Here is a 288358-nt window from a genome sequence, read left to right on the forward strand (position 1 = left end):
TTGGGGTGATCTGAGGGGTGAAGGTGCAGGAATTGGGGTGATCTGAGGGGTGAAGGTGCAGGAATTGGGGTGATCTGAGGGGGAGGGTGCAGGAATTGGGGTGATCTGAGGGGGGAAGGTGCAGGAATTGGGGTGATCTGAGGGGTGAAGGTGCAGGAATTGGGGTGATCTGAGGGGTGAAGGTGCAGGAATTGGAGTGATCTGAGGGGGGAGGTGCAGGAATTGGGGTGATCTGAGAGGGGGAAGGTGCAGGAATTGGGGTGATCTGAGGGGTGAAGGTGCAGGAATTGGGGTGATCTGAGGGGGGAAGGTGCAGGAATTGGGGTGATCTGAGGGGGGAAGGTGCAGGAATTGGGGTGATCTGAGGGGTGAAGGTGCAGGAATTGGGGTGATCTGAGGGGGAGGGTGCAGGAATTGGGGTGATCTGAGGGGTGAAGGTGCAGGAATTGGGGTGATCTGAGGGGGGGAGGTGCAGGAATTGGGGTGATCTGAGGGGGGAAGATGCAGGAATTGGGGTGATCTGAGGGGGGAAGGTGCAGGAATTGGGGTGATCTGAGGGGTGAAGGTGCAGGAATTGGGGTGATCTGAGGGAGGGAAGGTGCAGGAATTGGGGTGATCTGAGGGGTGAAGGTGCAGGAATTGGGGTGATCTGAGGGGGGAAGGTGCAGGAATTGGGGTGATCTGAGGGGGGAAGGTGCAGGAATTGGGGTGATCTGAGGTGTGAAGGTGCAGGAATTGGGGTGATCTGAGGGGTGAAGGTGCAGGAATTGGGGTGATCTTAGGGGTGAAGGTGCAGGAATTGGGGTGATCTGAGGGGGAGGGTGCAGGAATTGGGGTGATCTGAGGGGGGAAGGTGCAGGAATTGGGGTGATCTGAGGGGGGAAGGTGCATGAATTGGGGTGATCTGAAGTGTGAAGGTGCAGGAATTGGGGTGATCTGAGGGGGAGGGTGCAGGAATTGGGGTGATCTGAGGGGGAGGGTGCAGGAATTGGGGTGATCTGAGGGGGAGGGTGCAGGAATTGGGGTGATCTGAGGGGGGAAGGTGCAGGAATTGGGGTGATCTGAGGGGGGGAAGGTGCAGGAAATGGGGTGATCTGAGGGGGGGAAGGTGCAGGAATTGGGGTGATCTGAGGGGGGAAGGTGCAGGAATTGGGGTGATCTGAGGGGGGAAGGTGCAGGAATTGGGGTGATCTGAGGGGGGAAGGTGCTTGGGGTGATCTGAGATCCTCCTAAAATGCTTGGAAAATGTTTCTGACCCCTTTGTTAGACCCCGCTCTGTGTCTGCATGAAATGCTGGCTCAAAAATGACCCAATCATGTCAGTTCTGGTTTTCCGTGTTCACAAATGTGTGACACACATCAGCCCCTGCTGCAGCCTCTCACTCTGTGAATTGTTATAAAGTTACAATGTTGCAGTCTGATCACTTGGGGAGGGAAGGGGAGACTAAAGCAATGCTTCTTCCTGCCTGCAGCAGACTGATGACATCATCCCACCCTCAGTACATCTACTGGACTGGAGCTCAAGGATAGCTTTATAATGATAAATGGCGGAGCTTTTGAATAATGATTCTGTTGTTGTTATATATTATATGCTCCATGTGTGGAATGTATTTCTGTAGAACTTCTGGAAGTTCCAATCTAAGCATAGTCCTCGGGAAGTTCTGTCTTCTTGGCTCCCGTTCTCATAGAAGAGGTCCTGTCTACATGTTCTAGGTGGACGGTGGATGGACTTTGTCCCGGCAATCCTCTCTGGTTGGCTTTAGATGCTCCTAAATATCATTTCCTTCTCTGTTTCCATCTACGTTGTGCAACGTCCGTTCAGGTCAGCGCTCCTTCCTGTGATATCACCAACCGGCCCACTGACTGCTCCACCGTCCTCTATGAGACATAAACATGCGGTCCCGGGGCTTGTCTGCTCAGGACCTCCACATCAGACCACACATGGCAGATAACACAAACCAGGAACCAGCCGGATCTAGCCTATCAGATCTGGGGGTGCAGTAAAAAAAAAAAAGTCAGGGGGCCACAATGTCAGCACTATGTGTGAGTCTCTGACAGTCTGTCATCACCTGGGAAACACTAATATGTATTAGGATGTCATTTGATTAGGGTGATTAAACAGAACCTGTACCCCCTTATATCAGATGTCCCCATCAGAGCCCCCCTTACATTAGGTGTCCCCATCAGAGTGCCCCCTTACATTAGGTGTTTTTATTATCATTATTATCATTATTATTAATATTATACAGGATTTATATAGCGCCAACAGTTTGCACAGCGCTTTACACCATGAGGGCAGACAGTACACTTACAATACAAATCAATACAGGAGGGATCAGAGGGCCCTGCTCATTAGAGCTTACAATCTAGAAGGGAGGGTCAAGTGGAAACAAAAGGTAATAACTGTGGGGGATGAGCTGATGGAGAAAATGAAAATACAGTTGTTAGGTGTGGGTAGGATAGGCTTCTCTGAAGAAGCCTATTCCATCAGCGTGCCCCTTTAGATCAGAGTCTCCATCAGAGTGCCCCCTTACATCTGGTATCCCCATTAGAGTGTCCACTTACATCAGAGGTCCCCATCAGAGTGCCCCCTTACACCAGGTGTCCCCATCAGAGTGCCCCCTTACACCAGGTGTCCCCATCAGAGTGCCCCTTTACATCAGAGGTCCCCATCAGAGTGCCCCCTTACACCAGGTGTCCCCATCAGAGTGCCCCCTTACATCAGGTGTCCTCATCAGAGTGCCCCTTTACATCAGAGGTCCCCATCAGAGTGCCCCCTTACACCAGGTGTCCCCATCAGAGTGCCCCCTTACATCAGAGGTGCCCATCCCAATGCTCTCTTACATCAGGTGTCCCCATCAGAGTGCCCCCTTACATCAGGTGTCCCCATCAGAGTGCCCCCTTACATCAGGTGTCCCCATCAGAGTGCCCCCTTACAACATTTGTCTGCATCAGAGTGCCCCCTTACATCAGGTGTCCTCATCAGAGTGCCCCCTTTCATCAGGTGTCCCCATCAGAGCGCCCCCTTACATCAGGTGTCCCCATCAGAGTGCCCCCTTTCATCAGGTGTCCTCATCAGAGTGCCCCCTTTCATCAGGTGTCCTCATCAGAGTGCCCCCTTTCATCAGGTGTCCTCATCAGAGTGCCCCCTTTCATCAGGTGTCCTCATCAGAGTGCCCCCTTACATCAGGTGTCCCCATCAGAGTGCCCCCTTTCATCAGGTGTCCTCATCAGAGTGCCCCCTTTCATCAGGTGTCCCCATCAGAGTGCCCCCTTTCATCAGGTGTCCTCATCAGAGTGCCCCCTTTCATCAGGTGTCCCCATCAGAGTGCCCCCTTTCATCAGGTGTCCTCATCAGAGTGCCCCCTTTCATCAGGTGTCCCCATCAGAGTGCCCCCTTTCATCAGGTGTCCTCATCAGAGTGCCCCCTTTCATCAGGTGTCCCCATCAGAGTGCCCCCTTTCATCAGGTGTCCTCATCAGAGTGCCCCCTTTCATCAAGTGTCCTCATCAGAGTGCCCCCTTACATCAGGTGTCCCCATCAGAGTGCCCCTTACATCAGGTGTTCCCATCAGCGGGCCCCTTTAGATCAGAGTCTCCATCAGAGTGCCCCTTACATCAGGTTTCCCCATCAGAGTGCCCCCTTTACATCAGGTGTCCCTATCATAGGGCCTCCTTTACATGAGGGTCTCGATCAGAGTGTCCCCTACATCAAGGTCTCCATCAGAGTACCCCCTTACATCAGGGTCCCTGTCAGAGTGCGCCTCGAGCCCACCCACTTGTGTGACATTAGCGAATTAATATTTGCTAATGTCTTCCTGTTTCCTCCCGGCCAGTCAGGAAGCAGGTCCTAAGACCCGATTGGCTGGGAGGAGAGGCAGCGACCGTCGGGACACGGAGTGGGGAAGTTGCAGCCGCCAATGCTCGACGGGGTAAGTGCTGATCGACCGGGGGGGGGAGGGTGTTGGTGTGGGGTGGCAGGCTGGAGGGAGTGACATGGGGGGGTAGATGTCTCAGGTTTGTTTGCCGCCCCCCCGACTGATGGAGCACCAGACGCCACTGGATAATGCTAATGTGCACGGAAAATGCACTGCTTTGCATTCTGCGACACCCCAAACAGAAACCATAAATGCAGTGTGTTTGCAGACACCAAATCGATAATGCCGGTGGCAGCCCGTAATGCAGGCGCTGTAAAGCACCACCCCCTAACCCATGCGCCCGGCCCCTAATCTACATGCTGGGTGCCGGACGCATTGATTTCAAAGGGGTTTTTTTTTTTTTTTTTTAAGCACACGATTAGAACATGAGGCTCTAATTGGCTTAAAAAAGGGTGGGCTCGGGCGCAGAGAACTGCGCGCTGAGCCCACCGACTTGTGTGACATTAGCAAATTAATATTCGCTAATGTCATATCTTCTCCCCCCCCCACTTAAAATCCCCCCTCCCAGCACAAATCTTCTTCCCCCCAGGGCAGTTGCCCCTCCTGCCCACCCCTTATCCGGCCCTGCATCCAAAATCCCAGACATAGATGACATGATAAGATGTTCTGATGTGTAGAGATGGGGGCGGGGAACATTTGGTCAATTTTTCAAGAACCGGAGACGAAGGATGGTCGGATTGTACTGACGATCGAAAGTAAAACTGCACACTTTCTGGAGAGAAAAATTGCAGAAATGAAACTCTTCTTAAAGGTACAGGTCATTATTGCATAATAGTGAGTTCCTTATATTTTGTGGCCCTCACCACCCGGCACTCCAGAAATCTGCAGCGTAATTTTTTTTACTTTATCAAGTAGAAGAAAAAGAGAAAAATTGTTTTTGCATCTCTCCGAAATGTAGTCAAAATTAGGGGGATTTTGGCAAAATTTCCAATTTTGGCTAACTGCATCGTAACCAATGAGGAAGGTGAAACAAAGGTGTTTTTTGGTGCTTTTCAAGGGTCTAATGAGCTGTAAATAACTCCTGACGTGACGGTTACAGGAACTCCTTTCATCTAATCCGGACCTGTACTTGTGCCATACAATGATCTCATTTTATCCTTTATGCTTTATTTTTTTTTTTTTCACAGAAAGAAAAAAACTGTGAACCCCCCCCCCCAAAAAAAAAAAAAATTAAAGTGACGGTACACAAAAAATGATCAAATAAATTACCCTAAACACCCCCCTCCCCAAAAAACACCCTCTAACCACTTGCCAACCAGTCTTTTTTCCTACACTTTTTGTTTACAAGTTTAGATCAGTTTTTTTGTCATAGAAACATTATACAATTTTTTTCTTATCAGTGACCCTAGGGAACAAAATGACGATTGTTGCAATTTTTTTATGTCATGCAGTATTTGCGCAGCGGTTGTTCAAACAATATTTTAACAAAATTTAAAAAACTTTAATGAATAAAAAAAAAAAAAAATAAAAGACCCAAAACACAATATATTCACCAATTTTTTTGTAAAATGTCAAAGATGGTGTTACACCGAGTGAATAGACACCTAACATGTCACGCTTTAAAATAGCGTAGGCTCGCAGAATGGCGACAAGCTACGGTACTTAATAATCTCCATAGGCGACATTTAAAAACGCCTTTATAAATTACCTGTTTAGAGTTACAGAGGAGGTCTAGTGCTAGAATTATTGCTCTCGCTCTGACGTTCGTGGTGATACCTCACATGTGCAGTGCGAACGCCGTTTACATATGCGCATGCAACTTACGTATGCGTTAGCTTTTGCGCGCAAGCACAGAGGGATGGGGGCGCTTTCATTTTTTTTTCTCTTATTTGTTTGACTTTTTATTTTTACACTGTGCCTTTATTTATTTATTTTTGATCACTTTTATTCCTATTATAAGAAATGTAAACATCCCTTGTAATAGAAATAAGGATGACAGATCCTCTTTAGGGAGAGATCTGGAGTTTATAAGACCCCATTTACTTCTTTACCTTTAAAAGAAAAATATTTAAAAAAAAAAAAATGTGATCTTTTAATTAACTACTTCAGCCCCGGAAGGTTCCTGACCAGGCCATTTTTTGCGATACGGAACTGTGTCGCTTTAACTGAAAATTGCGCGGTCGTGCGACGCTGTACACATACAAATTTGACGTCCTTTTTTCCCACCAATAGAGCTTTCTATTGGTGGTATTTGATCACCTCTGCGATTTTTATTTTTTGCGCTATAAACAAAAATATGCCGACACTTTCGAAGAAACTAAAAAACAATATTTTTTACTTTCTGCTATAAAACACATCCAATAAAAAAATGTAAAAAATCAAATTTCTTCATCAATTTAGGCCAATATGTATTCTGCTACATGTTGTTGGTAAAAAAAAAAAATCCCAATAAGTGTATATTGATTGGTTTGCGCAAAAGTTATAGCGTCTACAAACTATGGGATAGACTTGTGGACTTTTTATTTTTTATTAGTAATGGCGGCGATTAGCGATTTTTTTGTGGGATTGCGACATTGCAGCGGACAAATCTGACCCTAAGTGACACTTTTTGGGGACCAGTGACACTAATACAGTGATCAGCATTAAAAAAAAAAAGCACTGTCACTGTACTAATGACCAGTGGCGGCTGGTGGCAAACAATTCAGGAGGTGGGGCCGCCTGTGTGGAGGCGGACGGAGTGAGGCAGCTCCCCGGGCACCGTACAGATGACGAGATCTGATCACCTGTCCCCTCTCCTATGAGCAGCGTCTCCTCCCTCCTCCTCCTGGTGGCCAATCTGATCGCCTGTCCTTTCAGGTGACGGGTCTCAGGGAGGAGGATCAGTGTGACAATAGTGAATAATTATTTGCTATTATCACACAACTGGGTGGGCTTAGAGCGTAGTGCTCTGTGCCCCAAGCCCACCCTTTTTTGAAGCCTATTAGAGCCTCAGGGGGGATGGGTGGTTGTTTTCTGCCCCCCGCCCAAAAAAAAAAACACCAGCCGCCACTGGTGGTAAGACAGAGATACATGTCCCTGCTTTGCAGAAACACAGGATCCCAGCCTTCGCTTGTCACAGAACAGCGATCTGTCATGTTTAGATCGGCGTTCTGCCTGTCTCTCGAATGATTGGTGGGTTCTGGCGGACATCGTGTCTTCTGTACCCGCTGTGAGCGAGTCACTGGTGGGCCTTGGACCCTGAAGTGCAGAATCACGTACAGGTATATGATTCTGCCCTGCTGCAGTAAATGTACGTTGGGCGCAGTGGTGGCTGGTGCTCCAAATTTTTTTGGGGGCGCAAACAAACTGAAAAATTCTAAACCCCCCCCCCCATCAATCACAGCCACTGTGCCATCAAACGCAGCCACTGTGCCATCAAACGCAGCCACTGTGCCATCAAACGCAGCCACTGTGCTTATCAATTGCCACAACTGTGCCATCAAACGCAGCCACTGTGCCCATCAATTGCCACCACTGTACCATCAAACGCAGCCACTGTGCCATCAAACGCAGCCACTGTGCCCATCAATTGCCACCACTGTACCATCAAACGCAGCCACTGTGCCATCAAACGCAGCCACTGTGCCCATCAATTGCCACCACTGTACCATCAAACACAGCCACTGTGTCATCAAACGCAGCCACTGTGCCCATCAATTGCCGCCACTGTGCCCATCAAACGCAGCCACTGTGCCCATCAAACGCAGCCACTGTGCCCATCAATTGCCGCCACTGTGCCCATCAAACGCAGCCACTGTGCCCATCAAACGCAGCCACTGTGCCATATCAAATGCTCCCACTGTGCCATCAAATGCTGCCACTGTGCCCATATTATGCAGCCACTGTACCCATCATATGCAGCCACTGTGCCCATCAAATGAAGCCTCACTGTGCCCCATCAAATGTTCCCACTGTGCCCCATCCAACGTAACCAGTGTGCCATATCAAATGCTGCTAGTGTGTCCCCCGCCCGCCGTCTTTACTTACCCTGTCTCGATGGCGGTGGGACAGCTCCTCTGTCCTCTGCTATGATTGGACACCTGATAGGCGTCCAGTCACAGCACCTGTCGTTTCAGCCAATCAGGTGATGGGTAACAGATCTGAGCACTTGATTGGCTGAGAGGCGGTTCAGTGTTAGGAAAGCGAATATTCTGACACAGCTGAGTGACCTGCGAGGGCCCAGCATGGCGCTCGCAGGTCACCTTTTTTGACGCCTATTAGAGCCTATGGCTCTAATCAGGTGCTTCAAAAACACCCCCCCCCCCCTGCGCCCGGCGGCATCTGGTTAAAAAAAAAATTAGGGGTTTACAACCCCATGTTTTGAAGCAAGTGTTAGGGCCGGTTCACACTGCTGCAGTGTGAATTTAGCGCGATTTTGATCCGATTGTGTTGCGAATTTGCATTGCGAATTCTTTATGCGATTCTACTGCAAATTTTGCAGTCTATGGAGCTGAATTCGCGTCGCACACGGATCAAACTCGGACAGGACCCTTTTTTACGCAGCTTAGATTGGCAACGCTTTGATGTGAACGGCACTCATGGAAAACGATGTTATTAAAATGACTTGCGAATTTGAGCGATCGCAACGGTTAAAATTCGCAATAGAATTCGCAGCAGTGTGAACCAGCCCTAAGAGTGATAATGATACAATGTAACACTTGTCCTGTCCTGTCCTGACATTCTGATACAAATGTTTCTATTTCTTTGATTGTTATTGTTTTTGTATCTCTTTGCTGGTGTGCAGGGAGTCCTCAGCCAATCTCCAGCTCCATCCCCCTCCATGTTAATCCTGCCATGGCAGGGGGGGGAGGGGGGACATTATATTACCACCCAGCCTTCTCTGATCCTTCCCTGAGCAGATGTCCCTCCTGTGTCCCTGGGACTCCTCTCCTCTGCCTGTCCCTTTAAGGAGTTGCTGTCTGCTCTGAGCACTGTCTCTTTAAAAGGCTGTCCCTGCCCCCAGGAGGGGCAGTATATCCATTGTTTCTGCCAGGAGGGTTTTTTTTTTCTTGCTGCTTCTGATCTGATTATTTGACGTCCAGTTAAAGGGAAGGCAAGATGGCTGAGCTGGGGAAGGGAGTCTCTGCGGGGAAGATCGCCAGTAATATGCAGAAGAAGCTGACCAGGGCTCAGGAGAAGGTAAGGCTGCTGCTGGGGAGGAGGAGAGGGACATGACAGCTCCACAGAACCTCTGAGATCTGCCAGTGCAGCGTCATGTCAGGCAACATCCACTGGCAGCTTCTAGGCAGAGCTCTGCAGACACCCGGATCAGGGGAAGCTGCAGCCTGGGTATGGGCTGGGTATGGGGGGGGTGACAGATCCAGGGGATGGGGGTCCACCAGTCATTGCTCTATACACTGGGGATCTGCCAGTCCCTGCTGGAGGAGGCATGCAGATCATAGAAAGCTGCAGAGCTGGAAGCCTGTGTATGAGGGATGACAGATCCAGGGGATAGGGATTTACCAGTCCCTGCTGGAGGAGGCTTTTATAAACCAGGGATTTACCAGTCCGGCTGGAGGAGGCACCCAGCTGGGAGCTGTAGATTAGGCAGAATGTGTATGGGGATGACAGATCCAGGGGATGAGGATCCACCAGCTTCTATACAGGAGAAGGCATCTAGAAGCTCTAGTGTCTGCTGGAAGAGGCATCTATATGCTGGGGAACTCTCCATCCCTGATCGGGGGGCATCTAGAAGCTAGGGATCCCTAGTTTCTGCTGGAGGAGGCATCTACAAGCTGGGGAACTCTCCATCCCTGATCGGGGGGCATCTAGAAGCTAGGGATCCCTAGTTTCTGCTGGAGGAGGCATCTACAAGCTGGGGAACTCTCCATCCATGATCGGGGGGCACCTAGAAGCTAGGGATCCCTAGTTTCTGCTGGAGGAGGCATCTACAAGCTGGGGAACTCTCCATCCCTGATCGGGGGGCACCTAGAAGCTAGGGATCCCTAGTTTCTGCTGGAAGAGGCATCTACAAGCTGGGGAACTCTCCATCCCTGATCGGGGGGCATCTAGAAGGCAGGGATCCCCTAGTTTCTGCTGGAAGTGGCATCTAGAAACCAAGGAATTCCCCATCTCTGTTCAGAGGGGCATCTAGAATCCAAGGATCCACTAGTCCCTGCTGGAGGAGGCACCTAGGAGCTAGGAGGGGGGCATCAGCCAGGACTCCCCTAGTTTTTGCTGGAGGAGGTGTCTACAAGCTGGGGAGTTCTCTGTCCCTAAATTGGGGGGGGGGGGCACCTAGAAGCTAGGGATCCCCTAGTGTCTGCTGGAAGAGGCACCTACAAGCTGGGGAACTCAACATCCCTGATCGGGGGGCATCTAGAAGCCAAGGATCCCTTCGTTTCTGCTGGAGGATGCATCTATAAACTGAGGATTTCCCCATCCCTGTTCAGAGGGGCATCTAGAAGCCAAGGCTCCATTAGTCCCTGTTGGAGGAGGCATCTAGGAACCCACCAGTCCCTGCTGAAGGGGGAATAAATAAGCTAGGAATCCACTAGTTCCTACTTAAGTAGGCACCTAGAAGCTGGGAGCTCCCGTCCCTGTTTAGGGGGCATCTAGAGGCCTAGGATCCACTAGTCCCTGTTGGAGGGGGGATAGCTAGGGATGCACCAGTCCCTGCTGGAAGAGGAATATAGAAGCTAGGGCTCCCCTAGTTCCTGCTTGTGGAGGTACCTAGAAGCTGGGGAGCTAGGAATCTGCCAGTCCCTGATTAAGGAATCATCTAGGACCTAGGGACTTGCCAGTACCAACTAGAGCGGGAATATAGACGCTGTGGAGCCACTAGTCCCAACTGAAGGGAGTATCTAGAATCTAGGGGTCTACCAGTCCCTATTGGACACCTAGAAGCTAGGGATCTATTAGACCTGCTAGAGGAGGACCATAGGAGATGGAGATCCACCAGTCCCTACTGGAGACTGAATCTAGAAGCTAGGGATCTACCAGTCCCTACTAGAGGAAGCATCTAGAAGCTAGGGATTTACCAATCCCTATTGGAGAAAGCATCTAGAAGCTAGGCATCTACCAGTCCCTACTGGAGGAGGCATCCAGAAACTAAAGATCTACCAGTCCCTACTGGAGGAAGCATATAGAAGCTAGGGATGTACCAGTCCCTGCTGGAGGAAGCATATAGAAGCTAGGGATGTACCAGTACCTGCTGGAGGAAGCCTATAGAAGCTAGGGATCTACCAGTTCCTGCTGGAGGAAGCCTATAGAAGCTAGGGATCTACCAGTCCCTTGCTGGAGGAAGCATATAGAAGCTAGGGATCTACCAGTCCCTGCTGGAGGAAGCATATAGAAGCTAGGGATCTACAAGTCCTTGGTGAAGGAGGCATCCAGCTAATAGGGGAAAAACTGCAAAAATCCGCAGGAACAGGCAGGCTCCTACATCCTGTTTATGGGCAAGATCAAAGGTCTGCAGAATCAGCAAAGCTAATGGGGGACGACAGAGTCTGCCTTGCCCTGCAGAGTGGAGGTTTTACTGTCCTCTATCGCCTCCTGCGCACTAACATGCAATCCAAGAGTCGGCTGTCAGGGAACTGTAAATCCCAGGCTGCCCTGGGGATAAGATTGCAGTCACACTGACAGCTTTCTCTGCGGTTGTTGGGAAGGCTACCATGAAGTTGCCGAGGAGCTACAAGCCCCAGCGTGGCCATGCTCTCATGAGGGTAGCAGGTTTAGTGACTTCCTCAGCAGTCTATCTCCGCAATGTCCCTGCTATGCTAAATTTGAAGGTTTAGGCTAGCACTGCCTGTTCAGCTGCTGGAGCACTACAAGTCCCAGTGACTCCTGCTGGTGTTTGTAGTGCCCCAGGAGATCCCCCTGCTTATCTAATCCTTGCAGACATCTTCCACCTCCTCTATGCTTAGCTGCGTAGACAGAAATTAGAATGTGGTGTTGTTACTATTAATATATGGTGTGATCACAGAAGCATTTTTAAACTTTCAGATCCCCTTTTTATATAATTATTTTCTTATCTGTCTTCTCTATCTTCCATCTATTGCCTATAATTTTAATAGTATCTATCTATCTATTAAAGAACATGTATAAATTATGCTCTATTGCTAATGAAGGGTAATGCTAAACAACGCCAACCGTTCTTGTGTGGTTCCATATTGATTTTTGGCCTGTTCTGTTTGACCATTGCATTGTCCATTGCCTCTGAATATGTCGTCGATATACCTTGGCCACTATGATTGATGTATGACAGGAGGTCTGAGTCAGGCGTGTGTTAGAAGCAGATCAGAGGTCACAGATGGGTTTTGGAGGAATGGATATCTGAGGCTCATCATTCTATTTATAATCTCTGTGCTCTTGTAAGACTACATTGCATGCGCTGGAATCCTGAGCAACAAATGTTTCCTGTAGCGCTCTTTAAATTTGGAGCTTGCCTAGCACATGTTCACAGTGCTGGGGGGTTGTACAGTTTTATTTTGCCTTTATTTCACGTACAATGGTGATTTGTTAGGTTAGATAGAGATTTTTTTGAATAAGTGATGAACTGGTCCAATCTCAAGGTGAGCGTTGGGCAATTCTTGGAATTCTGGAAGGTTTGGAGATGTCACATTTGCAGTTTCGTTTTGTAGGAACTATAAATCTTTTCAAGTTTTTCGGAAGCTGGCCACAAGGATACTTATGAAGTTATGATGCATATCTAGGCAGCTATAAATTGCTATTGATATTACATGGTAGATCTTTAATCCAATTTTTCATCTTTTGTAGCTAGCTGCAACTGCTTCGAAACAAAACGCTTCTGGAGTTTTGTAGCTAGAAATTACCCAACTGATAGATCTCCTTCTTCGACTCACTGTATCAAATGTAGACTACAGTAATGATTCTTATTGTAACCCCCCCACCCCACTGTAGAAAAATGGAATGAATGTTTGTGCAAGCACTAAAGGTTTGCATGATCAACAGAATATTATGGACCATAAAATATTCTAAAATAAATTTCAGAATACTTTTAATGATCCCAAAGGGAGATTAAAGCAGAACTCCTGGATTTTAAAAAAATCCCCCATTAGTACCCCCCCCCCCCCCCCCGCACAAAACACTAAACAGTTGTTACATTTGTGAAATTTCTTACCGTTTTTAAGGCCCCTTTCACACGATTGGACCGTTCAGGTCCGCCTGTCAGTTTTGACGGCGGACCTGAACGGGCGCTCCATGTTAGTCTATGGAGCGACGGATGTCAGCGGAGACCTGTCCGCTGACATCCGACCCGGTCCGATCCGCTGAAAGCAGACGGATGGCCCTACGTCCAGATCCGTCGCTGGCGGATCGGGGGAGATCTGATGAAAACGGACATGCTGTCCGTTTTCATCCGATCCCTCCATAGGCGGCAGCGGCGCCTGACAAGCCCCTCCCCGCTTAGTGAGCAGAGAGGGACCTGTCATCCGCCGGCTCAGCGGAGATCAATGGAGAGATCTCCTGCTGAGCCGGCGGACCGAGGCGGGCTCCGTGGAAACGGAGTCCGCCTTGTGTGAATGAGGCCTAAGAGATGTCTGATTTTAATTTTCAGGAAGTCAGCTCTGTGATTCAAAAAATGCATCATCTTTTCTGGGAGGGAGGATCTCTTAGAACAGTGATTGCATCATATCCTCTTCTCTCTCTCTAACTGTAATCAGGCTACATTTCCCATGAATCCTTGGGATGGGAGTGAATGTGGGCGTTACACTAGGCCTGTACATGTAAATGTGAACTTACCCACTTCAACATAAATCACACCCCTCATTCTGCAGCCAGCAAGCCATACATAACACACAGTATGATAGGTTACAGCCTTATAAATACAAAGCATTTTAATATGAAAGCAAACCAGTGCCGAATGTCAGGGGCCGCCACCAGTGCCGAATGTCAGGGGCCGCCACCAGTGCGAGTCACCAGTGCCTTAGTGCAGACTGGGGATAGTTACAGATCATCGGGATAACGGCGATATCTCGGGCTGATGGGTCTGTATGTGAGAACATTGCTCGCGGTACAGCCCTGCCTCCCTGCACCAGAATTGTATTGGACAGTGCAGAGCGCACTGTTCCAATGTGCAGGGAGGCGGGGCTGTACCACAGGCGGTGTTCTCATACAGACCCATCGGCCCGAGATGCGCTCTGTCATCCCGATCTGTAACTCTCCCTGCACTGGAGACAGATGGCAGGGGCGGTGCTGGCAGGGAGGAGGAGGGAGCAGAGGAGGAGGACACCACCTCCTATTGGTGGCACAGACCAGGGACTGTGAGACCCCCTCTGCCCACTACAGCGAGCCAGGCAGAAGTACAAGTCCCTGCTCACATTCAAAGGACTGCAAGGGGGCGTATCGGACCGCTGGCTGAGGTTACTGGAGGGATAGCAGCCAGCGGTCTTACAAACAGGAAATCACCAGGCAATAATGGTTTTTCAGCAAGTTCAGCAGGCTATTGCAGAGGAACTACAGAGCTCAGAACATAGTTGGTAAAGGTTGATCAGCAAGGAGAACATGGGAAAAAAGTTTTTGCCCGGAGTTCTGCTTTAAGGAAGCAGCCGGCCGTTGGGTCAGCGGCGGGCCGTTGGGTTGGCGGCGGGTCTGGGCCGGCCGTTGGGTGCTTTAGTGACTGTGATAGACTACTATTGCTTGAATTGTAGGCCTCACTGCTGCGATCTGTTAGCTAAGTTATGAAAGCCATGCTGTTTTCTAGGCCAGTGTTTCTCAATCTTTTTTTCATTCTTCTTAAAACAACATCCACACACGTAGGACACCCATCATTAGAGATAATTTACTTCTACAAAGCAAATACATCTTTGCCCACTGGTACTGACTAGTAATCCAGTGTTTCTCTTCTCCCTCAGCTCTTCTCCCTCACTCAGCCAATGTGACCCCAGTGCTGATAGAGAGGGCCAGGGGATGGGCAAACAAGGCTCCCGAGGTCTCCCTTATCAACCACTGATGTAATTGATTGAAAGGAGGCCAGCGGCTTGAAGTTTGTAATGGTGTACAATGTGGCTTTGTTTAACTAAATGGCAGTCCTTATCCACCTACCGGCTTAATACATTGTTTGGGCAATTTTTAGGTGTTTTTGCCAAGGCACCCCTGAAGAAACCTGAAGGCTTCCTGGTCGAAAAAGGCTGTTCTAGGCATTGGTGCTTTTAGCCTCATACGTGCCTCCTGATCTTTGCACACACCCTGTAATGCTGAGCCATGGTCAAATGAATCGCAGAAAATGTATACCAAAAAAAAAAAAAAAAATCAATTCATACTAAAGTGGTACATTGTAGTTATTGGTCATTGAGCGTTCACTGGTCCTTGGCCAAGGTCTAACTGCCTGGTGGTTAAATATGAATGCTGGAAAATAGGAATCGTTGCCAATGTTATTAGGAAAGAAGATGTTAACACAAAAAAGGACAGTTATTTATTTCCAAAAATGATCATAACAACCCTATTACCTTCTAGACCTTAAAGTCTAAAACCATAAAACCTCTAATTACTTCCAACTGGTTCCTCAACAATCAGTAAGTTACTCCTTAGGGTCGGTTCACACTAGGACGACTTGGGATCCGACTTGTAAGCCCTCAAGTCGCCCCAAGTCGCCCCAAGAAGAGATTAACATTACAGGGAATCAGAGCATCTTAATTGACACTACTGAAGTCGCTCCGACTTCAGAGCGTACTCCCTGTACTACTTGGATCCGACTTCTAGGCGACTTGTACCATTCAATTCAATGGAAGTCGCCTCCAAGTCGGATCTCCATCTATACTGAAGCGACATTACAGTTAAAAAAATTAGTTTGCCCAGGCAAACCCCTCCTTCCCAGAGAGCTGATTATTTTGTGATTGGCCACAGCCAAAGTCGCCTGTCCTGGAGGCGACTTGAAGTCGCGTTGTAAATTGATCGAAGCCGCGTTGAAGTCGCCGTGCAAAGTCGCGCTGAAGTTGTGTTGCCCCTGTGTGAATCGAGCCTAAAGCCAAAACATTTTGTTTTTTACTTGAGGCTTGCATTAAAAAAAAAAAAAAAAAAAAAATCCACTTCCTCATCAAGTAGACACAACAGGATGTGATAGAGGATCTCCAAATTGAGGCAAATCCCCTCTTAGACCATTATCCAGAGGGCAAGTGTTCCTATTAGAAGATTTCACCTCTATTACATTTTCGCATATGAACTAAAAAATTTTGGATTGTCCCTCACTTTCAGGACAGAGAGGGTAAATCTTCCAAAATAGTACACAGCCAGCAATAAATATTTTTTTTTACATGACTCATGGACTAAGGGAGCCAAAGTGTTTTGGGGGGATTCCATGGGCGCCCCTTTTTCAGGGCCTGAAAAATTGAGATCTGAGCTGGGCTGGAGGATCAAAGGAATGAATAAGTGATTTTGTAATATTGGCAGAATATCTGGTCCAGGACAAGTTCGGCCACCCCGTCCAGATCTCACTTCTCAGAAATGTTCAAGCCCTGGAGAGGGGAGACCTGAAACCTGCTGAATGTATTATCCTCTTAATCCATTAATAGCCATTCTGGACTCTGACTCTTTGGTGTGACACCCTTACTGCTTTTTACATATTTGGGCTCCACTCGGGACCCCCCTTTCCTGGAGGTGCTCTGGTCCATGTGAGTCAACTTGACCAATGAGCTGATCCTTCACAACACTGAGTGATATAATAGACCTTGTGCCTCTTCTACTTGTACCCAGCAATAAAATCCTAAACCGTCAACACTCTATTCAAAATGAAAGTTTTGGCTTTAGATACACTTTAAAATGTTTCTAAATGCAAATGTGTTTTTTTTTTTTTTTTACCTTTGGTGAATTCTCTGCATTGGGGTAAAAAAAAAAAAACCTTTCAACAGCAGCCCCACCTTAAACACTAATCTGAGTCTTCTCTTGTTCCAGCGCTGTCCCATCTGCAGCAACTCTCCTCCCCTCCTTCCTGGATTCACAAGACACAGAGGCCATTGGCTTTTGCTGATGCCAATCAATGTCAATCAAATCCTGGGGGTGGGGCTGAGCTGCGCTGTGTGAGTCTGTGGAAGCACACAGCCTGGCTCAGGAGTGTCCGCACTGCAAGTGGCTTGCTATGGTGGCGCTTTACAACCGTTTAACCACTTCAGACCTGCGCTATAGCTGAAAGACTGCTACAGCATGGCTCTGTTCCTGGAAGGTGTCCATGGACGTCCTCCCAGAACTGAGGTGCGCTCTGTGATTGGTGTGTCCTTCAGACACAGCTGATCTCAGATCACGGTAAAGGGACAATCTCCGCAGCCCTTTACCATGTGATAACCTGTGTCCAATCACAACTGATCACGTGTAAACAAACTTGCCTGTTATTGGCATTCCTTTCCTCAAGCGCTGTCACAGTGTGGGGAGAGGAGAGCCAGTAACTGGCAAGTGTGACGGGGGACATGTACACAGATAAATCAGGGCACTGATCATCAGTGCTGCCTCATGAGTGCCCATCAGTGCTGCCCTATCAGTGAAGGAGAAAAATTACTTATTTGCAAAATTTTATAATGGACACGGAAAAAAAACACATTTTCAGTCTTTCTTTTTCGTTTAACGCAAAAATAAAAAACCCATTGGTAATTAAATGCCAGAAAAGAAAGCTCTATCTGTCTCAAAAAAATGCTACAAATTTCATAAGGGTACAGCATTGCATGACCGCACAAATGTCATTCAAAGTGTGAGAGCGCTGAAAGCTGAAAACTGGTGCCTGGGCAGGAAGGGGGTGAAAGCGCCTAGTATTGAAGTGGTTAGGCAATTTGTGGTATCCTTTTAACAGTTTTTTTTTTTTTTTTTTGTTTTTTTGTTTTTTTTTTTATTATTTGGTAAGTTAATTTGGCAACATACAAAGTACAGTAACCCCATAGCAACCAATGAAGACCCATATAGTTTGAGCAAATTAGGATGTTGTAGTTGCACACTTATAGCTCTTTGCCCTGTTATATAAACCCGCAGAAAATAAAGTTATCTTATTTGCCACCCATTTAGCTTTTTTTCTTTTTTTTTTTTTTTTTTTTTTTTTTTTTTTTGTATTTTTTATATACACAAAGTTTACAGTGCAAAGAGCAATGCTGATAACCTATAGTAGCCACGGCTTTAACTGCCAGCTGTCTTGGAGATCTTTCTCCTGCTGTCGCCCTCCATGCTGAATGAGGTTGGAACAAAAAAAAAAAAAGATTGCTTATCACCTTTTCTCTTTGCTTATAGTGGAGCTCCAGATAGATGTAAAGGTACAATATCCTGCATATCTGTATTTATTGATACACCATTGCCTGTCAGTGGCGTCACTAGGGGTGGTGTCCCCTGGTGTGTTAAAACATGGTGTCACCCCCCCCCCCCCCCCCAATAATTGCAATAACTGCACCGCATTCTTGTACAGATCACACGATGCAGTGCGGTTTTAGCCCTGACATTTTGAATTTTAAATTGCACTGCATCAAACCAAAGTCATGCATGCACCGATTTTGAAACCACACTGCAATTATACCTCATGGTCGTTTTGTACCATGTGATCTGGTGCTGGAAAATGCGCTGCGCTTGACTTGCTTTGGGGTGTTATTAGCATTGCACTGAGACTCGCTGCAGAGTGCAAAGGCAGTGCGTAATGAATGCGGTGCAAGAAACGCACACGGATCGCAGGTTTCCCGAACTGCATTATAGCGGGAACCTAGGCTTAATGAACACAGTGTGTGATCTGTATCCCGCACCCCCTCTGTATCCCCCCCCCCACACAGCAACCCCTCTGTATCCCCCCCCCACACAGCACCCCCTCTGTATCCACCACCTCTGTATCCCCCCCACACACAGCACCCCCTCTGTATCCCCCCCCCCACAGCACCCCTCTATATCCACCCCCAGCTAGGGTTGCCACTTTTTCTTCAAGCAAAACCCAAACACTTTAGTGGCCTAGGACACCTTTTGGGTGCCACAAGGAGAGTAGTAATGCGGTGCGCATAGCCTGCTGCAGCGAACAGTGGGTGCAGCCAAAATTGCTCTTGCTGACATCATTGCCCTGCCCCCCCCCCAGTGATGCCGAACCATCCCCCAGACAGCCACCTGCAGCCCCCCGGACAGCAACAGATGTGTGCAGCTATCTTGGTTACAGCCCAGTCTGAATAATGTGTCTGGGTTTCAGTCTGCCTGAAACCCAGACACATGATTCAAAACCTGAACTGTCCGGGTCAATCCTGGACAGGTGGCAACCCTATCCCCAGCACACCTCTGTACCCCACACGGCACCCCTCTATATCCCCCCTCCCCCAACACACCTCTGTACCCCACACAGCACCCCTCTATATCCCCCCTCCCCCAACACACCTCTGTACCCCACACAGCAACCCTCTATATCCCCCTCCCCCAGCACACCTCTGTACCCAATACAGGACACCTCTGTACCCCCCCACCCCCCAACACGTCTCTGTTCCCGGAGCACACTTCTGCACCCCTCTGCACATTTTTGTACACCGAAGGTTCCGGGCAACACAGCTAGAAGTGGGCTGTCAACATCCCCCACATCTGACTGTCCTATGAGGATGCAGGACCCCTGACCCTCTGGACAGCGCTGATTGACCCTGTGCTGATCACATGCACCCTCCCAAGAAGTAAAAAAACAAAAACAAAAAAAAAAACAAAAAAAAACTCTCTAGCAATACACACCAAACTGAGCATGTGCAGTAGGACTCTGAACAGGAGATGGGTTGGGGACAGTAGAAGAGGGGGAGGATCAGAGAAGACGGGAACAAAACAGCCTTTTTACACAATGCAGAGGATTAACCCCGTAGGTTCCACAGTGAGTATAACAAGCATGCTTTACTGCATATACAGACCGATTTTACTGCTGTGGGTTTAGTAACACTTTAAGTGGTTAATAGAACATGATGGGAGCCTCTTGCAGCGATGTGCTAATTTCATTACCAAGTCTAGGCTTCCTCCAAAGTTTTGGGACGGATGGATTTTTTTTGGCTTGGATGCCGCGCTCTAATGTTTTTTAATCTCTGCATAGCTGCACCCTCATAAAAGTTTTGCTAACTTTCCCAGGATTCCCCCGAGGACGCCGAACGCTTGCACGTTGTGTTCTCCAATAAAAATTTCACATCTCCGCAAACTGCCCTTCAGCTGACTTGTGTGCACATCAGAGACGTCCTTCTTCTTCTGCCGAGACATGAAGAATTATAAAAATAAGACTGCGCTCTGATGTGGGTGACCCGCTCCGCTTCTCCTTCTGATGGAACAAAAAAATGATTTGTTTGGGAATGGAAAGAATTGCATGGGAGCGGCCAACAGAGACGCATGGAGGTCGTTATCGCTGGATGGTGTGGGAAATATTCGACCGTCGGCGACAACATGCTTTGAGGGTGAAGAGGACGGAAAGCTTTTTTTTTTTTTTTTTTGTTTTTTTTTGTTTTGTTGTTGTTTTGTTTTCAATGTTTTTATTAACATTTCCAAGTTAACAATCCGTTCAAAGAAAATAGCTTTTTTTTTTTTTTTTTTTTTCTTATCTCAGTTAATTACTTTGTGACATTTTTCCAGTTCCTCAATTCCTTGAATCCCTTAATCTCCTTCCAGAAGGTTGGCATTGCTGACAACTGGTGCACTGCTGGGTGCCAGGAACTGCTACCTGGGCAGATTGCCACCCCTTGGGGAAGACTTTTTCTGGTTTTCTATGTAGTAGCCCAATCCTTTCCTCCCATTAAACCTTTCCCTTCACTTTGCACAAGAAATGTATGTAAGATTCAGCAATTTATTGGTCGCCTTTCTTTGGTTGTTGGAATGTGCGGATGTAATGCGTCAACTCACAGTAGTCATTAGACCTGGGCACCACCGAAAAATTTGTTTTAGTTTTTCATTTTTTTTTTTCTTTCATTTATCAGATCATTCGTTATGATCGGCATTCGTTATTTCAGATAATTCGTAACTTCGGATAAATTCGTATTCGTTTTCTTTACTAACAGTTGGCCAAATTGGAAAGAAAATTCCAGTACCTATAATTTTAATAGTTTATAACTATTATAGTTATTATTTATTTATTAATAAAAAAAAGTGGCTAATTTAATTATAATAAAAAGTACAAATAAAAAAAACCGTTATCCAAATGTTTTCGTTCTTTCGAAATTTTTATTTAAAAAAAAAAAAAAAATCGAAAAAATGTGTCATACTTTTCATTTGGATGCTTCGGAATGAACGAATATGCCGAATTCTGACCTAAAACTAATTTGGAACAAATTGAATTGCACACGTCTAGTCTACATTTTATACTTATTACAGATATTTATATAATGCTGGCAATTCACATATTGTGCATTCATGTCAGCCCCGCCCTTAAAGGGTAAGTTCACCTTTACAGAAAACTCTGTATGGTGAACGTACACAGGTCCCGCTGACCTGGACCGCGGCAATCTCCGGTTCTAAGCCCCGGTATATCTGCGCCAGAAGTCCGGGGCTTAAAAATCCCCCTCGTCAGGAGGCCCATTTTGGAGCATTCTAATTGGGTCAGTGTCGTCACATGGGCGGTGCCGACCAATCAGCAGCCGCATGGCCCGTCCTATCAGCTATGGAGAAGACGCGTGGCTGCAGAGAGGATTTCTAAGCCCCGGGCTTTTGACGCGGATATACCGGGGCTTAGAACCGGAGATTGCCGCGGTCCAGGTCAGCGGGACGGGGGGGGGGGGGGGGCCCAGGAGGGAGACCTGTGTAAATTCGCCTCACAGATTTTTCTGTAAAGGTGAACTTACACTTTAAAATGTTACTAAACCTAGGAGCCTGCACTCACTATATCTGGGAAATTCAATTATTTTTGTAAATCTAAACTGCTAAATGCCTTTTCTCATCAGCAGTATATAGCAGTCTTGTATCAGTGTCTGGTTAAAGTAGGAGGAGTTTTCATTCTACTCTGACTGTCCTATGAGGCTGCAGGACCCCTGACCCTCTGTCTGGACAGTGCTGATTGGCCCTGTGCTGATCACATGCACCCTCCCAAGGAGAAAAAAAAAAAAAACCTCTAGCAATAGACACCAAACTGAGCATATGCAGTCCCCTAGCTTTGTACAATCAGGAAATATATTGGGGACCGTGGAAGAAGGGGAGGATCAGAGAAGACAGGATCAAACGAAGCATGCTTTACTGCATATACAGACTGATATTACTGTTGTGGGTTTAGTAACACTTTAAAGTGGCTGTAAACCATGAAATATGCCTCTGTAATCCCTCTATAGCAGGTGTGTCCAACTCTATTTCATCGCGGGCCGGATCAGCATTATTGTCACCCTCAAGGGCCGGCTGTATCTATAAGACTAGATGTCTAGAGCCCCCTGCCCCCCCCCCCCCCTTTTTTGCATCACAGTGCACCCCCTCCCCTCCCTTACAATGGAAGAAGCTGGGGGCGGAGCTGGGGAAACAAAGTGCAGGGTCTGGAGGAGGACCAGAAGAGGGCTGGAGTCTTCTGAATGCTGAGACCAGGGGAAGGGGAGACTAGAAGGTGCAGCAGGATCTGTAGGAGGAATTCTGTCCTCTGCTGCCGACTGCTGAGACAAAGGAGGGGGGCGGAGCACAGCTGCAGGAGTGGTGTGAGGGTCACATGAAATGACCTGGAGGTCTGGATTCAGCCCGCGGGCCTTGTGTTTGACGCATGGGCTCTATAGTATGTTCTTGTTTCAATTCAGAGCACTAAGTGTTATTTCTGTCTGCTGCCTCCTTCCTCCGCTATCAGCATGAATCACTTCTGACAAGTTTTTCTTGACTCCAAGAGAAAAATGGTGACAGGGGAGGGAGCTTCAGCTGATTGACCGCCTCGGCTCTGTTGCTGTGTGGAGGTAGGGGCACCCCTTCCCTTCCCTTCCCCCTCCCCTCCAATCAGCTTTTAGAGCTCTCCTCACTAAGCTCTGCAGAGTGTAATTGCAGCTCTCCGTCCCCCTTTTTTTTTTTTTTTTTTTTTTTTTTTTTCTGGACTCTCAGATAAGCCTTATAACTCATCAATTTGAACAGATGTACACACCTCCCAACATTTTGAGATGGGAATGAGGGACACCTACTAGCAACTGTATGTGGGCATAGGACACGCCCTCTGCCACACCCCTTAAAGGAGAATTAACTAAAAAAAAGTTAATTAAATCCACAAGGACTTTTTTTTTTTTTTTTTTTTTTTTTTTTTTACCACTACTATTCCTTTATATTGGCTTTTAAAATGTACAAATGCAGAAAATTAGAAATTTAGATGGAAGGTTTAGCTCTGGGAAACACTTTTTGAAAGTTTTTTTTTTTTTAACTACATAGATCAGACCAAAATGAGGGACAAATGAGGAGGACAGAGGGACAGAGGGACATTGTTCCAAATCAGGGACAGTCCCTCGAAATCCGGGACAGCTGGGAGCTATGGATGTAGAACAGAGAAGACTGCAGATAAACAGGTACAACTTGTGTAGGAGGATTTCTATTGTGTGTGTCATCTGAGGCCAGTCACTTCACTATGTGTATGTAAGGGTTTACAGCCACGTTAAGCCTCCTATCTCCTATACATATTAGGGCCAATTTTAGACAGGAGCCTGTTCACTTCCCAGCATGTGTTTGGAGTGTGGGCGGAGACCCGTCCAAGCACAGGAAGAACATACAAACTCCATGCAGACGGTGTCCTGAGTGGCCATCAAACGGAGGACCCCAGTGCTGCAAGGCAGAATTGCTAAACACTAAGCCGCTGCTGTATCTGCATGAATTGACCAAATACTTTCACAGGTTCTAACCTGGAGAGGGGGTAGGATGTCTTTGGAGGAAGAAAAAAAAAAAAAAAAAAAAGAACCCAGACCAGGCTTTATAGAGTTCAAACATGACATTCTGCAACATGTTTCATGCACCCTGAGACCGGCACATCCAGATCATTCCATTGATGACACATCCAAGAATGTGGAATGTAAATGAAAGGTTCCTGTCTGGGCCTCCTATAATAGTTGCTTAAGAATATTCTCGTATGACAAAGGCTTTATTTGTTTGTTCTTTCTGATCATGCGCAGTCTTGCTATACTGATTTTTTTTTTTTTTTCCCTTTTTTCACTTGTATGAAAACTGTACTGTACACATTAAATGAAAATTGTCCGTTCTGTTGCCGTACAAGAAATTTTGGAGTTTGTCCCTTCAGGAATTTTTGTGCGAAAATTTGGAATCGGCTGTGGAAAGTTGTGTACACTCTATACGAAAACCGTACGAAAATTCTTTGGACGAAAAAATGTTTGCCCGATTTTCTTATAGTGTGTGTGTGTGTGTGTGTGTGTGTGTGTGTGTGTGTGTATGGGCCTTAACCACTTCAGCCCCGGAAGGATTTACCCCCTTCCTGACCAGAGCACTTTTTTGCGATTCGGCTCTGCATCGCTTTAACTGACAATTGCGCGGTCGTGCGACGCTGTACCAAATAAAATTGACGTGTTCTCCCATCCCCACCCCCCCCCCCCCCACACACACACACACACACACACACACACACACACACACACACACACACACACACACACACACAAAAACACAAATAGAGCTTTCTTTTGGTGGTATTTGATCACTTTTGTTTTTTTTATTTTTTTTTTGAGCTATAAACAAAAAAGCAACAATTTTGAAAAAGCAATATTTTTTACTTTTTGTTATAATAAATATCACCCCCCCCCCCAAAAAAAGTGTATGTGTGTGTATATATTAATATAATATAATATAATATAATTCTTCCTCAGTTTAGGCTGATTTGTATTCTTCTACATTATTGTAAAAAAAAAAAAAAAAATCGCAATAAGCATATATTGATTTGGTTTGTGCAAAATTTATCGTGTCTACAAAATAGGGGATAGTTTTATTGCATTTTTCATTATTCATAATTTTTTTTTTTTTTTTTTTTGTAATGGCAGCGATCTAATAGATGGAGATATTATAATTTTTTTTTTTTTTTTTTTTTTATCATGACTGCGACATTATGGCGGACACATCGGACACTTTTGACACTATTTTGGGACCATTGTCATTTATACAGCGATCAGTGCTATAAAAATACACTGATTTACTGTGTAAATGACACTGGCAGGGAAGGGGTTAAACACTAGGGGGCGATGAAGGGGTTAAGTGTGTCCTAGGGAGTGATTCTAACTGTGGGGGGGGGAGGGGCTTCAACTCACATGACAGCGATCACTGCTCCCGATGACGGGGAGCAGTGATCTCTGTCATGTCACTAGACAGAACAGGGAAATGCTTTGTTTACATAGGCATCTCCCCGTTCTACCTCTCTGTGACACGATCGTGGACATAAAGTCCGCGGGACGCGCAGTCACTATCACGGAGAACACAGTGCGCCAGCAGTGCTACATCTTAAAGAGGACGTACCTGTGCGCCCTTTTGCTCACCCGTGCCGTTCTGCCGATGTATATCGTTGGGAAGCGGTTAATGCTCCGTACACACGATCGGAAAATCAGAGGAGTGTGTGTGTGTGTGTTTTGGCATGCTAGTCGTATATCAAACCTGAAGAGTTTACTAAAGTTACAAAAATTCTCATACGACAGAATAAAAAAAAAAAATCGGAAGTGATGTCACATGTTGTGGTGTATTTCTATTGTATTTTCAGACAACGAATCTGGTAGGGAGGGGATCATGCTCTGGTTCAGTATATCACAGTACATGTTGGCATTCATGGTTCCCTCAATGATCTGTAGCTCCCCAGTGCCGGTGTCTTATCGAATTCAGTCCCCTATCATATAGTGTCCTCCCTGTACTGCGCAGGCGCAGTACGGAGGACAAAAGAGACGCCGAAAGTCTCCGAAGTTCAACAGCTGATCGTCAGCTGTACACGGCGCCTGCGCATTTATTCTTACCCTATGTCCAGGATCATTCCCTACTATCCAAGTGGACATAGAGTCAGAATAAATATTTGCCGAGCGCAGCGAGGCCGTGCCCGAAGCGTGGCGAGCGAAGCGAGCCCGCGAGGGGCCCTCTTACACTGCCATCGCTAACAGGTGCCCGAGCGCCGTGTACAGCTGATGGTCAGCTGATCAACTTCGGGCATTTTCGGCATCTCCTGCTCCTCCATACTGCGCAGGCGCTGCGCCTGCGCAGTACGAGGCGGACACTATCTGATACGAGGACAGTATATGGCAGAACACCGGCAGCACTCATGCAGCCCCAGACCATGACACTCCCACCACCATGCTTGACTGTAGACAAGACACACTTGTCTTTGTCCTCCTCACCTGGTTGCCACCACACACGCTTGTCACCATCTGAACCAAATACGTCTATTTCCCAAAGACAACCTCTGGATATGACGCTGAGCACGTGACCTCAACTTCTTTGGTTGACCATGGCGAGGCCTGTTCTGAGTGGAACCTGTCCTGAACTGAACTTCCAGTGACCAGCATGAGAGAGTGAGAGAGATGATACCAAATTTCACACACCTGCTCCCCATTCACACCTGAGACCTTGTAACACTATCGAGTCACATGACACCGGGGGAGGGAAAATGGCTAATTCGGCCCAATTTGAACATTTTCACTTAGGAGTGTACTCACTTTTGTTGTAGCAAAGTGTAATTTCTTCAGTGTTGTCACATGATAAAATTAAAACATTTACAATAATGTGAGGGGTGTACTCACTTTTGTGAGATACTGTGTGTGTGTGTGTGTGTGTATATGTGTGTAAATTATGGTTCCCCCCCCCCCTCTTTTTATTTATTTATTTATTTTTTTTTTTTTGAAGCAACATATGGGGAGCTGCAATACTAAAATACTAAATAAATTAAGTGGAATATGAGAATTTGATTGGAAATTTTTTATTTTAAAGCGGTATTAAAGGAAACATTTATTATATTGCAGCTTAGTAATTCTTAGATGTGGTGAAGCACTGCGGGGTTTGTGTGTTGCTGTGGTTTTAGAAGTGGGGCAGGTATTTATTTTTATCCCCCCCCCCCCCCCCCCCCCCCGAGTCTCCCTTTTTAGATGAGTGGACTGCACAGTGGAGGTAAGTATGATATGCATGTTATTTATTTTTTTAAATATTTGAAGCTTTACAATCTCTTTAATCTCACGAGTCACCGATTCTGACGGAACTCCGGCAAGAGGGTGTGCTTAGCTGAGAAAGCTCCTCCTGAAGACTCCTGGGATGTATGACGTCATTTGCCTAGGCCAGAAACCAGGAAGTGATTGAAAAAATGTAAAAAAATTAAAACCAGTAAATATAATATACCTTCCTAATATATTTACTAATATATTATTATATTTATTAATATATAATTATTATATTAAGCAGCATAAGGATTAAAAATATCTGATTTTACTGTGTTATAGTGCCACTGAAAGCATTGTGTATTTCTTTGACAATTCAATGGGGGGGAAAACCCGTCTTAAGATCCGTGTAACACAAGCCCATTGAAGCTGCCAGGGAGACGTCTGTCGCTGTACAGCGCTGTCATTTACCCCGGGCTGCAGACAGTATTTATATAATAATGTGATCACTTTGTCGTTTTTAGAAGCCGGTATCTTATAATTAAAGGAGAAAAAAAAAAAATATTGCGTTTTTGATTGGCGCTGGCAGCTGCGTTCATAGAGGATGAATCTAGGCCAGTTTTATTTAAGTGATGAAGACAACTGCTGGTGCAGATCAAACGGAGAGCTAAATCTGTGACACGGCCCCACGGGGCCCCTCTCACCTCTCCCTCTCTCGTGACTCTTCCAGGCCCTTCTCTCTGTGCTGAGACACTGAAATTGTCCCCATTCACACCTGTTCACAGGTGCCAAAGGAGAGCCAACAGCTGAGCGACCTCCGAGACACGGCGCAGCCCTCTGTATAGATTGTAGAGTGTGTGTGTGTGTGTGTGTGTGTGTGTGTGTGTGTGTGTGTGTGTGTGTGTGTGTGTGTGTGTGTGTGTGTGTGTGTGTGTGTGTGTGTGTGTGTGTGTGTGTGTGTGTGTGAATATAAATATACATACATACATACATACAGAGTGGGGACGGAAAGCACCACATGAACACAGACCAACACACAGGGATTTCTTCATAATAAAAAAAAAATAGAAAGGTAGAATCTGCAACAAAGTTTGTTACAATCCCTGCAATGTACAAAGATCACCCAGAGGGGAGGGGCTTTCTTTTTTTTCTCAACAAAAGTGGAGTTACTCTTTAACCACTTGCTGACCAGCCATCGCCATTATTCTACCGCAGCAGGTCGGCTCGTTCCCAGGAATCGCCATACCGGTACGTCAGCTCCTCTAAGAGCCACAGCAGGCGCGTGCGCGCTGCCGCACAGCGGGGGGACCCGATGGGCGCGATATCCGCCGGCCACCCGAGATTGCAGGAAAGAGCCAGAACGGGGGGATCTATCGATGTAAACAGACAGATCCCCGTTCTGACAGGGGAGGAGAGGGATCTGCTGTTCCTAGTGATCAGGAACAGCGATCTCTCTCCGCCCCCAATAGTTAGAAACACCTCCCTAGGGAACACTTTTAACCCCTAGTGTTAACCCCTTCCCTGCCAGTGACATTTACACAGTAATCGGTGCATTTTTTCTAGCACTGATCGCTGTATAAATGTCTGGTCCCAAAAAAGTGTCAGAAGTGGCAGATTTGTCCACCGCAATGTCGCAGCCCCACTAAAAATCGGAGATTGTAGTATGAGTAAAAAAACAAAATAAAAGCCATAAATCTATCCTCTATTTTGTAGACGCTATAACTTTTGCACAAACCAATCAATCTACACTTCTTGCATATTGGCCTAAACTGATGAAAAAATTAAATTTTTTTTTTTTGGATATTGTAGCAAAAAGTGAAATTTTTTTTTTTTTTTTTTTGCTTTCTAGCGCAAAAAAATAAAAACCAGAGGTGATTAAATGCCACCAAAAGAAAGCTCTATTTGTGGGGAAAAAAGGATGCCAATGTTTGGGTACGTTGCATGACACAGTGCCGTATCGCAAAAAAATGGCCTGGTCATTAAGGGGGTAAATATTTCAGTCAGTCTGTAAAGTGGTTAAACATTTTGATGTTTTCTGATTTTTGTTGTGAATGAAATCTGGGTTTGAGATTTGCAAATGATTACATTTTTCTTCTTATGAAGATTTTATACAGCGCCCGGACTTTTTTTGGAATTGGGGTTACCGTATATAATTTGTGTCATGCTGTATATGGGCTGCACTACCACTGTATACTTGTATGCTGCATATTATAATTGCTACTTTTTCTACAGTTGTTCCCATTTAAGGTAATATTCAGATATTTCAATAAATGTATTTGATCCACTAATTTTTGTGGATTGACTTTCAGGATTGTGTTTCTCCGGGGTGGGGGTGGAGGCCATACATCGGGGCTGCTCTTTAACTGGGACGTCTGGTTATCTTCCCATCCTCGCACAATCCTCTGACCTTATTTAGTAATACTTTCATTCCTTTCTATTAGGTTTGTATTTTTTTTTTTTTTTCATCTACTTTATGGCTTCTGAGCTTTTAAGAAAGCCGAAATCCTAAATGAAATGGATTCTAAAATAGAAACTGTTAACCTTCATAAATGTATATTTCTGGGTTCATGCAGCAGAAAAAAATGCAACTACTGGAAGAAAAAAAGCAGCATAAAAAATGCTCCTATGGAGCGTATAATACGCGCTTTTACGAGCGTAATGCATTTATAAGCTCTTTTTTTTTTTTCCCCCCAAAACTCTAGAGAAAATTCACAGCAAATGCAGTGTTTAGGAGTGTCAAGTGTTTCTTCTGCTCAAAACCTCCTCTCAGACTTGACCCCCCCCCAACCTCCTTTACAAATATTGCCTGTAAATGCCCAAAATGTGCAAAGACAAATAGGGGGAGATTTTCCAAAACGTAAGCATGCAAAATTTGGTGCAGCTCTGCATACAGTGGGGGAAATAATTATTTGATCCCCTGCAGATTTTAAGTTTGCCCACTTACAAAGAAATGAAGGGTCATAGGCGTATTTTAAATGATAGAGACAGAATATCAACCCAACATCCAGAAAAAAAAAACCACATGATACAAATTTTATAAATTGAGTTTCAGGTCAGTGAGTAAAATAAATATTTGATCCCCCAAGCAAAACATGACTTAGTACTTGGTGGAAAAATCCTTGTGGGCAAGCACAGAGGTCAGACGTTTCTCGTAGTTGGTGATCGGGTTTGCACACATCTCAGGAGGGATTTTGGTCCACTCTTTACAGATCTTCTTCTCTAAATTCTTAAGGTTTCTTGGCTGTCTCTTGGCAACTAGAAGTTTCAGCTCCCTCCATACATTTTCTATAGGATTAAGGTCTGGAGACTGGTTAGGTCTTAATGTGCTTCTTCTTGAGCCACTACTTTGTTGCCTTGGTGCTATGCTTCGGCTCATTGTCATGCTGGGGGACCCATCCATGACCCATCTTCAGTGTTCTGGCTGAGGGAAGAAGGTCCTCATCCAAGATTTTACAATACACGCGCACAGTGGCGCAGTGGGTAGCACTCTCGCCTAGCAGTAAGAAGGGTCGCTGGTTCGAATCCCGACCACGACACTACCTGCCTGGAGTTTGCATGTTCTCCCTGTGTCTGCGTGGGTTTCCTCCCGGGTACTCCGGTTTCCTCCCACACTCCAAAGACATGCTGGTAGGTTAATTGGATCCTGTCTAAATCGGCCCTAGTATAGGTATGAATGTGAGTTAGGGACCTTAGATTGTAAGCTCCTTGAGGGTATAGGGACTGATGTGAATGTAGAATATATATATGTAAAGCGCTGCGTAAATTGACGGCGCTATATAAGTACCTGAAATAAATAAAATAAATAAATAAAATACACGGTCTCATCCATTGGCCCCTCAATGCGGCAAAGTCGACCTGTACCTTTAGCAGAGAAACAGCCCCAAATCATAATGTTTCCACCTCCATGCTTGACTGTAGGGATGGTGTCCTTAGGGTCATAGTCAGTATTTTCCTTCCTCCAAACACAAAGTTTTTAGTGAGTTGAGTTAATGCCAAAAAGCTAAATTTTGGTCTCCTCTGACCACAGCACCTTCTCCCAATCCTTCTCTGATTCATTTAGATGTTTGTTGGCAAATTTCAGACAGGCCTATACATGTGCCTTCTTGAGGAGGGGGACCTTGCGGATGCTGCAAGATTTCAATCCATGGCAGTGTATTGTGTTACCAATGGTTTGTTTGGTGACTGTGGTCCCAACTCCCTTGATCATTCACAAGCTCCTCCCGTGTAGTTCTGGGCTGATCCCTCACTTTTCTCATGATCATCCTCACCCCATGAGGTGAAATCTTGCATGGAGCTCCAGACTGAGGGACGATTGATGGTTATTTTGTATATCTTCCATTTGCAAATAATCGCTCCAACAGTTGTCTCCTTCTCACCAAGCTTCTCGCTGATTGTCTTGTAGCCCAATGTTTCTCAACTCCAGTCCTCCAGTACCCCCAACGGGTCATGTCTTTAGGCTTTCCATTATTTTGTACAGGTCCTTTTATCAGTTTCACTGTCTTGGTAATTACCACAGCCGTTTCATCTGAGGGAAATCCTGAAAGCATGACCTGTTGGGGGGGTACTTGAGGACTGGAGTTTAGAAACATTGTTGTAGCCCATTCCAGCCTTGTGCAGGTCTACGTTGTCCCCAGCATCCTTTGACAAGCTCTTTGGTCTTACCTATGATGGTGAGGTTTGAATGGAAGAAAAAGATCCTGTGGACAGGTGTCTTTTATTGTCGGGGGCACATTCTTGCATTGACAGGACTAATCTGTGTACCACATGAGTACTGTAGCCAGTCTGTGGGAGCCGGTGTCTTGCCGAGAAAGTTCCCCCGGCAGATAAGGTCCCCCTTGTACTGCGCAGGTGCAGCTCTTGCGCAGTACGAACGACTAAAAGCCGCCGAAAATAGCCGAAGATGGAAAAACTTCAATCGGCTGTACGCGGCGCCTGCACCCTGGGTCCAGGCTGAAGCCCCACCATCCAAGTAGACCTAGAGGGGGAATAAAAGTGCCGAGCGAAGCGAGGCCGTGCCCGAAGCGTGGCGAGTGAAGCGAGCCCGCAAGGGGCCCTCTTACAGGCGCTGTGTACAGCTGATTTCTCTTCTATTCAGCTATTTCCGCTGCCTCCTACTGCGCAAGCGCTGTGCCTGCGCAGTAGAGGGGGGTCCTTATCCGAGGAACTTTCTCGGCAGAACACCGGAATTATTGTTGGTTGGCTGGGGATCAAATATTTGTATTACTCACGTGTGTGTGTGTGTGTGTGTGTGTGTGTGTGTGTGTGTGTGTTTTTTTTTTTTTCCTGGATTTTTGGTTGTTATTCTGTCTCATAAAAATTATAGACCCTTCATTTCTTTGTAAGTGGGCAAAATCTGCAGGGGATGAAATCATTATTTTCACCACTGTAATAATGAATCAGCTTCCCCCCCCCCCCCTTTTTTTTTTTTTTTTTTTTTTTCTAGCCTTATTGAACAAGCTGAAGTTAGAAGCTGATTGGCTACCATGCACAGCTGCACCAGATTTTTCACTCTCCAGTTTTGGTAAATGTCCCACATAAGCTAACATAGAGCTGCTTCTATAGGCTGAAGGGGGGGGGGGGGGAATGTAAACTGCCTGTAAGCCTAGGTTCACACTGTGCTGCGAGAATGAAGCCGTGCGAGTTCAGCTGATTTCACTCCCGCATGTCAGTCCCAATTTTCGGCCGCGATTTCAGTGACATCTGTGTGGGTTTCTGCACAGATGTCAATGTAAATCGCAGCCTGAGATTGCAAAAAGTGCAGAAACTACTTTTTGAAATCGGTGCCATTTCCGGCAGTTGCCACCGACTTGACGTGTCAAATCGTACCAATGTAAACCAGGGCTAAAAGCAGCTTCTCCTCCTTTTTTTTTTTTTTTTTTTTTTTTTTTAATGCCCAGTGTGCATGAGGCTGAGGCCTTAACCACTTCAACACCGGCACTTATACACCTTCCTGCCCATACCAATTTTCAGCTTTCAGCGCTGTCGCACTTTGAATGACAATTGCGCGGTCATACATCACTGTACCCAAACTAAATTTTTATCATTTTGTTCCCACAAATAGATTATCTGTTGGGGCTGCACTGATGGGCACTGATAAGGTGGCACTTATAGGGGGCACGGATGGGCACTGATGTACACTAATGGTACTGATAGATGCTAATCAGTGATGCCCATTGTGGGCACTAATTGGCATCCATTGTGGGCACTGATTGGCATACCTGGTGGTGTCTAGTGGTGGGCATCCTCGGGGGGGCTGCACTGATGATCAACCCCCCCCCCCCGTCAGAGGAGCAACCGATTGGCCCCCCTCTACTCTACTGTCTGGCAGAGGCGAGGTGAAGGAAAGCCGATCAACGGCTCTTTCTGTTTACATCGTGATCAGCTGTGATTGGACACGGCTGATCACGTGGTAAAGAGCCTCCGCCACAACAACGATTGCTGCGATGCGTGCATCCGCTTGATATTCTGGCGACGTCATATGGTGTCCGGTCAGGATATCGCAACCACTTTGCCGACGTCAATGCTATATGGCGGGCGGCGAGTGGTTAAAGCAGGACTCCGGGCAACTTCTTTGTTGCAGAACTCCCCTCATTTTGAAGGTCCATGAACCTTTTTCAAAACCACAGCCACAGAGAAACTTCATGGTTACATACATTCCCATTCTAGGATACGTGAGAACCTTTCCTCCCAAGTGTGTGTTGTGTTTTTTTTTTTTTTTTTTTTTTTTTTTTTAGTTTAACACATTGAGCACAATAAAACATTCCCCAGTAAACTGTTACAATTCTTACCCCAGTACTTGCAGTTTACAACTTTCAGTGCTGCTAGCTCCTGCTCTCTGTGCTGCTTCCCTGAACTTCCAGTCTTCACAGGAAAGTGTTTGAACAGTGGACTGTGCGGTCTCCTCCATCCGGCCTGTTGGCCTGGAGGAGGGAGGAGCAGGCGCCTTGCCCTCCTAGGCTAGGGGGCTGTGTGTTTCTATTGCTGGAAACAGTGTAGGGAAACCCCACTCTAGTCCTGTATGCAGGGGTTGCTCAGTAGGATGCTGTAAGAGAAAGGAGCCACCCCGAGACGGGAGACCTGTCACGGCACCAGCTTAAACTGGAACATAGGAGCAAGGATTAAAAGATAAAGAAGCTGCATACTCAATAGACCAGGGATATGCAATTAGCGGACCTCCAGCTGTTGCAAAACAAGTCCCATCATGCCTCTGCCTCTGGGTGTCCTGCTTGTGGCTGTCAGAGTTGTGCTATGCCTCATGGGACTTGCAGTTCTGCAACAGCTGGAGGTCCGCTAATTGCATATCCCTGCAATAAGTGATTAAATCAGCTGCTGAAAGCGCTTAAACTGAGGGTTTAATATCACTATGACGTTATAAATCCATGCGCAGGATCTTGAAGTTTAATTTGCACCCAATGGGGGGGAAGGCTTTGCTCGCTGCCTTGGTTTAAAGCATAGATGCAGACCTGTATGAAACGGCCCTCAGCCCATGCGTCCGTTTTACCCTGCATAAGCACTCTGTACCGGTACACACTAACGTGTACGGAATACGGATCAATAAGCCGTCTATCATTTATCATTTGGCTGGCCAGCAAAGTTGGCAGGAAGACAAATATGGATTTTATTCATTGTGGGAAGCTGAAAAATTCTTGGTAAAGAGGAACTGCATTCTGCTCACATACTCGCACAGACTCGCTTTGCCAAATATGCTGCAGAAATCTCCCTCCACTGAGTCTGGCTGCAACCAATTTAACTGTGGGCAGCTGAAGCTGCTGCCTGTTCACTTCCTGGATTTACACAGAGGCACACCTCCAGCTCTGCAGCTCTCATTGGCCTGCTTATGACTCACCCCCCTCCCCCTCCATTCCTGGCAAACTCTCACAAGTGTGAGAGAGCTGTACGTGATGTCATAAGCCTAGGCTAATGACCAGACAAAAAAACAGGAAGTGGGCTGTAAAAGGTATATTCTGGCAAAAAATGTGTTTTATTATCCAAAGTTAAAACAACAAGGGCAGAAGATTTAATAGATGGAAAGTTGAAAAAAATGACTGAAGGTCCGCTTTAAAGAGAAACTCCAGTTGTCGTAGAGGAACCGTTAGGTCATCTATAGACGTTGCACAAATTGTACCGAAATGGACTGCAGGACCTAGTAAAAGCTACCTTCATCACTTGGCCCCCCGCGGGCTGGGTGAAACGCGTCAGTACAGAGAGAGACTGAGGCTGCTATCGCCTCTTTGATGCACGAGATTGTTAAGGTGTGTGGTTAGCCGTTCACAACCTTCTGTTCTATGAGACTTACTGCAGACCCTTACCTGCTTCTGCTCAGTAGATATTGGAGTGAGTTATGTCGGTATACTTGCCGCCTACTGCAGATAATATCAGAAAAGGATTACACAAATGATCCGTTCTTTTGTTTCCATCCTGTAATCTCACAATCTGATCAAAATACAGTAGTGTTTGTAAACAAATTATCTCAGTGGTGTTGATCGATGCAAAGCAATTGTTCGTTTTCTGCCATGACCGATTGGCCCAGTTTAAATCTGAGTTGAAATCGATCAGAAGGGAAGGTGTGTGGTGTGTGTGTGTGTGTGTGTGTGTTTTTTTTTTTTTTTTTTGCACATTGTTTTAATCCCTTCACGATCACGCTATATTCGAATGACCAGCTACACTACAGCTGCACTTTGTTGGGAGGCCGTCACATGACATCTTCCCATGCTCCTGCTGCTTGCATGCCCCCTGCGGCGCACATGGGCCGTGATCTATAATTGCTGCATCCTTTGGATGCAGCTGATCAGACCAGGGTAAAGAGCCAATCGCTGCATCTAATCACAGCTGAACCCAATTTAAACCAGATTTCCTGGTTATCGGCAATCCTTCCCGCCTGATCAGTGCAGCCCCAATCTGCGCCCAGCAATGCTGCCAATCTGTGCCCACCAGTGCTGCCTTATTAGTGCAGCCTCATCAGCGCACATCAGTGAAGAAGAAAAATGTCTTATTTACAAAATTCTAGAATCGAAACTAAGAAATTTTAGAAAAAAAAAAAAAATCGGTCCTTTTTTCACTTGTCTGGCAAAAAAAAAAAAAACAGCACTGATTAAATACCATCAAAAGAGAGCCTCGATCTCTCTCTAAAAAAAAAAAAAAAAAAAAAGTCATATGGGTACAGTGTTGCATGACTGTGCAATTGTCATTCAAAGTGCGTCAGCACTGAAAATTGGCCTGGGCTGGAAGGAGGTGAAAGTGCCTAGTAGGCAAGTTGTCAAATCGCAGCTTGATTGGATAAAAATATTGAAGTGCGTAGGGCAGCCTTTCTCAACCTTTTCAACACAGAGGAACACTTAACATGGTTCTCCAGTCTCGGGGTAACCCATTCTTAAAATGAGAAATCTACAACTCTTGATACACTAGTGTGATGGTCAGTGGGAAGAATAGTCCTTACACTTTTGGGAAGAATTACCTCCTTACAGATAGCTAAAAAGATCAGTGGTGTCGGTGGGAACTTATCCGAGAGGCAGAAATGGACCAATGCTTGAGGAACCCCTAGCAACCTCTGGAGGAACCCTGGTTGAGAATCACTGGTGTAGGGCCTTCATTTAGTCTTCAAGTCCATTTTCTGTCTTTCTGAGCTGTGAGCAGAGAGTATTCTTCTCAATCTGTACTGCAAACTTTAAAATGAATCTCATTTGTGCAATGAATGACCTCAATAGCATACATTCACCAGCCGCTGAGGTGCTACAACCTCCGTCACGCTCCGTTAGGAATGTCCCACACATGACCTGGGGGGGGGGGGGGGTAATACTCGATCAATATTTCTCTTGGATGCTGGAAATGACTTTGCTCTTGCAGTCTAGTGTCTAGTGTCTCCAACCCCCCCCCCCCCCCCCCCGTTGTGTCCTTCTGACATCATATTCTGCATTAGAGCGGATAAAGACAGGATGGGAGGTGAGCGGAGGTCAGGATTAGGAGTCATCGTATAATGCATGGAAGTGGCAGGTGTTACTTAATGAGATAAATTAGCGCTCTGCAGATGCAAAAGTTCAAGGCAAGTGCTAAATTACAGCATGTTCTCAACCAGGGATGGATCACCTCCCCCCGGGCATGAGTGCCAGGGCGGGCACGCAATGTCATTTTCAGTGTTGCCCAGATCATCAGATGACATGAGGTGCAGGCTCTGACTGGTTCGCCAGAGGACTGGAGGGTCCTCTAGTGGGTACCTGCTACTTGCAAATACAGGAGCACTGCCATAGGCTGCCCTTCTGTTCCTGCAGCCCACCCAAATGTATGCAGTTTTAGAGGCCCACCTGACATCACTGATAGTCAAGTGACAGCCCTCCTCGCAGTACCAGCAAAGGGCAGTCTACAGCTGTGAACATTTGTTCTGTGAAGGAGCCCCCCTACCTTCTTATGGGACTGGGAATCAGGCCTGATCTAGGATGGGAAGGTGCAGGAGTCTGGGTTGCTGTGAGATCTAAGGGTGCAGAAATTTGGGGTATGAAGGTACAGGAATTGGGATGTTATGAGGGGTGAAGGTGCAGGAACTGGGGATGACCTGAGGGGTGAAGGTGCAGGAACTGGGGATGACCTGAGGGGGGAAGGTGCAGGAATTGGGGATGACCTGAGGGGGGAAGGTGCAGGAATTGGGGATGATCTGAGGGGTGAAGGTGCAGGAACTGGGGATGATCTGAGGGGGGAAGGTGCAGGAATTGGGGTGAAGGTGCAGGAATTGGGATGACCTGAGGGGGGAAGGTGCAGGAACTGCGGATGATCTGAGGGGTGAAGGTGCAGGAATTGGGGATGATCTGAGGGGGGAAGGTGCAGGAATTGGGGATGACCTGAGGGGGGAAGGTGCAGGAATTGGGGATGATCTGAGGGGGGAAGGTGCAGGAATTGGGGTGAAGGTGCAGGAATTGGGATGACCTGAGGGGGGAAGGTGCAGGAACTGCGGATGATCTGAGGGGTGAAGGTGCAGGAATTGGGGATGATCTGAGGGGTGAAGGTGCAGGAACTGGGGATGATCTGAGGGGGGAAGGTGCAGGAATTGGGGTGAAGGTGCAGGAATTGGGATGACCTGAGGGGGGAAGGTGCAGGAACTGCGGATGATCTGAGGGGTGAAGGTGCAGGAATTGGGGATGATCTGAGGGGTGAAGGTGCAGGAATTGGGGATGATCTGAGGGGTGAAGGTGCAGGAACTGGGGATGATCTGAGGGGGGAAGGTGCAGGAACTGGGGATGATCTGAGGGGGGAAGGTGCAGGAACTGGGGATGATCTGAGGGGTGAAGGTGCAGGAATTGGGGTGATCTGAGGGGGAGGGTGCAGGAATTGGGATGACCTGAGGGGTGAAGGTGCAGGAATTGGGGTGACCTGAGGGGTGAAGGTGCAGGAACTGGGGATGATATGAGGGGGGAAGGTGCAGGAATTGGGGTGAAGGTGCAGGAATTGGGGATGATCTGAGGGGGGAAGGTGCAGGAACTGGGGATGATCTGAGGGGGGAAGGTGCAGGAACTGGGGATGATATGAGGGGGGAAGGTGCAGGAATTGGGGTGAAGGTGCAGGAATTGGGATGACCTGAGGGGGGAAGGTGCAGGAACTGGGGATGACCTGAAGGGGGAAGGTGCAGGAACTGGGGATGACCTGAGGGGGGAAGGTGCAGGAACTGGGGATGACCTGAGGGGGGAAGGTGCAGGAACTGGGGATGACCTGAGGGGGGAAGGTGCAGGAACTGGGGATGACCTGAGGGGGGAAGGTGCAGGAACTGGGCATGATCTGAGGGGGGAAGGTGCAGGAAGTGGGGGTGGATCTGAGACATGCGACTCGCTATTCACTGTCACACTGGTGCTTGTAAAATGACACTAAAGCCGGCCATAGACTGTTTGAATCTTGGCTAGTACAGCAGGAACTGACTGAGATTCCTACCATGTATGGGCAGGCTAAATGTACCCAAGTTGATCGATTGATTAACTTCGGCACAACCAGCCTGCTGGTTTTTATGTGATTATTGCTAGCAGAAATAACAGCCACTAGCAATAATCATCGTGTTCTCCTGGTGGGTACTCTTGGTTGCAGGAATTAAATTTTACTCTGGCTAGGGGCGGCCTTAAAAGTTGCTGACCGTTATTCTGTACCCTGCTGCACTCATTTGCACCTTTTAGCCAGGCAGAAGTATAGTCTCACCCCCCCCCAGAGATCAGATACTGTAGATGTGACGTCACATACCTGATGAAGGGGGGTCCTGCGTGCCTCCGAAATGTTGCAATCTGCTGTAACGAGGTGGTTGCTGATTAAGCCCGGGTTCACACCTATGCGAATTAGATGTGCGTTTCCCCGCATCTAATTCGCATAGTAGGAGAAGGTGACTGGCTCCCTATGGAGCCGGTTCACATATCTTCGGGGCGGCTGCGGAGCGCACTGCACAAAAATGCTGTGCGTCTTTGGCTCCGTTTTCAGGGCTGAATTCATTCATAGAATCGGGCCTGATTCGTCCCTGAAATGGGGAACAGGGACGCACAGCGCTCCTGTGCGATCCGCAGCGCATTAGTGTGAACCCGGGCTAAATCTTTGGACCCATTCTATAGATCTGTGGGTGTGCTGGTGACCTTCTCTTGCTCTGACTTGACACGGTTCCAGCCGATGGTCTCTTCAGCACCCACTTGTCTTATATGAGCTGCCATTTCTACAGGAATGTGCGCATTGGGAATAGTGCGTTAGAATAAAGGAAACGGCGGTTTGAAAAATGTTCGCTGCATCAGAATATTTGCATATGAAATCTGTACAACACGCATTTTAACATGCTGGCAATATTTTGGCAGCTCATCATCACACGCGGGCTGGTCACATCTGCATTGTGCTGCATTGCACTAAGTTTGTGATTACTGCATTTACTGCATGTCTGCTTCGGGGTGCCATTAAGAATGACCGGCAATCCATCTGCACATTGTTGTGTAGTGAACACTGGAATTAAAGGGACCCTGTTTGTTTCTAGAAAACAAATCTTCCAAAAATATATATGCCTTGTGTTTTTTTGTTTTTTTTTTTTTTTTTTTTTTTTGTTTTATGCATCCAAAAGGGTGATGACAGAAGCCCCAGCAGGCACTCAGGTGACACCCTTTGGTTTTCCCCATTATTCCTCCCTCGGCAGCTACATAAAAGGTCATGTAGACTCATGGGCGTCTGCAGAACTTTTTCCAGGGGGGGGGGGGTGCTTTATTTTAAGGTGACCCATGCTCTGCCCCTTTTTGCCAATTACATGAAGGGGAGGGGCTTAGTCATTATCTCATAAAGCGCGATAATCCTCCCCCTTCCACTGCCACATTTGGCACGTTTTTTTTTTTTTTTTTTTTTGGGGGGGGGGGGGGATTTACCTGGTTTTGCCGTGGCGAACTGAGCCACATACAAAACCATGCAAAATATGCTGCGACCACAGCAAGTGAATTTTTAAATAAACATACAAGGCAATCGATCAATTAAAAAAAAAAAAAAAAAAAAAAAACTACACCTGCATGGTGCAGCATTGGCTTAAGCCAGTGGAGATCTTAAATTCTATATGGGCACAATAACATCTTTATGCTATGTTGCTGTGCTTAACCACTTGTCTACCGGGCACTTTCACCCCCCCCCCCCCTTCCTGCCCAGGCCAATTTTCAGCTTTCAGCGCTGTCGCACTTTGAATGACAATTGTGCAGTCATGCAACACTGTACCCAAATTCTTTTGGTGGTATTTAATCACCACTGGGGTGATTAAACAAAAAAGACTGACCATAAAAAAAAAAAATTTGCAAAATTTAATAATCGAAGCTTAGCAAAAAAGTTGGTTTTTCTCCGTCCTCTGATGGGCACTGATTGGTAGCACTGATAGAACTGGTTAAACAGCATGTTGCTTTTAGTGGGCGGTGCTGTGAAAAAGAATATTGTAGTTTCAATGTGGCCACCGTATGGCAATTATTGGTTTTAAATCAGGTGGTAAGGAGGCAACATATTGCCTCCTCGCCACCTCTGAAAAGCGATCCAAGCATGGATCTTTTCAGAGGAGCCACAGTCACTTCCACACGTGTGAAGGAGCCCTAAGAGCAGCCAAGCAAAAGCATGCAAGGAAGTAAAGTGTTAAATCTCTTCACATAACAGAAGGTTCAGCCTGATGTCCAACCAGGCTGACAGTGGAAGGAGATGCACAGTCTATGCTGACAGGTCCACAGTCCTGCCATTGGAGACATTCCACAAGCAGTTCGCTGATAACAGAAGATAAGCCTAGGAGATGGGGAAGGGGATTGTTCTCTTATCATGTTTGACTTTTCTTCCCTGCACTTTCCTCCCTGGTGTGCACACACCTTGCTGATTCCAGGGGAGGGGGGGGGGGGCACTTGACCCCCCCCTTGCCCCCTTCTGCAGACGCCCATGTGTAGAATGCTGGTGGGATTGGCAGGGGAGCTGGGCCAGCATAGACACTAATTAGACACACCCAGAAGCAAGGGGGTTGGGGGCGGGATATGGCATGCTAGGAAATTGACTTTCTTGCAGTAGATGATGGTGATTTTTTTTTTTTTTTTTTTTTTTTTTTTAATAATGGTTATTTTTAATAATAATAATAATAATAATAATAACTTCTACATATATGTAGCGGTACTCCCATAGGGGCTGCTAAGAAATGAGGCCCACCTGTCATCTTGCCCGGCATCCACCTCCCAGACACTCCAAGACAATGAACAGTCTGTTGCTTTCTTTTTGTTATTTTATTGGGGGAATTCAACTTGGATGGGGAAATATGGGATGCCCATTGGAATTCTAGCAAAATTGCTAGGGACAACTATACACAATCTTTGTACTCTCTCCCATCCTCTGGAACTCGCTACCTCCACCGGTCCGGCTATCCCCTACTCTTTCCACGTTCAGGTGATCCCTGAAGATTCATCTCTTCAGGAAATCCCATCACATCTCCAACTGATCTTTTACCACTTCCATCAGCTCATTCCCCACAGTTACAACCTTTTCTACCACCTGCCCCACCCTATTAGATTGTTAGCTCTTCTGAGCAGGGTCCTCCTAATCCTCTTGTAGTTTATTGTATTATAACTGTATTGTCTCCCTTTTTATATTGTAAGGTGCTGCATAACATGCGCCTCCTGTTCAGATCCTTCATGCTTTCTTGAAGGGATCCGTCCTGTACCCGAGACCCCAGGCCCAAGGTCACCCCCCCCCAGACTGGGGAGCTCCCAAAAAAGCCCCGACAGCCTAGTACTCCATCCTCAGTTCTTCCACCTGACAACTCCTCCCCAGCTTGGCTGACCCTGGGTATATCCAGGAGGTCTGCCCCCTGTCAATCCTAGTTGGGGATTGGTCAGGGCTCCCTGAGACACCCCAGACAGCTCCACCTTTCTTCCCCCTCCTCCTCTTCTAGAATCCTCCAGAAGAAAGAGGGAGGTGACAATGGAGTGATATCTGTGAGTCACAGCTACTGCTCTGAGCCACTCCCAGCCCACACAGATCAAAACAGACTTCGCTTCTATCTGGGACTGCCGAAATGTACCTGTACAGTGGAACCTTGGATTACGAGCAAAATCCGTTCCATGAGAATGCTTGTGATCCAAAGCACTTGTATATCAAAGCGAGTTTCCCCATAGAAGTCAGTGGAAAGGAAGAGACTTCGTTCCACATTGACTTCTATGGCATGCAATACCGCATGTGGCTGCACTCGGAAACCCTCAGGAACGGAATATTTCCCAACGGCTCTGAACGTCACGGCGCCCCCGAACCTCTGGCCAAATGCGGTACTGCACGAGAGAGCGAGATTAATTAAGTTTTTTACTACATACCTTATTTTATGCAGTGCAGGTGTTCCGTCAGAGTTTGTAACTGAAGTGACGTTCCGTCGTGGCCATCTTGGTACACCCCGCACTCTGCCTCACCAAGCCTACAGTCTGAAGTCGCCAAGCGGACTTTTTTTTTTTTTTTTTTTTTTTTTTTTTTACACCCACCCAAGTCTTGTATTTCTCACTTCTTCTTCTTTTTACCAGTAAACTGAGCTTATATAGTGAAATCCAGTATTTAGAAGTCTGTGACACTGTATTGATGATGAATTTTAAAAGCAGCGGCAAGCCTGCTGACCTCGCGGTTTAGCTAATCTGACAGAAGACCGCTGCTGTTGAATTTTTTTTATTCAACTTCAAAACCGTGTCACAGACTTCTAAATACTGGATTTCACTATATAGGCTCAGTTTACTGGTAAAAAGAAGTGAGAAATGCAAGACTTGTGGGTGTAAAAAGATGTCCGCTTGGCGACTTCAGACTGTAGGCCTACTGCAGCTGAGTGCGGGGTGTACCAAGATGGCCGCGACGGTACGTCACTTCCGTTACAAGATTTGACGGGTCGCCTAATCTGACGGAACACCGGCAGTTCAAGGCTGATAGACGCTGGCAGGGTGCTGGACATGGCTCAGTCTGGTTCTCGGGAGCCCTCACTCCTGATACAAGCTGTGGGCGGGCTCTTGGGAGGAGTTCCGCAAATATCAAAATGCATTGATGGGTGGGTGTTCGTCTTCAGGAGTGGGCGTTTCTAGGCAGACTGACCCAGGTAGTGCCCACCTATAATGCTGAGCCTCCATGATTGAAAGAACTGAGATCCAATTAAAGAAAGGGGGCGGGCCAGGGACAGCGAGGCTACAGAGGAAAGAGCTAGAGCTGTTGCGGGACTACAAGTCCCATGAGGCATTGCAAGGCTTGACAGTTGCCAAGCATGATTCCCAAAGGCAGACGCATGATGAGACTTGTAGTTCTGCAACAGCTGGAGGGCCAGAGGTTGACCACCCATGAGCTAGAGCAGGGGGTCTCAAACTGGTGGCCCTCTGGCTTTTGCAAAACTACAAATCCCATGAGGCATTGCAGCAAGGCTGACAGTTACAAGCATGACTACCACAAGCTGAGGCATGATGGGACTTGTAGTTTCGCAGCAGCTGGTGGGCCGCCAGTTTGAGACCTCTGAGCTAGAGGATGCTGGATGTTCTCCATCCCAGGAAATGAGGCGGGGCGCTGCCTGACTTGCTTCAGCTTCTAATGCACATTGTGGGACGCTCACAGTGTGCGGTGAAATCAGAGTGAGCCGTTTTCAGTCCAGGAGAGGAGGCGGTACAACAAGACCGAAGGGGAGGCCGGAGCTCTGCTTTGATTTGGTGACGCGTTCTCTTTGCCGCGTGTTGTCATCACAAATCTGTAAATCCTGCTTTAAATTTCTTTCTTCTGTTTAGTTTTTATTGAATGAAATGTCAGCTGTACTATCTGCCCGGTGTTTTGTGTGAATGACTTCTGTTATCGGTGAACTTTTCTCTTATTTTCCATAAATACGATCCGCGTCCTTTATTGCGCCTGACTGGCGGGAAAACCTTGGTATGAGTGATTGCCGTCTCATTTCGGGATTAATTGCAGACACGCCCGGTGACACGGGATTAGCGCACATCTCGGCCTGATCTTCTTTGTTCTCATTTTGTTTCCTGATATTTACACTAAATAGGAAATTGTTACATTCATCCTCGTACCTCCCAACATTTTGAGATGGGAAGGAGGGGCACCTATTGGCAAAACGTATGTAGGCATAGGACACGCCCCCTTAAAGGAGAATTGACCAAAAACAAAAGGTTTATCAAATCCACAGGTGCTTTTTTTATTTTTTAATTTTTATTTTTTTACCACTAATATTCCTTTTTATATTGGCTTTTAAAATGTACAAATGCAGCAATTTAGATGAAAGGTTTAGCGCTGGAAAACACTTTTTGAAAGATATAAATAGTGCATTTTATATACAGCTATATAGATCAGACCAAAATGAGGGGGAAAGAGGGACATTGCTGCAAATTGGGGACAGTCCCTCAAAATCCGGGACAGTTGGGAAGTATGCATCCTTTTTATAACGTGATTGTATCAAACACATTACATGATCAGATCATCAGAGAATGTACCGTCGAAGATTGGACCGAGACAAGGGGTGGGCAGGAGGGGGGGGGGGGGTTGTCCTGGGCACTGTGGTATCATGTGAGGTGGGAGGGCGCCATGAGGAGATTGGAGGGGATTTGTGTTGGAAGGAGGATTTTTTTTTTGGGGGGGGGGAGGGGTTGTGGCAGTTGGTAAGAATTGTTCTAGGAGGGGAGATTTAGGGGGGGTGCTAGAAGTGGTGGTTTCAGGGAATCTGTATTGGGAGGAGGGAAAGGATTTGTGCTAGGAGGGGAAGCTTGGGCGTTGGGCAGAAATTGTTCTGGGAGGAGAGGATGTGTACTCGGAGGGGAGATTATAGTGGTAGAGGATTTATGCTGGAGGGGGGGGGGGGGTGTTTAATGCAGTTCAGTGCTCAGTGTTTTTTTTTTTTTTTTTTTTTTTGAGGGGATTTCAGCTGACACATATGCCCTAGGCACTAGATAACCTTGTCCCAGCACTGGACTGGGCCCTCTACCGTGGCCCCCCCCCTCCCTTAGACTGGGCCCTCCTACCGTGACCCCCCCTCCCTTAGACTGGGCCCTCCTACCGTGACCCCCCCTCCCTTAGACTGGGCCCTCCTACCGTGACCCCCCCTCCCTTAGACTGGGCCCTCCTACCGTGACCCCCCCTCCCTTAGACTGGGCCCTCCTACCGTGACCCCCCCTCTTGGACTGGGCCCTCTACTGTCGCCCCCCCCCCTTTTGGACTGGGCCCTCTACTGTCGCCCCCCCCCCTTTTGGACTGGGCCCTCTACTGTCGCCCCCCCCCCCCCTCTGGACTGGGCCCTCTACTGTCGCCCCCCCCCCCCCTCTGGACTGGGCCCTCTACTGTCGCCCCCCCCCCCCTCTGGACTGGGCCCTCTACTGTCGCCCCCCCCCCTCTGGACTGGGCCCTCTACTGTCGCCCCCCCCCCTCTGGACTGGGCCCTCTACTGTCGCGCCCCCCCCCCCCCCTCTGGACTGGGCCCTCTACTGTCGCCCCCCCCCCCTCTGGACTGGGCCCTCTACTGTCGCCCCCCCCCCCTCTGGACTGGGCCCTCCACTGTCGCCCCCCCCCCCCCCCCCTCTGGACTGGGCCCTCTACTGTCGCCCCCCCCCCCCCCCTCTGGACTGGGCCCTCTACTGTCAGCCCCCCCCCCCCCTCTGGACTGGGCCCTCTACTGTCAACCCCCCCCCCCCCCCCTCTGGACTGGGCCCTCTACTGTCAACCCCCCCCTCTGGACTGGGCCCTCTACTGTCAACCCCCCCCCCCCCCTCTGGACTGGGCCCTCTACTGTCACCCCCCCCCTCTGGACTGGGCCCTCTACTGTCACCCCCCCCTCTGGACTGGGCCCTCTACTGTCACCCCCCCCTCTGGACTGGGCCCTCTACTGTCACCCCCCCCCCCCCCCTCTCAGACTGGGCGCTCTACCGCCCCCCCTTAGGTTTGGTAATGGCTAATTCGACAAATGCATTGTAATTGGGGAAACCTATTTGATTTCCTTGCTTCACCCAGAGGAATTCTTATTGGAGATTTGTATGGAATAAAGATTGGATTGCCATTGGGCATCACAAAGGCAACATTTAAAGCCCAAGTCTGCAAAACCTTAACGCTATCCCTTGCACTGGGGCTGCAACCACTTCTATTCCAGTCCTGTATTCTTCACTCAGAAAAGTCCCTTCTATTGCTCTCAGCCTCCTCCAAATTCAGGAGCCAATGGGGGATGGGTAAAGGAGACAGAAGAACACAACAAATTTTGTCAAATAGATTGGTGTCATTCAGTGGTGGATGTGTTTAGATTACAGTATTTGTGGAGAACAGGGGTATTGTTTGGCATCACTTTAGATGCTGGTTTATGTCTAGGTGACCCAGGAAGGAAGACTTGGTCACCCACTCCTCTGCGTTGCTAGACCCACCCCTGCGTTGCTAGCCCCGCCCCTGCAGTGTCTTCTCCCCTACATTGTGGTGGTCTAAGGTCCAGACATCATAAAGAGCAGAGAATGCAAGATCTATAGCAAGTGCCACGACAAGGCCATCTAGAGCCCGAGGCAAAGATGCCAAACTGCGCCCCCCTCTCCAAGATGAGCATCACGTGTCAGCAAAAATCCTGCCCACCTTGTCCTGGCCCTGTCTATAGCCACACTACTGTGCATTGGTGCACCATCCCGTGCTGTACAAGAGGCAGAGCTGTGATTTATATCCAGCATGAAAGAAGTGGCTGTTTCTACAGTAACAGCAGTGCTCTTCAACTAGCATACTCCTTATTAGAGATTTATGATTTCACTTGTGGACTTTCTTTTTTTTTTTTTTCCCTGTAGTCCCTCTATAATAGAGACCATTGAAAGTATTAATATAGTTTGGTGAACGATAAACTGATTGTCTAGGCTGAGCTCCTCCAGGCCAGTAATCAAAGTTCCGTATTGTAACCACACAGATTTATTTTGAATGCATTCTTCTTAATTCTCACGTTGTCATTTCCTTCTTACTGGCAGCAAGTTCAGCCGTACATTGGGGGGGGGGGAAATGGGTGGGGGAGGGGGGTGGATTGCGCTCCTCTATAATGTAAACTTACAGGATGTGTGCATTATCTACGGCAATCACTCGGTCTCTCTGCTTAAAGCGGATTGTCACCCCTTTTTTTTTTTTTTTTTATAGTCGTATTAAACCCAAAACCAGAAATGTAATATATTGCAGCTTACCAATCATTGTATGTGGTGGCTGCATTTTTTTTTTTTTTTTTTTTGCTTCTTCCCAGTGATCTGCTTGTAACACGCCTCCTGTATTAAAATGCCCTCTGGAAGAGGGAGCACAGGGGGTGTCGCGTCACATTTGGCAACCCATCACATTTTGCTACCCGCTGGAGTGCGCATGTGCGCCGCCATATGCGTTCCAACACTGTTGTAAGACACCACTTTGCCACATGGCCCCCTCGCGGGCTCACTTCGCTCGCCACGCTTCGGGCACGGCCCCGCTTCGCTCGGGATAATTATAATCTAACTCTATGTCCACTTGGATGGTGGTGGCTTGAACCTGGACTCAGGGGCGTGGCCACAAAATTCTGCGCAAGCGCAGATCACCACAGTGTTGGAACGCATATGGCGGCGTCGCGCATGCGCAGTGCAGCGGGTAGCCAACTGTGATGGGTCGCCATATGTGACGCTACAGCGGCACCTTTTGGACAGCAGCATTATCAGTCTGGGGGGGGGAAGGGGAAGTGTTCGATGCACTAGCAGATTTAAATACGCTAACAAACTGAAGCCAGACTCCAGTTCACACTTTATAATCTTTTTTTATTTATTTTTTTTTCCTTTTTAGGATAAAGGTTTTACACGCAGGTTCTTGGCCATGTTCATAAATTTCTTGATGCAGATCAGCCCTCTGCTAGATCCTCTTGTGATTGCTGCAAAGTTACAATGTTGCAGTCTCCTCACTGTGGGGGGGGGGTGCTTCAGATTGGCTATGCTTCATGTTACACCCTAAATTGGAGCATGGTCAGAACGATGGAGTTGGCCTTTAAAAAAGTCTCTCTTTCAATTGTATTAATGTGTTCTGTTACCCCGGGGGGCAAAGTACATGTGTGCTGTCTAAGGCTAACTGTGAGGTCGGACAGAGCACCCATCTTCCCTCCACTGTCACCCGACAACACAGCTAGCAAGGAGATGGCTGCTTTGACAGATTGCACTTTTCTCCATCTCCTTGCTAGCTGTGTTGTTGGACAGCTATGGAGGGAGGAGGAGTGCCCTGGCTGACCTCACAACTAGCCTTAGACAGCACATGAGGTCGGCCACGGTGCCCCTTCTCCCTCCATGGCCGTCTGACAACACGGCTAGCAAGGAGACGGCTGCTTTGACAGATTGCACTTTTTCTCCATCGCCAAGCACTTGCCACGTACCTGAAATATTTTAGCTGACAAGCCCTCCATTCCTCAAGTGGCAAGTGCTTGTCAATGGAGAAAAGCGCAGACTGTCAAAGCAGCCGTCTCCTTGTTAGCTGTGTTATCAGACGGGGAGCCTCTCCTAGCTCCATGGTAATCCAACAACACTTCAGATATAGTATGTGGCACATGACTTGGGAAATGGCTGCTTCCGTCAGACCCTAACCACACAGGTGCTTGCTTTGATGACACATCATGATGAGCTGGTCCCTTCAATGGGCGATGTTCACTGTACAGAACAATGTGCAGAGCGATGGCTGAGGACGCCCAGATCCCATTCACGTCTTTGGATAGTTCTGCTGCGTTCTTTTCCTGTCTCTTGTCACCATCACATGGGAATGTGCAGCAGCTGCTGGTAATTCGGAGGGGACGTCACCCTCCAGCGCAGCTGTCATGTCTCAGGTCTCTCTACTGAGTCACATCTAAAGAGATGCAGCTAATACTTTGCTGAATTCCTCCTGCACCGTGATTGCACGCTTTTCAGTAAAGAGGGCCAAAGAGCAGCCATAAAACCACAGCTTGAACAGGACCAGGTGACTGCTGTGGGTTACAATGTAACCAATTAAAGCTGAACTTTGGCTGAAAATCGCATGATTTAAAATAAGCTATTAAAAGATAAAATAACAAAACGAGCTTTTGCTGCAATATTCCCCTCCAGTTCAGAGATTTCCTCACAGTACTTATATGTGACACTAGATGTCCCCAGTGTGGTGGCCGGTGTTCTGCCGAGAAAGTTCCTCTCGGCGGATAAGGACCCCCCTCTACTGCACAGGCGCAGCGCCTGCGCAGTAGGAGCCGGCTGAAATAGCCGAAGCGAAATAGAGAAGAAATCAGCTGTACACGGCGCCCGTAAGAGGGCCCCTCGTGGGCTCGCTTCGCTCGCCACGCTTCATGCAACAGCCTCGCTTCGCTCGGCTCTTTTTTTTTTTTATTCCCCCTCTAGGTCCACTTGGATGGTGGGGCTTCAGCCTGGACCCAGGGCGCAGGCGCCATGTACAGCTGATTGAAGTTTTTCATCTTCGGCTATTTTCGGCGGCTCCTAGTCATTCGTACTGCGCAAGCGCAGCGCTTGCGCAGTATAGGGGTCCTTGTCCGCCGAGGGAACTTTCTCGGCAAGACATCGGCATCATTAAACCTACTGTATGCCCTCGACTCCTCCTCCTGAGTCTAGGTCAACCTGGACACACCCCCAGCCTGCGACTGGCCAGTGAAAAGGAGAAACCGCACAGTGAGCAGGGTCGCTGATAAGGCAGCACAGCCAGTCCTCCTGTACTGGGCCCATCAGTTCAAAAGGGAGGCCCTTTTTTGAACTGATGGGCCTGGGCCCAGTACAGCTGCCACTGCTTTTAAAACATAGGTAAGATTCAATAAAACCTTTTTATTTCATAACCCATTAAATTGTTCTAAAAACCATCACAAATGATGCTTTTAAAACAGCAGTGCAGCAGCTTCCACTCTACATGTTTCACCCTAGAGGCATCCTCAGGAGTCTTATGAGTGCTGCAAATTGCTGGTCTTTAAGACTCCTGAGGATGCCTTTAGGGTGAAACATAGAGAGCGGAAGCTGCTGCACTGCTGTTCTAAAAGCATTGTTTTGTCATTTCTATAACTACTATTATGAAATGGGTAAGATTCAATAAAAAAACTTTTTTTATTTCGTAACAGAACAAAAAATAGTAATAAAGACCAGCAATTTGCAGTACTCCTCCTAAGACTCTTGAGGATGCTTCTAGGGTGAAACATGTAGAGCGGAAGCTGCTGCACTGCTGTTCTAAAAGCATTGTTTTGTGATTTTCTGTAACTACTATTTTTTTTTTTTTTATAACTACTATTTCTTTTATTCTGTTATGGGAAAGAAGGATTTTTTTTATTGAATCTTACATATGATCTAAAAGTTGTTTATGGCACCTTTTTTAAGTCCTGTTCTGTTTCAACATTTTGTTTCTTACAGATTTTGGAATGTGTTGCCTTTTTGGTACTTCACTGCCCGACCTATTGATTAATTAGAGCAACAAACCTGTCAAATGTGTAATGGTGATAAGCCGGGAGATGTCATGCAGCTCCTTGGACATGCTTCATAGTGTGCCTTCACTTTTTACAAAGTGTCTGAATTCCTGGAATTCAGCTTTAAGGATCTATTGATGACTGGAGCAGCAATAATTTGTGTATTTTCTATCTGCCTATAGTTCATCTTTTAAGATGGTAAAATTGGGCATGTTCACTATGGGTGGGGGTTGGGGAGAGATGCCTTTAGAGGTGACTCTGGCACAAAAAATGTATTTAGAAATATGTACTTCAGTTGCCACAAAGGGTATAAAGCCACTTTATGATGCCAGTGCAACCCAAATATTACTTTGTAAAAGTAGCCGTGACCTCATCACTGTGCTGGACATAGCCTGTGCAGGAAGCAGAGGTGTGGGAGGGGCCCAGCAGACTCCACCCACTACAGGCTGCCTGCAGAAAACTACAGGAGGGGGGCGGAGACAAGACCAGTCCCCCTGCACAAGGAGAGAGAGCAGCAGTGACTGGTCTTTATTACAGGAAGTCTCACACTGAATTACTGCACAGATCTGGAAGAAATACCTAAAGCTCACCGAGATTCAAGAAGCATGCACATGATGCATGGATTTGGACAATAATTGCTTATGCCGGAGTTCAGCTTTAAAATACAGGTGGTCAGTACAGAAGAATGCGACTTTTGGCAAAGGATGGCACAGAACGTTCTTCCCAGTCACAGCTAGCTAGCGGGATGTCTTGTGTCCTGCAGCCTCGCCTGTGGAGCTGACGATCGGGAGCTGCGAGGGCTGAGAATAGCCTGCTGCACATTTGGTGTGGGGAGGACAGCTGGAAATGCGGGCTGTTTCAGTAATACATCTCGGGCCCTGACATTTGCCTGGCAGGGTCCACCGCCGCCGCCCACTCCCTGTCTCCATTTTGGGGATTCGGACCTGGTGACATTTTGCGAATGACTGATCTCCAGCTAAATATAGAAAGCCTGACTTCTCAATGGAAGAGGAGACTGATGGAGATATATATGTGTGTGTGTGTGTGTGTGTGTGTGTGTGTGTGTATATATATATATATGTATATGTATATGTATATGTATATGTATATGTATATGTATATATATATAAATTATAATATTCTCTCAAATGCAATTTTTTGCTGGTACTATATGCTTTTCAGGATAATTCCTTGGAAGGGCATAACTACATATCATGGGGCCCCATAACATTTTAAGGGTGCCCCTTGCAACCTCCTTACTGTCGTTGATCTTGAGATAAAGTATAAATCTATTTAGGACATGTAGCAGGTGAACTGTCGCCATAGAGCAGGCATTCTCATCCAGGATTCCATGGAACCCCAAGGCCCTCCAGAGGTTGTGAAGGGGGTTCCTTGAGCTGAGGATGACTGACCTCCCATCTGAAGGTGCCTGCATATTTATGGGGCCAAGGCCCCTTGTCAGAGCCAGGTGCAGGGCATCAATCCTATTGGACTATAAATAAGGGCGGCATTTTAACCACTACTGTAAGGGGGGCATGCTTTCCACCAACCACCACTGTAAATGGGCTTTCTTTGCGCTGGCCTCCCGCCGTCTGGGGGGCGTTCTTTGCGCTGGCCTCCCGCCGTCTGGGGGGCGCTCTTTGCGCTGGCCTCCCGCCGTCTGGGGGCGCTCTTTGCGCTGGCCTCCCGCCGTCTGGGGGCGCTCTTTGCGCTGGCCTCCCGCCGTCTGGGGGCGCTCTTTGCGCTGGCCTCCCGCCGTCTGGGGGCGCTCTTTGCGCTGGCCTCCCGCCGTCTGGGGGCGCTCTTTGCGCTGGCCTCCCGCCGTCTGGGGGCGTTCTTTGCGCTGGCCTCCCGCCGTCTGGGGGCGTTCTTTGCGCTGGCCTCCCGCCGTCTGGGGGCGTTCTTTGCGCTGGCCTCCCGCCGTCTGGGGGCGTTCTTTGCGCTGGCCTCCCGCCGTCTGGGGGCGTTCTTTGCGCTGGCCTCCCGCCGTCTGGGGGCGTTCTTTGCGCTGGCCTCCCGCCGTCTGGGGGCGTTCTTTGCGCTGGCCTCCTGCCTCCGGGGGCGTTCTTTGCGCTGGCCTCCTGACGTAAGGAGAGTGATGACATCTTGGCCTAGGCAAAGTCACTGGACTGGAGCTTTAAGAATGTATTTCTAATAATAAAAGATGGAACCGTTTTAATATATTATATTGTTTATCGTTTGCATATCTGGATTTTATTGTTCTGACAACGCAAATGGCGATATCTGTTCACCATGGAAGCAAATGTCATCCTATGGATTTTAGCACCCATGGGACCCCCCCTGAGCGTTGGCTGGTTTCAGATTAGTTTGCCGCACATAATGTATCTTTCCAGGTTTTCATCCAGGAATTTGTTAAATTAATGGAAAATTCTTCAGGGAATTAGAGGGCTTTACAGCTAGTTAACGTTTCATCGGAAAAAAGTCTCACCCAATCAGGGCTGTTTGTGATTTGCTGGCCCCGGCGAGGGGAGGCCGGATGATGAAGTGCTGATATAATTAACATGACCTCGCTGACTGAGCGGTTTTCTGGTGGTTATTGTTGAGGGTTAAAGGGCTAATCTATATCAATTACAACATTGTGTGTGTGTGTGTGTGTGTGTGTGTGTGTGTGTGTGTGTGTGTGTGTGTGTGTGTGTGTGTGTGTGTGTGTGTGTGTGTGTGTGTGTGTGTGTGTGTGTGTGTGTGTTTTTTTTTTTTTTTTTTTTTTTTTTTTTATGATATATTATGCAATAGTTCAGAAGTTAAAGCGAAACTAAATGCTCTCCGTTAACATGAACTATTTTTAATACTTGTGTGGCTAGCATTAGTAAATACCAGTAGATAGGAAGGTATATTATATTTCCCACCGGGCCTATAGCAGAATGACAGGTGGGCGGTGGTTCAGTTATCCTGACTGGGCGTCGTATGACGTCCCGCAGGATATTTGCCGGCGCGCGCCCTTGGGGGGGGGGGGGTGCGCAGCGCGGCGATCGGTGGTGCGGTGTGTCAGTCTGATACACTGCTACCCAGATCTCAGTAAAGAGCCTGTGATGGATGGGGAGTTTGCATTTGAAAATTATTAATTCATTAAATAGTATTTTTTGGTTTGTGGTGCTCAGATAGTTCTGTGGTGGTTTTTTTTTTTTTTTTTTTTTTCCAGAAAAGGAAAGATTTACAGCAAAGGGGTGAGGATGGATATTTTCCCACATGACTGTGGCTACTGTAGAAGAAAATGATCAATATTGCTTCATTGCATCCATTTTTTTTCTTTCAGTGGCGGCTCGCATAGAACAGGCAGCACGGCAAAATCAAATTATTATTTGAAGATGAACTTCATGCAAATGCCTACATACACATATATGAGCGATTTTGTATTATTAATTTTTTTTTTTTTTTCTGCTATAAGGATTTGTATTTCTATCCGTTCCTGAGATTTACACTGCTCTGCACCACAGTTCAGTCCTCCCCTGACAGGGGAGGAGACCTGATCTTTCTTTGCTCCAGTTTCACTTGCACTTGCGGGGCCCCTCCCCAGGCCAACCCTGTGGAAGCAAAAAAACAGGGAATAAAATCCATCACTTCCCCCTAGTAAAAGCAGCACATACAGTACACATAAACACTGGCTAGGCACACATTTAACCCTTTGATCGCCCCAAATGTTAACCCCCTTCCCAGCCAGTGTCAGTACAGTGACCGCCTGTATATCTTTAGCACTGATCACTGTGTTGGTGTCACTGGTTCCCAAATAGTGTCAAAAGTGTCAGCTAGGTGTCCGATTTTTGTCTGCAGCAATATTACAGTCCTGCTATAAGTAGCTGATCACCTTTACTAGTAATAAAAAATAAATAAAAATTCCAGTATATATCCCATAGTTTGTAGACGCTATAACTTTTGCGCAAACCAATCAATATACACTTATTGGGATTTTTTTTTTTACCAAAAATATGTAGCAGAATACATATTGGCCTAAATATATGAAGGAAAAAAAAATTATGTGTGTGTGTGTGTGTGTGTGTGTGTGTGTGTAAAAATATAAATTTATTTTATATTCTCTAATCTCTTCTTATATTTAGGCCAATATGTATTCTGCTACATAATTTTTGTTTAAAAAAAAAATATATAGATAGAGAGATCTATCTCTATCTCTATCTCTTCCTCTTCCTCTATCTCTTCCTCTTCCTCTATCTCTTCCTCTATCTCTTCCTCTATCTCTTCCTCTATCTCTTCCTCTATCTCTTCCTCTATCTCTTCCTCTATCTCTTCCTCTATCTCTTCCTCTATCTCTTCCTCTATCTCTTCCTCTATCTCTATCATCATATTTCATAGGTGTGTGTGTATATATTTATATATTTTGTTACCGTATATGCCCTATGAAACAAATTTTATATTTTCTTTTTTGTTTATAGCACAAAAAATAAAAACTGCAGAGTTGATCAAATACCACCAAAAGAAATCTCAATTTGTAGGGGAGAAAAAAAGACAAATCTTATTTGGGTACAGTGTCGCACACCTGTGCAATTGTCAGTTAAAGTAACAGTGCCGTATCGCAAAAATTGGCCTGGTCATGAAGGGGGGTAAATCTTCTGGACATAAAGTGGTTAAAGAGCTTGTAAAGGCATAATGAGCTAGTATGCGTCACATACTAGCTCATTATGAAATACCTTCGAACGATGCTCTGCAGTGCCGCCCGCACTCCGCTCCCACGGCAGACATATTTCACCGGAGTCACTTCCGGGTTCGCGGGCTTCGGCGCTGCGATTGGCCAGAGCTGTGATGACGCGGGAAAACACGGACAACGTTCTTCCCAAAATTTGATCGTGTGTACGAGGCTTTAGACCTACCTTTCACGTCACTCCATGGAAGAGAAATCGCTGGCTGAAATTTCTTCTGGAAGTGTCCATCTCCTAGCCTGACACCTCATTCAGAGATTCCTCTGCTTGACCTTTTATATTACTACAGGGCACAGTAGTGACTCAAGGGTCAGAGGCAGGAATCCTATGAGCGTAGTGGGGGAGCAGGAAATCCACACTCCTAGAGTTTTTGGTTTCTGAAGACCTGTTAGAGGACGATCGCTCCCCAGTGGAGCGGTATTTAGTGGCAGGAGAGGTCATTTGTTCAGTGGGAGCCTTTTTTACCACTTTTGGCTACAAAGTCTTTTTAAAATATCTTAATACCCGCATAGGTTAGTACCTCTATTCAGCAGATTCGCTGCTTATTCGTTTTCCCCTGTTCAGCAGGTCCACAGCTTGGCGGTACCCTTGTTCAGCAGGTCCACAGCTTGGCGGTACCCTTGTTCAGCAGGTCCACAGCTTGGCGGTACCCTTGTTCAGCAGGTCCACAGCTTGGCGGTACCCTTGTTCAGCAGGTCCACAGCTTGGCGGTACCCTTGTTCAGCAGGTCCACAGCTTGGCGGTACCCTTGTTCAGCAGGTCCACAGCTTGGCGGTACCTCAGCTCTGCTGATCTTCTGGTTTGCTGATCCTCCTTTCCCTCTGGTCCCCGCTCACATCCCACTATATTGTTCCTATGCTGCGCACCACGTGTGACGTCTGCTAGGTTCTCCTGCTCCACTCCTCCAGCTCTGTGTGTAAACAAGACTGTAAGGTAACCTTTTTAATTAGTGACAGGAGCTTTGATTGGCATTCAGAGCAATATAAAAAAGCATGTCCAATGCCACATTTTTTTGAAGCAAGTGTAAAAGAGGCCTAAAAAGCACCTAGTTTTTTATTTTAGTTGGTAAACTTGACGTCCCCCCTCCTTTAATACAACCAGAGGACAGTGATGGAAATGGGGCCTCTTGAATGTAAAGGTTGCACTAGGACCGGAGGACGGGGTGAGGAGATATCTTGTTTATGGCCACAGCAGGTGGGCAGACATGATAACTCCGAAGTATAACTATGCAGATACTTCAATATAATCGAACTGTACTAAAGAGTTTTCGGCACGTACTTGTGCCTTACTTGACACTTTCCAAAGTCATTGTGCAAATAGCGACAGCTTGTAGGAATTTGCCTATGCAATGGGCCCTGCAATCGCCGTATGGGATGGTAGGAGAGGGAGATATCTATTCTTTACAACCCGGAAGTGAAGTTATGGTGGGGAGGACTCCAGGTGATGGTGGAATGACAAATCCTTAGGCAGAAGGCATGAGCTTGGCAAAATTGTCTTTAGTTAGGTGTCCATGCAGCTTGGAGGCTTCCACTGTTTAGAGCTGATGGGTTTTCTTAATCTGCTCACAAACCCTTTGGTTTGGACTACAAACCCTTTGGCTGAACTACTCACCTGACATAACCCACATTGAACACCCAGAGGGTATTGGAAGACATGCTGCAGCGCCCAGAAAAAGCAGTCAGCACTGGTAGCCTTCAACTCTGATCAGTGGAAGTTCCAAGCAGGACATGCCCACCAGCCAACAATGGATTGGGATCAAGTTTTCTTTCAGAATGTCTTTAAAGTGGGCCTGAACCCAAAAAAGTGAAGATTTTCAGTCTTCTTCTTCTAGAGTTATCAATTTGAATACACTTTGTATATGTGTATGTATGTATGTATATATCTCCTGACCTCAACCCGATAGAACATTTTTCTATCAGCTTCAACTCTTCGGGGTAGGCTGTCCACAAGGTTTAGGAGTGTGTCTATGGGAATATTTGCTCATTCGAGAAGGCCTGACTCAGTCTTCACTCTAATTCATCCCAAAAGTGTTCTATCGGGTTGAGGTCAGGACTCTGTGCAGGCCAGGCAAGTTCCTCCACACCAAACTCACTCATCCATGTCTTTATGGACCTTGCTTTGTGCACTGGTCCAAATCATTTTTTGGAGGGGGGGGATTATGGTGTGGGGGTTGTTTTTACAGGGGTTGGGCTTGGCCCCTTTGTTCCAGTCAAGGGAACTCTTAAGGCTTCAGCATACCAAGAAATCTTGGACAATTTCATGCTCCCAACTTTGTGGGAACAGTTTGGGGACGGTCCCTTCCTGTTCCAACATGACTGCTCACCTTGATGGAGAGGAAGCTGTACCTACAGGGACTCTAATGCAAGGATCTCCCTCCTTCTTTTTTTTTTTTTTTTTTTTCTTTTTTCTTTTCTTTCTTTCTTTTCTTTCTTTCTTTTTTTCCTTCTACCTCCCATAAGGTCACTACCAGTGTTCAGTGTGGCAGTTCTAACTTGAGGAAGCAAAGCTCCACTGCCAATAACAATGGAAAGCATGCTGGACCTAAGTCTTGGGGGGGGGGTTGAGGTCAACACTCAGCATTTAGGTCAGCTCTCTAAAACTTGAGTACCCAAGAGAACCTATAGCATTCTATGTCACTCCATGACCTCATAGCTCCCTGAGCATCCCATGTAACCCCTGACCTCAGAGCTCCCTGAGCATCCTAGGTCATCCCATGAGCTCAGAGTCAACATTCATCATTCAGGTCAGCTCTCTTAAACTTGGATACCCACAATTTTTTTTTTTTTTTAATGTCACCCCATGACCTTAGAGCTCCCTCAGCATCCTATGTCACCCCATGACCTTAGAGCTCCCTCGGCATCCTATGTCACCCCATGACCTTAGAGCTCCCTCAGCATCCTATGTCACTCCATGACCTTAGAGCTCCCTCGGCATCCTATGTCACCCCATGACCTTGGAGCTCCCTCGGCATCCTATGTCACCCCATGACCTTGGAGCTCCCTCGGCATCCTATGTCACCCCATGACCTTGGAGCTCCCTCGGCATCCTATGTCACCCCATGACCTTGGAGCTCCCTCGGCATCCTATGTCACCCCATGACCTTGGAGCTCCCTCAGCATCCTATGTCACCCCATGACCTTGGAGCTCCCTCAGCATCCTATGTCACCCCATGACCTTGGAGCTCCCTCAGCATCCTATGTCACCCCATGACCTTGGAGCTCCCTCAGCATCCTATGTCACCCCATGACCTTGGAGCTCCCTCAGCATCCTATGTCACCCCATGACCTTGGAGCTCCCTCAGCATCCTATGTCACCCCATGACCTTGGAGCTCCCTCAGCATCCTATGTCACCCCATGACCTTGGAGCTCCCTCAGCATCCTATGTCACCCCATGACCTTGGAGCTCCCTGAGCATCCTATATCACCCCATGACCTCAGAGAATCCTGTATTACTCCACACTCCACAGCACCCTGCGCATCCTGTGTCACCCCCGTGATCCCTGAGCACCCTGAGTATACTATGTCACCCAATGTGTAGCAAAGCTTTGGGGAGATGAGGTGGGGGGTGCTGATTGAACTGTACTCTCATGTTTGTTTCACACACATTCTATAGTTATTCCTTTTTATTTGTGAACAAAAATGTACTTGGCCATAGGATAGGCTTGGCAAAGAAGTCCTAAAACCATTTTTGACATCTGGACTCAACTTATATGGCAGCTGTATATGCAAAGAGCATGTGAGGATGCTTGGCTTGCTGATTGGTCCAACTGATGAGGTCACTTGGGGTGATAACTTTTAAGAATTCGCTAACTCTTACTGTATACTCGGGTTTGGCAGAGGATCCCCCACTATGGAGGACTCAGCTCACCCTGCTTGGCTGCATTTCCATCACATCACGTGAAATGTTGCACAACTTTCTACACCAGCAACATTTTTTTTTTTTCTAAGTCCTGTTGAAATTTACTGAAAAATTCTCAAAACAATAATAAATACACACGTAAAATAAATACCACGTTGCCATAATGTTTTCCTTCCTAATTGTTTTAAGGGGAACTTCAGAAGTGTTGAGAAATCCATGTGACTCAATCATTATTTGTGGATGTTGAATATAAATATATATTATACACCCCCCCCCCCCATCAGCCATAAAATTATGATTTCTTAATAGTCACATCCCACAGACATGCTTGATTTGAATTGCAATTGAGAATTGAGGCCAAGTCAACACTTCGAACTTGTGTTCCTCAAACCGTTTGTGTAGGAGAGTGCATTATCCTGCAAATATCATTGGGGATAAAAATGTTATGCCATGGAAAAGATTTTTTTTTGTAAACTGGTATTGACATGTTGATGGGGTGGGAAAGGATGAATCGGGAAGAGCAAAATCTATACACATTAATCTTCAGCTTTAAACTCATGGCGTTGTCTCCAAGCCAAACTGAGCCAACAGGTTCCTCCTGGCTTGGTGACGGCTCATAAAACTGACAAATGTTGCCACCAGAAATGATCTCTGCAAGGTGATCCCTACGCAATGTATGGTTGGGCATGTCACCAGCATGCCTTCTATCCCTTCCTCCTCCTTCCTGGACATCTGAGCTTTGGGTGGTTAAATGGCTGGAGACCTGCCAATATTCGTGCTGCATCTGTCAGTCAAACCAAGGGTTAGCCTGCACCACCCTTCCTTTAAACCATTTGTCCACCAGGCCCCCCCCACCCGTCGCCAAGACCAATTTTCAGCTTTCAGCGCCGTCATACTTTGAATGACAATTGCGCGGTCATGCAACACTTTACACATGACATTTTTGGCTTTTATTTATTTATTTTTTCACACAAAGCGCTTTCTTTTGGTGGTATTTAATCATCAATTTTATTTTTTGCTAAATAAACTAACGAATACCGAAAATTGAGGGGGGAAAAAAAAAGTTTTCATCTTTTTTTTATGTTTTGCCATGATTACAGCGTGACTTATCACAGCAAAATCGCACCGCAATTTGGGGTGCCTTTTTTTTTTTTTTTTTTTTTTTTTTTTTAAGGAGTAATGGCATTACAAACTCGTCCTGCTGCCATTTGGAATTGCGGGCAGAATTGTGCCAATTCAGTTTGCGATTCAGATCACCTAGGTGTGAATAGACTTTGTATTAAAGTATGTGTGTGAATGCAGGGCATTGGGTGAATAGGCCCCTGGTGACTTTTGTACAGGGACACTGTTGGGGGGGGGGGGGTGTCTCCTCCAGTCTGTGTCATGGGCCCTTCCCCCAGTCTGGGTGTGAATTCCCCCTTTTTTTTTTTTGTTGCTTGCGGCCTCTCCGCTGTAGCGAGCGCCCGGATCCGTGTTCTTGTAACCAAATCCAGATGTTAAAAATAAAACTGCTGAGACACAACCTGATCTTGTCATCGGAGAAGTGGAATCTTCTATAAGGGCCAAGACTGAGCTGTCACTCAGCCAGCGCAGGGAAAGTGGAATTTAATGCAGCGCTCGTATGAAAGGACAGCAATCCCCCCATTCTGCAGAGAAGGCACGGGGGGGGGATCTCTTCTTGGGAAGACATGCTGACGCGCTGGACCTTGTAGTTCCTCAAGTGTGCTTGTGACCCCTGCAGTTCTCCGAAAACATATCTATGTTGTAAATGTTTATGCTCTTGAGAGCTTACAATCTAGGTAATACACTACTCCAGTACATCCCCATTCCCCCCCCCCCCCCCCCCGCCCGGTCAGTCTGTCCTATTGTATGATCCCTTTGTGGTCAGCCTGTCCTCCCCAGTATAACGCGCCCCCCCCCCCCGTGGTCAGTCTGTGCCCCAGTATAACGCCTGCCCACATTTTAGAATGGGGTGCCTCGAGGCTGTTCATTTTTTTTTTTAAAGGTTGAAGTGTATATGTATATATGTGTATATATATATATATATATATATATATATATATATATATATATATATATATATATATATATATATATATATATATATATATATATATATATATATATATATATATATATATATATATATATATATGTATGTATATGTGTGTGTGTGTGTGTGTGTGTGTGTGTGTGTGTGTGTATATATATATATATATATATATATATATATATATATATATATAAATATAAATTCTTTTTATTGTTTTTGAGCGTTGAATTTCTTCAATTTTTTAAAAATATCTTTTTGTAAACTAACATGTTTTAAGTGGAACTCTGATAAAAATTAAAACTGAATGAACTTTCTGACCTTGGTAGAATTGCAGTTTTTGTTGAAATGATTGGCGTTGTGGTGAATAGGATGGGGTAGGGGTGGGTTTAAGTAGTTCAACAAAATACATCTGGGCAGGGCTGACACCACCCAATCCACAAGGATCCACAAGGATGTGTCTTCAGCCCACTAACACGGCTTTGGAGTGGAGTGTACCCACTTTCGTGTCCTAGTTCCCTCGGGGTGAGTTTAGTTATCTGCTTCTGGGTGCAGTATTTGGGCAGTTGGTCATTTTGGGGTGTAGCGATCCCTGTAGTGAATCGTATTCCCCTAGTGGAGTTTCCCCTTTTAAGTTCTGACTTTATGTTGATGATGAAGGTTGCGTGTGGAATAACAGACGGTGCAGGGCGTGTCCGATGAATAAGAAGTGACACTTTCCTTTGGTCACATGACTCCAGCGAACGCTCGCAGCACCACATCCTCTCCGTTTTCAGTGACCTTATTCCGCGATCTCAGTGATCGGGTGCTGATTATACGCTGGGTTACTTTACTGCAAGGTATGTTCTATGTAGATTTATAGACCTTGCAAAGGGGTTGTAAATAAAACCAAAGGAGCCATCTTATGGTGGCCATACATTATGCAATTTTTGTTTCTTCCTCCATGGGTGGAAAGCAATAAGATCGCTTAATTCCGTGTTGATGGGGGAATGCCTCCCTCTGCGCTATTGTGTTCTGACATCAGAAGCACAGCAGGTGATTGACAGCCTGAGCTCTGAATGTTTCCCTATGAGGCTGTGTAGAGGGGGTGTGTCCATTCCCTCCACTCAGGTCTCAGATTACACTTGGCTCTCTGCTATGCAGTGTGCGACCTCAGATCCTCCACCCCCTGCCTGCTGGAGCTCAGAAATGCTGTGTACATTCTGCACTTTGAACAGATCTAGAGAATGCTGCAGGTAGACCAGTACAACTTTATGTAGGAGGAATTGTTTCATCTCTGTATCTTCTGAGGCCAGTCACTTCACTTGGTATAAGGGTTTACAAATCCTTTGAACCATTAAGAAAAATTATTGGAATATAATATAAATTCTAGACCCTGAATAAATTAGTTGGGCCCTTTGACGTGTCCCCTAAAAATTTCAGATTGCACGTCATGCAGTACAGAAGCAGTTTTGGGGGTTCTTGGTGGCCCTACTATCAGGGCTTGAGAAGCTTGAACTGGGGAGAATAAAGAATATTCTGACTCAAATTGCAGGACACCCTTTTCTACCCATCTACTGTATTTTAGGATGGTTTTCAGTTGTATAACTGAGAAATATTGCCCTCATAGAATAGGATGATGATGATACTCTATGCTTCCCTTATGTTGGTGGTAGACAGCGGGAAGAATGCCCCCTTATGTTTGTGGTGATAGTGATCAGCGGGAAGAATGTTCCTTACATTGGTGATCAGTGGGAAGAATGTCCCTTACATTGGTGATCAGTGGGATGAATGTTCCTTACATTGGTGGTCAGTGGGAAGAATGTTCCTTACATTGGTGATCAGTGGGAAGAATGTCCCTTACATTGGTGGTCAGTGGGAAGAATGTTCCTTACATTGGTGATCAGTGGGAAGAATGTTCCTTACATTGGTGATCAGTGGGAAGAATGTTCCTTACATTGGTGGTCAGTGGGAAGAATGTCCCTTACATTGGTGATCAGTGGGAAGAATGTCCCTTACATTGGTGATCAGTGGGAAGAATGTCCCTTACATTGGTGATCAGTGGGAAGAATGTTCCTTACATTGGTGATCAGTGGGAAGAATGTTCCTTACATTGGTGATCAGTGGGAAGAATGTTCCTTACATTGGTGATCAGTGAGAAGAATGTTCCTTACATTGGTGATCAGTGAGAAGAATGTTCCTTACATTGGTGGTCAGTGGGAAGAATGTCCCTTACATTGGTGGTCAGTGGGAAGAATGCCCTCTAAATTGGTGGTCAGTGAGAAGAATGTTCCTTACATTGGTGATCAGTGAGAAGAATGTTCCTTACATTGGTGATCAGTGGGAAGAATGTTCCTTACATTGGTGATCAGTGGGAAGAATGCTCCTTACATTGGTGATCAGTGGGAAGAATGCTCCTTACATTGGTGATCAGTGAGAAGAATGTTCCTTACATTGGTGATCAGTGAGAAGAATGTTCCTTACATTGGTGATCAGTGGGAAGAATGTTCCTTACATTGGTGATCAGTGGGAAGAATGTTCCTTACATTGGTGATCAGTGAGAAGAATGTTCCTTACATTGGTGATCAGTGGGAAGAATGTTCCTTACATTGGTGATCAGTGGGAAGAATGCTCCTTACATTGGTGATCAGTGAGAAGAATGTTCCTTACATTGGTGATCAGTGGGAAGAATGTTCCTTACATTGGTGATCAGTGGGAAGAATGCTCCTTACATTGGTGATCAGTGGGAAGAATGCTCCTTACATTGGTGATCAGTGAGAAGAATGTTCCTTACATTGGTGATCAGTGAGAAGAATGTTCCTTACATTGGTGATCAGTGAGAAGAATGTTCCATACATTGGTGATCAGTGGGAGGAATGCTCCTTACATTGGTGATCAGTGGGAAGAATGTCCCTTACATTGGTGGTCAGTGAGAAGAATGCTCCTTACATTGGTGATCAGTGAGAAGAATGTTCCTTACATTGGTGATCAGTGGGAAGAATGTTCCTTACATTGGTGATCAGTGAGAAGAATGTTCCTTACATTGGTGATCAGTGGGAAGAATGCTCCTTACATTGGTGATCAGTGGGAAGAATGCTCCTTACATTGGTGATCAGTGAGAAGAATGTTCCTTACATTGGTGATCAGTGAGAAGAATGTTCCTTACATTGGTGATCAGTGAGAAGAATGTTCCTTACATTGGTGATCAGTGGGAAGAATGTTCCTTACATTGGTGATCAGTGGGAAGAATGCTCCTTACATTGGTGATCAGTGGGAAGAATGTTCCTTACATTGGTGATCAGTGGGAAGAATGTTCCTTACTTTGGTGGTCAGTGGGAAGAATGTCCCCATAAATTGGTGGTCAGTGGGAAGAATGCTCCTTACATTGGTGATCGGTGGGAACAATGCCCTGTACTGCTCAAGGAACCCTTAGCAGCCTCCTGAAGGAACTGTAAGGTACCATGAAGCCCTTGTTGAGAAAGGCAGGTCGATGATGATGATGATGATGATGATGATGATGATGATGATGATGATGATGATGATGATGATGATGATGATGATGATGATGATGATGATGATGATGATGATGATGATGATGATGATGATGATGATGATGATGATGATGATGATGATGATGATGATGATGATGATGATGATGATGATGATGATGATGATGATGATGATGATGATGATGATGATGATGATGATGATGATGATGATGATGATGATGATGATGATGATGATGATGATGATGATGATGATGATGATGATGATGATGATGATGATGATGATGATGATGATGATGATGATGATGATGATGATGATGATGATGATGATGATGATGATGATGATGATGATGATGATGATGATGATGATGATGATGATGATGATGATGATGATGATGATGATGATGATGATGATGATGATGATGATGATGATGATGATGATGATGATGATGATGATGATGATGATGATGATGATGATGATGATGATGATGATGATGATGATGATGATGATGATGATGATGATGATGATGATGATGATGATGATGATGATGATGATGATGATGATGATGATGATGATGATGATGATGATGATGATGATGATGATGATGATGATGATGATGATGATGATGATGATGATGATGATGATGATGATGATGATGATGATGATGATGATGATGATGATGATGATGATGATGATGATGATGATGATGATGATGATGATGATGATGATGATGATGATGATGATGATGATGATGATGATGATGATGATGATGATGATGATGATGATGATGATGATGATGATGATGATGATGATGATGATGATGATGATGATGATGATGATGATGATGATGATGATGATGATGATGATGATGATGATGATGATGATGATGATGATGATGATGATGATGATGATGATGATGATGATGATGATGATGATGATGATGATGATGATGATGATGATGATGATGATGATGATGATGATGATGATGATGATGATGATGATGATGATGATGATGATGATGATGATGATGATGATGATGATGATGATGATGATGATGATGATGATGATGATGATGATGATGATGATGATGATGATGATGATGATGATGATGATGATGATGATGATGATGATGATGATGATGATGATGATGATGATGATGATGATGATGATGATGATGATGATGATGATGATGATGATGATGATGATGATGATGATGATGATGATGATGATGATGATGATGATGATGATGATGATGATGATGATGATGATGATGATGATGATGATGATGATGATGATGATGATGATGATGATGATGATGATGATGATGATGATGATGATGATGATGATGATGATGATGATGATGATGATGATGATGATGATGATGATGATGATGATGATGATGATGATGATGATGATGATGATGATGATGATGATGATGATGATGATGATGATGATGATGATGATGATGATGATGATGATGATGATGATGATGATGATGATGATGATGATGATGATGATGATGATGATGATGATGATGATGATGATGATGATGATGATGATGATGATGATGATGATGATGATGATGATGATGATGATGATGATGATGATGATGATGATGATGATGATGATGATGATGATGATGATGATGATGATGATGATGATGATGATGATGATGATGATGATGATGATGATGATGATGATGATGATGATGATGATGATGATGATGATGATGATGATGATGATGATGATGATGATGATGATGATGATGATGATGATGATGATGATGATGATGATGATGATGATGATGATGATGATGATGATGATGATGATGATGATGATGATGATGATGATGATGATGATGATGATGATGATGATGATGATGATGATGATGATGATGATGATGATGATGATGATGATGATGATGATGATGATGATGATGATGATGATGATGATGATGATGATGATGATGATGATGATGATGATGATGATGATGATGATGATGATGATGATGATGATGATGATGATGATGATGATGATGATGATGATGATGATGATGATGATGATGATGATGATGATGATGATGATGATGATGATGATGATGATGATGATGATGATGATGATGATGATGATGATGATGATGATGATGATGATGATGATGATGATGATGATGATGATGATGATGATGATGATGATGATGATGATGATGATGATGATGATGATGATGATGATGATGATGATGATGATGATGATGATGATGATGATGATGATGATGATGATGATGATGATGATGATGATGATGATGATGATGATGATGATGATGATGATGATGATGATGATGATGATGATGATGATGATGATGATGATGATGATGATGATGATGATGATGATGATGATGATGATGATGATGATGATGATGAATCCCGATTTTTCTTTTTTTTTTTTTTCTATACAGGAAGGCTCAATTGGCTTTCACTGTAATGTTTATAAAGGGCAATCACTGAAATGAAAATGAAAAAAAAATTACACTTTATTTATTCAGTGGATGTACAGCGTTGTCTAGAAGTTTGGGACAATGTTGGTGCCGGATGTCCTCTCTTGCACCAATGAGCAGCAAAGCATCATGGAAGTTTTATTTAAATGAAAATGATGCATGTATAGTCTGAAGAGGCTTGCTATAGAATGCGGCCGATGCTTAGAAGGATCATCCCTTTTATCCATTCGCCATGGAAACAATCTATTTATAGCGTGTGATTGGTTGCTAACAGAAAACAGGCAGGATTGACTGTTAACTCGGAAAGACATTGGTGTTCTGCAGCCTGACAAGTAATACACAACAGCTGCACTTTCCTCAGCAATCCACAGGCTGTGTAATGTTACCAAACAGACAGATTAATATACTGACTTTGTCTGCGATCCGAGGACGTGTATAAACAGAGGGGGCTATTATCTCACTCACGTGGTCACATTAAACCAGAATAAGTTGTATCGACTGCACATTATTGTACCATCTGGATATTTACAGGACTCATGTAGAGCAAAGCTGGTCACAAACATTGCAAGATGACCGTTCCATCTGTATACAATCTCCTCCAGATTTACCAACAACTGTTATTTGGAGGGTTTGGATGTGCTCATCTCAAACTTACATAGTCAGAACACTTATGATGTTACAGTACTCGCGGGGTCCACCAGGGTTCCTCGCGGGATCCCTGGCGGGGTCCACCAGGGTTCCTCGCGGGATCCCTGGCGGGGTCCACCAGGGTTCCTCGCGGGATCCCTGGCGGGGTCCACCAGGGTTCCTCGCGGGATCCCTGGCGGGGTCCACCAGGGTTCCTCGCGGGATCCCTGGCGGGGTCCACCAGGGTTCCTCGCGGAATCCCTGGCGGGGTACCATCTCCCCGGCAACCAATTTCGTTACGGGCACCATCCATAAACTGAGCAAGCCACCCTATGCTTCCCATGAAAAAGCAGGCATTGACATAAAAAAGAATCACAGCAGGGTAGCGGTTAGAGTTTTTCCAATCTGAGAGAAATGTGGCCAGTGTGAAAAATGTACAAAATATGGTGACTGAACTGAATATGGCAATGTAGACATGCATTTCTCGGTGCTCTTTCTTGGTAAATAGCGGATTTTCAAACTGGCGGGGTCCACCAGGGTTCCTCGTAGGGTCTCTGCATTACCTTCCAGGTTTTCCAGGATTCCTCACCATATGCCTACTGGGATTTCTGGGGTTCCTAGGGCCTGGACAATCTCCTGGAGTTCCTAGTAACAATGTTGGGCAACTAGAACTTCCAACTAGAAGAGTATTTATTCTTCTGTCTTTCAAGTGGTTGGTGCTGTGTCTTATTCCCAGCTACCTGAGCACTAATACTTGCCAGTTACTTTTTTTGCTGCCGACTCTGATGGATCTGACTACTCTCTTGCCTGCTGCCTGCCTCAACTGTGGTCTGAAACTGATCAAGTCTCGTTTGCTGCATGCCTGGACCTGACTACTTATGACAACAACATAAGGAACAGTCTTTGACCCTTAGCCCTTCTGGCCTGTAAACCACCTGGTAGGGCGATCCTGAGGGCTGCGACCAGGTGCCAGTATGCAGCAAAGACTGGGATTCCCCCAAGGTTTCTGGTCCACCTTCCACCATCTGCAGCTGTGGTGAAGACTAACTGGTACTTGGACTCTGAGCCTTGGAGAACCCCTGTCACCTCCCAGGGGCTACCGTACCATCTAGGAATAAATATTGATCTTGGTGAAAAAAAAATAATAATTTGGCCAAATCAGAAACTCTGTTTTGCTCCTTGAGCTACCTAGGTGAAATTTGCTTGAAGGTTTTTTGGCATAACAGGTCTAGGTTAGTGGAAATGAGCCTTCTATAACCATTTGAAATCTGTTGTGTTCTTATGTAGCCAGGTGCTGGCCTACAGAAATCTGGAGGAGGAGACCTTGACTTTTACCGTACCTTTTACCGCATCTATTTTGCACCTGTGGTAAGGCTATACTGTACCTATAATGTGTGCAGGTTAACTGGAACTGTGCAAAGACGCTCTTAAAGGTCCCAACGATAGCCAGCTGAATTTCTCAAGGACTGCCCCTCCTGTAATTATTCTGCAAGTCCCCTTTGTTCCCCTGCCCCCTTCACTCTGTCCAAAACTAAAAAAAAAAGTTCTGCCTTTAGTTATACATTAATAACCACCTTAAAGTGGCTCTAAAGCGTTTTTTTTTTTTTTTTTTTTTTTGTACTAAAATTACAAACCTGTCATACTTGCCTGCTCTATGTAATGCTTTTGCACAGAGCAGCTCTGATCTAACTCTTCTGGTGTCCCCCGCGGGTACGCCAGGCCCCTCTTCATCGTGTGCCCCCACAGAAAGCCGCTTTCCTTGGGGGCACCCTTGCATGCTCGTTCCTGAGCCCTGATGCTGCGTCCTTTGTAACAGTCAGCGGGACTCGGCCCTGCTCCCGTGTCACAGGATTTGATTGACAGCAGCGAGAGCCAATGTCTCCTGCTGCTATCAATCTGTCCAATGAGGAGTGAAGACAGTGGCTGGAGCGGCTGCACTTGTGCACATCACTGGATCGGACCGGGCTCCGGTAATAAAAAAAAAGGGGTCGGGGGGTTAGCTGCAGCACAGGTTTTTCACCTTCACGCATAGAATGCAAACCTTAAAGAGGAACTGCAGTCTGCTCACACACATAATTTGTAATAAAAACATCTTTGCCATTCTGAAGCTTCCCTCCAACAACATTGCATATATATATGTGTGTATGTGTGTATGTGTGTATGTATGTGTGTATGTATGTATGTATATGTATATATATATATATATATATATATATATATATATATATATATATATATATATATATATATATATATATATATATATATGTATATATGTATATATGTATATATGTATGTTTGTGTGTTATAGTGATTCTGCACTCGCCAAGAATACTGCAGAAATCTCCCTCCACTGAGTCTGGCTGCATCCATTTTAACTGTGGGCAGCTGAAGCTGCTGCCTGTTCACTTCCTGGCCTTACACAGAGGCACACCTCCAGCTCTGCAGCTCTTATTGGCTCTCTTATGACTCCTCCCCCCTCCCTTCCTGGCAGACTCTCTCATGAGAGAGAGAGAGAGGGCTGTACATGATGTCATAATCCTAGGCCAATTTCCAGACAAGAAACAGGAAGTGGGCTGTATAGGGTACAGTGGAACCTCGGACGCGGTTAACGAGTGTTTCGCAATACGAGCATTGTATTTTTAAAAATCGTAACTCTGTTTGCGATTGTTGTCTCGCAAAACGAGCACGATTCAGGCCAATGCATGTGCAGTACCGTGTTTGGCCTGAGGTGGGGGCCGGAGCCAAGCGGCGCCGATCGGCACCATTCGGAAAGTCCCGAGGACAGCTTGGCTGACCTCAGCAAACCTCGGAAACTGAGTCCTGCCGAGGTCAGGCGAGGTGTCCTTGGGCCTTACCGGCCGTTTCCGAGCCTCTCTGGGGCCCTCCCACCTCTGGCCGCATGCGGTATTGCATCCCATTTGAAGTCAATGCGGAACTAATTATTTTCGTTTCCATTGACTTCAATGGGGAAACTCGCTTTGATATGCGAGTACATTGGATTACGAGCATTCTCCTGGAACGGATTATGCTCGTAATCCGAGGTTCCACTGTATTTACTGGCAGAAAAAAAAATGTTTTTATTATCCAAAGTTAAAACAACAATGACTGAAGTTCCGCTTTACGGCTTTGCAACCACTTTAAACTTTTTTACTTTACCCTTTGACTTCAATGCATTTTGTCAATCGTCCAATGCTGGAGAAAATTGGGGGGTGGGGGCGGTTATTAAAACACATTACCATCGGGCACAAAAAAAATAAAAATCTTTGGATTGCAGAACCTTTTGGCAAGAAATGTTCCATGTTGCCTTTTTAATCTGCAAAACATAAAATACTTCCTCTTTAAAGAGGCAGCGTTTTATTTGTATGCATCTTCATCCTGATAAAAAAAAAAAAAAAAAATTGCATCCTAGGCAACCGGCCTCTTGCATCAGTGTGAATACTGTTGGCACATGTCGAACGAAAGGAGTGTCTTTTATTTTCTAAATAAGATCTGTCTGGGATGCGCTTTCCCTTTAAACCTTGCTTGCTGAGCTCCAGAATGTCTCTGGAGAGGAACCTCCTTGTGAATTGATGTACACATTGTGTTTTTTTGGAAAAGTTGAGTCATCCTGTAGCTACACAGGAGAGCTGTGATGTCATAGTGCTGCCTCCACACTCTACATCTGAGGTTTAAACATCTGGTTTTGCAATAAGGTGGAATGAATGAGGGATTGCGGAGAAGGACGGGATGCTTGTGCTTTAGAGGAAGTCATCACTTTTGTGTTTGTTTGTTTGTTTTTTTTTTTTTTTTTTTTCCTAGTGGGTCTCTGGTTTTAACGCCACAAAACCTTATATTTAGATGTACAAAAAATAACCTAATTTGGGAAACTGCAGAAATGAAGTGAATGTAATATATTGATGCTACCTGAAGTATATGATGTTCATAATATAGGATGAAATGGAGGACTATTCCGCAGTGTGTGTGTGTGTGTGTGTGTGTGTGTGTGTGTGTGTGTGTGTGTGTGTGTGTGTGTGTGTGTGTGTGTGTGTGTGTGTGTGTGTGTGTATATATATATATATATATATATATATATATATATATATATATATATATATATACACACAATGTGTATGTATATTTATTACCCAATTCTTAGATGTGATGGCTGCATTAGTTTTTCCTACGCAGCAGGACTCGGCTCTGCCCCCCCCCGGGCTCCCGCATCATTGGATTTGATTGACAGTAGCGGGAGCCAATGACTGGGAGAAAGGATTAAAAAAAAAAAAAACACATCTAATGATTGGTAAGCTGCAATAAATTGTTTTTGGTTTTTGGGTTAATACTGGGAAAAAAAAAAAAAAAAAAGGTATTAACCCCAAAACCAAAAACATAATTGAATGCAGTCTACCAATCGTTAGATGTCATGACTGCATTTGTTTTTTTGTTTTTTTTTTTTTATCCCTCCGTTCTGTTTTTACCTGGTGGTCTAGCTAGTAACACACCTCCTGAATTAGAGCCCCCCCCTCTAAATGAAGGAGCACAGCAGGCACATTTGGACAGCAGCATTGTCAGTCTGGGGGGGAGGGGAGTGTTGGATGAACAAGCAGATTTAGATACACTAACAAATTGAGAACTAACTCCAGTTCATACTTTTATAATCTGTTACAGCAAACAGGTGTTTGTGTTTTTGTTTTTTTTTTGTTTTTTTTTTTTTTTTGTGCAATTGTAGCACTTGTAGGTAAATTGTCATCTGAATTGTAATTGCACTGTCTGCCCTCATGTTGTAAAGCGCTGTGCAACCTGTTGTTGGCGCTATATAAATCCTGTATAATAAAAATCTGCTACTCCAGCCACATCTCCAGCAAGGGTCTGGATAGCGTCAGTCATAGTTGCAATACATACAGCAAAAATGTGACCCAATAGCAGAAAAATCTCCTAATATATAATCTGCAATCTACATTTTTTTTCCTCCTTTTGGTGTTCTGAGATTTTCCGGTTCTCCTGGTTTGTGACTCATTGGCACCTGAAATCCTTTATCACCCCAAGGTGATTATTCATCGATTTTTCATTCCCCCCCCCCCCTTGTCGCTGGGCGTACACGGTTTACCTGTCATATTTGCATTGGAGGGATGGATTCCTTCTATTCCTGGGAAGTTGTGTCTGTGATTTACATAATCTCGCTCTCATTGCCTCCAAGCTAGGGTGAGGCTGTACAGGGCGCAGCGGAGGCACCCGAGCCCAGAAAGTCTAGGTGACCCATAACTAGAACCTTTATTTTCCTGCAGTGGGCTGCCATTCTAAACCAAAATAAAATCTCGATTTATTTTTTAAATTTTTTTTTATCATTTTCATTTCATGCTTTAATTTTAGACCTGGTAATGTCATCCACTGGGTCTCTGTGCTTTCTAGGCAATGCAGGCAGATCATGGCTGGGGGGGGGGCAGGGTGCTGTACATGGCTTCCTGAAAACATCACAGTACCCTGCCTTTGCACATTCGTACTTCAATCAGAACCCCTCCGCTCTGATGTAATTGGTGGGCTCACTCTTCAGAGGAGTTCTACAGACTTAGAAAGAAAAAGCCTTCCTGGGTGGTTGTCGGTGTGTGGGATTGGATGTTCTAGACGGGCATCCAAGCAGGCAGACCACCTTTTTGGTAACGCCCGCATGTGATGCTGAGAATCCATGATAGGAAAATTAATGTAATTCAATGAATGACCGGGGCGGGCAAGGGACAGTCAGGCTGGGGAGAAGAGCGCTAGATGATGCTGGATGTCCTCTTGCTTTATGATAGCTTTTGATTTTTTTTTTTTTTTCTCTCTCCAGAAAAGTATATCTTGATTTCTTTGGCATTGTTGAGTTGCTTCCTTTTTTGTAATGAAGATTCGCTCTCTTATGCTGGGAAATGTTTGGTTAGCTGAAGCTGCTGGTTTGTTTGGCTCTGCGGATCGCACTAAATAATTAAATGACTTGGAAAGTGATGTGAGAGGCGAGTCTTCTGAGAGGAACTGCGGAGTGTGAGGAGGTCAGGCTGTGCGACATGAATAACGCATTTCACTTCAGTCTGATGTCTGCGATCCTCATCTGGGGGCACCGATCGTATTCTTATCACCGGAACGTTCGCCCCTCCCCCATCCCCCGAACATTTGTCCCCTGTACTCCAAACATAACCCCCCCGCCCCTCAAACATTCCCCCCCTTGTCCTCTGAACAATCCCCCCCCCCCCACCACCACCATACCTCGAACATTTAACCTGTAATCCTAACCATCATCCTGGACTCCTGACATTCTATATAGCTTTCACTGTGTATTTCTAACTCTCCACCTTACATTCACCCTGTACTCCTCACCATCCAATACTCCTCCTACCCTTCACCCTGTACTCCTCACCATCCAATACTCCTCCTACCCTTCACCCTGTACTCCTCACCATCCAATACTCCTCCTACCATTCATCCTGTACTCCTCACCATCCAATACTCCTCCTACCCTTCACCCTGTACTCCTCACCATCCAATACTCCTCCTACCCTTCACCCTGTACTCCTCACCATCCAATACTCCTCCTACCATTCACCCTGTACTCCTCACCATCCAATACTCCTCCTACCCTTCACCCTGTACTCCTCACCATCCAATACTCCTCCTACCCTTCACCCTGTACTCCTCACCATCCAATACTCCTCCTACCCTTCACCCTGTACTCCTCACCATCCAATACTCCTCCTACCATTCACCCTGTACTCCTCACCATCCAATACTCCTCCTACCCTTCACCCTGTACTCCTCACCATCCAATACTCCTCCTACCCTTCACCCTGTACTCCTCACCATCCAATACTCCTCCTACCCTTCACCCTGTACTCCTCACCATCCAATACTCCTCCTACCCTTCACCCTGTACTCCTCACCATCCAATACTCCTCCTACCCTTCACCCTGTACTCCTCACCATCCAATACTCCTCCTACCCTTCACCCTGTACTCCTCACCATCCAATACTCCTCCTACCCTTCACCCTGTACTCCTCACCATCCAATACTCCTCCTACCCTTCACCCTGTACTCCTCACCATCCAATACTCCTCCTACCCTTCACCCTGTACTCCTCACCATCCAATACTCCTCCTACCCTTCACCCTGTACTCCTCACCATCCAATACTCCTCCTACCCTTCACCCTGTACTCCTCACCATCCAATACTCCTCCTACCCTTCACCCTGTACTCCTCACCATCCAATACTCCTCCTACCCTTCACCCTGTACTCCTCACCATCCAATACTCCTCCTACCCTTCACCCTGTACTCCTCACCATCCAATACTCCTCCTACCCTTCACCCTGTACTCCTCACCATCCAATACTCCTCCTACCCTTCACCCTGTACTCCTCACCATCCAATACTCCTCCTACCCTTCACCCTGTACTCCTCACCGTCCAATACTCCTCCTACCCTTCACCCTGTACTCCTCACCATCCAATACTCCTCCTACCATTCACCCTGTACTCCTCACCATCCAATACTCCTCCTACCCTTCACCCTGTACTCCTCACCATCCAATACTCCTCCTACCCTTCACCCTGTACTCCTCACCATCCAATACTCCTCCTCCTACCCTTCACCCTGTACTCCTCATTCGCCATCCTTGTACTCCTAATTCGGTCAGTGTTTTTTCACCTTAATGCATAGGATGCATTAAATCTGAGGTTCACACAAAAATGGGACCACCGCTTTTTGGAAACACCCCCCCCCTCCGCTGTCACATTTGGCACCTTTCAGGGGGGGAGAGGCGTGCAGATACCTGTATAATACAGATATTTGCACCCACTTCTGGGCATAGATTCCTGCGGGAGTTTACGCCTCTTCCCACCCCCCCCCCCCACTGTCTGCTGGGAAATAAACGGATCCCAGTGACAGCAGGGACCATCCGGATTGCGCAGCGCAACTCGCGCATGCGCAGTAGGGAACCAGGCTGTGAAGCCACAAGGCTTCACTTCCTGATTCCCTTACCGACTATGGCGGCGGCAGCATCGGAGGACCGAGGGACGGTTCGGCCTCGGGTGCCGACATCGCGGGCGCCCCGGACAGGTAAGTGTCCTTATATTAAAAGTCAGCAGCTGCAGTATTTGTAGCTGCTGACTTAAAAAAAAAATTTGCAGGACTTCTGCTTTAAGGGGAAAAAAACATGAGGGTTTAACCCCTTTTTTTAAGACCTCTTTTCTTCCCTCCTCCAGCACTTCACTTGCTGCAGACTGTTACTCCTCCAGACTTGCTAGCACCGCATGGTTAGGCCTGACATTCAGCCAGGTCTCGGTGAACTGCCTTTTGTGGGCAGGGACCTTGGGCCCCTGTGGTGTAGAAATAGTTCAGGTGCTAACTGTCCTCTATTCAGCTACCAATCCCAGATAGCGCTCTTCAGGCCCTGCCAGCCAGCCTGGCTACAATGAACTCTCTCCAGTGCCCTTCCCACAGTCCTCTCTTCTGGTTCTGCACCCATCTCTCAAACTGCAATCTCCCAGTTTTCTCAGGTGTGCCTCCCCAGTCCTCCCGAATGTGCTCCACTCACCAGCCCTCTTGGCTGCGACCAGTAGTCCTCCATGGAGACTCTTGGAGGTATTCTCTCCTGCTGTCCTTTTTTGCTCTCTTGTGCCTCTCCTTTCAGGATCTCTTCACTCCTGGATGCACCTGAGCCCCGACCCGGGGTCACCACCCCAGACTGGGGAGCTCCCCCTGAGCCCCGACAGCCTCCACACCCTCTCACTCCAGCTCTTCCTCCCTACGAAGAGGCCTGCCCCCTGCCAATCCACGTTGGGGATTGGTGAAGGCTCCTCAAGATACACTTTCTAGAAGGAAGAGGGTGGTGACAGTGATTCTACCTGTGAGTCACTCAGCCCTGCCTAGGCCTGCCTAAATTTTCCTACTCTCCAGAAAAATCCTCACTCTAGCACCTGCCTAACTAGAGGGTGCTACACTAGCATTCATTCTGTACTCCTAGACTCTCCATCCTAGACTTCATTCTGTACTCCTAGACTCTCCATCCTAGACTTCATTCTGTACTCCTAGACTCTCCATCCTAGACTTCATTCTGTACTCCTAGCCTTCATCCTGTACTCCTAGACTTCATTCCGTACTCCAGGCTCTCCATCCTGGACTTCATCCTGTATTCCTGACTCTCCATCCTAGACTTCATTCTGTACTCTAGACTCTCCATCCTGGCATTCATCCTGTACCTTTTTTAGCATTCATTTTGGTTTACCAACCATTCACCCTGTATTCTACTTCCTAGCGTTTGTCCTATGCTACTGTCCCCCCAGCCTAAAGGGGTGGTACACACTGAGAAAATCGGAAGAAAAATCCCGAACGAGGCACAATCGTTCGATTTTCATATAGTGTTACACAACTTTTGACATCCACTTCTGACTTTGCAAACTTAAAATTCCTGAAAGGACAAACTGCAAAATTTTTCTTGTACGTGAACCTAACCGAACGATTTTCGCCTAATGTGATGTGTACTGTTTTCGCACGGTTTACACTTGAGAATCCTTGTCCTGCACAGACTTTTCCCAGTGCAGAGTATATGGACCTGTGTGCGTGTTGTGCTATAATACGGGTACGTTATTTGTTTGCGTACTATAGATGTGTATTGGGGAGGAGGAAAAGCAAACACTCCTCTACCGTGTGTGTTCTGGTGTGAATGGGCCCCTAATATCTACAGGCACTTTTAAGTCCTCCTGGTTTTTCCTTGCTTTCTGATTTGATAAACCTTCATGGGCACTTTAATTTCAACAACTCAACACCCACTGAAGTACTGATAAGTGCTGAGTAGTTACAAACCTGCACTCTGTTGCAGCCATCACTGAGCTGATAAGATGTGTCAGGGGCTCGGCATGGGGCTGAGGTTCTGCTCCTTTCCCTCCCCTTCTTTTTTATGTTTTTTTATTTATTTTTTTTATTCGATGTACCGATCCCTTGGCAAAAAGTCAGCCAGGTGATTCAAAATGAAGAAATGATGTCATTGAGACTCATGGTACAAAGGGCAATGGTGCAGTCTGCAGCAACCAAATGGGTACATTTTTTTTAACGGACCCCTCCACCCAAAAACTTGTGTCTGTCTGGCATGCCAGTGAAAAGATCTCTCCAACTCATTCCTTAACAATAAATTATTGGAGTTGAGTTCTATGGGAAAGTAACACTTTTTTTCTGTTTATCAGGGGATAGGGTGGAGAAACACATGAAGTGTGGGGAAATCTCTCAGCTTGAGTCCACAAGAGATGGAAGAACCGAAAAAGAGGACTCTGTAGACACACCAGCCCAAAACCTAAAGCTGAACTCTGGAGAAACGAAAAAGCTACGCTTGCTTTGCGCCCCCCCCCCCCCCCACCACCACCACCACAAAGGTTCAATGCTTGTATTTGCCTAATTTACCAGGAAAAAACACCTTTTACTCATTTAATCCCTCACTTATGCAGTTTTTTCCTTCCATGACATCAGACCATTTTTAAAGTGTTACTAAAAGCAAAACATTTTGAAAGTTTTGCTTTCAAAAACATGACCCCCCCCGTCATGTTTTTATTGCTGTCTGAGCCCCCGTTAAGGAGATTCATCCTCTCTATTAGTCCTGTTACCATTGAAAGTACAAAAAAAAAAAATTCTTAACCACTTCAGCCCTGGAAGATTTTACCCCCTTCCTGACCAGAGCATTTTTTGCAATTTCGGCACCACGCGTCACTTTACCTGACAATTGCGCGGTCGTGCGACGTTGTACCCAAACAAAATTGACGTTTTTTTTTGTTTTTTTTTCCGTCCCACAAATAGAGCTTTCTTTTGGTGGTATTTGATCACCTCTGCAGTTTTTTTATTTTTTGCGCTGTAAACAAAAAAAAGAGAGACAATTTTGAAAAAAAAGCAATATTTTTAAAATTTTTGCTTTAATAAATATCCCCCCAAAAATTTATAAAAAAACCTAATTTTTTTTTTCTCGGTTTAGGCCAATATGTATTCTTCTACATGTTTTAGTTAGAATCACTCCCTAGGACACACTTAACCCCTTAATTGCCCCCCCAGTGTTTAACCCCCTCCCTGCCAGTGTCATTTACAGTAATCGGTGCATTTTTATAGCACTGATCGCTGTATAAATGACAATGGTCCCAAAATAGTGTCAAAAGTGTCCAAAGTGTCCACCATAATGTCACCATCACGATAAAAATCGCAGATTGCCGCCATTACTAATAAAAAAAAAAAAAAATAATAATTATAAAAATGCCATAAAACTATCCCCTATTTTGTAAACACTATAACTTTTGCACAAATCACAATAAGCGTATATTGATTGGTTTGCGCAAAAGTTATAGCGTCTACATAATAGGGGATAGATTTATGGCATTTTTATTATTATTTATTTTTTTAAATTAGTAATGGCGGCGATCTGCGATTTTTATCATGACTGTGACATTATGGCGGACACATCGGACACTTTTGACACTATTTTGGGACCATTGTCACTTATACAGCAATCAGTGCTATTAAAATGCACTGATTACTGTGTAAATGACACTAGCAGGGAAGGGGTTAAACACTAGGGGGCGATCAAGGGGTTAAGTGTGTCCTAGGGATTTATTCTAACTGTGGGGGGGGGGGCTACCCAGGACATGACGGCGATCACTGCTCCCAATGACTGGGAGCAGTAGATCTGTCTTGTCACAAGGCAGAAGAGGGAAATGCGAACATCGGGTTCCCGGGACCCCCAGGCACGCTCCCGCAGCAGGCGCGTGCCCGATAGGCGGCAAATTTAAAGGGACGTACCTGTATGCGCATTTGTCTTACTGTGCCATTCTGCCAATGTATATCTGTGTGCAACGTTCGGCAAGCGGTTAATTTTGGGTTTATATCCAAATACTAATCCAATGGAAATCTTCTAATGGGACACTAGGTCTAGGGACATCCGGGATTCTCTCACTTTTGGAGGGATTTCCTGTTTTGGCTATGGGACAGGAAGTTTAGGGATATCTACCTTCTAGGAAATAGATGTAAAAAAATTATGGGGCTATAAGCCTCCCTTACTCTATCAAAAATGAACAAAACATATATTTTTTTTTTTTTAAGTTACTTTAAGCCTCTTGTCTTCAGTTCTTCAGCCGATGGTTGCAGCTGTGACGTCCTCATGTACAATGCAGGAGCAACCGCTCTGCATTGTAAGAGAGGACATTGAGGGTCCACTCACAACCTGAAGCATTGGAGAGTAGAAGTGAGCACCAGTTGCCCTGGGCAGCGAGGGAGAAGGAACCTATTAATCCTTGCAATGAAAGTGGAACCCCACGGCAGCGGTAGTTTTTTCAGTTCTCCAGAGTTCAGCTTTAAATATCCAATTTTTGTGGCGAGGTGGCCTTTTAATTTCCTAATCTGTTCAAGAGAAATAGTTTCTGGGTTTCCACAGGCAGAACAACCTCCCTCCCTGTGCAAGCTTTAGATGTGGGATTACAGCAGCCTTGTTCAACCAGGGTGCCTTGAGGTTTCTTCAGGGGTGCCTTGGCAAAATGCCTAAAAATTGCCCCAAAATCAAATACAAGTCGGTGGGTGGATAAAACTTGCCTTTTTAGTTACACAAAGCCACAGGTTTTCATTGTACACCATTACAACCTTCTAGCTGCCAACCTCCTAATGACCAATGACATCAGTTGATGAGGAGGATGTAAGTTCCCAGCATATCAATCTTGTTTGACCCTCCCTTGCTTCTCTCCATCAGCCTTTGAGGTCTCATTTGCTAAGTAATGGAGAAGAGAAACCCTGGAATACTAGTTAGTACCAATTTGCAAAAGTGTATTTGCTTTGGAAGAATAAATCACCTCTAACGTTTGGTGTCCTACGTGTAATGGTGTTGCTTCATTATGCAAAACTCTCAGAATAGTTTTTACATTTTAGAATGGGGCACCTCAAGCCTGTCCATAACTTTTGGAGGGTGCCTCAAGGTTGTCTATAATTTTAAAGGGTGCCTTAACTGAAAGGTTGAGAAACACTGGATTACAGCATAGCTGGCACCAGTGGTACTCTTGGTAATGCTGCCTCACCGCATTGGTGCAATAGGTTCAGTTCCCACCATGGATGTGCACGGAACTGCTGTGCTTTGGCCAGGTTCGTGGGTTTTCTTGGGGTGTTTGGGCTTCCTCTCTGCTAAGAATATACCAGTAGGTTGACTGGTTTCTTTTTACACCAGAACTTTAAGAGTGATGGGAACACTGTATTGGGTCTATAACAAGTCCAGCGCACTCTAACCCAAAACTAAAATGATAAAATGGAATCCTAATAAAAATACTTCTATGAATTGCCATGATCCTACCCCCAATGTCTCCCATCCAAGTACTAACAAGGCCCAACCCTGCTTAGCTTCCGAGATCAGACCAGATCACATTCAGGGTGGTGTGGCCATAGGCCTTACCCTCAATGTCTATTGTTAACAGCAATATGTGTAATCAAAATGCTTGACATAAACCATGATATCATGGTAATGTACAGTACAGAAACATAAATCGACAGTGCTTAATACCAGGAATTTATATAGAGGCGTATACATTAGGACAGAATAAAGCGTCCCACAAGCCATGATGAGAAGATGGCATGAACTTCTCAGCCCATCACCATCAAACACTTGTAAAGTGTCCCAGGTGTCATTGGTCACACACGAGGCTTACCAAATAATGCAACCCTCCATATAAGAGTGGTCACATGTGCATGGTGAAATTCCCCCAGGGAAGGGTCGCTCTCTTTAGCCTCCACTCATCCACAGAGACGCCAGGAATTTTGCTGTCAGTTGTCACCATATACATCCGCATCTTGCAGGGAACCGCTACATCACTGGGACTGATACACACATAAGGCACTCCACATAGCATAAAACCAACCATAAAAAAATGTATTAAGTCTAAGCACTCACAAACATCCAGAAGTGACACAGCATATCACATGGTACAGCAACATGGAATTCCAGCATCAAAGATGGCCACCGTTCCTGTGCTAATGCTCAGTAGCGGGCATGGATACACGCCCATTGTTGGCTCCTCTGGGGCAGAGATTGATAATTGCTGAAGAACTTGTCATGGTTGTAGCACAGTGGCCAATTGTTTTTTGGGGAGACAGTAGACTGTTAGCTGATGTAAAGTACCACATTTGTTTTCTTTGTAAGTTGAATATGTTGTGACTGTGGTAGTAAATTGGGTTGTAGTTTCTTCTGGAGCCATAGGTAGAACGGTTACGTAGGTAGCAAAGGCACATGTCCATAGAGTTCAACCAGAAGACATAAATTAAAAATGTAGTTCATTATAACCCTACACCTTCAGCTGATCCAGAGGAAGGCAAAAAAAAAATCCTTCTAGAGTGTCCTCATTTTCTCCGAATGGGAAAGTGTCTTCCTGATCTCCTAAAGCAGTCGAATACTCTCCTGGATTAACAATAAGCAGAGTTATTTTTTTTATAAATCTTATCCAGTTTTTAATTTTGTGCATTTAGAAACCTATCCAGCCTTATTTTGACGCAATCTACTAAAGTAGATAGGTGGTAGGCTCCTCTGGGGTGGGGGTAGAATGTAGAATTCTTGAAGGCATGTACTAGTTCGAATAGTTTGGTCTGAAGAGCACATCTATTTAGAGGTTGGCAGGAATGAGCCGGAGTTGATGGGAACCCAGAAGGAAGCTGTCAGTGCCAGCTGAATTGGGGCATTATTTAGCTGCATGGACAGCTTCTGGTAGGAAGTTGTCAGTGTGGCCAGAGTAGGTCAATGATGTCACACTCATTGTCGTCCCTAGAAAGTTTGAATTGTCTAGGGTGGGGATAGAATGTTGAATTCTCTGGGGGAGGGACTAATATAAATAGTTGTGCTCTTCATACCAATCAGGGGTGGTCAGTAAGGAAGCTGTCAGTGTCAGCCAAAACTGAGACTACTTTGGGTACATGGACGACTTCCGGCAGGAAGCTACCATTGTGGCCATAACCGGTTAATGACCTCGATGTCACAAACATCCCCACCCATTTGTGTGTGTATACCCGTGACCAGGCTGCTGATTTGGCCAACATAGATGGTCTCCTTCTGGGTTCCACCAAACCTGGGTTTGCATTAAAAACAAGTTCATCCCTAGTGGTCAGACATTGCTAGGTTCTGTCCCGCCTGGGCTGTAGCTTGTGGTGATCAAGCAAGAAGTGGACTACGTTTTGGCATATCCTGGGGGACACACAAGAGTTTCCCAGGTGTTGGAAAGCAAGCATTATTGCACACAGAGCAGGTATGGATTGGGCTAGAAGGTAGACATCTTTGGGGTGGCGATAGAATGTAGAATTCTCCGGGGCAGGAACTAATACAAAAAAGTTGTGTTCTTCATACCACTCTACTTAGGGTGGTCGGTAAGGACGCTGTCAGTGCCAGCCTTTACCGGGGGGGGGGGCAAATTTGGCTACATGGACAGCTTCCGGGAAGGAGGCTGTAATTGTGCCCATATTAGCTGAGTTCTGGGGCTCAGATGAAAACCAAACTCTTTCCTAGTGGTTGGGCATTGCCAGGTTCTGCTCCAGCTGGGCCGTAGCTTGTGGTGATCAAGAAGTGAATCAGGTTTCATATCCTGGGGGGCACGCAACAGTTTCCCAGTTGTTGGAAGTGGTCATCATTGGGTTTTTTCCAGTTTATTTATCTCCTAAAGAAAAACGAGGTGCTGGCGCACATATGATGCCACATGTCTACAATGGTTTCAGATGGAGAATCTGGTTGGGTTTAAAGTGTTACTAAACCCAGGACCCTGCATTCACTACTGTATATCTGGTCTCCCACAGCACACAGAACTAGAATTATTTAGTAATTATTAACTGCAAAATAACTTCTCATCAGCAGTATATAGCAGTCTTGTAATTTCCGAGTGTCAGGTCGAGCGCTGGTTACAGCTTGTAAGGGGAGTTTTCATTCTCTGGCTGTCCTGCATGACCCCTGTCTGGACAGTGCCGATTGGCCCTGTGCTGATCACAAGCACCCTCCCAAAAAAAAACAAAAAACCCCAAACTGAGCATGTGCAGAGTGCCTCCAAGGCTTTGTACTATTAGGAAGTGAATTGTGGACAGTAAAAAAAAAAAAAATGGGAGAATCAAAGGACAGGATCAAACAGCCTTTTTACACAATGGGGAGGATTAACCCCTTAGTCTGTATATGCAGTAAAGCATGTTCACTGTGGAACCTGAGTTTACTGTTGTGGGTTTAGTAACACTTTTTAAGGGTGGAAGGATGAGTCCTTCAGCGGACCGTTTGCCTGTCATAAGCGCGTGGTCACCCCTTACAACATATCCGATGTCAGAATTTGTAAAATGAGCACGTACAGTAATTTGGCGGAGGAGTAGTCTTGTGCGGTACCTGGCGTACCCTTCCAGCATCATTTATTTAAATGAGGATCATTCTGTTCTGCACAAAGGACATTTTGCCTGCAGCTCCAATAGGTCGTTAATGTGATATGCCGCATGTAAATTTAAACTGGACTCTTCCTTCCCTTTTTGTGGTTTGCTACATTTTCCTGATCTCTGTTTTTTTTTTTTTCTTATCTTTAGGTGCTCCAGAAATTGGGGAAAGCAGACGAGACGAAAGACGAGCAGTTTGAACAATGCGTGCAAAACTTCGGCAAACAGCTGGTGAGTGCCCACGAAATGCACTGGTTTTATACCTCTCACTTCAACCACGTGGGGAACCGCCCACCATACATGTACAGCGACCGGGCGGCCGCTCTGAGCCAGATCACGTACCTCGTGTGCAATCTGATGCTTCCGGGTCTGGGGCGCGCGCCGCCCGTGACCTGCTGTGATCACACACAGCGGGAGCCCAGCAGACTCGATGTCTGCCGGCACCCACTGATTACACCGGACACAGGCAGAACGACAATCTGCCCATGTAAACAAGACCATTGTGTCAGAGGGGACGGCATGGATCCTGTTTTTTAGCAAAGCAAAGACGTGGATCTATACCTTCCCCTAGTCAAAGCAGCCCCCCCCCACCGGTGTGTAAGCACACGGTTGACCCCCTTCCCAGCCAGTGTCATTAGTACAGTGACAGTGCATATTTTTAGTGTCACTGGTCCCCAAAAAGTGTCAGATGCCCAATTTTGTCCACCACAATATCGCAGTCCTGCAATTAGTTGCCGATCGCTGCCATTATAAAAATAAATTAAAAAGAATTAATTTCCCATAGTTTGTAGGAGCTATAACTTTTTTGCGCAAACCAATCAATATACGCCTATTGGCAATGTGGGAAAGTTCCCCCAGGGTTTTTTTTTTTTAGCAGCAGGGTAAATGAATTGTAAAGAGTAAATAGATTTAGAAAAATGCATTCTTTATTGAAAAATTAGTGTACAATATTTTCATGGTAGTTAAAATATGAGCTCTGGTAGGAGAGTAAAACCATTCCAAATACAAAGGGTAAAAACACAAAATTATACACAACGTCACATGACAGAATGTCTGATGTATAACAATGGCTGACACGTTTCGACCCTTGCGATTGGGGTCTTCTTCAGAGGATAAGTTTTTCCCATGCTATACGTTTATTGGCACTTTTTATTTTTTTTTTTTTTTGCATAAATATGTATTGTATTAAATATGTATTTTATAGCAGAAAGTTTAAAAAAAAATATATATATATATATATATATATATATATATATATATATATATATATATATATATATATATATATATATATATATATATATATATAATTTTGTTATTTATAAATAATACTATTTATAAATATAAATAATATATAATAAAAATTTTCCCCCCCAAATTGGCACTTTTTTTGTTTATAGTGCAAAAATAAAAACCGCAGAGGTGATCAAATACCACCAAAAAGCTTTATTTGTGGGGGAAAAAAGTACCACAAATGGGTACAGCGTTGCACGACTGCGCAATTGTCGGTTAAAGTAACGCAGTGCCGTATTCCAAAAAAATGGCCTGGTCATTAAGGAAAGTAAATCTTCCGGAGGGCAAGTTTAAAAGGGCACATTGCCTTTCTTAGAAATACAAGTGGAAGTTCTGGTTACAGAAACGTGTAGCACATACCCAAACCCATGGCTACGCTAAAGACTTGCTGCTTACATCACACAGACAACCCAGGTGCTACCACAGCCCATCTTCACTCTAAATATTCAATAGAAAGAATGTAAGCCGCACTCCAAAACTTGGCTCTTTTTGTGTTTTTTAATCATTTTGTCAAAGACTGCATACAACGTCTCCACCCAAAGGCAACCTTCCTTGATGTGTTTCACCACTGCTGGCTTGCTCCCAAGCATAGGAGACTTTAAAAATGACTTCACACAATGTCTCCACCCAACAGCAACCTTCCTTTTGATGTGTTTCTCCACTGCTGGCTTTCTCACAAGGATGGGGGACTTCCAAAAAAGACTTGGCACAATGTCTCCACCTAAAGCTAACCATTGACATGTTTCACCACTGCTGGCTTTCTCACAAGAATAGGGGACTTCTCCTATCCTCATGAGCAAGCCAGTACCAGAAAAATGCATCAAAGGAAAGTTTGGTTTTGGGTGTGCTGTCTGTTTTGACAATTGTTAAACACAGAAAGAGCCAAAATTTGGCGTCCGGCTTATGTTGCAGAAATGTGTAGATTTGAGTGAAGCAAACCTTTACTTGACAAGTGAACAATTTACCAGTATTGCTTCTATTGTCTAAATGTTTAAGGAACTGTGTAATGCATTGAATGCCGTATAAGTTGCATAATTCATTAAAAGGTTATATGCAGGAGTTATATATCCTCAGTAATGTAACAAAAATGGAAATTGCCAGGAGAACCAAATACAACTTTATTCCAGTAAACGTCAGAGGGACAAAATCCAAAAAGTACCCAATGCTTTTCATAGGTCCAAGAGCACCTCCATCAGGGCAAGGAAAAAAAAAACATAAGGACATCTCCGAATTAATCTGATAGCAAGACAATAGCCCCTTCTCTGGGTTATATTTAAACCATATACCTATTGGCTAACAGTAATGGGAGTATCACCATGTAAACAAAAGTATATATGTGTATGTATATGTGTGTGTGTATATGTATGTGTGTGTATATATATATATATATATATATATATATATATATATATATATATATATATATATATATATATATATATATATATATATATATATATATATATATATATATATATATATATATATAATTTTAATAATAGAAAAAAAAACACACCCTAAAAAAAAAAATAAATAAAGTTGTAAAATAGAATATATAAAAAAAAGTGTATGTGCGTGTGTGTGTGTGTGTGTGTGTGTGTATATATATATATATATATATATATATATATATATAAATTTTTTTTTTTTTTTTTTAGAGCACCCTTGTGGGGCTTTGGTGAAATATCAAGGGTCTAAACAGACCCCTGATGTCTCACTTTTGAGACAGGGAAAGGGACTGGGGACAGAGACTCCGGAGTCGTTCTCTGCAGCCTCAGCTGCACTGGGCAGTCAATGAATGGGAGGCGTTCTGTGCTGAGCGGCTTCCTATTCATTCACAAAGCGAAGCATAGTAAACAGGGGGGGGGGGGGCTCGGGCAGCAGAGGGAATCTGTGCCGCACGGGGTGATTAGGGTGTGGCCAGGCACGCCAATGGCTACACGAGTCATCCGCCCTTAGTCTAGATGACTGCAGTCAGGAATGCTAGAGGGGCTTTATAGTTTTTCAAAGGTTTCTTAACAAAATAAAGCATAGAGACATGGATAGATGGGGGGAGTTTTGTGTTGAGTATTCAAAATGAATTAAGCCGTGTTTTCCATCTCGGTGCTCAGATAGTTTTTAGTTCCGCTTTAAAGGGAAGTGTTACTTTTGTACAGTAAGAGAATTACAACATTCGACCTAGAAAGCAGAATATTGCATACAGAACAAGAATTGGCTCATGGTAAAAATTGACACTGGGCGCTATCCTCCACCAGCCGCAGAAGGTCCAAAGACTACTGAGCAGTTATATAGACTGTTAGCTCTTTGGCTCAGCAAAGTCCAGGCTCTCCTGTGGGGGGGTCGCGGTGCTTTTCCTCCATGCGCCTTATTGCTGAAATGATCCAAGCTGGTCACGCATGCTGCTGTTCCGGAGGTCCCGGGCCGATACCACTGAGTCTGTTATTACACAAGGGTATAAATATTTGATGGCATTTATGTTAAAGCTCAATTGAACTTTCAGTGTCACTTGCAGCCCAATTAAAGTGGTATTTCATCTGTAATTAAAAAAAATTTTTTTTTTTTTTAAAGGCAGCAGTTACAAACACTGTAGCTGCTGATTTTAATAAGGACACTTGTCTGTCCAGGGAGCCCGCAATGTTGCCCCCCCTCCGAGGCCGATCCGTCCATCGGGTGCAGACACCGCCATTTTAACTAAGGGAAACCGGCAGTCGAGCCTGGCGGCTTCACTGCCCGTTTCCTACTGCGCATGCTCGAGTTGCGCAGCACTTTGTGAATGGGCAGCTGTCTTCTGGGACACACACAGGTCTTAGAAGACTGCGGGGGGGGGGGGGGGGGGGGGGGCAGGCTCGCCGCACAAAAAGGATATGACGTCCTGCGCCGTGGACCGGAAGTACAGGCTGTACTTCATAAAAAGGTATGTTAGAAGAAAAAAAAAATTTAATATCCAAAAACGAGGGGTTGTCTTTCGTTTTAAGACCACCTCTCAAAAGTGGGTGGAACTCCTTTTTAAACTTTAAAAATTCTTTCCAGGTGCATGAAAACCTGTGCAAAGTCTTACAATTCCTCCTCTTTCTGAACAGAAAAGCCTGTCTCCTGCCAGCATGCTGCAGAGAAAGGCCCTTGCGTTCTGTATGGAATCAGTGGTCTCTCTGTAGAGGTCTGACCTGCCCCCTGCCAAGTCAAAAAGAAGAGTTGTTCAAATGGCAGGGAGCATGATCTTCTCATTTACGGTATCTGGGTATCCTATATGATCGCTATGATTGGTCATAGTGATCACTAGACATGTGCAGTTCATTTTTATTTTTTTTTTTTTTTTTTTTGGTTTTCGGAAATTCTGATGTATCCGAATTTCCGAATTACAATAGTACCGAATTTAAACGAATCCGAAATAATGAAAAAAAAAAGAAATTTTGGATGAAGTTCGAATTTTGAATCCAATTTTTAAATAGTTTTCGAATTCAAAAAGTTTTAAATTTTTGTTTTTCCAATTTTCAAAGAGAATAAAAGAGAATAGAAAATAAAATATAATGGAGTAAAACAGAACAAAATAGTTTCTATTCTTTTATTTTCTATTCTATTTTGTTCTGTTTTACTCCATTATATTCAATTTTTATTTTCCGTTCTTATATTCTTTTCTATTCTAATAGAATAGAAAAGCGAGAATATAACCTTCTAAAATTCGAATTTAAAAAAAAAAATTTGAATTTGGAAAAGAATAGGAAAGGAAAGAATAGACAATATAATAGATTTAGAAAAGAATAAAAAAAACGATAGAATAGAAAAGAATATCACCATTTCCCATAATTCTAATTTCTAATCCAGTTAGAAAAATATACTTCAGCTTAGTCGGCTCCCGCTGAGCTCTCTGGCTGAGTATCTGGGGCACTGATCAGCCTCCAGCCACACGCCGCCTCCTGTTCACTCTTCAACAGCGATAAGAAATCCTCCTATTCATGTCCAGCCTAGGAGAAGAAATGGGCACATGAACTGGGATGGCCGAGCTGTCACCGTTCTTAAAGCCGAAGTTTAATCTGTTTTTGTTTTTTGCCTTTTACCGTGTCCTCCTTCTTCTTCTTCTTCTTTTTTTTTTTTTTTTTTTTTTTTTTTTTTTCCTTCTTCATCAACATTCCAATGTAATTTTTCAAGTAAAATCTTTCTATTTTCATGATCTTATTTTAGAACCACTGGATCTCTGTGCTCCTCTATGCAATGCAGGAAGATCGTGGCTGGTGGGAGGGGTTGGTGGGGTGCTGCACAAAGCTTCCTGATACCATCACAGCACCCTGCTTCAGCGGCGGCCGGTCCATAAGGGGCACAGGGGCGCCGCCCCCCCTAATCTCTATGCGCCGGCCCCTAATCTCCATGCGGGGCACTGGATTGCATAGAGCTCTACGAGGGTGTTTTTTTTTTATTATTATTATTATTATTATTAAAATATATAAATATATATAAATATAATTTTTTTTTTTTTTTTTAAGCATACCATTAGAGCCGGAGGCTCTAATTGGCTTCAAAAAGGTTGGGCTCGGGGGGGGCAGGGCACTGCGCTCCGAGCCCACCCACTTGGGACAGTAACATTTTTGCTATTGTCTTCCTGCTTCTCCTCCCCGGCCAATCAGGACAGGAAGCGGATCCTAAGACCGGAAGGAGAAGCGACAGGACTGGCTGGGAGAAGCCACCAAAGCCGCCCGCGGCCTGGTAAGTGCGGGGCTGGCGAGCACGCATGAGTCGGGGCGACTGGTTTGTTTGTTGAGCCCCCCCCAAAAAAAAAAAAATGGAGCATCAGCCGCCACTGCTCCAAAGTCCTCAGTCCTGCTGCAAGCAGTTGAATTGGCTTCCATGCACCGCTGCACTGCTGATTTGGCATTCTACAGTTTTTTAGTAAATCAATCGTCCTATGTTTTTTTTATTATTATTATTTTGCCCTGACATACACTTGAAAAGACTACGATCTCTGTGAATTAATGACCTGAGCAGAAAATGAGACTTGTATGGGTGTCTCGTACACAACCAGCAACCGCAAATCCCCCCCCAGAAGACTTCCAAGACTGAATTGCAAGAACATCAGAAAGTTAACCACTTCAAGACGAGGATACACATACATGCGGACTTGTGTTTTGACTCTCGCCGAGAGGCCCGAGTCTTTTATATACGATCATTAACCCGGGACGTCTGGTTCAGGATCACCCGATCAAGGGGAAAGGCTCTGATTGGCTATCACAGTGATCAGTCACTGTACAGCCCGCCCCTGTCTTTGTTTTCTCCTCTTGAATAGAGGAAAAGTTACATTGAATCTTTTGCATCTATTTCTCTTTTGCTAGCTCTTGGCAACCGCCGAACTAGGAAAATAAGTCATGATTTTGACATTTTCATACCGGAGTTATGGCTGCAGCTAGATGCCATAACGCTGGTATTAAAAAAAAAAAAAAAAAAAAAAAAATTTCTTCAGGCGCCGGTCTTTCCAATAAAAGTCACCCGAGCGCTGATTAGCCTCTGGATCACTTTTAGAAGCGGTGGGAGGGGTTCCCCCTTGACCGTTTTCTGGTGGTTCTTGGGCTTACCTGGCTGATCGCAAAGCCCGAGATCCGATCTGGAGCTGGTGGTGGTTGGGCACCCATCTCTATGGCCTAGGAGGACCGGAGCGACGTCACGACGTCCCTTCTGGTTCACGGCCAATGCAAGTAGGTTTTTTTTTTTTTTTTTTTTTTCTAATGCTTTCCATTTTAGAGAAGAGATGGGGTAATCCTGACTCTAGATATCTTCATAAACAGGACTTGTCATGCTTTATTATTGTCACAAGGGATGTTTATATTTCTTGTGATGGCAATAAAAGTGATCTAAGTGATTTGGGATCACAGGCAGAACCACGGCAATTCTGTCCGCGAATGGAGTCTAACGGGCATTGCCTTTGTCCATGCCAGCAAGCGTTTGCCTTTTGACCGGGCCGGCGAGAGGGTTTGCCTTTTGACCGGGCCGGCGACAGGGTTTGCCTTTACGTTAACCCCTGAGTGCAGGTCGGCTATAATGACTTGCCAATGTTTGCTCTGTAATTAGTACTTGGAGCAGGGCTTTTTGATGTCATGTGCTAAGTCTGGCTGCCTCTTCAGTCCCTGGTTTATAAAGCTCCGGTGCTGGAATGTGCTTTGTCCTGCTCAGTCAGGACTCTGTGCAGGAAGTCGGTATGTGGTCTGTAGAAGGGAAAACATCCTCCAGGATAGATCTATAGACATGACTCAACCTCAGAAAACAGACAGATGCTGAGTGAGCAGAACGTGGAGAAGATCATCTGGTGTGCTCCTTCTGCAAATCTGATGAACGTTGTGAAATAGAATTCCGAATGTCACCAGAGCAAAACAAAGACGTTGAAGATTCCTCCGGTCACAGCAGCTGGAGGTAAAAGATCAGCCCTGAAAATCCAGAAGATGTGTGGGTAATCTTATCTGGTCCTGATTAACGCCTGGTAGAAAGTGGAATTTTGAACATGCTTTTGGGGGAAGAGATGTCACAAATCATAAAACATGATAGCTAATGGGAAACAGTCCTGTTTGGGACTAACCCATAAAGCACATGGTGGCCACTGTACTGTATGCTCCGGTGCTGCCCCGTCGGTCTTCAGGGGCCCCTTTTGCTTGCATATGAAGTTCCAGGTACACATACGCAAATAGGACCAACATCTGAAGATTCGGACAACTTCAACGTGGTGGGGTCACTGGCAATGACGGTAATGGCATTTAGCTTTATAGCCTCGAAAAAAGTGTCCCCATCTTAAACTGGGCCTTGTTTGCATAGGTGAAGCTGGGTTTCTTGGATGCCTCTCATGGGCAGAATGGGGCATGCCTCATTCTCTGGCCAAGTGCTTTTTCCTCCATGGGGTTGTGGGGTCGCCCTTACATCTTGATGGCAGGTCCAGGACTAGTAATGTTGCTAAAGACCACCTCCATGCTAAAACAGTGGCTTAAGAGTTTGACCATGTCCATCCCAGCAAAGTGTCCCAGACAACGGGGAAAGGCGCTTGCAGAGCCAGGACTAGTGTAATACTTGAAGTGGACCTCTTAGTAGCTGTACAAATATTTTTGCATGCAATTGGCTACTGGGCAATGGCAACATGAATGTAAAAGCTAAAGTCATTTTTACATCATTTTACGGTGATGAACAAAGTGGCTCAGGTGTGGTAAGACCAAGTAATAATAAAAACAAAATTGAATTAGGACAACTAGGTGTTTCCTCGTAAAACATTTTTAGTTCTGGTGAAAACGCAAATGTAATCTACATTTGGCCAAATGAAAAAGGATTTATTTTTGTTTAGGATGCTTGGTGTATCATTCTCTTCTTGGAAGAACTACCTATGTTTGTGCTGTCCTTTCTTGTGTATTATCTAGAGTGAGTCATTGTTGCTGAGATTCGGTTACATTCTCAGCCCCCATATTTTGCAATCTTTTCTGCGAAGATTAAAAAAAGCAAACAAAAGACCAGCGTTTCAGCTGTGAATGAATCGCATGTAATACCTTGACTCTGCGCCAGAGGCGGGGCCAGCTGAGATGAATACAGAAAGCCTCCACCACCACTCCTCATTCCATGTTTCTGATGTTTGTAGGATGATATCTTGGCCTTGTAGCATGCTTGGCCTTGAAGACCTGAGCTGATAAGAAACATCTGTGCTGGAGAACATGCAGACCCTGGAGAAGATACAGACTCTGAACTTTCTCCTGTATGATCATTAACCAGTTACTCGCCACTCTTTGGGGTTCCGAAACTAGATTTCTGAAAGTGTGAAAATTATGTGTGTGTAATAATAATTTGTGCTCAAAAGTTTACATACCCTGGCAGAGTTTGTGATTTCTTGGCCATTTTTCAGAGTATATGAATGATAACACAAAACGTTTCTTTCACTCATGGTTGGTGTTTGGCTGAAGCCATTTATTATCAATCAACTGTGCTTACTCTTTTTAAATCATCATGGCAACAGAAACTACCCAAATGACCCTGATCAAAAGTTTACATTTTACTTAATACCATGTATTGACCCCTTTAACATCAATGACCGCTTGAAGTCTTTTGCAGTATTTGTGGATGAGGCTCTTTATCTTCTCAGATGGTAAAGCTGCCCATTCCTCTTTTCAAAAAGCCTCCAGTTCCTGTAAATTCTTGGGCCGTCTTGCATGAACGGCACGTTTGTGATCTCCCCAGAGTGGCTCAATGATATTGAGGTCAGGAGACTGAGATGGCCACTCCAGAACCTTCACTTTTTTCTGCTGTAGCCAATGACAGGTTGACTTGGCCTTGTGTTTTGGATCATTGTCATGTTGGAATGTCCAAGTACGTCCCATGCGCAGCTTCCTGGCTGATGAATGCAAATGTTCCTCCAGTATTTTTTGATAACATACTGCATTCATCGTGCCATCAATTTTGACCAAATTTCCTGTGCCTTTTTGTAGCTCACACATCCCCAAAACATCAGTGATCCACCTCCGTACCTTTCATCATAGGCCTTGTTGACTCCTCTCTAAATGTAGCGTTTATGGTTGTGGCCAAAAAAGCTAAATTTTGGTCTCATCATTCCAAATGACTTTGTGCCAGAAGATTTGAGGCTTGGCTCTGTGCTGTTTGGTGTATTGTAAGTGGGATACTTTGTGGCATTTGCTTAGTAATGGCTTTCTTCTGGCGACTTGACCATGCAGCCCATCTTTCTTCAAGTGCCTCCTTATTGTGCATCTTGAAACAGCCACATCACATGATTTCAGAGTCCTGTATTTCACCTGAAGTTATTTGTGGGTTTTTCTTTGCATCCCAAACAATTTTCCTGGCAGTTGTGGCTGAAATTTTAGTTGGGGTGTATATATATATATTTACACATACTTTATACTACTTTTTTCCTCACAACTGTAACTACATTACATGGCCAAACATTTTTGGACACCTGACTAGAACATCTACAATAACTTGTTGGACATCCTATTCCGAAACAATGGGCATTAATATGGAGTTACCCCGTCCTCCTTTAGCTGTTTTAACTGTTTCGTTTTTCTGGGAAGACTAGCCACAAGATTTTGGGGTGTGCCTGTGGGAATTTGTGCCCATCTGTCAGGTCAGGTACTGATCTTGGATGAGAAGACCTGGCTTGCAATTGGCATTATTACATTTTATCCCAGGGGCCTTCAGTAGGGTTGAGGTGCAGGGCATTTATAGTTCCATCACACCAAGTTCATCAAAGCATGTCTTTATGGCGATGTTTGTTTAAGACTGGGCTCATTCCAATTGATCCTAAGGATGTTTAGTAGGGTTGAGGTCAGGGCTCTGTGCAGAACACTGGAGTTCCTCCACCCAAACTCCTCAAACCATGTCTTTATGGAGAAGTTAGTTGAGAACAGCTGGCTCATTTAAATTCATTCCAAAGGTGTTCAGTAGGGTTGAAGTCAAGGCCCTGAAGACAACTGGAGATCCTCCACACCAAACCATGTCTTTATGGAGAGGGCAGGGCTCTGGGCAGGCCATTCAAGTTCCAAAGCACCAAATGCATTCAACCATGTCTTTACTTCTGTGATGAAATGGAATGATCCAGGTCTTCTCATCCAACATCGCCATACTCAGTAGGGATGATAGGGGGGCTCAGTCCATCATTCAAGCTCAGTCATAGCATTCAATATATACATTTTTTTTTTAAATTTATTTATTTTACTTTTCGCTTTTTTTTTCATGTAACTATACATTATCTCACAAAAGTTAGTACACCCCTCACATTTTTGTAAATATTTTCTTCTATCTTTTCATGAGACAACACTGAAAAAATGACACTTTGCTACAATGTAAAGTAGTGAGTGTACAGCTTGTATAACAGTGTAAATTTGCTGTCCCCTCAAAATAACTCAACAAACAGCCATTAATGTCGAAACCGCTGGCAACAAAAGTGAGTACACCCCTAAGTGAAAATGTCCAAATTGGGCCCAAAATGTCTATTTTGTGTGGCCACCATTATTTTCCAGCACTGCCTTAACCCTCTTGGGCATGGAGTTCACCAGAGCTTCACAGGTTACCACTGGAGTCCTCTTCTACTCTTCCATGACATGATGACATCACAGAGCTGGTGGATGTTAGAGACCTTGTGCTCCTCCACCTTCCGTTTGAGGATGTCCCACAGATGATCAATAGGGTTTAGGTCTGGAGACATGCTTGGCCAGTCCATCACCTTTACCCTCAGCTTCTTTAGCATACTGTATACTGTGTATCTTAAAGGTATAAAAATATTAACAAAAAAAAAAAAGTTTTAATTGTTTATAAAATAGAAGTGAAAATAATTAAATGGAGAATAAGGGGTTAATTAAGGCTAATTAGAGTAAATTAAGTGTTAATAAGGGGTTATAGGGAACATTTAATAAAAAACTAAAAAATATGAATTGGTAGATGGACGTTCATCCCTTTGATCTGTAGACGAATAAACAGATATAAAAAGAAACATTGTTCCTTTTGATATCTTTCTGTTACAGCTGCTGAGCAATGTTTATAAATACTGCCTGGCTGCTGCTATATTTTTTTTTTTTTTGACAGCTCCAATTGCCGTGACCTCATTTTAGACTTCAGCTTTCAGCAGGGGAACCCCGCTGACAGCTGAATGAGTCATTGGTTTTTGAGGACACGGTGGCCCCGCTCCATAGCAACCAATAATTAGCGGCTTTTTTTTTTTTTTCTACATTGCGGCTGTCAGTCGAGGAATCCCGCTGACAGCTGAAAGAAGGGAGCCTGCAAGTATCTGTTTCAGGTATCGGAGCATTTGCATGAGTACCTATACTTGTGCAAATGCTTAGTATCGGTGCAACCCTACTAGTAATGTTTCTCAATGGTATTCTTTAAACATGAGAGAGAGAGAGGGAGAGGATATATATATATTCCGGTCTATAGCAACCAGAAGTTTCTGGAGTACAACAGGAAATGGAAACGAGAGATTGTGGCAGACAAGATCTCCACTTTTGTTCTGTACCATTGTTTGAAAGCCGTATAATTTACAGGGTGGGCGGTGACTGGCAATTTTAGGCTTCCCATATGGTCTACAGATCTATACATCAGGGTGGAGAATGCGGGTGTGGGGGTTTGGGTGCAGGAGGACAATGCAGAGCTATAACAGAACTTGTAACCGTGTGATTCAGCAGGCTGAGAAGAGACAAGTGATTTATTTAATGATCAGGTGCTCCTAGGCATAGATCCGCGTTCCTGGAAGTTGTCTTCCTAGAGAGATCTGTGCTTGTTTTTTCCCTTCCCACTCACCGGCTGTTTCCATGTTTTTATGAATTTTTTTAATTTTTTTTCCCCATCACAAACCTAAATCTGGCCATACACTAAAACATATTTTTTTTTTTTTATTTTATTGAAAATTTTTATAACACAACATATATCAAAAAAATATATATATATAATAAATAAATATATCCTGTCTACCTGTCTGTCTGTCTGTCTGTCTGTCTGTCTGTCTATCTATTTTTCAGAGCTGCACGATTTTTTTGTTTGGATTAAAAAGATCACGATTCTCGCGACGTAAAATCTTTCACCAGTTGTTGTTCTAAGTATTTATTTCAGGTACTTATATAGCGCCGTCAATTTGCACAGCGCTTTACATATTCATTGTACATTCACATCAGTCCCTAACCTCAAGGAGCTTACAATCTAAGGTCCCTAACTCACATTCATACATACTAGGGACAATTTAGACAGGATCCAATTAACCTACCAGCATGTCTTTGGGGTGTGGGAGGAAACCGGAGTAATTTTCTAGCAAAAAAAAAATGATTTTAAAGCGGTGTTTCGGCCAAAATTATACTTTTTAAATAAAAATACCCCTATAATACACAAGCTTAATGTATTCTAGTAAAGTTAGTCTGTAAACTAAGGTCTGTTTTTTTTTTTTTTTTTTTTTTAGTTTATAGCAGTAGTTTGTTATTTTATAAACTTACAGCAGGCCGTGGCCATCTTAAGTGTGGCCATCTGAAGCCAGACTGTATTTCTTCCTGGATCTCATCCTTGCAGATCTCACACATGCTCAGTGCAGCACAAGCAGTGTAATAGGTTTCAGGTCAGGTTTCCATAGCAACGGCAGTGTCAGAGGAAGTTGCCACCCCTTCCCAGGGGGCATTGCAAACAGGAAATGATGCGATGGGCCACGGCCAGGGGGGAGGAAGTGAAAAATGAACACAGCAGATATACAGTAGGTGCTGAGAGAAAAAAAAAAAAAATATCCAATTCGTTTACAGTGCACAGTTTAGTGAGGGATGCTGAAGAGTTGTAAAAGTGGGTGGAACTCCACTTTAACTTGAAACCAACAAATGTCAGAAAAAGGTTTTAGTGTTTAAGTGGTTTAAACTTTTTTTACTTACACGCAAAGTCTATTCCATTGACAAATTGTTACAATGTTTATACTTAAGTTCAACTGATAAAGAATGTTCTAATTCTTAGCAGACTTCCCAGTTTTTCTTACTTTCTTTTGAGGGCTGTGGCTTCAGAAGAGCAGAGAGAATTCTTTGCATAGAACAGGGGTGTCAAACTCCATTTCATCGTGGGCTGCATCAGCATTATTGTCCTCAAAAGGGCCGGTTGTACCTGTAAGATTAGATGTCCAGCGCATCCCCTCCCCTTACATTAGATGTCAAGAGCCACCCCACCATCAGAAGTTGAGTCTCCTACTCTCCCTAACATCACAGTGCACCCCCTTTCCTTATGCTGCTGCTGGGAAGAAGCTGGATGCATTGCTTGAAAGCAGAAAGTAGGGGTCTGGAGGAGGACCAGAGGAGGGCTGGAGCTCTCCTGCAGCTGCAGGAGAGGTGTGAGGGCCACATGAAATGGCCTGGAGGGCCGGATTCAGCCCGCGGGCCTTGTGTTTGACACCTGTGGCATAGAAAGAATTGTGGAACACTTTAGTCAAGATCGCGATAACGATTCTTGACGATTAATTGTGCAGCTCTAATAAATATAAAAATATATATATATATATATATATATATATATACACATACACATACACATACACATACACATACATACACACACACACACTTTCCCTTCCGTTATATCAATCCTCCTGCCATATACTGTAAATAAGGTCTATTTTCTCCCTACCTCTATGTCCAAGCAATCATAACCCCTAGCTCAATACCGTACTCCATTTAGTCTAACCACGATGTCCAGATAGAATCAAACCTCTTAGATGAATTTCTTAAAGAGTGACTCTCATACTCCCTGCGGGAGAGGGGGGTGTATATAGGAGAGTCATGTAGTGTCTGCTTCCTCCCAGTATCTGTGTAGAGTAGTTGTATGGGGCGGTCGGTGGGTCGGTAGGTGTCGGTGTGAGTTGCTCTCCTCCAGTGCCGGGTATGGCAGAGGTGGGAGAGGAGGACATGGCTCACCAGCAGTCGCAGTCGACACCCAGCTCGGACACCCTGGCGGTCCCGGAGGTGGACAGCGGACACGGCGGTGGCAGTAATCTGTACCTGAACGAGGATCTGGTGAAGTCTCTGCGGGAGAACCTGTTGCAGCATGACAAGTCCCGGACCCTGAGGAAGACTTCCACCGCCTCCCCTCTGCTCTCCATCAGGAACTCTCCCCGGCTCATCAACTGCTCCTCGCTCAAGCTTCTGCGGAAGAGTCGTGCAGTTGCTTCTCCTACTGGCTGAACAGGAAGTGGGTCCTGAGACTCCCGGCCAATCGGGTCTCAGGACCAGCTTCCGGATTGGCTGGGAGGAGAAGCAGGAAGACAATAGCGAATATTAATTTGGCCCGGGCCCACCGTTTTTTTTAAGCCAATTAGAGCCTCCGGCTCCAACCACGTGCTTCAAAAAAAAAAACCTCATTTGAAATCCATGCATCCGGCACCCTGCATGTAATTTAGGGGCCAGCGCATGGATTAGGGGTGGGGGGTGATGCCCCTGCACCCCCTAATGGAGCGGCCACCACTGCTCTCATAAGAAATGCATTTGAAATCAAATATCCAATCAGATCTAGTCGGAGGATGTGGGGAAGTCCAATTAAGAGCAATTTGTCTCCGAGCCACAAAAGCGCACGTATAACAGTAACTCTGCATTGGTGTCTTGAGCACTGGGCTGTCAAGGTAACCCAGTAAACATATTAAGGGATCCACCGAAAGGTTCAAATCTAAGATCCCCTTAATTGTGCCCACAACCTCCGCCCAATACCTCCCTGGAGTTTTGGGCAATGCCACCGTTTTCTAAGGGGGGGGCGGGGGGAGTTAGGGCAGAAAGGGCATGTGCCTGGGGCAAAAGCAAAGCTATTCCCAACTCAACTTACCAACCAGCCTGCAACCAACCAAATTATCCTGTTGAACAGTATGCATTGCACACATTTGCGTACACAAAGAAATGCGTAGGCTACAGAGCTCCGCAAGGCACCCCAGTATTTTCTGCAGTCCTAACTCTCTAAATTTTGAGAGCCTCCATAGCGGTGGCGTCGCTATGGGTGGGGCGGGGGTGCGGCCCGCACCGGGTGACACCCGCCAGAGGGGTCATTCTTTCCATTCTTCATCAAGGATGTCATGAGCTGACCACCATTAGATTCTATGGGGGAGATTTAGTGTCCCATCATTGGTGTTAGTGAAATGGTGCCTCTTATCAGTGGAGGAATAGTGCCACATCATTGGTTTCACTGGGAGGAATAATGTCCCAACACTGGGAGGAATAATGTCCCATCACTGGTGTCACTGGGAGGCAAAGCGTCCCATCATTTGTAAGTGGGAGAAAAAGCTTCCCATCATTGGTGTCAGTGGGAGGCATAGTGTCCCATCATTGGTGTCAGTGGGAGGAATAGTGTCCCATCATTGGTGTCAGTGGGAGGAATAGTGTCCCATCATTGGTGTCAGTGGGAGGCATAGTGTCCCATCATTGGTGTCAGTAGGAGGCATAGTGTCCCATCATTGGTGTCAGTAGGAGGAATAGTGTCCCATCATTGGTGTCAGTGGGAGGAATAGTGTCCCATCATTGGTGTCAGTGGGAGGAATAGTGTCCCATCATTGGTATCAGTGGGAGGAATAGTGCCCCATCATTGGTGTCAGTGGGAGGAATAGTGTCCCATCATTGGTGTCAGTGGGAGGAATAGTGTCCCATCATTGGTGTCAGTGGGAGGCATAGTGTCCCATCATTGGTGTCAGTAGGAGGAATAGTGTCCCATCATTGGTGTCAGTAGGAGGCATAGTGTCCCATCATTGGTGTCAGTAGGAGGCATAGTGTCCCATCATTGGTGTCAGTAGGAGGCATAGTGTCCCATCATTGGTGTCAGTAGGAGGAATAGTGTCCCATCATTGGTGTCAGTAGGAGGAATAGTGTCCCATCATTGGTGTCAGTAGGAAGAATAGTGTCCCATCATTGGTGTCACTGGGAGGAATAGTGCCCCATCATTGGTGTCACTGGGAGGAATAGTGCCCCATCATTGGTGTCACTGGGAGGAATAGTGCCCCAAGGGCCTGATTAAACACAATTAAAAGGCCTCATTGATAACTTTATTTTTTTAAACCCAGAGGGGGGGGATTTACTAAAACTGGAGTACTCAGAATCTGGTGCAGCTGTGCATGGTAGCCAATCCGCTTCCAACTTCAGCTTCAATTAAGCTTTGACAATAAAACCTGGAAGCTGATTGGTTTCTATGCAGAGTTGCACCAGATTTTGCACTCTCCAGTTTTAGTAAATCTTCCCTCGTGATTGGTCCCTATACTTCACCAAGCTGTACCTGGAGAAAAAAAAAACTTGCAATGTCCCTGAGCAGGGAAGTACCATTCCTGCTGTATGGATACTGAGGGATGGGAGGGGGTGTTTTTTATTTAATTATGTTTTGTAAGGTCACTTGTCCTTTAAAACATTTTATATCTTACATTTTTTTAAACATGAGTTATCTTATTGTGTATTTGTTTTTATGTTGGTTTCTATAGTGTTTATGTAGGGCATGCTCTGTGACAGCGGCTGCCTTTTGATTCGTTTCCATTCGGTGAAGTGCTGTCCTCACAGATCAGGCACTCAGCACATTTGTTCATTATGGGATTTTGAGTGGAGAAACTGAAATATTTCACAGAGGATCACAAATGTTGTTTTCCACTATATAAAATTTCCAAGCGTACCTGACGTGTACATTTTCTTTAACAGACAGAAGGCAGCAAACTTCAGAAGGACCTCCGGACGTACCTGGCATCTGTAAAAGGTAACAATGATTCTTGGCTATAGAGAAATATTTTTTTTTTTATATATACGGTATATATGGAGAGATAGAGATATCTATAGAGAGAGAGATATGTATGTATAGATTATATCTATATCTCTATGTCTCTATATATTATATTCTCTATAGATATATATATTATATTCTCTATAGATCTATATATTATATTCTCTATAGATCTATATATTATATTCTCTATAGATCTGTATATTATATTCTCTATAGATCTATATATTATATTCTCTATAGATAGATAGAATAAATTTAATTATTTTCTCAGTGATGTGTCTGATCTGTAGTGATTGAATAGGCTGCATTCTCAGTGATGTCACCGCTCTCTAGTGATTGGATAGGCTGCATTCTCAGTGATGTCACCGCTCTCTAGTGATTGGATAGGCTGCATTCTCAGTGATGTCACCGCTCTCTAGTGATTGGATAGGCTGCATTCTCAGTGATGTCACCGCTCTCTAGTGATTGGATAGGCTGCATTCTCAGTGATGTCTCCGCTCTCTAGTGAATGGATAGGCTGCATTCTCAGTGATGTCACCTCTCTCTAGTGAATGGATAGGCTGCATTCTCAGTGATGTCACCGCTCTCTAGTGATTGGATAGGCTACATTCTCAGTGATATGAAAACAAAACGGCTGAGTCAGCTTCTTTCTTATGGAGTGTTTCATCCCAAGCTACCTGCCCTTTGATTCCTTGTCCGTATTCTGATTAACATTTGAAATCTCACGAGGAGTCCGAGGATTCACCTGCCAAGAATGCCCTAATCGCTAAACACAACTATTTTCTGCCTTCTCAGTGATGTCATGGGTCGCTTTGAATTGATAGGCTGAATTCTCAGTGATGTCACCAAGCGTGTAGTGAATGGATCCAGCCCATCAGTGATGCCATTGGTCCCTGATGAATGGATAAGCTGCATTCTCAGTGACATCACTGGTCTCTAGTATATCGGCTGCATCCTCATTGATGTCACCCAGTCTGTAGTAATTTCCACTCGTTCAACCCCCCCTGGCTTGGTTCACACTGCCACGACTTGGGATCTGACTTGTGAGACCCCCAAGTTGCGTAACATGTGAAATCCCGTTTTAGTCAATGAGAGCTGTCTTGATTAACACTATTGAAGTTGCTCCGACTTTAGAAAAGGTTCCTGTGCTACTTCAAGGTGACTTTTATCCAACTTGTGCCCAAAGGTTTTAATGGAAGTCACCTCCAAGTCAGATTCTCAGCTTAATTGATGTGATTTGGATCCGGTGTTCTGTCAAAATAGCCAATTCATCAAGATCTCCAATCACGTCACTTCCTGTTACTGTAAATCAGTATTTGGGGATAAAGCATGACACAGCACCAGCAACCATATACACTCCGGTACACAGAATTATCAGTGGACATGGTTAGTCCGCTCCGATAGTAACCAACAAAATGGCCGCCTCGGTGACAACTTTTTTCCTCGTTACCCGCTCTTGTGTCAAAACAGCAAAGTGTTCATGTACCGCAGTGTATACAGTTGCCGGTGTTGTGTCAAAACAGCAAGTTGTCAAAATCTCCTCCAATTACTGATGCTTTACAGTAACAGGAAGTGACCTAATTGGAGATCTTGAGGAATTGGCTATTTTGACAGAACACCGGCTTTACAGGAAGATTACCCAGGCATTTTGAAGTTGCTTCAAAGTCGCATCAAGTTGCACTGAAGTCGCCTAGCAAAGTCGCACTGTAAGTCGTGCGGCAATGTGAACCGGGCCTCTGTGATGTCACCGGTCTTTAGGAAATATTCGGTGACTGTTTTTCAAGGGTGTGTCGGGTGACTTTCTGGCACAATTAAATTATTTCAAGTTGAAGTGATAAATGTTGATCTCATTGATTACGTATTTGTTGGCTAGGACAAGTTAAAAATATCTCTCCCCGCTCAATCACTTCTGCATTGCTTTCTAATGTCCTCATTGTGGAGGAGCTAAGATGTGTCCATAAAAAGAGGCTTTCCAATGATCAGTGGGCCTCATGTCAGGGTTGCCAGATCACGTTATTTAAAAGAAATAACTCATTACTGTCATTAATAATCTAATAGAAATTAAGCTCTTATGTGACCTAAAGCCTTGGCAGCCTGGATCACATAGTCTCTGGCTACCAGGACCATTTCAGGTGTTTTGTTTATGGAAATCAGGTTTTTATTGTCTGTGGTCACCTTGAGGGATTCTGTCCTCAGAAGATAAGAGAGCAAGAAAACAATGGCAAGGTTTTGGCTGGAGTTGCACCACTTCAAAGCTCCACTGGGTGAGCATGTGACTCATTGCCCAACTTCCCTGTAGGTGCCTTGTAATTGGTCAAATGGGGTCAGGGAAGATGTTCATAACCTAAGTGGAATAATTTAAGGGGTTGAGGGAGAGGAGGGTTATGTGGGGTGGGCAAGGAAAGGTGAGCATAGTCCTCTTAGGATTGGCAAGGTAAATTGTATCTAAAGCCATATTTTTCCTTTAGGATGGAATAAGGAATGGTTAAAACCCTGGCCATGTGATTTTATTTTTTTTGATATCCAAGTCCATTGGGAAGATTTCCATTAATTTTTAGTCTTGGAGAACCAGCAGAAAAAGCACAAATCTTTTCAAATCCCCTCTTAGACAGATGTCACCAAAATAGTTGTCACTGTGGGACTATTTTCTCTATTCCTGGTCTGAGGGCAACTTGTATTTTTGTATTGTGCCTCACTTTTAGGCCTAGTGACCCTGTGCAACCAATAAAGTAAAGAGTGCATCAACCCAGTGAACGAGAAAAAGACAAGGCACTGGATTAGACTTACCAGTAGGTCAATCAGATTAAGTCAGGGTGCGGTGACTCTGGTGAGGTTGCCTTCAACAAAATCGAGGTGCCTCTTGAGTCAAGTACCAGATTTAGAAGTTCCATCCAAAGCTATTTTTTACCTTTTTGGATAGAATAAAGAATGGTTTAAAACCCTGGCCATGTGTGTTTTTTGGTCGTCCATGTCCATTGGGAAGATTTCCATTCATTATCAGTCTTGGAGAACCAACAGAAAAAAAAAGCACAAATCTTTCCAAATCCCCTCTTAGACTGTTGTCACCAGAATAGGAGTCACTGTGGGATGAGTTTCCAAAATCGAGGTGCCTCTTGAGTAGAGTACCCAGATTGAGAAGTTCCATCTAAAAGTCTACAAAGTCTAATGAGAGTCTCAAACAAAAGGTCAAGGAGTCCAAATTATTTTAATATTGATATTAGTTTGCAAGAAATATGTAACATAAAACTTACAATACAAGATAGAGATGTGTGTGTATGTATATGTATGTGTGTGTGTGTGTATGTTTACAGACACCTCCTATATCTGCTTTATCTTTTTTGATGTTAGTTATGAAATAGTCATCCTTAAAGGCTGTGCATAACCTCAAATCATTTTTTACTCCTTAGTCACTTAATACCTATACAGTGGTGGTCAGAATGCAACCTCCACAGACAGCTAAAAGGATCAGTGGTTTCATACAGCTGGCTCTGCTAAGTAGCATTGGCCCCAAAACTATGGAGGCACCATCAAATGGGAGGTCATTCGACCACAGCTGGAGGAACCCTAGGGTTCCACAGAACCCTGGTTGAGAATGGCTGCTGTAGGAGCTGGAAATGATTGTAGTAGACACCGGTACTTCAGTGATCCCCACTATCTTCCGGGTCCTGTGCCTAGGCAGCTTCCCTGCTGTATTGTGAACACAGGTGATCGCCACTTGACATGGGCGCCATTCGGAGAATGTAGTAGTGGTGCCTACTACAGTGATTTCCAGCTTCTAGAGGGATCCCCAGGTATGGTGTACGCATTGTTCCATTGATTGATCCAAGGTGGATCAATGTAACTATGAAAAAATATCCATATCTGGAGTTGTTCTTTAAAAGACTGAAATTTAACAACTGCAACATTTTATTAGGTAGGCCATAGATGTGTGTGTGTGGTTTTTTTTTTTTTTTTTTTTTTTTTTTTTATTCAACCAGAAGTTAAGAGACTGACTTCTGCATAGGCAGCCTACCCATATAGGAATCGAAACTCGGCCAGTCCCTGCTGAATCGGCCCGAACTTCTATCTATCTATGACCAGCTTTACTTATTACTTAAGTAATTTCCACTTGAAATGGATATTTCAGTCTTCATTGGCTTTCTGTATTTATATATTTATATTTCTTGGGGTGCTTAGCTCAAGCTCCACAGAATTCCTTGCTCAATGTGCAATAATGAATGAGGAATGAGAGTGTCTTGTCCCTCCTGAAGATTTTATTTATAGTTTTTTTTTCGATTCTAACTATCTATTTTGTTCTATTTTCTTGTAGCTATGCACGAAGCTTCCAAAAAGCTAACAGAGTGTCTGCAAGAAATCTATGAGCCTGATTGGCCCGGCAGAGACGACACTAACAAGCTTGCAGAGGTAAGGCTCCGTCGTCTGGCTGGTGTTGGGTTCTGTTGGGGAACATGCACATGGTGTCCAGTGCATACAGATTCTGATTTATGTTTTCCCCTCTGAAATGAAGGTGAATTATTTGTTGCTGGTTGATAAACTGTTATCATTTATTATACAGAAATTGGTAGCACTGGAAATGCTACCAAAGATCATATAAGAGCATCCTATACATTTTTTGATAGCAAAAATCTGGTAAACGTATGGATAAGTATCCATGTTCAACAATAAGAATTTATTTTTCTTTTCATGCGGCATACAATATACATTTCAGCAACTTTGCAAAAGGTTAAGTCCAATTAGGTGCATGTCACTTTAGGGACTTATCTCTAATATTCATATGTGAAATGTTTACTGCATTCCCCAGAGGATACATGGGTCAAAGCTGTGAGAGAGGAGAAAAGTACACAAAGCGCCTATTACCTCCCCCCTCCCCCCTCCCCTCTGCTTCCCATTCACAGAAGCCTATGTATTTTGTGAATGATATCACAAAATACAAAGGCAGAAGGGGGTGAATGGGCAGATGGAGGGGAGGGTAACTCTGCTTTTGAAGGAACTGAGACCACAGTGAGCAGCATCAGAGTTTTGGAAGTTCTCTTGGAGCACAAAAAAACTGGAAGTTTTGAAGGCTCCATTCACACCTGGGATATCTGCAGCGATAGGTGCAGCCGCTTTTTTTTTTTTTTTTTCATTTGAATGGGCTTTCCTCTGCTCCAAAAACACTCCACAAGAAGCTCAAGTACCAAATCTTGGCACAGAGCCAGGAGCGTTTGCGTCGCAATCTTTTCCATGATTGTATCGCAATTTGTCGCGGCAAAATTGCCCCACGTTTGGGGTGCTAATAAGAAATAATGGCATCGCAAATGCGTTCCGCGATTCTAGAATCGCAGGCAGAATTGCGACGATTCCACCCACGATCCGAAATGGCCTAGGTGTGAATGGAGCCTCATAGAGATGAGTCTGCTAGGTGGCAGGCACCTCAATAGACTTAACTCATGATATGCCTGCAGTTTTTACCAAGTAGCTGAATTCTCAGAATTCGGCTTTAATGCGCAAGTAAAATTGCCTTTTGTTATGACATGCAGGGAATCGGTGAAAACTCAAGTTCCTGACGTTTCTTGCAACTTGTCCTCTTCTCTTTATAACCAAAATAGGCCGTGGTTCCCAGATTATAGTAATCCATGGTCTTTGTGCACATCTAAAATAAATAAAACTCAGAGAATCGATAAATATGAGTAATTCCTCAGACAAACCCATATTGTACACATTGCATAGACTTGTATAACAAATACTAGGGTTCCAGGTTCAAGTCCTGTTCAGGCCATTCTCTACATGGAGTTTACATGTTCAGCCTGTGTTGGTTTCCAAAGACCTGCTGGTAGGTTAATGGGCTCTCCAAACTATGGCCCACCAGTTGTTTCAGCACTACAATTTCCATCATGCCTAGTCATGTCTGTGAATGTCAGTTTTACAATGCCTCATGGGATGTGTAGTTCCACAACAGGTGGAGTCACTGGAGTGCCGTAGTTTGGAGATCTCTGGGCTAGACTCTAAATTGGCCCTAGTATGATTTTCTACCTAGCATGTCTAAGATGGTGGTCTCGCCATCTGCCCCATCAGCAACTAAAGTGCTTGAGTCCCCCCAGGATAAAAGTGCCATAGAATTAGAGAATAGTAAAAAAATAAAAGTAATTAATAATTGTTCTCCAAAAAGGTAACAATTTAGAAATGTGGTCATCTTCCCACCCCCCAGAGCATGATGGGAAATCCAAAATTTTTGGAATAAAGTTTTAAAACTACACAACAGACCTTAATTCTGTATAAACTTTTTTCTTATTTCCAATAACTATATTTATTTTTCCTAACAGAATAATGACCTTTTGTGGACGGATTACCATCAGAAGTTGGTAGACCAGGCCCTCCTGACCATGGACACCTACCTCGGCCAGTTTCCAGATATTAAGGTGATTTGGTGATCTAGCCAGCCCTAACATTACTGTGTTTCACTTTGTAGGACTTTGGTTGCTATAGAATAGTGATGGTATGCACTTTTGGTGGGATGGCAGTGAGTTAGAACCCTGTAAGCTCTTAACTGCTTGAAAACCATCCAATCCATCCCGTACCATACCCTGGTATGATATTTTAGCTCATGTCAACAAATACTGTACCGAACGCACCACCATTTTATAACTTGTATACAATCATTGGAGTCATAATGTGGAGAATAGTCACAAATATGAAGAAATCCTCAATTTTTAGTGTTGATGGTGTGCTGGCTATTTCTTCATACGAGACCTTTATTGCAGTGCAGTGGCTTAGTATTTAGCACCCATGCCATGCAGCATTGCAATCCTTGGTTCAAATCCCAGGCAGACACTACCTGTATGGCGTGTGCATGTTCTCCCTCTGCTTGTGTTGGTTTCCTTCAGTTACTCTGTTCCTGCCCCACCCCCTCAGAGACCTACTGGTAGGTTAAATGGATCCTGTCTTAGTTGACCCTAGTATGTGTGTGGTTCTGAGATGGGGATCTTAGATTGTATGCTTCTTTAAGACTTGGACTGATGTCAATGTACAATATGTAAGGCATGCAAGGCAAAATTTTCTAGGCCAGTGATGATAGCTAACCTTGGCACCCCAGATGTTTTGGAACTACATTTCCCATGATGCTCAACTGCTCTGCAGAAGGCATGAGCTTCATGGAAAATGTAGTTCCAAAACATCTGGGGTGCCAAGGTTTGCCATCACTGGCCTAGGCTATATAAATTGTAAAAAAAAAAAAAAAAAATGCTGTCCTGTATCCTCCCCACCGTTGGAAACATTCACTCGTTCTACTCATCCTCATGACTATTGTCTCAAAGTGATGGCAAATCCAACATTTTAGAGTTGTCCCCAGAACTGGAAATGAGATGAAATCTTTAAGTGGGTACACCTGTTTTGGAGATCTATTTTAAATGGGGATTTCCCCTCGCTTTGGAGAGATTAGAGATTTCCTTTCACTTCCTGTTTCGGGGGACAGAAAGTACAGGAAAATCTCTCCATGGAGAGACTACGACAAGCCATAGATGATCTGATTTTCTTTCTTTCCACCTGTGGATGAAAATCGCTAGATTCCCCTAACATGTCGGTGTTGGTGAGGGGGGATCCCTCCTGCAGCGCTATTGTGTTTTGTCAGCCGGGAACCTTTCCGATCCGTCAGAGCACATTGGGGTTGATTCATTAAAAGCAAATAGACTGTGCTCCAGAGCTAAGTAAATGAGGAGAAGCTCTGCTGACTTCCATCATCCAATCATGTGGAAGCAAGAATGCTGTGTTTTTGTTGTGTGTGTTTTTTTTTTTTTTTTTCTTGCATGTGATTGGGTACTCTTTGCAAAGTGAAGCTTTACCTTCTTTACTAAGCTCTGGAGCAACTGCACTTGGAGTCTATTTGCCTTTAGTAAATCAACCCCTATGATCATTACTAGTGACAATCCCCCAGCAGTAATTGCATGTAAAAAAAAATCCAGCATGCTGGTTGTACCCAAGTCAGTCGAGGGATCAGCTTGGGTACAATCAGCCTGCCCCGTAGATGGATTTAATCTGGTCCCTACTGAACCGGACGAGATTTAATCCATCTACAACCAGCTTTTAGAAGAAAAAAGGGTTTTAAACATAAAGATAAATAAATAAAAGTTTTGGCTTAGACATGTGCAGAACGAAAATTATTTTTGTTTCGATTTGTTGATTACATTAATTCGTTTAATTCACTTAATTCATTTTTGGAATTAGTTTAGTTTATTCAAATTTGAATAGATTCAAATTTTTCCAAATTGAATTCCATTCGTGTGGCGTTCAAATTTATTCCATTCGAAATTAGAATTTTGGAAGACGGTTATATTCTTTCTATTCCGTTCTATTTTATTTTTTATTTTCTATTCTTTTCTATTTGAAATTCTATTCAAAATTAGTATTTCGGATACAAGTTATATTCTTTCTATTTTATTCTATTCTTTTCTACTCTTCCTTTATTTTTTCTTATATTCGTTTCTACTCTATTCTCTTCTGTTCTGTTTGAATTCAAATTTATTCTATTCAAATTTCAGAAGATGATTATATTCATTCTATTCTATTTTTTATTCTATTTTATTTTTTTACTCTATTCTTTTCTATTTTGTCCCTTTCTTTTTTTTTTTTTTTTTTTTTTTTTCAACTTTTTTTTTTTTTGTATTCTGTTCTGTTTTACTCTCTTATATTCTGTTCTTTTATTTTCTATTATAATCTTTTCTATTTTATTTTCTTCAGAAATTCAAATTAGATTAAAGAATGATTTGAATTCGAATTTTGTATGAAATGTTTATTTGTTACTACGGATTTGTTTAAATTCATCACTATTGTAATTCAGAAATTTGGATGCTTCCGTATAACGAAAAATTTGTTCAAGTTTCGTAACGAAACAAGTGGCACATGTCTATTTTGGCTTTTAATACCTTAGCTGCACGTTGCATGCATTGCATTAGGTAGACTGTTATCGTTTCATTCCAGTTGCAGATTAAGGTAAATATAGATTATAAAGGTCAATTATTCACTCTCTGGGCGCTAAGCTGGTATAGAGTAATCTATGTGCCGGGTTATGGAGTTAAATTTTAACTGTTAAGAACGATATTTCAGGGTCAGGTAGGTTAACCATTCTATTTGTTGACATTTCCTGTTAGATTTGAATCCATACATACCTTGCACTGTAATGCCACGTACACACGATCGGAAATTCTGCCAGCAAAAGACCGATGAGAGCTTTTGGTCAGAAAATGCGACTGTGTGCGGACTTTTGCTGGCGGAATTACCGGCCAGCAAAAGATTGAGAGCAGGTCCTCAGTTTTTCGGTCGGAAAAAGTTCCTATCCGAAAACACGATCATCTGTACACATTCCGACACACAATTCCTACGCATGCTCGGAAGCATTGAACTTCACTTTCTCGGCTCGTCGCAGTGTTGAACGTCACCGCGTTCTTGAGGGTCGAAAGTTCAGAGAACTTTTGTGTGACCGTGTGTATGCAAGACAAGCTTGAGCGGAATTCTGGCGGAAAAAACGCTCGTGTGTACGCGGCATAACAGTTTTTTTTTGTTTTTGTTTTTTTGAATGTTTTTTAGTTTTATGTGATTCTACTTTTCTAAACAATCTATTATAAAGTTGGTTTTAAAAATCTTCAAACAATTTTTTTGGGACGCGCCTTTATGTGAGAATCTTCCTGTTTTTTATGGTATGTGGTTGGACAAGTCAGTCAGATTAAAAGGAAATGTAAAAAAACATGTCTTTGCAAATATTTTCTTATTCATTATCTATCCTGAAGGAAGTGAAGGTTGATTTATTATTGTTTTAGCCAGGTAAAAGTGAAATATTGCTTATGAATGTTTCATACCTACTATGTGCATACGCTGTGTAATGGCTTCAGTTCCCTACTTACCTCCAACCACGGACAGCTTCTCCGGCTCTCCTCCGTGGGCATCACGAGCGCACATCTCCTTTCCCCCCAAGCTATGAGTAAGCACCTGGTGTAAGTGCGAAATGCGTCAGCCATTTTTGTACCACCCCACAGTCGTGTTTTGTGCACCCCATGATCCTGTATTTTGAATAAAAAGACGGATTTATCTATTCCAGTGTGCGGCTGTCCAGGTCTTCTTGTTCTCTTCTACATCTCCTTCCCCTGCTCGGCGCCTTCCGTCTCCTCCCTTGTGCTCGGTGACCAATCGGTACGCTTCTCCTTTCGGCCAATCGGGGAAACGCGTCTCACACCTGTGCTTCCCGATTGGTGGAGAGGTGATTCAGTGTTAGAATAGCGAATGAATATAGGCTATTCTAACACACCTGGGTGGGCTCCGTGCGCACTGCTCTGCGCCCCGAGCCCACCCCATTTTGAAGCCTATTAGAGCCTCTGGCTCTAATCAGGTGCTGTAGTTCATGCGCCCAGCATCCTGAAAGAGGCCGGACGCATGAATAGGGGGGTGGTGGCGGCGATGGGAAGGGGAGGCGAGGCCCATGAGCCCTTAATAGACGGCCGCCACTGATAAATGGTGTATTCCATGCTATTCATACTCAGTCACTATGGGATTCATTTTCTGTATTCTGCAAAAACCTGGTTGATCCTACTGCTCTCCATCTCCCCCTTCTGTCCATGTCCCCAATTCAGCTAGGGGATTTTGCAGCTGTGGTCCGGGGCATAACTGCCTTGAGGCAAACAAGGTGTTTGCCTTGGGTGGCATTCTTCGGGGGGGGGAGAAACGACTGCACCCCTCAAGTGACCGCTGCGGCCTGCACCCGCCGCAACCTGTGGGTGGGGCAATATTTAAATAATTCTTCAGTAAGTCATGGGAAGAAAATCGATAATTAAAATATTTATCATTTCAGTCACGGATTGCAAAACGGGGAAGGAAACTTGTGGACTACGACAGTGCGAGACATCACTTTGAATCCCTACAAAATGCAAAAAAAAAGGATGACACTAAAATTGCCAAGGTAGGTTTTTTTTTCCTTTTTGGTGTGACAAAAAATGGAAGGCATGAGCCATAGGCAGTTTTATATGACACTGTATGCAGCCGTATGCAGTTTATCTGACTGCAGAATGCCCTATCCCAACAGCAGTAGCCTATGAAAATGAATTCTGAACAAAATGGCTATATATAGAAAGGATAAAAATTATATATACACCCCTCACATTTGTGTAAATATTTTCTTCTATCTTTTCATGTGACAACACTGAAGAAATTACATTTTGCTACAATGTAAAGTAGTGAGTGTACAGCTTGTATAACAGTGTAAATTTGCTGTCCCCTCAAAATAACTCAACACACAGCCATTAATGTCTAAACAAAAGCAACAAAAGTGAGTACACCCCTAAGTGAAAATGTCCAAATTGGGCTCAATTAGCCATTTTCCCTCCCCGGTGTCATGTGACTCATTAGTGTTACAAGGTCTCAGGTGTGAATGGGGAGCAGGTGTGTTAACTTTGGTGTTATCGCTCTCACTCTCTCATACTGATCACTGGAAGTTCAACATGGCACCTCATGGCAAAGAACTCTCTGAAGATCTAAAAAAAAAAAAAAAAGGATTGTTGCTCTACATAAAGATGGCCTAGGCTATAAGAAGATTGCCAAGACCCTGAAACTGAGCTGCAGCACGGTGGTCAAGACCATACAGCGGTATAACAGGACAGGTTCCACTCAGAACAGGCCTCACCATGGTCGACCAAAGGGGTTGAGGTCACGTGCTCAGCGTCATATCCAAAGGTTGTCTTTGGGAAATAGACGTATGAGTGCTGCCGACATTGCTGCAGAGGTTGAAGGGGTGGGGGGTCAGCCTGTCAGTGCTCAGACTATATGCCGCACACTGCATCAAATTGGTCTGCATGGCTGTCATCCCAGAAGGACGCCTCTTCTAAAGATGATGCACAAAGACCGCAAACAGTTTGCTGAAGACAAGCAGACTAAGGACATGGATTCTGTGGTCTGATGAGACCAAGATAAACTTATTTGGTTCAGATGGTGTCAAGCGTGTGTGGCGGCAACCAGGTGAGGAGTACAAAGACAAGTGTGTCTTGCCTACAGTCAAGCATGGTGGTGGGAGTGTCATGGTCTGGGACTGCATGAGTGCTGCCGGCACTGGGGAACTACAGTTCATTGAGGGAACCATGAATGCCAACATGTACTGTGACATACTGAAGCAGAGCATGATCCCCTCCCTTCAGAGACTGGGCCTCAGAGCAGTATTCCAACATGATAATGACCCCAAACACACCTCCAAGATGACCACTGCCTTGCTAAAGAAGCTGAGGGTAAAGGTGATGTACTGGCCAAGCATGTCTCCAGACCTAAACCCTATTGAGCATCTGTGGGACATCCTCAAACAGAAGGTGGAGGAGCGCAAGGTCTCTAACATCCACCAGCTCTGTGATGTCGTCATGGAGGAGGGGAAGAGGACTCCAGTGACAACCTGTGAAGCTCTGGTGACCTCCATGCCCAAGAGGCTTAAGGCAGTGCTGGAAAATAATGGTGGCCACACAAAATATTGACACTTTGGACATTTTCACTTAGGGGTGTACTCACTTTTGTTGCCAGCGGTTTAGACATTAATGGCATTTAATATTTACAAAAATGTGAGGGGTGTACTCACTTATGTGAGATACTGCGTGTTTGTACTTTGAAAGCTGAAACTTTCATTTTTTTTTTTTTTGTATGCTAATATATAAGAACCTTCTGTGACCATTGTTTAAGACAGGGGTTAAGGCACCCTGGGGTGCCTTTTGGGCTTGTCAGGGGTGCTGTACTGCATTCCATATTTTTGCACAGCATTGTGCGTTTTTGTGGTGCAGACAGCCCGGCAGAGAACTCTGATGTGAAAGTGGTGGGCCGAGGACTCTGTTTATGAAGAAGGGGTACTAAGGACTCTGATGTAAAGTGGTGGTGGTGGGGGGGGGGATTGAAGGCTATGAAGTGAAAGTGGTCAGAGATATGCAAGGGAGGGACCGAAAACTCTGATGTGTAAGGGTGACTAAGGAGACTGATGTGAAAGGAAGCCTCCTGGGGGGTGCTTGAAGACATTGATGTCAAAGGGGAGGGGGGGGGGACTAAAGACTCTGGTGCGAAGCTGGGTAGAGACCGATTTTATAATGGGGGCTGAGGCTGGGCTGAGGATTCTGATGTAATGGGGAGTGTTAGAAGTTCTGTATATAGCCCTACAGAACAGACAGTGCACAGTCCACATGGGCTTTTCTGCTGCTTAACTGCAGAAAGGAAACTGGAACCTTTATTATATAGAAAAGACATTGAATTTGATTATAGATGCAGTGACAAACGTCTAAACACTGCCATCTACTGGCTAATGTAGTTGTTGCACAAAATATATTCAAACAGGGAGGGACTGAAGGTGGGGGTGGGGGGTGGGGTGGAGAGAGAGAAACTGAAGACTCAGGTGTGGGGGGGGGGGGGGGAGAAACTGAAGACTCAGGTGTCAAGGTGAAGGGGGACTGAAGATTCTGGTGAGGAGGGGGGGAGACTGAATATTCTTTTTGGGGGGGGGGGGTGAACTGAAGACTCTGGTGTCAAGGTGAAGGGGGACTGAGGATTCTGGTGGGGGGACTGAAGACTCTGGTGTCAAGATGGAGGGGGACTGAAGATTCTGGTGGGGGGGGGGGGGGACTGAAGACTCTGGTGTTAAGGTGGGGAGGTGGAATGGGGATTCTGTAAGGGAGGGACCGAGAACTCTGATGCAAAATGGGGTACTGAGGGGGTGCAGGGGTGAGGACTCTGATTTGAAGGGGGGGGGGGGGGGGCTTCTGATGTGATGGAAGGACCCAATATTATACTGGGGTCACTTAGGATTTTCCTTTTAAACGGTGCCATGACAAAAAAAATGTTGAGAAACACTGGTCTAAGATGTGGTGTGTTTTTTAAAATGTATTTATTTTTTATTCTGATACATGAATTGTACATTTCTATGTAACATGTGATTTATTCTGTGGGAAGAGGCTGCTTTGTTTTCTTCCATCCCAAGCAGAATCTGTTTCTCATGTATTCTTGACCTTGGAAATATTTCTATGCATGTTGCAAAGATGTTGCATTTTTTTTTTTTTTAATTCTGCAAATGTATAAAAAAATAATAATTGCACATTCCGTTCCCGGAGTCCTGAAGGTTCGGATTTCCCCAGGTGTGACTAATGGCTCTTGTTACTCTTTGCAGTTTTGTTGGGGTGTCTCGGCCGCCCTGGTCCCGTCTGTGTGGAGTCCTGTGTGTCTCACTTCTGGCATGCCACAAAGGATGACCTAACGCTGATTTGCTGCTTCCTTGTAATTGTCACCATTAAAAAAACTGTCTTCTGTTTTCTGTCCCCCCCCCCCCCTCTCTCCTCTCTCTCTCCTTTCTCTCCTCTCTTTCTCTTTGTGCTCACCTCGGTGACAACACTTGCAGCCGGTGTCTCTTCTGGAGAAGGCTGCCCCCCAGTGGTGCCAGGGGAAAATACAGGCCCATTTGGTGGCGCAAACTAACCTGCTCCGAAACCAGGTGACTTCCTGGCCGAGCGCTAACCCTGCCCGTTCTTGTAGTAGCTGTCCATCTGTGCCGTGGCTGTGCTCGGTCTCTGCAATGTTACAAAAAAAAAATAATATATATATATATATATTCATATATATTCCTCTATTTTTTTTAAAACTAACAAGAATCCATTGTCTTTGGGGGAACAATTTGGAAATAATTTAAGGGGTAACTCTCAGTTTGTGTTGGAAAAAAAAATGGCAAGTGGGGGGGGGGGGAGAATAAGGTTTTCCCTTGAACAAGGTTAGGACTCAGGGATTGGAATAGGGACCTGCTCCAAAGGTCAGAAGGCGTGTCCCCAGAGGTCAAGAGGTGTGGCTGACCCACCTCCACCAAAGCGTTCTGCCTACCCCAACTAAGTCGGGGAATGAACAAGTTTGGGAAAGCGCTTGACCGCAATATGACTCGCAATATTGAATATTGCGAGTCATATTGTATTTGAATGTTATTAAAAATTGCATTTCCTTTTCAATCTGCAGCTCTGTAATTTTCTGTAAAATGCAATAAGGCCATCTGGAGGTGTTCTGTACACAGATGCTATACAGAATGCCCCCCCCCCCACCCCCCCCCCCCGAAACATAATTTCCTGCTTGTGTGATTGGCTCACTGATTTTCCCAGAAGTCTGCACTAAGATACAAGACCGATTTTGGGCATTCCCTGCAACAAAAATATAATTTTTGTTGAGATCCTCCCAAAGGGAAATCACGTCTAAAGGGATGCAGACCCTGCCATTTTCCTCATTAGAGCCTTGCAAGTGCAGCAGCTGATTGATAATGACCTCTTTCCGTCGACCGCATGCATATATGCGGCCTCTCGGCGGGTGGGCTTTAACGCTGAGAGGTCGCATATATGTGGCCAAAGGGGTTGGATCGCACCACTAAAAAAACTCACTCCAGATCCCTTCCCTAAAAACAGAACTTATAGGGTCACCTCCATTTATAAATGTACATAGAAGACCGAAGAGGCCCTGAAGAAGTGGTAGACTTTCCCCTAGAAACATGTTGGCTAATTAAAAGAAAAAAATAAATAAATAAAATCACATCAATCATTGCTCTACATGACACTTATTTTTATTTTTTATTTTTTACAAAAGTGTCATGTAGTGCAATGATTGATATGATTTTATTTTTATTTATTTTTTAATCATATCAATCATTGCACTACATGACACTTTTTTTGTAAAAAGAAAAAAAAAAAACTAAATAAAATCATATCAATCATTGCACTACATGACAATTTTGTAAAAAAAAAAAAAAATAAATAAAAATAAAGTGTCATGATGTGCAATGATTGCTTTGATTTTATTTTATTATTATTATTATTATTATTATTATTATTATTATTATTATTATTATTATTATTTTTTTTTTTACAAAATGCATCTAACCACCTAATCAAGATCTGTTAAACTGTAGCACTGGAAAGTAAAAACAAAAAACTGATGTATTAAAGAACATACGTCAAGTTGCAGACCGAGCACAGCTGTGTTGTAGGATGCATGCTGTGGTTTTCTTGGGAATGTCACTTTGTTTTTTTTTTGTTTTTTTTTGTTTGCTTTTTTTCACAAATCACCTAGCAGCTAAAAAGTCACATTAAAAAAAAAAAAAAAATTCGATGTCAGAATTTAGGCAACAGATATTTGGGTATTTTGAGCATGGACTGTCTAGATTTATAACATTGATCGAAGTTTAGCTGCAAGGGTGAATCATGGTTGCTATAGGTATTTAGACTTAGGGGTGTATTTATTCATTAAAAAAAAAAAAAAAAAAATCAGAGCTATTCATCCAGAGAAACCACTGATACATGTGTTCTGTGTGAAGAGGACAAATCAAACCTTTTCATGCTATTTCCTCTACAAGTTGAGTTTTTTTTTTGTTTGTTTTGTTATTCAATAAAAGAGTGGTTTGGGAAGATACTGCATGATGGCCACTAGATGGAGCTGACTATCCTAATCAATAAGTATGAGCAACAGCTCCCTCTAGTGTCCATAATGCAGCATTTTCTTAATCCACTCTATTATTTATTATTAAATAATATCCAACCTGGAGAGAAAATAGCCCAGCAACATTTGATTTTTGCCCCAATTCTCACATAACGAATGTTTCGCAGGACAAATGGCTCTGCAAATTCTTTATAAATACATCCAGTTTTTTGTTTTTAAGAACTCACACCACCATTTGCAGATAATCTACAATCCTGATTTTCTCACAACGTTGAGCTTTACCTTGTGGGTATAAATTAGAATAGACCTTTGTTGTTGCGGGTCAGTGGCAGTTTGAGGCTTCTTTGAAATACACCCCCAAATAGTTTGTTTTCATCGACTACATGTCACTTTTGACAGTCTGGTGACCCCCTAAGAATGATCTCATTTGGGGTCCTGATCCACAGGTTTCATCCAATTTTAGGTTGATTAAACTTGTCTGTTAATTTTACTTTTGCAGAGTATATATTTAATTCTAGAACAGAGTGGGGTAAACTGGACTGTGCAGCATAAGGCCATTCTGGGAAATATAGTTCCACAACCGCTAGACTACTCCTGTACAGAGCATTACAGAAGGGCGATATCAGACAGATTCCGGTATTCTTCTTACATCTAAAGATAAATTTTGGTTAACGTTTTTTGTTAATTGAACCTATAAGTGCATGATATTCTATTTTTATATCTATACGGAGTTTAACATTAAAAAGCATGCATTAAAAAAGGGGGTTAATTCCAGAGATAAAACAAGAATTCTCCCACTCTACAAGACTCTGGTCCGGCCGCACCTGGAGTATGCTGTCCAGTTCTGGGCACCAGTCCTCAGGAAGGATGTACTGGAAATGGAGCGAGTACAAAGAAGGGCAACAAAGCTAATAAAGGGTCTGGAGGATATTAGTTATGAGGAAAGGTTGTGAGCACTGAACTTATTCTCTCTGGAGAAGAGACACTTGAGAGGAGATATGATTTCAATTTATAAATACTGTACTGGTGACCCCACAATAGGGATAAAACTTTTTTGCAGAAGGGAGTTTAACAAGACTCGTGGCCACTCATTAAAATTAGAAGAAAAGAGGTTTAACCTTAAACTACGTAGAGGGTTCTTTACTGTAAGAGCGGCAAGGATGTGGAATTCCCTTCCACAGGAGGTGGTCTTTGCGGGGGGCATCGATAGTTTCAAAAAAGCTAAGATAAGATAAGCACCAGAGAGACCACAACATACAGGGATATACAATGTAATACTGACATATAATCACACACATAGGTTGGACCTGATGGACTTGTGTCTTTTTTCAACACCACCTACTATGTAACTATGTAAATTTAAAGTATAACTAAAAGCAAAACTTTTTTTATTTATTTATTTTTTTTTTTATTTTTTAGCTTTGGATACAGTGGAGAGGGATTAGGACCCATGTCAAGGTTTTAATTGACGTCTGTGTTAGAGATCCCCCTCTCTTTGTCTTGGTGACCATCCTCCCCAAAAGTGAAAAAATATCCAGAATTTTGAGTTGTTCCAGGATAGGAATAGTTGGGGAAATCTTCCAATGGGACCCCTAGTTCTGGTGTCAGCCACTTTGGAGGGATTTCCACCCACTTTCTGTTTTGGCTATGGGACAGGAAGTGAGAGGAAATTTCCCCAATGGGACGCTCCAAAGGGGAATTTGGAATTTTCAGCTTGACTATAAAATGCTGCTCCCTTTTTTTTTTTTTTTTTTTTTTTTTCTTTTATGAAAGCTTTATGCAGTTGTGACATTCCCAGGTGCCGTAGTACACCTTAGTCTTGTGTTGTAGAATTGATTGCATGCCTTGTGTGATGGTGGAAAGTATTGATGTTTATTGTATCCAGTGCTATTAATTAGGTTGCATGACTCTACATAAATCTGTCTAATGTTGGCTACACGCGGTGAGATTTTGTTTAGAGGTTTGGATGGCCAGATCTGCAAAATTTAAGGCTGGCTGTAAATTTTAGGCTCTTCCTGTCCAATGCCAGATACGATGCTTGACGAGGACAAAGATGAGGGCCATCAAAGCGGAGCTAAAACCCATTGACTTTGGGAATATCTCCCAAAACTGTTGCATTCAAGGCATACCTTAAATCAGGGGTCTCCAAACTTTTTAAACTAAGGGCCAGTTTACTGTCCTTCAGGCTTCAGGGGGGCCAGTAGGAGTAGAAAATGTTCTGGTGTCAGTGGGAGTAGACCATGTCTCATCATTGGTATGAGTGGGAGGAATAATGTCCCATTGATGTGTCATGTGCAGGGTATAGTGTCCCAAGGGCCGGCTTCTGGGCCCCCCCACAGTTTGAAGTCCACTGCTCTAATAACTGTCACTGTTCCTTGTGCTCTCAACTGAACTATCAAGCCATTAAATGGTGACATAACTGATCCCATGTGCAGCACCATGGCAACTGCAGATCCAACCAAGGCTAAGATGGCTGCTTCCTTGGCTGTACAGGGTAGGAAGGTTTAGTTCAACTTTAAAATGGAAGAAAACCCTCCTATCATTTTCAGCCAAGGAACCTGCCATTTTATCCCCAGTTTGATCTTCAATTGCCATGATGCTTCCCAAATGATCAGTTATGTTACCTGCCATTGGATGGTTTTACAGTTTGGTTGAGAGCACTGCCAATGTGACAATTACATTCCTGGCATATCCTGGGAATGTTAACAAACTGTTTTTTTTAAACTGTTAAATTGACGGAATTTGTTTCACCTTAAGGGTTACCTTGGGGAATGGGGGGTATGATCGGGGACCACCAGAAGAATTCATGGCTTTCAGAGATTTTCCAGCGTATTGGTAAATCTCAGTGAAACCCAACTGACCCTTCCCTCTGGTAGAGGAAAAGTGGGTGATCACTGTAAGTACCCGCTTCAGTCCTTCGGGCAAGTTGCTCAAGATGCAAGACCTGCCGGTAGGTTAATTGGCTACTGTCCAAAAATTGGCCCTAGTATATGAATGTGAGTTGGGGACTTTGGATTGTGGGCTCCTTGAGGATAGGGACTGATGTGAGGGTGTACTCACTCAGGTTGAACTGGATGGACTGGTGTCTTTATTCAACCTTACTAACTATGTAACTATGGGTCCCAAACTACAACCAACAAGGAGGTGCCAACCTGGCCATTGCCGTCAGGAGCCGTCTGCCCATCTGGGCTCTGCTTTGCCACAAACCATGGACTGTGCTTTGTGGTCCATTCAAGTCATCCAGCCAACTCACCACTGGTTGACCAAAATCTAAAACAAGATCTGACTGTGTGGCCGGCGTTGGATTCTTCATTTTGGTGTGATACCCATCAACCTGAATTAAAGTTTTGATTTCTGTTATGATAAAATGATCCATTTTGGCTTATGCATATCCCTACTGCCTTGTGCACCAACCAGTAGTGATCAATCACATTTAATCTTTCTGTTGTGAGGGAATCGGTGATTGGTTAATTATTGGCTTTTTTTTTTTTTTTTTTGTCTTATAAAATGTGTTACGCTATTTTTGGAATACAGGTCTACTATCTGCTATATAGAAGATATAAATATTGCTGAGATACAAAGACGAGGGTATTCACATAGACATGATGGGCTTTAGCCAGATGTGACTGGTACTATCAGTGCAGCTTTTTTCCTGTCTCTTCTCTCTCCTCTACAGTACAGCAAAGCTTTGTATGGTGTATTTGCAAGATCTATTGGGGGACATTTTATCAAGAAAATTTGTGTCGCAATTAGACAAGTCACAGATACTCACTCATGTTTAGCAAAGACTCTTCAATACATTTTCTGTGTATTGTGAACCCCTACACCTGGAATCCTGGGCAGCCAATGGAGACAGATATGCAATGCTGTGCAGCAGATTTAGCACTAAAGATGCCACAGAAATTCACTCTAAACCGATGCGAGTGTAGGAAATGGTCCTTTATTTTCTTGGCTTTATTTGGGATAATAGAGCAATCTCTGTGGGTTCTCTTTAAGTTTCCCATCTCTGTAGTGATGATGCTGGTTGCCCTCTTCTCCTCCCAGTGACCCTCGTAATGGGATTGTCCACATCGTGTCCTAACACTCTGCATCTTATTCTGTCTAGGCTGAAGAAGAGCTGCTAAAATCTCAGAAGGTCTTTGAAGAGATGAATGCTGACCTGCAGGAGGAGCTTCCTTCATTATGGAATAGGTACGTGAGGGGGGTTTGTGAAACACTGATGATGTAGCTCTAAGAGTTCTTTTAAAGCGTATCTATACCCAAGAACAAAAATGTAATCTTGCATCTAACTTCCTGGAGAATATGATGCTCCAAGATGCCCCCTTTGCTGTAGCAGCCATTCTCAACCAGGGTTCAGTGGAACACTAGGGTTCCTCAAGAGGTTGCTAGGGGTTTATCTTTTTTAGACATCTATTATTTCCTCTGATCACCAATGTAAGGGACCATTGACTCCTGATCAACTGGTCTTGGTAAAAGCTTGGACCAGCCTTTCCCATTTTTTTGTAGCCCAGAGGATCCCTCTAATGTTCGAGTCTTGAAAGAAGCTTTGCTAAGTATGGATAGTCCTAGATCTATGCAGACACCATCATATGGAAGGTCAACAAGCAACAGCTCAAGAAACCCCTAGCAACCTCTTGAGGAAACCTAGTGTTCCACTGAACCCTGGTTGAGCATGGCTGCTATAGAGTATTCCCATTAATCAGTAGTCGATGGCCCCTTACATTGGCGATTGGTAGTAATAATGCAACCGTTACAGAAAGCTTTAAAAGATAATGGTCATGTTGCTGGCTTTGCCAAGTGTTAGTCCTGGAACTATACGGGCACCATCAATTGGAAGGTCCACAAGCCACAACTCAAGAAACCCCTAGCAACCTCTTGAGGAACCCTAGTGTTCCGCTGAACCCAGGTTGAGAATGGCTGCTATAGAGTGTTCCCATTAATCGGGTAAAAAACTTGTGGTGACTGAATGCGTTTTCTCTTTATTTTTTTAAATTTTATTTTGGGTCTTTTCACCCGGTGATCCTGCCAGTATCACCCTCCCGGTTCTAGGGTGGGTCTCTAACCATTCTGTATATCTGAAGGAACAGAGTTGTCACTCTAGGACAGGACTACAAAACACCACCTCTTTTCAATAAAATAGAAGGGGTGGGCTCTGTAGTTCAAAGATAGCTTGGATAAATGTAACTGATAGCAGTGCAGCAAGGAGCAGAGAGTGCATGAAGTTGTCAGGGTCAGCAGGAATGCTTTCCCATTTATCTAACAAAAAATGCTTTCAATGGTCTATCTAAAGTTGAACCCCCGGATAAGTAAATATTATCCAAACCCATTCATCGTGTGTATTCTTCTTGAATCTCGGTGTGCTTTTTGTGGATTTCTTCCAGATCTGTGCAGTAATCCAGTGTGAGACTTCCTGTAATAAAGACCGATCACTGCTGCTATCTCTCCTTGTGCAGGATGACTGGTCTTGTCTCCGCCCCCACTCTTCTATTTTTCTGCAGGTGACCTGTAGTGGGTGGGGCCTGCTAGTTCACTCCCACAGCTCTGCTCTTTGCACAGGCTATGTACACCACAGTGATGTCACTGCTACCTTGCATTGGCATTTTGGTGCACACAAAATTAATTTATCGCCTTTGTGAGGCTCTTGAGGAATATACACTATATTACCAAAAGTATTGGGACGCCTGCCTTTACACACACATGAACTTTAATGACATCCCAGTCTTAGTCCGTAGGGTTCAATATTGAGTTGGCTCCGCCCTTTGCAGCTATAACAGCTTCACCTCTTCTGGGAAGGCCGTCCACAAGGTTTAGGAGTGTGTCTATGGGAATGTTTGACCATTCTTCCAGAAGCACATTTGTGTGGTCAGGCACTGATGTTGGATGAGAAGGCCTCGTTTGCAGTCTCCGCTCTAATTCATCCAAAGGTGGGGAGGTCAGGTGGGGACTATCAGGTTGAGGTCAGGACTCTGTGCAGGCCAGTGAAGTTCCTCCACCCCAAACTCACTCATCCATGTCTTTATGGACCTTGCTTTGTGAATAAATGAATAATTTGTAAAGCGCTGCAAATGCGAACTGAATCGCCTCAAGGCGCTGAATGCGTCAGCTTCTTAGAGGAAGGTCTTGAGTTTTTTCCTGAAGGTCAGATGGTTTTCTTCCATGCGGATGTGAGTCAGAAGAGCGTTCCATAGCCGAGGTACTTTGTACACTGGTGCGCAGTCGTGTTGGAACAGGAAGGGGCCGTCCCCAAACTGTTCCCACAAAGTTGGGAGCATGAAATTCTCCAAAATGTGTTGGTATGCTGACGCCTTAAGAGTTCCCTTCACTGGAACTAAGGGGCCAAGCCCAACCCCTGAAAAACAACCCCACACTATAATCCCCCTCCACCAAATGATTTGGACCAGTGCACAAAGCAAGGTCCATAAAGACATGGATGAGCGAATTTGGGGTGGAGGAATTTGGCTGGCCTGCACAGAGTCCTGACCTCAACCCGGTAGAACACCTTTTGGGATGCATTAGAGTGGAGACTGCGAGCTAGGACTTCTCGCCCAACATCAGTGCCTGACCTCACAAATGCACTCCTGGAAGAGTGGTCAAACGTTCCCGTGGACAGCCTTCCCAGTTGAGTTGAAGCTGTTATAGCTGCAAAGGGTGGGCCAACTCAATATTGAACCCTACGGACTAAGACTGGGATGCCATTAAAGTTTATGTGTGTGTAAAGGCAGGCGTCCCAATACTTTTGACAATCTAGTGTATCTGAATGCAAGTTTTTTTTTTTTTTTTTTTGTGCCCGGGGATTCCGCTTTTAACAAGCCAAAAAAAAAGCGAATACAAGAAGTTCATGGTTTGGGTCTACTTGCATATTAATGGGTCATCACATTAACGACGGTGGAAAAGCGATAACAGGTGACGGACGGATGACGACAGTCCTAACATTGTGATCCTAAACAGCTGTAACAGTTGAAGTTGGGCCGTTTGGGGGGGAAAAAAAAATAACAGATTGTGTTTTATGTTTATTTGGCAGCCGTGTTGGTTTCTATGTCAACACATTCCAGAGTATCGCGGGCCTGGAGGAAAATTTCCACAAAGAGATGAGCAAGGTGAGGGGGGGGGGGGCGCATGCCAGGAAATTGTGCATGTTCTATGTAGCCGGATTTGGGGGGGGGGGGGGGATGAGTATATTGTGCGGAGATGATGGATTGTAAAAAGAAATATCAGATAACGGTGTAAGGCAGAGATTTGCAATTAGCGGACCTCCAGCTACAACTACAAGTCCCATCATGCTTTTGCCTCTGGGTGTCATGCTTGTGCCTTTCAGAGTCTTGCTATGCCTCATGGGACTTGTAGTTCTGCAACAGCTGGAGGTCCGCTAATTGCATATCCCTGGTATAAGGTGTGGGGCTAAGAGGGCTGACCATACATTATGCAATCTGTACAACAGTTGTGTCACCCCCCCACCCCCTCCTTAGCCTGCCACAGTGCTCTGTCCTGCTCCTGCAAAGTGACAGCAGGACCAGGACAGAGCAGTAGGCTAGTTTATCAAGCTCTCCCTGTCTAGCCTACCACAGTGCCCTGGGTGCTGGGCAGGCTAGTTTCAAACTGGCAGTGCACGGTAACAGTGCGCACCCCAAACCGGCCCTCTTTAAATGATGCCGTCACTGCTAGTGCGCCGATCCGTGCGCTGTCACAGATGAAGGGGGGGGGGGGGTTGACACCATCGCGGTCAGATATCACCTCCTACTTGATAGTGTCACCCCCCTCTAGCGGGTGGCACCCCCATAGCGATGCCACTGTTGTACAATCTCTCCTATAGATCACCCAACAACTATGTAGTGCAAGGACCTGCTTGATTTGAAACCAAGCACATGGATCGTTTTAGGTTCATCCTTGTATTGCATTTGTTTTGGAAAGCCTTAAAAAGATTGTACAATCAGATTTTGTAGCGTGTAGCCGTATTGTCAGGCGAGGTTCACACCTTTTTTCAGGTCGGGAGCGCATGCTTTTCCAGACCCACGCTGAAATGTGTTGCCCTTAAGGGCCGGTTCACACTGCTGCGTGCTGCGAGATTGCGTGTGATTCGCACCGCACTGCAAATCGCATGCAGTGTCCGTGGGATGCAATTTCAGCGATACAGATGGTATGGCTGAAATTGCATTGCATTCGGACCAAACTCTCACAGGACCCTTTTTTTTTTTTTTTTGGTCTGCAGTAGAATCGGTGTCAGAAACCATGAAATCAGGCCGAGACAGAAGTACTGTTAAATCACACTTGTTTAATAATAAAAGTAAAAAAACAAACGTATTCAAAACATAGCCAAATTTCAGTAGCCGGAACGATAGTTAGCCAAGCCAGAAGTCAGGGATCAATGTAGTGGAACAGCAAGCAGGATCTGGAGCCAGAAGGGATGTCGGCAAAGCAAATCCTGAACAGGATCGCAGGAGATAGTCTCTGTGATGTTGACCAAGGCGAAGGCAGAGATCTTCTGGACTGGATGGCTTAAGTAGGCAGGACTGACGAGCAGGATATCATCAACAGCTGAGTAACTGTGGAGAGAGATGGGAGCTGGCAATTAGCCGACAGCTGTGCGACCAGCTCAGAGAAGGAAGGGCTGAGCCCAGCTCTGACAATCAGATTGCATGGGTGTTCACACCCATGCAATCCTATTCATGGCCGAACTGTCAGTTTGCAGTGTAATATGCGAGCTGAAATGGGGGCGTCATTAACAACGCATTGACACTCCCCGCATATGGCAGTGTGAACTGCCGTGCAATGCGGGAACCCGCAGTGGATTCGCAGGGTTCCCACATCGCACATGTGTGAATCGAGCCTTGTCAGACACACAGAAGTGCCATTAATTGTTCAAGTGGTTATAAAGGCTGAAGGTTGCATTCTATGCAGGAAGGTAAAAAAAAACCAAAAAACCTTGTGTGCTGACCCCCTAATACTCACCTGAGCCCCCTCTTGATCCAGCGATGTGCACAGGAGCCACGGCTGTCTCTTTTCCTCTCTCCTCATTGGCTGAGACACAGCAGCAGGAGCCATTGGCTCTCGTTACTGTCAATCACCAACAGTGAGCCAATGAGAGAACGGGGCAGACCCGTGACTCTTTCTTATGGACACATAGAGCAGGAACTTGGGAGCAAGCACGTACCAGTGCCCCCCAAAGCAAGCAACTTGCTTTTGGGGGCAAAAAGAATGGGCTGCATACCACGATTGTGATCCAAATTCCTTTATTGGAACATCCCAGAGTGACGCCACAAGAGCAGAGTGCCCGGTAGACACATTTCACACTTGTAATGATTTTGTAATGATTAAGCACTTCTATCACATCATGAAAAATCAAAAGTGCTCATTTTAAAGGCTTTTATGCAAGTTATTGTCATATAAAGTGTTTAGGGACCTGGGTCCTGCTCCAGGGGATATGTATCAATGCAAATTTTTTTTAAAAAACTGCAGTTTTTTTCGGGAGCAGTGATTTTAATAATGCTTAAAGTGAAACAATAAAAATGAAAAATATTCCTTTAAATATCGTGCCTGGGGGGTGTCCTTGGTATGCCTGTAAAGTAGGGCATCTTTCCGTGTTTAGAACAATACCGCATCAAAATTACATTTCTAAAGGAAAGAATTTTATTTAAAACTGCTTGCAGCTGTAATGAATTGTTGGATCCTGGCAATATAGATATAAAAGAAAAAAAAAAACAGCATGGGTCACCCCCCACACCCACCCCCCCCCCCCCCAAGTCCATTACCAGACCCTTCAGGTGTGGTATGGATTTGAAGGGGAACTCCAAGCCAAAAAAAAAAAAATTGCGTAAGGGGTCCCCCCAAAATCCATACCAGACCCTTATCTAAGCAAGCAACCTGGCAGGCCGCAGGAAAAGGGGGGGGGAATGAGAGAGTGCCCCCCCTCCTGAACTGTACCAGGCCACATGCCCTAAACATGGGGAGGGTGCTTTGGGGTCCCCCCCCAAAGCATCTTGTCCCCATGTTGATGGGGACAAGGGCCTCATCCCCACAACCCTTGCCCAGTGGTTGTGGGGGTCTGCGGGGGGCTTATCGGAATCTGGAAGCCCCCTTTAACAAGGGGACCTGCAGATCCCGGCTCCCCCTATGTGAATGGCTATTGGGTACATTGTACCCCTACACATTCACCAAAAAATGTCAAAATGGTAAAAATGACCAGAAACATTTTAGGACAGGTCCTTAAAAAAAAAAAAAAAAAGTGTCCCGCGATGTCCATTCATCTTCGATCACAGTGTCTGGCGGACCGAGAGAGAAAAAAAAAACGGAAAAAAATCTGCCTCCATGGGAGGCTCCCGCTGACTGCAGGCTTCTTGCATTGACAGCTGTTTTATATAGCTGAGGGCGGGGCCACCCAGTGACGTAAACGGGTGACCACGCCCCCTTCTGATGTCATGTGACATCACGTAACGTCAGAGGGGGCAGGGTCACCCATTTACATCACTGGGTGGCCCCGCCCTCAGCTATATAACAGCTGACAATGCAGAAAGCCTGCAGTCAGCAGGAGGCTCCCATGAAGGTGGAGTTTTTTCCTTGGGTCGTCGGACGCTGTGATCAAAGATGAATGGACATCGCAAGACACTATTAAAAGAAAAAAAAAAGTGTCTCGCGATGTCCATTCATCTTTGATCACAGCGTCCGACGACCCAAGGAAAAAACTCCGCCTTCATGGGAGCCTCCCGCTGACTGCAGGCTTTCTGCATTAACAGCTGTTATATAGCTGAGGGCTGGGCCACCCGGCGATGTAAATGGGTGACCCCACCCCCTCTGACGTTACGCGATGTCACATGACGTCAGAAGGGGTGGGGTCACCGTTTACGTCACTGGGTGGCCCCGCCCTCAGCTATATAACAGCTGTCAATGCAAAAAGCCTGCAGTCAGCAGGAGCCTCCCATGGAGGTGGAGTTTTTTCCTTTTTTTTTTTTTTTTTTTTTTTCTCTGATGATCTGTTTTTTTTAATAAAGGACTTGTCCCAAACTCTCCTGTAATTTTTACCATTTTGACACTTTTTTTTGTTTTTTCCGATAAGCCCCCCCCCGCCCACAGGCCCCCACAACCACCGGGCAAGGGTTGTGGGATGAGGCCCTTGTCCCCACAACATGTCAGAGCTCAGTTAATTGTCTGCATCATCTTTTTTTGGCCTCTGCAGACCATTTTAAAGGCAGCTCAAGCAAACTTGGCCGAGTTCTTCATTTGTCAAATAGATGGCCTTAGAGAAAGGGTGATCACATATTTTATGTTCAGTATGGATGTAACTGGCTGTTGTATTTCATGATTTTTCCTCTTCAAACCTTTATTATAGCTGCATCAAAACCTCCATGAAGTTATGACGAATCTTGAGAGCCATCAGGAGAAACCATCAGCCAACGCCTTCACTGGGAAAGCCCAGCCGAGGTGAGTGAGGGGGGTTTTAAGACAACTCCACCTGTAATCTACATTTCAGTCATTGATCCAGGTCATGACGTATCTAGTAGTAGTTGGTCACATTCAACAGGACTTTGTTCTGTGATGATGTTTTGAAACTTATCCAAGCCACTTCTTCAGTTCCAGTGAGTCTGGTCACATTCTACTGGACTTGTTCCATAATACTGAAGATGTTTCGAAACTTATCCAAACCACTTATTAATTTCCAGCAAGTCTGATAATATTCAAATGGACTTGTTCCGTAATGTTATAGATGTTTTGTAACTTATCCAAGCCATGTCTTCAGTTTCAGTGAGTCTCAGGAAGATACCACAGCATTTGTATCCACAGGGGTAGCCCAGAACCCTTGATCCAATCACCGTGAAATGTGTCAACGCAAATATTGATTGTCCAAGAATAGGACGAGAGGTGTGACAGTTGTGGCATCCCCCTGTTCTAGTTCTACAATTCCATTCTTGGTGCCAGGGAGTTTGCGTAGATATGAATACTACAATTTACATGGCTTAATGCTTGCATGTTGTCAAACATAGGAAGGCCACGTCTACAGGTCAAGACTCAGCAGTTTTCCTACACCTTAAGGAAAAAGGAAAAAGGACTTTCTTTTGAAGATGCTTATTTTGGACAGAGGACAACTGGTTTGCATGAAGCGTGAAAGAGGCCGTCTCCAGAAAAAAGCCAAACGGGAATAGCCATCCATGAACAAGGGTGGGGAGCCTATGAAACCATCTTGCTTCCACATGTAATGCTGTTTTAACATCTCTACCCCAGCAATTTGACAATAATTCACGTCTTCAGTCGTATGAATAGAAGGATTATTACCTATGCAGACATACAGACACCAACTAGAACGGGGGTTATCTATGCAGTATAGAGACGCCACACTCCCAACAGCCCAATATGTGATAGAGTTAAAGAAGCGGCCGAAGCCTCAGCTCCTCCCAGGCGCTTTTCCAGCTCCCCTAAAGGTTGGTCGTAGGGGTCAGGGGGCTTCCACAACTTTTATGCCTCCCATCCGGTTTGACAATCAACATCTGCCTTGACACATTCCATGGTGATTGGATTGGTGCTACCTGTGTGGATATAATTGCTGGGGTATTTTCCTGACACGCATTAAGACTGAAGAAATGGCTTGGGTAAGCTACCAACTGTCTTCAACATTATACACCTCAAGTCTAGTTAAATGTGACCAACTACTACTAGCGCACTAACCATAAGGATCACTATTTACTTATTGTACATCCAAAGGAACAGTATTAAATGGTAGATTATTTTTATGTTTAAAAGGAGTTTGGTCTCCAAAAGAGCTTGGACAATTCACTAGGAAGTTAAACCAGCATTTTTTTTTTTTCCTAGCTGTGTGCCAGTGTCCGGACTTCTGTTAGTGTTTTTAAATTGTCCACTCCCAAAGAGACCTTTGTATCCATTGTCTACAGTGTCCAGACATGGGGTGTTGTCCAATGTTCCAGAGTCCATCCAGTTTCTTTACAGTCCTCCAGCAGCACAGAGGACTTCAGGAGAGGAGCAATAGATAGTTAATGGAGCAGAGCCCTCCAGCAAGACAGAGGACTTCAGGTGATGGGGAAATGGATGATTCATGGAGCAGAGTCCTCCAGCAAGACAGAGGACCTCAGGAGAGTAGCAATAGATTGCTCTGTTGGAGGACTCTGCTCCATGAACTGAGTAGTTCAGGGTAGGAGGGTTAGATAGGGGAAGGAGCAGAGTCCTCCAGCAGTACAGAGTATTTCAGGAGAGGAGAGTTGGGTAGAGGAAGAAGCAGAATCCTCCAGCAGAGCAGAGCATTTCAGTAGAGGAGAGTTAGAGGAAAGAGCAGAGTCCTCCAGCAGAGCAGAGAATTTTAGGAGGAGTAGTAGGAGCAGAGTCCTCCCATTTCCAGTTCTTCAGCAGCACAGTGTACAGTGGTGAGCATACTGTCCACCTGTGAAGGATTCCAATGTTAACTACACGTTCTCTGAAAGAAATTCCATAATCCATTTTTTCTTCTGTAAGTTCATCTCTACTTTTCATTCGGCTTATGGATTATGACCATCCCCTACTTGTGTATATATGAACTGTATAGATATTTAATCTATGTCCTGCTATCATATTGTGCTGGCACCATGGTTTCTGCAGACTCTGAAGTGATGAGGGAGGTGATGGTTGTAGTCAGCAAGCCGGGGCGACCGTGCCAATCTCCAGCTGCCGAATTCCCTCAGGTCAGGCGTGGGCTGACGAACGGACAGACTCCATGAATCATACCGTTCATGCTAATTCCTCTGCGGGTTATATTACATCTCTCCTCGGCCAATGTCACCGGCTGCAGAGAGACTTCATCCACTTCTAGAATCCCCCACTGCGCCACGGAGAGAAGCTGGCTGGAGAAATCTAAGTCCAAGGATTAACACTTCTGTAAGGGGCGATCTCCATACATCAGGGGTTCACTTTAGAAATACATTTCCACGCCCCTTACCTTTTTATTCTTAAATGGGTTTCTTCTTGCTTTGACAAGTACATAGACCTAGTACAAAAGATCACAGGATCCAAGAAAAAATTAAAAATAATATAGTATAAAGTAAAATATAATATAAATTAATAAAATTTAAATTAATAAAATATATAGAATATAATGTGTGTGTAAAAAAAAATAAAAAAAATTGTGTATATATATATTTAATATTATATATATTTTTTTTTAATTTATATATATATATATATATATATATATATATATTTTTTTTTAATTTATATATATATATATATATATTTTTTTAATATATATATATATATATATATATATATATATATATATATATATATATATATATATATATATATATATATATATATATAATATTAAATATATATATATATATAATATTAAATATATATATATATATAATATTATATATATATATATATATATATATATATATATATATATATATATATATATATATATATATATATATATATATATATATATATATATATATATATATAATATTAAATATATATATATATATATATATATATAATATTAAATATATATATATATATATATATATATAATTTTTTTTTTTTTTTTTTTAGATGAGGTGTGGTACTAAATACAACTGAATAATTTTTCAGAACCTTTTTATGGGTAAAAATCCTTTCTTAAACTTCAGCCAGTGACTTTGCCCAGGCTGAGATGTGAGATGTCATCAGTTTGCTGCAGGCAGGAGGCAAGGTGAAAGGCTGCAGCAGGGGGCTGATCTGTGTCAGACATTTGTAAACACAGCCAAAAACTAGCACCGGCACCAGGATTTATAGGATTGTGTCATCTGTGAGCCGGCATCTCAGTCCAGAAAGGAAATGGTGGTCCTGGGTGATGCCTGAACAAAGATGGTGCTGTTTTCTGCAGGGAAAAGCAGATGAAGGCATTGTCAGGGTAGTACTGTGATCTCCATGATCGGTATTATAGATCTGATGTTAGGTTTGCGTTGATGACGTGTCTCAATAGCAGTGTTGGTACTCGTATTCTATTCCTTAAGGACTGATTATTATTTCAGAGTTTCTACTTCTCTAGCAGTGTGGTTTATTTTATTTTTTTGCATTTTGATAACTTCTTTGTATTGACCGCCATTGTTCCCCCCGACACTCCCACAGAAAGAAAGCCAACCTATTCTCCCGGCTGAGGTCAAAGAGGAGCAGGTAGTGGTGGAGGCCGCATCATGCGCTAACCAGGGGTGCTCAGAGTGTGCCATTTAATGATCATGTGACCACGCATGTTCTCGTTTTTGGATGTCTGACCTCTCTGTGCGAATGGGATTATTAATACCTTCTAATCGTGTTTTCCTCCATTCTGTGTTCTGGATGTGGAATGTGTGGAATTAACCCTTCATTTACTTAGCATGTGTTGGCGTGAGATTGAACATGTTGCTGCCTGAGAGGTCCATATAAAATCTGACCTTCCCTTCATCCTGGGATCACACTTGTGCGGCGTGGGATAACCGCATGTGATTTGCAAAGGGAATCGCACCGCATTCGATTTGCACAGGAATCGCACCGCATTCCTGTGCAAATCACCTGCGATGTCTGTGCAGTGCGATTTGAGCCATTTATTTTGCATGGCTCAGATCGCACCGTGTCCACACCAAAATGATGCAGGATCCTTTTTTTTTTTTTTTTGTCGCACCTGAAACGGATCGCATGGGTGTTCACACACCCATGCCATCTAATTCTGGTAATCGCACTGCGTTCTGCGAGCTGCTTCGGGGTGTTAATTTGACATTGACACCCGCAGCAGATTGCATTAACGCCGTGCGATTTTTCAGTGCGGTGCAGAAAAGGCACAGGATACGCTACATTTCCCTGCATCGCATCAGTGTGAAACGTGTGGGGAGTGTGCACCCCCACGCGGGTGTCAAAATGAGAGTAGCGGCTGCAGTACCAATGAACAAGAGCCTGCGCAGAGATGTACGGAACGCCTGTGCATTCCCATACCGGTAAACTCAGCCTAACCGTTCCTCCACTCCATGAAAAATATTTCGGTAAGATATATTCAGAGTCGGTGGATATTTGAATGTTGACTGCCCTATGCCTATCCTAGAGTCCCTTTAACGCCTTTTTTTTAAGGCACTTAATAATTGCAGGTGAATTAAATCAGAAAGATCAAGCATTTGAAATTAGTTTATGATGTTTTTTTTCATCTAAATTATTTTTTTATTCACTTGCCAAGGGTTTTTGAACTTGGTAACAAATTTGACGACTTCGGCCAAATATCCTAGCTCAGCTCCCTTCGTTCTTGCACATCATAGCCCTCTTGTCTTCTGGGTGTGTCTAATTTACTTTGTGCTGGCCCAGCTCCTCCATCCCTCTTTTCATCTACCCCTTTTTAGGCTTGTACATTGTGCACTCCCAAGCCTTTTGGTAAGTTTGAAGGCCTGAACGTGATACAAATATAATGTATGTGTGAACTAAAAATTAAAAAAAAAAATCAATAAATCATGAATGATGAAAAACAAACTACAAAATTAAATACAACCAGTGAGCAATAAATGATCACCCTGTGACAAGTGTGAACTGAATATATCACTCCTGGGAAAAAAAAATAAAATATTTTATGTATAATTATTATTATTATTATTTTATATATATATATATATATATATATATATATATATATATATATATATATATATATATATATATATATATATATATTATAATTATTGTTATTATATTTTTTTTTTTTTCTTCCAGGAGTGATATATTCCAGGAGTGATATATTCAGTTCACACTAATATATATATATATATATATATATATATATATATATATATATATATATATATAGTTAGTCCATAAACGGAAGTCCAGTTAGTGATAAGATCTCCGGTAAAAATAAGTGTTTTTTGTAATGATCCACTCCCCTCAAAAAAATGCACTCACCAGCTGCTTTAGCCTCTCACACTCTCGTGTTTGGCCAGAATTCGCCTCAACCCACTCAAATAGGGGTTAAAATCAGATCTCCAATAGTGTATATACCAAGCACTCTCCATGAAGTGATTGCTCCACATGAAAAATGAGAAAAAGCGCTCCAATAGTGTGATACCGTACAAAAAAAATTATTAAAATATCAGTAATCCATCACCATTGTACTCGCATAAAGTACTCGCATAAAAACATTTCACAGTAGGCAAAAAAGCAATCACATCAAGGCAATCCATGCAGTGGTTTAAACGTTATACTACGGTCACGGCAGACCCAGGGTGTGGGGATGCAGGTAATGCTCTCACCCGCTCCTCGACCCGATCCCCTGCTTCCCAATGCACCGTGTCTCGTCACAATGTCCTACGGCACACGTGCTAGATTACCGCATAGCCACGCCCCGACATGTTTCGTCACTAGGTCTTAATCCTGGGATTCATGTATAATCCCATGATTACATCCTAGTGACGAAACATGTCGAAACATTTTCTCATTTTTCATGTGGAGCAATCACTTCATGGAGAGTGCTTGGAATATACACTATTGGATATTGGAGATCTGATTTTAACCCCTATTTGAGTGGGTTGAGGCAATTCTGGCCAAACATGAGTGTGAGGCTAAAGCAGCTGGTGAGTGCGTTTTTTTTTGAGGGGAGTGGATCACTGGCACAGAGGTGTGGTGGATGATTACAAGAATCACTTATTTTTACCGAAGATCCTATCACTAACTGGACTTTCGACACTTGTCACAGGGTGATAATTTATTGCTCACTCATTGTATTTAATGTTGTAGTTTGTTTTTCATCATTCATGATTTATTGAATTTTGTTACTCATCACAGGGTGACACCATCGTCAATACTATCAGTTTTTTAAATTTTCAATTCACACATACATTATATTTGTATCACGTTAGTGCCAATATTTAATCCTTTATTTTTTGATAGAGGTTTGAATTCTGATCACATACCAGTATTTGTTTTTTAAGTGGCAGCTGTAGGATTGTCCGTGCATATATCCATGAGCGCAGTGGTGGGATTACAGGTATAGGCGGATTTACTTGTAGACCAACGGTTTGAACAAGTTTGAAGGCCCGTTTCTGTTCCAGCATGACTGTGCCCCCCCCTGTGTAGAAAGCCCATCTCCATATAGTTTGATGAGTTTGTTATGGAGGAACTAGAGTGGCCTGCACAGGGCCCTGACCTTAACTTTTGGGAGGAATTGGAACACCAGTTGTGAGCTAAGTTTTCTCATCCAACGTGACTTCACCAACCTGACCTCACAAAGGGTCTTTTGGCTGAAGAGGCTCACTTTGCCACAGAAACTCACCAAAATCTGCTGGAATTCTTTCCCAGAAGAGTGGAGGCAACTCGATATTAATGGCCATAGGAGGGCTTCAACATGGGGAGTGTGGCTACATGTTTCAGAGCTAGCTGCTCCTTTCTTCAAGCCTGAAACATGTAGCCATGCTCACTTCTATATGCTGCACTTAGTTGCCACCCTCTGCTTTTTCCTTTATTGCAGGGATTACTTCAGTCTCGTTGAGCAGCTGCCATGGATATCCCTGGACCCTTGGACTTTTAGTATAATCCTACACCCCCACAGCACATTCATTGATGGGGATTATGTTGTAGCTTGGCTGTATCCCTACCTGCGCCATTCTCGATAATTCCCTGTGTAAATTTGATGCCCTGATGTTCTAAAGATGTAGGGACAAATGAGTGTGACTGAAAAAAAAAAGGTTGCATGTCCATGCAATGTTACTAAATATTTAAACATAATACACTTCCACTAAATCGTCCTCATTGCATTATTTTTTTTTCCCCCAGCGACTCCAGCCCTGCTAAAGCCAACAAGACCACAACCTCTCCTCCAGATGGTCCTCCAGCCACCAGCGCAGAGGAGAAGACCACCAACCATGATACAGAGGAGTCGCTGGTGTCTCCAACTGCTGCTGCAACTGCTACGTTCTTCCAGGACACCCCAACTGTGACCGTCTCCAAATCCCCCTCTCAGGTATCGCTCAGCATGACTGCCACTTCCACCAAAACATCTTTTTTATTTTATTTTTTTGTACTGCCTGATAGTTTAGTTAACTGTAGATGACTATTGTGGTGTTCTCCTGTACAGTGAACAGATTTTGGTTTAGATGCTCCTCATCCACTTTTTGCTCAATTATGTGTTTTTTCTCCTCTTCATAAATATCCATCCTAAAGTTCATGAGTCATGGATCCCACCATAGTCTGTACTGTACAGTTGTGTGGCTGGAGCAATAGACCGTTCCTTTGGTGGGACCAGATCTTCTCCATAGTGTCTGTTGGCTTGGTGTCCGTCTCTATCTTGCTTTTCTAGTTGTAGACCTTCAGGATTTCACTTGATTATCTCATATAATCAAGTTTTTGACTAACCATTCTTTAACCCTTTCTTAGGTTTTTCTTTTTTTTTTTTAGGTTGCTTTCAGATTCTTCTCCATATGTTCCTCTGTCTTCACACTTATTGTGTGTTCTCTCTTGTATTCAAGTTTACTTCTCCAACTTCTCCATAAATTCTCATTTCTGCTACTACTTCTTTTTTAATATTTTTTCCTAATGTCCTCCTAGGTGCTTTGATTGGGTAGTGTGCAGATGAAGACCCTTCAGAAATACACTGTTCTCAGGAACGCATTAAGGAGGTTCTTCGAGAAAGAGAGAAAGTTTCCACTTAGGCTTCATGTATGCGGCCATAAGAAAAACGTACAGCCTGCATGGAGTGTAAATAGCCGTCATAAGATGGGCCTGGGTCAGTTCACAGCCCCCGGTTGCAATGAATAACTGCATACTGATATAGAAGGGTTTATGCCGACGTTTTCATAACCTCGTGAATGCATGTAGGTTACAATTTTGGACACAGTTTGCATCCAGGGCTGAACGCCAATGCGATCGTGTGATTTTTACCCAAACCCTCATATAGCAGTGTACAGCCATTCATTATAGTGGGAGTGCTGTATGCTGCACCAGTGGCTCCCTTGCACCAACCTACTTATGCCCCATGCACTTTGTACGCCCTCTTGTGACTGTTTCCATGAAGTCTTCTTCTCAGAAGAGAGACGTTCAGTGTTTGCATTACTCATTGCCGAGCTCCAGGCAGATATAACAGACACAGATACACAGCTCTGTATTCCTTAATAAATACTAGGGTTGCACTGATACTAGTATCGGTACCGATACCGAGTATTTGCACAAGTATCGGTATTCGTGCAAATGCACCGATACCTGAAACCGATACTTTCAGGCTCGGCTCTTTGAGCTGTCAGTGGGTCTCCCCTGTGCACAGCTTTACCAGATTCTGTGTGCACCAGTTTTTAGTAAATCTCCCCCGTTTTTTTTTTTTTTTTTTTTAAGTAGCGTATTAATTTGGACCAGTGTATTTCTGGCAGTACAACAGCACCATCTGCTGGTAAAAGAGTGACATTACCACAGTTTCCTTTTTTGTTAACCCCTTTTATATCACATAGAAGATGTTCTGCAAAATATTAAGTGTGGATAGGTCCATTTTCCAGGTAAAAAATCTTTTGAAAGATCTAAGAAGACTCATTGTTTAAAGTGAACCTGTTCCTATTCTAAAATTGTATTAATCTTGCCGAAGCAGAGATACCACAAATTGGGTCAGTAATTACCCTTTAAAACCTCTCCTGTGTGCCCTTCTGATTTACTGTTTATTGGAGCCTGTCTTTGCAGGCATTTGGCCGAAGTTTCATTTATTATCATTCCACCGGCTGATGGCAGCACAACCACTGAAATGTAATTTATTATATATAAAAGTATACTGTGTATATATACAGTATATAGTTTTGATTTTTTTTTGTTTGTAATAGATAAAAAAAATCTATAAATAAATTGAATAAATCTATCCTATCTATCTATCCCCTTTTTGCTAATAGACAAAAAAATATCTATCTCTATCTCTATCTCTCTATCTCTCTATCTCTCTATCTCTCTATCTCTCTATCTCTCTATCTCTCTATCTCTCTATCTCTCTATCTCTCTATCTCTCTATCTCTCTATCTCTCTATCTCTCTATCTCTCTATCTCTCTATCTCTCTATCTCTCTATATCTCTCTCTCTATATCTCTCTATCTCTATATCTCTCTATCTCTATATCTCTCTATCTCTATATCTCTCTATCTCTATATCTCTCTCTCTATATATCTCTCTATCTCTCTCTCTATATATCTCTCTATCTCTCTATCTCTCTATCTCTCTATCTCTCTATCTCTCTATCTCTCTATCTCTATATCTCTCTCTCTCTATCTCTCTATCTCTATATCTCTATATCTCTCTCTCTATCTCTCTATCTCTCTATCTCTCTATCTCTCTATCTGTCTATCTCTCTATCTCTCCCCCATATCCTCCTAATATATAACATAATCTCCGTTGTGGAAATAATTAGCCAAGAAACCCTTCTGTGTGCCCCTCTGAAATTAGTTTCACAGTTTAAGAGCTTGACCTCCCAGACTGTGCAACCTAGCCTTACCCACCTTTTGATCCTCTGTCCAATGTGCACGTCTAAAGGTTGTTAGAAGAACCATGGATTAGGGCACAAGGCCCACAAGCTGAGTCCATTTGTCCCTCTCCTGCAACTGCAGTACTCCCCCCCCCCCCCCCCCCCTTCGTCTCCACCCCCACCTTGTCTCTGCAGTTGGCAGCAGAGAGAAGGACAGAACTCCTCCTGCAATTCCTGCGCTTCTCTGTTCAGCCACAGCACCCCCTCACCGCCATCTCTCCTGGTCTCAGCAGTCGGCAGCAGAGAGGAGGACAGAACTCCTCCTAAAGATCCTATGCTTCTCTGTGTCAGCCCCGGCACACCTTTCTCCGCCTCCTCTGGTCTCAGCATTTAGTAGACTCCAGCAGATGTCTGACTCCAGTCCTCCTCCAGACTTTGCACTTTCTGCTTCCCAGCTCTGCCCTCAGCTTTTTCCCAGAAGCAGCACAAGGTAAGGGAGGGTGATGGACTCTTAATTTCTGATGGTGGAGGGGCTCTTGAATTCTGATTTAAGGGGGGGGGATGCAGTGCTCTGGACATTTAGTCTTACAGATACATCCAGACCTTTGAGGGCAATCCTAATGCTGGTACGGCCCGCAATTGAGTTTGACACCCCTGGGTTAGGTTTTAGCCTTTAAGCTAAGGTAAGTTAGGCCATAGTAACACATGAAACTTGTTTCAGAGAGGCACACAGAAGGCAATTACTTCTATCTTCAAGTAGATGGAACTTTTAAAGTTCAAAATATCTTCAAGTTTGCTTTAAATGAAATATTTGTACAATTGTAGTGACAACTAAAATATTTAAATATTTAATGAGCCAATCTATGAAAACAGGATGTTACATGAATTTCCCCTGTGTTGTACCTTTGGTTTTTATATTGCTCCTAAATGTTTATAACATTTTAAGTTTTTTGATCCTTGTGTTTCCTGTGCTCCTCACCCTGTTTATTTGCTGTTTGTGTATTAATACACATTTGTGAAGCGTTCATCCAATGCGGAGGAGAAATAGCTCAACATCCGCCATGGGATGGACCCGTGACGTTCCCTATTGTGTGTTTTTGCTAATTTTTGTATGTCTTTTTGTTCTTTTTTTTTTCCTTTTGGGTGGGGGGTTCCTGTGGATTGTCTTTGCTGGTATTTTACTTGCATGTAGCTGAGGAGAGGCCCACCGGTCCCACCACCACCAAAACACACGCCGTCCAGGGACATCAAGCAGGAAAATATCATCGGTCTGTTTGATGACAGTTTTGTGCCCGAAATAAGTGTGACCACTCCCTCACAGGTTAGCGGCTGCTGCCCACCTGCCTGCAATGCACTAACACATGCATGCCCAGCGCTGTAGGAGGTGTCACTTTGGGGAGAAGACCAAAGAAGCCCAAATTAGGACTTGTAAGTTGTAGGATAGGCAGGGAACTCTCCATCTTTTGGGGATCTTAGTCCAGGTTAGGCCGAGAACTCTCCCCTTTGTTGGTGATCATAGTCTTGGTTAGGTGGGGAACTCTTCATCTGTGATCTTACTCTTGGTTAGTTGGCGAACTTACCATATGCTTGGTGATCTTCGTCTAGGTTAGATGGGGAACAGAGTCTAGGTTAGGTGAGACACTCCATCTGTTGGGGATCTTAGTCTGGGTTTGGCAGGGAACACTTCATCTGTTGGTGATCCAACTCTTCATCTTTCAGTGATCATAGTCTAGGTTTGTTGGGGAACAGAATCTAGGTTAGATGTGGAACTCTCCATCTGTTGGTGATCTTGGTCTAGGTTAGGTGTCAAACTTTCCATATGTTTGGTGATCTTTGTCTAGGTTAGGTGAGAAACTCACCATCTGTTGGGGATTTTAGTCTGGGTTAAGCAGGGAACACTTCATCTGTTGGTGATCCTAGTTTAGCTTAGGTGGGGAACTCTTCATCTGTTGGTGATCATAGTCTAGGTTAGGTGGGGCGCGCTTCATCTGTTGGTGATCTTAGTCTAGGTTAGGTGGGGAACTTTCTATCTGTTGGTGACCATAGTCTAGGTTAGTTGGGGAACACTGTCTAGGTTAGGTGGGGAACCCTCCATCTGTTAGGGATCTTCGTCGAAGTTGGGTGGGGAACTTTCCATTGGTTGGTGATCATAGTCTAGGTTAGGTGGGGTGCATTTCATCGGTTGATGATCTTAGTGTAGGTTAGGTGGGGCACGCTTCATCTGTTGGTGACCATAGTCTAGGTTAGTTGGGGAACGCTGTCTAGGTTAGGTGGGGAACCCTCCATCTGTTGGGGATCTTAGTCTGGGTTAGGCAGGGCACTCTTCATCTGTTGGAGCGTTCTACACCTAACCTAGTCTAAGATCACCATCTGTTGGGGATCTTCGTTCTAGGTTAGGTGTGGATCTCCATCTGTTGGTGAGCCTAATCTTGGCACTGCATGGGGCTGATGACCCACAGTGCTTCAAGTTAAATGACCAGAGGTAGCTTGGTCTGTTTTACATTTTAGAGGCAAGTCCTTGCAGAATTACATTCTGATATCTGAAAGAAAATCACATTATTTCAGATTTTTTTGCGGTATAAGAGGAATTGGTCTTGGAATCAATATTGATGTTTACCTAGAGATTTTCCTCTACAAATTGTCATCTCTTTATATTTCCCCAATGGGAAAAAACAGAAGGATGAATCTCCCCAGCAAGGCACATAGACAGCAATAAGAACATAATGTTATTTTAATGGTGATGAGCACTGCGTTAAATTATAGGTCATATATGGTCATCTTTTGGATGGTCATTCACTGGCAGCTCCTATTTTTCTAGGACATTTGTAGACCTCTTTATAGAAGCATGTAGAAGGAGGGAATAAAGCCATTCCACTTATAAAGTCCAGAATAAGAATTTTTTTGATGTTATCAGGGGAATTCAACACATTTTGAAGGTTCTCAAAGCTGGCCTTCTTCAGGCCTGAACAAAGAAAGAGGGGGAACAAAAATCTAGACTGGAGTATCAGAAGGTGAACATTTTTATTTTATATGAAGCTTATTTTCATTTGATGCCAAAGAAGAATCAAGATAAACACAGTGGCTTAGTGGTTAGCATTTCTGCCTTGAAACACTGGGGTCCCCAGTTTTAATCCCGGTTGGTGTGCTATTTTCATGGAGTTTGCATGTTCTCCCTGTGATTGTCTCAGACATCTAAGATGGTCTGAAAATGATTCTAGTTGTCAGTGGTAGGGTTGGGAACTTCTAAAAATGATTATTCTCCATTATCAAGGAAGCTTCAGGATAGTATTTAGAGCTGAATATTGATTTAGAATACAAACTCCCAACAGAACCCAAGAATCGGGCAATCTCTTTGGTTATTCTAAGAAGTGACGCCTCTGTGGAAGAAAAAAAAAATACTTACTAACATTTTGCCCTTTTTTTGCTCCAGCGGACTCTGGCTACCTTGCTAACTGATGGCATCTTGTAGGCCACATGGACGTATGCCCTGACATACACTTTAAACACAGATGTTATTGGGAGAGCTGACTGGTAAAGTAGTTGGCTTAGGGTGCAGTCTTGTGGGATTTCAAGCTTTTGTCTCTGTGGAAGGCACAGTGATGTCACCTGTACCTCCCAGAAGCCTCCGTGGCTGGGGCGGTTTGTGTTGGGGGTCTGCCAAAAAAATCAGACCTTCTGCCTACCATGGAAGGTCCACTTTATGGACCTAGCAGGTTTTAAACAAGCTTCAAGTAATAGTGAAGCTTACCAAAGCCTGCTAGCAGCTTGTGTTTGTTCCCCAAAATGGACCTTAAAAGGTTCTTTAAGGGCTTCAGCAAAGCTTTCTGCATACGGCTCTCATTCAAGTTAAGGGTTGTGTAAACAAGGTCTCACGGGTTATTGATTCAGAAAGTACAGAAGGATGGCAATGGCTGCCTAATATATTTCTGTCTTTAGCCACTTGGCCTGTAGGTTAATATTCTCAGTCACAGCTCTCTGTACTGTAAAAGGTTTAACCTACATTGCAGCTGTAAACTTGGAGCACACAGATGTGCGTGCGCCTAGTTTAATGTCCGTGCCCCCCCACTGGCAGCAGATGATCCTGGACTGATGATTGGTTTCCCAATCCTGTGGTGATGGTCAATCACAGCGATCATTGAAAGTTTGTTGACCAATGTCTCCAGCCTTCAGATGGCTCTGTGCACAAAAAGAGATACAATGTTAGCATTAAAGTGTGTATAAAATAAACCGCTATGTAGAAAGTTTTTTTTTTAGCATGAATTTATGTACCAAATGGGAAAAAAATTGAGTTATTGTCAAGATAAATTAAGTTAAATTTTGGTGTAGACCTCTAGTCTTCAGTGACCTCTGGTCATGAAGGCATTAAAGGCTTCCAAGCCCATGTAGGGTGGAGTAACTTTAAAAAATGCAATGCAGGATCCTCATCTTAGGGCTTATTCAGATGTTGGGGGGGGGGGGGGCAAAAGTTTTACTGCCCCTGACCACCCACCTGAACAAGGATAGGCAGCAGCTCAGGACTGTACACATGCTACGGCCATAATGCTGTAGCAAAAGTTGAACCCCCTGTCAGTTCAGCCCTAAAACATGACCCCTTCAAGTTCACAGGGCCATGGCGCAGCTGAGGAGGTGACATCTCCCAGCCGCCTGTCAACTGCCCTTTCAAAAGGGATCCACCACCAATTACTTTTCAGAAGGGCTGCTACAACTTTAAATGAGCCCTTAGTGTTAAAACAATTTGCTGTGTAGGGCTAGTGACAAAATCAACCCCTGTACCCTGCCCAAAAAAAGCCAGTGTCCGCTGGACGTCACTAAGGAACCTTTTACCGTGTGCATGTTTTGTGCTAATTCCATGTGCATGCCGCAGGTCCTGGTGCCTTGCTTTGTTCTTTCACTGTGCATGTTTTATTTTTTTACACTTGTTGATGTGGAGATGTCTTGGTGGTACTTGTGACAGCTGCCTCCAGCTCCAAGTCCAGCAGAACCGTCTATTCATGTAACACGAAATGCTTCCACCTGCTGATCTAGCAGAGGTTATTGTGAGGGTTGCAAGAAAGAGCGGTGTACAAATATCCATGCCATGGCACCAAAACCATGCAACCATCCTTCACCAATGAGAACACAGACTGAATTCTGATTGGTTAAATTGTTCTCCCACACTTTGCTCTTGCATTGCACTATTGAATATTAAGCCTCATGATTATGCAATAAGCTCTGTTCAATCTGCCCAATGAATCCTACAATATTGGTGAGACTGTTGTTGATAGCCACTCTGTACATCTATGGATTAGTCAACTTAGGGGTTTACCTGACTACATTTGACTGCAACTATTAAACCAGCGAAAGGTAAGAATTTTGACTATGCATCAAGATATTGCAATGTAAACATGAACTAAATGAACATTGAACTGGACTCCTAGGCAAATGTTAACTTAAAACTACACTACATGGCCACAGGTTTGGGAACACTTGACCTTCACACCTATGTAAGTTTGTTGGACATCCCATTTCAAGGCCATGGCCATTTATATGGAGTTGATCCACTGAACAGCCAGGAAGATCTGGCTAGCAATTGACATTCTATTTAATATCAGAGGTGTTTAGTAGGGTTGAGATCAGATACTGACTCTGGAGAAGAATTCATCCCAAAAGTGTTCATTAGGGTTAAAGTCGGGTACCAATGTTGGAGAAGACTCATCCCACAAATGTTCAGAATTGTTAAAATCCCAGTACCTATGTTAGAGAAGAATTTATCCCATATTCGGTGGGATTGAGGTTAGTTACCAGAGTTGGGAAAATAAATTTATCCCAAAAGTGTTCAGTAGGGTTGAGGTCCGGTACTGATGCTGGAGAAGAATTCCAAATATATTTAGTTAGGTTGAGGACCAGTACTGATGTTAGAGAAGAATTCATCCCAAAGGTGTTCAGTAGGGTTGAGGTCCAGTAATGATGCTGGAGAAGAATTATTCCCAAAGCTATTCAGTGGGGTTGACTTCAGGTACTGATGGAGAACAATTCATCCTAAAGATGTTCAGTAGTGTTGAGGTCAGGTACCAATGATGAAAAATAATTAATCTCAAAGGCATTCGGTAGGGTTAATTGTAGGTACTGATGTTGGGGAAGAATAAATCCCAACAGTATTCAGTAGAGTTGAGATCAGGTACTAATGTTAAAGAAGAACTTATCACATGAGGTGTTTAGTAGGGGTGAGGTCAGGTACTGGCATTGCAGAGGAATTCATCCCAAAAGTATTTAGCATGGTTGAGGTAAGGGGTCCGTGCAGGCCACTCGCGTTTCTCCACACCAAATTACCCAAACCATATCTTTTTATGAAGCTAGTTTTGTGCATGTGAGCCCAATTATATGAATAGGTATGAGCATACTTTTGACCATACAGTGCATTTTACCATTTTTTTTGTGGATTGGATGAAGAATAATAAAAGGGTGTCATACTTTCCTTTTGTGAGGAAAATGGTGCTGGTCATGTGACAAATCCCGGGTATCTGGTCATGTAATCTCTTTGAATGAGATGATGGGGGTTCAGATCGGATGGTATTCCTCCTCAGCAGAGATTCACATGACTAAATGCCTCAGCAGGGAGTCCAAGGTATTTGATTTTTATGGGTAAGTAATTCACCTGATATCTTGATATTTATCAATCCTAGCAATCTTAATATAGCTTTAGGCTAAAATTTGAACATAGATGTGCTCTGAAGCACCTTAAAGCTTTAAACAATTTTGTAGAAACTAAATTGAAACGCTTGCGTGGGAAGGTATATTGCTTAACTCAGTGTTTCTCAACTCCAGTCCTCAAGGCGCACCAACAGGTCAGGTTTTCAGGATTTCCACTATTTTGCACAGGTGATTTGATCAGTTTTCACTGCCTTAGTAATTACCATTTCATGCCGTTTCATCTGAGGGATATCCTGAAAACATGACCTGTTGGTGCGCCTTGAGGACTGGAGTTGAGAAACACTGGCTTAACTAATGAATGGGACCTTGCCTAATTCACAAGACCATTTGCCAAGGAGTAGACCATTGGGTTTGCTGCCAAGTACTGCTTAGTGCTAATGGAGGAGAGCAGATTTATTTATACACAATAAGTGCTGGCAACTCTTCCCCAGTTCTGTCCACCATTTATTTTAATGGCACTGTGATGCTTACATACAATGTCTACTGTAGGAACTGCTTACTGAAGATCAAAGGATGAAGCCCGGTGAGCTAGTATGGCCCAAGGAGTAGTGTAGAACTAGAACATAAAATGAAAGCGTGCAGTAGGTCTGTATTAGGGAAGATAAGACGATGCTCAGTTTGGCTGTGTGAACAAAGTCAAGAAACCTTTATATATAAAGCTCCTTTAAGAACTTGTGGCTCTGTGTCAGCATTTATACACATTTCACTGTCTTGTATATGAAATCCGAAGGTTTAATAGATCACAACTGAGAGTAAAGACAAAAGTGGGATTTAATAAAATGCAACAAAAACAGTCATCTTCTGCAAACCTTGCACTGGCTTTGGGTGTCAAATCACAACATTTACAAATATTAAAGTGTAATGTAAACCCCAACAATGAACTTTCTCCTATTTGCTCTCCTTTGGTCTGTTAAATATTCCATTGGAAGCATTTTCTTATTATATATGTTAAGTGCAAAAAAAAAAAACTGTTGATCTCTCCGGTTCCCTGTACACTTCATGTGTTCTCAAAGAGCCCTCCTAGTTCTTATCTTGGACTACAGAATGATTAGTCTTTATGTTGTGGAGATGAGAGTGGTTGAGTAGTTTAGCAAAAGACATTGGGCAGAGCTGACACCACTGCGACCACAGCATGAAATTAGAAGCGGAGTGCATGCCTGGCAGATCAACAGGTATTTTTCTGTACTTGCGGGGCCTTTAAGGGATATAACATGGGAAAATGCGCATGTACTGCAGAGATGTACTGCATGTGTCACTTTTTAAAACTTACTTTGACATACTTGTTAAATCTCACAAATTTCATCGATTATGTCTTGACTCTCAGGTTAACATCATTAGGAAGATGTTTTATTGGATTTGTGTTGCTAAGGTTATATATAACCAGGGAAAAACTTCTCCAAAAAAGTGGAAGACTGTTCCAAAGGGACCAGTCAGGTTTGTTGGCCACCAAGACCAATTATTCACTTTTTTGTTGAACTTTTTTTTTCCCATTTGGTTTTTGTAAATCACCCTTGGTTTACTAGAAGGTGATGGCCCCTTGGTTCTTCTATCTCCACCGCAAGAGCGTTTCTGCATTGCACTTATGTTCCTACCCCCATAACGTCCTCTCTAACATTCCCACTAACCTTTTTTCTCCGTGCTGCCAAGTTTGAGGCTGCGTGGCCCCCAGTACAGGAGCCCAGCCTACTAGATCTGGATTTTGACCCTCTCAAACCGGACTCCAGTTCGACTGCTGCTACATCTCAGGTGTGTTTAAGTTTTTCCATGCTTGTGGGGGCTTTAAACTAGGTAATCGCTTCTACTTATTCTACTTATCAGTGAATAGTTCATGGTGGAACTGGTTCATGGTTTCCAGGGGGTAGCCTTGAAAATGTATGTCCCTAGCTTTCAGTGTTAACCAGTATATCTTATAATCCCTTATTTGTCAGCACTTAAAGTGGAAGTAAGCCCTCCTACCATTTTCAGCCCAGGAAGCTGCCATCTCGGCCTCTGATCTTCAACTGCCATGATGCTGCACTTGTGATCAGTTATGACACCAGCCATTGGATGACAGTTTGGTTGCGAGCACAGCCAATGGGAGTGTTACATTCTCGGCACGTGCCGGAAGAGTAACTGTTTTTTGAAACTGTTAAATGGATACTTCTGCTTCAAGTTAAAGCAGTCTTTTTCAACCGGGGTACCTTGAGATTTCTTCAGGGGTGCCTTTGAAAAATGCCTAAAAATTGATCAAAAATTGTATACAAGCCAGCAGGTGGACCAAGCCTGCCTTTTAGTTACACAAAACCATGGTTTCTCATTATGCACCATTATGACATCCTAGACACTGGCATCCTAACAACCAATGGTGTCATTAGTTGATGAGGAAGATGTCTGTTGCCTCCACAGCATCCCTTGTTTGACCTTACTCTGCCCCTCTCCCTCACACATTAACTGATGGCAAGAATATGAGGGATAAGAGAAACCTAGGAATACTAGTCAGTACCAGTGTGCAAAAGCGTATTTGCTTTGGAGGAATAAATTCCCTCTAACGTTGGCTGACCTATGTGTGGATGTTGCTGCATATTAGAATCGTTTTTTTACATTTTAGAATGGGGTGCCTTGAAAAAAGGTTGAGAAATGCTGATTTAAAGGACGAATTGCTTCTAACAAAATTTTTGTGAATTCATATGGAAGGATAATTAAGGCAATTGTTGTGTGGTTGCCTAGTTATACTTTTTTTTTTTTTTTTTTTCCCACAAGATTCACAATTTTTTTTACCCAGGATTTTCCCACCTGAATCCAAATGGAAAATGTGGAAATCTTGGGTGAAAAAAATGTATTAAGTCTCCTTTTTGCGTTTTGGTAATAAGGTTACATTTATTGGGTTGCTTTAGGTTTAGTAAAATAAATCTAAAGCCAAAACTGATTTGTACCCATCAGTTGTTGTTCTTTATCTTCTTACCCTATTGAGGATATTTATCTTCCTGTTCCTGTACCATAAATATGGCAGGAGTACAAATCTCTCTAAGTGAGAAGGAATCCCTTCTCAATGCTTGTGTAGCGCTACCCCCGGAAGGGCCGCTGTAATATACGGGTCTTCTGTCCCACACCAGTAATGGCTCACCCTCACCTGGAACCAAGTAACACCAATACACCGTTTAAACTTTTAGCCGGGCTTTATTAAAACTAAAAAGATAAACTGATTGACAGAATACTAATATTAAATGCAATGATATAATACAACTGCTCGGTAAATTAAAACCGGATTGGTGTTCGTTCACTTTAACCGCCAGCGAGAGTCATTGCGAGTGGTGAACAAAACCTGTCAGTTGCACAATACAGAAATCATGTTCAACAATTTCCCAAAAGTGATATTACTGACTATAAAAGCCTATCTAGGTCTTGTAGGTTCTAGCTGTTAACCACCGGCCAGTGGGAATTCTAGTCACACACACAAACAGCCTGCCAGCGTTGGGGCCCTTTAAATCCTGCGTTTGCGTACTCAGACTTTTGTGAAGCAATATTTGTAATCCACAGAATGGAAAGGGGTATCTTCGTAAAGTGTCACAGGGTATCAAAGATTACATTCTCTGGAAGTGCTCAGGAGACCGGCACATGGGACACTTTCCCCTGTCTGGCTGCCACAATGCTGGTCCTTGCCTCTCCTCCTGTGGCCCCCCCCAATCACAGCTCTCCTGCGCTGCTATCCAATCCTGTCCTTGTTTTTGTTGTTAGGGGTGGGCTTTCTTCTTAGCTACAGCAGTAACCAATCTGCCTTCAATCTTGCAGCTGTACCCAATAGAATCTCTCCTGGGCTGCTATCAGTTTTGCCAGAAAATGCAATGCAATGTTTCAGAGAGCAATATTCTGCATATATTACAGAGGCAATACTAAGCCAGTGCTATATCTGTTTTCCCCATTGCGACATGCCCTTATGTTCCAAAAAATAATTCATAGTCTGTATTCGTTTTATATAAAGCACAAAGTCTTGGTGCCCATCAATTCATATAAAAACGATTGGTTCATTATCAGAATTATTGATTATTCATTGTTTTTGCAAGATGACACAGACACACACAATATAAAAAATAAAAAAAATATATATATAAAAAAATAATAATATAAAATTTACAAAATTGTACCTCCAGAGATGGCATCATCCCATCCTGTCTTGTTACCAGGGTGTTGCTAAAACACAACTAAAACTAAAAATGCAATCCAAAAAATGTCCCAGTCCAAATCGTATAACAATGTCTTGTTTCTTTGTCCTTGCTGCGATTAGTCGCTACCTTGGGATCTGTGGGAGGTAAGAAAACTAACTCACTAACTTACCCATATTGTGTCTTGCCGATTTTACTGCACATTATGACCAGAAGAGTCGTTGGATGTGACCATTGTTCATCCTGTATAGCATCTCTGACTCCATCTTGTCTCCTTCACTGCAGCCTGTTGTCTCATACATTTGTCCTAACGTGGACCTTCACTCTCTCAATCAGCATGAACTATTTTTAATCTGGATGCTGCTAGCATTAGTATATAGATAGGAAGGTATATTATTTATTTTTTTTACATTTCTTTAGTTACTTTCTGGTTTCTGGCCTAAGCAAATTATGTCATACATCCCAGGAGTCTTGAGGGGGGGAGGGGGTTCTCAGCCAAGCACACCCTCCTGCCTTCATGCCTGAGCTAAGGGCAGTTGGCTGTCAGGAAAAGAAATGCTACATGAATCCTCTGCCCTTACTCAAGATAGCCACAGCCAGCAATGCTAGGGGGGTGTTTTACAAAGTGATTTATCAGCAACATGGGAGCATGGATGGATGAGGGAGTTGCCTTTAAATAATAAAAATGAATGTAATAGCATTTTCATTTTGTGGTGCTCAGAAGCAGTGCAGTTGCGCTTTAATCACTATGGCTAGTCCAAAGGGGAAGTAGAATTTTTTTTTTTTTGAGCAACAGTGTAAAACAGCAGCCTTAGATGCTGTTCTTCATACATGCTATCTGCCTGGCTATTTCTGGCTTCAATACAATCTCAGACACTGACTTGGAGCAAGCATGGTGCCAGCAAAGTCAGATCTCTAACTCTTCATGCTTGCTCTTGATCATTGACCGAGAGTATTGAAACCCCAGGATCAGCATGACTGCAAATAACAAGTAGTATTTTCAGAAAGAGAGGTCAGCAATGGAAGCCTCCATGCCTACAATGTTACAGGGTTACTTTTTATTTACATGTTTGCTGGTTACAAGAAAGTTATTTAGTCCATGACCTTGTAAAGTCCACTGACGAAGGTCAACCTGCTTGGCCCTCTGAAGTTTTTAAACAAGATCTCATTGTAATATTTAGAACCAACTTCGGCTTTTGAGGATAGTGCAAAAAAACTTTTAAAGTTTAGTTTAGTAGACAACACAGAAAGTAGCAGAGCTTGGAATGTGGAACTAGGGTATAGCATCTCAGAGGGGCAAATGGTAGCTGCTAAAACCTCCAAAGTATGATGACCTCAATTACAATTAATGCAGTGAATAAAACTGCATAGTAAAGTAGGATTGGACATATTGGGGTTGCTTTGATTAGTTGCAGAAACCCTTTTCCAATAAATCTAATAAATGTGGGCATAAGGCTAGGGACCATCAGACTGGAGAGAAAAGGTCTAGATCAGTGGTCTTCAAACTGTGGCCTGTGGGCTAAAACAGCTCTTTGCTCGCCTGTATGCGGTCTTTGGGGCAGTGTTCCTCACACTGATACGAGGAACTATTCCTCCCACAGACACTAATGATGGGGCACTATTCCTCTCACTAATACCAATGTTGTGGCACTATTTCTTCGGCTGACTCCAATGGCGGGGCACCGTTCCTCCCGCTGACGCCAATGGCGGGGGAACCGTTCCTCCCACTGACGCCAATGACTGGGTACCATTCCTCCTCCCACTGACCACCCAGCCTGAGACATTGTTGCACCCACTGACACTGGGGTATTTTATACTGTCACTGGCCACAGTCTGGCCCTCCTAAAGTGTGATGGACCGTAAACTGGCCCTTTGTTTAGAAAGTTTGGAGACCCCTGGCCTAGATGATGAATGAGCTCCAGCCAGGAAATTACGGGCTTTATCAGACCTGCTATAACGAATAATGCACATTTTTGGGTGTGTGCAGTAAAACCATAGTAAGCAATTTCAGTACAGGAAAGGAGTCTGTACAACTGTGCAAGACTGAAGGGTAGGCTGGAGTTTTAGGTTTAATCCTCTTTTCTTTGTAAAAGAGTGGAGAAGGGTTGCAGTCGGTTTGTCAGGTTTGCTGCCATATCTCATTTTGGGGGACATTTCTCTTCACCTGTGGTCACTTGGGACAAGGATTGAATGGGACACATATAGCCATGTTGAGCCATCAACTTTATTATATGGTGATCACTGATCAGACTTTCTAAGCGGCTTTCTGGAAGTTTTACTGGTCAGAACATTGTTGATTTTAGCATTAAGACTCCCCATTCATAGTCTTCCAAAAAGTGCATTCCTCATCTCTTGATGGCATTACAGGAATTGTATTTACTGGATTGTGTTTTTTGTAATGAATTTATCTGGAATGCCACAAGTGCATCTAGTCAGATTCCTTGAGTGTAATTGAGAGGACAGATCTGACGTATCGGAGCTGCAGAACCTCCTTACATATGGGTCTGGTTAGCATTACACATTAAGAGCTTCTTCTGTAAAAGATTTCCCAATGTTCCATCCATCTTGCGTGCAAAAAAAGCCCTTTCAATGATTTAAACAAGCCATGGAACCCTAGGATGCCTAAGAAGGTTGCTAGGAGTCCCTTGAGCTGTGGCTGATTGAGCTCCCATCTGATGTCTGCACAGTTCTGGGGCAGAGCCAGCGGCATGACACAACAATATTTTTAGCTGTTTGTAAGGGTGATATTCTTCCTACTGACCATCAATGTAAGGAGCATTCTTCCTACTGACCAGCAATGTAAGGGTGACCACCTTCCTACTGACCAGCAATGTAAGGTGACTACCTTCCTACTGACCAGCAATGTAAGGTGACTACCTTCCTACTGACCAGAAATGTAAGGGTGTCCTTCTTCCTACTGACCAGCAATGTAAGGTGACTACCTTCCTACTGGCCAGCAATGTAAGGGTGTCCTTCCTACTGACCAGCAAAGTAAGGTGACCACCTTCCTACTGACCAGCAGTGTAAGCGTGACCACCTTCTTACTGACCAGCAATGTAAGGGTGACCAACTTCCTACTGACCAGCAATGTAAGGTGACCACCTTCCTACTGACCAGCAATGTAAGGTGACCACCTTCCTACTGACCAGCAATGTAAGGTGACCACCTTCCTACTGACCAGCAATGTAAGGTGACCACCTTCCTACTGACCAGCAATGTAAGGTGACCACCTTCCTACTGACCAGCAATGTAAGGTGACCACCTTCCTACTGACCAGCAATGTAAGGTGACCACCTTCCTACTGACCAGCAATGTAAGGTGACCACCTTCCTACTGACCAGCAATGTAAGGTGACCACCTTCCTACTGACCAGCAATGTAAGGTGACCACCTTCCTACTGACCAGCAATGTAAGGTGACCACCTTCCTACTGACCAGCAATGTAAGGTGACCACCTTCCTACTGACCAGCAATGTAAGGTGACCAGCAATGTAAGGTGACCAGCAATGTAAGGTGACCAGCAATGTAAGGTGACCAGCAATGTAAGGTGACCACCTTCCTACTGACCAGCAATGTAAGGTGACCACCTTCCTACTGACCAGCAATGTAAGGTGACCACCTTCCTACTGACCAGCAATGTAAGGGTGACTACCTTCCTACTGACCAGCAATGTAATGGTGTCCTTATTCCTACTGACCAGCAATGTAAGGGTCAATCTCCCTACTGACCACCAATATAAGGACATTTTTCCCATTGATCCCCAATTAATTAGTTATGTACGGGTTACACAAACTATAAATTATTTTAGGGGTTCCCCTGTGGTGGTATGATTGTATTTTTCTGCAACTCCAACCAAATTAATAGCTTTTTCCTTTGTATTGCTCTTTGTGTTTGCACAGACAAATGTTTCTAAGTAGATGGTAGGAGGATCAGAAAGGTCACATGCAACATTACATCACTTTGATGCACACCAAAATCTTTCTACAAAAATCGAGGCACTGACATTGCATTCGAACGAAAAGTCGTTTGAAATGTGTAAAGTCTATGAAGGCACCAGTGAATTGGTTGGATAAATGATTTTTATGCTTTTGGTTCAAACACATTTCTACAGGTGTGAGGACAGCTTGGCTTCCAGCAGGCAGGGTTTTATTCTTCCAGAGGAACCAAAGCTCCTCCTGCAGTCAGCTGGAAAAACTAGTAATATATTTTGAAAAAATTGTATAAAATTTTATTTTTTTGTTCAATATTTTTGTATTTAATTTAGAGTAAGATAAGGTTCTTAGAGTAAAAAAAGGTATAAACATACTATCTTAGTCCCATATTCTACACACATTGAGACATTGTCAATAGTGTTGGTCAGATAACAAGGGGGAGACATGTTGGCTTACATATACAATCTTGAGTTAGAATTGAGATAGTGGTGCAGGGTTACTGACTAGCAGTATGCATCAAATAGTAGTGCCTACTAGATGGTAAGAGTCAACACTCACAAGATAAGATTTGGTTTCTTGGACACTCCTAACAGGAGAAAGATAGAGAAGAAATGGAGAAGGAAGGGGATGGGGAAGGAAGGGGGGTCCAGGGAGGATCCAGGCTATTAGGTGGCCAGGAAGGAGGGCTAAGCCAAATTAAAGGGGGGGGGGGGACCACTAGGGCAGCAATAGAGAATCATCGAAGTCAGGAGATAGGAAGTGTTGAGACCAGGGTTGGCCACAGCTTTGTGTAGTATTCTACTGTGTCTTGAAGGACCATGTCAATTTTAGCGTGAATCATGGCCCTGGTAATCCTTTTGTTTGGCCTCAATTATGTTAAGGGAGTTAGTCTTCCAAGCCCTAACTGTGGTTTGTTTAGCGGCTGTAGTTATGTAGAGTAACGGCTCAAACTCAGTTAGAGCTCAGTTTTGGAGGGAGTAAATTGAGCAGTGCAAAAAGAGGGGGAAATTACAGTAGAAAGCAGCATTGAAATGGTTCCAAATATATCTTCCCAAAATCAACTAACTATGGAGCAGGACCACCAGATGTGGAGATGCATGCCATTGTCCACACCACCTTAAAAACAGGTCGGTGGAAAATGTGGAAGGAACATAGAGAATTCGTCAGGGACAAGGTACTTTATAGTCAACTTTGGAATGCATTAAGGTCTTGGACAGAAGATTTGGTCGTGGTCCAGACCATTGTCCAATCAGTCGTTTCTGGGGAATGTCCCAGGTCACATTCTAAATTCTTAAAACCTAACTTGGGTAATTCACTTTTATAAACTCTTCCATGTTGGTGAATTGACCCTAATGCCGCTTGAAAAGTGAAATCTAAATTTTTGGTGAAATAATGAAAACAATAACACTGAAACTTCTAAAATAGTAAGTTAGGAGAGCCGTTCTGTCCTGTTGATATGGAGCTGTGTAATTAGATTACGTTGATTAATCGCAGCTCCCTAAATTAGCACGGTTCAGAACCTTTACTCAACATGCATCTCACATAATTATCTTTTCACCCAACCAAATTAAATAACGTGCTTTGCCAGACAGATCTTAGCAGTGGTTTGGCTACAATCCCAGAAAGACATGTGGGATGGAGGGGGGTGTTGGATGACCTCAGACGAGACCTAATTAAACATGATTGAGTTAGCATTGTCTAACCGCACACCTGTATGTGATAGATGTGATAGGCGCCATGTCAGGTTGCAGACAACCCAAAAACTATTGATGCTAATGAATTTAGTTGATTATCTAGAGCAAGGGCCTACAAACTTTTTATACAAAGGGCCAGTTTACTGTCCTTCAGGCTTTAGGGGGAGTAGATCGTGGCCAGTGTGAGTAGAAATTGTCCTGGCATCATTGGAAGTAAACACTGTCCCATCATTGGTTTTAACGGAAGATAGTGCCCCATGGTTGGTATCAATGGGAAGAATAGTGCCCATGGTTGATATCAGTGGGAGGAATAGTGCCTGATGGTTGGTATCAGTGGGAGGAATAGTGCCCGATGGTTGGTATCAGTGGGAGGAATAGTGCCCCATGGTTGGTATCGGTGGGAGGAATAGTGCCCCATGGTTGGTATCGGTGGGAGGAATAGTGCCCCATGGTTGGTATCAATGGGAGGAATAGTGCCCCATGGTTGGCATCAGTGGGAGGAATAGTGCCCCATGGTTGGCATCAGTGGGAGGAATAGTGCCCCATGGTTGGTATCAATGGGAGGAATAGTGCCCCATGGTTGGCATCAGTGGGAGGAATAGTGCCCCATGCTTGGCATCAATGGGAGGAATAGTGCCCCATCGTTGGCCTTAGCAGGAGGAATAGTGCCCCATGGTTGTCATCAGTGGGAGGAATAGTGCCCCATGGTTGGCATCAATGGGAGGAATAGTGCCCCATCGTTGGCCTTAGCAGGAGGAATAGTGCCCTGATTAATGGTGTCAGTGGGAGGAATGGTGCCTTATCATTGGTATCAGTTGGAGGAATAGTGTCCCAAGGGCCGGATAGAGGAAAAAGACAGGCAGGCTTTTCTACTCCGGATGTGCATATTTTCCAAAGAAGAAAAAATTATAAGACGCCTTTTTTTTTTTTTGTTTTGATGCTCCCGGAATGGATCCAGCCGATTTCAAATGAAAAGTTCAATTGGGCTTAAAAATGTGATTTGCATCCCTAAATTAATTTTTTTTTTTTTCACCTTGGGTCACTGGATTATTTTATTCCTTGTGCCAAAATTAACAACTAAGTTGCAAAAAAGGTTTGAGAAAGAGGTCTGTGCTAGGAGGATGGAGTGCAGGGCACATGCTGTACTGTATTGTCTTTTCAACCTTTTCATGGAGTTTGTGTCTTTCCTCACCCCTCACCCTGGTCATACCCATCACTTTCCCTTCTGCCATACTCCTCCTTTTGTCTCCCTGGCTGCCAGCCGGAGTCGTCTGTTCCTGGCGGCATGGACCAGGGCCCCAGCGGTACCGCCACTGACTCCTCTTTTGCCGTAGAGTGGCCAAGTGAGCCCGAGCCCACCGAGGCTGCCCAAGTAAGTAAATCTCTGGCTGACTTGGCATCTTGGGCACCATCAAGTGACCATTGCAACTTGTCCCTCTGCCGAGGTTTGCAGCATTACCCAGCATTCCTTACTTGGACCAGCTGGATGATGTAGTTCTCAGCAGATGTACTGTAAATTGCCCAAGTAGTAGCAAAACAGTGGTGAGTAATAGAAAAAGCTTAATTACAAGGAATATGTACTTAAAGTGGTATTCAACTTTAAAGCAAACTTTTATTATATCGCAGCTTACCAATTCTTGGATGTGATGGCTGCATTAGTTTTGTTTTATTTTTTTTAATTTTTTTTAAGGCTTTCTTCTATTTTTATCAGCCACCTCTGTTTTTTCAAAAGCACAAGCTCTCCAGAAGCATGAATCAACATACATGAATGAGGCAAACCATTTATCAATCAGAGGTGCTTACTAGGATCAGCTTTTATTTATTCATGTAAAACCTTTACCCAAAAAGGAAAAAAAGCTGCTGTAACTGAATATAAAGTGTGAGGTGGAGTTTGGCTTCAATTTGTTAGTGTATTTAAATCTGCTAGTGCATCTAACACTCCCCTCCCCCAGAACGACAATGCTGCTGTCCAAATCTGCCCCCCCGTGCTCCTTCATCCAGAGTGGGAACACTCTAATAGAAGAGGTGTGTTACTGGCCAGATCACCAGGTGAAAACAGAGGGAAGAAAGCAAAAAAAAAACAAATGCAGCCACCATGTTTAATTGGTAAGCTGCAAAATATTTAACTTTTTTTTTTTTTTTTTTTTTTTTTTTTTTTTAGTTTAATATCTCTTTAACTATTGCACTAATACAGGCCATGCAGGGGTGTTATTTTTGAACAATTCTATGTATTAAAACGTATAATTATAATATATGTATTATAGTTATAATGTATAAATTATATCACTGATTATATAATCAAACCTTAAAATGTATATATTTAAAATAAAAAACATTTTTTTTTATGCATTTCAAAAGCAGCCGATTTTTTTTTTTTTTTTTTTTTTTTTTTTTTTTCTGCTGCATCGGTTTAAAATAATTTCTGTTAAAAAGATCAGGGATGCAGAACAGGAATATTTTTTTCATAATTTTACAAACCTTATTTTTACATTATTACAATTACATTTTACGTATTTATATAATACATTAGTATGGCCTTATTAAGTTTTTTTTTTTTTTTTTTTTTTTTTTTTTTCTATTTTTAAAAAAAAAAAAATTTTTTGTTCCTAAAAGTGATTTCTACCCTATTTAGTAAGGGGTTTACAAACCGGCCCACCAATTTGTGTATACCAACCACTCAGCACTGCCATAGTAGTGTCATGGTGATTCACTGTTAGTAAAAGCTGATTTTTATGATGACCTTTATATATGTATCATTTTGATCCTTCTAAACATTTCACAGATGTCTATTAAATGGGAAGTTTCTCTGAATAGTGACTTGTGGTTTACGGTTACCAAATTTTAGGAAAATAATTCTTTACAATCTTTAACATAGTACATTTAGAAACAACTGAGATAATTTCCTCCTGGCACCACATGTCATATCCCAGAATTATGTCTCCATCTCTGTGCCTAATGTCTCACTCATTGCAAAAGTTGCATTTTTTTCACATTTGGGGAATGAATAAATAAAAAATGAATAATTAAAAAAATAAAATAAGTATGTATATACATATGTAATCATATTATGTGTGTATGTGTGTGTATATATATTTATATATTATGTACAGTATCTCTCAAAAGTGAGTACACTCCTCCACATTTTTGCAATTATTTTATTATTTAATTTAACATACCTGCTCCCAATTCATGCCTGAGGCCTTGTAACACCAACGAGTCACATGACACTGGGGAGGGAAAATGGCTAATTGGGCCCAATTTGGACATTTTCACTTAGGGGTGTACTCATAGGCGTGCGCAGGGGGTGTGCCAGGTGTGCCTGGGCACACCCTAATCACCCCAAGCGCATTAGCATTATCACTCTGTGTGTCGGCGGGGAGATGGGAAATATCTCCCTCTCACAGTTCTGCCATTAATAAAGTGCTACCATACCTCTTTCACTGCATTGGCTCTGCCATAAGTGTGTGTGTGTGTGTGTGTGTGTGTGTGTGTGTGTAATATACATATACACATACATACATACACGCACATGTGTGTTTGAGCTTTGGTGTGCACACCCTAATGCAACAGGCTGCGCACACCTATGGGTGTACTGACTTTTGTTGCCAGTGGTTTAGACATTAAGACCCCTTTCACACTGGGGCGGTTTGCAGGCGGTATTGCGCTAAAAATACCGCCTGCAAACCGCCCCTAAACAGCCTCCGCTGTTTGTTCAGTGTGAAATCCCGAGGGCTTTCACACTGAAGCGGTGCGCTGGCAGGACGGTGAAAAAAGTCCTGCAAACCGCTTCTTTGGAGCGGTGTATTCACCGCTCCTAAACCACTCCTGCCCATTGAAATCAATGGGACAGCGCAGCTAAACCGTGGCAATACCGCGGCTATAGCCGCGCTGTACGAGTGATTTTAACCCTTTTTCGGCCGCCAGCGGGGGTTAAAACCGCACCGCTAGCAGCCGAATACAGCTGCAAGAATGACGGTACAGCAGCGCTAAAAATAGCGCTGTTGTACCGCCGACGCCCCCACCGCCCCAGTGTGAAAGGGGCCTAATGGCTGTGTGTTGAGTTATTTTGAGGGGACAGTAAATTTACACTGTTATACAAGCTGTACACTCACTACTTTACATTGTAGCAAAGTGTCATTTCTTCAGTGTTGTCACATGAAAAGATATAATAAAATATTTACAAAAATGTGAGGGGTGTACTTACTTTTTGCGAGACAGTGTGTGTGTATAGAGATGTAGAGATATATAGAGAGAGCTATAGATAGATAGAGATATAGATATATAGATCTATATCTCTTTCTTTCTCTCTCTCCTCTTTTATATGCTATGAGCAATGCTACAAAAGCTGAAATATGTTTTGCATCTTTTGCTTTCATGCACATAGCAAATTAAGCATTTTCTTCGCAAAAGCACTGAGTTGGCGGCTTTTACCTTGATAAAATTTTGTTTTTCTTTTTTTGTTTTTTGTTTTTTTTTCTTCATGCGGGTCTCACTGGAAGTAGAATGCAGCGCTACAAAGATACCGTACTGTCATAATAAAATGTATTCACTTGTATTTCAGCAAATAGTTTGTTCATGGCCCATTCACACTTGTGCGTGAAAGCATTGCACCTGCTCTGAGCGGTGTGTTGTGGTGCCATTAGTTGTGACTTGACACCCCAACGCTGTACAGTAGGCACGCCTATCCACATACCTGGCTGTATTTGGAAGCTTTTTTTTTTTTTATCTGGCACCATTGAAGTTGTACTTTGTAAGAGGTGCTTTTCATAGTAGAAAAGTTTGTGTTTATAGGAACATTTTGAATGAAACCTTTTTGGCCAAAGGTTTTGCTAGGTCTTATGTCAGTGGTTGGTTTTGAAGATCCAGTATACTCTCTTGGGGGGGTTATGGCCTGAAAAACTGCAGTTCCTTAATGGACTGATTCTGGAATTTGACTGGATTGCAATTAGAATTCACAAACCCCTCCCAAGGGTTCCAATCCTTGCCCAGGTGGGCAGATATGTTCAAGAACATCAGTAATTTTGGGTATGTTGGCTCTGCATTGTTACCCCAAGCCTGGAAGGTCCATGAAATCTCCAACATCTAACATGCCACCAATACAAGAAACAGACTTTCCCGAGTCCGCCTTCTCTCCCGATTTTGTCAATTCATTAATTTCATTTATTTTCTCAGAATGTTTGCATGATATTTTAATAAATGAATGGCTAATTATCAACTTTTGACTTCCAGCCTTCAGAACCGGCCATGAAGGAGGAAGAAGTGAAAGCTGCAGAGAAGGATGCTGCTAATGTAAGACCATTTCTCCTGCACTTTGTAGAGGGTCATCACATTTAAAGGAATGTTGGTGGAGTGGTGGACCCCAGTATAGATGTCTCAATTTTCTGGAATAGAGTAATCCTCTCTCAAATAGGGTTCCCCCAGAAGTTGCTAGGGGTTCCTTGAACTGTGGCTGATTGACCTCCTATCTGATGAATAGTTTCAGGTCCAACTCCATTGATATCATGCCGCTGGCTCTGTCAAGTGATCTTTTTAGCTCTCTCAAAGGTTGAAATTCTGACAACCACTGTAAGTCTACTAACCAGTAATTTAAGGGGCATTTTTGTCAATCACCCCCAATGGTTTTAGTAGGGGTTCCTCCGAGACCAGAAAATTTTATTTTAGGGAGTAAAAAGTTTGGGAATGCCTACTCTATCTTCTTGCTGACCAGCCCATTGTAGAAATACGTAATTTGTTTGACATTAAAGCGATGCTCCACCCAAAAGGGGAAGTCCTGCTTGTTAGCGACCCCCCCCCCCCCACACACACACACACACACACCTCTGCTGCCACATTTTGGCACAGTTTGGTTTGGAGAGGGGAGCGGATACCTGTCAAAACCAGGTAATCGCTCCCACTTTTGGGTAAAATTGCCACACGATTTTTCTGGACAGGTAATTAAAAGTATTTGTAGCTGCTGACTTTTACATTTTTTTGTTTTTTTCCCGCTGGAATGCTTTAAATATTGGCATTATGGCAGCAGCTAGCTGCCATCACCCTTGTATTTTCTTATTTATTTTCTACTAAGGGCAATTCTCTTTCAGATAAGTAGTCCCGCGGGTGCCCATTCCGCCCCCCCCCACTGCTTCCCGGGCCTACCTGACTGATCGGTGAAGCCCGGGGGATGAGCCGATGCTGCTGTTAGCTGGGTATGGAGAAGGGTGAAGCCAAGGTGGCCACCACTTGTCTCTATGCCCTCTGAGGTTGAGAGTGATGTCTGACGTTGCTTCTGGTTCCCGGGCCATAGTACATCTTTTAATTTTATTTTTTTGATCTTTTTGTTTTTAAAGGTAAATGAGAGCTTTGGCGTTTTTTTGACCCCAGATCTCTCAGTAAAGAGGACCTGTAATCCTTATTTCTATTACAAGGAATGTTTACATTCCTTGTAATAGGAATAAAAGTGATAAAAAAAAAGACAGTAAAAATAAAAAGTAAAAAAAAAAAGATTTTTTTTTTTTAAAGCGCCGCATCCCTCTGTGCTCGCTCGCAGAAGTGAATGCATACGTAAGTCGTGCAAGCATATGTAAACAGTGTTCGAGCCACACATGTGAGGTATTATCGCAAACGTTAATGCGAGAGCAGTAATTCTAGCCTCTGTATTTCTAAATGGGTAACCTGTAAAAATTTGTCTCCTATGGAGATTTTTAAGTACCGTAGTTTGTCGCCATTCCACGAGCGTGAGCAATCCTAAAGCATGTCATGTAAGGTATCTATTTACTCAGCATAACATCCTCTTTCTCATTATGCAAAAACAATTAGGGTGAATATTGTGTTTTGTTTTTATTTAATTCATTAAAGTGCATTTTCTCCCCAAAAAATTGCGTTTGGAAGGCCGCTGCGCAGATATTGTGTGACATAAAATATTGCAACGATCGCCATTTTATTCTCTAGAGTCTCTACTAAAAATATCTATAATGTTTGGGGGTTCGAAGTAATTTTCTAGCAAAAAATACTGATTTAAACTTGTAAACAAAAAGTGCTGGAAAAAGCCTGGTCTTTGAGTGGCTAGAAACTGCTGAACCCAGATGGGTTCTCAGGATGTTGGCAATATGTAGAGTAGGAAAGAGAATGCCACAAGTGAACTCAACTTGATTTTGTTGATCACAATAGTATCATATAGCGAACTTTTCTTTATTTTGTCCTTTCTTGCAGCAATCCACCTCCCCACCAGCTGTCGTTGTTGAGACGTTCCCCGCCACCGTGAATGGAACAGTGGAGAGCGCTCCCCCGAAGACCAACATGCCCCCTGGATACATATGCAAGGTAAGGAGAGAGGTGTTGACACAACCTGTGGTCTGCAGAACTAGACGACAACCTTTTCTAGAGGTCCAAGAAGAGACAATATGAAAGTCTCCAATTCAATTATGTACACTATATGACCAAAGTATTTGGAAACCCTTCCAAATTATTTAATTCATGTTTTTCAGCTGCACCCATTGCAAACATGTGCATAAAATAAAGCACATGGACATACAAGGACACTGTTAATGTTAGAAGATACAGACATTTCAGACAACTGTACACTTCAACTTTGTAACTGAGGTGAGGGGAGGGGCAGAGAATCTGGACCAGCATTGACTTCCAGAAGAGGAGAGAGCTAGGACATGCAAATGGGGAGGGGGATATGTTAGGGAACTGACTAGTAACATTTTCTAGCAAGTTTAAAGCCACGTTGCAAGTAAGTAAAATGAAATAATAGAAATTAAAAACACTGCAAATGAGTATATTAAATATTAGATTTTTGTACTGTGACCCAGCTTGGGTACCTCCCCCAAGATACAGCTTTCTCCACTCAGGAACCGGGTATTATAGCTGAATATTGCACCCCAAGAACTAGAGGACACTAGCTTAGGTACAAACTGGAACTGCCCTCATTGTAAATTTACACAGAATATATACCACACAAAATCAGGTAAGAGCTTGATCACATTATCCTAAACAATGCAAACTGTAAACAGTAATATCAGTACATCTAATTTACAGCTACCATAAACATAAACCATAATCTTAATTACACAAAAAGCTAATTAACAAATAGTCACTAACCAGCTAACAGTGATCTGCTGAATATTGCACCCCAAGAACTAGACGACACTAGCTTAGGTGCAAACTGGAACTGCCCTCATTGTAAATTTACACAGAATATATACCACACAAAATCAGGTAAGAGCTTGATCACATTATCCTAAACAATGCAAACTGTAAACAGTAATATCAGTACATCTAATGAACAGCTACCATAAACATAAACCATAATCTTAATTACACAATAAGCTAATTAACAAATAGTCACTAACCAGCTAACAGTGATCTAATTAACATAAACACATAAACATCCCACAATAGTTTGGTAACGAGGTGAAGTGGACACAATACTAGCAGACAGACACAACAGGTGACCCAATTAACAATGGGACTTCACACTTAGGAGGCACAGAATGGGGTATTATACAATGAGAGAGACCCCTTAATAAATAGATTACACATGACCGCAGGAGACACCAGCATCAGGTTGTTTTGAGCTGATTATATTAACATTTATTCTGAGTCTAGGAGGGGAGGGGTGAAGCAGTCATTGCTAGTTTGGGCACAGGCACCCCAAATCTGTATCCAGATCCTAGGTTCCCAGAAACTGTGTGTTTCAGGGAGACATGGATCTGAAACGAAACCACTCCAAAGGTCCCCCCAGACACACACCTCCCAAAGAATAGAGCCCCCTCAAAAGCCAGGTCCCAGAGTCAGTAGGCAAGAGGCTACCCTGCAGCCCCCTCCAAAAGCCCTGAATAACCTATATCTGAATAACCTGTATTTATGTTTCTGCCATTAGAAAAAAAAAAATGGGTGCTAAATATTTAGTGGAGCCACAAAACGCAAAACAGGCTTCTTTACTAAGTTTCCAAAGTTTTGGTGGCGCGTGGCCATGACAAAGGTAGGCTATGCTCCACCGAAACACTGGACACCGAGTAAAGAAGGTAATTTTGCATTTTATGACTCCTAAGCCCTGTATGTTCCTTTCTTCGGATGTCCTCTTCGACCTCATAAATTGTCCTTCCTTTCCCTTTTTTATGATCCTGTGATGCATTACTTGCTGGTAAACTCTAGTTTCTCAACGTGGACATGGTATGTTTTGTTGGTTGGACACCAGTCTGACATGTAACATCTCAATTGGAAGATATAGGCGTGGAGACCTCTCTATGGTTCTGCACAGAACAATCTCAACAGGATGTCTCCATTTTCTCTGTCAATTTGTGAATATTTTTACTGGGTACATTGAATAAAAATAAACATGTTTTATATATTTTATAATTTTTTTTTTATATCCTAGGTCCGGGCTCAGCATGACTACAATTCGACTGATAACGATGAACTAAACTTGAAAGCAGGAGATATTGTTTTAGTGACTCAGTTTGATAACCCAGACGAGCAGGTGAGCCTATACTAAAGCCACTGCAGAAGTGGACTATGACCATCACGATATTAAAATAATTTAAGATGTTCGCAAGGAAAGAGATTAACTGTGAGACTCCATTCACACTAGTGCGACTCAAGTCGCACGACTTTCAGTGCAACTTTCATGTGGCTTTACACTCTCTGGCACTCAAGTCGCAGGAAAGTTGCATCAAAGTAGTGCAGGAATCTCTTCAACATTGCTGCGACTTTAAGTCACATAGATTGGAACGGGTGCCGTTGAAATCAATGGGCTACGACTTGTATGATTTTGTCGGAAAAGTTACAAAGTAAAGATTAGAAATCGGAGAGATTAACGTGTGCGGAGGTCCTCAAACATAGTAAGTGTACCAAGAATCTGAAGTCTTTATCAGAAGAGGAACTTCAGAGTACTGTCTGTACAAAGCAACAAAATGTGAGAGTGGTCTATACAGGACCAACAAAAGCTGGGTCAATTATAATTAATTGGTCAAAAAGTTCATTTTGTCAACAACCCATAAAAATACACAACAGTAGAAACATAACTATTTCATCACGGGCCGCATCAGCATTATGGTTGCTCTCAAAGGGTAGGTTGTATCTGTAAGACTATGTATGCAGAGTTCAGGGGTGGGCTGTGTACAGAGTTCAGGGGTGGGCTGTGTACAGAGTTCAGGGGTGGGCTGTGTACAGAGTTCAGGGGTGGGCTGTGTACAGAGTTCAGGGGTGGGCTGTGTTCAGGGTTCAGCTCTTTTACAGGCTGTCCACCCCTCCTCGGCTATGACCTCTGCACCACTCTACCCCATCATATCTGCCCCCCCCTTGCATTTCACCTACCTGTCCCAGCACTAGTACCTCCCAGCAGTCTCTCTCTCTCTCTCTCTCTCTCTCTCTCTCTCTCTCTCTCTCTCTCTCTCTCTCTCTCTCTCTCTCTCTCTCTCTCTCTCTCTCTCTCTCTCTCTCTCTCTCTCTCTCTCTCTCTCTCTCTCTCTCTCTCTCTCTCTCTCTCTCTCTCTCTCTCTCTCTCTCTCAGGTCCGCATCTGTGCCCCGCCGTCAGTATGTGCAAGGGCCACGTGAATTGGCCAGACGGTCCAGGTGTTTGACACGTGCTCTAAAGGGTCTCCATGTTCCAAAGTAATGACAGTTGATGGAAATACAGTACTATAGTACCAAAAGTATTGGGACGCCTGCCTTTACACATACATGAACTTTAACGACATCCCAGTCTTAATCCGTAGGGTTCAATAGTGAGTTGGCTTCAACTCTTCTGGGAAGGCTGTCCACAAGGCTTAGGAGTGTGTCTCTGGGAATGTTTGACCATTCTTCCAGAAGTGAATATGTGAGGTCAGGCACTGATGTGGACAAGAAGGCCTGGCTCGCAGTCTCTGCTCTAATTCATCCCAAAGGTGTTCTATCGGGTTGAGGTCAGGACTCTGTGCAGGCCAGTCAAGTTCCTCCACCCCAAACTCGCTCATTCGTGTCTTTATGGACCTTGCTTTGTGCACTGGTGCGCAGTCATGTTGGAACAGGAAGGGACCATCCCCAAACTGTTCCCACAAAGTTGAGAGCATGAAATTTGTCCAAAATGTCTTGGTATGCTGACACGTTCCCATTACTGGAACTAAGGGGCCAAGCCCAACCCCTGAAAAACAACTCCACGCCATAATCCCCCCTCCACCGAATGATTTGGACCAGTAGATCTTTTTCTTTCTTTTCAGCTTTTAGCGGTAAATATACCATTGCCGTGTACATAGATGTGTGTGCACTATGAAATGTTTTGAATTTTGAGTTTCTTAACGTATATATTTTTTTCAGAGTAAATAACCCCCCTGAGGAAGACCATACCAGTACAGGTTGAAACGCGTTGGTTTATCAATGTGGCTGGCATTCTGTAATTTAATGTTTTGCTCCACTGTATTAACATCACTATTCATGATGAAATGTGTTTTTGTATTGTATAACCAATTCATACATGCTATTGGAATTTCATATGACAATAAAAAGAATTTTGCAAACAGTTACTTCCCTTTTCTTGATCAATTTTGTTGCTGCTAAAAAAAAACCCTTGGGAACTTTTCCATATTGCAATTTTTTTCGGGGTGTGCAGCCTCTTCATTTTATAAATGTGTGAGTTCTCTATTTCGATAGACACACTCCTAAACCTTGTGGACGGCCTTCCCAGAAGAGTTGAAGCTGTTATAGCTGCAAAGGGCGGAGCCAACTCAATATTGAACCCTACGGACTAAGACTGGGATGCTATTAAGGGTCAGTTCACACTAGGACGACTTGTCAGGCAACTTAGCCGCCTGACAAGTAGCGTCCTGTTCTGTACTATGGAACCGTTCTAAGCGTCGCTCCGACTTAGAAAAAGGTTCCTGTACTACTTTGGGGGCGACTTGCATAGACTTCTATATAGAAGTCGTTTTGCAAGTCGCCGCCTGAGGCAGTTGCGCTGCAAGTCGCGCTGCCTCAGTGTGAACCGGGGCTAAAGTTCATGTGCGGGTAAAGGCAGGCGTCCCAATACTTTTGGTAATATAGTGTATGTGCAAGTATTCCCAGGCTGGTAAGACCTAAAATGCTAATTTGGGATCACATCCATAGCCTACAAGGGGGGGTGTCCCACCTCTGATCACCCCATTCCTACCGCCTCCCAACAAAAGTGAAAAAAAAACAAAAAAACGGGATGTTAGCCCAATGTACTTTGCATATAGTCAACCAGTCCAAGAAGGGAGGTTCGAAGTGCAGTGGAGAGTGGGCCCAAATGGGGTCAATTAAACTCAATCAAACTTACATCTGGACTAAAAAACTATGGTGTGGCGCTTCAATTTTTAGACTTGCCCATCATGGAAAAGGAGGCTGTGTTGAATGCGTTTCAGTCATAGTCTGCTTAGGTCACACAAAATTTGTTTTTGTTCCTGCAGGATGAAGGCTGGCTAATGGGAATTAAGGAGAGCGACTGGCTCCAGAACAAAGAATTTGAACAGCACCGAGGAGTATTCCCCGAGAACTTTACCGAAAAGTACTAGTAAGGCGCCCCTCGTCTCCGGGATACAAAAAAAAAAAAACAAATTTTCTGTGAAAATTATACACCACGTCTACCCTCTGAACAGTTAACCCTACAAGTGTCAACTTTTTAAAGGTTCAGTTCACTCCTAGACGCCAGGTTAGATGTTGTTCAGTAGATACAGTTCCTGGAATGCTAAAGCGTATGTTTTTATTTTTAAGATCCCAGTTCTACCACAGGATGAGATTGGGTCGTCCTTTAGTCTGTTACAGGTTGATGAGATCTGGATGGCAGCCATGTTTTTAGGTTAGGAATGCCAAAATAGTGTTTTTTCTTTTTGTTTTTTTTTTTTAATGTGCGTGTGTTTCGCCAACTGCAAAGTTCAGGCAGATGTTCAACTCCCATTTCAGCCTGCTCAGTAAAAAAAAAAGTCACCAAGGACTTACTTCGCTTCTCAGCACCATCGCCCTTTCCTGAAGACCAGCCAGGCTGTACTTTTAGCCACTCTTTCGTGTAGAACGCCTGTATCAAATCTGAGCATGCTGTAGTGTGTGTTCAGCCATCCTTATCTCCTAGATGTAGTGTGCCATGTCTCCAAAACAATGTGTGATAAAGGAGTAAAACTTTGAAATGCTTTGTATGATAATTATATTTAAACACCATATATAAAAAAAAAAAAAAAAAATCTATAAAAAAAAATTGCAATAAAGTCACTATACTTTAAATGTCATTAAAAATCATAAGACTCCCAAGAACATCCATATATTTTAAATACATTGACATTTTGTGGCTGTATTGCCCAGGGTTTTTTATTTATTTTTTTTTATTTTATAGATCAGTGATGGTGAACCTTGGCTCCCCAGATGTTTTGGAACTACATTTCCCATGATGCTCATGCACTCTGCAGTGTAGTTGAGCATCATGGGAAATGTAGTGACAAAACATCTGGAGTGCTAAGGTTCACCATCACTGCTATAGATGGTCACCATCTTCTACGAGTAGATGCTTCAGAGTTTCAAAGAAATTCCATAAAACTTCTGGAGTTCAGCTAACCTATAGGGGGCCCATTTGTTACGGGTTGTAGATGGCCGATGTTGAACTCGGCAGTCTGGTACATTTGGAACAAGACCACCTGTGTTTTTTCTCTACAGCCCCAAAATTGTCACCTCCAAGCTTTAGGTTGAAAAAAATTGGAGGAAACACTTTTTTTGTTTTACCAATTCTTTAAACCTGAGTGATTCCGGGATCTGTGTAATAATAAAATGCAATAAGGTATTTTTATAGAAGCCTTTGTAAGATATGGTGTTGCTTGTGGCCAACTTTTTGGGGTTCTCATTGGCTGCCTCAAGGAACACCACCGTTTTTACTTGTAGCTTATTGTTCATAAAGCTACCCCAAAAGTTTAGCATGCCTGAGCTTCTCTGGGAAAAATCGGGGTGGGGGCACAACAGAGTCCAAATAGTTTTATGTCTAAAAAGTAAATCCAACAAACTATTTAGAAGGGTTTTTTTAAAAATATATTTATGCTCGGTTATGCTGTGTGGAATTTGTGTTGCTTTGCTGCTGTCTCCGTTGACCTTTGTCAGGTAACAAAGGGTCCCCATGGAGATACCTTTGCTCACAAGGCTGCAGCGTCCTCCAACATGACATTTCCTCAATCCCCAGGTTGGGATGTAGGCTCTTTCCCCCCCAAGGATATAATCCACTATGTTAATGGCTGTTGTGCGCTTAAGTCCCAATTCCCAGTTAACCAGCGACTGAAGGTCCTCCAACTCTGGCCAAGTTCCATGCTGTTCAACACTATAAGCATTCATTATTTTCCCAACCAGCTGAACAGTCGTCGCTGATGTAAAATCCGTCCAGCCGTCGATGAAAGCACTAGTTAAAGTTTGTACAAGAGTGTTATATTGTTACAGATCATAAATATTAAGACTTCATTCGAAAGCTATTTATCTTTTTCCTGGTTTGTGATGATGGTTCTAATTAAAATATATCTGCTTGTGCTACGGCTGGTATGAGTTGTTTTTCATTGGTGTCAGTTAAAAACTGGTTGGTAAAATTGAAATGCGCTCTACTTTTTATCATTCTATCTTCCTTTAGCTAAAATAGAGCAGCATGTCCTACTAAAGCTAGAAGGCCCTGACCGCATATGTTGATGCATGAATTTATATATGTTAATGAAAGTACAGGGGCTGGATCCCATTAGAAGACTGTACATAGCACAGAGGTTGTATGTTATGCTAGCGGTGTCACTAAAATTTTGGTCCTGGTTGGACAGGCATGGTCTTTGTTGATATATCAGGTAAGCCAACAGATGTGGCCAGCAGCCAGGTAAATTTGAAAGAACGTCTAGATTTCCTCTTGCGTGGTTCATATAGGTATTTCAGGAGCTGATTGCTATGCATTTCATCAGCAACTAAATCCCTATGAAATTCAGAGATCGTACACCCCCCGTTGTGTTTAGCTGGTTAGTCGGGTGGAGGAGGAGGGAGGGAGTGGGCTGTCATTTACCACTGTGTATACACCCACATGCGTGACTCTATAGTCACATGGTCTGCTCAGATGTAATGGGGAGGAAATACTCAGGAAAGAAACTTGCTGAAAACTGAGCATGTGCAGAGTTGTCACCACAGCTGCAAATCCCATGCTGTAGAGAGGGACCCTTGCTTTCTGTGCAAAAGCAGTGGTCTTTCTGAAGAGGTCCTACATGCATTCTGCAAAGTCAGAGATAGAGTTCACCAATTGGTAGGAGTTGTAAGCTCTGCATTCTATAGGGAAGCAGTGGCTGACATGCTCCCCTTTGACTTGGGACGAGAGATCTCCAATTAGCAGAGATTACAACTCCTACTAATTGATGAACTCTTGCTCTGACCCCTTCAGAAAGACCACTGCTTTTGCACAGAGAGCAAGGGTCCTTCTCGGCAGCATGCTGGAGGTGGGCAAGCTTTTCTACTAAGGCTGTGGCTGCTTATAAGGTGGGCTCTTGGAACCCTAGGTTCCTATCAAGGTTGCTAGGGGTTCCTTGAGCAGTGAGCAATGGTTTATTGATCTCCCTCCTACACTGACCACCAATGTAAGGGGACATTACTGAGCACTCTGTCCTCTTCTGGCCATTACTATTATTGATCATTTTAGCTGGGGTTCCCTGGGACCTAAAGTTATTTCAAAGGTTCTTCCGTAATCAAAAAAGCCTGTAAGACTGTACACTTTTTTTTTTTTTTTTTTTTAGTTTTGATGCTCCTGGAATGTATTTAGTCAATTAAAACTGTTGGGCTTTAAGCACTTTGATCCACATAAATGGATGGTCCTGTCAACAAGTCTATGCCAGGTTGACAAGGAATGCAAAGGCGGTGGGATTGGTTGATGGGGGTGGAGTGTAATTTGTGCTTTCATACATTTTTGGTAATAATCCTCAATTTGACTTTATCGCCCAAAGACCTCAAAGTTGCTGAAGTGTTGATCACATCAGCGGGACGCTGCAGTTATGTTTGGCGTATTTTTTTTATAGGCTTGGAGTGTGCGCTTGAGTGTTTAATTCTGCGTAGTCTTTGTGGGCCATAACAGTCACTTCCACTGTTTCTTGAACGGAAGTTAAGTTGGCCACATACATTGCAATCTGATGGTGCAACCAATGGCTATATATTACCACCAAACTATATACACACCACCTGGCTATACAGTATATGACCACCTAATGTTTACCAGCCTACCTGCACCAAAACCACTTAGTGCTAATGAATAAGGCGATCCAACGTAACCCTATAAAACTTTTTTTTTTTTTTTAAATCCCCCAATATTGCTTTATTGTTATGTGGTCAATTTGGCTGCAAACACTTAACAGCGTTCCTTAGAAGCACTGTCCACGTCAGGATAATCGCTCACTTTGAATTCACCTTTAAAGCACCGTTTTTCGCAGGTTTTGCTTCTAACGTTTACCATATTATTCGCTGCTAGGGGAATTTTGCAAATGTGTAAAAGCTGCCTGAAAATTTCGTTTTGTTTTTTTTTTTTTTGTTTTTTTTTCTTTCTTCTTTTGTTATAAAAAAATATATTTTTGTGTGAGTTTTCATTGACCTAGCTAACAGAACTGTGATTTTTCTACTGTAACAAGTGACGTGAATTTTCCGAGTGTTATGTACGTAGAGTCACCCAGGAACCACTTAACCTGAAAGTTTTATCCACCTTTTCTTTGCTGCAAAGGCCGCTGGGGTACATATTTTAACACAAGGGATTGCTTAACTTTTCCTCGACTGGTCAGCATATTCTATATTATGAATATATATTATTTTGTTTTGTCGAATTTTGTTATTTTGTAATACACTATGAAGTTTGACATGAGAGGGTGCACTGAATATATTTATAATCTGAAGATTGTTAGGGTTCATGTACATGGGAAATGTTTGCTCTCACTTTGCTGACTTTTTGGCCTAGGGCTACACAAGCAATTGCATCTTTGCTACTGAGAGATTTAGGCCTTCACACCTGTGACCTCTAGCACAGGGTTCCTCAACCAGGGTTCCATGGAACCTTAGGGTTCCTCCACAGGTTGCCAGGAGTTCTTTGAGCAATGAGAAATCTCTGCCTCTCAGATAAGTTCCCACTGACACCATTGATCTTTCTAGCTATCTGTAAGGGGGAATACTTCCCGAAGACCAAGTGTAAGGAGCATTCTTCCCACTGACAATCAGGTCAAGAATGCTCCTTACACTTGTGATCATATCTACTATATATACAACTCATGATACATTAGTGTGATACTAATGTATCATGAGTTGTAGATCTAGTAATTTTTAGTAGAAGGTTCCCTGAGACTGGAAAGTTATTTCAAGGGTTCCTCTGTGTTGAAAAGGTTGAGAAAGGCTGATCTAGCATGTTGTGTCCACGCATGTGTGTTGCAAGAAGGCAGACCATTTGTTTAACTGGGCTTCCAACACACCAGACAAACATACCTAAGCTTTTTTTTTTTTTTCCAAGTGCAGCGCACCTCATCACCTGGTTGGGGGTTGCTGCACATTGTGGTATGCTCCTCTGCAAGTGCATTGGAGAGGTCATTCCAAATGAATGGCACTGTCAACCACCACTGTGCTTAAAGTTAATTATCACAACACATATGTGTTGCAGACAGCCTTAAATGGGCAAAATGTCCTGGTGCCATGGCATTTACCTTATTGCTCAAATGGGGCAGGGCTTTGGTTATGAGCAGCCAAAGAAGGCGGGCAAGGGAGCATAGATGGGTGAGTATTTGAGTATTTCTTGCTGGAGGTGGGGGGGTTGACTAGAAGCAGGCTTGATTATGTTGCCTTTTTCGTAACCTTATACTAATTTCAGTGTGTTAATGATCTTCTGAGAAAACCAACATTCGCTTCCAAATGAATGGGACTGTCAAGCACCAATAGGCTTAAGGTTCATTTTTGCAGCACATAGGTGTTGAAGCCAGCCCTACATAGACAAAAGGATAGTGTCTGCAGATAGCCACTCCCCAGCAAGGCATACCCACCAGCTCTTGCTCCTTTGCCAACTTTCTGCCCCATCAAAGACTTTGCCATGTTGCTCACACAGGACAGCAGGGCTTTGTTTATGAGCAGCCAAGGAAGGCTGGCAAGAGCATGGATGGTGAGTATTCCTTGCTGGTGGGGGGGAGGGGGGTGGTTGGTTAACTGTGAATGGACTTGGTTACGTTGCCTTGAATGGGCAAAGTGACAATATCCTGCCTCATAGCATTATACTAATCTTGATGTGTTCATAGGATTATGAGAAAACCAACAGTTGCATCGCAAGTGCGTTGGGGTCGTTTCAAAAGATTGAGTCTGTCAATAACCAATGTGCTTAAAGCATAAGTAAACCCATAGATTGAACAGTGTAAAAAAACAGTTACATTCCTGGCACGTGCCGGAAATATAACTGTCGCATTGGATGTGCTCTCAACCAAACTGTCAAACCATCCAATGGCTGGTGTCATAACTGACCACATGTGCAGCATCATGGCAGTTTAAGATCAAACAGAGGCCAAGATGGCTGAAAAACGATGGGAGGGTTTACTTCCACTTTAAGGTTTATTTTGCAACACATAGGCGTGAAGCCAAGCTTAAGTAGGTAAAATTGTTTACCTACTTAAGCCTTGTCTTGACCTTGTCTGTTGATAGCCACCCCTCAGCAAGGCATACCCACCAACCCCTTCTCCTTTTGACAACTTCTTGTTCCATCAAAGACTTTACCGTGTTGCTCAAAAAGGTCTAGGCTTTAGGTATGGGCAGCCAAGGATGACAAGCAAAGGAGCAAACATGGGTGAGTGTTCCTTGCTGGGTGGGGTTGGCTATAAGACTTTGTCACTGACTATTCCTGGCAACACAGCCATGTCCTTCCAATATTTGTTCTGAGTAAGCTTCTACTAATATCAATGTGTTGCTGATGAGATGGTAAACCAACAGGTACATCCTAAACTAACAAAGCGCTTTAATTGCCAGTGTAACCCTAGGCTTTGCTGGCAAACCAAAGTATGAGGGCTGCTCTTCAGGTACTTGATAACTAGCGGTGTATGTAGGCGATGAAAGTCTAATTTTGAGAAAAGCCAGCTAACGTGATCTTGTGCAAAGTGAGCACAAACCTTTCCTGTGTACTCTTTTTAATGGTCAACTTCACCCAAAACTGATATTTTAATTTCTGTAATCCAACAAGGACTCCTTATAGCTCTCCAATACTGCACTGGTGACATTTCTTTACTTTGTATGTCCACCTACAGCACTAAGGTGATGGTGAAGAAGTCTCCCTTGCACACTTTGATGTCCTAGAATGGGGAAGAATGTCACCATTATCTAGTTTTGGGTAGTTACAATACTACCTTGGAACTGGAAGAGCTTTGGTGGATGCATATTGTACTTTATGTATGATGTAATCTTTCATATTTGGTCTTGTAGTGGCTGCCGCAGTTGGGCAGATCTAGAATTTCTCATGGCGGGAATCTTGCAGCAGGAATCCCAGGGAGATATACGAAGCCAGATTTTGTTAACCATGTAGAGCTGAAAAATCAGTTTTGAATGAAGTTGTCTCTTTTTAACAGGGCTGATTTTATTAAAACCGAAGCAAAAGAATTCAGGATGAAACCATTGCCCAAAGGAACAAGACTCCTAGTTTCATTTGGAGGATGAAACTTGATTGCTTGCCTTGACCAGCATCTCCGTTTTTATTAAATTCAGCCTATTGACCTTTAAAGCAACTTGCCACCTCTGTGCAGTGGAGTCTTTCGTGACTCATTAACTTAAAGGCAGTGGGGTTGATTTATTAAAGGCAAATAGGCTGTTCACCTTGCAAGGAGATTTTCCCTTCGAATAGTGAACAGGTAAACCTCTATTGACTATTGATCGTTCAGTCATGTGCAATATACACTATACTACCAAGTATTGGGACGCCTGACTTTACACTCACATGAACTTTAATGGCATTTCAGTCTTAGTCCGTAGGGTTCAATATTGAGTTGGCCCACCCTTGGCACCTATAACAGCTTCAACTCTTCTGGGAAGGCCGTCCACAAGGTTTAGGAGTGTGTGTATGGGAATGTTTGCCCATTCTTCCAGAAGCACATTTTATGAGGTCAGGCACAGATATTGGACGAGAAGGCCTGACTCAGTCTCCAGTCTAATTTATTCCAAAGGTGTTCTGTCAGGTTGGGGTCAGGACCTTGTGCAAGCCAGTCATGTTGGAATAGGAAGGGGCTATCCCCAAACTGTTCCCACAAAGTTGGAAGCATGAAATTGTCCAAAATGTCTTGGTATGCCGACGCCTTAAGAGTTCCCTTCACTGGAACTACAGGGTCAAGACAAACCCCTGAAAAACAACCCAACATCATAATCCCCCCTCCACCAAATGATTTGGACCAATGCACAAAGCAAGAGTTTGGGGTGGAGGAACTTGACTGGCCTGTACAGAGTCCTGACTTCAACCCGATTGAACACCTTTGGGATGAATTAGAGCGTAGACTGCGAGCCCGACCTTCTCGTCCAACATTAGTGTCTGGCCTCACAAATGCTCTTCTGGAAGAATGGTCAAACATTCCCATAGACGCACTCCTAAACCTTGTGGACGGCCTTCCCAGAAAAGCTGAAACTGTTATAGCCGCAAAGGGTGGGCCAACTCAATATTGAACCCTACGGACTAAGAGTGGGATGTCATTAATGTGCATGTGCTTATAAAGGCAGGTGTCCCAATACTTATAATGTATGTATATTTTTTAAATTTCCCTTGCACGTGATTGGGTATTCTTAGCTTGGTGAATGTGAATTCAGTTTACAAAAGGGGAAAATTCCCTAACAAGGGAACAGCCTATTTGTCTTTTTAGTATATCAACCCCCGACAAGTCACTGGTCAGCAGGAGGAGACACGCCTCCTTGTTATTTGCCACTCATGAGCTTTGAGGACTGTTTTATAGAACCTGAAGCAAAACTGGAGAAATTGTCTATGGCAGCCAATCAGATGAAATCTTTTAGCTGAACCAGGGAATCTTTGTGCCGGGAGCAATGGCCCATTGCAGCCAACCAGATGCAGTCTTTCAGTATAACTAAGGGGGTCATCTTGTCATTCGCAACAGGTTCACTTTTTTTTTTTGTCACCAGGTTTTGTAAATTGGTTTTATTGTGTTACAAAGGACAGCCTACCAATTCATCAGGAACTGGGAACTGTGCCTAGGCACGTTGCCCTTCGCCCCGGAACTCTTTCCTAGTGAATTGATAGGCTGGATCTTGCAGAATATCTGCCTCCGATGTGATGGTGATCAGTACGCTTTCAACTCGAAGTACGACCCCAAAGTGTTACGTTTACAAGAATTAGCATTAAGTTTCTCTAATTACTGGTCTGTTTTTAAGCCCTCCACCTGTGATGTCCTTTTGACTAGTACAGTTTATTGGCGTCAGTGCTAGATACGGTTTTAATCAATGAAAGAATTGGCAGAATTTTTATTATTATTTTATTTTTTTTTTTAAGTGAAAAAAATGTGAAAAGTGATATTTATAAAGAGGGATTTTGTCTTCTGAGTTTTTTTTTTTTTCGCTCAGGTATAGGCTTGTCCTGAATACATTGTTACTGTTATGATACACCTAATAAAGAGCTGTCCCCAAGAGTCTGCGTCTTGTGTCTTCATGTGACTGGGAAGGAAAAGGTGGCTTATTCACCCCTTTGTGACTGACTGAGGGTAAAACAAATGTTTAATGCCTCAACATAATTGTGCAACTCTGACATGTCTTAGTAAAACTGTACATACGGTATCTCACAAAAGTCAGTACACCCCTCACATTGTTGTAAATATTTTATTCTATCTTTTCATGTGACAACACTGAAGAAATGACACTTTGCTACAATGTAAAGTAGTGAGTGTACAGCTTGTATAACAGTGTAAATTTGGTGTCCCCTCCAAAATAACTCCACACACAGCCATTAATGTCTAAACCGCTGGTAACAAAAGTGAGTACACCCCTAAGTGAAAATATCCAAATTGGGCCCAAAGTGTCAATATTTTGTGTGGCCACCATTATTTTCCAGCACTGCCTTAACCCTCTTGGGCATGGAGGTCACCAGAGCTTCACAGGTTGCCACTGGAGTCCTCTTCTACTCTCCCATGATGACATCACGGAGCTGGTGGATGTTGGAGACCTTGTGCTCCTCCACCTTCCGTTTGAGGATGTCCCACAGATGATCAATAGGGTTTAGGTCTGGAGACATGCTTGGCCAGTCCATCACCTTTACCCTCAGTTTCTTTAGCAAGGCAGTGGTCGTCTTTTTTTCTTTCCCAGCATGAATGTACTTCTGTGCAGGGATATCTGGGCTTTTGGTTATGTGATCACTTCTTCTGCAGGGCAGTCTGAATTCGGCAAAGATTACGTTGCCAGATGCCTGGGCATTCAATAACTAGCTACTATAGTTTCTGCGGGCACTTAGGGACTATATTGTAGAACATCCTAATGTGGAGGAAGTCTGGGGCAGTTGAAGTAGAGACTATTTTGCTTCCCTTTCCTGGCCCAACTGTATGTGAAAAGATCTTACTATACACATATGATGAAACCCTCAAATATTCCCAGTCATCATTTGTTTGCCCCCCCATACCCATGATAAGCTCACGGTGTCAATGAAAATATGCATATCATTAAACACTTGGTCCTGAATTACAAATCTATCTCTTTGGTACTTGTGATGGAACGTCCAGCACCCAGCTTCGGTGCCACCGTCAGTCAAGATAGAACTTCCTCCAGTCTGGAACCAGGGACCAGGTATTGTAGCTGAGCACCCAAGGACTAAACGACACTAGCTTAGGTGCAAACTGGAACTCTTTATTGTAAATTCACACACAATATATGGCACACAAGATTAGGTAAGGGCCGCGATTGTTTGTTTCACCCGGCGCCTGCTCCATTTTCATTTATGCAGGTCTATTTTAACAAAAATGTGAGTATAATCTTTTACCTTACCCACAAATAAACTATTTTGAAAGCAATATTACGCTATGGGCACCCCTCTCTTTTCTATGTGAAAACTCGGTGGATCACCAGTAAGTGATACACAAATTACCCAGCTGGTTCCAGAGAGCTACACAGTGGCTTATACTGTGAACGCGCAGTACCCCAGGGGGGGGGTAAGGCCATCTGGTGAGTGCAATTCTAATACCAGCACGGTTAATATCACCGGCACCACTGTCACTTAAAAGGATATACAGTGGAACCTCGGTTTGTGAGTAACACGGTTAACGAGCGTTTCGCAAACCGAGCACTGTATTTCTAAAAATCCTAACTCGGTTTGCGAGTGTTTCGCAAAACGAGCAGGATTCAGGCCAAAAGCGGTGTGCAGTACCGCTTTTGGCCTGAGGTGGGGGGGGTGCCAGAGCCGGAAGTCGCCGTTCGCAAATGCACGGAAAGGCCCGAGGACAGTTCGGCTGACCTCGGAAAGGCTTGTGAACGGAATCTTTCCGAGGTTTGCCGAGGTCAGTCGAAGTGTCCCTCAGGCGTTTTCGGCCATTTCCGAGGCTCTCCGGCGCCCCCCCGCCTCTGGCCACATGCGGTATTGCACCCCATTGAAGTCGAATTATTTTCGTTTCCATTGACTTCAATGGGAAAACTCGCTTTGATATGCGAGTACATTGGATTACGAGCATACTCCTGGAACTGATTATGCTTATAATCTGAGGTTCCACTGTACAACATTATTCTGATCAGGCACTGGACACTGTTTTGGAGCACTAGTCACTTTATTTATTCATCATTGGACTAATTTAACTATTTACTGATTGAATTGCACTTTTACTCTGTTTTTCACAGTGGGATACTAATTATGTATTTTATTATATTTTATCATATCATTTGGTATTCTGATTATACTATATTTTATTATACTATTTGGTATTCTGGTTTGCCATATCCCTACTAATGATCGCACGTTCACCCAGTGAGACATTGTAATAGAAAGTCAAACACATTTGTCGTTTAGCACACAATAGGATTAAGTAATATAGAGGAGTCGTACCCTCATACACATCAACATATCACTAACAACATACTATACACTAAATAAAATTAAAAAAAAAATTTTCTCAACCCTTTTCAATTTTCTGACAGCCTGTACAATACAGAGGGTGTAACACACTTCAGCATGCAATTAATTTCATTTTGTTATTTTAATTTGTTAATTAAGGCCTAACTGTATTAGGCGGAACACACAGGACTTTCAGTACACCCCTCATTCATTTCGACCCTACAATAGGCAGAGGGTGCAACACAATTAGCACCTTTTTATTAATTTAATCAATCGTATTTCTTTCATTTTAAAAAAGGATTTTTCCATGAGACTCTGCTGTAGGTGCAGGTCTCTAATATTTGGTTTCTATATTTTTTTTTTTAATGAATAAAGGAATAGCGCCACATCTACACCTTTCTATTAATTACACAAGATTAGGTAGCCTGATCACATTCTTGTATACAATACAAACTGCAAACAGGAACACATTTACACATAGCTAAGGAACAAGCAACATAAACAGTATGCTAATCCACAACTAATAGCTGACAGTGATCTAATTAACAACAAGCCACTTAAACAAGCCTAGGGGCCCAGACCGTTCAGCACCCAGCCCATAACCCGCCTAGATACACAAAGTACATTACACAATATTATAAGCATAAACACATAACAACCCACAATGGTTCGATAAGGTAAAGTGAACAAAATATTAATTACATCTCCAAGAGATAAGACAGATAGAAACAATAGGTGACTCAATTAACAATGCACACCTAGGAGGTGCACGATGAGAGAGACATACTTAACAATGAACACATAACACCTAACAGGCTATGGCAGAAGACCCCAGCATCAGGTTGGTTTTAGCTGATTAGATTAAAGGGGTTGTAGAGGTTCGTGTTTTTTCACCTTGATGCATCCTATGCATCAAGGTGAAAAAACATCCGACAATACCGACACCCCCCCCCCCCCCCCGTTTTACTTACCTGAGCCCGTTCACCTGCTGCGCCCGCCCACGATGTCCTCTTCGCCGCTCAGCCTGGCCGTTGATTGGCTAGAGTGGATGGATTGAAAGCAGTGCAGCCATTGGCTGCTGTCAATCACACCTAATGGCCCGGGGGGGGCGGGGCCGAGTGATACAGTAAGGGGCTGTATCACGGGAGCGCGCCCGCAAGAACTAAACACCATGCGAGAGAGCTCGCATGAAGGTGGTTAGTTCTTGCGGGGAGCAACTGAGACAGCCGCCGAGGGACCCCAGAAGACCAGGTTCGGGGCCACTCTGTGTAAAAACGAGCTGCACAGTGGACGTAAGTATAACATGTTTGTTATTTTTTTTTTTTAAATGCTTTTACAACCCCTTTACCATCTACTCTGAGTAGACACAGTCTAAAGCAGTCATTGCTGGTTTGGGCACCAAGGTCCTAAACGTATCCCGGGCCTAGATTACAAAAGTCTGTGTGTTTCAGAGAGACAATCCCAAATCTGAAGCAAGACCACTCCAAGGGTCCCCCAAGCACACACCCAAGAATAAAGCAGGGGGGGGCAACAAAAAACGCCAGGGCCCATAGTAGACAAGAAGCTACCCTGCAGTCCCCTCCAAAAGCCCCTGTCCTGGTTGGGTCTGTCACAGTACTATTGGCTGATTCTTTACTATGTATGTTAAAAGCAATGTCCACTTGTTTCCAGAAGATGATCATCCAAGAACAAGGGCCCCCTTTACGTTTGAATACGTCCCGTTAACCCACAGGCTAACACTTGTGCAGTACAAATAATGGTGAAGATGCAGAAAAGATGCAAATATCTCTATATATTGTCTCCAAATATCACCCAAATCGACCTCTCCGCTCCTCTCAAGACCTCCTGCTTTCAAGCTCTCTCATCTCCTCCTCCCATGCTCGTCTCCAGGATTTCTCCAGAGCCTCTCCCATCCTCTGGAACTCACTACCTCCATCTATCCGGCTATCCCCTACTCTTGCTACCTTCAGGCGATCCCTGAAAACTCATCTCTTCAGGGAAGCCTATCACGTCTCTAACTAATCTCCTACCACTTCAACCAGCTCATTCCCCACAGTTACAACCTTTTGTACCACCTGCCCCACCCTATTAGATTGTAAGCTCTTCTGAGCAGGGCCCTCTTAATCCTCTTGTATTTTATTGTATTATAACTGTATTGTCTCCCTTTTATATTGTAAAGCGCTGCGTAAACTGTTGGCGCTATATAAATCCTGAATAATAATAATAATAAAAATGCAAAAAATAAAAAGTTATTTTATGTGTCTGACAAATGAAGTAAATGTATATTGTGATATTGATGAAACATGAAACTAGTAAAAAAAAAAAAAAATGGAGAAGACTGTCATCCTTGTTGTAACCATTGGCAGAAGCCCTATGGAGGGTGACCAGCGAAGGCCAATACAGCAGGTGATTAACAGAGAAGTTCTTTTATCATATCCTGAAGGTATCCACACAGACTAGACAACATTAGGAAGCCATGGACTTTTTGTGGACATCTGTAATCAAACAAAAACACATATAAAATCAATAGATTTTAATCAAACAAGTTAAAAAAGAAACAAGCAAATGCATAAAATACACTATATTGCCAAAAGTATTGGGACACCTGCCTTTACACGCACATGAACTTTAATGGCATCCCAGTCTTAGTCCGTAGGGTTCAATATTGAGTTGGCCCACCCTTTGCAGCTATAACAGCTTCAACTCTTCTGGGAAGGCCGTCCACAAGGTTTAGGAGTGTGTCTATGGGAATGTTTGACCATTCTTCCAGAAGAGCATTTGTGAGGTCAGGCACTGATGTTGGACAAGAAGGCCTGGCTAGCAGTCTCCGCTCTAATTCATCCCAAAGGTGTCCTTATGGGTTGAGGTCAGGACTTTATGGACCTTGCTTTGTGCACTGGTCCAAATCATTTGGTGGAGGGGGGGGGTTATGGCGTGGAGGTGTTTTTCAGGGGTTGGGCTTGGCCCCTTAGTTCCAGTGAAGGGAACTCTTAAGGCGTCAGCATACCAAGACATTTTGGACAATTTCATGCTCCCAACTTTGTGCGAACAGTTTGGGGGATGGCCCCTCCCTGTTCCAACATGACTGCGCACCAGTGCACAAAGAAAGGTACATAAAGACATGCATTAGTGAGCGAGTTTGGGGTGGAGGAACTTGACTGGCCTGCACAGAGTCCTGACCTCGACCTGATAGAACACCTTTGGGATGAATTAGAGTGAAGACTGCGAGCCAGGCCTTCTCGTCCAACATCAGTGCCTGACCTCACAAATGTGCTTCTGGAAGAATGGTCAAACATTCCCATAGACACACTCCTAAATCTTGTGGACGGCCTTCCCAGAAGAGTTGAAGCTGTTATAGCTGCAAAGGGTGGGCCAACTCAATATTGAACCCAACGCACTAAGGCCCCATACACACTATTAGATTTTCTGCAGATTTCTGTCTTCAGATTTGCCAAAACCATATAATATGAGATCAAACCTTAAGAGTTTCAATTTGTATGCAATCAGGCAGTCCCTTGCACTACACGGTTTTGGTAAATCTGACAAAAATCTGCAGAAAATCTAATAGTGTGTATGGGGTCTTAAGGTTTGACCTCATATTATATGGTTTTGTTAAATCTGAAGAAAATCTAATCGTGTGTATGGAGCTTTAGACTGGGATGCCATTAAAGTTCATGTGCTTGTAAAGGCAGGCGTCCCAATACTTTTGGTAATATACAGTCAGGTCCATAAATATTGGGACACTGACACAATTCTAATCATTTTGGCTCTATACACCACCACAATGGATTTGAAATGAACAAGATGTGCTTTAACTGCAGACTTTCAGCTTTAATTTGAGGGTATTTTCATCCAAATCAGGTGAACGGTGTAGGAATTACAACAGTTTGTATATGTGCCTCCCACTTTTTAAGAGACCAAAAGTAATGGGACAATTGGCTGCTCAGCTGCTCCATGGCCAGGTGTGTGTTATTCCCTCATTATCCCATTTACAAGGAGCAGATAAAAGGTCCAGAGTTCATTTCAAATGGGCTATTTGCATTTGGAATCTGTTGCTGTCAACTCTCAATATGAGATCCAAAGAGCTGTCACTATCAGTGAAGCAAGCCATCATTAGGCTGAAAAAAAACCAAAACAAACCCATCAGAGAGATAGCAAAAAAACATTAGGTGTGGCCAAATCAACTGTTTGGAACATCCTTAAAAAGAAAGAACGCACCGGTGAGTTCAGCAACACCAAAATACCCGGAAGACCACAGAAAACAACTGTGGTGGATGACCGAAGAATTCTTTCCCTGGTGAAGAAAACACCCTTCACAACAGTTGGCCAGATCAAGAACACTCTCCAGGAGGTAGGTGTATGTGTGTCAAAGTCAACAATCAAGAGAAGACTTCACCAGAGTGAATACAGAGGGTTCACCACAAGATGTAAACCATTGGTGAGCCTCAAAAACAGGAAGGCCAGATTAGAGTTTGCCAAACAACATCTAAAAAAGCCTTCACAGTTCTGGAACAACATCCTATGGACAGATGAGACCAAGATTAACTTGTACCAGAGTGATGGGAAGAGAAGAGTATGGAGAAGGAAAGGAACTGCTCATGATCTAAAGCATACCACCTCATCAGTGAAGCATGGTGGTGGTAGTGTCATGGCGTGGGCATGTATGGCTGCCAATGGAACTGGTTCTCTTGTATTTATTGATGATGTGACTGCTGACAAAAGCAGCAGGATGAATTCTGAAGTGTTTCGGACAATATTATCTGCTCATATTCAGCAAAATGATTCAGAACTCATTGGACGGCGCTTCACAGTGCAGATGGACAATGACCCGAAGCATACTGCGAAAGCAACCAAAGAGTTTTTTAAGGGAAAGAAGTGGAATGTTTTGCAATGGCCAAGTCACTCACCTGACCTGAATCCGATTGAGCATGAATTTCACTTGCTGAAGACAAAACTGAAGGGAAAATGCCCCAAGAACAAGCAGGAACTGAAGACCGTTGCAGTAGAGGCCTGGCAGAGCATCACCAGGGATGAAACCCAACGCCTGGTGATGTCTATGTGTTCCAGACTTCAGGCTGTAATTGATTGCAAAGGATTTGAAACCAAGTATTAAAAAGCGAACGTTTGATAGATGATTGTTAATCTGTCCCATTACTTTTGGTCCCTTAAAAAGTGGGAGGCACATATACAAACTGTTGTAATTCCTACACCGTTCACCTGATTTGGATGTAAATACCCTCAAATTAAAGCTGAAAGTCTGCAGTTAAAGCACATCTTGTTCATTTCATTTCAAATCCATTGTGGTGGTGTATAGAGCCAAAAAGATTAGAATTGTGTTGATGTCCCAATATTTATGGACCTGACTGTAGATCATTCGAAGACTATTTTTTTTCTTGGATCATTACATCTATGTCAACTGAAAATAGATATACACTATATGTCTATTTTCAGTTGACATAGATTTAAGGATCCAAGAAAAAAAATCCACATGTAGAGTTTTGAATGATCTTCCTCAGGGGTACATGTGAATGGAATCGATACAACGAAGCCTAAGTTGCTTTATCCTAATCAAAATACTTTATTAATCCCAAAGGGAATTCTTTTAACCACTTCAAAGCCCCCTAACATACGTTTACGTTACTGTTTCTAAGCGGTTTACCGAGGTTATGGCTGCAGCTGTCAGTCATAACTCTGGTATTAAAATTTTCAGCCTGCGATTCTCTTTTTTTCCGCTAAAAGCGATCTGAGCGGCTGACTAGCCGCTGTCTCCCGACGCTCGCTGGTGTTTCTCGGGCTTACCATTCTCCCCGGCGAGCCCGAGTAACAATACGGCAGTTTACATGGCTGGCCATAGAGGTGAAGACGAGACCAGATCATCTCTTTCTCATCTCTATGATCTAGGAGGCCGGAAACGACGTCATGACCTCACTTCCTGTTTAGGGCGACTGTAAACAATTTCTTTTTTTTTTTTTTATTTTTAGGAAAGCATCGGATCAATGTTTTAAATTTTTTTTTTTTTTAATCCCATGCTTTCCGGGGTAAAGGAGAGACCTGGGGTTTTGTAGATCCCAGAGGACCTGTCATTCAGGTGCACATACTCTCCTGCCTTTCTCTCTCCATCAAAGCTCAAATGAGCCTTTAGTTTAAATCAGGCAATTACTGTACATTCCGGGTGCATCACAACTAAAAGGCGTTAAACGTATTGCAGTTTGAAAATCAGCCACAGCCTGCCAACAGCTGAAGAGTGGGGCCCTTGCTCTCTGTGTGGAATCAGTGATCTCTCTGCAGAGGTCAGAGACGCCATCTGCTGAGTCTGACCTACAGTATAGCACTGCAATCGATAAAGCTCAGATGATTGGAGAGCTATAGCTCTGACAATACAGGAAGCAAGTCAGACCTCTGCAGAGAGACTGCTGCTTCCCCATAGAGAGCAAGGGGCCTTCCCTGCAGCAGGCTAGCGGGACACAGGCTTTTCTACTCAGGCTGTGGCTGATTTGTAAAGATAACCTGTATGGCTTTACACATCTTTTGTACAGTGAGGGGAAAAAGTATTTGATCCCCTGCTGATTTTGTACGTTTGCCCACTGACAAAGAAATGATCCGTCTATAATTTTAATGGTCGGTTTATTTTACCAGTGAGAGACAGAATAACAACAAAAATATCCAGAAAAACGCATTTAAAAAAAAGTTATAAATTGATTTGCATTTTTATGAGTGAAATAAGTATTTGATCCCCTATCAATCAGCAAGATTTCTGGCTCCCAGGTGTCTTCTATACAGGTAACGAGCTGAGATTAGGAGCACTCTCACTCGCTGTCTCTCTTAAAGGGAGTGCTCCTAATCTCAGCTTGTTACCTGTATAAAAGACACCTGTCCACAGAAGCAATCAATCAGATTCAAATCTCTCCACCATGGTCAAGACCAAAGAGCTGCCCAAGGATGTCAGGGACAAGATTGTAGACCTAAGCCTCGTACACACGGTACGATTGCTGGCCAACCGAGCGACTGATTTTTGTCAAAAGGGCGTGTGCCAGGATCTTGTCTTGCATACAAATGGTACACAATTGTCGTGCCACAAACACAAACGTAGTGACGTACTACAAGGAATTGCAGCTCTTGAGCGCCACCCTTTGGGCCCCTTCTGCTAATTTCGTGTTTGGTGAGCATCGATTCCGAGCATGCGTGTTTTGTGCTTTGGACTTTTGTGTTCTGACCATCCAAAAATCTGACGTCAAACCGCTGTCCGCTGAAAATTTACTAGCCTGCCATCCAACATTTGTTGGCCGAAAGTTGGAAAAACAATTGTCAAAAGAAGCGTACTAACGGTAAGATTTTAGGACAACAGTCTGTCAACAGACAATCCCCTGCCAACAATCGTACCGTGTGTACGAGGCTCTACACAAGGCTGGGATGGGCTACAAGACCATCGCCAAGCAGCTTGGTGAGAGGGTGACAACAGTTGGTGCGATTACTCAGCCGATCGGCGGCTCTCCCTGTCAGAGGGGGGTCTGTGCTGATAATCAGCACATTGATTATCAGCACAGCCCCCTCAGATGTGCCACAGCACCTTTTAAAATGTGCCCATAAGCTGCCAGTCAGTGCTCCATAAAAACACAGCTCACAGTGCCCATCACAGTGCCAGTCAGTGCCCATCTCAGTGCCCACCACAGTGCCAGTCAGTGCCCATCTCAGTGCCCACCACAGTGCCAGTCAGTGCCCATCTCAGTGCCCAGCAGTAAAACCTGTCAGTACATCGGTGCTGCCCATCAGTGCCACCTGTCAGTGCCACTTGTCAGTGCCAATCAGTACCACCTATCTGCCAATCAGTGCTGCCTGTCAGTGCCCATCAGTGCCGCCTATTGGTGCCCATCAGTGCTGCATATCAGTGCCGCCTATCAGTGCCCATCAATTCTACATATCAGTGCATCCTCATCAGTGCCCATCAGTGCCACCTTATCAGTGGCAATTCTTCAGTGCCTCCTCATCAGTGCCCATCAGTGAAGGAGAAAACAAAATTTTATAACCGAAACGAAGAAAAACTTTTTTTTTTTTTCAAAAATTTTGTTCTTTTTGTTTGATTAGCAAAAAATAAAAACCGCAGAGGTGATGAAATACCACCAAAAGAAAGCTCTATTTGTGGGAAGAAAATGATAAAAATTTAGTTTGGGTACAGTGTAGCATGACCGCGCAATTGTCATTCAAAGTGTGTCAGAGCTGAAAAGCTGAAAATTGTTCTGGGCGGGAAGGGGGGAAAGTGCCCGGTATTGAAGGGGTTAAACACTTCTCTAGAATTTCCAAACTCATTATATACTCCTGTAGTATAAATCTATTTATTATTTATGGTATGAAGGTTTGAACACGCACTACAGACACAGATTCAGCCGATAAATAACGTCTTTATAAATACAACCAAGTTTCATAGACAAAAAAAATATTGCTTTTTTGACAAACAATAGTGCAACTTTAACTGCGTATGGACCGCCCAGGGTGAATAAAAATCGATGATTTTTAAAAAGAACAAAACAAAAAAAATCTGATTTTTTTTTAATTAAATCAGATTTTTTTGATTTTGATCAAATTTATTTTAATAAAATTCTTTTGGGGTAAAAATCTATTTAAAGATAGTTTTCTATTTATAATACATTAATAATTTAGTTTATTCAGCATGAAATGGAGCTTAGTTATGTAGCATGAGGCTGTATATTCTGCAATATTTACATTTTTGGTAAACTCATTCAAGGAATCCAAGCTCTACAAGCTGAGATAACATGCACTGCATTGATGCATTCACACAATTTCACAGTAACCATGAGATAAACCAAAGTTCAGGAATATTCCTTTATCCCATTGTTTTGCAAATCTATGTACACTACAAACTGTATGATTGAATCGGTTCTGATATCGCCGTTTTACTAACCTGACAGCTTATTATTCTAAATAGGAAACCTTCATTTTGTTTGCAAATACAGTGGAACCTTGGTTTACGAGTAACTCGGTTAACGAGCGTTTTGAAAGACGAGCACCTTCTTTTTTTAAAATTCTGACTCGGTTTGCGAGTGTTGTCTCGCAAAACGAGCAGAATTCCAGCTAATGGGCAGTGCAGTACCGCATTTGGCCAGAGGGACGGGGGCGCCAGGGACACTCGGAACGGTTCGGAGCCGTTCGAAAATACTCGGAATGACTCCGAAATACTCGTAAACACTCGCAAATAGTCCGTTCCCGAGTGTTTCCAAGGCTTTCCGAGGCTTTCCACACTGTCCCCGAGTATTTCCAAGGCTCTCCGGCGCCCCCCCCCCACCTCTGGCCACATGCGGTATTGCATGTAATAGAAGTCAATGCAGAACGAATTATCTTCGTTTCCATTGACTTCTATGAGGAAACTCGCTTTGATATGCGAGTGATTAGGATTACAAGCATTCTCCTGGAACGGATTATGCTCGTAATCCAAGGTTCCACTGTATTAAAGATTCTAACTACCAGCAAGAATGAGTCCTTACATTTAAAGAGCACCTGTCATTTCAAATCCATCATGGCAGCGCCTGTTAGTGGGCATCCATTCACCTGCTGCTCCTGCCACGTCCCTCATCTTGTTGTGTCACTGTCCCATCACCAGCCATCCCATTAAAGTGAATGGGACTGTGGGTGAGTCAACAGCGAGTCAGAGGAGGAGCCAACAGCGGGTCAGAGGAGGAGCCAACAGCGAGACAGAGATGACAGTTGCTTTTTAAAAATTATGATTTAAATCAAGCCTTTTTACTAGTGATTTAAGCTGACTTGATTTAAATCAAATCCACCCTGAGACCGCCCCACGCAGATATACTGCAGCCCTCCACTGGGTCACCGGCCGCACTTCAGCAGTGTCCCAGGCCAGGCAAACACTAGTAAATATATGCTGGGGTTTAGACATGTGCAGAACGTTAGTTTAGTTTAGTATCTGATTCATGATGTTACCTATTTTGTTTAATCGATTCCTTTCGGGATTCGTTTAGTTTAGTTTCATTTATAAATGTTCTAGTGAATTCCAAATTTTCAGAGCGATTTGAATTCAGGTCGATTGAAAAATGATCAACCGGTCCCAATACTGTGTGAAGAATAGCTGGTTGTTAAGGAGCGGACCACGAAAGCCGGGCTGCAAAATCCTTAACATCCAATGATTCATCATTGGGCGAGTGTCATTCCCGAATGACAAATAAATATAGGGTTACCCAGTGAAGTCAGCAGGTGATCCCGCCCCATAATGCCACTCGTCCAATGAGAGGTAGACATAGGGGCGGGGTCACCCACTTACGTCACTGGGTAACACTCGCTCCTATAATTATGTGATGTTCGACTGTGTCCCCTAGATGGGAAAAGTTGTGTTCGGCAGGCTTTTTTTTTTTTTTTTGTTCGGGTCGGCGCTTTTACGTTTTTTTTTTTTTTCTATTAAAGTACTTGCCAAAAACTGGTGTTGAATCATATTAACTTTGCCACATTCGAATCTCCAAATCATAAAAAATCTGTCTGAATCTAGAGTCGGACCGAAACAAATTGCACATCTCTACTATGTCTACTAGGGTTATGGGCACATATCTACTAGGTCTACTAGGGTTATCAGCAGCAACAGTCACTGGGATCTTCCCTTCAAGGCGCTCACAAAGTACCCTGGATACTTGGATGCCTCCCTCCAGTATCAGACAGACAATCCCTCAATCAGTTTTTTAGACAGGATCCCCAGTGAAATCCCTTCCGAGATTTTAGCAGAACACGTCCCCCAGCTCTGCCACAGCGGGACCATCGATGAACACCAGTAGAATTTTAAGTTTGACTGCCCAGAGGGGCAGCAGCCCTTCAAGCTGGGAACTTTTCCTCCTGGACAAGAACAGGGCTGCCTCAACCCCAAGGCTATTTATGCACTCCCCAGCCACCTGCTGGGTACCCTCAACCAGGGATTGGCTGAGACCACATAAATATTCAGACTGCTGGTTTGCATCCACCCAAGCTACTATACACTATATTGCCAAAAGTATTGGGACGCCTGCCTTTAAACGCACATGAACTTTGATGGCGTCCCAGTGATAGTCCGTTGGGTTCAATATTGAGTTGGCCCACCCTTTGCAGCTATAACCGCTTCAACTCTTCTGGGAAGGCTGTCCACAAGGTTTAGGAGTGTGTCTATGGGAATGTTTGACCATTCTTCCAGAAGAGCATTTGTGAGTCCAGACACTGATGTTGGACGAGAAGGCCTGGCTCGCAGTCTCCACTCATTTCATCCCAAATTCATCCCAAAGGTGTTCTATCTGGTTGAGGCAGGCCAGTCAAGTTCCTCTACCCCAAACTCACTCATCCATGTCTTTATGAACCTTGCATTGTGCACTGGTCCAAATCATTTGGTGGAGGAGGATTATGGTGTGGGGGTTGTTTTCCAGGGGTTGGGCTTGGCCCCTTAGTTCCAGTGAAGGGAGCGTCAGCACACCAAAACATTTTTGACAATTTCATGCTCCCAACTTTGTGGGAACAGTTTGGGGATGGCCCCTTCCTGTTCCAACATGACTGCGCACCAGTGCACAAAGCAAGGTCCATAAAGACATGGATGAGCGAGTTTGGGGTGGAGGAACTTGCCTGGCCTGCACCTCAACCCCACAGGGGTGTGAAACTGGTGGCCCTCCAGCTGTTGCGGAACTACAAGTCCAATCGTGCCTCTGCCTATGGCAGTCATGCTTGTAACTGCCAACAGCTTGGGATGCCTCATGGGACTCGTAGTTCCCACCTGGAGGGCCACCAGTTTGACACCTATGCCATAGAACAGTGAATACTAGAATTTCCTTCGCGCTAGTGGATGTGACAATTACTAATAACACGATAGTGTTGGTAAAAGTGAATAGAAATAACTAAAATTAAGATAAAATATTGCTGCAAAATAGAAGTGTTCACACAACCACTTAATAAAATAATAATAATATAGGAATTTCGCGCAATGTTTACTAAAGTGATGTGAATAGGGTGGGAAGGGCAAAAGTGATTAAGGTAATAGTGACTGTGTTAATGTTGATAAGGATCTACGATCTCTATATAAAACATAAACACTGACTAGCGATGGATTGCTGGTGCTGTGTTAAAAGTGCATCAGTGCAAATGGTAAAATAGCAAAACACTTAAAAAGTGACAGCTAGCTCCAATACCAAAAAATAAATTGATAAAATTAAATAAAGTGAATAAATATCAAAAATAGGTGTAACCGACTGTGAATAATTCATAAAGTGCAACCCATCTACAGGATAAATGAAAATAAATAATGACAAAAATTAATTGCAATTAATGCCAACATCATCCAAATATAGTGTCTTAAAATAATAGTGACAGCATTGTAGAATTGAGGAAAAACAGTTCATAAATTTATAAATAGGTGGCGCTGTTGTGGAGGTAGAAAAGTCCTTCTAATAGGATCTGTGTAAGCCTTTATGTGTAAATAAGTAGTTCCTTTAGCGGTGCCTCCTGGTTTAGTCTCTCAGAACTCTCACCTTAAAATAGTAGAAATGAAGCTATGGTAATATAACTTTTGAAATCTGGGAATCCTGTCTGGTAATTTCTCCTTTTTTGCTGCTCCGTTCTCCTTATTATCTCCTTAATTCCTCCGCTCCAGTGTAGCTCAGACCCAGGGGAAGAAGAGGCGGGGGGGAGGGGGAGAAAAAACACAGAAAAAAAGGGAGAGGGAGAGAGAAGAAAGGCTCCACTAGTGTATTATTATTTTTAAGTAAAGGGAGATATTTATTTAATCTATGCTCTTACATTTACAAGCATAAAAATAGGCAGAGTAAAAACGTATGAGAAGCTTGGCGTTCTCAGCGCCCTCTCACTTGTGTAGACAGCTGTGTGCCGCTCCAGCCAATCCCTACGCGTTACGACACGTCACGTGTCTTCATCTGGGGAACCGGATTGGCTGTTGTCTGTGTCCTTATATGTAAAAGAATCCGGAAATGCTGAAACCGCCATTTTACTTGTGGGTGTGTTGTTTAACTCGGCCGTCTGTATATTAAAACCGGAAGTGCTACAGCGGCCATTTTACTTATGGTTTTGCTTACAATGGACGGCGGTCATTTTTCTTTAGATTTACCGGAAGTTAGTTCGCCGCCATTTTGTTGTAGATAAATATGGCACTACTCTATGTGTTGGACTCCTATGTGAACGGTCATTGTTTTGGTGGGAATACACATAGATAGTCATTCTTATTTACGGCCAATAGTATATAAGAAATAGCACCATAGAGGTCACACTAATGGTACATGACCTTAAAGGTGCACTTAGTGTTAATATATAATAAAATGTGTATATAATTATATATATAATTAACGATTCTGTTGAAAACCAAACTGCGGTATACATATGAAAACAGGTGAGAGTGCTCTGATACAGCAGTAAAGAGATACATTATACATAATAGAAATAATAATATAATAATAAAAACTTCTAATGCAATATTACTCCGATACCTTAATAAAATTAAAACTAATGGTCAACATTTCAACATGTACAAGTCATTCAGATAAAAATTGCTAAATTGTAGTATAAATCGGTTATATTTGCCAATACCAAAAATAGCATAATTACACTCAATGGAATAGGATAAGCTCAATAAAACAATAAAATTTATTATGATATAAAATGAGATAAAAATTACTTAATAAAATAATAAAATATTAAAAATTATTCAAAAAACAATTTAAATCAAATTCCACGTTTAGGCCCCCAGGTACTAAGGTGCGTAAAGAATGAATCCACCTGGATTCTTTCCGGCTAATATCGCGGACTAAATGGCTACCTCTCCACATGGGTTTGTGTTTTTCAATTCCCCAAAATTGGAGATGTGTGGGGTCTCTATTGTGTACTAATGCAAAATGTTTGGACACGTTGTGTTTGAGAAAGCCCGATTTTATATTTTGCACATGTTCTTTTATTCGTGTCTTAAGTGCTCTCTTTGTGCGGCCTACATACTGAAGATTACAACTGCACTGAAGTACATACACAACCCCTTCAGTGTGGCATCCTATAAAATCTTTAATAATAAAATTTTGTCCTGTATTAGTAGCTGTGAACTCTTTGCGTTTTCCTTGAAATTTTTTCGCGTGTCGACAAGCGTAGCAGTTACGGCAGGGATAGAAGCCTTTTCCTGCAAAAAATGTATATGCGGATGTTTGGGGAGGGTCAATGACTGACTTAACGATAAGATCTCTAATAGTGGGTGCCCTCTTGTAAACTATATTGGGTCTTTCTGGTAATATATCCTTGAGATCTTTATCGTTTTTTAAAATGTGCCAATGTTTTTGTATAACTTTAGCTACATCTTTGTATTGTGTGTTAAAATCTAGTATTATACTAGGTACTTCTTGTTGGATCCTCGTCTTAGGTTGTTCATCAAGCATTTTCTCTCGATCCATACAATTGACATGTTCAATCTGGTTTTTTATCCAATCCTCGTTGTAACCTTTTACTTTAAATCTTTCTCCAATCACCTGTGCTTGACTCCGGTAATCTTCTTCTTTTGTACAATTCCTTTTCAATCTTATAAATTGACCCTTTGGGATGTTATATAGCCACGATTTGTAGTGACAGCTATCTACTGATAGGTAGCTATTAGCATCTACTTTTTTAAAATGCGTTTTGGTGACTATTTTCTGTCCTTCTAAACTTATATTTAAGTCTAGAAAGTCTATTTCTTTCTCTTCTATTCTCCATACCAAATTAATATTTTTTGTATTATCGTTCAACTTATTTAAAAATGTTTCCAGATTATTTCTATCCCCATTCCACACTATCACTACATCGTCTATGAACCTTTTGTACAACGTAAGTTCGGCGGGGGTATCTGTGTATACTGCCATTTCTTCCCACTGCGCCATAAATGCATTCGCCACTCCTGGTGCAAATTTGGCACCCATAGCTATTCCCACTAATTGTTTAAAATATGTTTGATTGTGCCAAAAATAATTGCACTTGAGGCAGAAGTCGAGACATTTCAGTATATATTTCCTCTGTTTACAAATTAAAGTACTGTATTTTCTTAATAGCCATTTTGTTGCTGAAATCGCATCGTGGTGTTGTACTATTGTGTAAAGCGATGTAACATCTGCGGTAGCCAGTAATGTACGTCCCTCTAATACTGGCACTGTATTTAAAAGTTGTAATATATGCTTAGTATCTTTTAAATACGCTTGTGTCTGGGTCTGAGCTACACTGGAGCGGAGGAATTAAGGAGATAATAAGGAGAACGGAGCAGCAAAAAAGGAGAAATTACCAGACAGGATTCCCAGATTTCAAAAGTTATATTACCATAGCTTCATTTCTACTATTTTAAGGTGAGAGTTCTGAGAGACTAAACCAGGAGGCACCGCTAAAGGAACTACTTATTTACACATAAAGGCTTACACAGATCCTATTAGAAGGACTTTTCTACCTCCACAACAGCGCCACCTATTTATAAATTTATGAACTGTTTTTCCTCAATTCTACAATGCTGTCACTATTATTTTAAGACACTATATTTGGATGATGTTGGCATTAATTGCAATTAATTTTTGTCATTATTTATTTTCATTTATCCTGTAGATGGGTTGCACTTTATGAATTATTCACAGTCGGTTACACCTATTTTTGATATTTATTCACTTTATTTAATTTTATCAATTTATTTTTTGGTATTGGAGCTAGCTGTCACTTTTTAAGTGTTTTGCTATTTTACCATTTGCACTGATGCACTTTTAACACAGCACCAGCAATCCATCGCTAGTCAGTGTTTATGTTTTATATAGAGATCGTAGATCCTTATCAACATTAACACAGTCACTATTACCTTAATCACTTTTGCCCTTCCCACCCTATTCACATCACTTTAGTAAATATTGCGCGAAATTCCTATATTATTATTATGCCATAGAACACCTTTGGGATGAATTAGAGCACAGACTGTGAGCCAGGCCTTCTCGTTCAACATCAGTGCAAACATCAGGTCAAACATTCCCATAGACACACTCCTAAACCTTGTGGGCAGCCTTCCCAGAAGAGTTGAAGCTGTTATAGCTGCAAAGGGTGGGCCAACTCAATATTGAATCCTACGGACTAAGACTGGGATGCCATTAAAGTTCATGTGCGTGTAAAGGCGTCCCAATACTTCTGGCACTGTAGTGTATTCTGGGATCCTCCAGAAGGCAGGGTAGAGCAATCAAACCTGCAGAACCCAGAACAGCCCAAAGCAATCACACGCTGCTCAACTGATTACAGGAGACCCACCAGAACTAAATTTACCTAACCTAACTAGCAACCTAGGAGGGTGCTACAGAAATAAAAGCTAAATAAAAAATGCTTGACTGCATTACAGTAATGAATAAAGAAGGTTTGATTGGGCTTTAATCTCCCGCCATAGTAAGCAGGCTGAATTATAACATATACCAGTTTATTGCACACTATGGGTACACATCACATTTATTATCCTCTCTTGATTATTCTGCTTTTTCTGTGCCGTCAGCCCGGCGTGTGAACAAATACAGCGGCAATATCAGAGACACAGACACACAGAGGCGGGACGCAGCCTGCCCAGGCCAATTTTACCGTAATATACCGGGGAGTCCCACTCCAATTACCGGCACGCGGGGAGGAAACGAACCCCCCGTAACTTCAGGGAGCGCTCTTTCTTCCGGTGGTTTTTAGATGTGACATTTATTGGTCCTTATTTCAGCCGATGACATTTTTATCGTTGTACCTAAAGTTTTTACAACCTCCTTCAAAAACTATTTATTGCGGCCAGGGACTCCCGCTCATCGCCTGTGTGATGATAGACGTGGCAGCAGCGCGGCAGGAGGGACAAGTTTATCTCTGTTGAATCGAGAAATAAAAGTCAGGGATGGGATATGATGGAGGCGAGCGGTTCACGACGAGGATACTAAGTGGTCTTGTAGCTCCGCAATGCAGCTTGTCGCTTTCACTGAGAGAACATAATCTGAACGGGAAAGAAAGACGCAACGCTTGCTGCTTGCAGCTTTGCTTTGCAGAATGTGGCTCAGCCAGAGAAGAACTCCGGGGAACACAAGTTATAAATAAAATTAGTATTTAGTTGTGTTTTTTTTTTTTTTTCAATATGTGCTGTTTTAATTATCTCCAAATTTCATAATCCACTACTAGTGTTGTATAGCGACCTGACTGCATGCTGGGCTGCATGACTTCCATGTATACAGCCAGGTGGTGGGGTCATAATGTGCATGGGTTCTTCCCCTAATGCCGCGTACACACGGGCGGACTTTTTGACCGGACTGGTCCAACGGAGTTACCGCCGGACTTTCGCCGGACTTCCGCCGGACTTTTGAACGAACGGACTTGCCTACACACGATCACACCAAAGTCCGACGGATTCGTACGTGATGACGTACGACCGGACTAAAATAAGGAAGTTGATAGCCAGTAGCCAATAGCTGCCCTAGCGTCGGTTTTCGTCCGTCGGACTAGCATACAGACAAGCGGATTTTTCGACCGGACTCGAGTCCCTCGGACAAATTTGAAATATGTTCCAAATCTAAAGTCCGTCAGATTTTCGACCGAAAAAGTCCACTGCAGGTCCGATGGAGCCCACACACGGTCGGATTGTCCGCCGGATTCGGTCCTTCGGACCAGTCCGGTAGAAAAGAACGCCCGTGTGTACACGGCATTAGATTTTCTGGGGCACTAAATGCATGGGATCCTACCCAAGACATCATTAGAAGCACCCTCTGAAAACCCCTAGCCTGGCCTGACCAGCACCCATTTATTACCTTTCCTTAGGCTTTATGGCAATGGACTCCAACAGCCTTGCCTAACCAGCACCGCCAGGAACAAATTCCATACCTTCCTCGGCTTTATGGCAATGGACGTGGATTTTGCAAAAGCATTTGACACAGTTCCCCATAAACGTTTACAGTACAAAGTAAGGTCCATTGGCATGGACCATAGGGTGAGTACATGGATTGAAAACTGACTACAAGGGCAAAGTTCAGAGGGTAGTGATAAATGGGGAGTACTCGGAATGGTCAGGGGTGGGTAGTGGGGTTCCCCAGGGTTCTGTCCTGGGAACCAATCCTATTTAATTTATTCATAAACGACCTGGAGGATGGGTATTTGCGGACGATACAAAGCTAAGCAGGGCAATAACTTCTCCGCATGATGTGGAAACCTTGCAAAAAGACCTGAAGAAATTAATGGGGTAGGCGACTACATGGCAAATGAGGTTCAATGTAGAAAAATGTAAAATAATGCATTTGGGTGGCAAAAATATGAATGCAATCTATACACTGTGGGGAGAACCTCTGGGGGGAATCTAGAATGGAAAAGGACTTGGGGGTCCTAGTAGATGATAGGCTCAGCAATGACATGCAATGACAAGCTGCTGCTAACAAAGCAAACAGAATATTGGCATTAAAAAGGGGATCAACTCCAGAGATAAAACGATAATTCTCCCACTCTACAAGACTACATGTCCGGCCACACCTGGAGTATGCTGTCCAGTTCTGGGCACCAGTCCTCAGGAGGGATGTACTGGAACTGGAGAAAGTCCAGAGAAGGGCAACAAAACTAATAAAGGGTCTGGAGGACATTAGTTACGAGGAAAGGTTGGGAGCACTGAACTTGTTTTCTCTGGAGAAAAGACGCTTGAGAGGGGATATGATTTCAATGTACAAATACCGTACTGGTGACCCCACAATAGGGATAAAACTAGGGAATTTAATAAGACACGTGGCCATTCACTAAAACTAGAAGAAAAGCGGTTTAACCTTAAACTGCGTAGATGGTTTTTTACTGTAAGAGCGGCAAGGATGTGGAATGCCCTTCCACAGGTGGTGGTTTCAGCAGGGAGCATCTATAATCTCAAAAAACTGTTAGATAAGCACCTGAACGACCACAACATACAGGGATATACAATGTAATACTGACATAAAATCACACACATAGGTTGGACTAGATGTGTCTTTTTTCAACCTCGCCTACTATGTAATTATGTAACTATAACTCCAACAGCCTGGCCTAACCAGCACCACCAGCAGCCCCATTCTATTCCTTCCTCAAGCCTTATGGCAATGGACTCCAAAAGCCTAGCCTAACCAGCACCACCAGCAACCCATTCCATAGTTTCCTCAGGCCCTATAGCAACGGACCCCAATAGAAACTTCACCCAATACCTGTTCGGTTCTAAAGGACATACAGTACCTATCTAGAGGATATGGGAAGGAAGAGTCCATACAACAGAAAACCTTTAACTGTTTACTGAACGAGTTACTTTCCATATTTGCATCCTTTCAGTCATCACAGAGGTGATGTCACATTCCTTGAGTTTCCAACAAAATATGCAGCAATAACAAGCTGAGTTGAGGAACCCTTACTTTTTTTGGAGGTTTGCCGGAGTAATCGCATCCCCTGCAATGTGGATGTGAGTAGTCCCATAAGTTTTGCACCTTGCTTCCCCCTAAAAGGAACTCCCAGAAGCTAGAACATCACAGATTACAACTTTGCCATTCCTTGGTCCTTACCATGCTTCCCATGATTAGCTCCATGACACCATATTTTTTGAGTTGCTAACAATAAATGCAGCATTAATAAGCTAAGTCAAAAACTTGTACCTTTATAGGAGTTTTGCCAGACTTTTGCATGCCATGTAATGGAAATGTGAGTAGTCCCATAAATTCTGCACCTCTCCTTTCTTGCGTCCCCCTAAGGAAAAGCTCCTAGAAGCTAGATCAGAGTTTCTCATCCAGGTTTCCATCGAGCCTTAGGGTTCCTCCAGGAGTTGCTAGGAGTTCCTTGAGCAATGAAAAATTTCTACCTCTCAGATAAGTTCCCACTGACACCATTGATCTTTTTAGCTATCTGTAAGGGGGAATTCTTTCAAATGAACTCAAATGTAAGGAACATTCTTCCCAATGACCATCACACTAATGTATCATGAGTTGCACATATAGTAATTTTTTTAGCAGCGCTTCCCTGAGACCGGAAAGTTATTTCAATGATTCCTCTGTGCTGCAAATGGTTGAGAAAGGCTGAGCTGGAGCTTTAAAGCCTACATCTCTGCCATGTCTTTCTCCTTTCCATGCTTTTCATGACCAACTTTCAGGTGGACTTTGGTCATATGATATATACAGAGCCATCTATCCAAGATGCCCCACACTGACAGGGCAGGACTAGCACTACCACACTATCTATAGTCATACTGTATCCCACGCACTATGATGGGGACCTCTGGTGGCTGCCTAGGCACCTACTCTACCTATTCTCACTACAGGGTTCCTGACCCAAAATATGGCAACATCTAGGGGCAAATTTGGGGACTTATACCGGGCATTCCTGTGGCCCTAAACTACATTGTATACTAATTTACTGTGCGCCTTTCTAATTTTCTTTGCTACATCTTATTATTCTGGACATTTTCCAGTATTAGGTGAGTGGATTTGTACTAGAAGTCCCTCCCAGCATGCATGATCTTCCCAAAGCTGTCAGGTACACTATAGGGCCAGACGTTTCTGAACACCTTTCAGTAGGGTTGAGGGCAGGGCTCTGTGCAGAACACTTGAGTCCCTCCACAACAAACTCATCAAACCACGTCTTTATGGAAATGTTGGTTGAGAAGAACTGGCTTGCTCCAAATCTTCGAAAAGGTGTTCAGTAGGGTTGAGGTCAGGCCGTCAGGGCTCTGTGAAGGCCATCCGAATTCCTCCAGTAAAACAAATAGTAAAACAAAGGATTCGCCCTGGGACTTTAAATGAAGTGGGTACCGTTTCCGCCAGTAAACATCCTCCTGTGCTCACATGTCAGCCATCCACACATGGTGTTGGGGCGGAGCCTCCTGGGCTCTCCCGGGGTTAAATTGGAGGTCAGACATGGCTTGCATTTTAATTTCACTCTTCATTGAGGACATACACAGCTGTGGAGGTTGCCTGCTGTGTCTCATTACTCTTATATTCAAGATATTCACCACACTCAGGTATCTACCATCTTCACCTTTTGATACTTGTTACCTTTAGGCATACTTGCATTCCTCATACAAAGCTTTATTTATTTTATTCATTTTTATTTATTTTTTGAGCACTTATTTTATTTTTATTTTTTCTGTTTAAATCTTTTTATTTGAAAAAATTTTTACATTACAAAAAGGGATAAAAAAGCATAAAGAGCAAGGAACATCACCACGAACAGGGACACATTACTATCATCCTTTTTTTCCGTACATTCTTATCATTCCAATGTATACCAATTCAAAATACCCGTGTGCAGTAAACTTCCAAAATGGTTTCTTCTTCCCCCCCCCCCCATTTTACTCCCTCACCCCACCCCCTATTCAGCCTCCCACCATACACTCTACCATACTTCTTGGGACTAAACCCGTCCCATACCATCCTACCCCACCCCCCCTTCTATTCTGACCTTGTCCTGATCCAGCTATACTTTCCATATTTTTTCAAATTTCTTATAATTACCCCTCTTCTTATATATGTACTTTTCCCTACAGATCACCTCCCTTACTGCATTCTCCCATTCTGGCACAGTCGGCGCCTCCTTTCTCTACCAACGCTGTGCAATGAGCTTTTTTCCCTGAAACAGGCATCTAACCCTTGCTGTCTGTATGTCCTTTGAGGTTACTTTATCCTCCGTCAGTCCCAGGCACACCCAGGCACTCTCTCGCCTCCAGCCTCAGCGACGTCCCAAGCACTAAGTTTATTTTTTCCACCACCCCCTTCCAATATCTATGTAATTTGGGACATCGCCAAAACATGTGGATCAGATCTCCATACCCCCCTCCACATCTTTGGCACTTTGGGTCAGGTCTCTTACCCCACTCAAATAATTTCAGGGGTGTATAATATGCCCTATAAGATAAATAGAAGTGAGACATCACCTGTGAGGGAGAGAGAGTAACCCTGGGCCCTAGCAACAAGACATACTCCCACTGTTGGTGTTATCTATGCATGTAAACAATTTTACTTGAATAAACCATATACTGTATTTACTACTGTTATGTTTACTGGCGGAAACGGTACCCACTTCATTTAAAGTCCCAGGGCGAATCCTTTGTTTTACTATATGTTATAGGGATGGAAGTGTGTTACTGGGGACACCGGACCGTTCTCTTTTTTCTTTATACCCGAATTCCTCCACACCAAACTCATCCAGCCATGTCTTTATGGAAATGTTGGTTGAGAAGAACTGGCCGTTCCAATGCATCCAAAAGATGTTCAGTAGGGTTTGGGTCAGGGCTCTGTAAAGGACACTTGCGTTCCTCTGCCCAAACTCATCAAACCATGTCTTTATGGAGCAGGCTTTGTACACAGGGGCACAGTAATGGTGGAACAAAAAAGGACCTTCCCCAAACTGTTACCACAAGGCTGGAAGAGCATGGCTACCTAATTTTATTTGTATGCTGCAACATTAACAGCACCCTTCACTGGAAACACCTGAACTCAATTATTTGGAAGAGTGTTCATATACTTTTGGCTATGGCTATGTAGCAAGGGCCCTGACCCCTAGAGGCCTAATGGTGACCTCCATTAGGTTACGAGGCATGGTGGGTGTGATTTAGATGAAGTGATAGGTGCCAGACACTTTTTGGATGCAAAGAGATTTATTGTCTCTTAAACAGAACTGTGGGAGCGGGGTTTAGGGTCAGGACACCCTTGAGTAGATGAAATGATAATTGGCAGACTCCGAGACCTCTATAGGTAGACACCTATACAGTGGAAGGCCTCCAGCCGGACACCACTTCTGTATAGGTAGGACCGCTGTCTCCTATGGCAACAATCTTGTAACAGTCACTAACTGTAGTTGTACTTAACTATAGGCAACACAACTAGTTCTCCTTGTACTCCATAGTCTCTTACTGTAGATCTTCGCACACTGAGCTCCCAGTCTCTCACTAGACTCTCAGACCCAATTGCCACTGGATCCCCCGAGCTCTTCCAGTTCCTTAACTCAGTATCTTCCTCGGTGTCACCCCCGCTTCTCTGCTGGGTCCCTGGCTTGGCACTCACAGATACTCTTCAAGCGTCACCCCTGCTGACCCTCTAGGTCTCTGGCTTGGCACTCACTGATGCTCCACAAGCATCACCTCTGCTTTCCCGCTGGGTCCCTGGCTTGGTACTCACTGATGCTTTCCCACTTCTTCCCTGTCTCCGGTTGGTGAGAAGACTGCTCTGGTACTTGCTTCAGTTGAATCACTGTAGTCTCCGGTAGCAAAGTGGATGGTCCCTTAGTGGCGACAACTTCCTCTCTACCTCTGACCACAGCTGGTTCCCTAGTCAGCGAAACCTTTACTCTCCGTTGGACTCCAATCCTGCAGTTCCAACCCTGCGCTGCTTCTACGATTTCCAGAAAGGCCTCAGACCACCTAGCATCCAGATTTCCCCATAATAGGCCTCAGGCTTCTGGTCTACAGCCTGGGGCAGCACAACCCACGTCCACCCAGACAGCCATCCGGGTGGCACAGAACAGCGATCACCTGACTCCACCCAAATTAATAGGCCCTCCCAGCAGGCCAAGGGACCAAAAGAAATCCCTGCCTATTGGCTGAGGCGCCCATCCATTCTGACCTTGCAAGGCCCTTGTCTATCTAATGCCACCAGCATAGTGCCATCTAGTGACAGAAGAGAAAGGGTGCAGCAAGTCCAGATTTAGAGAGGAATCAATGGATCTTTTAACAATTGGCCAAGGCAACTATTGCCTGGCAATTAAATTTAATAGAAACCCTGCCTAAACATCAGGTGCTACAGCTATATAGCATATATTTCGTAAAATGTAATGTATCGAAATCTATGCCTTTTGCTTTGCATGTCTTTGTGGTGCATTTCATTGTGTACAGGGCATGGTGCATTATACTTTTGGGATGGGAAGGTGACCTGCAAGTGGGGATGGGGAAGTAAATGGGAATGAGGGAGCGCACAGGGCAGAGTGCATTATGCACAACAGTGGCGATCTCCCACTGTGTTCTGACAAAGTCCCGCCTCCTAGACCTAGCTCCAGTAATAGACAGATCACCGATCCAATGCCGGTACATTGAATCAGTTTGCTGGGTATCACAGAAGGAGCCGGGTCTAGGAGCCTGCCAGGATATTCAAATCCATGCTCCGTGTGTGATCAGGCTGCATTTAATAAGAAATGGTAAGGCTGTGTTTTTTATGGCCACTGATAAGGCTGTATTTCGTGGGCACTCGTAAGTAGGGCTGCAACTAACGATTATTTTCATAATCGATTAGTTGGCCGATTATGGTTTTGATTAATCGGTTAATAACCTTAAAAAAAAAATGTGTGGTGTATAATTTAGTTAATATGTAAAGTTTTTAAAAAAAAGGCAATTTATTCTTAAATATCTCTATGCAGTGGTAAATATAAATAACCAACTATATGGTTAGGGAGCAAAATATCTAATCCACTCTGAGAATAACAGACTGAAGAGATATATACTGTATATACTATTAGAGGAACTATATTGTATATACTATTAGAGGAGATATACTGTATATACTATTAGAAGAGATATACTGTATGTACTATTATAGGAGATATACTGTATATACTATTAGAGGAGAGATATACTGTATTTAATTAACATTAATAAATCACCGGGACCAGATGGCTTGCACCCGAGGGTACTTAGGGAACTCAGTCAAGTAATTACCAGACCATTGTTCCTAATTTTTACTGACAGTCTACTGACTGGAATGGTACCAGCTGATTGGAGAAAAGCCAATGTAGCACCAATATTTAAAAAGGGCCCAAAATACATCCCTGGGAATTACAGACCAGTTAGCCTAACATCAATAGTTTGTAAACTCTTGGAGGGTAGATTAGGGGCTATATACTATATTTTAGTAATGAGAACAGTATCATTAGCAGTAATCAGCATGGGTTCATGAAGTATCATTCTTGCCAAACCAATCTACAGTGGAACCTCGGTTTGCGAGTAACGCGGTTAACAAGTGTTTCACAAAACTGTATTTCTAAAAATCCTAACTCGGTTAACGAGTGTTGTCTCGCAAAACGAGCAGGATTCAGGCCAAAAGTGGTGTGCAGTACCACTCGCTTTTGGCCTGAGGTGGGGCGCCGGAGCTGAGCAGAGCCGAAAGTCGCCGATCGTCGGCGTTCGGAAATGCACGGAAAGGCCCGAGGACAGTTCGGCTGACCTCGGCAAACCTCGAAAAGGCTTGTGAACGGAAACTTTCCAAGGTTTGCCGAGGTCCGCTTAAGTGTGCTCGGGCCTTTTTGGCCATTTCCGAGGCTCTCCGGCGTCCCCCCCACCTCTGGCCGCATGCGGTATTGCATCCCATTGAAGTCAATGCGGAACTAATCATTTTCGTTTCCATTGACTTCAATGGGAAAACTTGCTTTGATATGCGAGTACTTTGGATTACGAGCATTCTTCTGGAACGGATTATGCTCGTAATCCAAGGTTGCACTGTATTAACTTTCTATGAGGAGGTGAGTTGCCATCTAGATAAAGGAAGGCCCGTAGACGTGGTGTATCTGGATTTTGCAAAAGCATTTGACACAGTTCCCCATAAACGTTTACTGTACAAAATAAGGTCCGTTGGCATGGACCATAGGGTGAGTACATGGATAGAAAACTGGCTACAAGGGCGAGTTCAGAGGGTGGTGATAAATGGCAGTACTCAGAATGGTCAGGGGTGGGTAGTGGGGTCCCCCAGGGTTCTGTGCTGGGACCAATCCTATTTAAAGAGGAAGTAAACCCTCTCTAATAAAAAAACAAAACACCCTGCAGGACAAAGGCATAATAAGCTAGTATGCATAGCATACTAGCTCATTATGAATTACTTACCTGAGATCGAAGCCCCCGAAGCGACCATCGTTCACCTACTCCGTTGCCGCCATGATACCCGGAGTGACTTCCGGGTATCGCTGTTCCGGCGCTGTGACTGGCCGGAGCAGTGATGACGTCACTCCGGCGCATGCGCGGGAGCCGTCAGTGACGGCATGATCGCCTTCACTAACGGCATGCTCAGTGCGTCTGCGCCGTTGTCTATGGCGAGCATGCGCCGTAGACATCGGTGCCTGTTTATAGGAAAATATCTCCTTAACCGTGTGGGTTAAGGAGATATTTCTTGCACCTACAGGTAAGCCTTAATCTAGGCTTACCTGTAGGTTAAAGTGGTCTGTAAGGGTTTACAACCACTTTAATTTGTTCATAAACGACCTGGAGGATGGGGTGAACAGTTCAATCTCTGTATTTGCAGACGATACTAAGCTAAGCAGGGCAATAACTTCTCCGCAGGATGTGGAAACCTTGCAAACAGATCTGAACAAATTAATGGGGTGGGCAACTACATGGCAAATAAGGTTCAATGTAGAAAAATGTAAAATAATGCATTTGGGTGGCAAAAATATGAATGCAATCTATAGACTGGGGGGAGAACCTCTGGGGGAATCTAGGATGGAAAAGGACCTGGGGGTCCTAGTAGATGATAGGCTCAGCAATGGCATGCAATGCCAAGCTGCTGCTAACAAAGCAAACAGAATATTGGCAATAAAAAGGGGATCAACTCCAGAGATAAAACGATAATTCTCCCGCTCTACAAGACTCTGGTCCGGCCTCACCTGGAGTATGCTGTCCAGTTCTGGGCACCAGTCCTCAGGAAGGATGTACTGGAAATGGAGCGAGTACAAAGAAGGGCAACAAAGCTAATAAAGGGTCTGGAGGATCTTAGTTATGAGGAAAGGTTGCGAGCTCTGAACTTATTCTCTCTGGAGAAGAGACACTTGAGAGGGGATATGGTTTCAATTTACAAATACCGTACTGGTGACTAGGGATGAGCCGAACACCCCAAAACTTTGCACGAATGTTAGAACCCCATTGAAGTCTATGGGACTCGAACGTTCGAAATCAAAAGTGCTCATTTTAAAGGCTAATTTGCATGGTATTGTCCTAAAAAGTGTTTGGGGACCCGGGTCCTGCCCCAGGGGACATGTACCAATGCAAAAAAAAGTTTTAAAAACGGCCGTGTTTAGAACAGTCTGACAGCAAAATGACATTTCAAAGGAAAAAAAGTCATTTAAAACTACTCGCTGCTATTAATGAATCGCCGGTCCAACAATACACATAAAAGTTCATTGATAAAAACTGCATGAAATTTCCCCACAGGGAAACCAGAACCAAAATTTAAAAAAAAACTGGCGTGGGGGTCCCCCTAAATTCCATACCAGGCCCTTCAGGTCTGGTATGGATATTAAGAGGAACCCAGCGCCAAAATTTTTTTAAAAAATGACGTAGGGGTCCCCCTCAAAATTCATACCAGACCCTTCAGGTCTGGTATGGATTTTAAGGGGAACCCCGCGCCAAAATTAAAGAAAAAATTGGTGTGGGGTCCCCCCAAAAATCCATACCAGACCCTTATCCGAGCACGCAACCTGGCAGGCCGCAGGTAAAAAGGGGGGGCGAAAGAGCGCCCCCCCCTCCTGAACCGTACCAGGCCACATGCCCTCAACATTGGGTGCTTTGGGGTAGCCCCCCAAAGCACCTTGTCCCCATGTTGATGAGGACAAGGGCTTCATCCCCACAACCCTTGACCGGTGGTTGTGGGGGTCTGCGGGCGGGGGGCTTATCGGAATCTGGAAGCCCCCTTTAACAAGGGGACCCCCAGATCCTGCCCCCCCTGTGTGAAATGGTAAGGGTTTTGTACCCCTACCATTTCACAAAAAAACTGTCAAAAATGTTAAAAATGACAAGAGACAGTTTTTGACAATTCCTTTATTTAAAGTCTTTTTTTTTCCATCTTCTATCTTCTTTCTTCTTTCTTCTATCTTCCTTCGGTTTCTTCCTCCATCTTCTTCTTCCTCCGATCCTCTGCTTCTGTCTCTGGTGTTCTCATCCGGCATCTCCCTCCGCGGCATCTTCTTCTCTTCATCTTCTTCTCTTCATCTTCTTATCTTCAACTTCTTTTTGGGCCGCTCCGCATCCATGATTGGATGGGAGGCTCCCGCTGTGTGACGCTTCTCTCTTCATCTTTTTCTCTTCATCTTCTTGTCTTCATCTTTTTCTCTTCATCTTCTTGTCTTCATCTTCTTGTCTTCATCTTCTTTTCGGGCCGCTCCGCATCCATGATTGGACTGGAGGCTCCTGCTGTGTGACGCTTCTCGTCTTCTGACGGTTCTTAAATAACGGAGGGCGTAGCCTCTCGGTGACCCCGCCCCCTCTGACGCACGGGGACTTGACGGGGACTTCCCTGTGGCATTCATCGTGACGTCAGAGGGGCTTTAAGCATTATTAAAATCACTGCTCCCGAAAAAACGGCCGTTTTTAAAACTTTTTTTTGCATTGATCCATGTCCCCTGGGGCAGGACCCAGGTCCCCAAACACTTTTTATGACAATAACTTGCATATAAGCCTTTAAAATTAGCACTTTTGATTTCTCCCATAGACTTTTAAAGGGTGTTCCGCGGCTTTCGAATTTGCCGCGAACACCCCAAATTGTTCGCTGTTCGGCAAACTGGCGAACAGCCGATGTTCGATGTTCGACTCGAACTCAAAGCTCATCCCTACTTTTGACCCCACAATAGGGAGAAAACTTTTTTGCAGAAGAGAGTTTAACAAAACACGTGGCCACTTATTAAAATTAGAAGAAAAGAGGTTTAACCGTAAAACTACGTAGAGGGTTCTTTACTGTAAGAGCGGCAAGGATGCGGAATTCCCTTCCACAGGCGGTGGTCTCAGCGGGGAGCATTGATAGCTTCAAGAAACTATTAGATAAGCACCTGAATGACCGCAACATACAGGGATATACAATGTAATACTGACAGGTTGGACTTGATTGACTTGTGTCTTTTTTCAACCTCACCTACTATGTAACTATTAGAGAGTAAATCTGGTAAATATCATCAGACTCAGAGATCAAATTTAGTGGGGGTCAAATCGATGTTCGTTTTCAACCACAGTGATGGGAAAATTTGGAAATAATAGAAAACTTCTTGGTCAAAGGAATTTTCAGACAGAGTATGTGGTTTTCGTTCAGAAATTAAATTCATTTTAAAAACAGAAATGTTAAAAACAAATGAAAATTTCAAACAACATTCTTTCATTCAGTGAATGTACAAAGATTTTTTTCGTCTGAAAATTGATCCATGGGGCCAACATAAGGCTCGGTACACACCTATGCAGTTTGCTTTTGATCCGTTTCTGCGGTGCTTTTTGCTGTGCGTTTTGATTTTTGCGCACGTGATTTTGCAGCGATTTGCCTTTTTGCATTTTTTTTGGCCACTTTGTTGTTGGGCAGATTAAAAAACACAAATTGCTGCTAAAACTACATGCTTTTCTGCAGCTTCTCCATTGAAGTATATTGAACCAAAAAAGCACCGTTTTGCGTTTAAAAAAAAAAGCCCCTGACCCTTTCCAAATACGCAGCTGAAAGAAGCATAAATGTGAACGTGTCTAATGGGAAACCATGTAAATGAACTGTAGTGAGTTTCTACAAAAAGCACCAAAAAGCACATAGATGTGAACCAGGTCTGAGATGTTTAGTAACATAATGGGGTTAAAAAAAAAATAAAATTAGCCCTTTATAGTACAAAAAAAAAAGCAAATAATCGCTACTGTAAGGGGTTCATTTGTTTTACTGTAGACCTGTGAAAGTAATATTTACAGTAGCGATTACTTGCTCTTTTTGTACTATAAAGGACTCATTTTAGTTTTTTTTTAACCCCATTATGTTACTGATCGATTAATCGATTATGAAAATAGTAATTGATTAATTTTTTAATCGATTAGTTGTTTCAGCCCTACTGGTAAGGCTGCATTTGATGGGCACTGATAAGCTGCATTTGATAGGCACTGATAAGCTGTATTTGATGGGCACTGATCAGCTGCATTTGGTGGGCACTGATAAGCTTCATTTACATACTTACATAGTAGGTGAGGTTGAAAAAAGACACAAGTCAATCAAGCCCAACCTATGTGTGTGATTATGTGTCAGTATTACATTGTATATCCCTGTATGTTGCAGTCCTTCAGGTGCATATCTAATAGTTTTTTGAAACTATCAATGCTCCCCGCTGAGACCACCGCCTGTGGAAGGGAATTCCACATCCTTGTCGCTCTTACAGTAAAGAACCCTCTACGTAGTTTAAGGTTAAACCTCTTTTCTTCTAATTGTAATGAGTGGCCACAAGTCTTATTAAACTCTCTTCTGCGAAAAAGTTTTATCCCTATTGTGGGGTCACCAGTACGGTATTTGTAAATTGAAATCATATCCCCTCTCAAGCGTCTCTTCTCCAGAGAGAATAAGTTCAGTGCTCGCAACCTTTCCTCATAACTAAGGAATAGGCACTGATGAGCAGCATTTGGTGGGCACTGATAAGCTTCATTTAATAGGCACTGATGAGCTGCATTTGGTGGGCACTGATAAGCTGCATTTGGTGGGCACTGATGAGTCTGCATTTGATGGACACTGATAAGCTGCATTTGATGGGCACTGATGAGTCTGCATTTGATGGGCACTGATAAGCTGCATTTGGTGGGCACTGATGAGTCTGCATTTGATGGACACTGATAAGCTGCATTTGGTGGGCACTGATGAGTCTGCATTTGATGGACACTGATAAGCTGCATTTGATGGGCACTGATGAGTCTGCATTTGATGGGCACTGATAAGCTGCATTTGGTGGGCACTGATGAGCTGCATTTGATGGACACTGATAAGCTGCATTTGATGGGCACTGATGAGTCTGCATTTGATGGGCACTGATAAGCTGCATTTGGTGGGCACTGATGAGCTGCATTTGATGGACACTGATAAGCTGCATTTGATGGGCACTGATGAGTCTGCATTTGATGGACACTGATAAGCTGCATTTGGTGGGCACTGAAGGGTCTGCATTTGATGGGCACTGATAAGCTGCATTTGATGGGCACTGATGAGTCTGCATTTGATGGGCACTGATAAGCTGCATTTGGTGGGCACTGATGAGTCTGCATTTGATGGACACTGATAAGCTGCATTTGGTGGGCACTGATGAGTCTGCATTTGATGGACACTGATAAGCTGCATTTGATGGGCACTGATGAGTCTGCATTTGATGGGCACTGATAAGCTGCATTTGGTGGGCACTGATGAGCTGCATTTGATGGGCACTGATAAGCTGCATTTGGTGGGCACTGATGAGTCTGCATTTGATGGGCACTGATAAGCTGCATTTGGTGGGCACTGATGAGTCTGCATTGATGGACACAGGCATAATACACTCTTCAAATATGCTTTAAAATGCATGGTTTTCCCTTTTTTGAACAAGAAAATAATGACGTTATGCTGTTGGGTTGGTATAATTTTGCTATGGGGCTGGTATGAAATTATTTCCGGGGCTGTTTTTTTATTCCCAGTCCGGCCCTGGGCTCAGATGTGGCCCGAACAGTGATAGAAAATGTAATAATGACCCGTGCAGTGGAAATGGAGAAAAGGGGGTTTGCAATAAACTTCAGGTAAACTGGAACTGCTGCCCCCCCAGAATGCAGTCGCCACCTAAGGTGGACAAAGCTAAATTGGAAAATAAGGATATGGGTGTGGCGCTGTTCCTTTTTATATCCTAAGTGATCTAAGGTGTCTTGCTATATTCACCTCTATTTGAGTGGATGATGATGGTGATTCAAAGGAAAATACAAAACTCTAACGTGATGTAGAATAAAAACAAATAAACTAAATAAAAAACGAGGTCAGACAAAGTCACATCAGCTTGTGTCTATTCTGACCCTATATTGAAGTGTTTATGTGATAAAAGGTGATTGTATGATTCACAGCCTTATTAGGTCAATAAGGAGGGATGGAGGGAAGGGGGGGAAGGATACGAAGGGGGGAGGGAAAAAAGGGGGGGCGTAGGGTGAAAGGGTGGACAACGTTGAAATTGTTCAAATAAAACAGAATTCATTTAAGACCATTCAGTTAAAGTGCGCATGTGCATATACTAAAAAATTGGTTAACGTGAAAGTCCTCTCATCACACAATAATATTCAGTGCAGTAATCTTTATTCTTGTTTCCTTGTTGGTAATATTCTTAGTTTCATTAGTGCCAGTGCTCTTACGATCCTGTGCTCTTAATGTCCCAGCTGTCTTCACCCCTGCTGGGGTATCAGGCAGTCACAGTCTATGCCACTGTGCGGCAGCACCTGGCAATCTCAGGATCGTGGTGATATTTCACATAAAAAGAGAAGGGATGCCCATAGCGTGAAACCGTTTAGAATAATTTTATTTCAAAAATGAACAGAGCGGTACTCACGTTTTAAAAGTTCATATATGCGAAAAAAAGTGAAATCCAGGTCGTCTGCTAGCAATCCTGTATTGTTTGGGAGACGCAGATTAGGCCACGCCCTACGCGTTTCGTCATTGGACGTCTACGGGAGCGTCCCCGCAGACGTCCAATGACGCTCCCGCAGACGTCCAATGACGAAACGCGTAGGGCATGGCCTAATCTGCATCTCCCAAACAATACAGGATTGCTAGCAGACGACCTGGATTTCACTTTTTTTTTTGCATATATGAACTTTTAAAATGTGAGTACCGCTCTGTTCATTTTTTAAATAAAATTCTTCTAAACGGTTTCACGCTATGGGCATCCCTTCTCTTGTTATGTGAAATATCACCACGATCCTGAGATTGCCAGGAGCTGCCGCACAGTGGCATAGGCTGTGACTGCCTGATACCCCAGCAGGGGTGAAGACAGCTGGTGAGTGTCCGCACATTTCCCCTCCCCCCCTTCCCTCCACCCCTCCTTATTGACCTAATAAGGCTGTGAATCATACAATCACCTTTTATCACATAAACACTTCAATATAGGGTCAGAATTAGGGATGAGCTCCGGCGTGTTCGCATGGCGCACGTGCCGAGCCCGCCAGGAAGTCGGCACGGCGCAGCGCTAATCACAATCAGTGAGACATTTCCCGATGTGCGGCTGCAGAGATCGGGAAATGTCTCCCTGCCTGTGATTAGCGCTGCGCCTTGCCGACTTCCTGGCGGGCTCGGCACGTGCGCCATGCGAACACGCCGGAGCTCATCCTTAGTCAGAATAGACACAAGCTGATGTGACTTTGTCTGACCTCGTTTTTATTTAGTTTATTTGTTTTTTATCCTACATCACGTTAGAGTTTTGTATTTTCCTTTGAATCACCATCATCATCCACTCAAATAGAGGTGAATATAGCAAGACACCTTAGATCACTTAGGTTATAAAAAGGAACAGCGCCACACCCATATCCTTATTTTCCGAACAGTGATACTCACACTGCTGGATGTAAACAAACACCAGACAGGGCCCATCAAGTTGAGGTATATATATGCACTCGCGGAGGAGGATGGTGGGTTAGATTAGATTGGGGGGGGGGCAAAAAAAATGATAAAAGCACTTTTGTTATAATTCGCACCTATCCTTTGAAGTACTACAACAAATGCATTTGTTGCTTTATTGCTGCAGTGGCATACTAGCAAACGTCCACTAGGTGGCACTGTGGTACCACAGATGACAGGGGATGTTATTACCTCTGTATTCTATATTTCCCTGCTGATAAAATCTCTGCGAACCTGGAGACAGAGTCCCATAAAAGCGACATCCATCTGTCAGCGGACAAACAATTCCTTATATATACCTCATTTTTACAGTTGTGCTTTATTACGCTCTGCTTCATTCTTATAAATATTTTATTATAAGCGGGAGTTTATTGTAATCAGTCACCATTTCTGCGCTCACCCATCACAGCGGTCGCAGGCTGGCGGAATATTAACCCTCCTGCGTCTCCGAAAAATGCAGCGAGAAGAAAAAAAAACAAAAAAAAAAACAAAAGCGTACAAGATCTCTCAAATAATTCAATAAGACTTCGCAATGCTCAGCTGGCGCTTGCTGCTTTGAACAATAGACAGCTTAGTAAAATACGGGCAGCCTACGGTGAATGTGAATTGGACGGTCGCTGTGCAGCGATGCCGCGGGAAAGAGGATCGAGCAGCAGATGTGTTCTGTTATGTTCAGTCCATGCATGCTCTGTAATGTGTCAGTGTAACACCTTCAGGTACTTATTACCTCTCACAGATATCACAGTACCTCCCCCCCCCCCCCTAACAATGCTTTCATCTGCTTCTCTCTCTCCAGAAGGACGACACCATCTCTGTTCAGGGTCACCATCTACTTTCTTGACTGTGTTCGCGAATGTCTGACGCAGAACAGCCCCTGCAGCCGCCTCTCACCTTGTGACTTCCTACAAAGTTACAATGTTGCACTCTGATCACTGGTGGAGGGGGAGACTGAGGAAATGCTTCCTCCTGCCTGCAGTAGACTGATGACATCCTCTCAGCCTAGGCAGAGTCACTGACTGGATCTTAATGTCTGCTTTATAGAGATAAAAGGTGGAGCTTTGATGGAAAAAATAGTTGCTTTGAATCAGAAGCTTAAAGGAACACATTTTTTTTTCATAAAGTTTTAATCAATTAAACAATTTTGTGCATGTTTGATTAGTATTATAGTTCAGCTCTGATATATTTTGCTGTCATATTATTCTCTGTACCAGAGGAGCTTACACTCTAATGTCCCACTTCACTCGCACCCTGTTACTATTATGCAATTATATAGCTCCCAACTGTTCCGGATTTCGAAGGGACTGTCCCTGATTTCGAAGGGACTGTCCCTGATTTCGAAGGGACTGTCCCGGATTTCGAGGGACTGTTCTGGATTTCGAAGGGACTGTCCCGGATTTTGAGGAACTGTCCCGGATTTCGAAGGGACTGTCCTGGATTTCAAAGGGACTGTCCCGGATTTTGAGGAACTGTCCCTGATTTCGAAGGGACTGTCCCGGATTTCGAGGAACTGTCCCGGATTTCGAAGGGACTGTCCCGGATTTCGAAGGGACTGTCCCTGATTTCGAAGGGACTGTCCCGGATTTCGAAGGGACTGTCCCGGATTTCGAGGGACTGTCCCGGATTTCGAGGGATTGTCCCTGATTTGGCACAATGTCCCGCTGCCCCTCTTTTCTCCTCATTTGTCCCTCATTTTGGTCTGATCTGTATAGTTGTATCTAAAATGCACTTTTCATCTTTCAAAAAGTGTTTCCCAGAGCTAAACCTTTCATTCAAAATCTAAATTGCTGCATTTGTAAATTTTAAAAGCCAATATAAAAGAATAGTAGTGATTAAAAAAAAAAGCCCTTGTGGATTTAGTTAACCTTTTTTTTTGGTTAATTCTCCTTTAAGGGGGTGTGGCAGAGGGCGTGTCCTATGCCTTCATACATTTTCTAGTAGGTGTCCCTCATTCCCATCTCACAATGTTGGGAGGTACTGTATACATTTATATAGCTCTGACATATACTGCAGTGTTGTACAGAGAACGCTGAGCCAGTCACATCAGTCTCTGCACCATAAGAGCTTACACTCTAATGTCCCACATCACTCGCACCCTGTTACTATTATGCATTTATATAGCTCAGCCTCTGATCTATACACTCACTGGAAACTTTATTAGATCCCCCTTGCTAGTACCGGGTTGGACCCCCTTTTGCCTTCATTCTTGGTGGCATAGATACAACAAGGTGTTGGAAACGTTCCTCAGAGATTTTGCTCCATAGTGACCTGATAACATCACACAGTTGCTGCAGATTTGTCGGCTGCACATCCATGATGCCAATCTCTCATTCCACCACATCCCAAATGTGCTCTATTGGATGAGATGTGGTGAGTGTGGAGGCCATTGGAGTACAGGGACCTCATTGTCCAGTGGTGAGATGATTGGAGCTTTGTGACATGGTGCATTATCCTGCTGGAAGGAGCCATCAGAAGATGGGGACACTGTAGTCATAAAGGGATGGACATGGTCAGGAACAATACTCAGGGAGGCCGTGGGGTTTAATCGATGCTCAATTGGTACTAAGGGGCCCAAAGTGTGCCAAGAAAATATCCCCCACACCATTACACCCCCACCACCAGCCTGAACCGGTGATACAAGGCAGGATGGATCCATGCGCCAAATTCCGACCATCTGAATGTCGCGGCTGAAATCGAGACTCATCAGACCAGGCAACGTTTTGCCAATCTTCTATCATTTCATCATTTGGTGATCCTGTGTGAATTGTGGCCTCAGTTTCCTGTTCTTAGCTGACAGGAGTGGCACCCGGTGTGGTCTTCTGCTGCTGTAGCCCATCTGCTTCAAGGTTGGATGTGTTGTCCGTTCAGAGATGGTATTCTGCATACCTTGGGTGTAATGAGAGGTTATTTGAGTTACTGTTGCCTTTCTATCATCTGGAACCAGTCTGCCCATTCTCCTCTGACCTCTGACATCAAGGAAGCATTTTCCTCCACACAACTGCCGCTCACTGGATATTTTCTCTTTTTCCCACCATTCTCTGTAAACCAGAGAGATGGTTTTGTGTGAAAATCGCAGTAGATCAGCAGTTTTTAGAAAACTCAGACCAGTCCGTCCAGCACCAACAACCATGCCATGTTCAAAGTCACTTAAATCCCCTTTCTTCCCCCATTCTGATACTCGGTTTTCATTTCAGCAAGTTGTCTTCCCCACGTCTAGATGCCCAAATGCATTGAGTTGCTGCCATGTGATTGGCTGATTAGCAATTTGCTTTACCAAGCAATTGAACAGGTGTACCTAATAAAGTGGCCGGTGAGTGTATATCGCAGTGCTGTACAGAGAACACTCAGTCATTCGCATCAGTCTCTGCACCAGAGGAGCTTCTCCACCAGGTGGTGCTGTTTTGCAGGGTGCTGTTGGCTCACTCTACTTTGGTCTCAGCTGGAGGAAACATCAAGCCTGGGCCTGTCCTGCAGGCTTCTCCCCCAGCCTCCATACAGTGGGTGGGGGGAGATGAAGGTGGAGGCTCTCCAGAGGCACTGAGGCCTACTCCATGTGCTCAAGCTGCAATGGATCCTGGGCCTGTCCCTATGCAAGAGAAATCCTTACCAGTCCTCCAGGATAAAGTGGTAAAAAGACTTTGCCGCATTGCTAAAGAGGAACAGAAACTTGCTGTCATGAAAGAGGATCTCAGGAAAAAGAAATCTCTACACAGTAAGTCTGGAAACCGTAAGAGGGAAGTCTCCAAGCTGAAGTCTCTGGAAGAGGCATTGAAAAAGCAGGAGAAGTTGATCGCCTTTCTGAAGGAGAGCAGTGGTGTGTTCAGAGAAAAGTGTGAGAATGAGGAGAGATTCCAACAGATGAAGGAAAGTGCCTGTGTCAGTACCAGCCAGAGGGTGGATACCAGAGCAACGGCGACAGTATGGATAGGGGGGTAAGGAAGTGGCTTCACATGGTGGCCCCAGTCTCGGTATCTGCCCCCCTCCCTCCCCAGCAGCCTGGATCATCTCAGGAGGAGGTTGAGGAAAATGGCGGATTGCTGCAGGCCATTACAGAAATGGAATCTCCCTTGAGTGGCACCGACTCATCAGATGAGGATCATGATAATGAAGTGCTTGCTGAAAATCAGTAAATCAGTAAATTATGAAGTCTTGAAGATGAAGCAAGGATGAAGATGACAGTCCTGGAAGAAGCAGGAAATTTCGGAAAGGAACCTCATGGAGATTACAGAGGGAAGTGAAGAGATCCGTCAACGACCATTGCCAATAGAAACCCGTCTCCGCTCTCCTTCCGGGAGGAAGGTGATCATTGATGGTCATTAATATCAGGAGGATTTGCAGGTTTATAGAACAAATTCCTCCCTGGAGCTCCTCTCCACATCTTCCGCAACTGACAATGACCTATGGAAGAGAGCGCTAATGAAGCCACGGATCCCGCCATGGATTCTCGGCTACCTGCGTCTAACCTACTTCCAGCCACCGCTCCCTCCATTTCCCTTGATTCATGGATTCATTACTGTACATGGCCCAATATGCTGGATCAAAGGAGATCAGTCACTGAACAGAGGGAAATATAGATCCATCCAATATAATAAGATTGAAGAGGCTGAACTGCAGCCTTCCCTTCAGTCTTGCACAGGACATCCAGCATCATCTAGTCCAGCCATTGTCAACCAGGGTTCCATGGAACTCTATGGCCCCTCCAGAGGTGGCTAGGGGTTCCTTGAGCTGTGGCTTGCTGACATTCCATGTGATTGGGCCTGCAAAGTTCTGGGTCCAATACCACTTGGCAGAGCCATGAGTATGAATGTAAAGAGGGCATTCTGACCACCACTGTAAGGGAAGCTTTCTTGTCACTTACCACCACCAATGTAAGTGGCATTTTTTCATTGACCACCAATGGACTAATCTTAAGCAAGCCGCAGATTATGAAATTTCCTTTTCTTGCTCCATTGCACAAAGGAAAGAAAATCACTTGATTTCCTCCTTCAACACAGTCAGTATTGATGGGGGAATCCCACCAACTGCGCTATTGTATTTTGACAGTGGAAGGTTTCCCAGCTAACAGAATACAATGATCACTGCTGGCGGCTATAGCTAACTGCAGTGATTGCACGAGAAAAACCGGACAGGCTACCGATCGACTTCAGTACAACCAGCCTGCCCACTGATGGATTGAAATTCAGCCGGTTTCTGCAGAGTGGTCGGCCTTAGCAGGGGTTCCCTGAGACCTGAAATGATTGCATCCATCCATCCTTCCATCTATTCATCCATTCACCCACCCATCCATCAACCGATCTATCCAACCATCGACATATCCATCCACACTCTAATCCATCCATCCATCCTTCCATCTATTCATCCATTCACCCACCCATCCATCAACCGATCTATCCAACCATCGACATATCCATCCACACTCTAATCCATCCATCCATCCTTCCATCTATTCATCCATTCACCCACCCATCCATCAACCGATCTATCCAACCATCGACATATCCATCCACACTCTAATCCATCCATCCATCCTTCCATCTATTCATCCATTCACCCACCCATCAACCGATCTATCCAACCATCCACATATCCATCCATCCATATATCCATCCATCCACACTCTAATCCATCCTTCCATCTATCCATCCATCCACCCATCCACATGCCAATCCATGCATCCCTCCATCTATTCATCTATCCATCCATTCACCCACCCATCCCTCAACCCATCCACCCACGTATCCATCCACCCAACCATCCACATGCCAATCTATCCATTCATCCTTCCATCTATCCATCCATTCACCAACCCATCTATCCATCCTTTTACCCATCTATTAATCCATCCATCCATCCATCCATCCATCCACCCATCCACATGCCAATCCATTCATCCATCTATTCATCAACCCATCCATCCACCCACTTATGTATCCATCCCACCATCCACACACCAATCCATCCATCCAGCCATCCTTCCAACTATTCCTCCATCTATCCATTCATCCACATGCCAATCCATCCATCCATTCACCCACCGATCTATCAACCCATCCATCCACCCAACCATCCACACGCCAATCCATTCATCCTTCTATTCATCCATCTATTCAACCATTCACCAACCCCATCTATTCACCCATCCACACGCCCATCCATCTTTTTACCCATCCCTCCAACTATTTATCCATCCATCCATCCATTCACCCACCCATCCATCAACCCATCCATCCACCCAACCATCCACACACCAATCCATCCTTCTATTCTGCTCTCTATTCACCCATCCACATACCCATCCATCCTTTTACCCATCCTTCCAACTATTTATCCATCCATCCATTCACCCACCCATCCATCAACCCATCCATCCACACGCCAATCCATCCATCCTTCTATTCATCCATCTATTCACCCATTCACCAACCCCATCTATCCACCCATCCACAGGCCCATCCATCCTTTTACCCACCCTTCCAACTATTTATCCATCTATACATCCATTCACCCACCCATTCACCCATCCATCCAACCATCCACACATCAGTCCATCCATCCTTTTATTCATCCTTACATCTATTCACCCATCCATCAACCCATCCATCCATCCATACACATCCCAATAAATCCACGCATCCAACCATCCACACGCCAATCCATCCATCCTTACATCTTTTCTTCCATCTAGCCATCCATTCACCCACTCATCCATCAACCCATCCATCCTTTTATCCATCCTTCCGTCTATTCATCCATCAACCATCCATTCACCAACCCATCCATCGACCCATTCATTCTTTTTACCATCCTTCCATCTATTCATCCATCTAGCCATCCATTCACCCACCCATCCATCCATCAACCCATTCATGCATTTTACCTATCATAAATGGTATTTTAATTGTTTTACTTTATATTACCGTATTTATCGGCGTATGACACACACTTTTTCCCCCTTAAAATAGGGGGAAAATCGTGTGTGCATGTTATACACCGATATAGGCTTCCACCGAGGGGAAGGAGGGGACGAGCACTGCCGAAATAGAGCTCTCGATCTCTTGTGTACTCGGCTCGCAGGCACGCTCATTCCCGCCCACTGGATGGCTCCTAGCATTGACATCCCAGGATTGGACCGGTGGTATGTCCATCATAGGATCCGGGCCAAGGGGCGGGACTGGACGTGACGCTGAGCCGAGTACACAGGAGATCCGGTGTCTTGTCGAATATAGTCCCCTATCCAGAAGTGTCCGCCCTGTACTGCGCAGGCGCAGTACGGAGGACGAACGAGACGCCGAAAGTCTCCGAAGTTCAACAGCTGATCGTCAGCTGTACATGGCGCCTGCGCATTTATTCTTACCCTATGTCCAGGATCATTCCCTACTATCCAAGTGGACATAGAGTTAGAATAAATAGTTGCCGAGCGCAGCGAGGCCGTGCCCGAAGCGTGGCGAGCGAAGCGAGCCCGCGAGGGGCCCTCTTACACAGCCATCGCTAACAGGTGCCCGAGCGCTGTGTACAGCTGATGGTCAGCTGATCAACTTCGGACATTTTCGGCATCTCCTGCTGCTCCGTACTGCGCAGGCGCTGCGCCTGCGCAGTACGGGGCGGACACTATCTGATAGGAGGACACTATATGTCAGAACACCGGCTCTATTTCAGCAGCGCTCGTCCCCACCTATCCCTCGATGGCAGCATATATAATGGCAAGGCTGCAGATGGACACTGAGCAATGCTGCAGGTGGGCACTGATTAGGCTGCAGGTGGGCACTTATCAGGCTGCAGATGGGCACTAATCAGGCTGCATTGATGCTCACTGACCATTATTTTGCTTCAAAGAGGTTTATTTTTGAAAAAAAGTTATTTTTTCCTGAAACTTCCCTCTCAAATTGGGGTGCATGTCCCTGATAACTCGTCACATTCAATGTTGGTTACCGCCATCTCCGCTGTCCTCCCCGTCCCAGCCGGCAAGAGTTAAGAAAGCGAAAGTCTAAAGAGCGATGTGCAGAGCTCACGCCGAGATATACAAGAAGCCTTCTAAGATCATCTGCCGGGAAATCCACAAAGGGCACGTGGGTAGATCAGCGAGGGATGTGACATTTCAGAAATGGCAGAGTCAGAAAAGCCTCTTTGATATGACACAAGAAAAAGGCAAAAGACGTGTCTCACCACATCCGACCAGACTACCAGCAGCACTCCCGCGCAATCTGTCAGGAAATTCTGTAGATGAGCCGCACGTAAGACGAAGGAAAAGATTGGGGTTCTTCTGCGACTATCGAGCCCCTTTATTCAGATCACAAAGCCCCCTGCAATTTACAGAAGTGGGCACAGCGGTTGCCCAATTACTCACCGATCTTCATGGTAAAGACCCACCGTGAGCAGCGTTGGCTGTTACATATCTGAGAAAATAAAGATACAGATCACAATGTAATTACCGTCTCGGAATGAGAATTCACAAACAGAATGCAAAGGATCATAATTCTGAAATAAATAATGACTACCGAACGGGGGTTTAATTTTCTTGTACTGGCGAGATGAGAAACTTAGATTAGAATCTTGTACCGGGGACACGGCAAAATAACAGAACTGGAAGACAAGGCAGCATGGGGGATTTCCATATTTTACGAAGGACTATGCTACAACTCTCTTCAAGGTCACACAGTCAGAATTATATTGATTTGGTTGACTCCCTTCCTTTTCTAGAAGATTTTGAGTTACTTAAAGTGGAACTCCACAATTTACCTACCCCCCCAAAGCTTCCTCCATTTAAAAACCCCAATATAGACTATTTCTCTTGACGTTATCTTGCCAGGTTTGGTGGTGTCACCACAGCTTCTTCTCTTACTTCTTCTGGTGGTGGGGGTGGGCATTTCTTCATGTATTTTTTGCACAATGTTTCTTCCCCTAACCCTCCAAAGCCCCCTGCATTTTTTCAAAACTCTTATACATATCTTTCCTCTTGAAGTCATCTTGCCAGGTCGGTGGTGTCACCAACAGCTTCTTCTCCTTCTTCTGGCCAGGGGGGAGGGGGGTAATTTTTCCAAGCATTTTTCCTTAATTTACCTATCCCCACCCTCCAAAGCCCCCTCCATTAAAAAAAAACAAAAAAAACATACATACCTTTTTTTTCTTGAAGTCATCTTGCCAGATCTTCTTCTCCTTCTCCTTGCGCAGGGAGGAGGGTTAATTTTTTTCAGGTATTTTTCCACAATTTACCTACCCCAACCCCCCAAAGCTCCCTCCATTTAAAAAAAAAAAACCCTATACATACCTTTTCTCTTGAAGTCATCTTGCCAGGTCGGTGGTTTCACCACAGGTTCTTCTTCTTCTGGAAGTGGGGGGCATTTTTGGAGTTATTTTTCTGTTGTAGTTATTTGCTGGTTTGGGATGATGGCACTATACATATCCTTTCTCAATATTGGCCTTATGGTCTTTCTCAACCTTTTTACCCCTGAAGAACACCTGTAATATATATTAGGTCTTTGGTAACCCAAGCTAAAAAGGGACTCTACCTACAGCTCATAGTACATTAGTGTGATAAATAAGTGGAAAAAATACCCCCCCCCCCATTTCTAGAACATTGGAGAATGTTCTGGAACTAGTGGGTGGGAGTGAGGAGTAGCTGTCTTTAATATTTATGGGCCCTTGGCCAATCCCCAGGAGTGGGCCTGGCAGGGAATGAAGGAAACCCCATAAATAGACATGGGCCATGTCAGCAAGGGAGTCGGGTGGAAGATGGAGAAGCAGTACTGGGGAGAGGCTTTCAGTGGTCCTTGAGCGACCCCTCCTGGGGAGGGGTTTTACTTCGGGCTGGAGCTCGGGAAAGCTGGCCTGAAGGATCCCACCACAGGAGGCAGTTGGAGGGATTCAGACAGGAGAGGCAGCGGAAAGAGCAAGCAGAGACAGTGAGTAGATCAACACGGTGCAGCAACAAAGACAAAGGGAGAGTCCGTCAGCTGTAACAGCACTCTCTTGAAGACCACGGTGTGCCAAGTCTTCATCCAACCTTGCCCTGGGGAATCTCCATGTGCGTGTGCCAGCCAGAAGGACTGGGGAAAGCAAGCAGCCAGATGGGCTGGTGGCAACCAGGTGGGCTGGTAGTCTTGAGAAGTTTTAGAACTGGGCTCAGTGTCTACAGGGAGGCAGAAGGAGATGTTGTTCACTCCACAATGTGCTAAATTATCCACAAAGAGACAGGATGTTCCAAGCTGGTAATGGGCTGCTTTTGAATTGACAAGAGACTGTTAATTCCACCGGAGTGACCCGCAGGTGCTATACAAAGGAACCAAGTTTGTGCAGGAGCAAGGAAGAAAAAGATCTGTGTAAATAGGAAGGAAATTGTCCCTTGTTCTGTGTTTGGAGATTTCTCAAGTTGGGCATGCCATAATTTCCCTACCACATCCAAATGATCATCCCCTAATACAGTGGTTCTCAACTCTTGTCCTCAGGATCCACTAACAGGCCAGATTTTAAGTATTACCTTGTGGAAATGCAGAATAGAATACCTGAGCAGCAAATGATATCACCTGTGATGTATTTCAGTTATCTTGCAAACCTGGCCTGTTAGTGGGTCCTGAGTACAGGAGTTGAGAGCCACTGCCCTAATAAAACAACAAAGCCAAGGACTGATTTTCTGTGTTGGAGTGAATGAAGGAAATGCTAGGTGACTGGTTGTGCAGTAGCTGGGGCGGCACCCTAACTCAGCAGCTCCTACAAGGGGTGTGCTACACCTGTGAGCGTCCATACATGGCATTCCCCATAAGTGTCAGGTATCCAGAAGTCTGGTGTTCAAAGGTAGTCCTCCGTTTCGTGGCTCTGGTCCATGGCAGCAGGTCACAGGTGACGGGTAAGAGCGAGAACGCTCAGCCCTGGGGCCCTGCCTTCACTCTATTTTTATAGTGCATGGCTAGGAGGGCAGGATCTAAGAAGCTTGGGAATGGAGACCCGAAGAATTAACCCCTTCCCCACCTGGGCAGACTATCTGACTAGCTTAAACAAACCCCAACTTGTAGGCAGCCTGCCTACACATCAACCTTTTATTGTATAACCAAACAGGAAGTAGTGCAATTACACAGGACTCTTTGTATTGCTTAATTTTTGGAGCTGTTTGATTGAGTTGGTTTGCATAGTGGTTCAGGCAATATTTGTGGCAATTTTGGTAACATTTGGCTGGTCTCCTGGTTAGGTCTCTAGTTATAAGCATGTGAATTGTTGTACCTACTCTGTGAAACTATACAAACCTTGCCAGAGGTAGGGCTTGTTGTAGAACATCCTCCCGTTGAATGGAACTGTAAGCTTCAAGGGACATTCAGGAGCGGTGTTAGTGTATTGACCTCTACCCATATCCCGGTAATGATGGCGCTTTACAGTCTGCTGTTTTACGAGGCCACATATATCTGTGTCACTGAGAAGGCAGGAGGAGGTCCTGAACCCCTGGCTTCCATTTCAGAGGTCACCGGCTTGTATTTCTCTGGAACCATCCCAGGAACAGATCGCTTTATTGGGCCTGTCAAGTCGTCCTTTTTTTCCGGTAAACTGCAACAATAACATTTCTCCTTATCGGAGGTCAGATTGTGGAAGGAGCTGAGGCAAAGCAAGATTAATAAAAAGTCATTGCTGTGGCATATAGCAATGCAAATTTAAAGCGGAACTCCAGACAAAAGCGAAATACACCGAAAAAATACTGTACATATATGGGAACTGATTTACCTGCCAAAGAGTTTGTATTTCTGCCCATCCATTCCTGAGATGTACACAGCTCTGCCATACAGCAAAGCCCTGTATGGCATAGTAGGAGAGCTGATTTTTTTTGTGCTGCAGTTTAGAGACACTTACATGTAGGCAGGTGCAGTCTGTTTTCCCCACTGCAGGTGGCGCTCATCTGCAGACTGAGAGGCAGTCAAGGAGAATCAGGTTCCTCTGTGGTTTCCTGGGTCACTGGAGCAGCAATCCAGTTGGATTCTAAAAGCCCATATAACTTTGGTGGCCATCTTGTGTCAGGCAGAGCCTATTTAATACCCTGGCTCCTGAGTTTGGTGCACATTTAGCATGTGGGTGGTATAGGGCCAGGTTACCTCTCTGTCATCAACAGTAATAGTGGCAGGGAGAGGTTCTAGATGAGTAGGGAAAGCATAGGGATCTGTCATTCTTCCTGGAAACCTCCCCGCTTGGACATGGACTGGCCAGGCTGCATTCTGCCCCTCAAGACAGTTCAGCTGAAATCTGCTCTGCTACAATCTGCTGTTCATCTGTGAGTGTTCCCGGCTGGGCTACCTTCCCACCAGGCTTGTTGCAAACTCTTGTACTCTGACTGCAATACAAGTTCTTTGTATTGCATCTGGACTCTGTGTGAGTTATTGTTGCCGAACCACGCTGCACCCTCCCACACACTGCCTCTGCTCATTTGTACCTTGTGCATTCGGCTCACACTCCCGGGACTGAGCACCAGCTTACCGCCCTGTCCAGTAAGTCAGTGGCGGCCCGTGTGCTGTGAGTGCACGGGCACTGCCCCCCCCGGACGCATGAATTCCTATGGTGGTGGTGGGAAGGGGGTGGTAATTTTTGAAGCACCTGATTTAGAGCCAGAGGTTCTAATAGGCTTCAAAATAGGGTGGGCTCGGGGCGCAGAAAGTGCGCCCTGATCCCACCCAATTGTCTGACGATAGCGAATTAATTTTCGCTATTTTCACACTAACCTTCCTCCCCGCCAATCAGGAGGCAGGGCGTCAGACCTGTTTCCTGATTGGCCAAAGCACCAGGCCACCCTATTGGATGCCTGGCGCTTAGGAAGAGGAGCGGAGGAGGCACTCTGGACCAGAGGTCGGCGCCGCTCTGGTGCATTGGAGAGGAGCTGCTGCAGTAAGTTCCCTATCCGGTGGGCACAGTGGCTGCATTTGATGGGCACAAGTGGCTGCATTTGACGGGCACAAGTGGCTGCATTTGACGGGCACAAGTGGCTGCATTTGATGGGCACAAGTGGCTGCATTTGACGGGCACAAGTGGCTGCATTTGACGGGCACAAGTGGCTGCATTTGATGGGCACAAGTGGCTGCATATACTGGGCACAAGTGGCTGCATTTGACGGGCACAAGTGGCTGCATTTGACGGGCACAAGTGGCTGCATTTGACGGGCACAAGTGGCTGCATTTGACGGGCACAAGTGGCTGCATTTGATGGGCACAAGTGGCTGCATTTGATGGGCACAATGGCTGCACATGATGGGCACAAGTGGCTGAGTTTGATGGGCACAATGGCTGCATTTGATGGGCACAGTGAGGCTGCAATTGATGGGGGGGGGGTGTTTCAGTATTTTTCAGTTTGTTTGCGCCCCCCCAAAACAATTTTGAGCGTCAGCCGCCACTGGTCCAGTTGCAACTCCTGCAGCTCCCCAGAAAGCGCCTGCTTGTCCTGCATGGGCTCCGCAAGACACGCTGACTGGCTGTGGCATGCTAGCACAAAGTGCTGATTGGTAGCTTCCAGGGAAATGGGTGTGTAGTAGTGCCTACCTGAGAGGTTCCAATCAAAGCAGGAGGAATCCGCCTTCTCCACACAGCAGCTGACAGAGTGTGGTCAGTGCACAGCTCCCATCTGTGTGGGACGGTGGGATTTTGTTCCAGGACAGTCCTGCAGAATTTGGGACGGTTGAGAAGTATGAACAGCCAATGTACACAATTCCACCTCCTACATACACCGCTTCACCCACACACATTGCATCCTCTGAGACACCTGGTTCTGTTCAGTATTGTTCAGCCTGACTAGGGTTCAAGCTGATGCTGGCACATTCATCTGTTGCAGAGTACCGCCTCTGCTCATTTGTGCCTTGCCCATTCGGCTCACACTCCAGGGACTGAGCACCAGCCTACCGGTCTGTCCAGTTGCACCTCCTGCAGCTCCCCAGAAAGCGCCTTCTTGTCCTGCATGGGCTGGCCTTCATCAGCTACGCAAGACACGCCGACTGGGTGCAGCCTGCTAGCGCAAAGTGCTGATTTGTGGCTACCAGGCAAATGGGCGTGTACTAGCGTTTACCTATAACAGGTGCCAATCACAGTAGGATAAATCCACCTGCCGATAGTTCCGCAAAGCAGCTGACAGAGTGTGGTCCGTGCACAACCCTGATCTGCGGGACGTTGTTACAAAGTAACAAAAGCACAGAGAGAGGAGACTAGACATGTGCATGACGAAAAAATTGGTTTAGTTTTGATTCGTTAATCTAGTTATTTTGTGTGCGGAAGGAGAAAAATCCTGGACTGCCGAACTCCATGCAAAAACATCTTTATTGAAAAATTGCGATAAAATCCAAAATAGCAAACAAAACAAAAAGTGGACACAGCGGGTGTAAAATAGCTAACGCGTTTCACATTCAAAGATGCTTATTCGTAGCTATTTTGTTTAGTTCAATTCCGTTGATTCGTTCAATTCGTATTCGGAATTCGTATTCGGAATTTTCAAATCTTCTTCGAATTTACCGATATTTTTTTTTTTTTTTTTCTTTTTTTTTTTGATTTGAAACATTCAAATCGATTAAATTTTTTTGTTATATCGTTTTCGATTTGAATGCAACAAAGTGAACAAACAAAAAGAAAAATCTTCATCAAATGATTACAATGACTCTTTAAATCACCTTTTGGCTTAACAAAAACAGCATTATTTCCAAATCGTACTCCTATAACACACACAGTTTTTAATTTCAGCATTATATGTAGTTAGAATTTCAACTGGAGTTCAATGTAAAATTTCATTTGCATTTCAGTCCGAATTTCCGAAATTCAGACGAATTTCGTTAAGTTATTCGGAGCATTCGGTAAAATTTGTTTATATTGTAATTCTGGTCTTCGGATATATCTGAATCTCCGAATAATGAAAAATTTGTCATAATATTAATTCGGAACGAAAACGAACCGCACATGTCTAGATGAGACGGCTACAGTTCAGTAGTAGGAGCCTATCACTGACAAGTGAGTAACCAGCCAACCAATGGAGTGTAAGAGCAGAATACGTGCTCTCATTCCATTGTCGAATTCTAATGTTCATCATGTTTTTGACAGTTCTACAGTGCAGATCGGCACCATGTCCCTGCTACAATGCAACAGTGTAGGTGGGGTGCAGCGCGGTGTGGCAGCAATAACACACACACAGCCCAAGTGCAATAAAAGAACTTGCATTGAAAATAATGAGGTTCACAATAATCCCAGTGGGAGGACAGCCCAACTGGGAACACTCACAGGTCCAACAGTGTGTAGAGCAAGTGGTCTCCAAACTGCGGCCTGGGGGTCAGATGTGGCCCTTTGCTTGCTTTTATCCGGCCCTTGGGGTGCTATTTTATTCTTTGGCACCAATAAAGGGCACAATTACTCCCAAAGACACCAATGATGGAGCCCAATGATACCAATGATGGGGCAGAATTCCTCCCAATTGATGGGGCACAATTCCTCCCAATTACACCAATGATGGGGCACAATTCCTCCCACTGACACCAGTGATGGGGGATTTTGTACTCCTGATGGCCACAGTTTGGCCCCCTTAAAGTCTGAAGGACAGTAACCGGGTGTAGAGAGTCTGTCCCTTCGAGGCATGGTACCTGTCCCTACTCTACCCAATTGCAAAATGTGTGCCATACCTGGGAGCCAGGGCCTTAAATAGGCTGGGCCTGACTCAAGATGGCTGCTAGAGTCACATGAGAGTCACATGAGGCAGCAGCATCCAATTGGATAGCTTCCCCAGTGACCCAGGAAACCATAGAGCAGTGGTTCTCAACCTGGGGGTTGGGACCCCTTCGGGGGTCGAATGATGATTTGCCAGGGGTCACCAAATCCTGGGCTGTTCCTGAAGCCCGCACCGCTCTCCCAACCTTTTTTGCGGCCGCCCAGCAAGGCTGTCCCTGGAGCTTGTGGCCCAGCTGGGCTGTTATGGGCCGTGTATGGTCGCAGAAAAATATAAAAGGACCGATTTACCTTTTGCAACCATACACGGTCTCCCTTGGCTGGGTCAATTTTTGACATCTAAAAATCCCCCCCCCTTTTTCTTGAGGGGGGGGGTCCCCCAAATCTTCCATCTCCTAGTTCGGAATTGACTGAGGTATGTGCCACACATCTCCATGAGGCCATGACAAATATTTGCTCTTTTATATTTATGTTATTAGGTGCTCAATCACTTATACATATCTTTTTGCCCTTTATGTCAGAGCTGGATCACTTGTGGTGGTCCCACATTATCCCCTGAGAAAGCCATCATTGGCGAAACATGTTGGGATTCAACATCTATTTGTGACCACCTTTCTTTCTTGGGACACCAGCAACCCAATACATGTATTATGTATATGCTCTATATTGATTTTAATTGCAAAAAATCTTTTTTGCTCCCTTTTCTTCCCTTTTTTTTGTACCAATAAAGAAATTATATTTTTTATTATTCTCTATGTACCATTTGTTATAAGCACCGCAATAATCCCAGTCCTCCATACTCTTTATCTTTGCTAAGCGGGATGAGGTGCATGATATTATAGAGCCACTCAGATTATCTCCTAAGGTTTAGGAGTGTGTCTATGGGAAGGTTTGATCATTCTTCCAGAAGCGCATTTGTGAGGTCAGGCACTGATGTGGTCAAGAAGACCTGGCTCGCAGTCTCCGCTCTAATTCATCCCAAAGGTGTTCTATCGGGTTGAGGTCAGGACTCTGTGCAGGCCAGTCAAGTTCCTTCACCGCAAACTCGCTCATCCACACTATATTGCCAAAAGTATTGGGCCACCCCTCCAAATCATTTGGTGAAGGGGGGATTATGGTGTGGGGTTGTTTTTCAGGGGTTGAGCATGCCCCCCTTAGTTCTAGTGATGGGAACTCTTAAGGCATCAGCATACCAAGACATTTTTGGACAATTTCATGCTCCCAACTTTGTGGGAACAGTTTGGGGATGGCCCCTTCCTGTTCAAACATGGCTGTGCACCAGTGTACAAAGCAAGGTCCATAAAGACATGGATGAGCGAGTTTGGGGTGGAGGAACTTAATTGGCCTGCATAGAGTCCTGACCTCAACCTGATAGAACACCTTTGGGATGAATTAGAGCGGAGACTGCGAGCCAGGCCTTCTCGTCCAACATCAGTGGCTGACCTCAGAAATGTGCTCCTGGAAGAATGGCCAAACCTTCCCACAGACACGTTCCTAAACATTGTGGACGGCCTTCCCAGAAGATTTAAAGCTGTTAAAGCTGCAAAGGGTGGGCCAACTCAATATTGAGCCCTACGGACTAAGACTGGGATGCCATCAAAGTTCATGTGCGTGTAAAGGCAGGCGCCCCAATACTTTTGGCAATATAGTGTATCAGGAATATGAAATGTTGGGTTTACATATTCTTTAGGCAGACCAGAACCTCCAAAACCCCATTGTGGGACTGGTATGGTGGCGGTGAGCCATAATCTTGTTTCCCATTGTACCAGTTATAGACTATTTTGTGTTCATTTGCTGAAGAAAGCAGTTTCTGTTTTTTCGGGAATTGTTCGTATATTCTAAAAAGTCTTAAATTTTTTACAATCTTCTGGTGGTGATTCTGAGCCCCATATCACACAACATATATATTTTTGTGTTATTACCAGATTTCTGTGGATTAGAAATAGAATGACTTCTGTTATCATAAACGTATTATGGAGTTATTATGGAGTAGCTTGCATACAATGAGTCAGGTACTTAGTGACGGTAAATTCCTCCATACTGGGGAATCAAGGGTATCATGGAAGGGATTAGAAGAACGATGGCAGGGATACAGCTTCAGGCATCTGTAATAAATCTGCTCTCCTCCCGGAATCTCTAGTGAGATAATTATATCACCAAGATGGAGTGTAATGGGGAAAAACAAAACAATTGTGTCCCCACATGTCACATTACATAATGCCTGGAATTCAGATAGCGATGCTCTGCCTGGGGTGGCCTCCTGCCTCTGACCTTCTCTTAATTAGTTTGATACCCATCGGCAAGGGAATGCAGTCTTTGTGTCACAGTCATGTTTCTTGGTGAGCTATGACTCTTCCCTTTAACTAAATCTCCGGATATCTCCCAATCCTTCCAGGAAAGACGTCTATAGAAGAGAAGGAAAGATCTGGAAACTCTGCCCTCCTCTCATACGTACCTTTCCCCTGCCCATTCTATCCCTTCCATCTCTCATTCATCCTGTAGGGACCTGTCTTAAAGTATATATCACCGCAACATTTCCTATCCCTCATATGTGGCCATTGTTCCTTGTATTAAAGGTATCCCATTCTCTTTGTATTGCTTCCTTTGTGTGAAATCCCTGGTGATCCTGCCAGCCCCCCCTCTTGTCATGTTTCAAACTGACCACACTAGGCACGAGAGCACATCCTTCCCAGCATGGTCAGTTTTATTTTTTTGCATTCTATTCTGAAACACCACCTGCCTGTACTCATTTAGTCAGACTTGTGCTTACACCCTGAGCCCCCCCCCCCCCCGGATCAGCTCCGCCCTGGGAAGATCAGTGTACTGCTGTGTGACGGAACCATCCAGCACCCAGCTTGGGTGCTTCTGTGAAGATATAGCTTCCTCCAGTCTGGACCCAGGAACCGAGTATTATAGCTGAATATTGCATCCAAGATACTAGAGCAGTGGTTCTCAACCTCATTCCTCAAGTACCCCCAACGGGCCATGTTTTCAGGTTTTCCTTTACTTAGCACAGCTGGTTTGAATCAATGTCAATGACACGGTATTGATAAGAGCTTTTTTATCTAAGGGAAGTTCCCAAAACATGACCCGTCGAGGGTACTTGAGAACTGAGGTTGAGAACCACTGCACTAGACGACACTAGCTTAGCTGCATACTGAAACTCAAACTCTTTATTGTAAATTCATACAGAATATATAGCACACCAGATCAGGTAGGGCCTGATCACGTTACCCTAACAATGCAAACTGTAAACAGGAATATAATTACCATAATCACACTTTCCTGGATTATTATCTCTCCCTCAGTCTAGGGAGGCCCGGAGTGAAAATGAGGAAGGAATGATAAAGGAGGGCCGGGCATGACAGTGTGGAGAAGGAGACACAAGAGGGGTTAATTAGAAATAGGGAATGGGAGTGTCTAGGAAGGGTGGTGGAAGATAGGAACTTGTAAAAGGGGGAGTGGCATTACTTAAGGGGAGAGGTGGAGCCAGGAAGGGGCAGTGGAGAGAAAGAAGACACAGGAGGAGGCAGTTTTATTCACTGCTCCTCCAGAATCAGCATGGAGGACAGGACACCATCCTGGCGAGGCTGAGGGCTGCGACGGCGACGAGAGGAGTGGACTGGCTGAAGAGGCAAGTCGGGGCACTGATATAGGATGAGGAGGGATCGTGGACAGTGGAAGAGACCCATCACGTGCGGAGGTCGCGGCCTCCGGCGTGTTTTTCACCAGGGCCGCCATCGCGGCCTGCTCGGCAGACAGGGAGCCCTCGGGGGGACCGATCAGCGCCCCAGCGAAGCGGACACAGCGACAGGATAACTCAGGGCCCGGGCGGTCTGCACGCCGCAGGCCTACTCCGGGGGGCGGGGCCACGGGCCGTTATGGCGCCGCTTCACCGCCAGAGTTTCACAGGCCTCAGAGTGAGGGTTTAACACATGGGGGTGGCAGAACAGGCAGGGGGGCTAAGGGGGGGAGTAGTGAGGACACAGTGGCCACCGGAGGGGGATTAGAGCGGTCAGCAAGGCTGTGGGTGGGCGGGGCTTAGCCAACAGACTGGCACATGGACAGAAGGATGGCGGTGGTGGTCACAAGCAGGCCGATCGGTGCAGCCAGGGCGACTCCTAGTGGCGGTTCAGGAAGAAGTATAGCGGCAGGAGAGAGTCGGCCCTTATATGATCAGATCTTCACGGCTTCCGGGGCCTCTTCACCCGGGGGGCTGACAACGCCAACTGTCAGGGAGCAGGACGATCGCTCGGAAGGTGAGGTGTCCGACAGCGAAGAACAACAAGTGCCAGCAGGAGAGACCAATCGGAGGCGGTGGGGGCGTGCTCCCAGACAGCCCGGTGAGTCCAGCAATGATTTACCTGTGATTAAGGCATTACATGACTTATTAGGGGTCGTAACAGCGGGTACAGTGGGGATAAAGGGGGGGGGCGCCTGATCAGCAATTGGCGGCTCCAAGGCCGGCCAGTTCTGGATCAGGGGCGCAATTGAAGGATTTATCGAAAGGATTGCAGAATTTGGTGGGTAGATTTGAACTGGGACAGGAACAGCTGCCGCAGGTGGCCCTTGGAAGGGAACGGTAACCGGGGGGGAAAGAGGTGCTATGGCGACTAGGGTAAGGGTGCAGAGGGTGCCGGACCCCTCGGGGGCGGCAGCAGAAGGAGCGGGTCAAGGAAAAAAGGGGGGCTACAGAGGGGGCGGCAACAACGGCCAGAGTGGAGGTGGTGAGTATTGCGGATGCGGCGAAGGGCGAGGTATATGGGTGCTTTGAGGGTCCACTGGGAACACACTTAAAGCAGGAGGTTCGGGATAATATTGTCCAGGGTGAATATGTGGAGATATTTTTCCCTATTGCCGCTGGAAAAATTTAACCTGTGATAGGGTAAAACCGGATAATTCCAAGAAGGGGGGATGAAGAAAAAGGAGGTACAGGCTGATTCCGCGGACATTTACAAATTGTAAATTTGGGGGGTCCTGTAAGTTTAAGCACGAGTGCTTCAAAAAAAAAAAAAAAAAAAAAAAAAAAAAAGGGAGGCGTCACAGCGAGCCTGCACATGAAAGGGACGACGCCGGAAAGGTGAAAAGGAAGCAGCCTTTTCTAAGTAGGTATCCGGACTAGGTAGCGATGAGGCTATTGGTCACGGGGTTTGGGGAAGGTTTTCGTATACCATGTTCATGGGCAGTGGTTCCACCACTGACAAGAAATTAGAAGGTTAGTGGGGGGGAAAAAATTGGCGAAGGAAGTGGCTTTGGGTCGGATGGGGGGCCGTTTGTGGATAATACCTATACAGGATTTAGTTGTTTCACCTTGGGGGGTGGGGCCTAAGAAGGAACCGAACAAGTTCCGACTTATTCATCATTGGTCATTTCCTAAGGGAGTTTGGTGAATGATTTTATCGATCCGGAAGCATGCACTGGGTCTTACACGTCATTCAACGTGGCAGTATGATGGGTGAGGAAGTATAGCAAAAGAGCCATTGATGGCAAGTCGGACATAGAATCCGCCTTCCGCTTGCTTCCGGGGCATCCGGATAGTTTCCGGCCGTTGGGTTGTTATTGGCAAGAACAGTTTTATGCAGACAAATGCTTACCTATGGGTTGCTTCATTTATGGTGCCATGTTTGAAGCATTTAGCTCATTTCGGGAGTGGGTGGTTAGGGATGTGTCGGGCCTAGATTCGGTCATACATTACTGCCTCCGACGTGTGTGCGATTCTGCTATCCACGTTGCAGCACTTCGCGGGCAGGTTTTTTGGAGTGCCTTTAGCAGAGGATAAACAGAAGCCCCGACGACGGAACTCAGTTTGTTGGGGGGATAGTGGTAGATGTGGAAACAGTGGAATGTCGCCTGCCCAGAGGTAAGTTGGAGAACTTATACAAAGTAATTTGAGGGATCCACAGACTGTGGTAAGTCCAGTTGAGGGCTTTGCAGTGGTTACTAGGTAAGTTGACTTTCGCTTGTAGGATAATCCCAATGGGGAGGGTGTTCTGTCGACGGCTGTCGGCAGCAACGGTAGGGGTCAAGGCACCTACATATTTGGTCGGGCTTAATAGGGAACACCGGGAGGACTTGAAGGTATGGTATGAGTTTCTGGAGTCGTACAACGGCAGATCGTTGTGGATGTCGGGCCCGGTGACATGGATTTAACTACAGACGCGGTAGGGGCTAAGGGTTATGGGGCGTTTTTTTCAAGGGCAGTGGAGTGCGGGTCCTTGGCCGCAAGTATGGGTGGAGGCAGGGTTCGCGTAACCTGGTGTTACTGGAACTCTTTCCAGTAGTACCGGCGTTGGAACTTTGGGGGTGAGGCTTGTAGGAATATGAAATTGGGACTGAATTGTGCCAACAGGGGAGTGGTCCAGGTGATCAACCGCATGTCGGCGTCATCACCACCTGTACTAAGGCTATTGCGTAGGTTGGTGTTGAGGTGCTTGGGATTGCACATTTTCTTGTATGCTGGTCACATACCTGGAGTGTATAATACACTGGCTGATGCACGGTCTCGCTTTCAGTGGGACAGATTCAGAGAGTTGACCCCGGGCGCAGAGCAGGAGGGAGTCCCTTACACAGATTGGATGTGGGAGCTGGCATTGGAGTCGCCGCGGGATGGATTCGGCAGTCAGTGAGTGTAGCCACGCGGGCGCATTATACTAAGGTATAGAAGGAGTGGTTGTTAATGGTACAGGAGGCCAGGATTGGTAAGGACAGGGCGGAGGTAAGGTTGTGGGTTTTGTATTTTGTGTCTAGGAACATGGAACGTGGGGGATTGGTCTCTGCCATTGAGCGGAAGATGGCAGGCCTGTCATGATTTTATAACTGATGGGGGAGGAGGACGCAACAAAAGAGTTTGGGTGAAACAGGCTTAAAAAAAAAAAAAAAAAAAAAAAAAGGGGGGGGATTTTCCGGAGGGGTCACATGAAATTGGTTATGAGACGGCCTGTCACGTTTGCCAGTCTGAGGGCCATATGTGGGATGTTGTGTTCAGTATGTATCTCAAGCTATGAGGTCTTACTGTTTTACTGCGGTATCTTCGCTGGCATTTTATGACTAAGGCATAAAGATGGGTCCTATTTATCAAAAATTCCAATTTATGTCGGTGTTCAGCAAATGCCTTTTCAGGGCAGGCTTGGAGGGGGAACAATACGCTTCACACTCCTTCCGCATAGGGGCGGCTACTGAAGCTGCCAGGTGTGGGTAGGATGAGGCGGCGGTGTGGAGGAACGGGAGGTGGGAATCAAGGAGATTCCGCATTTAAAAAAAAAATAAATAAATAAATAAATAAATAAATAAAATACAATTTTAAAGAAAGAGAACAGGGGGAGGTAAACCGGATTTACGGGGTGTTTTAAATGAGGTTGTCAGTATGTGGGGATATGCTGGAGTATTGCTACCTTGGATGTTTTGTCGTCTCATTTCAGATGGAGGTTCCACACGCCTCATTTTCAGATGGAGGTTCCACACGCCTCATTTGGATCCTCGGTCATTTCTATGTGTGCTGGGATTGGGCATTTCGCGGAAAGAAGCTTATTTGCGGTGGTTGGGTACGCCTGTTATGAGGTGGGAGAGAGTAGTTCGGGAAGTGGTATAATATGAAAGTTGGACAGACCTCCCGATGTTTTGGTAATCCATGCAGGGGTTAGTGGTTTGGGGGTACGTCCGGTCAGGGAGCTGATCACAGACATCAAGGCTGATTTTCTGCAGTTAAAGGCTGATTTTCCGGGTACTCTGCGGCTATGGTCGGACATATTTGCCCGGACAGTTTGGAGACGGGCTAGATTAGTGACTAGCATTCAGAAAACACGCATATGCATAAACAAAATGGTGGGGAGGTTGTGGTTAATAATGGAGGTTTAGTCATTGGGCATCTAGAATTAGAGACCAATGTTGGGCTCTATTGGATAAAGGATGGAGTTCATCTTTCAGATGGGGGATTGACCTCTAGTCTGGGCTTGCAGGAAGGGATTCAAAGGGCCCTGTGGGTGTGGAGGTGCCTTCAAGAGTAAGTTGGTCACTCTTTCAGGCTGTGGCGGAGTTGCTTGTTGGTCTCTGACGGTGGCAGTAAGAAGTTGGTAATCCAAAAGGGGTGGGGGGCTCATCGGCAAGATCAGCCCCTCCGGTGTATTCCATCATGGTGGATGGAATAAGGAGATGGTGGCACTGCGGGAAAGGGGGTGTCTCCGAGCGGCTACAGCGGGAGGCCTAACGGTTTTCAAAATGGTACCCGCAGTGCGTGGTGGTATATATATTTTTGGTATACATATTTGGTAAACAAGGTGAGTCGCCGTCAGAGACCAACGGACTGGGGTAAAATGTTATGGTATGGGTTTTATGTTGATTTGATAGTGGAGTTATCTGGTTGGTTTGTCTAATAAAAGCTGTTTTGGCCATTTATACTCCAAAACAAGGTGTGGACTCAATTATTATAAATGGATATTAAAGTGGGTTGGAGTTTAGGTGCATAACAGTTAATTCATGGGGGTCATTTTGACTACACTGGTCAAGGGAGGCCCGGAGTGAAAATGAGGAAGGAATGATAAAGGAGGGCCGGGCATGACAGTGTGGAGAAGGAGACACAAGAGGGGTTAATTAGAAATAGGGAATGGGAGTGTCTAGGAAGGGTGGTGGAAGATAGGAACTTGTAAAAGGGGGAGTGGCATTACTTAAGGGGAGAGGTGGAGCCAGGAAGGGGCAGTGGAGAGAAAGAAGACACAGGAGGAGGCAGTTTTCCCACCCTCCCTCCCTGTATATAGATATATATAAAATCAGAAGTGTATACAATTTATGTTGGGTGTTTGTTGTGATTTTTCTTTTTGTATTCCAGGTGGAAGACGGTCGTCATAACAGCAAATAAGGGGTGTTTACAGAGGGTGGCGGAGTTGCTTGTTGGTCTCTGACGGTGGCAGTAAGAAGTTGGTAATCCAAAAGGGGTGGGGGGCTCATCGGCAAGATCAGCCCCTCCGGTGTATTCCATCATGGTGGATGGAATAAGGAGATGGTGGCACTGCGGGAAAGGGGGTGTCTCCGAGCGGCTACAGCGGGAGGCCTAACGGTTTTCAAAATGGTACCCGCAGTGCGTGGTGGTATATATATTTTTGGTATACATATTTGGTAAACAAGGTGAGTCGCCGTCAGAGACCAACGGACTGGGGTAAAATGTTATGGTATGGGTTTTATGTTGATTTGATAGTGGAGTTATCTGGTTGGTTTGTCTAATAAAAGCTGTTTTGGCCATTTATACTCCAAAACAAGGTGTGGACTCAATTATTATAAATGGATATTAAAGTGGGTTGGAGTTTAGGTGCATAACAGTTAATTCATGGGGGTCATTTTGACTACACTGGTCATGGTTATTGATGTTTGAGGAGATCAGCTGGTGGTGGATTCCCAATATACCATTCTCAAGGTGGGACATTGTGAAAACAACGTGCAAAAAGGGTGGTACCCGAGATGACACCAAAGGCGCATATCATAGATGCTGTTGGTAACTGTGCATTTTGCACACCTTGTGGTGGAGCACTTAAATGAAGAGTATCTGAGGCACACCAGAGAACCCGCTCCAGGTGTCTGTGCCAAAATATCACCTCCCCCCACCAGGTACAGGTGCCGGCTCAGTATGAGAATCACATGTAGGAAAAGAAACAATCCGGATGGGCGCACTCCATGGAAAATCCTTTATTAAGGACATTCCATACAAAATTGGAATAAAAGCAGATTGCTAATGCTTTTCACACCGTAATTACTGGTGCTTAGTCATAGCTTCTATCTGAGTATCTGAGGCACCTTTAGGACCAGGAGCACGGTGATTGGAGTTTTCTTCAGCAAGTTTTGGGGAATAAAAAAAAATAAATTTTTGGGACTGTGTAATATTTATTAACAAATCTTATAATAATATTTTTTCCAGCTTTGGACTCTCAGGTATATTTGGATTGTTTTTTATTCTTTGTTCACATGTAATTCATCACATATGTGTTAGCGCCTTACTTTTCATTGATTTTCATAGGTGGTTTATTCACTTAAAGGGGCAGCTTCACATTTTTTAGCATTTTGTCATTTTTGGTTGGTGCCAGGACTTACTAATATTTTTCACAATGATCCATTATTATAGTGATATGGTATCACTGTATGATGATGGCATTAAAAAATTACCCTTTACATATAGTCTTCTACATGTTTCTCCATCCTTGATTCATCAGAAAGTATATGCAAGGGATACTATTAAACAAAAGAAAAGAAAATATAGCATACTGAAGTTTGTTGCTCACGCAAGTTTAAGGTTTGACATGTTGGGTATCCATTTACTTGGTGCAACCTCGTCTTTTATATTTTACCAAAAAATTCGGTAATTTATTGCCTTTGTGTGCATTAAAATTAACTTTTAGTGTTTTTTTTACCAAAATTTTGCATTTCCTAGACCTTTTGCAGTATTATCGTGTGGCATAAAAAATTGGAACTACCACTATTGTGTGCTCTAGGACAGGGGTTTCCAAACTACGGTCCTCCAGTTGTTCAGGAACTAAAATTCCTATCATGCCTAGTCATCTCTGTGAATGTCAGAGTTTTACAAAGCCTCATGGGCAGGGCCTTTTTTCTCAGAAAATAGGTGCAGGAACTCACCCCCCCCCCCACACACACCCTCCAAACTGCATCAAATAGTGGGTGTGGTCACAAATTTACATCAAACAGTGGAAGGGTCTTAAAGGGGCATTAAATACCAGGGTGCATTACCTACAGATGGCAGAGTACAGGGGAGTTCGGGGGTGTGCTATGTGAAGAGTTCAGGGGTGCGCTGCACACAGAGTGCAGAGTTCAGGGGTGCGCTGCACACAAAGTGCAGAGTTCAGGGGTGCGCGACACACAGAGTGCAGAGTTCAGGGGTGCGCGACACACAGAGTGCAGAGTTCAGGGGTGCGCGACACACAGAGTGCAGAGTTCAGGGGTGCGCGACACACAGAGTGCAGAGTTCAGGGGTGCGCGACACACAGAGTGCAGAGTTCAGGGGTGCGCAACACACAGAGTGCAGAGTTCAGGGGTGCGCGATACACAGAGTGCAGAGTTCAGGGGTGCGCGATACACAGAGTGCAGAGTTCAGGGGTGCGCGACACACAGAGTGCAGAGTTCAGGGCTGCGCGACACACAGGGTGCAGAGTTCAGGGGTGCGCGACACACAGAGTACAGAGTTCAGGGGTGCGCGACACACAGAGTGCAGAGTTCAGGGGTGCGCGACACACAGAGTGCAGAGTTCAGGGGTGCGCGACACACAGAGTGCAGAGTTCAGGGGTGCGCGACACACAGAGTGCAGAGTTCAGGGGTGCGTGACACACAGAGTGCAGGGTTCAGGGGTGCGCGACACACAGAGTGCAGAGTTCAGGGGTGCGCGACACACAGAGTGCAGAGTTCAGCCTTCTTCCACAGCTGCTTACCTCTGCATCCCCAATATATATCTCAATTTCACCCCCCTCCAGCTCTGACCCCTGCATGTAACCCCCCCACCACCACTGCCCCCATTTTCACCCTTCCTGCTTAAAAGCTCCACCATCTTCCACATATCTTGTCTTGCTGTATTAGGCTGAAACACCCAGCTGGCTCTAGTACCTCCCTGCCCATTGTAGGTGGCTCTGCCTCTCTCACTTGCAGAGAGATCATCCAGTGGGGTGGGTCAGGATCTGCACTGCACCCCAGGCACCTGCATCTCCCTTGTCCCCATCCTGCACTCAGTGGGAGCTACGTAGGAGATCAGATCTGTGGGAGTCGTTGGGAGAAAAGCTGTCACTTGTAAACACAGAAACCGGACTTCTGTGATTACAAGTGATAGTGGTGAGCAAAGGCCCTGAGCCACAGGTGGTGGAACTGAGTTCCACCAAGTTCCAGCTGAAAAAAAAGCCCTGCTCATGTAGTTTCACAATAGCTGGAGGGCTGCAGTTTGAAGATCCCTGCTCTGGGCTATCTGCTTTCAGAAAATATATAATGTTTGGGGGGTTTAACGCAATCTTCAGGCCTAAAATTATTTTCTAAACATGTTTGCAAAAAAACGCAAAAACGGCTCTGGCAGCGAAAGAGTTAAAAGGTTCTGTAAGGTTCCCAGAGGCACCGTTATCCTAACTGAGTCTGAGCTGAATAATGAATTCATTTTCACAGGCCTAAGACCACACGTGGAGACTGGGGACCGGCGCGGCGGAGTATGGATCGAAGCACGGTGTCCAGGTAACCTTGGCTTCCTGCAGGCGTCTGCGGCAGGAGAAGTATTGACAGCGGTGAGGAACGGGGAGAGGCTGGAAGGCAGCTGTACCTTCTCTGCGGCTATTGGAAATCTTTATCTTGTGCTTCACATTTCCATCCCTCCGACTCAGGAAGACACTTCTGTTCTGAAGACTTTGCAGCGCAACGATGGACAGCGAGGGATGGAGACTTGGCGCCTTCGATGACCAGAAGTGGCTGGAGAGACAAAGGACAATCCCTTTCATCATTACCTTTGTGTATGAAGAATAACAGGGCCTAATGGAGGCGAGATCTCCGATTACTAAAAACCTACAAAGTTTAGAGGAAAGTTGCCTGTTAAAGGAAGCCTGCACTAAAAGCAGCAGGGGGATGGTATACTTACCCCTCCTCCCTGAAAATGCCATTCACCTGGCTGTCATGGTGGTCCATTGGCTTCAGTACTTTAACCACTTGACCTCCGGAAGGTTTTACCCCCTTCATGACCAGGGCATTTTTTGCTATTCAGCACTGTAGTACTTTACCTGGCAATTGCACGGTTATGCAACACTCTACCCACATTACATTTATATAATTTATCACACAAATAGAACTTTCTTCTTGTTGGTATTTGGTAGATGTGCAATTCGATTAGTTACAAATTTGTTTTCAAGCGAAATTCAGCATATTCGTTCATTTGGAAGCATCTGAATGAACGAAAAACTCTTTTGACGAATGCATCCGAAAACTAATTGTTAAAAAGAACGAAAATCCGAAAGAACGAAGATCCGAAAGAACGAAAAACGATTCAACCTACGAGTTTAACGGATCGATTAGATTTGGACAATTTAATTTTTTCTTTTATAATTCAAATATTAACTATTATTATAGTTTTTTTTATCAGTGGCGTCGCTAGGGGGTGGCTACTGGGGCTATAGTCCCGAATCTGGGGCCCATACCCCTGAGTCTCTAGGGTAGGGGTCGGCAACCCGCGGCTGCACCCTGCCCGCCACCGCTGAATATGGGCACCTGGCCTTCCACTGATGAATACGGGCACCCGGCCTGCCACCGCTGAATGCGGGCACCCGGCCCGCCATCACTGAATACGGTGCACCCGGCCTGCCACAGCTGAATACGGGCACCCGGCCCGCCACCGCTGAATGCGGGCACCCGGTCCGCCACCGCTAAATGTGGGCACCTGGTCCCGCCACCGCTGAATACGGGCACCTGGCCCGCCACTGCTGAATACGGGCACCCGGCCCACCACCGCTGAATGTGGCACCCGGCCCGTGGACATTTTTGCTGCTGTCCTCTTCATTGGACAGTGGCGAGAGGCCAGTATCACAGGGCTGGATGGGGGTGGGAAGTTACATTTACATTAAACAGCAAGTGATTGGTTTCCAGAAGATCCTAGCAACCAATCACCAGCCTGTTAATGTGAAAAGTTAACTTCAGTAGTTCCCTCCCCCATCCAGCCCTGTCATGCCAATCTCTGATGTTCTGCTCGCTGTACATCTGTATAAGGTAGGAGAGTACCTACAGAGTGTGTGTGTGTGTGGGGTGCAGGGGACAGAGGGCACTAAAGTGGGGTGGGGGGTGCAATAGGGTGACCACGTGTCCCGGATTGCCCGGGACAGTCCCGCATTTTGCAGGTCTGTCCTGGGTCCTGGGTACCTTCATTCCGGGACAATACAGTGTCCCGGAATGAAGGTACCCGGGACCTGGTATGGACTGCTTTTTTCTTTATTTTTTTTCAATAGCCGGGTGCCGGCAATTGCAGCCGTGAGTCAATTTAAAGGTGTTTTTTTTTCATATTTGCTGCAGTGGGTTCTACACATGCTACAGATGCGCCACTTTACAGGCAGACTAAGGGGACCCCCCGTGATGTACAAAGTATGCCGCTGTCACTAAGGCTACTTTCACACTGGGCGGGGGGGGGGTGTTAGCAGTAAAGCGCGGCTAATTTTAGCGCCGTTAATGTAATGTAACTTTTTGTCCGCTAGCGGGACACTTTTAACCCCCGCTATCGGCCGAATAAGGGCTTAAAAGCGCCGCTGCCAAAGCGCTTTGCAGGTGCTTCGGCAGCGGTGGAGGAATGGTGTATTCACCACTTCCACACCGCCCTGTTAGATGCTGCTTGCTAGACTTTTTCTAATGTCCTTCAAGCGCACCGCCCCAGTGTGAGAGCACTCGGGCTTTCACACTGGGGCTGCAGGGGAGGCATTTTTCAGGCACTTTAACAGGCACTATTTTTAGCCCAACAGCGCCTGAAAAACGCCTCCAGTGTGAAAGGGGTCTTAGTGACTTAGTTAAAGCAGGTGCACATTTTACACCACCTATATAAACTGGTGACCGCTGTTTGCTTTTGTTTTTCCAAAAATTGGCAACAAAAAGATATCAAAAATCTTTTGTTGGGAGGGGGGGAAGGGGGTGTCCCTGAATGATAGTTTAGAAATGTGGTCACCCTAGGGTGCAGGGGACACTACAGTGTGGTGGGGGGTGCAGGGGACAGAGGACACTACAGTGGAGTGGAGGGTGCAGGGGACACTACAGTGGGGTGGGGGGGGGGTGCAGGGGACAGGGGACACTACAGTGGAGTGGAGGGTGCAGGGGACACTACAGTGGGGTGGGGGGTGCAGGGGACATAGCGCACTACAGTGGTGTGGGGGGGGGGGTGCAGAGGACACAACAGTGGGGTGCAGGGGACAGAGGACACTACAGTGGGGTGGGGGGTGTAGGGGACAGAGGATACTACAGTGGGGTGCGGGGTGTAGGGAACAGAGGACACTACAGTGGGGTGCGGGGTGTAGGGGACAGAGGACACTATAGTGGGGTGTAGGGGACAGAGGACACTATAGTGGGGTGCAGGGGGCTGAGGACACTACAGTGGGGTGGGGGGTGTAGGGGACAGAGAACACTATAGTGGGGTGCAGGGGACAGAGGACACTACAGTGGGGTGCGGGGTGTAGGGGACAGAGGGCACTACAGTGGGGTGCGAGGTGTAGGGGACAGAGGACACTACAGTGGGGTGCGGGGTGTAGGGGACAGAGGACACTACAGTGGGGTGCGAGGTGTAGGGGACAGAGGACACTACAGTGGGGTGCGGGGTGTAGGGGACAGAGGACACTACAGTGGGGTGCGGGGTGTAGGGGACAGAGGACACTACAGTGGGGTGCGGGGTGTAGGGGACAGAGGACACTACAGTGGGGTGCGGGGTGTAGGGGACAGAGGACACTACAGTGGGGTGAGGGGTGTAGGGGACAGAGGACACAACAGTGGGGTGCTGGGTGTAGGGGACAGAGGACACTATAGTGGGGTGAGGGGTGTAGGGGACAGAGGACACTACAGTGGGGTGCGGGGTGTAGGGGACAGAGGACACTACAGTGGGGTGCGGGGTGTAGGGGACAGAGGACACTACAGTGGGGTGAGGGGTGTAGGGGACAGAGAACACTACAGTGGGGTGCGGGGTGTAGGGGACAGAGGACACTACAGTGGGGTGCGGGGTGTAGGGGACAGAGGACACAACAGTGGGGTGCAGGGGACAGAGGACACTACAGTGGGGTGGGGGGTGTAGGGGACAGAGAACACTACAGTGGGGTGCGGGGTGTAGGGGACAGAGGACACTACAGTGGGGTGGGGGGTGTAGGGGACAGAGGACACTACAGTGGGGTGCGGGGTGTAGGGGACAGAGGACACTACAGTGGGATGCGGGGTGTAGGGGACAGAGGACACTACAGTGGGATGCGGGGTGTAGGGGACAGAGGACATAACCGTGGCATGCAGGGGATAGAGGGCACGCTGTATTACTGCCACTGGTCCCCAAAAAGTGTCAATAGTGTCTGAATGTCCACCACAATGTTGCCGTCCTGCTATAAGTCGTTGATCGCCACCATTACATGTTTTATAGCACAAAGAGAAAATGTTTTGTTTTTTATTGTCGGTCTTTTTTTGTTGATAACGCAAAAAAATAAAAACCGCAGAGGTGATCAAACACCACCAAAACAAAAGCTCTATTGTCAGTTAAGGTAACGCAGTGCCGTATCGCAAAAAATTACCTGTCATGAAAGGGGGGTAAATCTTCCGGAGCTGAAGTGGTTAATAAAGTGTATTTTGTCTCCCCCAAAAAATTGCACTGTGCAAATACCGTGTGACATACAAAATTGGAACACCCAACATTTTATTCTCTAGGGCCTCTGCTTTAAAATAAATAATAATAATAACTATATATATTTCTATATATAGATATATATATATAATGTTTTGGGAGTTTTCAGTATTTTTTAGGCAAAAAATACAGATCTGTGAGAAGTGTCAGTAGTTAACAATTGCTGTGAGATAAACACTGCAGTAATAATTCACAAAACAAAATAGTTTTTATTATTTCCCCTTTTACAACAGCAGAGACGGGTTCACACAATATTATTGCTGGCCACAAAGGGGTTAAAGGTTTCCTAGACAACGCCACACTTCCGGTCTGAACGTGCTGTCCTTTTCTAGGCAGGGCTGCCCATAGCACTGCCTGAGCGGCAAATTATAGAGTTCTACAAAGGTTGGAAGAGAAAAAAAAAAAAAAAAACAACACGTAGAAAACATATATCCGTTTATCGGAAGGAGAAAAAAAATAAACAAAAGTTACTCAAGAGTAAAAAAACCGAAAATAATTGTGTTCTTCTGTAAGCAGGCATTTGATAGTCAGCCTTCAGTCGAAGGGCCCCAGTTTGTGAGTATAGGGAGGAGGGGAAGAGGTCACATTGAGGAAGGGGGCAGCCATGATCAGCCGATTGCTCGGACCCCGCTATCAGCAGCTGGCCAAGAACTGGTGAGAGATGAACATTCGCTGTATGTCTTGTCCTGATTATGGTGTGAAGGAATTGACCTCAGTGGGGGGAGGTTTACTGGAGAGTGCAAAGTCTGGTGCAGCCATGCATGGGAGCCAATCAGCTTCTTCAATTATGCTTTGACAATAAAACCTGGAATCTGATTGGTTCCTATGCAGAGCTGCACCAGATTTTGCACTCTCCAGTTTTAGTAAATCTCCTCTCCCCCTGTGTATGAGGGGGATTCACCCTCCATCCCATCCCATCCCATCCTCCCCCCTGAGTAGAGGATGTTCTATGGTGTATTGCAGATTCCATTCATATATTTCATGTCTATTCCCCTCCCCCCCAGGGCCCCCACTCTCTTCACATGGGGATCGGTCGGAGGTGTTGCATTGGTCTGGGCCACAGACTGGAGGCTCTTCCTGGATTATGTTCCATATATTAACGGAAAATTCAAGAAGGATGAATAAATCACCGGATTTTACTTTAAGTGAGTAATATGTATGTGTGACGGGGAGGAAGAGCAACCTCAACCACTTGACCTCTAAGAGGTTTTACCCCCCCCCCCCCCAAACTCTCACCCACCCTCTTCATGACCAGGCCACATTTTACTATTCACCACTTGTGAATCCTCCCCGTGTGTATATGGACTGAGGGGCGGCAGCTCCTACAGGTGAAATTCCGTATTACAATCGCCTATTCTGGGTTTGCGTGGTTCCGGCGGCCGGCTTCTGCTGTGATTGGACACAGCAGGTCCGGCAGACCCCATGTCCGCCAGGACCCACCGATTATTTTCTCTCTGTCTCTCCTGCCTGTGTCTCTGTCTCTCTCTCCCTAGGAGGAGCACATTTAACCCTTTGATCACCCCCAATGTTAACCCCTTCCCAGCCGGTGTCATTAGTACAGTGAATATTTTTTTTTACTACTGATCACTGTATTGGTGTCACTGGTCCCCAAAAGTGTCAGATTTGTCCACCGCAATGTCGCAGTCCTACTAAAAATCACTGATCGCCGCCGTAACAAGTGTAAAAAAAACAATCAATAATATACACTCATTAGGATATGGTGTTTTTTTTTTTTTACCAAAAATATGTAGCAGAATACATATTGGCCTAAACTGATGAAAAATTTATTAATAAAAAAATATATATATTATATTATAATTTTTTTTGATCTTTGTTTTTAGCTCCAAAAAAACAGGTGATCAAATACCACCAAAAGAAAGCTCTATTTGTAGGGGGGGGGGGGACGACACATCAATTGTGTTTGGGTACGACTGCGCAATTGTCAGTTAAAATGATGCAGTGCCATATCACAAAAAAAAAAATTGCCTTGTCATGAAGGGGGGTGGTGAGGGGGGGGGGGGGGGGGTGTAAACCTTCTGGAGCTGAAGTGGTTACCTGGCCATTGGGTCATGCAATGGTTTGTTTACAACCGGCGAAACCAGAAATGAGGAAGAGCCTGATCAGGTCTATAGTCATCTAGCAGAACCACCAGCTGCAATCCCGGGTGGGATGGGGAGTCCACTTGTGTAATAAGCAACCAGCAGCTATTTAGCTGCAAGAATTGCTTTTACAAGAAAGTGCTCTGCTGGCTGTAAAAAAAAAAAAAAAAAAAAAAAAAATCAATACCCGAATGATGCCTGCAGCTGCATCTTTTAAGGGTGTTTTGATGTGTTTGGCCTCTAATGGGCCCCCTATGTGGATAACGTCCTGACCCCCCCCCCCCCCCCCCCCCCCCCCCGCTGCGCCTCTCTCTCTCCAGCCCCGAGTCCTGACCCCCCGTCTCTGTCCTGACCCGTCGCACTGCAAAATGCGCATTTACTGTGCACCTTGTAGTTACACCACCACTCAGCCACCCATGTAAACGTGTTGGGTAATGTAAAAAAATAACAGCTCATACTCACCGATCGCCGGTTGCAGCGATGTATTCTGCTACATGTCTTTGGTAAAAAAAAAAAAAATCCTTTTTAAGTGTATAATAATTGGTTTGTGTGATCACGGACATATGTGTGCAGATGATCATTGGGACATTATGATTTTATAGTTTACATATGTGTGGGGACGCGGTTGGTGATCAGTGTGTAAAAAGCTGTTAAAAAAAAAAAAAAAAAAGCAGCTCATACTCGCTGATCGCTGGCTGCAGCGATCCGCTCTCCTCTCCTCACTGACCACTTCCATGTGAGGAGAGCCGATCGCCTAGCAACTGGCTCTCTATTTACGTCACATGATGGATGTGATCAGACACAGCCATCATGTGATCAGGAGGGCCAATCACAGAGCCCTCCTGCCTATTGGAGATGCGCCGTGTCTGGGTGACACTAATGCATCGGGATCGCTCAGCTTCGCAGGCACGCACGCGATTTCCCCCCCCCTCCTTCTGAAGGACGTTCCTGAACGTCCACTCTGGAGGAGGAAGCGCCCACCCGGTCCTATATGTGCTGTGGGAGGTGGTTAAGGATGGAGAGTAATGACTTTTGGGGATATGTAAAGAGTTTGTATGACTATACTTTTTCTTGAATGGTACTATAGAGGAAAGTGATGGCTGGATTAGGTGTTTAAGATCGGAAAGATTTGGGGTAAAGAGATACCTTGTATTTGTTTTATATTTATAGTGATCTGTTTTTATTTTTCAGCTTGAAGACTATTTTGTAAATTTCATTTGCTCTCCCCGTGTTCTGTGACCCGCTGACGATTATCTTCAGTGAAAATTATGCCTTGAACAGTTTCAAATAAAGTTGGTTTTACTTTAACATCATTTGGTTTGTTACTTTATGGGAATGTTTTTTTTTTTTTTTACATACTTGAGCTGTATGTGGTTACACAGAAAAGGGGGAGGGTTAGAGAAATGTTCTGTGCTACAAATCCTGTCCATTCCAGGGGCTTGAAGGGCATATCCAGGGGAAGAGGAACGGGAACAAGATTGCCTGGATTGGAGCCCCAAGGGTGACACTTCGCTGAAGAGTATCCTAGAGAGACGGGTGGAAACCACTGCTGGTCGACATTGCAGGAAGTTCTGGTGGCCCATCCAGGAGCATGTGTTGGTAGTGCTACCACCATAGGGGCCACTGGTTTCAAATTGTTCTCCCCCAAAGAGCACAGAGGCTAACAGCCACCCAAGCAATAGCTCATTCACTCTGGCTTGGTTCCAAAAAACAGGTTGTCTTTTTTTCACGATGCGGAACAGAGGAAAGTCTTTCTAGCAGAAGCGGTAGTGGCTAATGGTGAACAGTCCAGCTGAAGACCATGGGCCAAGTCTATGAGGATCTGGTTACTGTGCGCAACTATCATTACCTAGTGCAGCGTCTAGCACACAGTCTCAGGGATCAACTGAAAGCGGAGGTTTGCTGAAAAAAAAATATTAAAAGCCAGCAGCTACAAATACTGCAGCTGCTGACTTTTAATATATGGACACTCACCTGTCCAGGGAGCCCGCGGTGTCGGCAGCCGAAGCCAATCCGTCCTTCGGCTCTCGGCTGCTGCCACCGCCATCCTCAGAAGGGAATAAGGAAGTGAAGCAGTGCGGCTTCACTTCCTGGTTCCCTACTGCGCATGCGCGAGCCGCGCTGCGCGTTCTCACAGGTCCCTGCTGTATTCTGTGTCTCACAGAATACAGCGGGGTAGGCGGCAGAAGTGGCGTAGATCACCGCGGTGATCTATGCCAGGAAGTGGGAGCAAATACCTGTATTAGACAGGTATCTGCTCCCTCCTCCCCCCTGAAAGGTGCCAAATGTGACACCGGAGGGGGGGGAGGAATCCAAAAAGTGGAAGTTCCATTTTTGGATGGAACTCCACTTTAATGTCACCAACCACATGTCCCCAGGACAGTTGCTTCCTCTGGACACAACCCAATGGGTGACATGGTGCCTCACAAGGGATCTGGTCCTGAGGTGTGGTTCGGTGCTCAGCTCTGAGCATCCATTTGAGCATTTGGTCCTGGCATCTCTTAGACCTCCAAAAGCAACTGTTCAGTCCAGGGGGTACCTGGCGGCAGCAGCAGCCCATGCACCTCTGGAACCCTCCTGGGGAGAAGGAACCCCACTCTCCAGTGTCTCAGGCTATTTTCTGCACTTCAGCCCCCTTCTGGATACTCCCCCCTCCAGTGATTGGCCAGACCCTAAGCAGGCCATACACGGAGCAAATTTCTCTCCTGCAACCACAGGTTGGTTCCCCTATCAACACAGGCAGTGTTGACAAGGGAATCCCTCCCACCAAGCCCTTTTTTTTTAATCCTCCTCCTCTCTCCCCTCCCCTACTCCCTCTCATCTCCCGTTCCTCAAAATGGCACAAAGGCATGTGGGAGACTCCCAAAATGTATGGCTAGGACGGAGGTTCACCTTCCAGCAGGACAATGACCCCAAACACACTGCTAAAGCAACACTTGAGTGGTTTAAGGGGAAACATGTAAATGTGTTGGAATGGCCTAGTCTAAGTCCAGACCTCAATCCAATAGAAAATCTGTGGTCAGACCTAAAGATTGCTGTTCACAAGCGCAAACCATCCAACTTGAAGGAGCTGGAGCAGTTTTGCAAGGAGGAATGGGCAAAAATCCCAGTGGTGAGATGTGGCAAGCTCATAGAGACTTATCCAAAGCGACTTGGAGCTGTTATAGCCGCAAAAGGTGGCTCTACAAAGTATTGACTTTAGGGGGGTGAATAGTTATGCACATTGACTTTTTCTGTTATTTTGTCCTATTTGTTGTTTGCTTCACAATAAAAAAAAAAAAAAAAAGTTGTGGGCATGTTCTGCAAATTAAATGATACAAATCCTCAAACAATCCATGTTAATTCCAGGTTGTGAGGCAACAAAACACGAAAAATGCAGAGGGGGGTGAATACTTTTGCTAAGCACTGTATCTTAGATATTCCATATTGTAAATATCTTTTTTTTTTTTTTTTTTTTTTTTTTTTTACACCAGCTTCTGATTGTGGGACTTTCCACTTCTTGCCACTGTAAGGGGGATTAAACTTTTTGCTGCATTCATCAGATGGGGTACCAATGTCCTGTTATATTGCTTTATTGACATTTCTACCCCATGAAACAAACACCTCCAGGGTTCCTCCGGTACCTCTATATTAGTAATCTCTTTTATCCCTTGCAACACCTCTCCAGAATTTTTTAATTTTAGGACATGTCCACCATTTGGGACGAGCTTCGTGTTCGAGTCGAACCTGTGTTAGACTCGAACATCGTGTGTTCGGTCGTTTGCCAAATTACGAACGATATGGGCGCGTCACGGCCCATAATTCACTGCGGCATCGCAGTGCATTGCTGGCTGATGATTGGCCAAGCATGCACTATGACCCGCATGCTTGGCCAATCACAGCGCTGTGTGTACAGAAAGCCGTAATTGGCCAAAGCCAAGGAGGCTTTGGCCAATTATGGCTCAGGGCGTTTAGTACACGCCCCACACTATATAAGGCCGCCTGCACGTCGGCCCTGTGTAGTGTGTTGCGGCGTTGAGAAAGAGACAGTGTCATTTGATTTAAGTTAGATAGGGTAGGCAGGTTGAGTCAGTTAGCTGCACTTACAGTGTATTGTGTGTATATATATATATATATATATATATATATATATATATATATATATATATATATATATATGCATCCCAGGTGTTGTGTGTTTATGTGTGTGTGTGTGTGTATATATATATATATATATATATATATATACTGTATTCAGTTTAGCTAGATCCTGTTCTTCTCTTCCTAATATACTGGCAGGCAGGTGTTTTTACAGTATTTCCAGTTACTGTACTGTGTACCCTGCACAGTTGCACCTACAGTATAGCTACCTGCAGCCAGGTGCTTTTGTAGGCTCTTTGAAGTATTTCCAGTTACTGTACTGTGTACCCCGCACAGCTGCACCTACAGTATGGCTACCTGCAGCCAGGTGCTTGTGTAGGCTCTTGACGTATTTTCAGTTACTGTACTGTGTACCCCGCACAGTTGCACCTACAGTATAGCTACCTGCAGCCAGGTGCTTGTGTAGGCTCTTTGAAGTATTTCCAGTTACTGTACTGTTTACCCTGCACAGTTGCACCTACAGTATAGCTACCTGAAGAGAAGTGCAGGTGTTATCATACTAATAATACTACAGGCAGGCAGTTGATTCTGCTAGCTGCAGTATAATCGGTGTGTGTATATATATATATATATATATATATATATATATATATATATATATATACATATATATACACACACATCCCAGTTTTGTGTAGCTCACTGCAGGCCAATAGTATGTCTGGAAGGCCAACAACGAGAGGCAGACAGTCACAAGCCAAAAAAAGAGGGCAAGCAGGCTCTGTGTCTAGAGGCAACAGTGCTGGTCGTGGAAATGGTGCATCCTCATCAGCACGTGGCCGCGGGACACGCTTGGCCTGTCCCACATGGCCGCAACATGTGGAAGACTTGGTCGAGTGGATGACCAAGCCGTCCTCATCCTCCATCCTCTCTCACCCAGGCTCAGGGTACTTTGTCTGGCAAAGCAGCTGCCAACACGGCCTCTTCCCTCGGCTCAATGGCATCAGTGACTCCTTCCCTAGCCCTACCATGTCCTCCTGAGGAGTCCCTCGAACTGTTTGACTACAGTGTTGGGTACATGCTCCAGGAGGATGCCCAGCGTTTTGAAGGCGCTGATGATGGTACTCAGCTAGATGAAGGCAGTAACGTGAGCCCGGACAGAGGGGGTGCCCAAGAAGGACAGCAATCTGGCAGTCATGTTCCCCCTGCTGCAGCATATTGCCAGGTTTGCTCCAGTGATGAGGAGGGAGGGGATGATGAGGTCACTGACACCACGTGGGTGACCGATAGGATTGCGGAGAAGGAGGCACATCACCAACGAGGTAGGATTCCTTCCAGGGGCCAGCCTAAGGGCAGCACACTGACTGCATCACACTGCAGAGCTCTGCATGTGCAGGGCGCTGCTGTCTCTGCGCGTTATTTCAAAAGTTCTTTGGTGTGGGCCTTTTTTGAGAAGAGTGCATCAGATCGCACCACTGCTATTTGCAACATATGTCTCAAGCGTATCTTGCGTGGCCAAAACATCTCCCGCTTGGGCACCACATGCTTGACCAGACATATGTTGACCTGCCATGCAGTTCATTGGCAAGCGTACTTAAAAGACTCACACCAAAGAACAAATAGGACCTCCTTGCTCCTCATCAGCTGGGATCTCCAACCCCACTATACCTTCAGTCCTCTCTGAGACCTACACTGAGAGGAATGAAGGTGTAGAATTAGGTGTGTCACAGCCAAGTACTTGCGGGCAATCTGCTATCGGTACACTGACGTCAGATTGAACCAGGCAAATTTCTCTGCCCCAGCTGCTGCACCGCAGTAAGAAATTCGCTCCCAGCCAGCCACGTGCCCAGCGGTTGAATGCTAGCTTGGCAAAATTGCTAGCACTTCAACTGCTACCTTTTCAGTTGGTAGACTCTGCCCCCTTCCATGAGTTTGTGGAATGTGCGTTTCCTCAGTGGCAGGTTCCCAAACGCCACTTTTTCTCACGGAAGGCGATTCCGGCTCTCTACCGGCATGTGGAAGGCAATGTCATGGCCTCTTTGGACAAGGCGGTCAGCGGTAAGGTGCATATTACCGCTGACTCATGGTCCAGCAGGCATGGACAGGGATGTTACCTAAGTTTCACAGCGCATTGGGTGACTCTGCTGGCAGCTGGGAAGGATGCAGGACAAGGTACAGTAGTGTTGGAGGTTGTTCCGCCACCACGCCTCCAAAATGCCACTACTGGTGATTCTGACACACCTCTCTCCTCCACCCCCTCCTCTTCTTCCTCCATGGCCTCTCCCTGTGCTTCGTCCTCGGAACCAGCAGTGCTCTGTAGGCGTTCAAGGGACTACACAAGTACGCAGGCCAAAAGATGCCATGTGGTGCTTGAGTTGGTGTGCTTGGGGGACAGGAGCCACACTGGGCAGAGATTCTGTCAGCTCTGCAGGGGCAGGTTCAGAGGTGGTTGACGCCATGCCAACTTAAGGCAGAAATTATGGTTTGCGACAATGGCACCAACCTCCTCTCCGCCCTCCGACAGGGACAACTAACCCATGTGCCCTGTTTGGCTCACATCCTTAAAGTGGTGTTCCAGCCGAAATTATTCTTTTTAAATAAAAATACCCCTATAATACACAAGCTTAATGTATTCTAGTAAAGTTAGTCTGTAAACTAAGGTCTGTTTTGTTAGTTTATAGCGGTAGTTTGTTATTTTATAAACTTACAGCAGGCTGTGGCCATCTTAAGTTTGGGCATCTGAAGCCAGACTGTATTTCTTCCTGGATCTCATCCTTGCAGATCTCGCACATGCTCAGTGCAGCACAAGCAGTGTAATAGGTTTCAGGTCAGGTTTCCATAGCAACGGTAGTTTCAGAGGAAGCTGCCGCCCCTTCCCAGAAGGCATTGCAAACAGGAAATGATGCGATGGGCCGCGACCAGGGAGGAGGAAGTGAAAAATGAACATAGCAGATATACAGTAGGTGCTGAGAAAAAAAATGTAAAAATATCCAATTTGTTTACAGTGCACAGTTTAGTGAGGGATGCTGAAGAGTTGTAAAAGTGGGTGGAACTCCACTTTAACTTGGTGGTGCAGGGGTTCTTGGGCAGGTACCCGGGCTTACAGGATGTCCTGAGGCAGGCCAGGAAAGTCTGTGTGCATTTCCGCCGGTCATATAATGCCAGTGCTCGGCTGGCAGACCTCCAAAAGGAATTTAACCTGCCCAAGAACCGCCTATTCTGTGACATGCCCACCAGGTGGAACTCAACGTTGGCTATGCTGCAGCGGCTGCACACGCAGCAGAGGGCCATCGATGAGTAACTGTGCGACTATGGCACCAGGACAGGGTCAGGGGAGCTTGTTTTTTTTCCCCACGCCAGTGGGCCATGATCAGAGATGCATGCACTGTCCTGTCACCATTTGAGGAGGTCACGAGGATGGTGAGCAGTGACAGTGCATGCATCAGTAACACTGTCCCCCTTGTCCACCTTTTAGAGCACACGCTGCGTGGAATAATGGACAGGGCACTTGAGGCAGAACAGAGGCAGGAAGAGGAGGACTTCCTTACCTCTCAAGGCCCCCTTTATCCAGACAGTGTTCCTGCGTGCCCGCCGATCACACAGGAAGAGGAGGGGGAGGAGGATTGTGTCAGCATGGAGGTGGAGCCTGGCACTCAGCATCAGCAGCAGTACTTAAGGGATCATTTACAGTCCCAAGAAACCCATAGACTTGTACGTGGCTGGGAGGAGGTGGCTGCGGATCATGTCGTCCTTAGTGACCCAGAGGACTCCAGACCGAATGCCTTAGCAAACCTACGCTGCATGGCCTCCCTGATCCTGCAAAGCCTGCGGAAGGATCCTCATATTCGTGGTATCAAGGAGAAGGAGCAATACTGGCTGGCAACCCTCCTTGATTGCAGGGGGAGCAGAGGATGAAACATCTTCGGGAGGCCTTGCAGAAAGGTCTGTGCAACGCGTTCCCAGAGACTGGGAGGTTACAAACTCCTGTTCCTGGACGTGTTGCTGAGGCTTCGGTCAGTCAAAGAAGGATTGGTGGAGAAGGTGGCTGTCTGACCGATGCGTTTAGACTATTTTTAGTCCGCAGCCCCAAGGTATGATCGGTTCCAGCAACCATCGCCAGCGTCTGTTTTACATGGTGCAGGAATACCTAGGGGCAAGATCTGACTTGGACACCTTTCCCACCGAAAATCCTCTGGGTTACTGGGTCTTGAGGATGGATCACTGGCCAGAGCTTGCACAGTATGCAATTGAGCTACTGGCCTGTCCTGCATCCAGTGTTCTTTCGGAACGCACATTCAGTGCTGCTGGAGGCTTTGTAACCGATCACAGGGTGCGCCTGTCCACCGACTCGGTCGATCGACTGACCTTCATAAAAATGAATCAGTCTTGGATCACCCCCAGCTACCAAGCCCCTGATGCTGATGTAACCGAATCATTTTTTTTAAATGTCAGATCCCTTCAAGACTGCCTATGCTGATGCTAAGTGACTATCCTGAGTAATTATCCTCTTCCTCCTCAATGATCATGTTGATAGCTTGTAAGAACATATTTGGTTCTGGGCCCGGCCACCAGTGGCTAAGGCCCAATTTTTCAGCCCCTGTTTAACAGGGGCGTGTAATTACAATTTTTGATGCAATACTTTGCAGCAGTGCTCGTTCCTGCGCTCCAACTAGAGTATCTGTGAGGGGTTGCAGTGTTGTGGCACCAGCACCAGTGCCTAAGGCCCAATTTTTCTGCCCCTGTTTAACAGGTGCATGTCATTAGAATTCTTGATCTAATATTTCACAGCAGGGCTCGTTCCAGTGCCCACCAAGAGTAACTGTGAGGATTTACAGTGTTGTGGCACCACCACCACCACCACCACCACCACCAAAGGCCCAATTTTTCTGCCCCTGTTCAGCAGGTGCATGTAATTACAATTCTTGATCTAATATTTCACAGCAGGGCCCTGTGAGGGCTTACAGTGTTGTGGCAACACCAACACCTAAGGCCGCAATTTCTGCTGAGTATATAGGGCAGGACCCTACTTTCAAACATCCAACTTACAAACGACTCCTACTTGCAAATGGAAGGAGACAACAGGAAGTGAGATGAAATCTACCCCTAGGAAGGGAAATTCTCTCCTGTAAGAGTTAATATGGGAAAAACATTTCTCCTTTCCACTGATACTTTCCAATCCTTGTTCCACAAAAAAACCCAAATTTTCTAAAAACATTTGTCATTGGGACAGAAAGTGAGGTGAAATCTTCTGAAGAGGAGCACAGACAGCAAAACAAATGTCACAGGGGTGATAACCCTTCCTATGTTATCCAAAAAGCTTAAAATAGATTTTTTGGCTGGAGCTAAACACGTTAAAAATGTACCAGTTCAAAATTACAAACAGATTCTACTTAACAACAAACCTACAGTCCCTGTCTTGTTTGCACCGCCTGTATACTGCTGTTCAGAGTATATAGGGCCTGGTGGCCCCACGCCTTTCCTTTTTTAATTTGGGTGCGGGGTTCCCCTTAATATCCATACAAGACCCAAAGGGCCTGGTAATGGACTGGGGGGTACCCATGCCGTTTGTCTCACTGATTTTCATGCATATTGCCAGGACCCGACATTACATTAAACCCGCAAGCAGCTTTAAATGACTTTTATTCCTTTAAAAATGTCATTTTGTGCAGGGACTGTTCTAAGCACGGGAAACACGCGCCACTTTACAGGCATACTATAGACATCCCCCAGGTACGATATTTAAAGGAATATTTCACTTTTTTTGTTTTTTACTTTAAGCATCATTAAAATCACTCCCGAAAAAACGTCAGTTTTTAAAACTGTTTTTGCATTAATACATGTCCCCTGGGGTAGGACCCGGGTCCCCAAACCCTTTTTAGGACAATACCATGCAAATTAGCCTTTAAAATTAGCACTTTTGATTTCGAACGTTCGAGTCCCATAGACGTCAATGGGGTTCTAACGTTCGTGCGACTTTTCGGTCCGTTCGCAGGTTCTGGTGCGAACCGAACTGGGGGGGCGTTCGGCTCATCCCTGTCCACCATATGTGGGCCATGGTTCCCACAGCATTGCATCAACGCCAGCAAAACCTTGATGTCTCACTTTTTGGTATTTGTGTGCTATCTCTGGTGTTATATACCAGCGTGAGATACATTTATAATTCATTTCAGTGGTATTGCTGTCTATTGCCGTGCTGTGTACCATTTTAAATATCTTTTCCAAATGTAAATCTTCTCGTTTTCCCAATTCTCTTTCCCATTTCACTATAAACGGCGGTACCTCCAGCCCTTTACTTCCCACTAATATTTTATATATCCAGGAGATCCCATTCCTCGTAGTTGCTGCTGCACATAGGCGCTCAAACGGCAATAGGTTCTCTCCGGATCTAATTGGTTGCGGCAACATTGATACAAAATGTTTCAGCTGTGTGTACCGCCATTCATCTAACGCCATTAATTCTTTTTTGTGTTTTAGTTCCTGTAGTGTATATATTTGCCCCTTTTTTTCCCCCAATAAATCTTTTAATTGTGCATTTTCATTTTTTATCCATTTTCCCAAACCACTTCCCTTTCCCTGGTGCAAAAAAATGTGTTTCTCTTAGTGGTTTTTAAAGGTGAGTTAAATTCCCATTTTTCCTGTATATGTAGGTGATCCCAGATTGCAAAAACTTTCTGAGTTATTTGATGTGTATTTTCACTTAATTCTCTAAATTGTGATGGTATCCATATAATCTTCCCCAGGGGTTCATTTCTAATAGTGTTTTCCAATTCCACCCATCTTTTTTTCTTTTTTTTTTTTTAACCCATTCTAACACCCGTGAAAGCAATACTCCGTTATAGTAAGTTTTTAAATCGGGCACCCCCAATCCTCCTTGCCGTTTATCCTTATTCAAAACTAAGTAACTTATCCTTGGCTTCTTTCTCTGCCATATAAACCTTGATATTATGGTTTTTAATGATTTAAAATAGGTCTGTGGGAGAGGGATTGGTAACATTTGCATTTTATACAGGATCTTCGGCAAAATTACCATTTATGATGATATTTATTCTTCCTATCCAGGAGGAGATACCTTGTTGTGGATTTATTTATTTCTGTTTTTATTTCGTTCAGTAGCGGTATAACATTTTCTTGGTACTTTGTCCTTATGCCCGGTGCAATTTTCGCACGTGGTGATACCTCACATGTGTGCTTTGAACACCGTTTACATATGTGGTCATGACTTATGTATGCGTTTGCTTCTGTGCGCAGGGACGGGGGCGCTTAAAAATGTTTTTTGTTTTTTTTATTCTTTATTTTACTTTTTATTTTTACATTTTTCTCTTCCTTTTTTTACATTTTTTATTCCTATTGCAAGGAATGTAAACATCCCTTGGAATAGGAATAGTGCGTGCCAGGTCCTCCTTTATGGAGAGATCTGGGGTCTATAAGACCTGGAAGAATGAGGACATCTAGTGGTGGAAAGCGATCATTGCAGAAGATAGTTGACCCAAAGAAGCGGGTTGAGTGGTGCAGAGTTGTCATTCAGCTTGGAAGACTGAGGACATCTAATGGTGGAATGGAATCATTGCAGGATATAGTTGCATTATCTCACCCACCACCGCTACCAGAGGAGAAGAGGAAGAACCCAAAATGTGATCAGTATAGTGGGGGGCCTTCCTTCCTTCCTTTCTTTCCTTTTTTATTTTTTTATTTTTTATTTTTTTCTCTTTTTTTAAATTTTTTTTCCTTTTTTCCTTCCTTCCTTCCTTCCTTCCTTCCTTCCTTCCTTCCTTCCTTCCTTCCTTCCTTCCTTCCTTCCTTCCTTCCTTCCTTCCTTCCTTCCTTCCTTCCTTCCTTCCTTCTTTTTTTTCCTTCCTTCTCTTTTTTCCTTCCTTCTTTTTTTTCCTTTTTTTGTCCTTCCTTCTTTTTTTTTTTTCCCTTTTTTTCCTTCCTTTTTTTTTTTTTCCCTTTTTTTCCTTCCTTCTTTTTTTTTTTTCCCTTTTTTTCCCTTCCTTCTTTTTTTTTTTTCCTTCCTTCCCTTTTTTCTCCGCCCCCCCCCCCGTGTTTCATTTTAATTAACGTTGCAGCTTTTTTCATTTTAGCATCACCTCTTTGTAACTTTTTCAGTTGTCTCATATTGTTTTAAAACTCATTTAGGAGAATGCTAATAATCTCACCTATTCTTTGAAGCCACAAACTGCTAATTAGCAAACAAATATTGTTTGGGATTTAAACTCCTTTTCTCTCTGATATTTTCCCTCACTTTCAAAACTCATTGATAACTTAAAAAAAAAAAAAAAAAAAAGTCTTTGTCTTTATTGTGTGATTATATATTTTTTTATTTTTTCGGCGTCCCGTAATTCCTCCGCGACTTTTAATATCGTTATATTTCTCTGCAGGGTCTGCCTCATCCTATTTATCTTAATCCAATCTTCCCACACATAGCACAGTTTAGCAGCCGTGTCAGAGATAATATGCATGTGATGTATAACGTCGGACAGGAGCGGAATATTATAATCCACGGGGATTGTGATGATAATGGGTTAGAATGTGGATCTTCTGGAGGTCACCTGACCCTTTGCAGATGTGGGGGGGAGAATGGAATTTTTCAATGTCCTCCTTCAGCTCTGGGGTCACATTATGTTCTCTTGGGGTGGCATGTTAAGAATATTTATATATACAGTGTGTATAATATAAATATATATATAACATTAGATTTAAAATGCCAACGGCAAAGAAAGGAACTTCTGTTTGGCCACCAGACATTTCTTATTTCCTGCGTGACATTTTCATAGCGATCCTTCGCGCTGTGTAAAGGCAGATGGGCCCTGACAAGGTCTGTAAAACGCATTCCCCGAATGCTACATTAAATTTATGCAGGAAAAGCTTTGCCTGGATGAAGGCGCCTTATGATGCAAAAGACAAAAAAAAAAAAAAAAACCTAATTTTTTTCCTGTAGCAATTAATTGTGTTTGAAACAATTCTGTTAAACTGCATCAACGTATCTTATGACTGCAGACTTTAACCACTTCAGCCCCGAAAGATTTTCCCCGAGCCATTTTTTGCGATACGGCACTGCTGCGCTTTAACTGACAATTGTGCGGTCATACGACGCTGCACCCAAACAAAATTGATGTCCTTTTTTTTTTCCCAGAAAGAGAGCTTTCTTTTGACGGTAATTGATCACCTCTGTGGTGTTCAGTTTTTGTGCTGTAAACAAAAAAAATTGACAATTTTGAAAAAAAAAATTTTTTTTGCTATAATACTTATCCCCAAAAATGTTTTTAAATAAAGTAATTTCTTCATCAGTTTAGACCAATGTGTATTCTTCTACGTATTTCTGGTACAAAAAAATTTGCAATAAGCGTATATTGATTATTTTCCGCAAAAGTTATAAAGTCTACAAACTAGGAGATACATTTATGGCATTTTTGTTATATATATATATATATATATATATATATATATATATATATATATATATATATATATATATATATTATTATAATAAATATATATATATATATATATATATATATTATATTATAATAAATATATATATATATTTTTTTTTTTTTTTACTAGTAATGGCGGTGGTCTGTTATTTTTAGCAGGACTGCGTCATTGCGGCGGAGAGATCGGACACTTTTGACATTTATACAGCGATCGGTGCTATAAAAATGCACTGATTACTGTAGCTACTCACTGGCAGGGAAGTGCTTAACACTAGGGGGGCGATCAAGGGGTTAAATGTATGTTCCCTCGTGAGTTTCTTACTGTGGGGGGGGGATGGGACTGACTGGAGGAGGCAAGAGATCGCTGTGTGTAATTGCTACAAACAGCAGATCTCTCTTCTCTCCTGTCAGAATGAGGATTTGTGCATTTTTACACACACAAATCCCCGTTCTGGCTCTCGTGCCCGCGATCGCGCCTCGCTGGCCACTCGCATCGGGTACCCTGCTGTGCAGCGGGCCGCGCGCTCTCGGCTGCTATGGCTCTTAAAGGAGCCGACGTACCCATACGGCGATTTGCGGGAACGTGCCACTTCGCCGACGTAGATCTGCGTGAGCCGGTCGGCAAGTGGTTAAAGCTGAACTCCATTTTGGGTGCCCCTTTACCACCATTGTTGGGGGGGCAGTTATGAAAAGTAGAGTAATACTTAAAGTGGTTCTCAAGGCTAGCAGTCCAGTGTCTAGTTACCCAAGAGAGATGACCTTCGGCTCTAAAACAACGGTACCGGTGATGCCTGGGGGGTGGGGGGGTTACATTCCCTGCGTGTGTGTGAGTACATCTCAGAAACCAGCTGTCGTTTCCAAGAACCTTCGGTATGTGGAGGAGTGTGACATGCAAACAGGAAGTGATACACACGGGCACATGTGTTGGCATCCATTTAACTACTTAAAGTGGTTGTAAACCCTCTGGGACCACTTTAACCTACAGGTAAGCCTAGATTAAGGCTTACCTGTAGGTGCAAGAAATATCTCTTTAACCTCCACGGTTAAGGAGATATTTTACAAAAACCGGACGCCGCTGTCTATGGAGCATGCCATTAGTGAAGGCGAACATGCCGTCACTGACGGCACCCGCGCACATGTGCCAGAGTGACGTTATTGCGGCTCCGGCCAGTCACAGCACCGGAGCCGCGATACCCGGAAGTCACTCCAGGATAGATGGCGACGGCGGAGGAGGCGAACAAGGGTCGCTTCGAGGTAAGCTATGCATACTAGCTCATACTAGCTCATACTAGCTCATTATGACTTTGCCTTGCAGGGTGTATTATTTTTTATTTTTATTTTTTTAGGCTTTACTTCCTCTTTAAGGACCAGCCGCCGTCGTTATACGTGGCTACTTTGACGTTCAATATCGTTGTTATGGCAGCAGCTAGCTGCCATAAACCCAGTATTTTTAAGGACGGCGTACTGTCCTCTTTAGGATAAAAGTGGTCTCTGCGGCGGAAGGGCAGAAGAGGGCCCCCGCCCCTCCCTATGGTCGTCTCCACCGCTTACCAGAGCCGTCGGTAGTGGCGGAGCCAGTTGGTTCCTCTCCCCTCACTGCCTGGATTACGATTGAGGGAATAATGGTCCCCGCTCGGCCCCATAGCATTGGCGGGACGGAAGCGACGTCGAACGTCACTTGCGCCCAGTGCTCTTAAAGGGGAAGGTCCTGTCATGCTTTTTTTCTATTTACAAGGGATGTTTACATTTCTTGTAATAGGAATAAAAGTAACCCAACATTTTTTTTTTTTTTAAAGGACAGTGTAAAAATAAAATATAAAGTAAAATAAATAAGAAAAAAAAAATTAAAATGCACTATCCCGCCAAGCTCGCACACAGAAGAGAACGCATACTCAGGTCGCGCCCCGCATATCAAAACGGTGCTCAAACCACACATGTGAGGTATCGCAGCGATCGTTAGAGCAAGCACAATAATTCTAGCCCTAGACCTCCTCTGTAACTCCAAACTGGTAACCTGTAGAAATTTTAAAACATCGCCTATGGAGATTTTTAAGGGTAAAAGTTTGTCGCCATTCCACGAGCAGGTGCAATTTTGAAGCCTGACATGTTGGGTATCAATTTACTCGATGTAACCTTATTTTTCACAATAGATACATTATAAAAAAAATTGGACTAGCTTTACTGTTGTCTTATTTTTTTAATAAAAAAGTGTATTTTTTCCAAAAAAAGTGCGCTTGTAAGACTCCTGCGTAAATACGGTGTGACATAAAGCATTGCAATGATCGCCATTTTATTCTATAGGGTGTTAGAAAAAAAAATTAATGTGTTTGGGGGTTCTAAGTAATTTTCTAGCAAAAAAACAAACAAACTGTTTTTAACTTGTAAACAACAAATCTCAGAAAGAGGCTCCGTCCTTAAGTGGTTAACTTGTAAACACCGAGTCTGAAAAATAGGTCCGGTCCTACATGGTTAAAGCCAAAATGCTCCACATGGTGAGGGGACCGCATTGACAACCGGCCTCGGATGCAGCCAACAGGGATCGGTGAAACCGGTTAGGCCAGCACGGCCCATCTCTGGCCTACATGCTCTTGACTCCTATATGGTTCTACATACTTTGCAAGACTGCTGTTTTCAAAGACAAGGGAGGAACATGCCCCGGGATACTGGACCTGTGGACTTGGTCATAAGCTGATAAGTATCGATGCATTTACCATACTTGGGAAAGGACTATTACTTTCTGGAAACGTCTTCACTTTGCTGTTTTATTTGGGGTGTGAGAGCGAGTCTTCATAGGGACTCTGATTGGTACAGTGAGAGGGAGTCAAGGAGGACTATGTTCTTATGGTTCCAGTGAGCCATACATCACTTTATTGGACACTTGTACTCCTTACCATTCCACTTGCACACCTCCTCTTGACCACTGTAACCCACCAATGCTCCCCCATTTCTTCACAGCTACCTTCTACCCTGATACAATCATCTACTTGTCCACAGTTTTTCCAATGCACGTCGGGAGAACCATTGATATCATCTTATAGCTTCCACTTTTGTGGGTTGACTTCATCCATCCCCCCCCCCCCCTTTTGATTATCAGTTCAACCTTGATTTAACACTTGGGTCACTCTTCATAGCTTGTATTAGACCTGGGGATATCATCCCAGCTGTACTACAGCATTTTTACAACTCCTGCAACTTGGGGTGGAATTGCACCACCTGTCCAAAGATGGTCCTTTTGTTTTTATAGCTTCAATGCTAATGTACCCTGTTTCCCCTGAAAATAAGACCTAGCGTGATTGTCGGTGATGGCTGCAATATAAGCCCTACCCCCCAAATAAGCCCTACCCTGTTTCCCCGAAAATAAGCCTTACCTGGAAAATAAGACCTACAAGGACTTCAACTAGGGTTTATTTGGGGGGTAGGGCTTATATTGCAGCCATCACCGACAATCACGCTAGGTCTTATTTTCGGGGAAACAGGGTATGTATGATGTTGGTTTTTTTTCATGTCTTTTTCTTATTTTTGACACCAATACATCTTTTTTTACTAATGTTTGTATGGTGAGTGAAGTTCCATAGATATGTGCTACCACAGGGTTGGTGGTTGAGCTACTACAGGTTTTTATTTCAAGTTTGTCGTTTCCAAGAACCCCAGAATGTGACAACAACCCCCCCCCCCCCCCTCCGCGCCAGGTTTCCTCAGGTCCACAATCCCACCTACAGGTCTGGTGCCCACATGGCAGGTGTCACTAGTTAGAGGTAAGAACCCAGAAGCAATATGCATTATATCACTTGGGGGTTTTGCTGTCACAGCGACCAAGTAAGAAGCTAATGGAGTGTGGTCTCACATACAAGTACATACGTAAATGCACACATTGGAGGCACATTGGAGGCACCTACTTAGCGGAGCTTCAGTAATTTCTTCATCTTTCCATCTATTAAATCTTCTGCTCTTGTTGTTGTTTTAACTTTGGATAGTAAAACATTTTTTTTCTGCCAGTAAATCCCTTATACAGCCCACTTCCTGTTTCCTGTCTTATCATTAGCCTAGGCTTATGACATCATGCACAGCTCTCTCTCTCTCACTCTCCTGAGAGTTTGCCAGGAAGAGAGGAGGGATGAGTCATAAGAGGACCAATGAGAGCTGCAGAGCTGGAGGTGTGCCTCTGTGTAGATCCAGGAAGTGAACAGGCAGCAGCTTCAGCTGCCCCCAGTTAAAATGGCTGCAGCCAGACTCAGTGGAGGGAGATTTCTGCAGCATGTTTGGCAAGTACAGAATCCCAGTATGTATAAAATAATATTCAAAGTGGTTGGGGGGAAGCTTCAGAATGGCAAAGATGTTTTTTATTCCGAATTATGTGAGTAGACTGCAGTTCCTCTTTTAAGAAAACGTCGTCATTTACTGTTAACTCGAAACTGATTTGTTTTTAAAGGGTGGAGATCGTTCTGGAGTGATTTGATCGGTCACTGGTTGTGAATGAGAGGTCAAAAAGGGCAGATGGGAAAGGTTTCCTTCCAAGAATTGGTGCCCGGCTTATTTCGAAGAGAGGTGGTGAGCCCTGTTGTGGGCCTGGGCTGCTACCTCGGGGTGGTGGCCTAGTGGTCGCTCCCGTAGTGATCAAAAGAGGGGAATTTAAAGGAGCGCCCAGAAACGTGAATAAAAAAACGCTTTATTGGGAGCACAGATGATAGAAACCCAACGCATTTCGGGGGACAGAGAACTCCCGCTTCCTCAGGGCTGCTGTTAAATTGAGTCAATGCTGCCTCTCAAGCTTCACCTGACATTCAGACAATTATAGATCCGATGCTCACGTCTCAGACAAACGCCATCAGGATTTTTTTCCAATAACATTTAACCGCAGCCCTGAGGAAGGGGGGGGGTCCTCTGTCCGCCGAAATGCGTTGGCTTTATTTCTATCATCTGTACTCCCAATAAAGTGTTTCTATATTCACATTTATTGTACATTGGGTGTTCCTTTACACTCGTCTCCTTTGAACTCTAAACTGATGACCTATAGGGGCTCTTTCACACTAGTGGTTGGGGGAGGGGTGGAAAAACCCTGTGGTTGAACCGCACCTTTACTGCCTCCCACACGCTATCCCATTTAGCTGTAGTGGCCGGGGTTGTACACATGATGTGGTTGCAAAGCTTTGCAGCCGCAGCAGGAAGTACGCCCCCTGATGCTTTAAAGAGTAACTCTACTTTTGCTGAGAAAAAATATTCCCCTCTGGGTGGTTTATGTACATTGCAGGGATTTTCATAAACTTTGTTACCTTTTATTATTCTGAAGAAATATTGGTTTGTTTCTTTGTGCACAGTGAATGTGAATGGGAGTGGTTTTATAAATATCAACTAGCTGCTGCACTTGCAGGGCTCTAGTGAGGGAAGTGGCAGGGTCTGCATCTCTTTAGACGTGATTTCCCCTTGAGGATATCTCACCAAAAATGACATTTTTGTTGCAGGGGATGCCTGAAATCTGACTTGTATCTTAGCGAGCCAATCACACAAGCAGGAAATTACGTTTCTGGGGGGGGGGCATTCTGTATACCATCTGTGTACAGAAGGTCAATTGTATACGCTAGATTCATTTCTTTTTTATTTTATTTGCTAATTATTATTTTTTTTCCCAGTAAAGTGGAGTTACCTTTTAACCATTTCCGGACCGCCCGCCGTCGTTATACGTGGCTACTTTGACGTTGAATACCGTTGTTATAGCAGCAGATAGCGGCCATAACCCCGATTTTAAAAACGCCCGGCGGTCCGCTTTCAGGTAAAAATGATCTCTGCGGCGGATTCGCCCACTCCCCCTCCCACCGCGTCCTGGTCATCTCCGTCCCTTACCGGAGCCGTCGATAGCGGCGGAGACGATCCTTTCCCTTGTTAGGCATGTGGTGGATTGAGGGAATGGTGGTCCCCACTTGACTCCATATCATTGGATGACAGAAGCAACGCCAAAAGTCACTTCCGCCCAATGGTCCTAAAGGGGATTTTTTTTTTTGTTATTGGAAAAAAAAGACACTTTTTTTTTTTTTTTTTAATTGCATTTAAGTGCAAATGTGAGATCTGAGGTCTTTTTGACTCCAGATCTCACATTAAAAGAGGCCCTGATGTGTTTTTTTTCTATTAAAATGGATGTTTACATTCCTTTTATAATCAAAATAAAAGTGATCAAAAAAATATATATATATATATTTTTTTTTAAAGGGACAGTGTAAAAAAAAAAAAAAAAATGTAAAAGTAAAATGAATAATAAATATTTTATTCTCTAGGGCAGTGATGGAGAACCTTGGCACTCCAGATGTTTTGGAACTACATTTCCCATGATGCTCATCTACACTGCAGTGTAGTTGAGCATCATGGGAAATGTAGTTCCAAAACATCTGGGGTGCCAAGGTTCGCCATTACTGCTCTAGGGTGTCTGAAAAAAAAAAAATATAATGTTTTTGGCGGTTATAAGTTATTTTCTAGCTAAAGAAACCTTGATTTTAACTTGTAAACACCAAGTGTAAAAAATAGGCCTGGTCCTTAAAGTGGAGTTTCACCCATAAAATCAACTTTACATAAATCCATAAATAGCATTCTCCTTGAGCAACAGCATTTGGGAAAAAAAAATATATATATATATATATATATATTTTTTTTACTCAGTAAGCACTGTTGCTATGGGGTCCCTTCTATTCTGCCACTTCCGGGTCCGCGGTGATTGACGTCATATCCCTCGGCGCCTGTGCTCTGGGAGATGTGTGTCCTCTTTCCCAGGAGTCAGTGGGCAGCGCCGAAGGCTAGAATCGCGTTGTTTGGAGACCGGAAATGACACGAGCAAAGACAACAATGGGGTGGGCACTTCCTCCTACGCCGACCGTTGCTATGGCAACAACATAATAATCCTTTCCCTGCGCCCTGTGTAAACGGCGCATGCGCGTGAATGGGAGGTGCTTGCTGGGTATCCAGCATCACGGTATCCAGGAAGAGAATTCTAGTGGGCTTCACATGGGAAGAATTATTGCTCTCGCTCTAATGTTCGCGGCGATACCTCACATGTGTGGCTTGAACATCCTTTACATATGTGGGCGCGACTTGCATTTGCGTTCGCTTCTGCGAGCGAGCACAAGGGGACAGGGGTGCTTTAAATGTATTTTTATTTTTTTGATTGTTAATTTAACTTTTTATTTTTCTAGTTTTACACTTTCTTTTTACTACTTTTTTTTTTTTTATCACTTTTATTCCTATTACAAGGAATGTAATAGGAATAGTGCGTGACAGGTCCTCTTTACAGTGACAAGTCCCCAGATCGCACCTCAGCTGGGAAGCCTGCAAATAAAAAATAAATAAAAAAGATACGGGCTTCCCAGCCTCTGAACGATCATAGAGATTTCGGGGACCATCTGGCCCGCTGGAAATCTCTATGGTCATCATCCGGCGCCAGTCGGTTCCTTCTGTTCGCCGGTCGCAGGGGCAAGCCGGGAGAAGCACTGGAGGATGATCAAGCGGTTGCAGGCAAAAATTCAGGTCCCGATTCGCACATGAATCAGAGAACTGGAACGCACTGGACCCCCTGCTGTAAGCCGCAGCCACGGCATGTCTGAACCCAGCCTAGCCTGCTTTGCAGGGATGAGAAACAGAGAGATCATTCTCTCTGTACGGAGCCCTGTATGTCTGAACCCAGCCTAGCCTGCTTTGCAGGGATGAGAAACAGAGAGATCATTCTCTCTGTACGGAGCCCTGTGTTGATTGTCAACACAGAGCTCTGGGCTGTGATTGTGATCTGGATGGATGGAGGCCCGTACAATTGGAGGAGGCCTGGATGGAGGTCTGTACAAATGGAGGAGGTCTGGATGGAGGCCTGGATGGAGGTCTGTACAAATAGAGGAGGTCTGTACAAATGGAGGAGGCCTGGATGGAGGTCTGTACAAATAAAGGTGGTCTGGATGGAGGTCTGTACAAATAGAGGAGGTCTGGATGGAGGTCTGTACAAATAGAGGAGGTCTGGATGGAGGTCTGTACAAATGGAGGATGGCCTGGATGGAGGTCTGGATTGATGGAGGCCTGTACGAATGGAGGAGGCCTGGATGGAGGTCTGGATTGATGGAGGCCTGTACGAATGGAGGAGGCCTGGATGGAGGTCTGTACAAATGGAGGAGGTCTGGATGGAGGTCTGTACAAATACAGGAGGTCTGGATGAAGGTCTGTACAAATGGAGGAGGTCTGGATGGAGGTCTGTACAAATGGAGGAGGCCTGGATGGAGGTCTGGATGGATGGAGGCCTGTACAAATGGAGGAGGCCTGGATGGAGGTCTGTACAAATGGGGGAGGTCTGGATGGAGGCCTGGATGGAGGTCTGTACAAATAGAGGAGGTCTGTACAAATGGAGGAGGCCTGGATGGAGGTCTGTACAAATAAAGGAGGTCTGGATGGAGGTCTGTACAAATAGAGAAGGTCTGGTTGGATGGAGGTCTGTACAAATAGAGGTCTGGATGGAGGTCTGTACAAATAGAGAAGGTCTGGTTGGATGGAGGTCTGTACAAATAGAGGTCTGGATGGAGGTCTGTACAAATAGAGGAGGTCTGGATGGAGGTCTGTACAAATGGAGAAGGTCTGGATGGATGGAGGTCTGGATGGAGGCCTGTTCAAATAGAAAAGGTCTGGATGAGCTTTAACTTTTTCTGTTCTCTCTGTATTAAAAAAAGTAGAGCAAGTTCCTCATTTTCCAATCCTACGTTGTGTGACATTTTTACCCGTGACTCCGGCGCTTCCACATTTGATTATCACTCTTATAGATGCTAATGGATTTCCTTAGCCGTAGGCAGACCGAACCCCGGCTGGTTAGAGGTAATGTGAATAGAATAGCCGGCGGGAGATCTTCTCAGTGACCCGAATCTGCCTTTTTTCTTTTTTTTCCTCTTTAAACACAGAGTAAGGAATTTGTACCTGAGTCCAGCTAATTGCAATGAACAGCCAGGGGATTTCACAGACTTTGCAGGGAAATCTGGCCAGGCTGGGGCACGCCATTTGCATTCTATTTAAATTTGAACTCCGGCCTTTCCTTCAGTTTTGCACAGTTGTAGAGGCTCCTCTCCTGGACAGAGAATATGTACTCTGATTTTACTGCACACTGTGAGCTTCTCCCAATGAGCATTAGAAGCTGCAGCAGGTCAGATAGAGCCCCACCTCATTTTCTGGCTGAAGGACATCCTTCATCATCTAGCCCTTTCCTCTGAAGCTCTGTAAGGAGAGGGAGGCTATTGAGGGATGTTCCACTCTACGGAGGGAAGGGGGAGGCTGTGGAGGGTTGGTGCTTTCTGTGGAGGGTAGGGGGGGGCTGTGAAAGGTTGATGCATTCTGTGGAGGGTAGGGGGAGGCTGTGGAAGGTTGATGTAGTCTGTGGAGGGTAGGGGGAGGCTGTGGAAGGTTGATGTATTCTGTGGAGGGTAGGGGGAGGCTGTGGAAGGTTGATGTATTCTGTGGAGGGTAGGGCGAGGCTGTGGAAGGTTGGTGCATTCTGTGGAGGGTAGGGGGAGGCTGTGGAAGGTTGATGTAGTCTGTGGAGGGTAGGGGGAGGCTGTGGAAGGTTGATGTATTCTGTGGAGGATAGGGGGAGGCTGCGGAAGGTTGGTGCATTCTGTGGAGGGTAGGGGGAGGCTGCTGAAGGTTGGTGCATTCTGTGGAGGGTAGGGGGAGGCTGTGGAAGGTTGATGCATTCTGTGGAGGGTAGGGGGAGGCTATGGAAGGTTGATGCATTCTGTGGAGGGTAGGGGGAGGCTGTGGAAGGTTGGTGCATTCTGTGGAGGTTAGGGGGAGGCTGTGGAAGATTGATGCATTCTGTGGAGGGTAGGTGGAGGCTGTGGAAGGTTGATGCATTCTGTGAAGGGTAGGGGGAGGCTATGGAAGGTTGATGCGTTCTGTGGAGGGTAGGGGGGGGCTGTGGAAGGTTGATGCATTCTGTGGAGGGTAGGGGGAGGCTATGGAAGGTTGATGCATTCTGTGGAGGGTAGGGCGAGGCTGTGGAAGGTTGGTGCATTCTGTGGAAGGTAGGGGGAGGCTGTGGAAGGTTGATGCATTCTGTGGAGGGTAGGGGGAGGCTGTGGAAGGTTGGTGCATTCTGTGGGGGGTAGGGGGAGACTGTGGAAGGTAGAGGGAGGCTGTGGAAGGTTGGTGCATTCTGTGGAAGGTAGGGGAGGCTGTGGAAGGTTGATGCATTCTGTGGAGGGTAGGGGGAGGCTGTGGAAGGTTGGTGCATTCTGTGGAGGGTAGGGGGAGGCTGTGGAAGGTTGGTGCATTCTGTGGAAGGTAGGGGGAGGCTGTGGAAGGTTGATGTATTCTGTGGAGGGTAGGGGGAGGCTGTGGAAGGTTGGTGCATTCTGTGGAGGGCAGGGCTGGACTGGGACAAAAATTTGGCCCTGGACTTCACCCAGACTGGCCCACTTTGACAGGTCTCTCCCATGCCGGCTTGCCACCCAAGCCCCCCCCCCCCCCCCACTAGCTATTAGCCGTTCTACATTATTTCTCTTATAGGCAGTACCAGTGGGGAAGCTAGACATTATTTCACCTGGGGCAAAGAATCAGTTTGGTGCCCACCCCCCCAATGGAACAAGATTAGGCAGGAAAGTGAGGCCGCCCTCCTTCCAGATCGTATGATGAGCTTCTAAGTGTTGACTCCTGAGCATCATGTCTGTATTCAGGCGCGCTGCATAACTAGCCAGGGAGAGGAGGTGAGCACTGCGGGGGGGACAGAGGACTGGAGGGAGGCAGCGGTCCACTGTCACTGAAATCGGCCCACTGAGCCATCGGCCCACCGGGAAACTCCCTGTAGTCCCAATGGCCAGTACATGCCTGGTGGAGGGTAGGGGGAGGCTGTGGAAGGTTGATGTATTCTGTGGAGGGTAGGGGGAGGCTGTGGAAGGTTGATGTATTCTGTGGAGGGTACGGCGAGGCTGTGGAAGGTAGAGGGAGGCTGTGGAAGGTTGGTGCATTCTGTGGAGGGTAGGGGGAGGCTGTGGAAGGTTGATGTATTCTGTGGAGGGTAGGGCGAGGCTGTGGAAGGTTGACGCAGTCTGCAGAAGGTGGAGGGGGGGGAGCTGTGGAAGGTTGGTGCATTCTGTGGAGGGTAGGGGGAGGCTGTGGAAGGTTGATGCATTCTGTGGAGGTTAGGGGGAGGCTGCAGGAGGTTGGTGCATTCAATAATTTGGATGTTGATACTGGATGATTTATTGCATATAGAGCGATGATAATAATGGTTCTCTAATAGATAAAGGCAGGTGTTCCAATACTTTTGGCAATATAGTGTATTTATTTTTATTTTATTTTTTTATATCTTTTATTTATTTTATTTTATTTATTTTCATTTTATTTATTTATTTTTATTTATTTATTTTTTAGATACATTGAATTGAGGAGACAAATTTGAAGTGAAATATTCCGGAAAATTCGGAGACTTTGGGTTGAGTTCTCAGTTACGCGCCTGCGGGCTAAATCATTTCCATGCGCGGCAAGCAGACGACTTTCACAGCCGCTTCTGCAACATGCAGTGAAAATGATATAAAATGGATGTAAATTTCATTCGATATCCTCTCTCATACAGGTAAAGAATTTCCATTTACACAGAATAACTAACTGAGCCATTAATGTCCTCTTTATCCGCCTCTAATAATGTCAGAAGTAATCTGTCTTCATAGAGAAATGTTCTCCTCTTCCCGCACATTAATGTACATAAAGACAGTGGCACATATATATATATATATATATATATATGCATATTGTCCCCTGCAGGGAGACGCCGCCTCCCAAACGGTCTCATGAGTGTTTTACAATTGAAATGCTAAGTGGCTGTAAGAGGTTCCTACATCAACGCCAACGCTCCCAACTCCGCTCAATGGGCAGCTTCATTCCTCGTACCTTTCCAGAGACACGGCTTTATTCCTCGTACCTTCCCAGAGACCCGGCTTCATTCCTCGTACTTTCCCAGAGACACGGCTTTATTCCTCGTACCTTCCCAGAGACACGGCTTCATTCCTCGTACCTTCCCAGAGACACGGCTTTATTCCTCGTACCTTCCCAGAGAGCCGGCTTCATCCCTCGTACCTTCCCAGAGAACCAGCTTCATTCCTCGTACCTTCCCAGAGACCCGGCTTCATTCCTCGTACCTTCCCAGAGACCCGGCTTCATCCCTCGTACCTTCCCAGAGAACCAGCTTCATTCCTCGTACCTTCCCAGAGACCCGGCTTCATTCCTCGTACCTTCCCAGAGACCCGGCTTCATTCCTCGTACCTTCCCAGAGACCCGGCTTCATTCCTCGTACCTTCCCAGAGACCCGGCTTCATTCCTCGTACCTTCCCAGAGACCCGGCTTCATTCCTCGTACCTTCCCAGAGACCCGGCTTCATTCCTCGTACCTTCCCAGAGAGCCAGCTTCATTCCTCCTACCTTCCCAGAGAGCCAGCTTCATTCCTCCTACCTTCCCAGAGAGCCAGCTTCATTCCTCGTACCTTCCCAGAGAGCCGGCTTCATTCCTCCTACCTTCCCAGAGACCCGGCTTCATTCCTCGTACCTTCCCAGAGACCCGGCTTCATTCCTCGTACCTTCCGAGAGACCCGGCTTCATTCCTCCTACCTTCCCAGAGACCCGGCTTCATTCCTCCTACCTTCCCAGAGACCCGGCTTCATTCCTCGTACCTTCCCAGAGACCCGGCTTCATTCCTCGTACCTTCCCAGAGACCCGGCTTCATTCCTCGTACCTTCCCAGAGACCCGGCTTCATTCCTCGTATCTTCCCAGAGAGCCGGCTTCATTCCTTGTACCTTCCTAGAGACCCGGCTTCATTCCTCGTACCTTCCGAGAGACCCGGCTTCATTCCTTGTACCTTCCTAGAGACCCGGCTTCATTCCTCGTACCTTCCGAGAGACCCGGCTTCATTCCTCGTACCTTCCCAGAGACCCGGCTTCATTCCTTGTACCTTCCTAGAGACCCGGCTTCATTCCTCGTACCTTCCGAGAGACCCGGCTTCATTCCTCGTACCTTCCGAGAGACCCGGCTTCATTCCTCCTACCTTCCCAGAGACCCGGCTTCATTCCTCCTACCTTCCCAGAGACCCAGCTTCATTCCTCGTACCTTCCCAGAGACCCAGCTTCATTCCTCGTACCTTCCCAGAGACCCGGCTTAATTCCTCCTATCTTCCCAGAGACCCGGCTTCATTCCTCGTACCTTCCCAGAGAGCCGGCTTCATTCCTCGTACCTTCCTAGAGACCCGGCTTCATTCCTCGTACCTTCCTAGAGACCCGGCTTCATTCCTCGTACCTTCCCAGAGACCCGGCTTCATTCCTCGTACCTTCCCAGAGACCCGGCTTCATTCCTCGTACCTTCCCAGAGAGCCGGCTTCATTCCTCGTACCTTCCCAGAGAGCCAGCTTCATTCCTTGTACCTTCCTAGAGACCCGGCTTCATTCCTCGTACCTTCCCAGAGAGCCGGCTTCATTCCTCCTATCTTCCCAGAGACCCAGCTTAATTCCTCCTACCTTGCCAGAGACCCGGCTTCATTCCTCGTACCTTCCCAGAGAGCCGGCTTCATTCCTCGTACCTTCCCAGAGACTCGGCTTCATTCCTCGTACCTTCCCAGAGAGCCGGACAAATCGCGGGGAAGATATCCTCACGGAGATCCTTTTTCCTTTCCTGTGCTGGGGTCCCGGTAAATCTTGCAGCACCGGGGCTCTGGAGTAAAGTACCAGCAGGGAAATGATTGGCATCAGGTTTCTATGGTCTTCCTGCATCTGAATATTCCTTGGGGATCAGAAACTGGCAGAAATGACTCCCTGTACATGCATTTTATATATATATATATATATACATACATGTAAGGATTGGGGGGGGGGGGGGGGTTGAAGGGGCAATCTGATGGGGACCCTGATGTAAGGAGGGCTCTGATGGGGAATCAAATATAAGTGTGGGGGGGGGGCCTCTGATAGAAAACCTGATGTAAAGAGTGATTTTGATAGGGACCCTGATGTAAGGGAGGACTCTGATGGGGACCCTGATGTAAGGGAGGACTCTGATGGGGACTCTGATGTAAGGGAGGACTCTGATGGGGACTCTGATGTAAGGGAGGACTCTGATGGGGACTCTGATGTAAGGGAGGACTCTGATGGGGACTCTGATGTAAGGGGGGGGGGCTGATGTAATGATGACTTTAATGGGTACCCTCATGAAAGGGGGGCTCCTATGGGGAGCCTGATGTAAGGAGGGCTCTGGTGGGGACTCTAATGTAAGGGGGGAGTCTGATGGGGAGCCTGATGTAAGGGGGGGGGGGCTGATGTAAGGACGACCTTAATGGGTACCCTGATGAAAGGGGGGCTCTGATGGGGAGTCTGATGTAAGGGGGAGGGAGGCTCATATGGGAATTTTTTTCAGCCCGTGAAAATATATCTGCAGTGTGAATGGGTCTATATATTTTTTTTTTTTTTTCTGATCACAATGCAGTACCTCTCATTGCTGTGTGTTGCAGCAACACTACAATGCTGATGCTCGGTTTGAACTTCAGCAAGTCATCCTCACCACGTCTAGATGCCTAAATGCATTGAGTTGCTGCCCTGTGATTGATTAGCAATTTGTGTTACCAAGCAATTAAACAGGTGTACCTAATAATGTGGCCAGTGAGTGTGTGTATGTATATATATATATACATACACACATACACACACACACACATATATTATATATAGTAAGCACAACTCGCAGTTGCTGTGCAGCGATCGGAATCTTTCGCTCTCCTGCTGGGAAATGACGGGAAATCTTCAGTTCAGGGACCCGGAAGAATCTCCGGTTGCACCCAACCTGGTAATCTCTCCCTGGATTTCCTGCCTGGACCGGAGTTGTCCTTTAAGTAGGAATACTATTCTGTGTATTCAGGTGGAAGTGCTGCGAGGAGTTAGATATCGTTTAGCTCGGCGTTCCGTTGTTTGGACCCCGGGGAAAACTTACTGCTGGAAAATGTCAATCAAATCCCAGCGATTGGCCCGTTGGCTGCGGCCGGCCCGTTGCTGTCAGTGTGACAGACAGACACCGCGGACAGGGAGCCCCGACCTGAGGCGGAATTATATTTTTATTCCTGTAACCTATTTCTGCCATCCTGACTTTTCATAGTGAGATTCCGATCTCGGCTTTCTGTTGGACTCCCGCAGGGCAGCCAGGCACCAGAGCCATACGGCGTGTCATTGTACTCCAAAGCAGGCCTGGCATCAGATAGGTTTTCATGTTAGGAGTGTGCATGCCGAGCAATGTCTAGGTATTCATTACCTCTCATGGAGGTCACGGTACTCCGCCTGACAATGCCTTCATCTGCTCTTCTCCCCAGAAGAACGAAGCCAACTTTTGTTTAGGCCTCATTCGGGGTCACCATCTACTTTCTGGACTGAGATTCCAGCTCAGAGGTGACTCGGTTAAGTCAATACTAGTGCCTGTGCAGTGTTTACAAATGTCTGACACAGATCAGCCATTGCTGCAGCCTCTCAGATTATGACTTGATACATAGAGATACAATGTTGCAGTCTGGTCACTGGGGGAGAGAGTGATGTAAGGGAGAACTTTGATGGGGATCCTGATGTTAGGAGGACTCTGAGTACCCTGATGTAGGGTGGCTCTGATGGGGACTCTGATGTAAGGGTGGGGGGGGGTTGGTGCGGGGGCTCTGAATGTGATCCTGATGTAAGGTTTCTTTATTGGGTACCCTGATGTAAGGGAGGACTCTTATGGAGACCCTGGTGTAGCGAGGACTTGATGTAAGGAGAACTAATTTCTCTGGTGGGTAAGCGGTTAATAATTGGGATGTTGATACTGGATGATTTATCGCATATAGAGCGATGATAACTGACAGTTCTCTAATAGATAAAGGCAGGTGTCCTAATACTTTTGGCAATATAATGTATTTATTTTTATTTTATTTATATCTTTTTATTTATTTTATTTTATTTTATTTATTTTTATTTTATTTATTTATTTTTTATTTTATTTATTTATTTTTATTTTATTTATTAATTTATTTGCATTTATTTATTTTTTAGATACATTGAATTGAGTAGACAGATTTGGTATTTATTTTTATTTTATTTATATCTTTTTATTTATTTTATTTTATTTTATTTATTTTTATTTAATTTATTTATTTATTTTTATTTTATTTATCTATTTTTATTTTATTTATTTTTATTTTATTTATTTATTTATTTTTATTTATTTATTTTTTTAGATACATTGAATTGAAGATACAGATTTGGAGTGCAAGCCTTGAAATATTCCGGAAAATTTGGAAACTTTGGGTTGAGTTCTCAATCATGCGCCCGCGGGCTAAATCATTTCCATACGCGGCAAGCAGACGACTTTCTCCCTTCGTCTTTCAGGACAGCACCTGGAGAGAGCGCAGCTCCGCCCAGTATGGGGCATACCGGTATGCGTATTTTCTTTTTCAGCAGGCCAGCCCAGCTTCCTCCCTCACCTGTGGTGGATGCTTCGGCGTCCCCTCCTCTTTATGCTCGGCGAGAGCCAGGCTGCTGGAGGTCCCCGCTCCTATAGACCAGCGGCACGGCCAAGGTGGAACGAATGGCGTCTCCTACATCCCCAGAGCCTCATGCCTTCCGGGTCCCAATGATGAGCGTGTCATTCCGGCCGGGGGCAGGACTTCTGACGGCGCGACGTGGTTTCCGGCCGCTGGAACGCAGGAGGAGGGGGCGGTCTCTCGTGGCTGACATCATTTCCGGCCCTCGCAGCGGTGAGCGGACCGGGAAATTCAAATAAAAAAGCATGCAGACGCCGCTGTAGACCTCGCAGCGATGGAGGACGAAGAAACGGCGGTGGCAGGAGCAGGAGCCACACCAGTCAGTAGGCATGTACTGACCATCGGGACTAACGGAAGATTCCCGGTGGGCCGATGGCTCAGTGGGCCAGTCAGGTGCGGTCCTGGAGCCGCTCCTCACTGACAGTGAGTGATCGCAATTTCACTCCTGTCAGGAGGAGCATTAGGCGTTATGCTCCCTCCAGCCTACAGGGGGAGATAGACCCACGGCAGACTTTCCTTCCTCTCTCCCCTTATCACTTGTTATCACATGACTGGAGAGAGGAAGGAGAAGCTGCCTTTAAAACTATGAGTACATGTGGGAGGGGGAGGACACTCTGATGTGAAGGGGACTGCTGATGGGGGCTCTCTGATGTGAAGGAGGCTGCTGGTGGGGACTCTGATGTGAAGGGCTTCTGATGGGGACTCTGATGTGAAGGGCTTCTGATGGGGACACACTGATGTGAAGGGAGCTGCTGGTGGGGACTCTATGAGGGGAACTCTGATGTGAAGTGGGCTGCTGGTGGGGACTCTCTGTGAAGGAAGCTGCTGATTGGGACACTCTGATGTAAGGGGAACGCTGTTGGGGACACTATGATGTAAGGGGAACGCTGTTGGGGACACTATGATGTAAGAGGGACGCTGTTGGGGACACTATGATGTAAGGAGAACACTGTTGGGGACACTATGATGTAAGGAGAACACTATTGGGGACACTGATGTAAGGGGGATGCTGTTGGGGACACTCTGATGTAAGAGGGATGCTGTTGGGGACACTCTGACGTAAGGAGAACACTGTTGGGGAGACTGATGTAAGGGGGACGCTGTTGGGGACACTATGATGTAAGGGGGACGCCATTGGGGACACTGATGTAAGGGGGACGCTGTTGGGGACACTCTGATGTAAGAGGGACGCTGTTGGGGACACTCTGATGTAAGGGGGACGCTGTTGGGGACACTCTGATGTAAGGGGGGTGCTGTTGGGGACACTCTGATGTAAGGGGGATGCTGTTGGGGACACTCTGATGTAAGGGGGACGCTGTTGGGGACACTCTGATGTAAGGGGGACGCTATTGGGGACACTCTGATGTAAGGGGGATGCTGTTGGGGACACTCTGATGTAAGGGGGACGCTGTTGGGGACACTCTGATGTAAGGGGGACGCTATTGGGGACACTCTGATGTAAGGGGGATGCTGTTGGGGACACTCTGATGTAAGGGGGACGCTATTGGGGACACTCTGATGTAAGAGGGATTCTGTTGGGGACACTCTGATGTAAGGGGGACACTGTTGGGGACACTCTGATGTAAGGGGGACACTGTTGGGGACACTCTGATGTAAGGGGAACGCTGTTGGGGACACTATGATGTAAGGGGAACGCTGTTGGGGACACTATGATGTAAGAGGGACGCTGTTGGGGACACTATGATGTAAGGAGAACACTGTTGGGGACACTGATGTAAGGGGGATGCTGTTGGGGACACTCTGATGTAAGAGGGATGCTGTTGGGGACACTCTGATGTAAGGAGAACACTGTTGGGGAGACTGATGTAAGGGGGACGCTGTTGGGGACACTATGATGTAAGGGGGACGCTGTTGGGGACACTGATGTAAGGGGGACGCTGTTGGGGACACTCTGATGTAAGAGGGACGCTGTTGGGGACACTCTGATGTAAGGGGGATGCTGTTGGGGACACTCTGATGTAAGGGGGTGCTGTTGGGGACACTCTGATGTAAGGGGGACGCTGTTGGGGACACTCTGATGTAAGGGGGACGCTGTTGGGGACACTCTGATGTAAGGGGGACGCTATTGGGGACACTCTGATGTAAGGGGGATGCTGTTGGGGACACTCTGATGTAAGGGGGACGCTGTTGGAGACACTCTGATGTAAGGGGGGCACTGTTGCGGACACTCTGATGTAAGGGGGACACTGTTGCGGACACTCTGATGTAAGGGGGACACTGTTGGGGACTCTCTGATGTAAGGGGGATGCTGTTGGGGACACTCTGATGTAAGGGGCACACTGTTGGGGACACTCTGGTGTAAGGGGGACACTGTTGCGGACACTCTGATGTAAGGGGGACACTGTTGGGGACTCTCTGATGTAAGGGGGATGCTGTTGGGGACACTCTGATGTAAGGGGGACACTGTTGGGGACACTCTGGTGTAAGAGGGACGCTGTTGCGGACACTCTGATGTAAGGGGGACACTGTTGGGGACACTCTGATGTAAGGGGGACGCTGTTGGGGACACTCTAAAGTAAGGGGGACGCTGTTGGGGATGGGCCGGTCATGAGGAAGTCCAGGGCCAAATTTTTGTCCCAGTCCAGCCCTGCCAGTCAGCCAGGTCCAGGTAAGCAGGGACAGTGGTCTCTGTCTTTTACTCTATGGGCATATATTTATATTACTTCCCTTCCTAAAATTCTATGGGGGAATTTGGAAGCCTGCAAATCACTCTTTATGTGTGTTGTAAACAGGAAGAATGTTTGATTATCCTCTTAAAAGTGGCTCTGTGGGGGGATTCACTGGCTGTGGTAGCAAAGCACTGGGGTTAAAGAGTTAACTCTTCTATTTTGGCAGCATGCTATGTTTATCTATGATTTAGATACAATGCTAAATGGAGGAAAATTGTTTTTTTTGGTGTATTTCAGAAAGCTAAAGAAAAGACAAACATTCCTCCCCTCCTGTCCGTCATGTAAAAATGTACTTGGAGAGTCCTGGACCAAGGTAGGTCCTGCATTGCAGATATAGTTAAGGAAGAAACCACTCCTGCTACACCTGCGACTCAACAAGGAGAATTACTAAACTCCTTCCGGAAGGAACTGGCGGACACCTTTGAGTCATTCCGGTCCTATCTAGATAAACGCCCAGCTGCAAGTGGCAGCACGGTACCCCGTTCTCATTCATCTGTTTCTGCATCCAGAGGGGGCAGTGACTCAGAGGATGAAGAGCATAGTGTTTCCCCAAACTCAGAGGAAGAAGCGGATGAAGAGAAAGAGATTTCTTCTTCTTCTCGGTATAAATTATCCCTAGAGGAGGTGGATGATCTTCTAAAAACTATCCACACTACCCTAAACATCACAGAGGATAAAGCCCGGTTGTCATTACATGATACGATGTTCCAAGGCATGGGTGAGGTGAAACACAGGGTATTCCCAGTGCATAAGTTTCTATCGGAAACTATAAAAAGGGAATGGAAGGACCCAGAGAGGGCCCCTTTCTTTTCAAAATCCCTCAAACTGAGATTTCCCTTTGAAGAAGATAGCTCTCAAGTCTGGAACAAAAAACCAAAGCTTGACGCAGCTTTTTCTCAAGTATCAAGAAACACTGACCTTGCTTTTGAGGATATGGGTATCCTAAAAGATACCATGGATAAGAGGGCAGACTCCCTATTAAGGAAAGCATGGGATTCAACCCTAGCAAATTCAAAACCAGCCATGGCCTTAACTGTGGTAGCCAGGAACTTGGAGCACTGGTTGGAACAGTTGAAGGCCCATATCGAGGCAGGAATTCCTTGTAAGGATCTGTTGGATACACTGCCTGTACTAGTAAAAGCAGTGGGGTACATAGCAGATGCTTCGGCTGAATCAGTTAGAATGTCAGCCAGATCCTCAGCTTTAATAAACTCAACTCGTAGAGCTTTATGGGTTAAGACATGGACCGGGAATACAGCCTCAAAGACCAAGCTATGCGGTCTACCTTTTGTGGGAGATTTGGTTTTTGGCCCGGGTCTTGAAGCCATACTTGATAGAACGGCTAACAAGAAAAAGGCCTTCCCTATAAAGAAAAAAGTGGTCCCTCAAGGCAATAAAAATTTTCGTGCTTTTCGGGAAAACCCTGGACACGAAAGAGACAGGTTACAAAAAACCATGGAGGTGCAAGTCAGGAGTACTATTTCGCCCCCCTACCCCAAATACAAAAAGCCAATGACTGTCCTCCGACTGTGGGAGCAAGATTACAAACCTTCTTTTTACAGTGGAAGACGATAACAGACAGTCCGTTTATCCTCAAAACAATAATAGAGGGTTACAGACTGGAATTCTCTCATCCCCCACCTGTCCGTTTTTACGTAACCCAGGCTCCCCGAGACCCAGAGAAATCTGTAGCAATGACATCAATCCTACAGGAATTGATTCAACATAGGGTAATCATAAATGTTCCTCCCAAAAAAGTAGAACAGGGGTGCTATTCGCACATATTTCTTGTAAAGAAGCCTTCACACCTAAAGTTTGCGGTCAAGATGGGAGACTCAATCCTAACTCCTCAGTTTAGAGCTCTTCCTTTCGGGCTGTCATTCTCTCCGAGGATATTCACAAAGATCTAGCAGAGGCCTTACCCCCCCCTCAGAGTAGAGAGAATATCGATTGTCCCATATTTAGACGATATTCTAATTTTTGGCAAAACAAGGGATCTATTAGAGAAGGATCTGGAAAGGACAAAGAGACACTTGGAGGGTCTCGGCTGGATAATAAACAAGGAAAAATCAAACATGATTCCATCTCAGATAATAAAATTCCTGGGATATACCATCGATTCCATAGAGGAGAGAATCATTCTCCCCGAGGAAAAGATAGAGAAGGTTCAGAAGGCCGTAAAAAAGACCCAGACAAACCTGCCAATTTCCATCAGGGCAGCTACAGTACCTGACCGCGAGATTGTGTTTCCAGCGCGATACCATCGCGCTGGTTCTCGGCGACAGGGTACTGTGCATGTCGCGCTGGCTCACTCATCAGGAGAGGAAAACTTTGTTTTCCTTCCGCGATGAGTGACAGGCAGCGCTGACAACTGTCTGGTATGTATCCTGAGGCGGGAACACCACGCCAATTTTTAAATGAAAAAAACGGCATGGGTTCCCCCCCAGGATCATACCAGGCCCTTAGGTCTGACATGGATTGTAAGGGGAACCCCCTACGCCGAAAAATCGGCGTGGGGGTCCCCCCCAAATTAATACCAGACCCTTATCCGAGCATGCAGCCCGGCCGGCCAGGAAAGGGGGTGGGGACGAGCGAGCGCCCCCCCCTCCTGAGCCGTAGCAGGCCGCATGCCCTCAACATGGGGGGGTGGGTGCCTTGGGGGAGGGGGGGGCGCCCTGCGGGGGCCCCCCCACCCCAAAGCACCTTGTCCCCATGTTGATGAGGACAAGGGCCTCTTCCCGACAACCCTGGCCATTGGTTGTCGGGGTCTGCGGGCGGGGGGCTTATCGGAATCCGGGAGCCCCCTTTAATAAGGGGGCCCCCAGATCCCGGCCCCCCACCCTGTGTGAATGAGTATGGGGTACATGGTACCCCTACCCATTCACCTAGGGAAAAGTGTCAATATAAAAAAAACACAGCACACAGGTTTTAAGAGTAATTTATTAGTCAGCTCCGGGATCTTCTTCCGACTTCGGGGGTCTCCTTCCGACTTCTCCCGGTGTTCGGCCTCTTCTCCCGGGCCCCGCCGCTATCTTCTTCCAGCTCTATTGCCAGCGAGGGGCCCGGTCTGCTGCCGCTGTCTTGTCGCCGCTGTCTCGCCGCCGCTGTCGTGTCGCCGCTGTCTCGCCGCCTCTTCTCTTCTTCCCCGATGTTCACACGACGCTCTCTCCGGCTCGAATGCTGAGTGCGAGCTGCGGAGCCATTTATATAGGCGGTGACCCCGCCCCCTTACAACGTCATGGTCCCAGCATGCGCAGGGACTCTGGCGTCATAAGGGGGCGTGACCCCAGAGTCCCTGCGCATGCTGGGACCATGACGTCGTAAGGGAGCGGGGTCACCGCCTATATAAATGGCTCTGCAGCTCGCACACAGCATTCGAGCCGGAGAGAGCGTCATGTCAACATCGGGGAAGAAGAGAAGAAGCGGTGAGACAGCGAGACAGCGGCGACACGACAGCGGCGGCGAGACAGCGGCGGCGAGACAGCCGCAGCAGACCGGGCCCCTCACTGGCAATAGAGCTGGAAGAAGATAGCGGCGGGGCCCGGTAGAAGAGGCCGAACACCGGGAGAAGTCGGAAGGAGACCCCCGAAGTCGGAAGAAGATCCCGGAGCTGACTAATAAATTACTCTTAAAACCTGTGTACTGTGTTTTTTTTTATATTGACACTTTTCCCTAGGTGAATGGGTAGGGGTACCATGTACCCCATACTCATTCACATAGGGTGGGGGGCCGGGATCTGGGGGCCCCCTTATTAAAGGGGGCTCCCGGATTCCGATAAGCCCCCCGCCCGCAGACCCCGACAACCAACGGCCAGGGTTGTCGGGAAGAGGCCCTTGTCCTCATCAACATGGGGACAAGGTGCTTTGGGGTGGGAGGGCCCGGCCCCCGCAGGGCGCCCCCCCTCCCCCAAGACACCCACCCCCCCATGTTGAGGGCATGCGGCCTGGTACGGCTCAGGAGGGGGGGCGCTCGCTCGTCCCCACCCCCTTTCCTGGCCGGCCGGGCTGCATGGTCGGATAAGGGTCTGGTATGGATTTGGGGGGGACCCCCACGCCGATTTTTCGGCGTAGGGGGTTCCCCTTACAATCCATGCCAGACCTAAGGGCCTGGTATGATCCTGGGGGGGGGAATCTATGCCGGTTTTTTCATTTAAAATTGGCGCGGTGTTCCCGCCTCAGGATACATACCAGACAGCTGTCAGCGCTGCCTGTCACTCATCGGGGAAGGAAAACAAAGTTTTCCTCTCCCGATGAGTGAGCCATCTCGGCGCTGGCTCCTGCGATGGGGCTCGCAGGTGTCAAATCTCGCCGAGAAATGCGGCGAGATTGACACAATATCGCGGTCACCTACTGTATGTCTGTCTTGGGGCTCCTCACTGCATCAATACGAGCAGTACAATGGGCACGTTTCCACGCAAGGGATCTCCAGCAGGCAATCCTGAGAAATTGGTCCTATGGAGAGTCCCTGGAAAAATTGATCAAATTGCCCCCTCAAGTTCAGAGGAAGCTCCTGGTGGTGGAGGAGCTGCTCAAACCTGGACAGGGGCCTGCTCTGGTGTTTTCCCTTGGAGAGGAGGTTAACAACGGATGCAAGTTCTTGGGTTTGGGGCGCCCACCTGGAAGGACAGATGGCTCAGGGGAATTGGACAAACAGGGAAGCCAGGAGATCCTCCAATTGGCGGGAACTAAGGGCTTATCTCCTAGGACTATGGGCCTTCGAGAAACTAGTCCAGGGTCACCATGTCCAAGTTTTGTCGGACAATGCCACAGCAGTGGCATATATAACAAGACAAGGAGGCATGAGAACCAAGGTGTTACTATCCTTGGCCCTTCAGATTCTATCCTGGGCAGAAAACAACCTGAGGTCCCTAACAGCAGTGCTACCAAACGGAGATCTGAATCTAGTAGCAGACTTTCTGAGCAGAGAAAGGATACTAGAAGCAAAGTGGAGTCTGAACACAGAAGTATTCCAAAGGTTAAAATGGGGAGCTCCTCAAATAGATCTGTTTGCATCCCAGAAAAATACAAAGGTGAAGGCCTATTTTTCACTAAACAGGCAAGATCAAGCAAGAGGATTGGATGCGCTGGCACAACCATGGAACTTCCACTTGTGCTACGCCTTTCCCCCCTTTCAAATGATCCCTTTGGTATTAAAGAAGCTACAAAAAGAAGCCACGAGTATGATTCTAGTGGATCCTTTTTGGCGCAAAAGGGCTTGGTTTGCAACTGTACAGAGGATGGTGGTGGAACCTTACTGGGTTCTTCCACTTCGGAAAGATCTCCTAACCCAGGGACCCCTTCAGCATCCAAATATCGAGCACCTCAGACTGACAGGGTGGTTATTTACTGAGGAGCAGATCCTAAAAAGAAAAGGCTTCTCAGATAAACTGGTCTCAACCCTTTTAAGTAGCCGAAAAAATGTTACCAGAGCAATTTATTTTAAGACGTGGAAGCGGTTTAACTCCTGGTGCAGGACTAAAAAGTTCTCACCACAGGAAATGCTTTCAGTCTAATGCCCTGTATACACGGTCCGATTTTCTGACTGAGAATGTGTGATAGGACCTTGTTGTCGGAAATTCCGACCGTGTGTGGGCTCCATCACACATTTTCCATCGGAATTTCCGACACACAAAGTTTGAGAGCTTGCTATAAAATTTTCCGACAAAAAAATCAGTTGTCGGAAATTCTGATCGTGTGTACACAAATCCGATGCACAAAGTGCCATGCATGCTCAGAATAAATTAAGAGACGAAAGCTATTGGCTACTGCCCCGTTTATAGTCCCGACGTACGTGTTTTACGTCACCGCGTTCAGAACGATCGGATTTTCCAACAACTTTGTGTGACTGTGTGTATGCAAGACAAGTTTGAGCCAACATCCGTCGGAAAAAATTCATGGATTTTGTTGTCGGAATGTCCGATCAATGTCCAACCGTGTGTACAGGGCATAAGAGTTCCTCCATGAGGGAATGGAGATGGGGTTGGCAGCTAGTACCCTGAACGTCCAAGTGACCGTTTATCGGTTTTTCTTGATAGACAGCTATCTCAGGAGCCGCTTATTATTAGATTTTTTTTTAAGGCATTGGCCAGAGCTAGGCCAATACCTTTTAAATTTTTTCCAAAATGGGACTTATCATTGGTTCTACAAGGTTTGATCAAAAGGCCTTTTGAACCTCCAGAGGAAGCGACAATCAAATTATGGTCACTCAAAGTAGTTCTTTTAGTAGCAGTTACATCAGCTAGAAGGGTAAGGCCCTTTTCACACTGGGGCGGTAGGGGGCGTCGGCGGTAAAACTGCGCTATTTTTAGCGCTGTTTTACCGCGGTATTCGGCCGCTAGCGGTGCGGTTTTAACCCCCCGCTGGCGGCCGAAAGAGGGTTAAAACCCCTCATATAGCGCGGCTATAGCCGCGGTATTACCGCAGTATAGCCGCGCTGTCCCATTGATTTCTATGGGCAGGAGCAGTGAAGGAGCGGTGAATACACCGCTCCTTCCCCGCTCCAAAGATGCGGCTAGCAGGAGATTTTTTCTTCTCCTGCCAGCGCACCGCTTCAGTGTGAAAGTCCTCGGGCTTTCACACTGAACAAACAGCGGAGGCTGTTTAGGGGCGGTTTGCAGGCGCTATTTTTAGCGCAATAACGCCTGCAAACCGCCCCAGTGTGAAAGGGGTCTAAGCGAGTTGCAAGCTCTATCTATAATTATATATTTCCAGACCGGGTAGTGCTAAAAACTGACCCGGGTTTTCTGCCAAAAGTTTCAACAGCATTTCATAGGGCACAAGAAATAATTCTCCCTACCTTTTGCCCTACACCATACAGCTCTAAGGAGAAGTCTTTCCATACCCTGGACGTGAGAAGGGGTTTACTACACTATCTAGAAATAACGAGAGAGAAAATCAAATTCTCCCTTTATTCTATTCTCTGGACCACGTAAAGGGTATAGTGCTTCCAAAAACACTATAGGTAGGTGGCTGCGAATGGCCATCAGTGAAGCCTATAGAGCTTCAGGGGCAGATCCTCCCATAGGGATAGTGGCCCACTGAAAACGGGCAGTAGCAACGTCCTGGGCGAAAAGAGCAGGGGCTTCTCCGGATCTGTAAAGCGTCCACGTGGACAAGTTTCTCCACCTTCACCCGCCACTACAGGTTGGACTTGCTATCAGCATCAGAACAATCGTTCGGCAGGAAAGTCTTGCAGGCGGTGGTCCCACCCTAGAGTAAGTACTCTCTTATCATCACCAGGTGCTGTCCTGAAAGACGAAGGGAGAAAACCTTAGTTAGACTTACCGGTAACTGTATTTCTACGAATCTTTCAGGACAGCGCCGATGACCTGCCCTAATGGTATTACAAAATGTGGTGTTATTGCTATGTTCTGCTTATCTAATTTCAGCATGACTGGAGGTACTCTATGAACAACTGAGGCCATGGTGGAAGCGTCTGGTCTTTAAAGAAAACTGACTGCAGTGTTTCCTGGGAAAGTGGGTGGAGCTGCGCTCTCTCCAGATGCTGTCCTGAAAGACTCGTAGCAATACCGTTACCGGTAAGTCTAACAAAGGTTTTCACAGCCGCTTCTGCAACATGCAGTGAAAATGATATGAAATGGATGTAAATTTCATTCGATATCCTCTCTCATACAGGTAAAGAATTTCCATTTACACAGAATAACTAACTGAGCCATTAATGTCCTCTTTATCCGCCTCTAATAATGTCAGAAGTAATCTGTCTTCATAGAGAAATGTTCTCCTCTTCCCGCACATTAATGTACATAAAGACAGCGGCACATATATATATATATATATATATATATATATATATATATATATATATATATACATATCTTCCCCTGTGGGGAGACGCCGCTTCTCAATCGGTCTCATGAATGTTTTACAATTGAAATGCTAAGTGGCTGTAAGAGGTTCCTACATCAACGCCAACGCTCCCAACTCCACTCAATGGGCAGCTTCATTCCTCGTACCTTCCCAGAGACCCGGCTTCATTCCTCGTACCTTCCCAGAGACCCAGCTTCATTCCTCGTACCTTCCCAGAGACCCGGCTTCATTCCTCGTACCTTCCCAGAGACCCGGCTTCATTCCTCGTACCTTCCCAGAGAGCCAGCTTCATTCCTCGTACCTTCCCAGAGAGCCGGCTTCATTCCTCGTACCTTCCCAGAGACCCGGCTTCATCCCT

The 288358-nt window shown here is 44.8% G+C and overlaps 2 protein-coding genes across 15 annotated transcripts; both read left to right on the forward strand.

Moving 5' to 3' along the window:
* Nucleotides 1–8771: 8771 nt before the first annotated feature.
* On the forward strand, nucleotides 8772–170521 carry BIN1 (bridging integrator 1). 14 transcript variants are annotated; one of them, XM_073634417.1, is made up of 20 exons: nucleotides 8772–9054; nucleotides 84421–84501; nucleotides 101688–101742; nucleotides 106079–106173; nucleotides 108072–108167; nucleotides 112583–112690; nucleotides 116138–116230; nucleotides 122309–122394; nucleotides 125225–125300; nucleotides 129524–129615; nucleotides 133291–133335; nucleotides 136942–137128; nucleotides 140787–140915; nucleotides 147932–148030; nucleotides 150546–150569; nucleotides 157310–157420; nucleotides 161278–161337; nucleotides 163237–163347; nucleotides 165410–165511; nucleotides 168433–170521. In XM_073634417.1, the coding sequence occupies exons 1-20, from the start codon at nucleotides 8974–8976 to the stop codon at nucleotides 168535–168537; spliced, it is 1836 nt and encodes a 611-aa protein (XP_073490518.1). In that variant the 5' UTR covers nucleotides 8772–8973; the 3' UTR covers nucleotides 168538–170521. The 14 variants fall into 14 exon arrangements, with proteins under 14 accessions (XP_073490518.1, XP_073490523.1, XP_073490520.1 ...); XM_073634422.1 differs by lacking the exon at nucleotides 168433–170521 and adding an exon at nucleotides 167327–167528; XM_073634419.1 differs by lacking the exon at nucleotides 150546–150569 and having other exon boundaries at nucleotides 8773–9054.
* A 74916-nt stretch (nucleotides 170522–245437) lies between these two features.
* UQCR11 (ubiquinol-cytochrome c reductase, complex III subunit XI) lies at nucleotides 245438–248748 on the forward strand. The gene is made up of 3 exons (XM_073634433.1): nucleotides 245438–245995; nucleotides 246346–246486; nucleotides 248632–248748. Exons 1-2 carry the CDS (start codon nucleotides 245946–245948, stop codon nucleotides 246464–246466), a joined length of 171 nt encoding a protein of 56 aa, XP_073490534.1. The 5' UTR covers nucleotides 245438–245945; the 3' UTR covers nucleotides 246467–246486; nucleotides 248632–248748.
* The last annotated feature ends 39610 nt before the right edge of the window (nucleotides 248749–288358 follow it).

Source organism: Aquarana catesbeiana, linkage group LG06 (genome assembly GCF_042186555.1).
Source record: "Aquarana catesbeiana isolate 2022-GZ linkage group LG06, ASM4218655v1, whole genome shotgun sequence".
Taxonomy (NCBI): Eukaryota; Metazoa; Chordata; class Amphibia; order Anura; family Ranidae; genus Aquarana; species Aquarana catesbeiana.

What these genes read in the sequence shown, in the direction of transcription:
- BIN1 (XM_073634417.1), top strand. Translation starts at nt 8,974, where the DNA reads ATGGCTGAGCTGGGGAAGGGAGTCTCTGCGGGGAAGATCGCCAGTAAT. An exon ending in ACACTAACAAGCTTGCAGAG is followed by an intron (nt 106,174 to 108,071) that starts GTAAGGCTCCGT and finishes TTTTCCTAACAG; the next exon opens with AATAATGACCTTTTGTGGAC. An exon ending in TCTCCAAATCCCCCTCTCAG is followed by an intron (nt 137,129 to 140,786) that starts GTATCGCTCAGC and finishes ACTTGCATGTAG; the next exon opens with CTGAGGAGAGGCCCACCGGT.
- UQCR11 (XM_073634433.1), top strand. Translation starts at nt 245,946, where the DNA reads ATGATCAGCCGATTGCTCGGACCCCGCTATCAGCAGCTGGCCAAGAAC. An exon ending in CAGCAGCTGGCCAAGAACTG is followed by an intron (nt 245,996 to 246,345) that starts GTGAGAGATGAA and finishes CCTCCCCCCCAG; the next exon opens with GGCCCCCACTCTCTTCACAT.